Source organism: Phalacrocorax carbo, chromosome 23, assembly GCF_963921805.1.
Source record: "Phalacrocorax carbo chromosome 23, bPhaCar2.1, whole genome shotgun sequence".
Classification (NCBI taxonomy): domain Eukaryota; kingdom Metazoa; phylum Chordata; class Aves; order Suliformes; family Phalacrocoracidae; genus Phalacrocorax; species Phalacrocorax carbo.
Genome location: NC_087535.1, coordinates 7,832,995 through 8,095,247, shown reverse-complemented (window position 1 = coordinate 8,095,247; position 262,253 = coordinate 7,832,995). Strand labels below are relative to the sequence as shown.

Below are 262,253 nucleotides of genomic sequence, written 5' to 3'. Positions count from 1 at the left end.
AAAATGTTCATGTGGCTTATAATTAAAATTTGGAAATTCTCTCAAGCTAGTATTTTGGCAACGGGGACTTGACAAAGGAGCAAGTCTTTTCCCACATGATAGAAGACAATAATAATAATAATAATAATAAAAAAAATCTCTGAGGCTGTGTTTTAGCAAGGAGCCCCAAAATAACCTTAAGCTCATATTTTCTGTGCGTTGGGGAACATTGGTCTCTACACAGTGGAGCTTGAGACCTGTGATGGGTGTTTCAGTCACTGCACACTGAATAAAGCTGCAGTTTCTCTCATTGTTTCCTTTGGAAGAACAGCTGTTATCCACCGCAGAAACTGTTTCAAAACAAATACCATTACGGTTTTTCAGCTTAGTTTCTTCCAAATCCTAGAGGGCACACCTTCACCCTTGCTTTCCCTCATGCAGTTAGTTCTTTAATCAAAAAAGCAGACCTGACATTTGCTTCCTCCATGTAAACAGCACAGAAGGGCAGCAGATCTCTAGAGAAAATGCGTTATGGTAAAACAGCGTCAGTGGAAATAACCAAACCTAGGCAAGATATGCTTTCTGGTATGATGGTGCCAGCCTGTGTGAAGTGGAAGGCAGTGAGACAGAGACCATTCCTGATAATCACTGGTATGCCACTTTTTGGCCCCCTCTGGTAGGTGGGCATGGTATGGGACAGCAATATTCCAGTGACACTGTTTTGCTCTCTCCAGAACAACATATTTGCAATATTTGCGTGAATCGCCCAGTTATCTGAAAGGTCAAGGAGAAGGCAGGCTCCTGACTGTCCCGTGTCCTCCAAATAACGACAACTTGTTCTGGAGCAGGGGGAGGCAATGAAGGAATACTTATAGTGCCATCATGTAGGCATCTGACACAGCAGCGGCAGCACCTGCCAGTCATCACAGGAGAGATGGAGGGAGATCAGTGAAACACACAGTATTCTTAAGCACAGAAAAACACAGAATTGGAGCTGAATCTCACCTGTGCTCTTCGGTGGCCCTAAAGCAATGGGAAAAAATAACAAATCTGCTTTAGAAGCGCTCTTTACCTTTACCATACGTGACACAATGCAACTAGGGCAAAATGAAGCTGCTGCTCATCCAGGATTTCCAGGTTAATTGAGACGGCCATTATTTTACCACTGACAAAACAAAACTGCAATTGAAAGTGTCTCATGAATGCATATGGTAATTCCAAACATGCCTAAGACTTGGCATGCCTTCAAAGACCTCTGAAACTGACAACTTTCTTCTTAAAGCAGTCTTTGGAGCTGACATTTCTTCCATATCCAGCCCTCTTAGAAGTTCCTCTGACTACACCTTAAAGCACATTCTTGCCAAGAACAAGGTACGACTACCTATAACACCCAATCTGAGGGACAAACAGCTGTCATTAAAAGCTCTATGGACCTTGATGAAAATTTCTATTAATAAACATTTAGCTATTCATTATGGGGGAAGGGTTTATTTAGTCTTGCAGATATTGACGCGATCTATTTCACATTTATCCCTTCAGCTGATTTTTATTTTGTGCTCCCAAGACTGAAGCCAGACTACCGGTTCACCCTTCATGACACTGATCTATTTTATTACTGACATTTCTTGCCTGTTCATTAAAAAAGGTCTCAAAAGGGAGGGTGGAAGAGTGAAAATGAGTTTGATGCGTTCACACTTGACCTTGATCACACTGTTAACTGAAGAATCTGGAATTCCAGACTTAGAGCTACAAACCCAAGCCTGTAACTTAAATTTTAAAGGTGTACATAATTTCTCTCCCTGCACGTTATTGTTATGCCTATGTGACACGTTGACGTGACCAATGACCTACTGAGAAGTGGTGAAGTATTTCAAGAAATTAATTTAATGAGAATGTGTGGTTTTATGATTATAAAATAAGAAAAACCTGGAAATGTGCATTCTCAGAAAGAGAATTATTGCCATATTTCAATTCTTGTATTAACTGTGCACTTATATGGCAAGATAAAGCTCCACCTCCAACCATAGCTACACAAACCCAATCTCTGAGAATCCCTCTGCAGCACTCAAACTTCATTCCACTTACAGATGTTCATACCATCTTTAAAAACAAGGATGTAGAACAACAGTAGTCCTAGCCGTTCTTGTGGTAACTGGCATCACAATTCCCTGTTACCTCCAGCAACAGAGAAATATTTATGATAAAGCCCAAGCATAGTTTCACAGAATCTAAAGAGATTAATATCATATGATCAGGACACCCTGAATGGCCAGAAATGAAGTACAGGACTGACTGCGTGAAGGTATAAGGAATTGTCACCTCTGGATGTGCCAGAGAACAGATGAGACAAATATTAGCCTGAAATGCTTCTGCCTTGAGTGAGATGCAAGGGGTACTTGATTTTCAGTGACATTTGCCACAATTTGCATGCTTCCAGGCAAGAGTTAAATTATAACTCTTTTTGTTGAAGTCATGTTCACAGTTGTCACCCACCTACAGAAAGGCTGAGAATGAACTTTTGAACATTTTCAGTTATGTATCTGGACCCTGATAAACATGGCCCCATACTTTTGGAATTTCATACGCAGATGAAGGAGTACAAGATTCATGCAATAATTGCGTGTAGAAACTCACAAATGCTACTGGTCTACAGCACAGCAGGCTGGGTTGATAAAATCAGAGACGGAACAAAACCTGGGAGAGCATTTTTGATACCATTGTTGATACTCTGGGGGCTTAGCCTTCCAAACCATAGTGCAGCCAATGACAAGACATCTTTTATAAAGACCTGACTATCTCAATTAGAAATGTCTCTTAGCATCCTACATCAAAGACAGGTGAACTGTCATGGAAAATCAGAATCATAGTATAGTTTGGTTGGAAGGGACCTTTAGAGGCCATCTAGTCCAACCCCTCTGCAGTGAGCAGGGACATTTTCAACTAGATCAGGTTGCTCGGACCCCCATCCAACCTGGCCTGAATGTTTCCAGGGATGGGGCATCAACTACCTCTCTGAGCAACCTGGGCCAGTGTCTCACCACCCTCACTATAAAAAATTAATTCAACACTGAACTATTTTCAGTGTTGAAGGAATTCTCCAAATTGTGAATTGATTCAGTGCTGCTGTTTGGGAAGCTGTGACAGCCGTTATCAACTGTCAACACAGTTGTTGTGTTAAGTCTGTAGCTTGTAAATATTTTCAGACACTGTCCTTTAACGTGTTTGGCTTTTTTTCTTTCTTTTTTTTTCCCCGCCAAGCAAGCATGCAGTAATCTGCCATTTTGTTGTCTACAACTCACATTATGATCAATATACAGAATCCTGTATTGCTGCAAAGTCAGGTATAAAGAGGCTTGAATGCCTTTTTTTTTTTTTTATACGCATTCCTGTGTAATGTCAGTCTTATGTTTATTGGTTGAGCAACTGTGCTTTCAGCAGTACACTCTCTTAGTGGCTTAGAGTTACTGACGAGAGGCAGCATGTTACAAACTCATTTACTGGAGAAATCAGACTGATGGCAATTACAGCAAATCATACTAAGAGGATATACAGTAGAGCAAAGGTGGAAATCTGTTTTCTTACATGATTTTAAGGGAAGGGGAAATCAATTACAGGATTACTGCTCAGCAGGAATTTCCTGGATTCCTAATGAGGTCTCATGTGATCAAACCTATACCACAACTGCAAGAGAAAGGATGAGGGACTCAAGAGCCAGGTGACATCATGGCTCAACATACGCTGCTGAAACACTGTCAAAGGCACCCAAAACAGCTTATTTTGCTGCTGTTTCCACTGTATCCAAGGAATGACAAGAGCATCCATATTTGGATAAGTTACTTTCATTTGTAATAGCTGCAGTTTGAACGTATATGGTGTTTCAAGACTGCGGTTCAGCAAGGAGAGTTCTGCATGGAATGGACTTGATAACCCCACTCACTTATTTGTATAAAGTGACAATAATTGAAAAACCTGTGATGAAGGATCTCTACAAATTAACCGTGTTCAACATAACTGCTAGGTTGTAGCACACTTCATTTCTCAAGAGTGCCTCAGGTACCCACAGCTTCTCCACTTCTTTTGAAACAGTGCTACACAGTTTGCTGGATTCTCTTCTTACTGTTTAAGTCTAGCAGGTTTTCATTATTTATACAAGCTTGACAACCAACAGCTTCCCTAAAGATGAACTGCCTTTATTTCTTCTTAAAGCCTTACTTATAAAAAGGATTGAAAATAATTATGGCTTAGAAAAAGGAAAGCTACTTCATATAAAATAAGATCAGCTGGAGGGTCTGCCATGAAACAGGTTTATTGGACGAATTGCAGAGTCACTATTGCAAGAATCTGAAATTTATCTCTAGATTCTGAGGAAAGAAAAACAAGATCCTTTTATTTAAAAAGCAACTCAGACCAGACTCGGTTTCCCCTTTAGCCAAACGCCACATGCATCACACCAGCAATTTCACTACTGATCATTTGGCCTGACTAAGGAGTGCAGGTTAAATTTTGCCTGGAGGAAAACAGATTGTTCTCTAGAAAGATGAAGAAGGCGTGGACCATTATCAGTTTCCATCACCTAACATGAGACTCATCCTCTCCTCAGTGCTGTTATTACAGTTTTGGTTTGGTGGTGGTGGTTTTTGTTGGGGGGGGGCCCAGGGCAGAGGACTACATCACGTCTGAAATCCTACTGGTTACACAATCATTCCTACGGCTGAGTTGATGCCAAAAGCCTGGAATGCCAGAAAGCCTATTCTAATGCCTTGACCTGCAATCAGGTTATCCTTCATTGAGCCTTGCCTAGATTATTTTCACTTCAGCTGCAGTACAGACAGGAAATTTTGACATCAACAGAGAAAGAACCAGGTTACGTAACAGTCATGCTTTCTCTACATGCTTCCTTTCATCCCTTACATGACACTGCTGCTTCATTATCTAATCCCTTATTTAAACATGCGATTAAAGAGAAATGCTGTAGAAGCCACACCCTTACCAGCTCTTCTTTAGCAAGCAACATCTTTCCTTAGAGCAATTACGGCCACTGTCAGGGAACTTACTTGCAGGGCTTGGAATCACTGCGTATTGTATTTTCACATTTCTCTGGCTGTCTTCTAGAGGAATTCTTTGCTCTAGACAAGTCAGCTTCTATATGCCTACAAATAAGTTATTCTGATATGGTATCTCTAGCACTATATAACAGTCATTGGACCTGATATGCAATCTTCAGTTCCAGCACTTGGCCTGTATAACCATTGAAGATTGTACATTGACACTTCAGTAGCACCCTTCAAGGAAGCTGCTTTATGAAGTGAAAAGAAACTAGCAAAAACTAAGAAACACTGAATGTTGCAGCCCAAGGTGAAACAAAATATGGAATAACCACTATACAGCAGTTTAATACGTCAAGAAAACAATCTGGCAGAACACCTGGGCACAGGAGGAAGGGTTGAAACTAAGAGAATACAGGACAGAACTATCCAGCTTCCAACCTGTCCAGGAGACAGTATCCATTGATTTTAGCATAAGGGAATGACAACAGGACCATCTTGTTAGAAAAATGGACGTTCCTTTTGTTTGGTTGGTGTTGAAGTGCAAAACAGCTCCATAATGGTTTAAAGAAATGGTGACACTAGCTGCAGAACGTCAGGGCTAACATTCAGGGATGTGCTTTCCTCAGCCCAATCAGCTGACAGCTTTTGATATTTCCTTGATTCAAATAACAAAAGGCAAGTTTAACATCCAGTACAGAACAGACAACATCTCAAGCACAACAGCAGACATGAAGGGGCTTTGCAGGTAGGGTGCCTTGCCTGAGAAGTCTTCATTTCTCCAGGGCAGAGTTCTCTGACCAGAGAATCACCTCTTTCCTATGCGCACAGTTCTACAGCAGATCCCAGACCTTGTCCTCAAATTATCAGATAAATATTTTGTCCTTATCCTCACAGTGATAACTGTTCTTGCAATGATTATTTTTACTTTATGATTCCAGCAAGCACTTCCTCAGTGTTCTTTGAGTTCTCCTCACAGTCCTTCCAGACTTCAAACAGCACCAAATATTTCCCAATGGAATTGGAAATTCATAGCTTTTGGAGGGTTTCCTTAAACTCTCCAAGAAATTAAGAGGAATGATGAAGCTGCAGAGTATTACTGTGCATCTCTGTTCAGGAAAGCCATCATCTTGCTACCTGCTGTCCAAGTGATGGGAACACTATGATCTGACTATAATTAAAGTCGCTGGGGTGGGGTAGGAGGTTCTTCTGTTGTGATTCTGCCAAACTGTTCTGGAGAACAAATTTTTCTTGCTTTACACCAAAAGAAAACCAAAAAACCCTCAAAAATGCCCATGTCTAAATCAGTGAAATGGATTACTGCTTTAAATACATATAGCTTTTTCTTTTGAAGTACTGCTTTTGGCACACATGGCTTTTAAATATAATATTACCAGCCAGCATTAAAGCACAAAATCCACCATACTTACTCTGCAAACTGGTGTTTCACTTGATACTCAAATTCAGTTACTGTGTGATGGCTCCTTCTGCCTGGAAAAGGCAAGCCTGTACTGAACGCACTGACTCATGGATTGTCTCTTTTGTATCACTTCCATTTACGTAATCCAGTATACATAGTGGCCCCTCTTCAGGCATTTGGCAAGATCTTGCCCTTAAGTTTGTGATCCAAAGTGTGATCATTTGAGAAATGAATCATATAGTTGCAAAGCTATGCAATAACATTCAGCCTAGGTAATACCTTTAGCCTCTGATGAACACAGTGCAGATGCTCTCAGCATCTCTATGAAAAGCACATCTGCTGTTGCTACTGATCATATGGATCCTCTGGGGATTTTGTTCTGTTTTCCTTTTTCCTCCTCAATCATTTGATTTGGTTAGATTCCAGTTCTACTGCACAGAATCCAACTCTGAGAACAAGTTAAGCTGTGGCAGGAAGGAAGGAACATGCAAAATCCAAATTCCCTTGTGAGAGATCTGTTAACCAATAAATAACAAGACTTTTATTACAGGTTCTAATTAAAACTGAACATGTCTGATTTAGGAGTTAAACTGTGTACTAATTCCAAAATTCAGTTTGATATGTTGCAGTAACATTGGAGCTCTATTCATTTTCATTTTGTATTGACCTGATGCACAGTAAAAAAAGGAATGGGAAAAAAGTGATCATGTCATCAACTGCAAATTATTGCTTTGGTTCAAGGTTCTTCACACAGGCTAAAACTCAAATTTCTAAAAACATGCGCACTGTAAGTTTTTAGACTCCATGGGATGACATTTTAAGGGGGGTGGAGTGGGATGGTGTAGGTAAATAGTGAAGGAGTGTGTGCACTTAGCTAGACAATGTCCGCTATGTCAAACCTGTAATTGTAAGATCTGAGTTTTTATTCTGTTATCCCACACAAAGTTAAGAATATTTTTCAGAAAGTTGTGAAAAACCATTTCCTATTAAGGCAGTAAAAAACTGAACAGACAGATTTTGTACAATTTAAGAAATTTAGCCATAAATATTGTTTAGCAAACCGTAAAACTGAGGCTTAGGTTAAAAATAAGCTGAATCAGAACAGCTGTATGTAACTAAGATAAAGAACTGAAGGTGGAGAGAATGCAGAAAATGTATGAAAAGTCCCTTGTCCTCCATTAGTTTCCTAAGACTATAAAATCAGAATAGACAAGGAAAGGAAGCATCTAATGGGAAAGCGCTGTTCTAAACTTGGACTGTTTACTGACAAATGATGGAAGCCTAGTTCTCTCATTCTAGGAAGACAAGAGTTCTTATAGTTCTCTTTCAAAGTGCACTCCCAAAGCAGATGCTTGAAGCCAAACACAACAAACTTTGCAAGGGCTATTGTTAGTCTGTAGCAAACCAACTTTTCAGATGTCTGACTGAAGCAAGTTATTAGACAAGCTAAATTCAGAAGTTAGGCACTAACACCATTTTCAACAGCCATCTAACATGTATTTCTTGCAGAGTTATTTGCCAACTACAATGTTAGAATTACTACACACAACTGTATCATTGAACTGTAAAAAGCAGGCAAAACACAGACAACATGCAGCTACTTTTTGCCACAAGACTGCTAGCTACTAGCTGATTCAGAAAAGCCATCTATAAAAGACAGTATCATCTTGCTTCACTCCTTGCCACGTAAGTAGAGTGACCGACACATAACGCAGCTTGCTACATATTGAACCTACTGTTACAATTAATGACTAATTGCTGACGTACACAAGAGGAAAAAAAAATGTTTGGTTTACTTGCACTTGACAACCTTGTTTTGAAGTTTTCATGCTTCCTCCTTGTTGCTGCTGTAAGAGTCCCCAGAGCTGGCAGAACTGTGACAATGAAGTTCCGGAAAAAAGTTAAAGGCTTTCTGCTGCGTCCTAAGTTGAACCAGTTACCCTGATTACAATTTCCACAGCCAGCACCAGGAGGAGAGCGGCACTACGAAAATGAAGGCCGTACATTCCAGGGGTAGCAGACCTCCGCATTAGCCCAGCACTACTGACCAAATGTACCACTTTCCATCCAATTAAGTTACATCAAGAGATGTATCCTTCTGAAACTGGAAGAAGCTGGTGTCCCCAGCAATTTAAGTTGTAATCAACCTAGAAATCTCCTTCAAATTCGCACATGAAATACTGAATTGTCCTCTATTTCACCAATGTTATAAAGATATTATAGGTCCTGATTTTCTGATTTGTTTAAAAAACAGCCATTTTTTTGGAGAATTTAACATACAGACCATCTTATCTACAATGGATTTGGGACAAATTGAAAGAAATAATATTGATCCCATCTTCCCTAAACTCAGGTCATCTTCAACTTTATCATACTGCTTAGATATTGTCTAATGCAGGTGAAGAGATGACTCATTCTGTGATTAATATCTTCCAATACAGCTGTCATCTGCAGCAAGGCTTAAATACTGACTTCTGAACATCAAAGCTAGGCAAGGGCAAATAGGCGTGATCAAACTAATAAATGAGATTTTGCAAACTGGAACTGATCCTAGCTCCTTCAGCATTAGGCTAAAAAATGATGTTTATTGTAAGAGTTTATTCCTCGCAGCAATCTCACCATTGATCTTACACTGCAAGACAAGTCAACAAATTCTGATTTTCTGTTAACTAGTTCTAACAGGATCTTACGTTTGAGCATAAAAGCTGATTCGACAAACATTTAATATTGCCAATTTCTCAGCATCGCCCTGTATTTACTTACAAACCACTGCCTTTTTTAATAATACTGACATATTTAGGGAACAGCTGTACTACTAAGCACCCAGCTGAAGCTAACAACTTGAAATCAAACAGGCTGTCTTGCAGTTTGCATGTTTCCATATTTTTTTTAAGCTAATTTTTTCCATCCCATTCTTATTTCTCTTATTTTCATGCACTAAATTTTTTTGTGTTCAGGACCTAGCTTATTAATATTGTTTTTGAAATGTTCCTCAAGAGCAGCAGCTCTCATTCTGTTTTTGCTCATTTTCACAATACTTACCTACTTTGCACCTAATCCCATAAATCTTCATTCTCTATTTTGCTCTGTTTGTTTCCCAGACTGTCACCCTGATTAATAAGGCACAGAATATGCAGTAACCCACTCACCAGGCAGGTGACCATGCACGGTAGGGCCCAGTCAATCAATCCAGGCCTTCAAAACAGGTATCATCCCTTACCTAAAGGATCTTCCCTGTCGATACCCTAAACTGAAATGGCAGTTGGAGGCAGGAGCAACCAGGCCACAGTTTTAGCTGCTCATGATAAAGCAGCAGAAGGAGGAATGAAAGCACATTTTACCTTCCAAAGCTCATGCAGAACAGGCTGCAACAACGCCAGTACTCCTGCCAACATGCTTCATTCTTTGCCTGACAGAGCCTCTGCCATCCAAATACCTTAGATCTTTCCCTCAGATATGTATTAAATGCTGTATTTTGCAACTTGAGCATCAGTTACAGTTGGAGACAAAACCACCACTCTAGCGTGTTCAGAGCAACCCATGGAAATAGTAGACTTTCTTGTTAATTTGCCCTGTTTGGATGAGAGCTCTGAAATTCACTCCACTGGAACACTGCTAAATGTACCTCTTTGCAATGCTGATCATTTTCAGACACCTTGTAGATGTAAAGAAGTTACTTTATAGGAAATGAACAACGATTTGTGCTGATCTGAAGCAGGACTGAAATGAGCAAAAATGCGTTCACTTAGGGCATTTATTTTGTTTGACAGTTTCCTACTGGCAGTCTTCATGTAGGTACTACATCTCAAGCAATCATTGTAAAGCCCTAAAATACTCTTTCAAATAAAATGTACATTTTTGAAAGGCTTCTTTTGTGTTTTGTTTTTTTTTTAGTTTGTTGTTTTTGTTTGGTTGGGTGTTTTTTTTTTTGTTGTTTGGTTGGGGTTTTTTTCTTAATAAATGAAGTGGCTACAAGGATAAAAAATGTTTCTGGGCTGACTCCAGTTGCTTTCCTGGCTTTTTTCCAATGATGTTCAAATCAGGGGTTGTTCAAACTAGCAAACAGTAGTTTTGCGGTTTACTCATACAAAAAATTGGGAGCTCTGGTATTTTTTTAGCACATATTACTAACAGGGTTCAAGAGTACCCTCTCCTCTGTCATGTGGTTCTGGCTGTGCACAAACATTGCTTTGACCAATAGAGGCAAATTTAGCTACTTCCCAGAATGATTTGTTGCATTCTCACGACAGTTGCAATCCCAGACTGGATTAGATCCAGTGGGAAAATGTTTAGACAAAGTACTGCACCAAACAACACCCCCGAGAGATGTGCCTGTGGTTTGCCTACAACAGAAAGTAAGGTTACAGAGAGACATTTAAAATGTTATGCTGTGATTGTGTGTTTCAGAGTGAATGACCTATTCACAGAGAGCAATACTCCAAAGAGATTCCAGGCCAAAAAAACTGAGCATCCAGCAAACGTGCAGTCATACTCATGATCTCTAACACCAACCATTTGGTACAGCTCTGTATAACTCAAATATCATGACAGTCCAGAAATGGAAACCAGAAAAAGAAAGGATGTACATGGGGAGACTGGAAAAGGAAGCTATCACTATGTTCGACAAATAACCTCCTAACACTCTCCCTCCCAACCCACTAGATTTTAGGTTTCAAGAGTCCTCAGGAAATATTTAGCTAAAAAGACTATATATTCTTCATTCAGTGATCAAACATGAGAGGCAAATGTGGGGACTGCGAGTTGGAAAGCACAAACGCAGCTTGAATGGCTGTGAAATTAGAAGCAGGAAACTGTCTTAGTGCCTCTGCTGTGCTGCACTAGCCAGAGCATAACCAGCAGGTTGAGAGAAGCAACTATTCCCCTATATACAATAGCTTCCATAGCAGAGAAAAAAACATGAGGAGCGAGACCATCGCAATCAAAGCCACCACAGGGAGGTACCAAGAGTTCATAGTCACTATTACTCAATAAAAACAGAACTCAGTGAGTGGCTGGCTTTGGAAGCGAGGCATAGCCAGTCTGCCACCTAAGTACTTCCACCTCCTCAAACATTTCTACCTGCACTCACATTTTACGTACAGATTTTGTGACAGATTTACTTCCCATTCACTGCAGAGTTATGCTGGAACAGCTATCGTCCAACCACTGCTCCTTTTGTGCAGTCAGGAGCGACACAACATATAATGGTTGGGGGCAGAGATTTTATGTCTATCCCAACTTACAACTCTGTAGTGTCTCAAGTATTTTAGAGACTTAGCTCTGACACCAGCTCAGGCCACAAGTTTTTCCACTGTGAACAGACAGAAGGCAAAATGATAACACACTTCTATCAAAATATTTCCAGCAACAAGAACCAATGAGATGGCAAATGCAGCTCCTTAATAGCCTTTGCCTTCTCAATTCCCAACCCTTAAACCTAAACCATGCCTCCACTCATTTCTTCTCACCAACTAATTTGGAACAACATTTCTAAACAGTTGCTTGGGCTTTTCTTTTTCCCTCTTTCCTATTGGTTTCCCCTTTCTTCTTGTATTAGAGTTGTTTGGACTCATTCTATTTGCGTACATTCCACTCAAGGCAATTAAGTTACTTCTATAACACTTCCCACTCAAAACATTTCTATTCTCAAAGGCATTTTTGCCTTTGCCTTCAATTTGCCTGAAGACTACTATGCAAGCTGCATAGCCTTGCATTTTTAGTCTCTTCAAGTAAGCTTTACCAATTTTTGTTCCTCTTATTGCTACAGCAGATTCCTCTGAATAGCAGTTACTACATGTGCACATTCATAAAACAGAGAAATAATGAATTATGTCTGACACACTTGTTAGTTCAGTAAAACTACATTCTTACAGTCATCTTGCGATAGTATGCTCCTGAATAGATTTTCTGACTCGGGCAACGTCATTATTCAGCTTTTCTTATTCTCTTTGTTTGCTGGAATGTTACCTTAAGCTGCTCAGAAGCTACAAGATGTGAGAAATTCAAATCATCTGAAGACAGTTTCTTGCCTGCCACCTATCACAGGTGGCATTACAAAAACGAAGTCACTATTGTTGTTAAATTACTGTTATGTGTAGTGCTAGTTACTTTCATTCACATCTTTGCTGTGAATGCACAAAAGATCCTTTGTGAACCAGAGAACTAATCAACAGCAAAAGATAAACAGCCAGAATATGTAGGAAAGACTTAGAATCATAGAATCATTAAGGTTGGAAGGGACCTCCAGGATCACTTGAGTGCAACCATCAGCCCAACACCCCCATCCCTCCTAAAGCATGCCCTGAGGTGCCACGTCTACACGTTTGGTTTTTTTTAACACCCCCAGGGATGGTGACTCCCCCACCTCTCTGGGCAGCCTCTTCCAATGCCTGACCACTCTTGCAGTGAACAAATTTTCCCTAATCTCCAATCTAAACCTCCCCTGACACAGCTTGAGGCCATTCCCTCTCATTCTGTCACTAGTGACTTGGGAGAAGAGACCAACCCCTCCCCCCACTACAGCCTCCTTTCAGGTAGTTGTAGAGAGTGATAAGGTCTCCCCTCAGCCTCCTCTTCTCCAGACTTACTAGTTCTTAAACGGTATGTCCTTCATTTTATGTTTATTCTCAGTGTTTAAATTAATCTCTAAGCCAGAGGTCAAAGAGAAATTTCTTGTATTTATTTTCTCAGTGTGATGGAATAAGCAGAACGTCATGGTGTTATTTTATGATAAATCTTAACTTACATTACAAACGATGCTGAGCCAACAGCAGCAAGACCAAAAACCTTCTTAAGCTTATCAGAAACAGTTTCTACAGCTTTTAAGACATAAACAGGATTTTAATTGGAATTGGTACTGCTGTGAAAGTATCTAAGCCTCTATTTAGCCTCTTCCTTTTGCATAAATGTAAGATGCTGAGGGAACTGGGAATGAACAAGGAATCAAATAAACATTTTGGCTTCCTGTATTGGACCACACCATCCAAACTGCCAGCCCCGCAACGAGGTACACGCGGCGGCGGGAGCAGAGACACACACAAAAAAGCCCCATAGCATACCATGCCAGCTCTGAGAACACAGATATCATCTCTATGAAGCTGACAATGTCCGTATATGCAAAGACATATGAAGTGAAAGGGAGAGGATTCTTGTGAAGAGGTCTTGAGGCTGGTTAGTATGGCTCAGCAATACTGCTGTGGGCTATTTTTACACCCCTAGATAAAAAGTAACATGTAAAAACAGTTAAAGCTCAAGGGCTACTTAAGAGAATTCAGTGAGATGGTTCCACTACAGCTCATCCAATGCATCTCGTCTCTTCTACATTAGATGAAAGGAATGTGAACAGAAGTCTACTTCCAGAGCATCAAAGAATTCCTCTCTTTTTTCAGAAAAAGGTATGTCTTAATGCACTCATCACTCTAGAAGTCTGTTTCGTACACCTTTGGAAACTAACACCTACCCAAGATACTACCAAAAGTTCATCTTACTTATCCACACAAACATACTCCAGGGCTGCACAACTGAGGCCCCATTTTATATAAACCGAACACCATAAGCCATAAATACACAAATGCATCACCTCTTCCACTCAATTACAAGATCTTTTTCTGAGACAAATACAAGTGCTTGAGGTTAAGTAATATGCAAAGCAGAAAAAAAGGGAATAGAAGAAAATCTGATCTAACTGAAAGAGGCATCCCTGAAAATCACATGCTGCCTGTAGCTCCAACACACATTTAAAAAATATGTTTAGACAGAATCTAATGTATTTAAGTCAGTCCAAAGGTTTGCTATGTCAGCACCCTGTTTCCAGCGACAGCCAAACTGGATGCTTACAGAACAAAGGCCAGTATGCATACTTGCATCATAACTGGTAAAGATCTAGATACAATTTAAGGCCCAAACAAAAGAACATACTAAAACCCCTATGGCTATGAGATCTGAAGAACCTAATCAATAGCATATACCTTGCCACTCGACAAAGAAATACTTCTTATGCTTTTACAGGAAGAGGAAAAATATCAGAAAATTTTATCATCAAATCTCAGAATCCACAAAAAAGAGGAGGAATACAGCAGGAGAAAGACACTCTAGCTAGCAGTTGCATTATTAAATTATCCTCGTTAAAACAACCTCACCAAGAGACAACTGCAAATTTGTATTCATTAAGTTATAGGCTAAAACCCAGAGTAACAGATTTTATTAGCCTCCTGAACTCAGAGATCATGGATGTTCAGGCAAATCTTTGTCATCTTGAACAGGCTTAGAGTAAAAGCAATCTATATACAATATTATTCATTGCACTATGACCAAAAATGCTATGGTTTTGTAATTGAACTGGGGCTTGAGGATACACCAAAGATACCAGGAGTCTGGGAAACACTTATCTAGGAAAGACAAATGCACTTCAACAGTGGAAAAAGCTCAGTCCCTTCTGAATTATGCAGAAGGACACAGCCACTTACATTCAGTTGCATGACACAAACCTAGTGCGGCAGCAGGCAAAATGCTACAGAAAGTAATCAACTAAGGGACAAGTACGTACGACCCCTCACCATCCTCCCCTCCTTGCCAGAGTTGGCATATACAGAATATACTGTTATAATCGTCCATTATCATGGACTGCATATATCCTATACCATTATCAGCATATATCATAGGCCTTACTTTTGTCATACATTTGATACCTCTGCTATCAACCACCTTGATCTGCATCACTTGATAAGTGAACAATGCTAACGTATATTATGTTATCAACAAACTATGTTCAACTGACAGGGCAACCTTTTCCGATTTTAAGTAACAGTGGGCCTCATTCACATTGCTGGCAGCACAGACCACATTGCTGTATGATACAAAGAGTAGCAGAACACTAGCTTATACAAAACTCAGAAAGCTGGGTATGGACACAGTGAAGAAACTTGCTGCTGCCCACTACTGTGGCATGTAGCCCAAAAAAACCCCAAATACTATCATTATATAACTCTTATATTTGAAATTTGGTTCCACTTTTGCTGCCTATTCTTTTAATTTCCCTTTCCTTTCCCTTAACATTTCCCCATCTTTTAATTCATATATAACATTTACGTTTGTATTTATAAAGAATACATGCTTTTGGCCTCTGAAAAATCTCCAAGAGATCACCTTTTCTTCCCACAATGTAGACCCAGAGCATCTAAAGTATATTTGCCTGTTATATTAATAGAATTCAGAAAATTGCTTTACAAAAATCCTAAAAGAGAATCAGCCAAAGTTAGACTTGGCATCTGCACAAGTCTCAGTTATTTTTTGGAATACTTTGACAACACTCTTATGTTATTGTCTCTCGGTTCATTTTTCTGCCCATGTATTCCCCAAAGAAGGAAAGAAGGGTATTCTTGTTCTCTGAATAAGGACACATCTTGCTTGTTAGAGTGACTTATTTATTTTCCCTTCTCCTTCTTGAATTGTTGGATCTTTGGATTGTGAGGCTTCAAATCCTTCTAACCCTTGCTCTTCCACATGAGGGCACAGAAGTCACCCTACTGCCTCAAAGTAAGAGAAACTAGAACAAAACTTTACCAGCAGAGGAGATGCTTTCAATTTTGGCCTTTTCAGCTGGACACTGCAAAGACAGCCTTCAGAGATCACAGAAAGCCTGTTAGTTTCCTAAATCTAATTTAATAACACAGAAAACCTGAGCTGTTCAATGCTGGCATAAGCAATGTTGCAATGCACCCCCCCAGCTCCACGAGGCTCTTTGTTTCACCTGTGTCCACCTGGAGACAAAATAAAGGTGAAGTATGAACAGGGCTACTCTCCTATAAAGGTGCTTCTGAAGGAACTCTGCAGTCAACTGAGAAAATTTTCATTTTCTTTCTTCCATTTGATCTTCTCTGCAACATATTTTTCACATTACTTCTCACATTTTACTTCCATCTGGTTTCAGCTTTTGATTAGAAACTTGGAAGTTCAACTTTAACAGCTCAGTACAGAGATCTGAGCTGCTTCTAGCCATTTTCCTCCTCCTCGGACCTTAATTCAGTCGTATGGTTCTTTTTAGTGTACCTCTGCCCACACTGGAGGCTATATCCTTAGTAAATAGTTTGCAACTCTTGCAAAGAGCAAAAAGCTCTAATCTCTGCAAACACAGGAGGATTTTGTTATCTGGAAAGAAGCAAAACCTACAAAACAGATGATACTGTTTTAAAAACATTTGCTATAAAACGTGTCATGATAGGGAAGCTGCAAATTGTCAGATTTATCAGACAGGATACAATACACATTTAAATGTTAGTCAACAGTTTCACCAGTAATATAGGACCAAGAGCACCTCAGATATCTGAACTCTGTGCGGAATTCACTATAGTCACCAAAAACCAACACCCAAGTTACTGCTCAGAAAAAAAAATTTCAAAATGTTCAGTAATAAGCGCTGTTTTGATGGGATATCCATGTCCTTCCCTGCACAGGATCAGGAGAAGCTGGCAGCTATCAGCTGTGTAGTCAGGTCAGGAAAGGCTGGTGGATGGTCCCATTTTCACCACTAAAAAATAATCATCTTTACCTTAAAAGCATTAAAGCAGCATATTGAGTCAGAATAAAGACTGATCTATGTCTACTCCACTGTTTGCAACAGCACATGCCTCTGAATTATACAACAGACAGGCACATAAACACCCAACATAAAATAAAGACAAACTGGCGATTTGGGAGCAGTGACTCTCCCATAACAACCCATTTCCAGCAGAATAGCCAGAAGTGCTTAATTCTCAAGGACCTGTGAAAGCCTTGAAAGAAAACTGGATATAAGCCAACATCAGAAGTAATCTTGTGATTTCAAACCCCTTTTGAACAGCACCACACACAGTAATTTTCAAAGGCATTCTGAATCACCACCTTCCACAAGCATCCATGAGAAGTTACTTACCTAGCCTAGAAATGAGGAGAGACCTGTAAAAAAGGAATTCAACTGCTAACTCTAAGAACCAAGGAAATGCATTTAGAATTCCTATATTTCTAAGCAATTGAAACAAGACAGCTTAAATAAAAACCAGAAAGCAGTACTCCAATTGCAGTGCTACAAAGAGGCAAGCTTCCGTATTCATCCTGCTTTTGTCACTTGTATATTTTTTGTCTACATCCTGAGCCTCATCTGGGCTGCACCTTAATATTATTCTTTGCAGTATTTGTTTGCACAGTTCACCGTGTAAAGATTTGAGACATATGTAGGACATATGCAGGAGAGGTATCCTGGAATTATCTCATGTTTACAACTCAAAAAGGGGTAGGAGAGCTGAAAGTTCGTCTGGGTTGTCCCCTAGTGGTCCCCACCTTTCTTGGGGGCTGTGTGAGTGCTGATAGTCCCGTTCATCTCACAAATTGTAATCTGTCCATAATAAGCAGTATGTTTGACTCCTTCCCTACTGCCAGCTTGCAGTTTGCAGCATCTCTCAAATTCTTCACTACAAACCCTACCTGGCCATTTACTTCCAATGCCGCATGTGTAATGATGCTTATTCCGGCATAAATGCATTATATTTTATGTTATTATTAAGTTATAGCTACTTTTTAGAGTTTTTCTCTAATCTGACAGTCATTTATAATTCTAGTTCTGTCCTCCTCCATTCTGGCAACTTTTTACAGCTTGCTGTCATTCATAAATTGCTTACGGAGTTTCCATTATATTATCCAGGCTATGTTAAAGAAAATATTGGCCAACACACGATTCATTGCCATTTACCCCAGTAACTTTACCTGATACATCCACGAATGCACTAAGAAGCACAAGTAACTGATGCAGGTTATTTTACTGAAAACATTCAGGGAAGACGACTGATGTTCCAGTAACTTGTCACAGATCTTTGCTCACATTTGTCTTACTGTCTTCAGCTATACAGCTTAGAGAAACAATACCATACATAAATTCTGAAATGCTGTTTTTTCAATAACAGGTTGAAACTTTGAAACCAGATCTGCTACCAACGCTGCTCATGCACATTTTTAAAAATTACCTCAGTAGGCTTTCGTTCTGCGTGTTTTTCTATGCTCAAACAATAGAGCACTATTCTGTAATTTACTTGGAAAGTTGACAGTTCCAGGCATCCTAAGGCTCCTGCTCTACATAGTCAATCTGTGGTCAATGTTTGACCTCAGCAACTGGAGGGACTCCCGTGTTTTTATTAAAAGCTCGGGAAAGTACTGTTTATGTCTCATCTTCCAAAGAAGTTTTTGCTCTAGTTCCTTCCTTTCTGTCTAAATCATCTCCCAGCTGCATGTGCAACCCAGCCGTTTTGTTCAGCCTAATACTTATTATCCATTGTTCTGTTATTCTTCCTCACTTCTATTTTTCTTTCCATATTCTACGCCTTCTCTGAGGCCAATTTCAGCTGTTTTTCTAAGAAAGCTCATATTCCTGACTGCAGACAGCAGCAGGCCACACATGCAGCAGCACAGGAAGCCCAAAAGAAACTGTGGTATTAAGTGGCTTAAGTACAATTAACTAAAGGATTGTCTGGGAAACAATCTAATTTAAGCTAAAGGACAAAACCATTAGCCCAACTGAGCATCCCAGAATTTCACTAAACTTTCTTTTCAACCCAAAAATACTAAGAAAGGAAGGAAGACATTCACCACATACTCTAAGTCATGTTATTTGCTTAAAAAAAAAAACAACCAACCAAAAGAAAATTCACTCAGCAGAAGGAAGGGAATTCCTTCTTATTCCAGACATAGAAAGCTCCTTCTAGAGAGGTAAACACTATTCAATCTTGGAAGATAAGCTCCCTTTTCTAAGCAGGTGGAATGAGTTATGCAGTAATACAACAATGCAATAAAACAATACAATAATGCAAGAACATAGTGAGCATTAACCAGTACTTTACACGTTGGGATGAGTTAGGGAACATACCTTTACCCCTGCCCATGGCAGTGGGGTTGGAACTAGATAATTTTTAAGGTCCCTTGCAACCCAAACCATGCTATGATTCCACACCTGATGCCTGCGGCTGCATATTCTGTAATTAAGGTCCCTAGAGGTACACAGCTCTGATAGCTGGTTCCTAGCTGACCATCATCATCACATTCAGTTCTGAAATTTAGAAATTACCCAGTGAAGTGTGATAGAAGTGTGCTGAGAGTTGATCATAGCCTTCTGGAACAAGAAATTTTATAGCTAAAGTTTTATACAATTACGGAGCAAAACAGTTAAGGAAAAATATACAGTGAAGTGTCCTGTGAAGTTACAATAATTACTGTTCTGCCCAAAGGCCTCTGGGGATTACATTAAATCTCTCAGGTTGGTAAAAACAAGTTGTTAGTTTTAAAAAGAGACAAGATGGCAAAAAGACTAAGTCTTTCCCCTTTGGTTACCCAATTCTCTGTCTAAAAGGTTATTAAGCCTCAGGCTCATCCCCATTTACAAGTCCCATGCACATTAACTTTTTTTTTTTTTTTAAGCACTGCTTTTAATAAACTACAGCGATTCTTACACCAGAGACCAACCAAACTACAGCAGTGTGGGTCTACCCATAGCCTGGCAGAAATTCCTAGCACCCAAAAGGTTCAGCATAAATAGACAGGTATTTTTGTACACAGCACCATAACTGTTCATGAGATTACTAGTTTGACACCTTGTATTACCCATGTGCTCTGAACTTTGATTAAAACTAAACTAAAAAAAAAAAACCCAAAAACAAAACACGAACAAAAACCTGCAGGATGCTTCAAAAAGGAGCTTTACAAAAGCTAATAAAAATTAGAGGATTCAGGTGCTCAGGATTTCTACTGGTGTGCTCTTAAGACATGGGTATACAGGATATACATGGAAAGCCACAGACTAGATCAACATGCCTGTAGTAAAAAGTAAATATGTGACCCCATCCACCCTGTTCCACTCGGGCTTTTGCACTAATCTCATTAACAATTTCCAAACATAACCAAAGAGCACTCTAAAGAGCAAAAGTAGCATCTGCCACAAGACTTTCTCCCTTTTTTCTCATCCATGGGAAAACAGATGGAGGTACTCTTATTCCACTCTGTAGCCTAGCTTGCTACTGGAGGCAGATCAAAAGAGCACACCTTGCATTTGAATGAGATGCAAAGAGATCTGAGCTGGTTCACAGGTCCTGTGAGGGCTTGTCCAACAGCCTTCAGCCAGCTATCAGCAAAGCTTTATCCTCTGCACACAGTTTTTCCTTGCTACAAGAAACGTCACCCACGCACGTCAGACTGTGAAATAGTGTGTTCTACCTCAAGCTGCCATGAGCAGGAAAAGCTCCCACTGTGACTTGATATTCATGAGGAAACAAGTACAGAAAGCCAAAAGGGGTAGGTCAGCAACACAACTTCCCTTTTTTTAAATACCCTTTTCTCAACAAAAGGGCAAAATGGCAGCCAACTAACTAAACGCAGCCAGAAGACAATTTGTCTGGCTCCCAATATGGCTCTTACACCCCTTTCTGATCAGAAAGCTGCATTCTTATGTGTTTGTATGATGCTAGGCTTATCTGGAAGCCCGTGCAGCTGGGAACTGCAAAAATGGAATTACACTTTGTTTGGCTCTAAGTTCCTCTCCCTAAGGAGGGCATCCTTTAGCCAAATGAACTAAGCTGAACACTCATGAGTGGATACATAAAGAGTTTAAGGAACTAGATGCAAGAAAGCACCCAAGGCAAATGCAGCTGGGATACACGAATTGGGACCAGAAGCAGAGGTTTAAACAAGAGGGGAAAAAAGAGTAACTAAGGCCAAGAAGAATCAGGAATCAAAACACTCCACACGAGAAAGAGCTCTAGGGTCTCAATGGGAAGGAGCAGATTAGAAAGATTAAAGGGAGATAGAAGCAGGACCCAACCCTACAGGAAGGGCTGCAGGCCTCGCAGGAACGAGGTCACGCCAACCTGGTGGTGAGCCCAGAACGTCTAGGCTGGGCCGGGCCGGCCGTACGAGCTCGGCAGCCCCCGCGGCCGCACCACCGCAGGGCCCTCCCGGCCCCGAGCCCGCGGGCTCCCCAGCGCCTCCGGCCGCCGCCCAGGGCCGAGCCCCGCCGCTGCTCACCTGCCGCTCAGCGGCCGCAGCTCCCGGGCGCCCGCGTCTCCCGAGCGGGCAGCCGCACGCGCTGCCCCCGCGCCACGCCGGGCCGGGGCGCGCGCCCCCACCCACCGGCGCGGGCTGCGTCCCGTCACACGAGCGCGCGGCCGCCTCGAGACCGGGCGCGGGAGCGCCCTCGCGCCCGCCTGCGGGGGCGGGGGCGGCCCCCCGCCCGAGGGGAGCCGGCGGCCGCATCGGCTCCCGCCTCGCGCCGCTAGCACGAGGCGCTGGGCGGGGGGGGGGCCGCCTACGGAAACAGGCGAGCGCCCTGAGCCGTCTGAGCGCAGGCGCGGCTGGAGACCGTGCTGCGGCCCTTCTGCTTTGGGGCTCCTCCGCCGTACTGGGCGGGTAAAGAACCTTCTAGTGGGAGCCCTCAGAATCTAGCGGGGCTGAGCAGCGCGGGGTGCTTGTCGCAGCAGGGGGCAGTCACCTGGCTGAGGAGAAGGATGGAGGAGTTCCCGCTCTGAAGAACAAATTGAATTACCTAGGGATAAGTGTAAGGAAAAAGGGGCTTGAAGGGACACAAAGACTGCTACAGAGGATGCTAAAGTGGTGGTGGCAGAAGCAGAACAAGCGGGGTGTTAAGCTGTGAAAAAGGATGGGATGATGGGGAGGAGAGATTGTTTGAGAGACAGCAGACAAAGATGGAAAGATCACTAGGTCGGCCGGTGATCCCGATGACAGGGTGAGTGCGATTAGCAAAAAAGCAGATATTCCACAATAGGTAGACGGAGTCCACATCCTGTCGTAGGAAATTTTGACTCACCAGAAAGCCTGTAAATTGCCCAGAAACTCGGCTGCAGTTGTAGCTTGATTTCACTGACAACTCTGGGCGAAGATGCTGTGGATTGGAGTTCGGTTGTGTCTGCTGTCAGGGCATAAGGAGAATTGTTTGAAACTCAGCCAGTCAAATACGGTCTGCTTCGGAGACAGCTGCCAATTCTCAAGCAAAGTTTGTTTTACACGTACATTGCAGTCATCTGCTGGGAATGAATTTTCAGCTGTGCTGTGCAGCAGCCTCTGGAGTCAGCCACCTGCTAACAACGGGTTCTGTGAACAAGCAGAGAGAAAATGCCCCAGGAGCTGACCTGCTCTGACACCGAGCCCCAGGACTGCAGCCTCAAAATGGTGGGGCCTAGGGTGCTAATGCTAGGGCGGCCTTGACCTCAGAGGGATGTAAATTCGCTTTCTATAGCTGCTAAGTAAATAAAACCACAGAGAGCGAACAGGTTAACCTGGGAGGGGTGGAGTCAGGTGTAGAACAGGGAGAACTGAGAGGTGCTGATACAGCATCATGATACATGATACCTATGTGCTCCTGGCGAGTTAGCAGCCATTCCCCACAGTTCCATCCAATGGTACAGTGTATCCGTACATAGGGATCACAGTGCTCGCTTTTTATTAGAGCTCAATTAATGGAATTTTATGATAGCATTTCTCTTGTTTTGGTGAACAAGGGAAACATCAGGTTACAGAGAAAACCTAGAAAATTTGACATGCATAAATACTAAAGATTCAAAAATGTTTTTATCAGGGCCACGTGTATAAATCAGTCTCACTCATTAGTTCAGAACACTTAGGCCTGGGGTTGTTGTCTCTCTATTAGATAGACAGTAATTAAGCTCAAACACCTTGTATTTGTTGCATGTTTCTGAAGAACAGTGAATACTTGGGCCATGATACAAACAAAAGCTCAAATCCTTACTCACGCTTCTTTGTGTGTTTTTCACATTGGGAACCAGATAATTTTTTTTTTATTTTTTTAACCAAACCTCTGAAATTCTGAACTGTGTTACTAAGTATGGCAGGCCTGTACTACCTTTCTAGTCTTTTATTGCAGATACTTTATAGAAAGGCTGTTAAGTGCTGTTTCTTCTATTTCCACAAAAGCAACCTTTTTAGGGCATCACACTATACTTGGGGAGGGGACAGAACTGGAGCAAGAGCAATACAGTGGGAGCAGACTCCAAAGAGCAGCTCAACTCTTTGGATGTTAGCTCTGTTGGAGACTAGATTTTCTTTTAAACCCTCAAAATATCCCACATTTCTGTGGTTGATCCATGTACAAAGACAAAACACTATTGCAATCAATCAGCGATCTTTAGATTATTTCCTCCTAATTGCTTACATTACCCATGAGCAAAATTTACACCTGGAAATTTACACCTACTTCCCCACAGTAGGCTGTTGGGGAAAATCACTACTTGTTTTACCAACCTGATACCAATAAATCCTACTAATTCCCTTGCTCAATTCTGTCCACGGCTGCTCCTGGGTAAGCATCCTGCTATTCTGACCTTTACCTACTCTGGAAGAAGCAGCTCAAGTGCCCTCTAGTGTGGTTTCAGCATATCTAGTCTATGCTTTTCCCACTTTGTGGGACTAAATGATAGGGTTCGTATTTGGTTTGAAAGATTTTCATAGGTCCATAGAATTGTATGACATAAGCCACTGTGAAAAATACTTTGACTGAAAAATTGATGGTGACTGTGATTTTTTTTTTTTGTATATTGCTGCTTGGTAGTTATGGCTAGCTTCATAGGCATATTACCTGTTTTAGCCCCAAAATGCAAAATACCAAAATTTACTAAACCTGTCTGAATTTGTCATGACCATTGTATCTGCTTATGAATTGATGCTGTTATTGGGTTCTTTTTCTTGATATAGATGGGTTTAGAGCATCACCATTCTGGAAAAGAATTTATGGTCCTTCTACTTCCTTTTTTAGTTTCTTGTATTTCTGAAATTTTAATATATTTATCAAAGTAAATTTTATTTTTCTTTCAACAACACTTTTAGTAGCTTTTTGGCCACAATAACAATTTTCTGAAATGCTCGAGTGATTCTTACTTTTCTATTTTAATTACTTTCCTAGCTCATTCAACTGTAAGAAATTTTGGCCTTTTAAAGCTATTCACAGTCTCAATAATGGACATGCTTAGATCATCTCAGAGTGTACATTTTTGGAAGGTTTCCTAGCTGTGGTGCACAGCCTTTGAAATAAGCATCCTGTTTAAGGGAATAGACTTATTTAGCTTCAGTAGTGTGCTCACCATGAAAGCTAATACACTCAGGCACCTAATGGGGTTGTTTCTTCCAAACTGAAGGTGGAAATGGGAAGAGTACAGGCTGTGAACTAATATAATTGTTTCAGACATCTTGCAGAGTAGTGAAATTCTCAGAACTGACTTGAAAGAAATGCCAGATATATATGTTCTGGTCATACCAATGGTCCATCTACTTTTATCAGTAGCTGCCAGTAAATGCTTAAGGAAAGAGCTTGAGAATGTAAGTGTAAGAACTGGGGGAGTACTTTCCTACCTTAAGCCTTCTGGAATTCAGTAATGTTTGTTTAAGAAGAAGAATAGGAAAAGAAAATTTAGAATGAGAATAGTGGAAATAAAGGATAGCCTGAACTATCCAGCTGCAGAATGATTTCAAAGGAAGAGTCCTGTCATTTGGCTCATCTTTACACAAACAAATTTAAATACATTCTAGAACTGGGTCTCTCAAATCCTCCTCTACAGTGTACAGACGGTAATGAAACTCCAATACCTTTTTCCCCATTTTTCCTAACCACTTCATCCTATTCCATTCTTAATGGCCTTTTCTATTTCTTCTCAGACCTGGGAAAATGTAGAATTATATTTAAAACACTGGCGACTTTCCAGTCAGCAGTAGCAGCTGTGGCTAGGATCAGCAGCTCTCCCTGGCAGAAATTTTCTCGTGTTGTACACATGTAGTACCACAGTATGATGGCATCAATACATTTCCTTCAAACTGTTTCATGTATTTTTATCCTTAGCCTTACATACCTTCTTTCCCTTGAACTCCTGCATATGCTCCATTTTCATGCTGTATATGCATCGCTGTGCCAGTATGGCCTTGGCAGTAGTATTTTCCCCTCACATCATTGTGTATCTCTTTATGCATACTTTTTTGCCCACCCTGTAGTCTCTCTGAGTTCAGAAATAAGTGAATCCCCATACCATGGGGTTTTTAACTGTCTTTAAAAGTCAGCTAGTAACTAATTCTGAAGAAAACAATTCAGACATGAATCCTCTTTGTACAATATGTGTTCTGTTAACTAGGAGTCTTTTAAGGAACAGCCCAGCTATCCTACAGCTGTTGGTGGGATACCAACATTACCACAGAATAATTTTAAAACTTTCATTAGAACAGGCTGGATTTCTTTTTCCCCTGCCTGTTTGGGTCATCTTAAAACATTTGCTTCATCGAAACTCAATTTTTCAAAAATTCTGAGTAAGTCAGGTGTGAGACTAAAGGTCCCTTTTTCTTCTCTAGCTTCATGCCTGAGAATAGGAATTCCCACATTATGCCTCGTTCTTGTCTTTTCTGTAACTATTCAATTCTATTTTTTTTCCTTGTCTTCAGTGGTAAGTCCTTGCATCAATTTGTTTATATGACTGTTATGCATAATGGCTTTCTCTTCATTCTTCTGACAAGCCTGAAATTAGTGTGAACTGTGAAATTTTCAAGCCAGAAACAGAAAAGCAGTGTTCAGGAAGGCATTGGGAATGGAAGAGCAAATTGGAATACATCATGATTGGAACAAGGATCCATACGAAATAGGACCAAGCCAGTAAAGTATGTCCTAGCACTGCTGTGACTTTCCTTTTCCACACTGCAAGTACTTTACCTTAACAGTCCCCAGTGAATGCTTCTTACAGGGGTTAGTAGAATCATAGAATGCCCTGAGCTGGAAGGGACCCACAAGGACCACGAAGTACAGCTCCTGTCCCTGCACAGGACACCCCAAATTCACACCGTGTCTCTGAGGGCTGTGTCCAAGTGCTTCTGGAATATCGCCAGGCTGGTGCCGTGATGCCTCCCTGGGGAGCCTGTTCCAGGGCTCCACCACCCTCTGGGGGAAGAGCCTTCTCCTAATACCCAACCTAAATCTCCCCTAGTAGGAACTGGGGAAGGGGAGGAGGGTTATAAAACTCAGTGAAGTCTTGTATACTTAAGAATACAATAAATAGAGATTATAGACATGGGCAAATTTGACTTAGCATGATAAAGGAAACTTTGGTCTTAGTGGCAGGTTCTTGAGAAAAACGTTGGTCACTGTTAGCACCTGACTTAAGTCTTAAAATCAAAAGTACTTGACTTTTCTACCCAGATACATGAACAGTTGAACACCTTTATAAGTTGCCAAATATATCTGAATTTGTATGAGTACATTTGTTCTGGAAGGACATTTTGTACATCTTTAACACACTAGCAGTTGTTACAGATGCAACAACTTCGTATAAATAGGACAAGAATAGCTTGAGGGGTAGATGGATACATCATTTTTAAGAGTTACTCTTCTCTGTTCATCTGCTTCCTAGCAAATTTCCATGGAAGATGCATGCAAAACTCAGCACCATTTCATTTTCTTTGAGAAGCAAGCATTTATATGACAGAATGAAGCTCATATTGGACCTTTACCTTCTATTTTGTCCTCGCAAAGGAGTAACTCAGGGTAAAATTCAAAAAAACCTATTTAGACTCCTCAGTCAGTGACTGAGATTCTGTTCCTCAGCAACAGCTCATCCTGCAGGGGTATTTACATTTAATTGCTGCTCAGACTTTGGACCACAAAGTTCCCACAACGTTCATAGTGCATGTAAAGAAGCTGCCCAGTCAGAGGAGTGGCATCTTACCTCTGCCTATACCCCAAGAAGACCTACCAAGTAGGCATACTCTGAAGACACCTTATATGTGTAAAAATATTGAAGTCAACATGCAGCCCAGCAGATAAATTTACCCTGTGAATGAGGAAGAGAAGAAAGGCACTCCTGCTGGCAGTCTTTCCCATGGCTAACTTGAGTCCCGCTATCGGAAATGGAGCCGCTACCATTATGTAGCCTGTTGTCATGGTTTAACCGCAGCCGGCAGCTCAGCCCCACACAGCCGCTGGCTGACTCCCTGGCAGTGGGATGGGGGAGAGAATCGATGGAGTAAAAGTGAAAAAACTCATGGGTTGAGATAAAGAAATTTTAAGAGGGAAAGCAAAAGCCATGCACACAAGCAAAGCAGAACAAGGAATTAATTCACTCCTTCCCATGGGCAGGCGGGTGTTCAGCCACCCCCAGGAAAGCAGGGCTCCATCATGTGCGACGGTGACTTGGGAAGACAAACGCCATCGCTCCGAACGCCTCCTTCCCCCAGCTTTATATGCTGTGGGACGTCCCTTGGGTCAGTCGGGGTCAGCTCTCCTGGCCGTGTCCCCTCCCAGCCCCTTGTGCACCCCCAGCCCCGCTGGTGGGGTGGGGCGAGAGGCAGGAAAGGCCTTGGCTCTGTGCCAATGCTGCTCAGCAGGAACGAAAACATCCCTGTGTTTTCACATCAACACTGTTTTCAGCACAAATCCAAAACACAGCCTCACACCAGCTACTGTGAAGAAAATTAACTCTATCACAGCCAAAATCAGCACCTGTAGTAGAACAGATTAGCAGAGAAATCTTCTGAAAAATTACTAAAATAATTTACCGTAAACTTGTTGAAGATTCCTTGCAACAGAAACCAAAACTTCTCTTAGAACTGAAATCTGTGTGCAAATATTATTCTGATACAACACAGGCAGAGTTTTTCTGTGCCAAGAGAAAAATCACATTTCATAGTAAGGGTATAGCAGGATGCTTGGTGGTGTCCCAGATATAACACTAACCAAATGCTACTAATGGTGTAGCTTTTTAACTCCAAAATATTGTTTGTTTGCTTGATTGAAAGCCATCAAGCACTCAGTAAATTGGGAAAAAAAAAAAAGGCTTACTAGACTTTTTCAGTTCCCTTGTTTTCTTCTATTTACCCAACAAAAAGAACAAATTTACATTCTTTAAGACAATAAACAATACATGTTCAGATATCCATCTGTCAGGTTTTAGTGAGTATTTCTCTGTGCTACTGAGCACATGCTACAGTTCTTATATTATCTTCTGCTGCTGTCACTGTATAGTGAACTCAAAAAGATGTCTAAACCTCCATCAGTTCCTAGCTTAAAGTAGTTCTGTGGAAGCAGACACTTCTCTTTAAGGACTTCTGATGCCTACTGAGCTATCCCATCTACCATCATGAGATGCAAGCCCTGCAAGTACTATTCAATCCCTGCTGCTTAGTCTCTTCATCTTCCATTGCTGGAATCATTATGCCAGCTGGAGGTAGATCTGAACTGAAGCCAGAATCTGTTGGTGGGAGCATGCCGGGCAATACATCGCTCATTCATTCCCCAGGAGCTGAGCCAACTTACAGAACTCACTAGTGGAACTGTTATTTCTCATCATGTTACAAATCACCACTGTCCTTTATGTCAATAAAGTTAAATGCAGAAAATATGTGGCACGTTTCACCACTCAGTTCTCTTATTTCACATTCCAGTCCTGATGCATTTTTGAAGGACCACAGAAATGTGTAGTTTAAAACCTGTCTAGTAAACTTCCTTGATCCTGAGGCATACACTTTGAATTTAAGTAACTTGGTTTCTCTCTTGCCCTTTGGAACAGTTTCCTTTTCCTACTTGGCTCAAACAATTTTCAAATCAAGACAGCAGCAACAGCACGTTCCCTCCTGTGATGCAGATTGTGAGTCAGGGTATTTGGGGCCTCCGTGCTGACTGGATGAAATTACATGTGCCCCCATCCAATTGCCCCAGGGGTATTCCTGGAATGGCTGGCAATGCTGGCCATTGCCCTGAATTTCTTCTGTTGAGACACAGCACAGGAACCCTGTTACTTTCCAGGCAAAGAGCAGAACTGCACACCCTCCCATAGATCATGGCATACAGCACAGATATTACTGGAGCTTTTTATAGGCTTTCTCTAACAAAGAGTCCCAGACCACTATGAAATAAGTCACCCTTACACCTTTTTTTATGTATGTGAGATTTTAATTCCCTAAAGAGAAGAACAGATCTACATGGGAGTAAACCACAAGGCTGATCTAGGCAAGTAGTCAAGAACTTACAGTTCTGGGATCACTCCAGTAGCCCAGTCTGCAGAAAATCCACTTTCATGCTGGGCCTCACGCTGGTTGCAACATGTGCCTCATAGACCTGTGAAAGCATCCTGAGCCCAGAATAAATGAGCATACAAAAGCCAGAAGCTCTGGAAAAACAGCCTTTTCATGTGTCACTGGGCATTAAGACCAGGGAGCACCGGTGGTACCTCAAGGCATTCAGTCTGTAAGAATGAGGATTATAATGTCCGTCCTTCACACTGAGAAGTCTAAATGTAGGAGAAAAGTACATGTGCAAGTATGCATCCACCTCTTGGTATACGCAGCCCAAGAAGAATTTGCTAAGTCTGTAACAGACAGTGTTGAATCCTGTACTATCCTTCCCTACTATACTCTTTTATTTGTACTTAGGTCACATTCTCCACCATGGCCAGTATAGCATACTTGAAGTATAAAATAAACTTTTAAGGCTTGATGCTTGGGCCGTATTATTTGCATTGCCTGGATATTACCTGACTTTGACACTATGAGAATGCATTTTAGTGTTGGAGTATTAAGATCTTACTTCGTAACGAGATGTTCAGGTAAGGATCTATCTTTATGGTTTTTTCCAGCAGTGCATACAGCAAGGTTACTAGTTTCTACCTTGTGGTATTTTTAGTTTCAAAGTGAAAAGCAGCACACTATATGATTTTGGAAGAACAGGGTTCAGGCTGAACAGGTCATTCTCACTAGTGGTGGAAGGAATGCTAAGGCACAATTCTTTTTTAACACGCCGTGTATAAGTGAACATACCACAAAACAAAACAAAACATACATTTGAATCCTCTCCTTCTAGGTCAAAGAAAAGTGTTTATTACTTCAGACCAGCATGTTCTCCACTGCAAAGCAGCATGGTGAAGATGCAGATGGCTCCTCTTGGAATAATTATAATTAAGAAATCTGCCTCAGCTCCAGAACAGTTTCAGTTATGATGTGAAAGAGCACACAGTAAGTCTCAAAAGAGAACATGGAGAGGGTGTCTGAGGATCACATACTGAAGAGGGAGTAAAAGAGCAGGTAGGCAGTGCCAGAATATGTTGTCCTTCAGGGAGAACATCTCACCTCTTTAAGTCAAGGCCCATTAAAGACTCTACACATGCCCTTTTCAAAACATCTTTTACTTTGTGTTTAAAGCTTGCATTGTAGTATTACATATGTCCTGGAAATTGTCAGTTTATAGGGACAGAAAGGTGATGTGAAGAAACAGTATCTCACACTCTATTATTGCTGGCATATTTTTAAAACTATAGAAGGGTTTTGTGTTCTAAAGCATGGTAGAAAAGAAATGTATGCACAATAACGTGAAATCAGGCAAACGCCATTCACTTCTGTAGTCTAAACACTCATATTCAGTAGTTGGTCACACTGTAAACCGCAGCGGAGACTCTTAGGCCTAGGCCAAATACATTTATCCCTGCACAGCTGTTCCGGACCCCCTATGACTCATCATCAAACTAGTTCCATACCTCATTTTCCATGCTGACCCAACCAGATAGATTAGCTCAAAATTATCTTAGCCATCATACATAACACAGCAGCAGAATTCCTTCTAATTAAACCCTGAGCAACAGTTTTGATAACCCGTTTTCCTTAGTATTTTTCACAGCTTGACAGATCATGTTATGACCTTCTAGTCCAGGTTTCCTGGGAAACAAAGCATCTCCTTACTTTTCTAATCCTTCCAGGGAAACGAAGCCAAATTAAAACATTTCATGGGCGTTCATTACCTTTTATCATAGATAGTTCATGCACCTATCAACGTCAACTGCCCAGAATGTGTTACTGCTTCAAGGTTAGCAGAAACAACGAAACTTGCTTTTTTTAACAGTCGCTTCTTGTCTAGGGACAACATTAACCATGGACAAAGCTTCCTTTCTGGGCAGTGCTTTGTTTCATCCCAAGCCAAGGAAATACTCCACTTCTGACAACTGGATGTTGCTATGGCAAAAATGTGGGAAAGGGGCCCTTCACAAACATGCAAGTCAAGTCCAGTTTCTATTACATATCTTTGTCTCCTTTGATTTTCTGGAGGGGGGGGGCACATTCTTTTAAGTTAAAGATGTCAGCAGATAATTCAGCTATGATATGGAACCTTATTACTGTTCTTCCTTTGGCTAGGGAGAATGTAGTGGAAATGTTCCTTCAGAACACATGCAGTCATGCCTAAGAGGCTGTGCATGCTGTGACTGGTTACATGAGCCTGCAAACTATGCCGTCATCAATCTTTCTGCAGACTTGCCCTGTTCACTGAACTCACACATGGGATCATCATTTGTGTAAATATTAAGGAACGCTCATCTGCACCTTACAGAGGAACTTACTTTAGCAGGAAGAGTTGCTGAATCAAAGTGGAAGTGTGCAACTCAATTGGAAATCTACCTGAGTTAGAGTGAAATCAGGCCCAAACAGCAGAATGAATCTGCACAGAGTATATTCACTGGTAATTGGATGAATGCCTCTCATTTGTTTAGCAGAAAGCTGGGAGGGGACTCAGAAAGCCAAACTGGGACTGACAGCTGCTTACTGGAAGAAAACAGAAGAGAAAACAAGGTATTCTTCTATCCTCATTCCCATTTTGGCCATTAAGGGGAGTTGATAGCAATAGTAGCTGGTTCATGGTTGCTAGAAACCAAGTAGTTTACAGGATTCTGTGTTTTTACAGACTTGCAATGCTTTTTCTGAAAAGCAGCTTTCAGAGTTACGCCAGGATTTGAAGCACACTAAGTTCTTGACACTCCTAAAAAGAGAAAACCAGGCCAGTGCAGTTGTCAGGGGATCCAACCATAATTCCCAACAGCCTCGTATAAGCTTTGCAGACTGCGCTGTCATGCAAGTTCCTGATGCAAAGCAAGTAAAAATATTCTAAAAAATTTAGAAGTATGGAAGGAAACAAAGGGGCAGACTCTTTGCTCAGACATTTGGAGAGCACTGTCCCTTCTGACCTCTTTTGTAGTCCAGGGAGCAATTCCTGAGCCGCATTCTGAGACAGAGGCACTCTTGCCAGGCCTAGCGTTCCAGCAATTACTCAGTGGAAATGGAAACAGCAATAGAGATGCCAGCGGTATGATGTAAGTTTCATTGTCCCTGTCAGAATGGGAGTCCATTATGGTTTCTGGGCTGTTTGCTTGTTATTTGAAGTCAGTTGTAGCTCCATGTAAATTACACTTTTAAGCCAGGAAATAATCTTTGATTTTTTTTTTTAAGAGAGTTCCTCCTCATTCCCTGGCCCATGCTTCTGTGAAGGGCTGTTTTGGACCTCGAACAGGGAATTTGAGCTTAGCATGCGTAGAAAGAGCTGAGAAACAGGAAACCTGAACAATCCTCTACAGAGCTAAGGAGCATGTATATCAAAGTTGTACTGTTCATAAAGACTAAAACTGGAATAACTGTAGGCGAATGCTTGTAAAACACTTAGGAAACAGTTGAACACCAGAAAGAAATAACAATATTATGCTCTCCTAATATCTCACAGGTCAATGGGTTAGCAGAGAACAATTTGGAGGACAATGAAAAACAGAGGAGGAGTAGGTCAGACCTGGACGGAGAATAGAAAAATTCAGGCCTGTAGGGATACATTTTAAATGTTTTAATTTTGAAGTGAGTTTAAGGGATGATCTTTATGGGATTAAAAACTCAGGCGGTCTTCTAGTAATTGAAATTAAACAGCACTTGCTCAAGCAAGGGTAGTTTCTTACTCATCTGCCATTACAAATAAAAGTAATACCATATCTTTAGCAGTATCTAGTGCTACAGTTGGATAACACTTCTTTCGAAAGTTTCCCAGCATGCTCTGCAATGAGAAAATAACCAAAACCAAATGGTCTTTGCGCCAGGATCTGCATAATTGTAAATCCAACTGCAAAGAAATTTCCAGGTTAGAAAGCTGTTACAAATATCCATATGCTTGTTTCATCTCAGGTATACTACATAAGAACCTATAGAGGAAAGGACACTGATGACAGAAGGCTCTTTGATATATAGAGCAATACAATCCATGGATTTTGAAGCTGGACATGTTCAAGATGGAAGTAAAATCTCCGTCTTCACAGCAAACATGACTAACCAGCACAGCTCATGAAATAACGTCGTGAGTTGTCTACCAACTGAACGTTTACTTCACAATTTGATAATCCTATTGACAAAAATATTACCTGCCCCTTCTTTAATTATATTGATTTGTTCCATAATAGCCTGCAAAATGGCAATATTAATCACCCTCGTAGTTTTTCTCAAGAATCTCTTAATGAAGAGAAAACGTGGAAGTCACAAACATTATGACGATGATCGTCGGGGTCGCAAAGCCACTGGTTACCCGAGAACCGCGGAGGGCACGAAGCAACCGCACCGGCCGGCACTGTGGGAGCGGAGCCCGGCGCTCCCGGCGAGCAGTGGCCCGAGCCCCGCCCCCCCGCGCCGGCCCGCCCCGCCCCCCCGGGCCGGCCCGGCCGCTGCCAGCAGGGGGCGCTGCCGCACGCACAACGCGGCGGACGGGCCGGGCCGCCCGAACGGGAGCGGGGCTGGGGCGGCCGAGGGGGCGGCCGGGAGGCCGAGGTGGGCCTGGGCCAGCGGGCCGGGGCCGGGCCGGGCCGGGGCCAGAGAGCCGGGGCCGGGCCGGGGGGCTGAGGGTGGACCAGAGGGCCGAGGCCGGGCCGGGGCCAGAGAGCGGGGACCGGGCCGGCGGGAGGCACGCCGTCCTGCCGAGTCCCGAGCAGCGATTCCTGCGTTGTTGCTGGCACCAGCCCCGGAGGGAAGGCTGCGGAGGGATGGCTGGTTCCTACCCTGCGTTTTTGTCCTGCCCGTCTAGTGACGGGAGCAGTCACTGTGCCGCATCCGAGGCTTAGGTCCTGGGAGGATCGGGGGGGTCTGACACTGAGCTGGCAGTGACACAGAGGGCAGAAGAAATCTAGTCCTGTAACCTGGGCCTTCGTTGTTCTTTCAGAGACCTTTCACGGTCCTGTAACATCGCTGGCTGTCAGCACGGCTCTTGGTTACATGACCCCACCGTGCGTGGCTGGCTGTGGGGGCACTGCAGCAGGGAGCTGTGGAGCGCTTCCTAGAGAAGCTAAGAACGATGTGGTGATAAGCAGTAGGCTGGAATTCAGGTGGGCACCAACCGCGTACCCAGTGAACAGGGTCAGCAGGGAAGGCTGGGGAGAGGGCAAGATACAGACCCCACATGCTGCTGGCCACTAACTCTCTGAGTCATTTGGTTTGTACCTTGTGTGGGGTGGTTGCGCAATCACTTGATTAAATCGGCTCTCTTGCCTAAATTGGTTTCTGTGGTGATTAAGGTAGCGCCTATCGAATCTAGTCAGGAAACAGCTCTTCCCTCCAAAGTAAAGGGGTCCAGTCCCTGCTGCTCTTCCCCATACACTCGCTCGGGTTCTCCCTTGGCCCACCCGAATCTGCTTCACTATCATCAGCTCCCAATGAGTTCCAGTTACAAAAAAAAAAAAAAAAAGTACTCTTCTGAAAGAGCACATTGAAGTTTAATCCTGGTGAGCTCTACCCAAAATAACGGCACCAAGAAGAACCAAGATCTCCCTCCATTTGGCTGCCTGCACATACAGCAACTCTCCATGCCATGAAGAGCACACACGCTGAGTAGGTGCAACAAACCATGGCTCACAGATTAAGTCAGCTGCCCTGGATCACACAGGGAGACACACGGCAGAGCTCAGGACAGATGGCGTGATGCTCCCACAGCCCAGTTCATTGTCCACCCAGTAAAGCTGTGGGGACAAATTTACGGAGAGGCCTTGTGCCTTCTACTGTTGCTTACTCATCTGTCTTCTAGATTAAAAGGTTTTATTGGCAGCTAAATTAAAAACCAAATGTACATTTTACTGCCCTTGGAACCTGGATTGCAATTTGCAATGATAGAAATTCGCAAATAGTGTTTATTCAAATCCAGATTTTTGGTTTTAAATTAAAAATAAAAAAAAAAAGGATGGGGGGTGTGTGTCTGATGGCTCCTTGTTACTGAAAGTTGCCTGTAACTCCCAGGAACAGACTTCGCTGGATCCAGATATTGAGAAGTCAAAAAATCCCATCCAGAGCTCTGTAAGAAATTGTGGAGCTCTAAAAGACAGTTTCTGAAAGATGATCTTTTGATCTGCTTTGAGGAAGAAGGACATTCTGTGCTACAGAACCTCAACAAGAATTTGGGCTTAAGAGCCTTTGTGAGGGGAGCAGGACCAAGACTGAAGTTCACAGGCTAGCATTTTATGCTGGCCCTCTTGCCATAGCCCTGGGAACACACTTTAGAGAAAGAAAAATGCAGAAGCAGCTGAATCACCACTTCTGAAATGCTTTTGAGAAAAAATAATCACAAAAAGATTGAATCAAGTCCACATCAAGTAATTTCACACTTCCTGAATACCATCAAAAGAGCCAGACAACAACAGAATATGCTCTTGTCACCATGCATGACTTTCTTCCGGAAGCAATGGAATATTAGCATAAACGTATCTGCAACAACCAATGACCAGAAAAGCCCAGCCGCATAGAATAGAATATCAAACCGATGCTGCTGTTCACGCCAGCTGAAACTGCTAGCTGGAAAGAGCAAAACCTTCCTGATAAATTTAGCATAAGTTCAACTGGATTTCATTCACTGCAAGAATTATGTAGCAAGGAGACCTACTACTTAAGAAGGCTGAATGCTCCATTCCTAAACTTTCAGAGAAAATCAGCATGAAAATTACTGGAGAAGTCGGGAAGCCTGATAAAATACTTCTGCTGTCATAAGCCAATGCAAAACTGCTCCCTCTTCTAGATTTTTTTATTGCGTCAAATGGGGGATAATGAAGCCTTTTCCTACTGTTTGATACATCTCCTTAAGTTATTTTGTCTATTCAAATTGATTCATGTTTTCGTTATTTTAGAAGGAATACATTGGACCTGGTAGGTCAATACCATTTAGCACAGCGCCACTCTGAAGCAAAAAAGGGAAGTTGCAGCATTTTGCTTTGTGTCATAAGGTGGGTTGAATGTTTAAGAAAAAAACAACCCAACAATAAAGTGTATTTCATTGCAAATGGAACAAGAGATCCTTAATAAAAGTTCTGCCATTACAATTCAAAGGAATTATTTAGGATAGTTTTCCCAAAGTGCTGCCAAGCAGCTCAAAATAAATGGCAAAGTGAGTGTAAACAAAACACCTCCAACATCCTCCAGTATTACTTGGTCATTAGACGCGTGTAATTACATTCGAAATACCAAGACCCAAAAGCATCTTTTCCTGTGCCTTTTTGCATGGTTCCCATACACACCTTGGGAAAAATTGATTGTAAACATGAAAACAATCCCGATAGGTAAAACTGTACAGTTACTTTAATACAGGACAAAACCGGAAATAACCGCTTTATTCGTTAAACCTCAGGAGGAAATGTTTAACATAGAAAACCCACTTCTCGAGAGACTCTGCGTTTCCTTGTGTTCCCTTGTCAAAGCGCTGCAGGCAGCTTCAGACTCAGGCTTTCTGAAGACTGTGAAAGAAAACAGCAGCCGAAAGAAAATGTGAGAGATCTAAGGTTTTGATAACGGAGTTAGCATTTTTGGTCAAATCTTGAGAACAAAGGTGGAAGCATTAGTGACTGGAAAATGAACTTTCGGGGCTCTTAGTTTATGAGTGTGAGTGAAAACGGTTTTGAGGAGAATGGCCCTTTTTCTGCTGTCCGCGGACCGCACACATCAAATTCTCGACCTCGCTTGGAACTTCGCGGGCTCGCATTCCAGCCCCTGCAGGCTCTGAATGTCTAAACTCGAAGTGTCCAACTCCTGGCGCGGCCGCATGCCGAGCCCGGAAGGCCGACGGGGATCGCACCGACTCCGCGCGGAAAAGCCGCGGGTCCCGAGGGCCGCTGCCGCCCGCACGGCGGAGCCGGGGCCGCGCCCGCCGCCGCCCGGGTCGCCCGGCCAGAGCCCGCCGGGGCGCGGCTGCCCTGCGGGCAGCGCCGGCGTGCGGGCGGCGGGCCCGGCGGCTCAGGGCACCGCTCCGGGTACGCAGCCCGGCCGCGCCGCCGCCGCCCCTCGCCGCGGGCCCCGGCCCCGGCCCCGGCCCGCCCCTCGCCGCGGCCGGCCCTGCACCTGCCTCCCGGCGCCGCCCCGCCCCCCGCCCCGCGCGGAGCCGCCGCCGCCGCCTCGGGCCGAGCCGCCTCGGGAGCTGCTGCCGGAGCCGGCGCCCGCCATGGGCACGGCGCGCGAGGGGATGCGCTGCATCAAGATCCTGCTGTTCATCTTCAACTTGACCTTCTGGGTGAGCGCCGGGCCGGGCGGAGCGGGGCGCAGCGGGGCCGGGCTGGCGGCACCTGCCGCGGGCGCTCCCGGGCCGCGGCCGCCGTCGATCCCGCGCGGAGGCGGCGCGGGGCCCCGGGGGCGCGGCCGGGGGACGCGGGGGCGCGAGCGAGCGACGGGGGCGCGGGGCCGTGCGGGTCCCTCGGCGCAGCGCGGCGGGACCGGCGGCCGGGGCTCCGGGCGCAGGAGTGCCCTGGCGGGGCCCTCGCCTCTACTCGCTGCTATAAAGATACAGCCCTTCCCGGGGAACCAGGTACTGGACAGAAGGTGGCATCGCTGAGGAAAGCAACATCTTAACTGCTAATTTAACGTAGTGACCATTTCCCCAACCGGCCTAAAATTTCAAACAACAGGAGGACGTTGAAAGTTCTCCCAGCATCACATGCAGCATATCACGGTGGAGCACTTCACAGCTTTTAAACGTTGTGATTTCAAATAATGAGTCAACAGCTGCTACTTTTACAAGCTCGTCCTAAGAGAAAGTACTTGCATGGCATTGCGCTCACTTTGCTGAAGGCTACCCTGACGTGCCAATGAATAGTGCCTACTGCAGAACCCTCAAGAGATTTAGAGAATGCTATGCCCGTTCTCCACTCACTGCACCTTTTTAGTAGCGTCACAGTTCCATAGCAGGACTGAATACAAGCTCTTTTTGCTTGCACTTTCCCTCATGCTGTGTTCTCTCTTCCAGCAGCTTTCCAGTTTTTCACACTGGAAAACAATTAGCAATGTCATCTTCTTAAATGTTTTTCTTTCTTTCTGATTCACTGCTTTTTTTAAAAAGAAGTCACAAAATAATCCTGTTCAGCCTCTCTGGAGCAAGCAGTTTTGGGCTTTTGTCTCCTTTATGCTTGAAACACAGTTAAACCAAATGCTTTTCCCTCTTGGTGACAGCGCTGCAAGCTCCGGGTACACAGCGCTGCTGTGGGAGTAGAGTGATGTTGCCCAGCTGCAGCTGCAAGTCAGCAGAAGGACAAAGCTTTGCGTTATGTTATTTCACAAAAGTGACAATTACTGTGCTTTGTTATCTGCCTTTTCACTGAGCTGGAAGAAACCATCTCCTCAGCTGGACTGGGGCATTCATCGCAAATGCACCCAAAGCACCAGAGGCACTCAGGAGCCTGGACTGACAGGAGGGGGCTCCCAGTGCACTCCGGCAGTCCAAAGGCTGAGCCCATGCCTGCAAGCAGGGAGGTTCGAATGCTGTGACCAGGGTGGCAGGGGGACCCTCCCTCTCTGTACTGTGACACTTCTGTGGGAAAGCTGTGACCCCAAGCTCTTCAGCCACGTGTTTGCCTGCAGAGAAGAAGGCAGAGTGTGTTCCTCATTGGTTTTGCAGCCTGTCCTTCTCATGGGCATTCACTTCCCCTCTGCACCCCCCACCACTTTCCCCATTGCGATTCAGGATGAGTTTTGGTAACTAAATGAGCTTGCTTACAAGTTTTGAAAGGCACTAGTAAGTTCCGAAGCACCACTCCACCAAAGGGCTGAAAGAAGTACATTGCACTATAATAGGAATTAATCATTACCAAACACTGGCAAGTGCTTCCTGAATTTTCTGACAGTGCAATACTGATCTGTAGGATTTCAAGAAAGCATAAGGTGCCAATGACACCTCTTTGATGCTCTCCAGCCAATTGTTACTGAAGTATTGACTGGTCTGTTTGTCTTCCAGCTGGCAGGACTGGCTGTCATTGCCTTTGGTCTATGGCTGCGGTTTGGTGGGGTTCTGGCAGACTTTGCTTCAGACAAAAAGTCTCCAGAGTATGTCTTCATGGGTAAGTTAAAATACACACAGAATCTCATAGGTTGGAAAAGACCTTTAAGATCATTAGTCCAACTGTAAATGCCTGTGATGACAGTAGCCTTTAGCCTTGGTTTCACCCTGGGGCATGTGACACACCTTAAGCATTGAATTGTATCAACGCCAGCAGTTCCTGGACTGAACTACACACAAGTGGACATTCTGGTGCTGTGTCATGTGTATGATGGCTTTCATCCTTTCTCTGCTTGGCATCAACTTACTTAGGCCTAAATGAACTCTTCTTTCAGATTTGATCCAATCCCAATGTATCCAAAATGAATTGTGCTAATACTGTCAGAATAGAAGTTGAGATGGGTGAGAGACGCCTGGAAAGTGGGGCTCGCCAGTATATCCTTCCAGAGTTTTCTGTGCAGCTGCTAGCCAAGACAACAGTGTCACTTCTGAATGTTTCTAATACCAGTGCAGCAGTAAAACTTCTGCTCACCAGTCTTCCCTGTGTCTGCACACAGAGGCCCTCAGTGTGACTTTAAGTATCAGAGCAAAGCCTTCCACAGCTGAAAAGTAAAACTACTGTCATCTCAAGAACTGTTTGTTCAACCTAAATAGGAATCAGCTAGTTCCCCAAGCCCACCGAATTAGTATTGGTGATATAAAATTTTAAGCATTTAAGATATTTTTTTTTCTCCCTAGGATTTCCACTTGGGTTTTCTGGAAATGCCACCTGTGTTACATTTCTATAGACATCCTTAAATGGCAGCTGTCTAGGACTGCCAGCAACTGCATTTCTCTGTCCATTGGCAGTTGTAACATGCCTTTACACCGGAAGGGCCATTTAAATATGTCACCCGTGGAGATGGACTCAGTCAGTAAAATCCAATTGGTGCAAACATTTTTGCCATCTACAAATGCCAAGTGTGAATGAATACCCTGCCCTGCCCTGTCCATCAAGCCACTCTGACAGGGTGGCCAGGAATGGAAGCTGCCTGAGATGTCCTGTGGCAGTCAGTTACTCATCACAGGAATATTGCCTGGGCTGTGCAGTTACTTTAAATACACTGATTCTCTTGGTGGAGACCTTGACTCTGATACACCACAGTCCTAACCCCAAGCTGCCTAAATATATGCAACCAGGCTAGAGGTACAGACCTGACTGTACAGCACTGTGGGAGTAGATGGGTAGAATGTTATGTCCAGCAAAGCTTCTGTGGGAGTTTATGAGGCTGAATAAAACTATTCAGATGAAAATTTGTTTGGGACCTGAGGGTTACTGTAAAATACCCCACAGGACCTCCACTGACACAGAGAGCCAGGAAGAATTATTTACTTTTTCTCTTACATCTGAGCTGCTATGTCAGCAGCATATTAGATCACCAACTTCATTTCCAGATCCAGTTTATACCTACTGATTTCCTATGCTGTATCTTGGAACTCTCCCCTGCCCCATCAAGTTATGTTTGACCCAGGAGATTCAACAAGACAGAAGGATGTTCTGGCCTTCAAAATCAAGTACTGTTGGTTTGCTAGAAGCCAGAAAGTAATACATCCCGTGATACGAATAAGCACCACAGTCATTTCACAGCTTCGAAGGCAGACTGTAACAGTTACGGAATAAACAAGATACTCTTTGGTGCATAAGTATTTAAATATCTCAAAGATTTAATCTGCTTCAGTCCTGAATAGGAATTACAAAAGCTGTTCAGAGTTGTTAATTTTGAGAAGTCCTGGAGAATGGTCTTGTAAAAGTTTCATCATATCCCATGACATTCAACTATGGAGCCGCCACATGTATTTATATAGCTGTATGATGTAATATGTAACTGTTAACTGAGGAAGTGCTAAGGAACGGGACATAAATATATTGAGAATTCTTTTAAACTTGCACTTTTGACTGAATTCTAAAGAAAGTTTTGGCCCTTTTTTGTAATAGGCATTGTGCTCTGAACAGAGAATTCCTGTTAGATAAAAAATTTTCTGCTGCCCTCCCTCATTACGAATCATGTTAAATGCTACTGTGACTTCTGAGCATCTGATGGGGCAGCCATTCAGAAGTCTGAGGCTATTAACAATCTGTGACTAAGTAAGTGGTAGAGGAATGGTGATAAGTTCAGTAACAGTGGGGTTTTTTTCGCAGCAGGCAAGGCCGTACTTCATCGTCATGCTCAAGAGCTTTACCTCCCTAGATTTCAGCTCTGAGTCCCCCTTGACAATTATGTATTGGGCCCTTCTCACAGAGACTCTAGGAGTGTTGTTTATTTGGCTTTGTGTGTTTGCTCTGTAATATGCATTCTGGGTGACAGCCAGAATTTTGCATAGGAATTCTTAATATGGAACACTGTGCAGCACAGAAGGAGCGGCTACCCAGAGGGCTGAAAGAGAAAGCGAATCATCAGTATGACTTGGAGATATAAACATGTGGCCATATTTTTAAAGATAATTTCTTTAGCTCTGTTCCACTGACCGCTTCTGTGGCTGCCTTGCGATAACCCAAGCCCCTGTGATCAGATCAGCTCTGTGTCAGTGATTGGAACAACAGTGCAGCTGCATTCAGAGTTTGCCTTGTAGGTTGAAGCACTGTCCAGAATCACCATCCTGTGGAAAACATCTCATTTTCTTGCTTCTAAAGAGCAGCACATTCCACTCTTTTTGTACCTGTTTGAGCTGCCAGCTGAATCTAAACAGCTTCTCTCTTGTGCTTCCTTGTGTTTTTTTTTTTCCCTGGATCTGAAATGTTGTTTTAGTTTAAAATAATTGGTAATTATATCCTTGCATTTTCCATTAGGCCGGAATAAGTCTCCTTAAATAGCCTTGTTCTTTACCAGCAGTCCAGCTGTCTTTTCTGCCCCCTGGAATAGTTTGGGCCATGACTTGGCAACCAGGCCTGTTCATCTTTTCCAGCCACTGAAATGTTTTTGTCGGTTTGAGAACAACTTACAGGCAGCAGCGCTGAGGTCAAGCACATATGTGTTCTTAGTTTTCTGTTGCTTGTGGTTTTGTGTTCAGTGATCCATATTCCCCATTGCAGCTTATATTTTTTTAACCTACAACATAAAAGGTTGGAATTGGAACTCTTTGACCCATGCAGTCTCCGTCCACTTTACCAGGTGTAACTTACTGGAGTGGCCTCCTACAATTGGATATCGTCTCTCTGCAGCTCCCCAACTTTTTGAGTTCCCACTGCAGTGGCAGGCATGACAGTATTTTTATGTTACTCCATCTCACAGTACATTTTTTGTGCATGGGCTTCAAGTGGTGTGGCAAAACTGTAGCCTTCCTGTTCTATTGCAGTTCAGCTGTGGTTGATTTCATATATTCCTCTCTTAGCTGTACTTGAGAGAAAAAAAAAAAAAAGAAAGAACAAAAAAAGATCATTTCAGCATAGGTCAATAGCTGGGCAGTTACCTCTTTCATCTGAGTTGTCTATGACACTGTACTGACCAAACTGAGAAAAGACTTCTAGAATAAAGGGAATTCCCTTGGATTGCTCTTCCTTCTTGAGACTCCTGTACCAAGCCTCTGGCAAGTTTTTTGCTGGGCAGGAAAGTCTGCATCAGAAGGAAAAGAGAGATGCTTGTGTGAACCCAAGTTGTCAGCATTTCTGTCTCACAATTAATTGGTCCTTAATTAACTCTTTGTAGTAGTGCTGTTCTTAAATTTAAAAATACGTAAAGCACAGAACTGAAGACAAAGTGCGTGCTAAGGGCAAGATGAACATTTGTGAAGAAAGAACTAAAACGGAGACTTTTTAAGGGTCAGTTCAAGATGCCTATTCTCCCGTTTGCTTTTGGTGGATGAAGAGGAAAGTCTGTTCTGGTTCCTTGGGCAACATGGAGGTCAAACTCTCTGTATCCCTAATAAATGAAGTGCAGAGGGTCACATCACTGCCAGTAGCAATAAAAACAAAGTGTATGTACTCAACAAGCCCCATCAGGAATGGTAACAAAAACTAGTGAATGTGAATGAATCAACCTGGATGACTCTTTCTCATAACTGGCAGCACTTCAAGCATTGCTTCTCCTACACAGCCAGAGCTCACAAACTTTCTGCTATGTTACATTCTCTTTGCTCCGCTTCCATGATCCAACCTGTGGTCCAGGCGTTCATCAGGGCCAAACCCGTTCTGGAAAGAAGTTTCAGGGTGGCTGTGGCTTTTTCCTGGGGTCTGTGAGACCATGAGTGATCATTCTGGCTTTGAAAGGTACAGTTAGATGGTACATGCCTTAGGATATGAAGTCATGTCTGGAGTTGAAGGATATTAGTAGTTTTTCTCCACAGTAGTGGGTGCCCATACAAACAGGAGTTGGCCAGCAGTTAAATCCATGTAAATGGCAATTCTCTGCTCCTGTGCCTCATTTTGTTATAGCTCTATTCATGTATTTTGGAGTCAAGCACTATACCCTTAGTCAACAGTATTTTCTCTCCAAAATCCATAGCCTCTCATACTCTATCAGCCTTTAAAATGAGAGCTATTGGCAAAGCAGCCTCTGTGTAGAGATGCAGTACCACAAGAGGAGCATCAGGTGGTCCTGCCATCACATGTATTGGAGAGGCTTTTAGTCTGTACTTAAGCAATGAACCTGTCTGTCTTCCTGTTATCTTATGTGCAGGTCTCTTCTTCTGCAGTTTAAGAGTGGTTTAGAAAAGGCTGATAGTGGCCCTGAGTGGAAAATGAAAGCTGCTGCACTGGAAAACTGCTTAAAAACATGACAGCACCACTATCACCCCCCCTAAAAAAACACTTACTCAGAATGAAAGCTGTTCAAAGTCCTCAGTCTAGCAATCAGTTCCTAAGAGTCAGTATCCTGCCTGGCAGAGTAAAGGCAAGGCTACCACAAAGTTAGAAATCTGACAAAGCAAGCTAATTAAGCTTAACAGAATAACCTGTCCATCTGCCTCAGGTTGATTGTTTCATATTTGTAATGTGCTGAGATTCAAGAGGCTTGGTTTTTTTGTGGGTGTTTTTCTTTTTTTAATTAATCACTTAAGCATGATAAGGCACTTTGTGCTTCTTGCCTGTTAAACTGTCCTCATGGGTAAACCTTTCTCCCACCCTACTCTTTCTGTGTGTAGCTATCCTAAAGCTAGGCAGTTCCACCCAGCAGCAACAGTTGAAGCAACAGTTAATGCCATTTCCTTTTTTGACACACCCTCTTCTTCCTCTGCGCAGCTGCAAGTCACCTTGGTGCCTGCACACTGGTCACGTTGCTGTGAACGCTGACCTCTGACAGTACTGCTCACTGAGTACGTGGGGCCTCCCTCAGCCTACCTCTGTGAGCGATTAAGCAGTTGTGTCTCGTTCTGGTCAGACTACCCATGCACAGGCCAGAGCCCAGTACCACAGGCGCAACACTCCTACTTTTCCAGAAACGGCCACCTGTACAAGTAACCTAGGCGATGGGATAAACCTGTCACTGGTCCCATTTGAAGTAAAAGACATCAAGATGTTTCCTCTTGCTGTAACAGCACACTAAACTCCAGGAACACGGAGGCTTTTTCAGTTACATGCTTTGTTCTTCATTCATCCTCTCTTTAAAAGGACTAACACTCCTCTAGATGCCAGTCTCTGAAGTGGCTTCCAGAAAAAGAACCAAACCGACACAACCCCATATATCTCAAGGGAAATGTCCTGTGTTGTGTTTCATTCTGACACAGCTGGAAGTACAGGACTGTCCACGATGAAGCCATTTTGTCTGCTGGAAAAAAAATAAAAGAGCAACAAAAAAGCCCTTAGCTCCTTTTTGGGGTGTGTCACTTCAAAAGCATCTACAGAGAGGATTTTGATTAAGTTGGCTTGTTTTGTTCCAGCACTTAATCTGCACTTGTGTGGGTAAAGACAGCTATCTGCAGTGTCCTAACTTTTGCTGCTGTGGGGGTTGCAGATTTCTGTGAACACCTTATGGCCTTACTGTTACACCTTACTCTGTTTTCTGTTTTGGGTGGCATGGAGCCTGCGCATTTAAGCATTAGAAGTGTGTAATTGTTGTTGGTATCTGCATGGAAATGTATGCATACACAGGATCATTCAGGGTGTCCTCATCTAGAGAGGATTGCAGAGAATTGTGAGAGGATTTCAGAATACCAAATGACTGAGTATTAAAAAGGCAGATGACATACAGTATCAATAAAGCAAAGTGATGCAAGTGGTAACAGATAATCTAAGTGGTATGAACAGTGACAGATATTAAATTAGCTATAACCACACAGGAATGTGTTCTTAGACTCGCTGTCAGTTGCTCTTGACAAAAGTGCCTTGCTCAGCTGCAGTCAAAAAGGCATATACATGTCAGGAATTATTAAGAAACGAAATGAGAATTCACCTGAAAAATGTTAATGTCATTGTGTAAATTTCCAGTGCACTCAGAGTCCTGAATGCTGTATGTGGTTCTGGTCAACAAGGACGCAATAAAACTAGAAAAAGTACTAGGAAGTGTGACAAGATTATTATCGTACTGTGCACTATGAACAACTTCCATATTAGGAAGCTTTTCAAACTATTAACGTCATTAAACTGTAGAATCCAATGCCACAGGATTCTGGGAAGTTCAACTGTGATAGTACAGATCCCACTAATACAGGTATGCTGATTACATTTTACTTCAGTGAAGTTTGGTATAGGGTGAAGTAGATATTGACAGAGCCACTGGAGACTACTAGGAAGGTAATAGCTGACGTACTTTGGCTTGAGTGAATTTGGGACATAATTACTGAGGGTTGTGAGATGCATGTGAGCAAGATCTGTGACAAGTGCTGGTACTCTGTGGGAGGAAAGAGGCAGCGGACCGGGATGTTACATTACAGTGGTTTCTTTTAAAGGAAAGTCAGGACTTAAGCATCAGCAGAAGCCTACCAGCTGGCTGGTATCGGTAATGCTTTTGTGGTTTGAGGAAGATTAACCACGAAATACCTGTTGAATTCACACAAGACTTGTAATTATGTCTGTGCATTATGCTCAAATTAAGGGTATGTTCCCATTCTCCAGAAATTCAACTTCCTTCAGAGGACTCTGCCTCTCTTCTCCAGTTTTGTAAATGTATTTTATAGATAAATATACTAAAAAACTATTAAGACAAAAATGGTAATCTCTAGTAACAAGCCTGTTTCAGAAACTGACTTTGCTACCATGTGCAACATACACAACTGTCCCTGTCTGGCCTGTTATTTCCAACTCCTACATATGTTTCTCACCTTCTCCAAAAGTGCTTTTGCACTACAGGTTAGGTTCCCTGGTGCTCCGCTGAGGGCTTGAGAGCCTCACTCCTTCTGTGGAGGAGCACATCTGCCTCCCAGGTTGTAATGCATATACAACCTCAGGAAAATCTCTTCAAGACACGTCTGTGTTCTAGGACTCCTGTCATTGCTGCCTCTGAATCCCTTGTACCAAGAACAGAGCTTCTTGTTTTCTTAGTGGAGTATGAACAGTTGGAGGTTTGTTCAGTGTTAGTTACTCAGCCCAAAAAAGTAGAATTATTTAAAATGGAAAGTGACCATAGCAGCCAGGTAAACAAGAAACCCATGTGAAATAAAGCCAGATGGAGAGACAGCGTACATTCATCTGCTCCTGCTCTTTGCAGTAGGCTCTAGGCAGGGATTTGTAGCTCAAAGTTGTCAGTAAGTTTTGTTTTGATTTAAAAAAAAAAAAAAAGCAAAACACACAAACAACAAACAAACAAAAAACCCCCCCACAACTCTGGGAGTGGGTTCTGTTGTTCTATTGCAGATTCTGAAATTAGATCTCTACCAGCCTAGGTGGCTGGCAGAGCGTATCTGCTGGTGGTGGTGATCATTCATGCATTGCCTGAGATACAAAGGGTTTTAATGTTCACCTTAGTAGGTTCCTACCTGCCTGCTTTGTGTTGTAATGTTTCCCTTCTGTTCCTAAAACATTGGTAGTACATACTTTTGCCTATCGTGATTCTTTGCAACGGGAGCACCAAGGGACTCTGGTCCTAAGGACATAGTTGTTACTCTGTCCAAGTGCCACATGACAGACTGAAGGACTGGTGACATTTCCTTTCAGATTAGTTTGGCATAATTTGCATGTTACCTTGAGAGCGGTTTTTAATTGCTCTGAGGAAGAAAGAACAGATGTCTTGCAGATTTCAATGACATGCAGAATACCCTTTATCCTTCTTGAGGTGCTTCTTCACACTTTTAGATCCGCTGTCTCCAAGTACAGCCGCAGTGGGGTATACGTGCTCATACCCAGAGGAAGCAGTATCTTATGGAAGAACTCTGCTGTGAACATAGATGCCAATCTAGAGATCTCTACCGAGTTGTGGATTTGTTGTGGATTCTTCACTATTGGGAGCCATAGGTTGCTTTAAGATTGCCAGGTAACTTTTTAATTCCCATTGTAATTGCAAAGCAGAGTCTGCTAGAAAATGGGAATCCCTCCTGTCGGAATGTTCACAGGGAATACCCCCACTTGACATTTTCTTTTCAGGAAATAATGACTTTCCCCATAGGGTGAATAAAAAAATCAAGCATACAGAAAAGCTGCTGCTTTACTGCTTTCCAACTTTGTTCTTTTCAAAATGAAACAATGGCTGAAGTATGGGCTCCCCCTCTCTTACACTCTCTGTTTTTTAGCCAGAAAAGAAGTAAATTTGTTATTAGGTGTTCTCTCACTTAATACTAAAAGTAAAAGTGTTAGTGTCTCTTCACAGCTTATAAAAATCTGTGTGGTTGTGTGTGGGTGTTTTAGCACAGCTAAAACAAACAGACAAAAAACCCCACAACCCCAAAACATGAATATTTCCCCACAAAAAAAGGTCAAGAGAATAGGCTCTGTCCAAAAAGAAACCAAACAAACCCAACCAAAGAAAAACCCAGCCCTATAACACTTTGTTTTTCATCTTCTTGTGTTTACAAAGAAGCCCATACTTCCTCCAGTACCCCTCACAGTCATCAGTGTCCTGGCTGCATCTGATCAGATCAACCAATTTTCTGTTGCATTTTGCACATGGCTTTTAATTGTTTGGAATGTGCCTCTTCATCCCTCTGCAGTCAGGGGCTGAGAGTGACTTGCTTTGTGGGTCCTGCGTGCAGGTGCAACAAATATTCCTGAGTTGTGGGCAGCCGCACAGCTGACCGGTTTCTGCCATTAGGTCCAGTGTTTGCCCTCCTTAACGCCATAGCAGCGTGCCTGTTCTCAGTATTCTGTCTTCATCTGTTGTCTGCTGCCACCTAACTCAGAGACTAGTTAGTTGTCAACTTCTTTTCATTAGCACGCACAGATCACAGTGACAAAATTAGGAATCAGGAAATGAACAGAGGCAAGAAGAGGTAAAGGGGAAAATTTCACACAGGCTGCAAACATATGCTTCTTTTCTACCTTGTACTTTTTTTACTTCTGCTGCACAAAAAGCTGTAGCTAGACAATCTTTTCAGAATTTTCCATTCACCAAAACAATCTCTCTACCTTAACCTGATTTGCCCACTTCTTTTTGCCATGCTGTGCTTTGTGGTGAACTTTTTTGTGTCAGAGTTTCTAGCTATCAGGTATGTTCCATTCTGTGACTCTAAGTGTCTTTTTTTGTTTCTCTGCTGTGCTGTAGATGCCAAATGGGAGGCCATGCCAAGGCTTTGTATTTTACAATGGAAGCACTTATGAATAGAAGCTGATTAAGGCTTTGCTTTCCATCCTGCTTTTTTGAAAGGAACAGGCTTTTGTGAAGCTTAGTTACTTCTGACACGATATTATTGCTATGCAATGTACGACATGAACACCACCGAATTTCTGGATTTGTCTGCTTTGCTGATCCTAACTGGGCTAAGTTGATGGCTATCAATGCATGATGTCCCTAGGTAAGGCTGTGAGTGCAAGAGGTGTCATACATTCTCACCCTTTTCTATTTGCTTTCTAGACAGCCAGTTTAGGTCTATTCCTTATACAAATTTGAGGTGATCATGCCTATGTTGCTGTGTATAGCCCACTAAGAAAATAAATACTACTGTTGTCATATATATTTACACCATCTAGGGTGTTTCTGAATCAATTGTTTTGATACCCTTCCTGGAAATCATCGTCCAGTTGAGCATACCTGGATCCGAGGGCTAGGAAGCCTTACAGTACAAGCTGAGAAGTGAACTGGTCCCTTTAGATTTTTTCCAAGCTACTCCTCAATTGTCTCATTCCTGTGTGAAAGATTACATGTGTGTATATATAATAGACAAATAAAAACATCTTTAGTTTTGTGGATTTTTTTCTAATTGTTGTCATTATTTTCCATCTAGAAATAGCTCTCTGAGTATCAGCAACTACTTGTCCCAGGCTGAGAAAGCACAAAATCTGGAATAAACTCTCCTGAACAGAAGATGGAAGAAGGTGGTTTTAAAGTCTTGGTTGGCTCAACAGTGGAGCCAGACACACTGCGAGCTCAGCTTTGTTTAGTGAGTGGTGTGAGTTCTTCCTGTAACACGCCTTAAAAGGGAAGTTCTGACTGAGGTGGTTTAGCTGTGAGTCATGCAAGTGAAATGTTAAGTCTGTTTCTCAGACAAAAGCAAATCCAAATTCCTGAAAGTGGTCTCACCCCTGAGCCTCAGAGAGTTTGTCTTTGCTAGCTGGAAGCAACAAAAATAAACGGGAAGACTTCTTTCCAGTCTTCTTAAACAAAAAGTCTCTCTGCTAAGTTGTCTGATAAATAATTACCTGATAAGGGACCTGAGTAGGGAGCAACATGCAGAAAAGGGTCCAGGAAACATCTTTGTAATTACACTCTGTTTATTACCATGGAGATCTCAGAAAATGGCAGGTTTGGTATTTGGCAGTTGAACTGCAGGTTCTGCACCTGAGAGAAGTTTTTTGTCTTTTCCAGTTCATCTTCCATGAGAGGCTGACCTTTCTCTCCTGACCAATATAGATCTCTGTATATCCCTCCCTCAGTAAAAACCACTGTATTGTGAGTAAAAACCACTGTATTGTGAATATGTGTACAAGTATTAGCTTGAAGAATGCTTAGCCCTAGTAAGTCACAAGATGCTGAATATTAAAAATCTAGAAAATACAGACTATGAACTGCCAGCACAGTCTGCAACAAATCCCACATATCTGGCATCACAGACCTGACAAAGTCATATTAATTATAACTAGCTTATTGCCATGTAGCAGAATGTGCTTCTCAGCAGCGGTCCTTGGCACAGGAAAGGTACCGGTGCAAGAGGGATGCAGGGGAGAAGAAGGTCCACATCAGCTAGGATAAATATCTAGCCAATATACAGTGACTGGACAGTGATGTGCCAATGAATGGGCAGCAGGCAGCAGTTTGCCTTCTCCAGGCAGGCTGCATCTGTGTGGCAGAGTAGCTAGATGCTCTGCACTTTTATATTTTTTTTTCATTTTCCTAGGAGTCATTGCAAACTCTCATTTGTAGGGCTTTCTAGTCTAGGTTACACAAGGCCCGCCAACAGTAAATGCCAGCAGCTCTGTTAACCCTAAAGATTTGGATCCGATTTTAAAACAATGTTTAATTGGTAATGAAGAATACTAAACGTTCTCATTAAAAGTTTGCATAATCAAAGCTGGGAGCAAGGCTCACTGTGCCCTCTAGTGTTCACAGTCTGTAGCTCAACTGTCCCCTCATAACGGCACGAGGGCAATGAAACTGTTTTTTCTAGCAGTGGATTGGCATGGCAGATTTCTGCGTGTCCTCCACATTGCCCGCACGAGAGAAAGACTAGAATTACAAGGCACTGAACTGACCCCGTTGTACTTTGGCTGACACGGTACCCAGAGGCAAGACAGAAACAGAGTCGTCGTGGTCTGATGGGAACTGACACTGTATGTGAACAGATGTATTGCCTAAGCACAGATCAAGCATGTCAGTTTACAAGTGAGGAAAGAAAAATTCTGTGCTCTGCTTCCCTTTTGTCCGAGATAAAGCCCGTACAAAACAAAACCCCTGTCAAATGTGTGTATTTCTAGCAGTTTTACAGGTGGCAGAGATAAATGCTACTCCCCTTACCTCTACAGTTTTTGTCCTGTCAAGTTCTGAACGTAGCTAGGATCCTAGATCTTTAACTACGTATGGGGCTATGCTGACACCTCCCATGTTCTGTACTTGTCAGAAGCCTGGTCTTTGCTGGCAGTCTCATCCCTGGATTGCTTCATTATCCTCCTAACGTGTTTAGTCTGATGATCCGCTATTTGCTGTTCTTTCTTTATGTCATTAAATTTGTCTACACGCAGATAACTCCTTGAGCCAGTAGCCTCAAGTCCATTCAGCAATGCAGTCCCAGGAAGAGGTTGGCTAAGGTGTCTGAGCAGCCCCATAAATGGTTCAGTAACTGCATAACACTTAACTGCGAACGTCCAGAACATGAAGGTAATGCAGTGTTGCCGCTGGCTGCTGCAAAGCCATTCTGATTCTGCCTATTGAAATAAGGTGGTGGGAGAAGAGTATCCTGCAGTTCAGAGGGCAGCATGCATCATGAGATGGTGTTTGTAGGCCATGTGTGCAAGGTTCCTGGCCTCTAAGTCTTAGAGACTCTACTCCTTTCAAACAGAAACACCTTTTTTAAATATCTGATTTGTCTGGCTCTCTCATTCTATTCACTTTCAGGCAACTCTTCTCCAAGTCTTCTGATCATAATGGACTGATAACATTAGCCACTAAAAGCTGCTGCTGTCTCATATTCTAACACTGGCATCAGTATGTTGGAGGAAGAAAAATATAAAGTAACAAGGCTGGATATGCCTGCCCAGCAGGCAGAAAAGCAGCTACTTATTATAAAAGGAAGATGCCATGCTCCAAATCACTGATCTGTAGACCAGATTCCATTCTCTGCAGTGACCAAGCTCGGGACTGTGTCTAAGCTTATGACCTCCCCCAGGCTGTCCTTCCTACTCATTGTTTTGCCAAAGGGTGCAAATTCATTGTTTCATTCATCTCCTCTAACAGCTTTCAAGGGGTTCCCCAATCATCCTCCTCTTTCCAATAGCAATCAGCTTTTTCCCTAGCCAAAGCATGGATTTCAGAGGAACATCACACTGTAGTGCCTGTACCTTTCCTGAAGATCTTCAAATGTCCTTTTTTATGTACCACCAGGCAACTGATAGAGCATAGCTGCCAGGTAGCTTTTCAAGTTCCACCCCTACAGCACATTTGCTGCCCCAAGTTTCACAGAAATGAGCCCTCTGGCAACGCTGGTTTTTGTGGGGGATTTTTGGGTTGGGTTTTTTTGTGGTTTTTTTTTTCTTTATGTTCCTCACTGAAGAGTTTTAAGGTGGTTATGGATGGTATGGTGTATGTTCTTCCTGGACTAAGCTGCCCTTGGGACAGGAAACCTGGGAGGTGGATGTCTTCTCATTTGTCTTCATGAGATTCTCCAAGAATTCTGAAGAAATCATTGGTCTCTTTTTGTGGCAAGAGCAACTTTTCTGTGTAATGTGTTCTTTTGTGAGAGCCAGAGACCATTGTTACTTACAAATGTGTGGTTTTGACAAAATAGGTAGCAGACTTTGGGCAGAAAAACCTTCTTAAACTCTTGTCTGATTCTGATTTTTCATAGGACTCTATGTATTGGTGGGAGCAGGGGCTCTCATGACCACAGTTGGATTTTTTGGGTGCTGTGGAGCAGCGCGGGAATCTCAGTGCTTACTTGGAGCAGTAAGTAAAAGGTTTCAAGGGCCTGGTCTGCAGGAAAATAATTCGAAAGCATATGCTTTGTGTGATTAGTGGAAAGATCTTTGCTGTCCAAGACCTGAAACACCTTATGTCCTTTTACTGGCTTATCTAACATTTCTAGCCACCGTGCTATTGGAGAGCTTCCATACCCAAAGAAATTCCATTGCTTGTCTCATGTGATGTATTTCCCGGAATTACCCTCTGTCTTTTCTGAAGCTAACATCTGAGCCACATCTTTGCCATTTTCACCTTTGTTTCCATATTACAAGAAATCTGACTTGATACCCTTGTTACAGACAGTGCTTACCAGCTTTCATTCAGTTACTGTGTGGGCTGTTGAGTCCTGGGCAAGGATGAGGGACTGACTGGCAGTCCATATAAAGCAGAATTGTGCAAGGTATATTAATGTAAGATTCTCTTCTTCCTCTGCAGTTCTTTGCATGCTTGTTGGTGATATTTGCGGCTGAGGTCACTGCTGGAGTATTTGCCTTTATAGGCAAGAAAGTGGTAAGTAGCAAGCAACTTCTGATGTAATAATGGGGCAGTTATGAATTTGCCAACTGACCTACAGTCTGGCTCTTGCATAGGAAGACTTTCCAGGAGGCTTTTCCCAGGAAGACTCCCTGACATTCTTATCTGGAGTCAGTGAGAGCTTGTGTTATCACAAGTCCAGAATGGGATGCAGTTTTTGCCCGCCTCTATTAAAGAAAATCTGTAGGTGTGGAACAACCTTACATCCACAAGGAGCATCAAGTAGAACTATGATAAGAGGATATTGCTTGGGAAAAGGTCAAACAAATTCAAGCACTGAACTTTTCCAAAACATAGAATACAGCATATGTACATTCTGACCCATGCAGAGTCCCTCTGAATGCCACCAGGCCACAAAACCTCCTGTCTTTCCAATCATGGCACCTCAGTTTACCAAGCATAGTTTTCTGCTCTGGAGGTTTGTAACAAGCTGGAAGTCTGCACTGGATTGAGGGTAAGACTTAATTGCCACTCACTTGGAAAGTCTGATTTCTGCAGGCAATACAGGAAGTCCAGAAAATTTATGAAGACATTTATGATGACTATATGAAAAACCCAGGGGTGAATGTCAACAGGACTATCTATCGCTACCACTTGGCTGTGAGTAGTCCTCCAGAGCTTTAATACCTTGCACTACTACTCTACTGTCACATTACCCTTTCAAATTCACAATTCCTCCCACTGAGGTATGAAAGAATAGAACAGAGTGTTACTTAAAATGAGTGAGCCAGAGGCTCACAACCCAGTTTCTTGATGGTGCTGCCAGAATACTGGTTTTCAGATCCCAAGTGATCCCTACCTTTGAAAGTGAAAATGGCCAGGCTTTTAAATTTCAGCTGATGCTTCTGGTCTTTGTTGTGCAGAAGAGACGACTATTATGGCCCTTTTGGATGCTAAAATCTAAGAATAAATGCTTACAAATGCAAAGAGAGGTAAAAGGTCTGAATCCAGTGTCCGGGGACCTACAATGTGGCAGACCTTGTCACAGACTGAACCAAGTAGGTAAAGAACCAAAAGCACATGTGTGACTCAGTTCAGGCCACCCAAAAAGTTCATGTCTGAATCAGAATTAGAACCTGTGACTTCCTAAATCCTATTTGTGTTCATCCTGTATCTACACGACCTCCCACAGAGATCAAGCCCAAGCTTTGTTGCTCCCTACAGCATTCCCACGTTCTTTAGAACAAACATTTCACAACCTCAGACCCTTTTGTCCTTCTCCCATAGCTGTTATTTCTGACCCAAGGAGGAATTCCAAGCATTTTGTGGGAGACAGGCAAACAGGAAAAACAATCCTTCTGAAGCACTCTGATTTATTACTGTCTCCAAACCCAGCACTATGTTTTGTTAGAAATAAAGATTCTAGCATTCTCTGCTGTAGCTTTCATGCATTGCCCATAATTCTGTATGCGCTATTTGAAGTTTCTGCTTTCTCCCTTTTACAAATCCTGTTTCCTTGTAAGCCAGGGAGCTGCTTTTCCAAAATCCACTTGTTTGCTTTGTTAGGAGATACTGTGATAAAAGTTCCTTCTGGAAGTTGGCGTTAATAGAAATTTGTCTGTTTGCTATGGCTTCAGACAACTGAAACTGATTTTTTAGAATTTTGGCCCACTCAGTTGGAACTCTACCAGAGGTAGCAGTTAATATAGGGAATAAATGTATTACTTAATCTATTTGTGGGGTTTTTTTTGTTATTTATTGTCTCACTTTCAGTATGAGACAAGTCTATGGTTTCCCCTTCTTTGATTCTTCATATCTTTCTCTCCCTCCCCCTCTCACTTAGCTCCAATGCTGTGGTAAAGATAATATGGAACAACAAATGGGATTACCCTGTCCCGAGAATATCCGGATGCCAAAGGCAAGTGTTCTCTGTTCTGGTTGTTCATGTCAATTGTTTTTCATGTCAATAGACCCTTTTTCATTTCAATTGTTTAGTACAATTGGAGACATTCTATAAGTAAAAGGAAGGAAGAACTTCCTTTTTACCTTGCACATTCCAGCATGAAATGGAGCAGAGTGGAGGCAGAAATAAGTTGGAGGTCACATTGAACACGCCCAGACCTCATTTCTGAAGCCTGCTTGTAGCATTCCATGGTAGCTAAGACAATATTACATCATCTGAAAAGAAAAGTGGGAAGGACATAGCAGAACAGGAGTCCCTAAATAAAAAGCCCTGGGAAGACTGAATTTTGGAACACCTGCCTTAATCATGCATGGAGACTCCTGAATAGAAACTTTGTTGGTGTTAAGGAGGATACTGTTATTTCTGTCTTTTGTGCAATCTGCTTGTGAGTACAATGTCAGTCTGAAGGGCCAAACTTCCCGATTGAGAATGGCCTATCATCTAAAGGGTTTTAAATTTAGGGAAAACTGATTGTAAGAAAATTACTTGTATGTTTCAGCCTGTACAGGCAAGAGGTAAGATGTCTCACTAGAAAAGGGAATATGCTGTGAAAGTTTTCCAACAAAACACAAGGCAGGGATGCAAGAATTAGGGCAGTGACCGTAATAATATTTTTCATGTTTATCTGTTGTATAGTGAGAACAGCTGATGGAGTTGGTTGGAGTGTATTTTTCTAGGAGTAAAAATATTTCCATTTTGTTTTTAATAGAACTGCCTGGTTGAAATCCAGAATGTAATTGACGCTAATCTCCATTTACTTGGAATTGTTGGAATTGCAATTGCTGGCATCACAGTGAGTAAATCCATGTTCTCACTCATATCTACATTTGAGCCCAGTACCCTGTTCCTTACTCAAAGCTTTGCGGAAGGTGTTTTACAGCAACTGGTGAGATTCTCAAAGGTGCAGCTGTTCTTATCACTTTCAGTGTGTCCTCTCTCTGGGAATTGCCCGCGTTGGTGCAAGCAGACTTGTGCGACTTTGTTTTACCAGTTCATTTGGTGTCTTTAGACAAGGTCCAAAGCCTCTAATGGTAATCTTATTTTGTTGTCATGGTAGGAAAGTGGAGTGCACATGAACCAAACTGAAAAGCAGAAGGCTGTAGCAGTATTTCATCTATTCTAAAACAACGGCAGACTGATGCTTTGGGCCCTTTGAGGATCCATTCCTTAGATTTCATAGGGAATAGAGAGTACCTACCCTTTGTACAGAAATGGCTTTCTGGGAAAATGCTGGCTGTAGCATTAGTTCAATGTGAAAGACAGTTTATCAACAGACTTTCTAGGTCATAGATCCAGTGATCAGTATGTATTTTGTTAAAGGAAGGGGATTTAAACTGCAGAGTTTTCAGAACAGCATTTCATACCTAAATGCGTAGCACCTAGTTACAGCTAGCTGTTTCATCGAATTGTGTTATCAAAGCATCGACAACTTTCCTTACAGTCCACCTTCTCCCACAAGGGTGTATTGTTGTGTTCCCAAGGTCTGCTCCTTAATGACAGAGCTGTGACCAATAGATGTCACCCTGCTGCAAGGATATGGCAGGAGTGGGCAGTCTGCATCAAACACAGGCCTTAAGAGAAAGCATTTTCCAGCATGCCTGTGCTATGACTTACTTCAGACTCAGAACCAGCAGCAGTCTGAAGCAGCACGAGGAGCCAGAATATTAGTAAAGAAATACACCTTCAGCAGGTGGTTCATGGACTTCTGTGGACACTTAAAAGCAGATGAAGGGTTTATATATGTAATAGAAATCATGGCCTGGGAAAAGGGGATTAAACAATCCTGTGATGTGTATAAAATGTGAAGGTGCACTCAAAAATACAGCAAAGCACCATGGGTAGGTCAGCAGAGTTCCAATAACCTCATTGCTCAACAAGGATACACTAGAAATATGAACATCTCTTCTATGGCTTCTCACCTCAGATACAGCAGAAGTTACGAAATGATAACCTCTTTAGCAGCAAAAGATGTCTCTACATTTTTTTGTGCTTGTTTCTGACACTTTTTGGGGTGTGACTGGTCAGCTGTCTCCTTCTTCCTTAGGGAGGTGTGCGGGGAGGGGATATGAACTCGGTGTAATTGCCTGACAGTATTGCTCACATCCCATCATTAGCAGCGAAGCATCTGGAGGTAGCTGCTAACTGCTTTGGAGAATCAACCTATGGCAAAAAGAAAATTTCTGGAGACTCTGGCAATACCCACCCACGGTTCTCTGCTTTTAACATTCCCTCTAGTTAACTAGTTCCCTGACATGAATAGAGTTTTATATTTAGTGTATAGTCTTGGCCTTGAGTAGTAACTGCTAAGAGCTTAGCTTTCTCTGTAAAACTGCGACGCTCAGCACCACTTCCAGAGACCTGGTTCCTCTGGAATCATTCTCTGCTCTTATTCAAAAGTATATATGATAATCCATGTAGCAGCATTCTGAAACTCAGAAACTTTTGGCGCAATACTAGGCATAAGACCAATAGTCAGAGTTATTGGTGTCAGTAAAATTTATAATATTAACATTTGGGGCCGTTATGCTGGCCTTAACATTTAGAACAAAGAACAATTAAGCTAGTGTGAGCAGATACAGTCTTGGCTTTGAGTATCAGTGAAATCTCTTATAATAATTGTCTGATGTCTTGGGGTTTGTAGATGGAAGCAGTCACTTGCTGCTTTGCCATAAGAACCTTCAGATTTTTCTGATATGCAGACTATTTTATAACTGTTTTGTAAGTGGTTCCCTAAATTGCATCCCTTCTCTTCTAGATCTTTGGCATGATATTCAGCATGGTTCTGTGCTGTGTGATCCGTAACACAAGAGACATGATCTAAAACTTTCACTGCACAACTATGTCCCAGGAGTTCCAGACTAAGCTTTACAAGAAGTGCTCTTCTACCCAGTTTAATAATTGTAATGCATTTTAATTAGTGTTTTAACATACTGAGAGGAAAACATCCCATTAGGTGAGCAGGTGAATTGTATTAGTTACAGTAAAACCAAAGTAAACAAAAAAGGGTTTTTAAATGTCCTTCTTAATGAAAAAAGCAAAGGTGCATCTAAGACTAATTTGATTTTTAATGTTTTTTATGTGCAATTAAGAGTTTACACATCTATAGACATTGTGTAAGCCCATGCATATCTCTCCTTACAAATATATATGCACATGAGCAGGTACCGGTGTATGCACTGCCTTGTTTAGGTAAGTATGTGCAAATGGATATGTTGTGTGTGCATGTTTGCATGCATATTCTTCCAGAGTCTCACTATGCAAGAGTGAACACACAGCCATAGGTATACAGTGCTTGAAACCCTTTCATACTGAGCCCCTGTTTGCCAAGAATTAGCAGAGGAACAAATGCCATTTTAAACAGTAAGGCCTACAGTCCATTTTGTAACTGTTCTTTCCAAAGCCCAAACAGGGTACAATTAATAAAATTTTACTTTAATTAAAAAAAAAAAAGTAATGCCAAAGGGCCTGCTCCAGCAAACTTTAATTCACCTGAGTAGACCCACTGACTTCACTGTCATGCAGAGACTGGATTTTTTTTTTTTTTAGGACTGGACCCTTCATGCAAATGCAGAAAGCTCTGGGGGAGGAAACATGTCCAAGGAGATCCAGGCTAAAGGAAGAGAGGGAAAGAGGTGGGAAGCTGGCAAGATAACGCAGTCATTTGGGAGCAATTGCAGTGCAAAGTGTGCTTAAGATTCCCAAGCTAGCCACACACACACACGCGCACACGCACGCACCAAAAAAAAAAAAAAAAATCTATGAGCTAAAGGGGCCACTAAAATCTTTATTCAGAAGCCCTTTATCCTGCAAGACTCTAATGGTATATATGCTGGTGCAGGAGCAGAGCCTATATCCAGAAAAGCAGCAGCTTTGTCAGATACTCTGTAGAATCTAACTGGCCTGTGGAAGCCAACCGAAGAGTGAAAATGGTCAGGTAAAGACACGCAGCACTTTAATATCCTCTGTTTCTGCTTCTGTGACTATCACAGCTTCCATGGGGCTCTTACCTCAACCTCTCACCGTTTCTTGCGGGTGTAAGGCAGGAAAGAAAGACGGGACGTTTTTACAAAGCCATAAAGTAGATTTTCTTACTGGCACCTTTAGATTGCATGTCAGGTATAAAAATTCCACTGTGTGCTTGAAATACCTCAGGGCTTGCGTTTACATAGTTTGTTTCTATATTTTTATTTTTCTATTTGTCATATTTATTCATAAGAGAATGTTCCTTTTAAAACAGCCCAAGAGGGAGAAAGGTTGTCCCCAGAAGGGGAAAATAAATTACATCAAAGGCTCAGAATCTCTTAATTTTTGGCTTACTCGAGATAATTCACCATTTCAGAGATCAGCTTTTTGCTAACAATACCCATGCAGCAGCTCTGTCTCCCTGATGATCACTAGTTCAGATTTTGGATGCAGTTATTCCACACGTGATGGGGAAAAAGTTCAGTTAATCCAAGAATCTCATTGAAATGGTCCACGATGTCTAACAGGACTTGGCATTCACAAGTCATGGGGTCTTTATTCCACTGAAACACATGGAGAGAAATGCGATTTCAGAAAATGTGTGCATTCTAGTGCACATCTTTGCGTGGAATATACATCCCTCATGATATTTTTCTCTCATTTCCCAAAGAAACTCGAACTCCTATCACTTTTCCCTTCATGACTGGAAGTAGCATTGCTGTTCCATGTATCTGGTTTAATTGACATATCTTGCTGTCTTTTACATTGATCTCTCTTTTCAAATTGTTCAACCACAAACTGTGACACTGCGACATCTGTGCAGTATGTAATGTGCAGTAAATGCTGGGTATGCAGCAGGCACTGCCATCCGAGCAGTCTCCAGGCCTGGCTTCAGGTACCCAGCTGACAGGGAGACATTATATCCTATGCCAAAGAAGAGTTAGGCTTGTATCACTCTTCTCACAGCTGATTAGCTACGGATGCCATGTAGAAGTAGGGCCTGGGACCTTATTCTGCAAGTGTCAGACCGGGAAATAGCACCCCACTGCTCCTAAGAAAGGCTCAACTGGGAGAATGACACTGGCAGCGAATCCATGAGGGTCTCAAACCGAAACAAAGAAATAAAGTTTCTCACAGCAGACAACTGACATAGCCAAAGCAACTTCCTGGATCCCAGGTACACTTGAGACTGTCCCTACAACTGGTTCTGCTCTAAATAGGTAACGGGGTAGCATACAGCTGGGGTGTTTTCTCCCAAGGCAATACTGACAGAAGGAAGAAACCTCAGTCTAGTGTCACCTTCACCATTCAGAGCAAGGCAGCTTTCCAGGAAAACCAGTAAAAAACAGCACAATAGGGAAGCCAGTGGTTCAGGTTCCAAGATTATTACCTTACAGGGAAAGAACTTTATTGCAAATAAAACTACTTCCTTCTGTTACACTCCCCCTCACAATGACAGTATTTATTTTCAACACATCTACATGTAATTGGTTTTAATTCCTCAGATTTGTAGCACCAAAATGTAATGATAGGACCAGACTATACTTCTTTATTTGTTTGCTGTTTCTTGAGTAAGCTGAAAGATGGACACTCCTGCTTCTGAGATGCACTTAAAAAGGCAGCTTGCAGAAACTTCTGTTGCTTCCCCAGCACCCCCACTCCCCCAGAAGTACAAAAATATCTAAATGCCTTATGAAAACAGGGAAGAGTGGTACAAAGAAACCTTCTACCAATTCAAACTTGAACAACCTGACTTTCTGCTGAAGTGTTTTGGGTTTGTGGGGGTTTTTGTCTTCCTCTGAATGGTGCATTTGTTTTTCTGATTATAATTACTGCTTATACTCTAGGGTTCACTGCTGTTTATGTATACGGGATACTTGCACTGCATATCAGGAACAGAATAATACCAGTTACCGGTTTAGTCCTCTAAGTTATTGGTGTAACTTAAGCTGGAAATCAACATGTTATGCATCTACTAGTGCCTTTAACAGAATCCAGAGATATAGCCTCTTTTGTTGTTTCCTGCTGCTGTCTGCTGTTGTCAGGTGCATAATATATTTGCTGTTTTCTCTGCATCTTAGTAACTGAAAGTCTTTTTTAATTCATTAAGGGACAGAAAATATAGCTGTTCTTTCCCTGTCAAAGCTGTAAGAATTCTTTCCTGTTGCTTTTAGGTCATAGCCAGTTAACAACTCCAATTTTCATTGACTACCTTGAACGACTCTCTTTAAATGCTCAGATGTCACAAGCGGGGTTATGGCTATGAAGACTGGCTATATGGTGCCCACAGTTTATTGTGCTGCTGCTCTTTCACTTCAGCTCTTGAAAGTGCAAAATCTTTGTCAGCAGTACAAAATAATTTCCAAGCAACTACACCATATGTCTTCAGTAAGACAGCTTTTCAAAGGTAACTAAATCCAAAACAGTATCTAAACTTCTTTAAATACAGTTCATGCTCCAGAGCTGCCTGCCAGGATTTAACTAGCAAACTCCAGTGCCGGTATGCACCAGATACACAGTAGATACCATGTAAGTCAGCAGAAGCACCCATTTAGTCCTGTCCCTTGTACCTCTTTCAGACGAAAGTGACAAAAGATCAGACCCCTCAAGGTGTTATTTCTGAAAGCACATCACATATTTTCTTCTTCTCCTGTGAGTTTGTTCTAAAGCATAAAGATATAAATTGTTGATGCCCTTTTTATATCTGTAAATGTCATTATTCACATTTCCCTTGTCTAACTTTTCTAAGTAACTGACTTCAGTGGGAGCTTCATTTGTTACAGGAAAACCTCAGCCAGTTTTGATACCTTGCAGAGATTGCACAGGAGCTGACGAAGCACAGCCCTGTAATATCCCTACAATGAAGACTCATATTTCACTTTTCTTTATACTGAAAGTGATAGTTTTATAGCAAAATATACTTCATATGTATTGAAAAAGAAATTTACTTAAGCCTTCAAAGGCTATATTCTACAGCCTTTGGAGACTACTGATTAACAGCATCAGATACTGTTAGTAGAAAATGTACATAAATAAAGCTTTTCAATCTTACTTCTTCCTCTCTATTGGTGCTTCAGCCACTAGGTTCTCCAAAACACAAACCACTTCTCATATAACGCATTTGTTTCTATAGCACAAATTCTGATTTTGAACAGAAACTCGCGTATCGCCTTATGCTGCAAAGTCTGTAGCAGAATTACCTCTATGGCAGCTTCCCTCAGAGGAAAAAAAAGCCAAACGAAACTTATTCTGTTGCCGAAATCGGCTTTCACTTCCCTTAACCTAACATGTTCTGAAGTGGCGTTGTATCACCTTTTCTGTCTTGAATTTGAAACAACTTTCTAATAAAAATAACCTGAAATAAACGATCACCCGAGAGAGCTGGTCTCCGTGCCCGCGGCGCGCGCCGTCAGGACCAGCCCCCCGCGTCGCGACAGGGCGGCTCCGCCACGCGCCCCCTCCCGCCCTCCCGCCGCGGCCGAGCCGCCTCCGCCTCACCTCCTGCATCCCGGGCCCAGCCGGCGCGGCAGCCGGTCGCTCGGCGGCGGCGGCGCCAAAGGCCCGCGGGGGGGTGGAGGAAGCGGCCGGCGCGGAGCTCCTCAGGCGTCGGGGCGGGACGGGGCGGCCCGGAGCTCGCCCCTCGCCCTCAGCAGCGGCGCCGGGCCGTGGGCGTGTGAGGGAGCTCCGGAGAGGCGGGGCGAGGCAGGACCCGGCCCGGCGGCAGCCACCGCCTCCCCGCCGCTTGCCTCAGGGGCCCGCGCGGCCGGACGGGCCCGCCCACCGGGGAGGGCCAGCGGGCGGTGCTCGCTCCGTATTGGCTGCTCGCGCCGCGCCCGGAGCGCGCGGGTCGTGCTACCTCCTGGGCGAGTGCGGAGGGGCGGGAGGGTGGCGGGAGAGCGCCGGACGGGGCGGGGGCCTGCGGGCCTCCTCCGCGCCCACCGCTCCGGGCGGCAAGGCGGCCGCTGAGCCCTGCGGTGTAGCGGACGCGTGCGGCGGGGGCCGGGTGAGGGGCGCTTCCGTGGGCGGGGCGGACCCGGCCCCGCCCCGCCCCCTCGGGCCGCTCCTCCCGAGCTGCGCGCCGGCGCCCCCTGGCGGCCGGGCGGCGCTGTCTTTGCCCGGCGCGGGGCCTGCGCGGCCGCGCTCGCTAGGTCGGTTGGGACGGTGTCCCGAGGAACGGGCCGCAGCGCGGCTGCCGCTCGGCGCCTCCCTCGGGGCCGCCTGCGCCCCCGGCTCCTCCCTACCGGTCAGCAGCAAAGCGGGAGCGAGGGGCTGCCCCGGCTGCCGAGCCCCTCCCAGGTAAGGGAGGCCTCATGCCACAGTAATACCAGTGCTGAAAGAGGCGCCGACGGCGTTTGAAGGACAAATTTGTCTCAGCCTGGATTCGGCCCGACCAAGCCCCCTACGGGGCTGCACTGTGTTCTGTGCTCCCGTGCTTTTTTGTTGATTCCTCTCCAAAACTAAGATGTTGAGAAGAGGTAAGGATGTTAGGATTATCTGCAAATCCGTCGCTTAGTTACAAGTGAAAAGGCATCTTGAGATAAGTTAAACAAACGCCTGACCCGAAGGAATCATCCCTCGATAGGTCGCTGTTACTGAACCTCAGCGTCTTAAAGTTGAACGCAAATACTGCCGAAAGGACTTTGTGCTCCGGGGGCATGTAAATGTGTATTTAAATAGATGCATTAACACAACCCAAATGTCTCAATTTGGATTTTTCTTAAGTGTAAAAGAAGTCACATTAGTTATTTTCCTCTCAGTAATTTTGCATAGGCGTTAACCGTAAAAATGGCCTGCTGTTTTTTGCATGTGTATGTTCATACTGAAGACAAATCTCTCAGTCCCAGCCATAAGGGAGCATTACAGTAATTTTGCAGTGCTGCTTATTACTGTAAGTAGGCCTAGTTTTTATTTTGCTAAGTGCAAGTGCTGCTTAATAGTAAGTTGACTTAAATTTTCCTGCGCTAATACCCTTTTTAAAGGTTCAGGCGCCTTGTATAAGGTACTGTATGACCTGAAAGCTGAATATTTTGTTTCTTTGCCATTTTCTAGGTAACGTAATGGCCCGTTTGTTGGGTAAATACCTACTTCCCAATTCTGCCATTCTCTATGCTCTTCACAAACTAGAGAGCAGCAATTTGCGTTGCAGCTGTTTCCTGAGAACTTGAGAGTCCATAGCTCTTTTGCATGCTGTCACCACATGGTTTGTACAGCCGTGTTGCGGGCTGGGGAATACCAGACTTTCTCACCGCCAGAAAGTCTTTTGTAATGTAATTGAAACGAACCTCCCTTGGTCCAACAGTTGTAAGAGCTGTCTTATGTACATCTAGCCATAACTGGATTGTTTAAGCCATAGGTGTAAGGGACAGAAGGAGGGCTCCCTCTGTTCCTGCAGAATCCTCTGGATCTTCTGTTAATTTAAAACTGTGTTGCTGGAGAATTATATTTGCAGACCTTGCCTGTGAAGGCATTTCTTTATCACCAAATTGTACATAGGAGAGTTACAGTTCATGCCTTGTATAGAATCTGTGACAAGCATGCAAACACTGTCAGTTTATTATTGCAGCTGACCTGGACAAAGCTTTTTCTGTTACCATGGAATGGTTGAGGTTGGAAGGAATCTCTGGAAGTCACCTTGTCCAACCCCCTGCTCAAGGAGAGCCACCTAGCAGGTTCCCTTAGCCTTTGACAGAGACTTTGCTGCAGCTGAAATAAAATGAAGGTGCTTGGAATAGAGTATCAGATTCCAGGAACATTAGTCAAAACTGCAAAACTGAAAGCAAGATTCTGCGAAGAAAATTAAGTTTCATATTTGTATCCTCTGAATTCTGGTTCCTCTGTTTACTATTTTGAGCAAAGGGTGAATAGAATATCTAACTCCATGGGAGCCACCATCATATTTCTAAAAATGAATTTGCATAAAGAGAAAAAAGTATACCTTGCATCTTGGTAGGTGTTGCAATTAATTTGACCCTGGTAACTCACGAGAATGCAGTCAAACTGACAGGAGACTACTATTTCAGGCACTGCTTTGCTAGGAATGGGAACATTTCTAATATTCTAGATCATTTGTGTTTTGTATATGTCAGAGTTCTGATTTTCAGATTGATTAAATTGTTTAAAGTGCTTTGATTCACCTTAATGGCCTTTCTGAATGTAATATTTAATTTTGAATGGAAGTTAGTAGAATTTTATAAAAATGAGCAGTCATGACTTTACACCACAGTGTGTGGTATTAATTAGCATCTGATCGTTTGCCACACGTTGACAATTTCCCGTCTGTCATTATATGGTTTGCATTTCAATCTGAGTAAACTTTAGTAATTGGGTTAAAAACTTCATCTTGTTGGTTAGAAAAGATGTTTACAGACTGATTTATTTCCCCCTCATGCTTTGAATGGAGATAGGATTAATTAACCTGTTTAGTAAATGGTAGTGGCACAAACAGGTGTTGCCATGGTTGTAACTGATGCAATACCGTGTAGGATTAGTGCTGGGTAATGAATATATCACTTGGCTGAAACTACTGTTTCGACTTTGCTCCTGTACCGAAGAATAAGGTTATATGCAACAAACACAGCAAACTAGATTATTTTGTCTTTATGATTCCTGCTGCAAAAGAAGAATAATATTACCACTGCATAATCTTTTCTCCCTATGTGTTAGAAAGGGTTTGTTCTGTGTAAGGAGATGATGGTAGGACATTGGTGCTGAAACGTGCCAGGTCATTATCACCTTTCCCACAGAGATGTTGAAAACTCAGTTACAGGATGCTAGAAGAGTGGGCAATTGACTATTTATTTATCTTCCTCACAGAGTACCTGTGTGGTTCGAATATCTATTTCTAAATATTCATGATGCAATGTTTCTGCTAAAAAGCAACTTTTGCACTTTTATGCAAAGCTTCAAGGCTCTAAGTGTTGTGGCAGTTGGCATTGTCTCAGGTTGTAACTTTGATTACTCGAGGGCTACGTTCGATGTAATTTTTTTGTACGTAGCACATGGGTCCAGAAGGGAGTGCAGGGGGGAAGAGAGAATTCTCGAGATGAGAAAGGGTGGAGAGTGGGCCACTGATATCTTCCATGCTGGTACCTAACCTCTGCAAGGTACAGGTTAGTAACTGCTACTTTTCATAAGAAATGGCATGAGGGAATGGAGATGCTGCTATGGATGGTGGCAGGAACATCAAAGATTCCAGCGTCATCCTTAATGAGGGATGAGGAAGAACAAGAACTAGATTTGCAGGAGAAGACATAAGGAAATAAATTATTTTCTGCTTCATTTCAGCATCACAGTACCTTGTGAGTAAGGTCTGCTGTTCAATACCTGCTTGAAGGTTTGTAGATGTCACCCCGCTGCTAACTAAAGCACGTGATGTCAAACCTGCTGTGCTCAGAAGAACGGCACGCTCTTAGCAGCTGGATTCATGCATGCAGAGGCCATTAAAAGACTTCAGAAGAGTCTTAGGGCCATCTTACCGAGATAGGATATTTTGTATTTTCTTGTTAATACTTTTCATCTGTTAACTATGGAATGATATGTAAACTTAATATATGCTCCTCTTAGGACTGTTACTTTTTCTGTCACCTACTTGCCCTTGTTTGCACACTGAATAGTACAGGAGACTATGAAAATAAAAAATAAGTAAACAAATAGAAAGCCTTGCCCTACTGATTTTTTCCTCACTGGTTAGGTGTCTGTCCCTGGGTGCTGGGAAGTCTCAAAATGAACTCTTCACGACGGTTCCGTGCTTGACTCAGGGCTTAACTGTGGAATGGCATCTTGTGCTGCTCCATAACAAGTAGTCAAGCAAAACTCTTGGGAAGGTAGATAAACAGTTTTAAGATCTAGCACTTACCAGCACCAGGAGGTCTTTCCCAAGAAGAAATACTGATGTTTATGGTAACACACAAGAGGATTTTAAAAGGTCAAAGAATGTATAGCAGCTGTATGCAGCTTCCCTCCCACACAAACAAAACTGGAACTTTATGTTAATACTGACAAAAGCAGCAATATGTCAGTAGGTGTGTCACTGGTTTCTGCTCCCTGGCTTTCTGCTCTTCTGGTCCCTGGCTTTGCTGGAAGCAAAAATAAAGAGACACAAAAGATCTGTGCCAAGAGCTGGGTGAAGGGTGGCTCTGAGAGTTATCATCAGGTTAATTCTCTTGGGGCACAATGGCAATCTTTGAGTATAGTTGGTGGTTCAAGCTGGGGGTAACAAGTTGGTCTTCATTTTCCTGATTCTAGGGGTTGTTTGGGTCTGATACTTGCCAGAATAAAGCAAAGCTCTGCCTGGATAACTGGAAGAGCATGATTGCTGCTCTCCTGATGTGAACCTCTGGATAAATCTCTTCCACTTAATACTCCACTTTAAAAGTGAAAATTGTTTTTCATGAAGACGCACTTGCAATCACTGAACAACTAAGAGAGCTATAGTGAAGTAACCCACTTTACAAGGCAAAATACATGTCAGGGAAGGGGTGAAAAAAGACAAAACTTTTGGTAGTGATTTAACGCGTTAGTGGCATGTATTACCTGAAAAAATGTACTGAATGGGGTTGTGAACCTTTAGTGCATCTGTACAGAGCTGCAAAGTCTTAGCTCTGAAAGTGTTGGGTTTTTTTTATAGTTACATATTGTTAAAAATCCTTCTACTACCATTTAATTTATTTATATGATTACATTTTTGGTTTTTTTTCCTCCTGGCTGCACTTGCAGAGATGTACAGTGGTAGTGCTGCTCCTCGGTCAGCGAGGCATGGAGAATTTTATTTTTTGTCAGCCCTGTTCATGCCTTTGCTGTAGCCTTGCTGTTCTGTCTGCAGTACTCCTGGGTCAGCAGAGGTCTCATTTACTTGCACTGGGACAATTTAATCAAACTGTGATTTCCTCACTCCCATTGTAGGTAATAGAGGTGAGGAGCAAAGCTGCAACACTGGATTCTCTAAGCAATTCTACTTTGTTTTGGAATCACTTAAACCAGCTGGAAACTAGCTCTTATCCCCAGGGATTGGTTTAGTGCAATTGTAGTTTGCCACAGAGCCATCAGGTCTAACGAAACTATAGCACTCACGGTGTGCAGGCAGCGGGGAATCTCAGCAGATGGGAAATATTTGTTAGTTTACATTTATTTCCTTATTCCTGGGTCTGCTCTTCTCACCTGTGTGTGTTCAGCACATAGGGTGGGGCTCAGCTCATATTCCCACTCACAAGGGACCAGCTGACCTGTGTGAGGAAAAAGAGGTTTTTCTGAGTTTCCCTTTAAGTTTGATGGTATTACACTCCCCTTCTGGAAAACAGAATAGCAAGATTTGAAGCTTCACTGATTCTTCAGTGCTCACAGAGGAAAAAGTTCTTCAAACAAGGTACTTCAATAGAAAAGAGGCTTACTCAACTAGCGCAGATGTGAAAAACTCTGCCTACTGAATACAGGTCTGGACAACAGTGGGGATGACATAGATCTATTGTGTAGATCAGCAAACTGTATGTGCTTAGTCCCAGCTGACTCCGCTGAAGCCAGGGTCCTCAAAAAAACTTATATTACACATATGGAAAAGTACCATTACTAATACGAAGGCTGTAAGTATATGTCAAAATCTAAATCTAATTAAAACCTTCAATACTAAAAGTAGGTGTTGCCTTTTTTTTAATTCTGAAATACATATGAAAGGTTTTGTCTCTGAGCATCTCTTCACAAAATACCTGGGATTTGTGAGCAAAGCCTTATACATACACATAGTCACTTCTCCTTCCCCCAGGGAAATTACAGGTGGGTTCTAAATACAAACCTGGAGCCCTAGGATTCTGCTTTTGTGCATGTCACGGAATAGCCAGTTAATTGGAGTAACTGGTGATACGTATTTAGAATAAAACTTTGTGCACATCAATTTGCAAACTTGTTATGAAATACACTTTTATTTATGTTTAGCTGTGAGCAGAGAGGTACATTTTAACCACATTCTGTTGGAAGCTTACATGTTACAGGGCTTCTGTGGTTTAGTGCAATAGTTTGTCCTAACCTTCTCATGAACACAGTCACTATAATCAGTGTTACATTTTCCACACTTGCAGCTCACAGCCACGGGGTAGGAATAATAGGGGACGATGTGACGAGGACAGCCCGGAATCAGTGCCGTTTGATACAACATATCTTTATATGTGCACACATTCTGGGACAGAGCACTTCTGAGTAGCAGCTTCTTGCCATTGCTGTCCTACAAAAGAAAAAAGAAAGGCATTGTTCCACTGAAGCATACGCGAGTGTCAGAAAACTTCCTCTGACATTTTCTCAAACGTGCAGAAAGCAAACCTCTTTACACTTAGACTGGCTCTGAGATCTTCAGCATACTTCTGTTCAGATCTATGATTTTAGGTCTGCGTGTGACTGGGGCTCCCTACCTTGCAGATACGTTCACCTTGCTTTTATGGTTTTTAACTAACCTGCCTGTCTCAGAGCACTAACAGTGCTTTGTAGTCCATACGGGCTACCTACCGACCAAGGTGGAACTTCAAATGCGATGTTGGACAGTGAAGCTCAAGCACAGTTTGGCATGCCTACATGCCTGGTATTTCCACAGCCAGCTGTCACAACAGTAGTGGGAGTAGAAGTTGTGTACATTAAATGAGAGTGACTAAATGCAATCTGCTTCCTACCTGTTCCATCCTGACCCTACAAACTGACTACTGAGGCTCTGCAGTGACAGCAGCAGTCAGTTCTCACAGAATCACAGGTCGGAAGGGACCTCAGGGATCACCTAGCCCAACCTTGTTCCCTGCTATGCCACTGGCGTATGAACTCCAAAGTTCCAGAGGCTTGGCATTTCCCACCCGTGCTTTCACAAAAAGCTAACTTGGAAACAGGACGATAGCGTGATTTTTCTGTCTGTGACAAACACTATTAGAATTGGATCATTACACACCATTTTCCAGAGAGAATAGGCCCTTGGTTTGCAGTGACGGTCATTATAGAAACAACTGCCTAAAACAGAGTAATGCCTTGTACCCGAGTCATGCAAAATCCAGCGCAGATGGTGGTGTTGATGGCCAGGCAGTAGGCACATTCCCTTTTCTCCACATGGATTATATACTCAGAAGGAGCACAAAGTGATGCTGTTTGACCGAAAGTCAGGACGAAGAGGAGAGACATCGCGAAGAAGGGACTCATGCTAGATGGGGGAAAAACAAACAAACAAAGCAAACCCTAAGTAAAATTAGATGTACCTTCCAGCCCTTTTCTCAGAACTTGACAAGAACAGTTGTGATAGTCACAGACTAGGAGTAATCTTAACTTTTTTAGCTACAGCCTGACAAGTTCTTTCCAATCTCAGACCTTTAATTGAAATAGTACTAACCACAAAAAAGAAGGGTAAACAGGCCATTAACAACACACAACAAATGCACTTTTCCCCGCACTAAAGCATGGAATTTTTCACTAATGAGTGATAAAATGCTGACCCAGAAAAATAATAGGAGCTAAAGGATTCGAAAATGCGACACGTGAGAGAACATGAGCTCTAGAATTAACGAGAGATGCTAAAATAATGTCACTGGTCTAAAAATAATTTTCTAAAGAAAACATCTTATTAAGATGTTTGAGAGAAAAAGAAACAGCTGTGCATATCAGGCATACCACTGTATTTTTTACTTTTCAGTTGGCTTAGAGGCACGATGAAATGGGAACACTGCCAAGAATTAAATCACAGATTCAAACAAATCACAAGAAGAACATCAGCAAAGAGTTCAAATCAATGAATCCCCACTTTATCTTTCTGTTGAGCTGACCTCATTTCTCAGACCTGCTGGGGGATCCCAAAAGCAATGCTTTGATTAGCTCCGAGACAATTCCAGGGTCTACTCTATAGCCTCTAAACTACGAACTTTAAATGACAGTGTCTACAAAGATATGGACATCACCCTGCAGTCTCTTCCAGCTGTCCGTTTCCCAAAGCAAGTGCCATTCATTGCATAGTCTGGTTTACCCTGTAGCTGCAACAACGTAAGTCTGGAAAGACCAACCTCTTGTCAGCTGAATTCTTCCCTATTACAGGAACCTGATTCTGCCTTGAGCTGGGAGAGGCAGTGACCCAGCACAAGCTCTGTGTGTGCTTTATACTCTCCAGGCTAATTCCAGGCTGATCTTCCTGTTTATATAATTGCATCTGAATTGCTGCTTTCTTATCACAAAGTCATCTATTGAAAATTCATACTGAACCACAAAGCAAATGCGATAGGAACAAATGCTTCCATAATAGTCTAACCTGGAAACTGGAGCTGGAAATCTAATTATTTTAACAGTCATTCTCTTCTCGGGCTTTTAAACTAACCACTGCTTTAAAGAAGTTATTACTGATTAATTTAGCCACTACATAGGGTAGCAACATAATGACAGGAAGGCTAGAATGGAAATGGAGTTATCCCACATACGACTAATTCTATACCCATGTTTTGCGGACATTTAATGAAGTCTGGTTCGCTCCGTTTGCTCGATACCAGTCAGGCACAACTGAGAGATGCAGTGCTATACGCATAAAGTAACAACTCTCAAATCAAAGCAATTGCTCCACAGTGTGGTGAGGTACAGCCTGACTCACCTACTCAAACAAAACACACCAAGAAATTATCTGGCCTCGAATCTTCTGAGCAAATGTTGAAGTAAGAAGCAATGAACTCTGAAATACTAACTGATGGGGAAAAAACTTTTCAGAAACCACTCCTTGTAGCACAACGAGAAGCAAAAAATTGCACAAACACCACAGAAACTGAGATGTCCACAGATGAGGCAAAAACACTCGTGTTTAGAGCTTTGTGGAACACCTGGGAGGAGCAAAAGTAAGAAACAGCCAAGTCAGCATGCACGTCTCTCAGTGATTCAGCATAAAGCCACTGTCCTTTACTGCTTTCACCACTGTCCAGACAGCCTTCTCACTATGCTTATTCACTGCAGCTCCGTTAACACCTACCCTTTTGGTTAATCACCTAACTCCCATTTGGACTTCGATCTGATATATGTCTCATGCAGGTGAACCACATTCTTGATTTATGGAGCCATGAGAAATATGATAAAGTTGAGCTTGAGCTGGTAAACATGGTTACTTTGGGCTGTTGGAGGAGTGACCCAGTCAGTCCCGACCGGCTTTTAGCTAGTTCCTGAATCTCCTTTCCTAGTGGTTCAGACTTCCGCACACAGCTTTTTTGTCCTAGACAAATTCTCCAAGGGTTTTTTCTGATAATGTGATAGAGTTCTTGTTCGACTAAGACTAGCCAAATGCTTTCTGTTTTCATGGACTCTTTAATTATGGGTTAATTTCTGCCATATAACTTCTCAGGAATTAAATATAACTCTTTCTGGCTTAAGGACATGAGCAGAGCATTAGTTGTACTCTCAGTAACATCTGTCCATCCACACTTAGCAACGGAAGTGTAACACTGTTATTTTGCTACTACTCCAATACATTATTTAACTCCATATTTTTCTGACATATTTTAAATGCAGTTAAACATACAGGCTATATGAGCATACACATGCATACACTCATATGTAGATAATATGTATGCACACTAACACATTATATATACACACATATACACTACATATATATGTATGGATTTGGTTGTGTAAAACTTTAATCTCAGAAAAATAATGTTTGTTCTGGGAAAATCTTAAAGAGTATTTCAAAGAAGACAACGATCCTGAAAGGAAAAGGAAACAATTCATAAAACTAAATCCTGGAGAGGACAAAAAGTGCCCAAAATAAGAATAAAAAATGGCATTCCTAAAGCAAGAATACCCCATGTGACCCGTGCATGCATAGCTGAAGTAGGTACAGCTGATCCTTTTCTCTAAAGATTTCACAGTGATTTGCAAGCACAGCTTTAGGCAATTGGACCTGTATTTGTACACACTGGTTCTGACAGGAAAACCCCCACATCCAGGTTTAAAATGTCCTCAACATGTCCTATAAGAATATAGGTAGAAGACAGATCAGAGTATTGAAGGCATATATCCTTTGCTGCTTCAAAGTGCTAATATCTCCGATTTGAGAAAAATGGGTGTAACTGGGGGGGAGAATTCAGATTAGGGTAAAAAAGGATTAAGAATTTGCTTTAAGAGGATTTAGGGAAATGCTGTCTGTAAACATGAATAGAAAAGAAAAAAATTACAACAGTGCTTGAAAGTCTGTCATAGCAAAGATGAAAAAGAGAATGCAACAATAAAAAATATAGCAATTAAAAAAACAAACAAACAAACAAGAATCTCTATTAGAAGTGAGAAAATGTAGAAAACTCACATGGGAAACTGGAGACTACAGTAATGTCCAGGGACTTCACTAGATGAAGACAAGGTGTTGATGCAGAGTAAGTGCAGAGACTTCCGTAATTACATGTGCATTTGAAAATGTAGTGGCTGAACAACCAACACACATATTTGCAACAGAAATGATTACATAAATGGTATAAGGGATAAATATTTTAAAATCAACATCATTAGCTAGCTAATGCTAATTTCAACAAGTCTTGGAATACTGAGGACATTTCAAAACATTAAGAAAAGTGCTAATATTATACGTATATTTAAAGAGAGAATGTTGACCCAGGTAACTCTCAGCCAGGTAGCCTGACATCTATCCCAGATAAATCAGGTAAAATAACAGAAAGATGATACAGGATTTGAGCAATAAAGAATTAACGGATGAGAACATAATTAATGCATGTTAAGATGGTGTTACATAAAATAGGTCATGCCACACCAACCTGATTTCATTCTTTGAGGTGATTACAAATTTGGTCGTTAAGGCAACTACATAGATGCAACGTCCTTAGTTCCATCTGTCCAGAGCCCTACTGTCATGAAGATTTAGAGCTATTAGGCAGTCCAATGTGGTGTATGCTGGATGTTGGGAACTATTAATCACTGGAGCAGGCAGTATAATTTTGGCAGTGCATTTATTTACTGCCGCCCTTTTACCAAGCCTCTGAACGCACTGCAGTTCATTACAGAAACACCTGACCAAGTATTAGGAACGAAAATTCATTTATCTGGAAGCACAATAAAATTAGTCTGAGTGGACCTCGAGACTACTGTGACTACTGTTGCCCATACTCGCGTTAGCTCCACGCTGATGTGGTCACAGAACCTCTTGGCTACTACCTCTTCTTTGCTGGCATTACGTTAGCCTGCCCATATGTCAGAGACGCACTAAACATCACCAAAGTGACACATATTCACATCTCTTCAGTCATTTACACAGACTATTATGCTGGTAGGAAAACTTTTTCTTGATTGTCCTTCTGGATATGACCGTAGAGTTCATTACTACTGACGCTCTGAACACCTGATGGGAGTGAGATCCCACTACCTACTGGGAGCAGCAAGACAAAAGACTGGGGCAGGACATCAAAGTCCAGTGTGGCAATCTATGAGTGCCCGAGTGTTCTTTCATACAGTTTCCTAAAATCCATAGTTAAAAGTCTGATGCTTATGGATCCATTTCTTTGGCTGCCCCGCTGCTGACCTGCAGACTATTCAGTAATATAATTTTTTAATGTGCTTTTACTGCCATCAGCTTTGTAGCCCTGTTCTGGAACAGCCAGTTAATTATTTATCTTTAACCTTTCTGATAACTAAACCAATCCATTCACTGACATCAGTCATTTTACACTTTCATTAAGTGAAAGACAGTATGCTGATGTTCTACAAGAAGTGTTTTAAGTCATCTCTGTAAATAGAATTTAGTAATCATAAAATTCTTGGGTTCATTACCCAGGAATCTCTGTAATGGGTTAGAGGAATTCAGTACATACCAGAAGCTTATATGTAAAATTAATTTAATAGGATTCTCTGCCACCAAGCAATGCCTAAGATAAAAGCAGGAACAATGAGAAGTTATCACACATTATTCCTACACACTTCTCCCGTTAGCAGTACAACACAATGAAAACTTTGTGATCTTATGAGCAGATTAACTTATAGAGCAGAGTAACTCTTGTTTCCACTGCATATAGCACTGTGGATATTAAAATAAAAGCATGTCCATGCTTGCAAACGACAGAGAAATAGAAGCTCTGCTGAGGAAAAACAGACAAAGCCAATCAGCTTAGTATTCTGGTAGAGGAATTACTTCCAACCCCATCCTGTTGCAGACCTCCACTGATAAAATGAGATAAGATCCTCATATGCTGGCGTAGAAACAAGTGGTTTTGCCAGGTTTTGCATTTAAACAGACCGTGGCTGCTGAATTTTCAAAGCTAATTGTCTATTGCAAGTCTCTCTGTAATAGCTTGAAATATACCTCTCATCTCTTAAATTCATGGATTCACAGATGACCGCTCTTTTATTCTTTCCTAGGATTAGCTGCAGCATTTCCTATCAACCACAGATTAAAACAGCAGTTCTCTTTGTTGCACATAATATGCCAACAAGCTCCATTTATGGTCTGAAAATACTTCAATAATCCTATTTGCTGTTTGGCTCATATGATAGACCACTTTGTATTTGGTTTCATTTCTTTGGGAAGTGCTAGATATTTCTGTTATTCTAAGATATACAATCACTACACTGAGGACAAAATTTGGAAAAACCCAAACAGCAGCAAAAACAAGCCAGAAGCCTTCTGCAGTATTATCAAGGATGAATGACTTTACCCATCCAATTTCATAACAATGCTAAGGCATAAAAGTCACAGACACTTTTCAGTTTCTAAGGGTTGTATTGTTCTCCTGATTTGACTGGCAATCTGATAAGCAGTCAGTAGGTAATCAGACAAGACCTTCACTGATGAAGATCTGGTATGGAAACTTGACACTATACATGATTTTTTTAAGATCAGAATTTAAGCTAAGTGCCTGTGCTCAGTGGGAACACTGGGGTACATTTCTGTTTCTTGCAGGCTTTGGGCATGCAGTCCTGTCAGATGCTGCTCTTCCCCAACATGAATTGCTCTCTTACGCAGTCTTCATGCCCACCTGAAAAAGAAGTGCCTACCACAGCTTGACAGACTGTCAAGCCCACCAAAGTGAATGCCTCCCAATAAGGAAGCCACCTTAAGATTTCAACTAACAATTAAAATGACTGTAAGGAAAGAAAAGGGAAGACTCTTTGTCCTCATGAACCCTGCCCCCCCAAGATACTCCTGGTAGAAGCAAGGCAGACTAAATTAAATACTTTGATATCCAGGGACAGAAAAGGTTGTAGGAATAACACTCTCATTTGTACTGCCTTTTTTCTTACTAAAGACATTTAACTCCTGTAGCAATTAAAAAAAAAAGTCCTTTTAGTTTAGAAATTTAAAAGAATATTATTACTGTTTTAGAAATTGTTGTCTTTTATAATAACTATCACACATACCTGAGGATTTAAAAAAATGTATCTTTTTAATCAAGATTTTAATATCTTCCTTACATATGCTTCGGGAAAATTGTTTAAAGCAATTCTTCCAGTACAGTGTCCAAGCGTGAATAAGGTGCTTTTTAAAGCCACTGTGAAGCAAGATCAGCAACTGCTGACATGAAACATACCCCCTCCTTTCATATTACACAGTCAGTTTCAATCAAGTGAGGTCAGCACTAGTGTGGCTACACTGACTGATCTCTAACCCCAACGCAGCTTCACTGCTTTCCATCAAGGCACTCCTGTGTTTTGCCCAGCCCTTCAGGGAGGGTATTGGAGAGCCTGAAAGAACAGGCACATGCTGAGACGCTGGATCTCCTACTCAGTACTACCTGTGAGTCCACATGCTCCTGCATTTGTCAGCTTGGGTGAGTCCTAAAAGTGTGATTGTTCTTAAGATCTGTTTTTACTTTCCGCATTCTATTTTGCACTCTACTCTTGCACCTTTTAAACAAAACAAACTTTTAAATACTGTTTGGAAGTAACTATCAGTAGTGTCGAGTGACAATTACAATGTACCTGGAAGTGTTGCATATGCTAAGCCTGCACTGTAGTTTTAAACTCTGGCGGCCGTTACATTCTTCTTTTTTAAGATACAAAATGTGGGTTTTCTCAAGTTGTCAAAATAACCTTTTGGTCTGATTTGAAATACTTGTAATCTCGTATCAAGTTTTGTCACAATTCTAGAGTATTCCATATCATGACGCAGTACGTAATAAAAACCACTGTTGCTACAATATGCCGTGCATTTATCAACAACAAAAACAGACCAAAGAGGTATATTTTTGGGCCACTTGCTGGAGGAAGGCCTTTCTTTATACAGTGCTACCAGAAGGTACGAGTCTCTTGCTGAATCTCTCAGGATTATCCAGTACAGAAGTTAAATATAAGTACTGGATAATAACAGGGGTTGGAACATTTATTTTAAAAATTCAGCTTTTGAGTAAACCCTCAACACTCTGTACTAATGAAATAGCAAGCTAATAATTTTGAAACTTCCTGTGCTTAGTAAAGCCATGATGGACAAAGGATACTGACCGGACATTGGAATATTTAATGAGAGATCCAAGATAAGCATTAGAATAGGTAAATGCTCATTATTTGCCTTTTCAGATTTAGAACTGAATTTTCAATTCAACTTTTTAGGTTTTCCCCTCTTCTGCTTTTCTTTTAGGCTGTGGTAACAAAAAGATGTACTAGAAAGTTATTACCTATCATACAGAAAAAATAATTCCCAATTTAAAGCGAGAGTCCAGACCAGAAATTTGAGATCAGGCATTAAACAGATGGCCAAGGTAACTATTTAAATTGAATCAGCTCTTTTTCTAATACCTACATTTTACAATCTATGGAGCCAGGGCTACTCAGTTATCCAGTAAGTAAATTCAAGGAAAACTATTATTTGTTCCCAAAGCAGTTCGGAAAAAGAGGAAAGAGCAGATTACACAAAGACAAAAACCCACTGCTAAACAAGAAAAGTGGGACAATATATGAATAGAATTCAACCTATACATTTTCCAACCCTTTTCTCTTATTACCTTATGGCAAAGTACTTTGTTCAGGCCAAAGATTATATATTTCTTATAAAAGAGGCCATACAAAGACACAGAGTAGATCTGGAAAAACAACAGCAACAAGTTTTGTAGCACCCAGTATTCCAGCTAAAGTCAATCAAACCAAGGTCCCAAATGCAGCTGTCAGTGGGAATACAAAAAGGACCAGAACGGATAGCAGCAGCTCCTCTGCTTTAATAGCCACATCACATCTGGCACGTGTTGCGTGTAACACCATTCACCACACTGAGAAGTCTTCAGGCATCACAAGGCTCAAGCTGGTTGTCACTCAGCCACCTACGTTTTTGTCATGAGCTGTGAGTTAAGCACCATCAGAACTGCTGAAACCAAGCAATCAGCTTTTCACATCCATACCAGTGAGCATTGTTGAGGCTCCAACTCCAAATCATCCAGCCCAGGCTTCAGGCTGGTGTCACTACATTTGACAGCAGCATTTCCTTGAATTGCTGGGGCCAGACCCGTTTATTTTAGTTGAAGCCACAGTACAGACGAGGAGCTGTACCTAGAACTTGATGACAATGTAGGAGTTTGAAGGACTAGGATGTAGCATTCTGTGAACTGGGGGGTTGAAGAGGTGAGAGCAGGAAAGTGAGAACATCTGCCTTAGAAAAAAAGGAAAAATAGTTAAAGTACTAGAGAAAAATAATATTGCATACATGGTAAACAAGGATGACAGGAAGAAAGACAGCAGATGTGGTAGGCCAGTGCACTGCTCACCTTCCTTGAAGAAATATTAGACAGAAAAGGAACTGGAGAACAGTGTTAGCAATATTACGAAGGAAAATAATAATACATACCAACATTTCCAAATACTTGCTTTAAGTTAAGGTAACCTGATCCTAACAAACTTCCTGTTGGAAGCTGCAGGTCCTCAGCTGCTCTGTTGAAAGGTGTAATAAATTGGTATCTGCAGTTGTTATCAATTAAATTCTTGCTCGGAAGACATATTTACCTCAGACGCTGAAGGCCACATCCTCCTTAAAACTGATTAGTAAAGAATCTGAGTAAAAAGAAATGTGACAAATATATCATGGATATATATTTCACTGCAAATAGCATTGAACAAAAGGAAGTAGTATCTTTGATAACGTAATTGATAACTACATTTATTGGCACAGGTTAATATACGTTTTAAAACCTTGTGAAAATGGCATTTAGAAATAAGCTTATCTTGCTAATACTTTTAAATAAAGCACATATATATATGACATCATATATATATAACTTTACTTGTAGTAAATGGGACTAGCCAATAATAAATATCATGGCTGATGCCTGAATACAGCCTTTAAAACTTTAATAAAATTCCACAGATAAAAGCATCAATATTCACTGCTATGAATAGCTGCTAACTGGCAGCTTTCAATTTTTACTTTTCTGAACTGTCTGCTACCTGAAGGATTCACACGTAAAAGCACATGCATTTACTAATTTTCATTTGCTTTTCCTGTGCACACTGGATTAATGCCTAACAGAGTTGTTCATATTTTCAGTTTTATTTACGATATATAATCCATGCACAGAAACAGGCATAATATGAGGCAAATATGATTTTACATCCTTCCTAGTTGATTACATTTCCTGTAAGTTTCCTATAGTGGTACTAACGGTATTTTTGTCATTTTGCAGATGGTTTATACAATACACCACATGACACTCTCACGATATCAGGAGGATTATATGATGCACCAGATTTACAACCCTGCCACGACAATGAAGTCTTAACTGATTACTTACCATTTGAGTCTAGATGTGGGCAGTACAGACTTGAATTTTTTACTCGCTCAAGTAGACTTTTCTCCACCTTAAAGACATTTTAATTACCACAAGACTCACTGCGAAATGCAGAAACTCTTACAATATTTAACTAGCATTTCTAATTCTTACTTCTTAATGTTCTTGTAATTTCTTCTCCTACAATGTCAGATATTGTACATATACCACTATACTGGAAATCATGTTTGGTAGGTATTAATTTATTTTTTATGTAGAGTGTCAGTGAACGATCATTTAAATCCTATTGTTTTATAGTAAGGCATTCAAATATCACATTCTGGATTAGCAAACTGATGAATGTGGGTGGGCTAGGCTTGATGTCGATTTTGAGTCTTAACTTCAAGATTGCAGAATTATAGTTAATGGATCTATAGGTGAGCCGTAGCTGAGAAGACTAGACAGTACAAGTCTCATTATACTCAGGAACAACTAGAATTTTGAATTTTGATTGCTCAGTAACTAGCTTAGGAGTTGAGTCTGCATATCTGTTGAAGATGTCCACAACAGTGACAGCCAAAATAAAAAATATGCCATCTTGAAATGAAGTATCAAACCTTGCCAGGTATTTAGACCTTGTATAAAACACCACCCCTTTTAAAATAATTGACAAACTGCACATATACGTTGCGTTTCTGGTGACTGCATTTTCTTTTTCCTGAAAAGTAGCTGAAGAGCTATTAGTAAGTAATGTCCCTAACTAAGATGAAGAATAGCTGACTTTGCATGACATTCTCTCTATCCAGTCAAAAAAAAAAAAGTAATTAATGTATCTGGGAGAGGCTTAAATACATTATTTTACACTACTTACAGTAAAATGATCTGTCTTGTAAAGACATCTGGAATTTGTGTGCTATAAGCAGCTTCTCTGTTCTTCGTTTGGTCTAATTTACGCTATTTAAGCAGATATATTATAAAAACTCAATATTCTGCAAACATATGAAATATCTTCCCAGGAAGAAAAGTCATTCTGACTTCTCAAAAAATTTGCTTGCATAACAGATTCAATTTCCAAATATGGAGAAAAAACCCAGTATATTCTTTCAGATCTTTGGAGAATATTTGTCAGTTATATGCAATAAAAAGTCATTATCAATCTCACTGCTCAACAGATAAGGCATAAGGAACCCAAACTACTAGCCTATACATAAAATTGCTACACAAAAAGGGTGAAGTACATATGTTTTGCTACCCTCTTCAGATGAATCCAGGATTTTGATTTTTCATATTTTAAGATGTACCTGTAGTTTTCTTGTAACCACTAGGCTCTGGAGCAGATTTTGGTTGTTGTTGTGAAACCAAGATTAATCAAGGATTAACGCAGAACTATATGTTATCCTAAACTATTCTTGCATGTACATGGCAGGGGCTGTTAGTCCTTAGGAAGGCTGCCTGGTGACTTACACCTGTATTCTAATACGTAACACAACAACATCTGGTCCCACGCTTTATGTTTCAGGTAAACGTTTTAATGACATCTTAACATTGTTTTTACAATCTTAAAACACATGTGCATATTTTATTCCTTATAAAGCTGAAATCTTTTTAAACTGAAGTCATTCTATTGAAAATTCCATTTTAAAAGTTTCAAAACTGTTTTAACATACTGAAATAGTAGCTACTGAAAACAACACAGTCTAAAAAGACAGTTCTGACATTTAAAAAGAACAAAAAAGAAAGACAACTTCATGTGCATGCATTTTAACAGCTTCAGTATTTCTTTCACCAAATAGTACTCTTTTGTGAATTATGTATTAAGAAAAAGAGAGTAAATTTAGAAGAACAAAACTGAATTTCCTTAAAACCAGTATTTCTAATGCCAAACTTTTTTATTCTTTTTGAAACAGCTTTCTAGGTAGTTATAATTATTTCTAAATGTTAAGATGGGCTAATTTGTCTCCCGACTTTTTATAGCAAAGGGAATGAAATGTAGAAAATGCTCTGCATGTTGATGTGGTTAGGTATCAATAAAGTTTATGTGTGTAAAGGAAATGAATGTAGTATTAAACGTACTGAGTATGACAGAAAAATGCAACAATGTACTAACTCTGAAAGAACAATAATACTGTGCTTGTACTGATCAAATAATGCTAGGGCACTAGTCACTTCTTCAGTTTAAGTAAAGAGCTTTTCAGCTTCTTTTATTTTTCTTTTCCTGTCCATTTTAGAAACTGCAGTCCATCCAGCCTCTCGCATTTTTCTCATGGTTGTAAGTTTCAGTACAGACCCTGGAGTTTTCACGTTTGATGTAGTTGGTTTCTAAGAAGAAAAATAAAGCCATCCATTAGTTTCTATAACCAATTTGATTAACTGTTCATTTTGATCTGAAGAAAATCTAAGGTACCTTTTTTGGTGTCACGGCATATAATTGTGAAGCCTGAGGATAATCCGCGTACAATTTTTTAAACATTTCTTCCTCTGAGACTATGCTCTTAAATTAAAAACAAGTAAGTTACTTAATCACACTATATAAAAAGATATATTTTCTTTCCACCTAGGAAAAAATTAAGATGTTACTATGAAGCCTCGACAGGTCAATAAAAACAATGTAAAAAATAGTTATAAAAGTTTATATATATTCTTGTATAGTGGTACTCTGTCATATACTTACTAATTATGTATACATAAATACAATATCAGAAAGAACCAATGAAATAAAAATATAGACATAAATATTGTCTTGGATACAGAACCTCATATACATTCTTAAGATATAGCAGTATGCATAAAGAACTGTTAAGTACACTACTTTTACCAGGAGGTCGCTGTGTTCAGAGCTATCTGATGGAACATCCAGCTGCAGAAGCACTTTTTGCTTCTTCCTCATGCACTGTTCTGAATGCAGATTTCTGCTTTCACTTTGCAGTTTATTTATTGGAGGAGTCTTTATAATATATGTCTGGGAAAGAAAAAGATGGTATTTAAAAATAAGTTTTCAGTGGCAATTATAGAATCTAAAACCAAACTCATAACACAGTTTACAGTCTGAGTATCCAGGAAGACACTAGAGAGATGCTGTGGAACAATTATCTTTCCATCAAAAATGTGAAGCAAAGACACAAACAAAGAAAAAAAATTCCTGGTTTTGTTGCCAAACAAGGAGAATGAACACAAAACCATGGAAGAACTGCATTTCATGGCACACTATATCTAACTTCTCTTCAGAAATTCATGTTATTCTGAACTGCACTCACTGCATGCAGACTATAACCAACATCTAAGAGAACGCCAACAACAAAACTGCAGGAAAAAGCGTTCAGAAAGACATTGATATTGATATAAAGAACAAGATTGTTCTTACTTAAATAGTTCTTCACTAGAAGTTAAACTTCTCAGAAACACTGCAATGGAACAATGCAATCCTTTTTTAGAAAGGACAACATAGAAATGGTAGTTGATTCTATGGTTAAGATATAACTATCACATGTGAGCTTCTGACAGGGTAGCAGCATAGGTTTTACAGTTATGATGAAGCAGTCAGGAACAAGTTAATTTTTACAGCTACACCAGCTATTTTTTGTTCTATAGAGAAAAGTATGCCTTTACAAACAGACAACACTTTTAAGACTAAGTAAAGGAATTCTAGAGGCACTATTAAATTCAGAGTCCCTCCAGGACAGGAATTTTTACTGATCAATGACAACAGACTAAGTAACTGAGCAAGAAAAATGACACACAGTGGGAGCCCTTACACAAACTGCTTTCTAATATGGCTGTGGAATACTTTTTTTTTTGTTGTGGCTATCCACCTTTTAAATCCCTGCTTATCACAACAAAGAATAAATAAGCATCTACAGAGAAGTAAGAAATACAGTCAGAAAAATAAAACAGGAACAAGTCGCTATTTTAAGTTACAAACCTTTAATGATGAACTACCCAAGGGACTTTTCGCAGATACTGAAGGAGGTTTTTTTTTCTCTTCCACCATGTTGACTTTTATAGGAATATCATTTGGAGAATTTTTATTTTTTACATTAATAGATGCACAGTCCAGATCTAAATGAGCTTTAGGAGTCTCAGAAAAATGAATTTGTATTTTCTAAAATTAAAAAAGGTTTACATTAAAAGCATTTCAATGTCTTTTGTCAAGTGTACATAATTTAGCATGGAACTTCAATTAGATTGCATATGTATAAATATTACCAAATTCTGAAATCAATTAATGATAAGGTTAAAGTTACCTTGTGCTTCTTTTCATTTTCAGGAACCATATTTTGGAAGGGTTCTTTTGCAAGACTCTCCTAAAAAGAGTTATGTAATAGGAAGTAAATATTTTATTTTAATTCAGTTGTTGAAAATCTTCCTGATGTATTACAGAACACAGTCCACAATCAAACTCTATTACAAAGTTCACACAAATATATGACTCAGATTTAGTCAACCTGCAGCATTCAAAAGACATTAGTTTTCTGTTCAGTTTCATTTCTATACAACTTCTCCCACCCCTGCTAAGGAACCTCCATACCATCCCTTTTTAATGAGAAAATAGGATACCAGTTTTATCACAGCTGTATTTAAAAAAGAGCTCTAATTTCTAGTTATTATTTCACGCAAGAAACTGGAAGCATTCTTATTTATTGACATAAATGTTCCTTTGCTGCCTTTTTAATTCTATTTTGCATTTCTTTTGCCAGCTGAGGAATACTATAGCAATCACATCACAGAATGGTTAAAGTTGGAATGGACCTCTGGAGATCATACAGCCTAACACCCCTGTTCACAGCAGAGTGAACTAGAGTAGGTTGGTCGGACTGTGTCCAACAGGGTTTTGCAAGTTTCCAAGTATGGAGACTCCACAAGCTCTTTGGGCAACCTGTTCCTGTGTTTTATCACCCTTCCAGTAATGGAGTTTTTTCTTGTGTTTAAATGGTATTTCTTTTACTTCGTTTTTGTTCCCATTGCCTCTTGTCCTTTCACTGGATACCACTGAGAAAGTCTCGCTCTGTTGTCTTTACTCCCTCCCATAAGGTATTTATACACCCTGATAATATGCCCCGAGCTTTCTCTGCTTGAGGCTAAACTATCCCAGCTCCCTCAGTCCCTCTCTTTTGTCACATACCCCAATCCCTTCACGATCTTCATGGCCTTTTGCTGCATTTGCTCCAGTATGCCCGTCTCTGTCTTGTACTGGGCAGCCCAGAAATGGAAATAATACTCTAAATGTGGTCTCACCAGCGCAGAGTATAGGAAAAGGATCAGCTCACTTGACCTGCTGGCAACTCTTCCTGACGCAGCCTAAGCTGCTGAGCACATTTCTGGCTCGTGTTCAACTTGATGTTCACCAGAACCCCAGCACTCTTCCTGCGAAGCTTCTTTCAAGCCTGTCAGCCCCTAACCTGTACCAGTTCTGAAAGTTATTGCTTCCCCAGTGAAGGACTTTGCATTTCCCCCTGTTAAACCTGATGGGATTCCTATTTACCCATGTCTCCAGCCTGTCCAGGTCCCTCTGAAAGACAGCATAACCACCTGCTGTATCAACCTTTTCTCCCAATTCTGTATCATCTACAAACTTGCTGAGGCTGCACTCTGTCCCATCATCTATGTCATTAACGAGGATGTTAAACAGTATTGGACCCAGAATCAACCCGAGGCATATGGGGTCTGGCCAGTGACTGGCCTCTGGTTGGACTTTGTGCCACACTAACTGCAATCCCTTAAGCCCCGCAGTTCAGCCAGTTTTCAATCTACTTTACTGTCCAATCACCTATCAGTTTGCCTATAAGGATGTTATGAGAGACAGTGCTGAAGCCCTACTAAGGCTGAGATAAACGACATCCAGTGTTCTCCCTTCATCTGCCAAGTCAAGTCATCTCATCATAGAAGGCAATCAGGTTGGTTAAGCACAATTGCCCCTTCATATAAATCTATGCTGACTACTCCCAATCACCTTCTTGCCCTTCACATGTTTGGAAATGGTTTCCAGGATTATTTGTTCCATCACCTTTCCTGGGACTGAGGTGAAACTGACTAGCCTACATTTCACCAGATCCTCCTTGCCCTTCCTGAAGGCAGGAGTGACATTTGCTTTCTACAAGCCCTCAGGAAGCTCTGCCAGTCACCATGACTTCTGAAGATAATTGAGAGTGGCCTTGGAACGATACCAGGCACCTCCCTCAGCCCTTATGGGCGTATCCCATCAGATCACATAGACTTATCTATGCCCAGGCTGTTCAAAGCTTCCCTAACCTGATCGTCCTCCACCAAGGGTAAGTCTTCCTTTCTCCAGACTTTCCAGGTCCCATTGAGTACCACAGCCTTTTCCTTGTCCTTTGTCATCAGAACTCCTGCCACATTCGGCAGCAGGGCCTGTAGAAGCCTTTCTTCTTGCCCTTCACTTCTCTTGTCAGTTTTACCTCCAGATTGGCTTTGGCTTTCCTGACATCATCCCTGCAAGCTTGGACAGTTCTTCATAGGGTTTCAATTTCTCCCTGCTTCCCTCATATTTACCAGTTAAGGAGTAATTAAAAATGTTCACTGTCACCAGAAATGAGACATAATGACTTCAGAGAGCATCAAGCTCTTGAAATTGGACAGCAAGTGAGAGCAAGACCTAGAATCAAAAGTGCACTTCACAGCTGTCATTATTATAGTGCATAAGGCCAGGCCAAGCATGTCACCCATACTGCTATATTTAATAATAAAAAATAATAAATACCTTCTCTTCAATTTCTCCTTTAAGTTGTTCCTTAAGGGATGACAGTTCGCTTTTCAAACATGACAACTCACTTTCCTAAAAACAATTAGATAAAGGATAGGGTTAACTATGCTTAACCTGAAAAAAGAAAACAGTCCAAATGAGGCAGTAATGAATAGGGATATTAATTATAAACAAAAGATAATTCAATTTTTTCAATAGAGCTAATTTATTCATAAAGTTAGCATGCCAAGAGGTATCCACAATTAATTTTCAGAATGATTCAATAATTCCTGATCAAAGAAGCAGTTACCAAATTAAAAAAAAACAACCAACATGTAGACTTGAGTCACACCTCCTTCTATTAAAAAAATCTAATTAAAAAACACTTTGTGAAGAAGTAGTCTGTGAAGGGAAATGTCACAAAAATACTGCATTTTAAGTAGATGCTGTAGGACTACACTTTTGTGAAAGGCTTGAGGGGATGTTGGCTTCAGAGCATTTCTCAAAGCTAAGTTTCCCATAAAGGAGGGGGGGGGGGAAAAAAGGCAATACAACTCTAGACTTGAAGTTTTGTTTTAGTCTGTTTTAAAAAGAGCTGAAGTACTACTAAGAAAGAGGTACTTGACCAGAACTGTTAAAGGTAAGAACTTAAAACACTTGTGAGAACAGGGGGTGGCAGGTGGAGTCCAACTGTTTAATACAAAAGTTTCTTATTCAGGCAATGAGGTTAAAACGTGATGCGCTATAAGGAAAAGTAGACAGAAAAGCACAGCTACTCCAATTTATTTTCAGAAACATCTGGGTTTTTTTAATGAACATAATAAAATCTGTAAGAAAATAAAAGTAAACAGAAATTAGTGGGTTGATCTTTACTGTTCAGTCCCACTAAAGCAGACACTTAAGCCCAAGTGTTAAATAGGAAGAAGCCTAATATCATATTTATAATTAATTACACTTTAAAGACAGCAGCTCCTCCATTTAATTATTTAGTGCTGAAGAGTATGCCTTACCAATGATCTTTTTGATGATAACTGCTCTTGCTCTCTCATTTTATAAAGTTTTAACTCTGTATCTTTTTCTTCAACCATTTTATCATATTCATGCTGTGTTAGAAAAAAAAAACAAAACTCAAAATGTTTGCCTAAAAGTTAAAATTATAGATCTACCTAGTCTTCAAACATTACTCATATTTTCAAATAAGGCTCTTCTGAAGATTCAGAAACCACTATGAACAAACACTGATGCTTCAGCAGAAACTGTAAAACAGAAAATGCCCAAGCAATATCATTTTGTGAGCTGACAGAGGATGCTTTATCTCCAGGCAGTGGTACGTGTTCCAGCACACAAAAGCTAGCCATATTATTTTTATTAATGGTATCTGCTAAATATACTGCAAAGCAAAGAAGGAATGCAAATTAAAATATGTTAAGTCAAACTGCTGAAGGTCACTAAGCAATCTCATAAAAAGAGGCCAAACTTATACTGAAGAACACTGTAATAGGATGGTATCAGAGGAAGCCTGAATATTTAAAAAAAATCATAGAAATTTAGATAAATGGAATTTATCTGCCAGTAGGCATATTCTCAATATCTGAAGATTAATTTATTTTTAGATGGTAAAAGTCAAGCATGCGTTCAACTTCAGTTTCCTAGACTCAGGTCTTTACTATGAATTTTCACCTTTGAATTTGTAATATTCTGGTTTTGAAAGGTTTTTACTTAACATAGTATCATACGTTACAAATCACAGAAATCGGTAAAATCTCTTACCTTGTGTTTTTCCATAAGTGCCACCATTTCAGTTATCTTGTGTTGACATCGGATATCAGTTTCTCTCTGTGTTACTGTTGCTTCATCAGCAAGCAACCTCATCTTTCCTAGCTGTAACACGGTTCATTTAATTCATTAAGAAGTAACAAATATATATATATATATATATAAAAATTAATTTAATTTCTTCTCACCCTGTGGGTGCAATGTATATACAGTCGTACAAGATGCTCTTCAAATCCTACATCTTTTATACATATTGTTAAAATAGGCAAATAAACCTAGATTAAAAGTACATCCATTCTTCCATGGCAGACAAGTCTCATTTCAAACTACAAGGCCATGTCAAGCACTCTGCCCTAACATTTTTTGATACTACCATCAAAAAAGTGTGGGCAGGGAAATATTAATGTGGGAAAAGTTATAATCTAATTTGTTTATGCTGTGTTTATACCAAGAATAGAATTTGTGTTAACATTATCTTGACAAAAAGAATTTTTAACTAGGTTCTTATTTTTAAAGATGTATACAAATACTTCAGTTTCAGGGTCTAATGTACTAAAGTTTTGCTCACGTGCATAGACATGAAGTTCCACTGATGTTAAGACAAGACTGCTAAGTCAGAGCAAGGACTCTGGCCAATATGGCTTCATAAAACCATCATAAATCAAAAAATAATTAAAGGATGCAGTAAAAATTAACAACTCTCACCTCTTCAAGAAGTTTATTTTCATTTACTTTTTTTGTTTCGATGTCTTTTTGATAGATGTCAACTGTTTCCTTATGTTGCTTGTTTATATTTTCCATCTCTAACTGTAACTTATTCACCTTTTGAGAATGCAGAATTATTGCTGTTATTTGTTCAGGAACAAATATGCCAATGATTTTTTTTTTTTTTGCCTCTTCTTTTTTCAAGCAGAACTACTCTGTTACTTTTCAGGTATATGACTGAACTATTTCCTGAACTTTGTCCTGAAGTGAGTTAGAAAATCCTCATACAAACACTGGCAATACCACAATGGAAAAGACAGCCCATACCAGTGTTCTGCACCCCAGTCAATAAAACTGGGGTCTGACCTAAAGCTAGAGGATAGTCAATTGCAGAGAATTATTCCAATATAAGGGAACCATCCATTAGCAATATGACATTATTCTGCCTTCTGTAGAAGAGCCTCTTTAGTATTTCTGGCATGGAACGCAAGGTAGGAAGATTACACATAACTCATAGTGTCCTAAGATAGTCTCCTGAGACTTAGCAGTATGACCGTATGACTGTATTATGTTTACAATTAGATCTTTTTTTCCAATCAAGAAATGAAGAAACAGTTTATTTGGAAACAGTTTATTTTCAGAATTTCATTTAGTTCTAAAAAAGATTAATTCCTCTTAGCTGCTAACATGAAAGAGAATTTGGCATGAAACAAATAGGAAGAGTCTATTTCTAAGCAGTCACCCTGAATACTGTGTATTCTTAAAAAAAACCAAACCAAACAACAGATGGAGATTTCACTCCCTTCCTTGTAAATCTATTTAAGATTTTAACTGGTGTATGGCAGTTTCCTCCCAAGTGTGCATTTTGATTATAATTTTTCCTTTTAAGTTTCTCATACTAATACCCTCAAAACAGTCTACATCTTTCTTGAAGTGTGGTACCCAAAACTGGACACAACATTCTAATCCATGGGGCTTGCCATTGCAGAACACAGGCAAAGAACTGCCTAAAGTGAATAATATATGTATTTCTTTTAATTGCTTTGCTATTTCAATTGAGTGGCATTACTGAATAATGTTCAGTACACTATCAATGAAAAGAGAAAGGGACTGATTAGGAACATAATTCCTTGAGATGTGATGCCCATCTCTTACAAATGTCTGATAGCCCAGTCAGTGTCCAATGACTAAAAGTGGAAGCATCTTCCATTTTCATGGGCTCATTCCTGTAAAATCTGTATCCCAGATGCATAAACCAGTTAAGAATGTGCTCAACGTATTATCATTAGTTACACTGGGACTTAAAACATTCAGCCTTTGTGCTTTACCCTCATCTTGTACATGAAGTTATTTAAGCCTACCTTCCCTTCATAAATACTTGCTTTCTTGCTTTCTGCATTAATTTTCTTTTTCAGCACCTTATTCTGTTAAAGTAAAACAAGCACTATAATAAGTTAACAGAATTATGTAATGATTTAACTGCATCAAGTAGGTCAGAATCTTCAAAATTCCAGCTTTTAGCAAACAAATAATTCTCCTCTTGTTGTGCAGTTCAGGTTCCAGATCAATTCTCCAAACAAAAGAGTGCTCAACTACTTACTTTAATAATGCTGTTACTTCATGACCTTATGAAAGACTCCTCATGGGCGACAAAAGAGAATAACGAAAGAGGGTGCATAATGGGAAGAAAAACTAAGATGCTGCTGACAGAAAATGTGCAGATGTCATGACAAAAACCTACAAGTTATATATTTTTACAGTACAGTTTTTAACAATTTGTCCTAATGCACTATTCTTTTCTACTCTTGGTAACTGAGATAGGTCATTATTTCAAGTATATCAATGATAGCTTATACTACATGAAAACAATAGAAGTTTATTAAATATATTATTTCTGTAATTGCATTTCTCAAAAGTAATGATAATTTTACAAATCAAGTAATTACAAAGGTGACTCCTTGATTTGCTCAGAGTTAGGATAAGAAAGAAAATGTTATAAAATACAGAGGTGTATCTAAAGATATCACACCAGACAAAAACTGTTGAAAAATAAGTTACCACAAAATACCATGTTTTATGTATTTGTATTTGTGACTTTAAAAAACTATACATTAAAAAATACATACCTCCTGTTGTAATTCTTCAATGCATTTCGTTTTATTTTCCATCTGTTTCTTTAAATTATTCAACTAAAATAGATATTTCAAATGTTAATTAATAAACACCTAAAAAATGACTCATTGTGTTAAAGACTACTGTTAATGTTCTTAAACATGCATTTGCCCAAGTCTGATTAAATCCAATGGGACTGAAACACATGCTAATGTGTTAGAATGATTGGAGTTTTAACCATAAAGTATTACAATAATTTTTCTAGGCCAATGTCATCAACATTAATAGGAGTGAACCACTTCCTCAGTGGTCGTAGATTTTAGAAAGAAGGGGAAAAAAAAGTAATATTGCAGTATAAAAATTAATCTTGTATGAAGTTCTCTACAGTCGATAAAAAAAATGAATTTTCATACCTTATTGTCTAGAATCTTCAACTGCTTTTCCTTTCTTGAAATTTCATTTTCAATACTCTTAGCCTGGAATTATAATTGTAAACCTTTGACTTTTACAATAGGATTTTGAAATAGTTTATGGTGTTAAAAAACCAGGTGTGCTTTGAAACTACAGTAAGAAAGTAAAAATATTTTAACATATTTAAACTAAAACCCATATTACGTATTGAAAGCTAATCCATCACTAAGTGGGTATATGCAAATAAGAAAATGGTGTTTTCTGCCTGAAATCTAACAAATCTGGACTTTTAAGCCTCCATGTAAACAGTAAACATCCCAGTGAAGGTCCTTGTCTTTTAAAATAAATGCGCTCAGCATGTGTACGTATGTTGACTCGGTAGCAGCACTGAAAGAAGAAAGCCTCTGTAAGAGATTACATTCCTAGGTAGCTCTTTGCAGGACAAAAAACAGCTTTACATTTAGATTTTGTCATACGGGCTATGTTACATATTTTCATGATAAAGCACATATGGCATACATTTTCTTCTCTTTCATCCAGTTTACTTTTAATCTCTTCACCTTTCTTTGCCATCTTCTCCTTCAAAGACTCCAGTTCATTTCTAAATGCCAAATTAACAAGCATTAGTAAATATTTACTTAATAACTTTAACTTCTTTTCACTACTGCTAATTAAACCCCTACTTTATTTTCTGAAAAGAGCTGCTAATATTGATGAGAACTTCATAAGGTGTCCAATGAAAATATTTTTAAAACGATGCAAAGTGACTGGTAAGTTAACGTCTGACCTGTACGTACTTTTCCTAAGTACAGAAAGATGTTCCCCTGACCTGAGTAACATATATTCTAATCTGTAATATCATAATGCATTTATGAAACATGACAGGCTGCCTGTCTACAGGGTTGGTGGTACAGAGACCACTACTTCAGAGAGTAAGAATTAACCAGCTTCACCTCTTCACATTTAATCCATAATCTTTAACTTCTATTTTCATTTCCTTCACACCTAAGATGTTAATGCAGAACAGGGTAGCTATACGAAATAGGAAGCTATGGCAAAAATTGTTCCTGTAGCAACAGGCATCACTAATTTGTAGAAACTTTTACATGGCCAACAGCAATACTAAGTAGTTTCTGTTTAACTATACAGCCTAAAAAACACATTAACCTAAAAATCACATGTAGACTAACTGGGAGGAAATCAAGTCTACTTCCTTTAAAAATATTGTACATTAATATTTGGTTTTACTTGCCTTAGCTGGCCATTTGCTTCTTCCAGCTTTTCAATTAACTGGTTTGTATTTTCTTCTTTTTTTCTACTAACCTAAATAAAGACCCATGTAAGTAAAATTCAAAGGCATCTTAAGCAGTATCTTGACCTGCCTTATTCACAAGGGAAATGGCACTTCCTTTGCATTTTAAACACAAGTAGTAGTTCAGATACCCTACAGAACCATGTCATGTTGCAGTTTACCATATGATTTATACTCTAAAGAATGTTGTCCCTTAAAAACAGCTGGAAGTCTACAACTTGCCTCATGACTTTCTTGCAGTTTCTTGAGTTCTGTAGCCATACCACTTTTCTCTTGTGCTATTTGTTCTTTTTCTAATATAAGCTTGTCAATATACTCTGTTAGTTGTTCATTCTTTAACCTAATGTAAAAAAAAAAAGGTCAAGAGAAATAAGAACATGTATTTTGAAATTTCCTTTTAAGTTAAATTTATCCGTTACAAAATGTTACTTCATGCTGAAAAAAGTCCAGGCTTGTATCTACAAATTTAAGCTTTGCAGCAAAGTTACAGCTATGCAAAAAGGCCACAGAAGGAGGAAAGAAAAATGAGAGTCAACTTTTCTATAAATAAAATGGTTGTTGAAGAGGATTTAGTTCAATATCCAGCTCAAAGCAGGGTTAACAATAAACTCAGAAACTGTCCCTTCATGTTAACCCAACTAAGTTACAGAAATATGGAAAGATTACATATATATAAATACAGAAAATGCAATTAATAAATATAAGTATACAATGGATGTCATACTGCATGCATAGGTTCAAAATTTTCATCAGAAAATAATCATAGATCATTTTATTGTAAAGTAACTTCTATGGAACAGAAAAAAAAAATTAAACTAATACTATATTTTCAAAGATGATCATACGCTTCTCGTTCAAGATCTGTATTCAGTGTCATAAGCTGTTTTAAATAATTTTGTTCCTTTTCAGCTGTGCTAGTCAGCTGTGCTTTCAAATCATGGATTTCTTTCTGCAGAAGAAAAAGAAAGTGTTTTCAGTATACATATGCGAACTACAAGTCACGGAAGCTATCAGAAATGAACTGACAACACAAAGCTTCAAGATGAAACAAAACTACATACATGCCATAAGTTAGCCAGACTGTATCTTTACATCTCTCTATTGTGATGTGGAAGCAGTGTGAGATATTGAACTCTGATACAAATGCTAAATGTGCCCCCTATTGTAAGTCTAACTAACTAGCCTGCAAAATTACTGACAAAATTAGTTTTCCTTGGACATTATTCTAAATAAGGACATTTGCTTCAGACATCATAAGCTTTTGCATTATCATAAATAAAACAAATTTTAAAAAATCACAGAATTTCAGTACGATGTGATAGAATAAGCACATATTTTGGATGCATCACAAACCACAAAGCAAAACTCTTCCCTCAGAAATTTGCTGTCATTACAAGATAAGGCAAGCCTTGCAATGTCATGTAGTTTATAAGTGCTTTTAATACTGTTTCCTCCAAATAATTGGTGATACACTGATACCACAGGCAGTTGGTGGGGATGGGGAAGTAGGGACAGAGGGAGGAAGGGAGAGAGAGAGATTAGTTTTTAAGCACAGCAGTAATGAACTTCTGGAATTCCTTCTCACAGAAGGCTATGGAGACAAATAGTAGGAGGAGGTTCAAAAACAGACGAGACAAGCGAATGTGAACAAGTCCATAAACCGATAGCAAAGGTGACTGACAGGGATGTGTCCTCAAACACCCTTGATACAGCTAATGTAAGGGGAATGGACCATAGGTAAGTCAGGTTCCTCTCCTACACAGAACCTTCTGCTGTCATTGTCACGAGCAGAGCAGTGCATCGGGTGGAGCACTGGTCTGGCTATGTGATAGCTCTTACGCTCTTATAATCAAGTGATAAAATGTAACTTAACTATTCATAAAAACATGTATCACCCTTTATTCAGACCTCTCTGATTTGGAGAACATTTTTCGTTTCTTTTTCTCTCTCCTGCAAATTTTCTACAGTAGCCTCAAGATCTTTCTTCTTCACTAGAAGACCTTCAACTTTTCCCTGTTTAAGAACATTAATGAAACTCAAATTTAGGAAATCCAATGGACAATATATAAGGAACAAACATACGTGGTAAAATGCAATCCCGCTTTCACACTGTCTTACTTTAGCTGATGCAGTTTCTTGTTAGACTTGTAAATACAAGATCATTACCAAAATAATCCTGAATTAAAAGTGTACTTTGTATAGCTTAGACTCTGTAATGGAAAATGGGCCCATGTCACAGTTCAATAGGGTTCACAGAGACCAGAGCTAATTACCTCAGGAAACTTCCCTATCAATAAGGAAAGAACAGCCAGTATAATGGGAACACACGGAACAGGGTGTTGTAACCCAAAAGACCTCTCCACAGGCTCTTACATGTTTTCTCTGAAAAGGGGCATGCATCAACACACTATGCAATGCTTTCTCAATACTAAATGCTGCTGTATGGAGGACACCTCACCAAAACTAACACCCCACAAACAGCAAAATAATCACAACAGATTTGTGAAGTAATAAACCTATGAAACCTACGAAATTGCTTATTAGTTTCCTCATTTTGTCACACATAACCTTTTCAAAAATTCCACTGCCTTTTCTGGGTGGTGTCAGAAGCTTAGTTATCCTTTAAACTGCAAAATGAGGCAAGCCTTTACAATGCTTAAGTTTTAGAAGATTATTATGAAGAAAGCTAGCCACTCGAGGAATTATCTTTACTTTCAGAAATTAGTTGATCCCTTAGCCTTAAATGTCATATGTGTGGTGCTCCCAAGGTTTGAGCTAAAGTTCATCACAAAAAAAAGAAAAAAAGAAAAAAAAAGTGTTTTTCAGACTGTCCAGAATGAGGAAAGAGTGAGTACTAGGCATGACTAAAAATGGGAAATCTTTATGACCAGAGGGAGCAGCGTTTGAATAGGTGTGAATGAAGAAGGAAAAGACCAGAAATGTTGACAAGGAAAACAAAATCAAAGCAGAACAAAAGAAGAAAAACCACGGAAAGACTCAAGTCTTTCAAAGAAAACACTGAAATTGTCTAAAAGACAGCTAAGAAAGTTTAGTTGCAACATTAAGGCAGATTAGACAATGTTTATATAAGGCATTTAAGATACTTAAAAAGCAAGAGAGACTTCATATGAAAAGTAAATGCCATGAGACTAATAAAACAAACATTTACCAGTGTTTCTGACAGCTCTTCAAGTTGCATTTCTTTGTCACATTTTAGTTTAGTCATCTCTTCTACAGCACATGTAATGTAAAATTAATTGAACAGAAACAATTTTACACATTTAGCAGGCAGTATAAAGCATTTATCCCTTTGCAGTACCCAATTTTCAAAACTTGCTGGATTAAGTTCAGAAATTGTAAAGCTAAACTATAACCTAAATTATAACTTAATCTAAATGTAGAGTTGAAAAAATTATTCAGAAAGACATTAGCAAATATATAACTGAAGAGAAACTAATCATTTGTCTTAATTAAAATTCAGTGCCTATTATGTTTTCCACAACCATGGCTTCAAATAAACCATAGACTGTAAGAATGTTTACAAAGGACTAATCTCCAAGTATTGATGCATCTGCATTTTTCCAGAAAAAAAATCTGGACTCCTGAAGATATACACATGGATATGCTGAAAAAGGAAACCACTTATGAGTAACTTCAAAATCTTTCCTATGTGCACATTCACACTACCAGTATTTTTGGCAAGTACTGGATACCAAACTAATTTTTGCTCTGTAATTCTCACAGGTCACATCTCACCTTGCTCTGGACAAGCAATAGCAGTTAACTTTTGAACACTTATCTTTAGATGCCCTCAGTACATACAAGGACATCAAACTGTATTTCTTATCTATCATACCAGGACTAGACATATGCCGCACACTGGGAAAACACCGCTAAAGATAGATCTCTTACTCTGGGGGCTAGGAAGTCCTTATCTAGAAATCACAGGACATCAAAGCAGTATTTAAGGCTAACCACTGTCACTGCGATTCTACATCCATTATGGGGAAAGTGGTCTGCAGGAAAGCTTAGTGCAAGTGTTTTGTCTCTGCTACAAGCTACAGAGTCATTCCTGGAATCTACTGATCAGCAGTCTAACGCTACCTCTCAAACAGGTCTGCAGTGCTACCATTCTTAACTGGAAGAGTGCTGGGAAACCAAAATGACTTCAAGGAGAATCCATGCACGTATGGTCTTACTATTGGAGGTCTGCACAGCACTGCTGTTTGACTGTTGCCAGCTACAATGACTACCAAGGAAAAGGGAGTCAGAGGAGTAAAGATAATTTAAGTGTTCCTGACAGGTACAGGGTACTGCAAAACCATTTTTCCAAGCAACAGGGACAGTCTATTTTCAGAAAACAGCAGAAAAACATTTTTATTACTACCTAGCTGATTTTCTTTCTCTCTACAGATCTTACCTAGCTCAGCAGACTTATTTCTGAGCTCCAAGGTAAGTAGCTTTAACTCATCTTCAGATTTCTCCAATCTAAGAAAATCGTAATTAAAGAAAAAAAAATATAGTACAAAGCACTGCACTTGAAACTTAAAGGACAATAAGGCAAAGTCTGCCTGCAACATGTATCAAACTCCACTTTTACAACTTCAGAATAGCAGACAAAAGTAAACAACTATATATGCATAAACCTGTATTGCTTAAAAATAGAATTATGACAGTCGGGGGGAAAAGGGGCAAAAATTTGCTTTCTTATAGACCAATATCAACCAGCACAACTGAAAAAAATTACATTAAATTATCTGCATTTAGACTAGCGTGTCCAAAAATGAATTTCAGCCTCATATCCTTTGTTCTTGGATTTGTCATAAACTGCAGCTACTTAGAAGACACCTTAATGCCACAAACCCAAAATCAACATTTATTGAAAATCTCAGCTGTGATAATGTATTGAAACACAATCTTTATTGCTCTGTTCCCATTTTTAGAAAGGTTGATTTTAGTTGCTATCAGGTTCTTTGATAAATACATAATTTTTAAAACTACAGAAAACCTGAAGTACATTAATAATAGGCATCAGCATTAAACAGTACTATTATCACATACTGAAGAATATCTTCCTCACTAAATATTTAATTAATAAAGAATGGTCACGTACTAAATGAGATCACTGCTCTCTTAGTTAAGAGCCATATCCACACAAAATCAAACAGCATAACTGTCTTCAAGTGCTAATAGTTCAAATAACCAGACAGGTGAAGGACTTAAAAAATAAGTTAATAGTCATTACAAAAAAACATAATTACACCAGATCACATATGAAGTTTAGGTTTTATTCATAGCAGCTTGGTAATCTAGTATTTTACCTGCAATATCATTCTTTGAACCTAACTGTTTAATTTACCTATTTTGCTCTTTTTGCAGCAAGCTTTTAAAATTGGAAATAGAAGCCTCAAACTCCTCTCTCAGGGACACATGCAAAGCTTTAGTTTTTTTACATTCTTCCACCTGTGCTTCTTTTTCTCCAGTGACCTGAATTAATGCCTTCACTGCAGTCTGCAGTTCAATTTCTAAGTTCTTTTGAGTAACCTACAAAAATACCATATAATTTCTAAACATGTTTTGCAACAGATACAATTGTTTCACATTTAAAGTATCAGTAATCATTTATGCAAATGCTTGTCTAATCTACTTGTACTGGAAAATTATAAGCAAGCTGTACCTCCGTTTTTTGCAATGAAACTTTGGCCTCTTCCAGTTCTGCCCTCAAGTTTTCTTGATTTATCTTGGATTCCTTTAGCATTTCTCTTTCATGTCCTAAGCAAGATACATGCTTACATTTAAGACAAACAGGATATTTACTAAAAAATGCTTGCATTTCTATTTTTCAGATAAATAGATTCCTACAATTTAATCAAGTTACTTAATGTATTCATGTCATTGTTAAGGAAAAAGCATCCAAGATGATTATTCAACTTATTAAGTAGCAGTAACCAAAATTTAAAATTACATACAGTCATAAAATTTAACAAAATGCAGCCACTTATATGTATCTGGCATAAAAACAATACTAAGATCTTCCTCCCCACTCCCTAGGGAAGGGGAGGCTGAAAATTGCCTCAGTTCTAAAGAACAAAGGTGCTTGCATCATATACAGTAAATATTTCATAATATAAATGGCTTAAAAATACTGAAAATCAACTTCTGAAAAGTAAGCTTCCTCAGTGGCACCTGTTAAGTTTGCAAAACCCAAGCAATGTATTTTTTCCCTTGCAATCTTCAAAAGCTCTCACTGCTTGACTCAGCCTTAAAAAAGAACCCTTCGAAAATAGTTATACTTCCAATCCCGGGAATGACACAGTATATGGCACCTTTACAGTAGTATAACATGTTCACACTAGAGTTTATTGAAGAGTAAAAGAAAAATCGCTCGCAATGAAATCGTTATGTCAATACAAAACCAGGGTGTAGCCTAAGCCTAAAGATAAAACCTTTGTTATCAAATAAGGGCCTAGATTTTATACATATGCAGATTACGCTACCAGTCCTGACCCCACATCAGCAGCTTCTGTTCCAAACGAAGATATGGCCTGCAAGGCCTCAAAACTGCTGCTGCTAACAGGGTAAAATTATCATGATCCTGTTTCCTACACTTCTATAACTACATTTTAACATAGCAGAGAGAACTCTTACTTTTTGCTTCTACTAAGTCAGCAATCTTATTTTTGGATTCCTGCAGCTGAGTCTTGATGTCTCTTATTATATCATCTTTTTCATCACTCTGTATGGTAAGAACTGAAATCTAACAAAATTAAAATAATATCACAATGAAGTCTAGAAAAAAAGGACAGATTTTCATTGTCATTTGTGCACGGTGCACAATTAGCATACATACTCTGTCATTAAAGTTAAATAAGGTGGTCGGTCTTAGCCAAATACTGATCAAGTCCTATTACTCTGGATAAAAAAAATCTCTTCCGTTCAAAATCAAAACATGAATTCCAACAGACTAAAGATACTGGAACATCACTAAAGTTCACAGAATCTGACTTAAATGTGGCTCCAGCTATTATTTTGCCCAGAAATGCTCCTTGCCCCTTTGCAATGTCATGTCCATCCTCAGACAAACCAACAGCTCTCGACCCTCCCAGATTTAGACGGATGCTCTGCTTCTCAGGCTCCTGCTTACGAACTGAAAACTCTTACCACAATTTCTTCAACTTAATCAGCCTTCCATCATGGCTACCTCATCACCACTACAAAAAACCTACTCTAATCTCAGATTCCTAAACTCTTTTACCAGAAAGGGTCCGATATGCATTATAATCCCTTCTTCTTAACAGATATGATCTATACCTTTCTTAACTATGAGGAGTGATGAAAGGCAACTGTATGTATAGAGAACAGAAAGAGTAATCAGTGTTTACATGGTGCTTTTAAATCCTCTCAGTAAGATGGTCCCTTGGTATGATACAGCAGCCTAATTCACATTTTATTCCAAATAAATAAGACAGAAGGAACATACCATCAAAAGGTCATTTGCAATATTAATTTCCATCCTTCCAAAATCCAAATATTTTACAAACAACCAAGCACTTTTAAAGTAATTATTTTCGTTTATCAGCAACTCACAAAAGCAAGAGAGTTCAAATATTAAAGAAACTACAAGATTTCTTTCAAAAATAAAGCTGTACATATTAGATTGTAAAACTGAGCAAACCTGCTCTTCCTTCATACTGACTTCCAGCTTGCATTCTTTTTCAAACTTGTCCACTTTTTCTGCTTCTTCTTTTACTTTTGAGATATAGAAATATCCATAGTTAACATACTAATTAAAATATACTTTAAGTTAAATAAAATTTCCAGTTTAAAATTGCTTATAATTGTACAGCTGTACAATTTGTTTCCTAAAGAGTAATTATTGAGGTAATGTTTGAAATTATTTTCTAATCAGACAAATTAACTTTTGCACCACCTTTTCACAGGAGTCCATTATTTCATTTATTAGTTAATAGTTCATTATAAGAAACTACCAGAAATGCACACATAAAAAATGAAACAGGCGCATAGTAGCATAAATAAATAAATATTTAATTAAAATTTCTGTAGCTATACACTAGTGCATTATAATTTAAATAAACCAACTACATAAAATAAGTAGTGATCTCTAGACTGTACGTCACAGACAAAACTTAGACTTCCAGAAACTATTTGAAAAATAAAGTTCCAAATCTGACCCAGTGGAAAAACAATAAAAGGGCCCAGACATTTAATAGCAGGCAGCATGAATAAAAGAGGGTCCCAACTGTCACAGAGTTAACAGTTCACCATTCTGGCACTTCGTATCTTTCTCGCCTGAAACTGCATGCATTAAAACCTGTGAAGTACAAAACTGTTAAGCCTGCAGCATAAGCACACTGCACAGAATTCTCACATTTGAAACACATTTCCAGTCTAGTGTTCTCTGCTTGCACGCGAAGCTCTTCAAATGCCATTGTCATTCTCTAAAAACAAAATTTGATACTTATGTTCATGTAAAACTCAGTACTTTCAGTAATGAAGAATCATGTTTATGGATTGTAAACAAACAGTACTACAAGCTCATTCATATTTGTAGGAGAAATTTTGTTAAAAACAAAATTCAGAGCATAAACATATTTTGAGTTAAAAGAATGTTATAATTATTCAAAGTTGGAAGTTTAAGCATTTCTGTACTCAAGATGTAAACAATTTCAAGGATGAAATATTTTTACTGGTCTATGTTTGGAGATCCCTAACACAACAGAGGAGTTGTTGCGCTTTTCTTAGTTGCTACAACAACCTATAGTTAATATTTAACCTCTATAGCAGGTACTCTCTACTAAATATCAAGTTCTTCACTCCCAAGCAATGATGCCTCACATTTCTCCATTATAAATATACTAGGGTCTTAACTTCTGCACTGGAATAATTAATAATAAAAATATGATTAATTAATTTATTTGGCAAGACTGCACTTCTACAAATTAAAAAGGTAAGAACTCTCTTTTAGTCAAGGATATTCACACCTTGTACTTCTTATTCCACACAAAATCACCAGTTTCCATAATGAATTTTGTTGTGTCACGCTCAAAACTGACATTAATTTTCTTTGTTCATCTTTATTTTACATTGCACTTCACATGAAATAATCTAATAGAATAACCCTAATATACCTGACCCCAAAACCTGCCTGATCACAGCCCTATGCAACCTGCTCTAGTTGAGCCTGCTTTTAGCAGGGGAAATCCTCCAGATGTTCTCTAGAGGATGCTTCCAACCTCAGCCATTCTGTGAAATCGCCAGACAGGTGAAACAGAGTACAAAAAGATCCCAGAACTTATGGCAGTCACCTAAAACTAAGCAGGTCATATACCACAGAGATCATATGGATCTACATCCCAAATGTTGCATTTTATCCAATGAATGTGCCCTATATAGTACAAAAATAATTATTGAAAAGGGATCAAAAACCTGACTTCCTACATGACACATGACAGTTCTAATTACTTTATCAGAGAACGTTCTTTGTACAAATAGTATGTCAACATATGCACGTAATTTGGGTATCTCAATGTATCCATATAACTTGGATCATATGTGAGCCTTTCAACAAGCTACATCACTTACTTCAACATTGTTATTAAGTTCCACGTATAGTTGTCTTGTTTCTTCTCTTTCACGTTCATCTATCAAAGTAAGAACGTACCATAAAGTTTTCCTTTTGAAAAAGAATGCCAGCTGTCAAAGCCATTATGCTTAAAGAGCAGAATGAATTAAAAAAGGGATTATAGTCTCTTTTCTTATTTAAAAAATCATTATGAAATGGTGCTAAAAGTTATGAGATCTGGAAAAAATGTATATTCCACTGAAACATCAAGCAAACTCAGCTTTCAAACTTCCTTCCCAATCTCGGTTTTTCTGTGAATACTGTAATTCTGGATCAATTTATAAAACTATGTTTATTAATTTTGATAGAATCATAGAATCATTAAGGTTGTAAAAGACCTCCAGGATCATCAAGTCCAACCATCAGACCAACACCCCATCCCTCTGAAACCATGTCCCCAAGTGCAATGTCTACACATTTTTTTGAACACCCCCAGGGATGGTGACTCCCCCACCTCTCTGGGCAGCCTCTTCCAATGCCTGACCACTCTTTTAGTAAAGACATTTTCCCTAATCTCCAATCTAAACCTTCCCTGATGCAGCTTGGGGCCGTTTCCTCTCGTCCTGTCACTAGTAGCCTGGGAACAGAGACCAGCCCCCCCCTCACTCCAGCCCCTCTCAGGCAGCTGCAGAGAGCGAGAAGGGCTCCCCTCAGCCTCCTCTTCTCCAGGCTAAACCCCCCCAGCCCCCCCAGCCGCCCCCCAGCACACTTGTGCTCCAGACCCTGCCCCAGCCCCGCTGCCCTTCTCTGGACACGCTCCAGCCCCTCCAGGCCCTTCTTGTCCCGAGGGGCCCAAACCTGAGCCCAGCATTCGAGGTGGGGCCTCCCCAGGGCCGAGCACAGGGGCCCCATCCCTGCCCGGCTCCTGCTGGCCACGCTATTACTGATACAAGCCACAATGCTGGCTTTTGACTGTATTAACATTGTTGAATAGTAATGTATCAAAAATGTGTTTTGAAAACTGTAATATAAGGTTTAGCACTGAATTTCATCCCATCCCACCCAAGACCACAGAACTGTCCTTACAGAATTGTAAATACTCCATCTCCATCTTGTTCTTTTTTCTTTCATTTTTAGAAAACAATTACAGAAGAGAACAGTAAGAAATATAGCTATCAAGGAAGTACAATACATCTATACACAGGTGTTTGTAGAAGCAAGGCTAGAAAGAAACAGACACTTTTTAATTATATGGGATCAAGTTAGTAAAATTTTAAAGACGATGATAAAAATACTGAACTTCATATGGAATAAAATCCCAAGTCAAGAACATATTTTAAAACCTCAAGAATTTAAACTCTGTTAAGTTCTCCAGCTGTCTTGGCTTAGTCAATTTAGTGAGAAGAATGCTAGTTACTCGTCGTGTCTTGGGCTTTGGACCTTTTCCCCCCCCACTAATCTGTAACTGCTCCAAACAGGATAACACCAACTCTGGAAATTTAATGTTGAAGTGAGCTGGGAGAGGTAACTAGAATAGATTCTACTGCCTAGACACAGTTATGAGGTGCCACCTTGTATGTCTCAATACATTCAAGGTATCTGGATGGGACTGAAAAAGGTCAATGGACTGACAAGACTTCGGGAGTCCTCTGCACTCCTCTGGATGGGCTGCCAGTAGCTAATCAGGGTGGCTTACACTGCCTTAAACCTGTATCAGTGTTTAGACAGCTAAATAGCTCCCAGGCTTGTAACCTTTTAGCAAACAACCATACTGACTTCAGAAAACCCCTGGATTTCGCATTAAAAAACATAAAGGTATTAGACCTACTGCTTCACTTGTAATTTTACTCTGATGCAGAGCCACATAGAGTTTATCTCAACCAGAGAATGTATTCAGAGCAGAATTATAGCTTTTTTTCCTTTGTGAATTTAGAGAAAGCTAGAAGCACACATTTATTTCAGAAATCAAAATTTAAATAGCATTTACATTTGGTGGACTTCTCTGTGAAGTGAGTACAGGTTTCCTTGAGCAGATTACACAGATGCCTTGAAGCGCTGTTTCTAAAAGAGGGAAAAAATGCTGTAATATGTTCTTACAGGAATGCATGGTACTTTGCGTACCTAAGTAGTAACAATGTAAACACCCTGATGACCTTTACAATTTAACAGCTATATGTAGCTTCCCATACTAATACAGTTCTCAGCACAAACCTTAATTATTTTCACAAAAATATACTTAACTTACTCTTTTAAGAGATCTTTATTTTCGCATATCTCATCTTCCAGTTTTAAACTTAGTTTTTCATTTTCAAACTAATTTCATAGGGAACAAATACAAAACCACATTGTTATTGAAAAATATACTAGAAATATACTTTCACTTCTCAAATCTCACTTGAAAAAGTAATTTTCTGCATCAGAAGACAGAAATCTGTTTTATCTGATATTACATGCTCAGCCATCTTTTCTTATAGTTTGCATGAAAGACATAATAATAAACAACAATTTACCAGCAAATGAAACTTACAGGGATGTTATTCATGCATACATTCACACACTACATGTGTGCACCCCTTCTCAGAAGAACCATTTTCTCAAGGCAAAAGTCAATCAATCAAAGATGACTCAGGTTACCAAAGCCAATGCAAATGACAACAACAAAAAAGGACCATTAAGTTGTTTAAAATATGTATTTCAGCCACAAAGCTGTCCATTGCTACCAGCAAGATAGGAAACTAGGATAAAGCCGAGCGCTCTACTTCCTGTATGTGTTGGATACAGAAATATGCATGAGCATACTTTACACATACGAGAAGAACGAAAGCTTATTCAGTCTTGAACAGGTTTATGCATACCCACAATACTACAAAGATGGAATGCACATTGTTAAAAAGAGGAAAACCATTTAAAAGAAAAAAGTTACTTTTTCCTTTAATAACAGTAGAGCCATAGATCATTGGTATCCAGCCAAATAGCTTCTTTGAAGTCATCACATTAACAGTTAAAAATGTCTTCAACCTCTGCAACATTCTTTATTATTTAATTGTAGGAATAATATTTTCATGCTAAATCAAAAAGAACTTTCTCTTAACTTTAACTATTCAATGGCTATTGTACAATACTGGCCTGCAATTCTTGAATGGCTTTACGCTGTGCTTCAATAATCTTTCTGTTTTCTTGCAGTTTTCTTTCTTTATGCGTTAGTTCTGATTCTACAGTCAGTTTCCAATGCTTGATCTTCTCAGCCTCTTTGTAAAGTTTTGAATACAATTCATTCATTGTTTCTATATTCTATTAAAACAGGTTTGACAATTTAATCTCAAATGCTATTTAATTACTAATGTTTTAGATACATATTTGTCTCTTAGAAATATCACAAGAGCAAATCTTTCCATAGGTGGTGACACAAACTTATATGTGATCAGGAACTAAAGTTTAAATCTCTGTGTGTCCACTGTGTAGGTATCAACAGACATTACAGGAGAAGGAAGAGACACAAACACATGAAAAATAGCCCATTGCCTTCAGATATATGACATCACTAAATAGATAGCCTTAAAGATATGGATAACTACACTACAAGTCAATTAAAGTTTTGCTAGAATTATCAGTAGAGCCAAGACTCATTCTTCGCACAACTTCCCCCCCTCTTATTCTGACAGATACTGCCGAGGTAAGTAAAAGCAGCTTCAGAGATCCTGTCCAACACTACCTATGTTTTTGCAGTTAACTCGTACACAAAGCAGGGAGAAAAACCAACCAACCTTGTGCTCTTAGGACACATTTCAAACGCTGTATAAGCAGTGCTTGATCAGTGGTTTAGGCAGGTAAGAGTAGTACAGTAGGTGACAGGGCAGCGCTGCGGTTTGTTTTAGGTATGATGTCACCTAACGCTATCCTTGTTTTGTCTGCTTCATGGTATTATTACAGTCATGACTGTACTTGAATAGCTGCTAGGGCTAAAAGAAGTTTAGTCCTCAGGGATATGAAAATCATCAGGAGGACTGCAAGAGATCCGTTACAAAATGCTGTTTGCTGGAACAAAATGTATCTGGGAAGCACAGGAAGCTACTGCAAAAACATTGGTAAAGACGCTATGAGAAGGATCAAATGTTTGAGGAAGCTACTCCACTAAATGCATTGTTTTATGGATAAAATAAAGCCAGACAAAGCAATTGGGATAACCTGCTTTCATGTTCCAAATAATACTGATTTCAACCCTTCTGCCTTTAAACAGAGTAGTCAGAAACAGTTTCACAAAGATATTTAAGTACCCAAATCTTATTCTGATTAAAACTCCCAAACTTCCCAGGCACTTTAAAAAACCAAAACAAAAACAAAAAAAAAAACAAAAAAAAACAAACAAACCCAAAACTTGGAAATCACCTTAATATTTAAAAGTTTATCTCCAGGCATGTTCACTGAATCATAGATACCTCCTCTAAGTGATTCAGCTTTAGAAAGGAGACAGAAAATTATTATTCCCCTTTGACTACTTCCTTTAGCCCTGAAGTATCTGCTGAACAGCGCTTTAGGCACTGTTTTGGGAACAAATTAAGAGGCCCTAAGAAATTAAATATGCAGAGTTTATACTTAGCTGACCTCTTCATCTACCTCAGAGCAAAGTTTTACTTGCTGTGAAATCGCATCTGAAACATTAAGAGATTTTGATCAATGTATTTCTAAAACAATAACAGTGGAACTGTATTTAACAGTGTTACAGCTGTGAAGTTGTTAAACTACTCATGGAAAATGTTGACAATATAAAAAAAATTTAAAGGAACGTGCAAGGGAAACACTTATTTTAGTCTTACCTGAATCAGTGATTTCACCATGGTTCGGTGTACTCGTCATTACAAACGGCAAATTAAAATCATCATCTGGGCATTTGTTGAAACCCTGCACAAATTTTAAAATCACCTTCTTACCAGTAGATTTGTAAAGGATTATAAAACCCAGGAAAAAAGTACAGCTAATGTGAAAATGGAATTTTCCATTAATAAATCAACAAGCTAAAATTTTCAAAGCCCAAGGCATTGATAATGGCTTTGCAACTCTGCAACTCTCCTGCTTGCTGCTGCTTACTTCAGTGTGGCTTTTCAAACTGTTGGTCTTTTGTACTCTGCTTTATAAACTACACTGTAGCCAAAGTGGAAGCTTTTGATGACAAGAACTTAACAGCTATTGCATGCCCACACATAGTTGCATTGTTAAGGACTCATTAACCGAAATTATTTTTTTCAAGTCCAGTATTTGATACTTAGTTTTTGCTTTATTCCCAAGAGTACTTCTGAAACACATCTGATTACGTTTTAGCATGAAAACTTAATTTTACAAGATGTTTTAAAAGTCACTGATATTTGTGTTGTAAATGGCGTAACTCATCTCCTCTCAGGATACCACATTTGAGTCTAAGCATATTTCGTAAGAAGCCTCAACACGCAAAAAGATCTTGTTGAAGTCACATAACTCAGAGCGTCGTGACAGAACATTTTCACTGCACACTTGACCTGGCGGACCAAGAAATCAAAGCCAGTAATGGTACCCGAGCGGCGTGCTTCCCGCTTACTGTTCTGAATTGCCCACATCAAACGTGTTTATCATCGGTGGCGTACAGCTAAAACACATCGCAGATGCTCGAGAAGATTATTCTATTTGGTTTTGACAGGAAAAAGTAAAAGTCTTCGAAATTAAAGCCTAAGGCGTTCCCCCGGCCCGGCACCGCTCTTAGCGGTTTGCAGAAACCCGAGCCCGGCGCAGACGCCTTCACGCACACGTGTGCGGATGCCTCGCAGGACGGGGCGCAGGACGAGGCCGGGGGACTACGGGCCTACCCGGGAGGACGGCGGCCCTGTGGAGGGGCCCCTGCGCCCCGCCGCCCGCTCCTCAGCCGCCGCCTCCAGAGCATCGCCACGCCAGGCAGGCGGCAGCACCGTTTACCTGACACAGCCCCGTCGCCCGAGTGCTCGCCTGGGGCTTGACTGCGGACACCTGGCCGCCGCTCAGCCGCGGCGGCACGAACAGTTTAAACGGTTTTTCTTTTTCCATGGCCCGGGAGGAAAGGGCAGGTCCCTGAGCCAACGCCTCACGACGGGCGCGCTGCCGCCCCTGGCTCGCCGGCTGCTGAGGAAGGACAAAAAGGCGGGAAGCGAAGGCGCGCGACGGAGGCGGGCGGGGAGGCGGCGCGCGCGGGCCGCAGCAGCGGCAGTCGGGAGCGCGCGGCTTTGTGGGGGCGCCGCGCCCTAGTGCAGGTCCCAGATCTCGCAGAGCAGGGAGGTCAGCCTGGGGTCCTTCGTCCGCCACGTCACCAGCACCTCCGCGTGCGTGTGGTTCAGGGTCCGCAGTTCCGTGAGGCGCCCGATGAGGCGGGCGAAATGCTGCGGGTCCTCAGGGTGGTGGATCTTCGAGTACTTGTAGAGGATGCCGAGGAGCGGCTCCTGCAGCTCTTCGACGTGCCGCTTATTCCTCAGGAGCGGGCGGTCTGGGGGAGAGCGCGGTTAGCGGGCGGGGGGCGCGGGCAGGGGGCCGCGGGGCCACGGCCACAGGGGCGCGGCCGCGCCGCGCCGCCGCCGCGGGGGGCTCGGTGGGCGGGGGCGGGCAGCGCGTGGGACGGCCGGTCGCCTTCCGGTTTACCTGAAAAGAACACGGTAGTTGCTACAAGCAGGGCATATTCGGTCTCGGTCACTTTCAGTTCCCCCATGCTTCTGTAGAAGTAAAATAGTGCGGTAATAAACTCCTCGGTTATACCTTAAAAAGGAAATAAAATAACCAGAATATTATTTCAGCGCAGAAACGGGCGCTGCTCCTGCGAATCGTCTTTGTCTCCATCTTTTACGGCTCCGGGCTCTTCCCTTGCATTGAGTAGGTAGCGAACTTAATGAAAAAAAGTGTTAATTTCTAAAGTAGTAAGAAAGTTGTGTTGCAGCTGTACCAATGAGCTTTCGATACCGGTAGCTGAAGGCGTTCTCCCAGGGCGCCAGCAAAGACCAACGCGCCGCCTCCGCCCACGAGGAGGTGGTTAAAGCCTGCGCGTGCAGCGAAGCAGCGCGAGGGAGGGGAGAGGAAGGAGCGAAGGCCGCGCCGCAGTGATGCTCAGTGTGATTAAGAACAGGGCCAGCAACGCAGAAGATTGCCAGGTATTTTGATTGGGAGACCTCCGTTACCTGTTGTAGTAGTGGAAGTTGGACTCTCTTCGTTGTGAGACATTTCCATAGAATAAATGTTGTTTTTATCAAGGTTTTGAATGTGACATGTCCCATGATCCGAAAGTCTTACGTGAGCTGGAACAAGAGAGATGACAGTTCCCAGCCAAACTTAATGTGACTTTAAATATTGTCTGCACTTGCCTTGCAGATAAATACCTGAAAATGTGTGAATTTTTCCCAGACTCATGCAGGTAGAAAAAATTGTTCTTTTTGGCATCCAGCACTGAGTTCATTTGTTGCATTACTGTTGGTCAAAGTCTCTTGTGTTAAACTTGACACGATATATGTCACTGATATAACTAATATTATCAATCTACCCTACAGTTTGTGCCAATGCTCAAAAATGTTGGTCTTGGTTTGGAACCAATGGGAGGAAAAACAGAGATCCAGCTTTTTTTTTTTTCCCTGTATGCTTTTTTGCTCTTTAAAAAAAAAAAGCCTACAGAAGGTATATGTGTGAGCATTACTGGTACTATTCTAAGTACTGCTATGCTTGAATAGGAAATTAGTTGAGATTAAATTAATTAAAATGAATGGAAGTTGTTTCAAAATGGTAGAACTTCCTACTGGTATTAATAAAAAAGTTTGTTAATCAAACTTACTTTCACTTGTTGATGGTTGGCATTCACTGATTCTTTGGTTATATATTTGGGCTGAACGCAAAAACATTGCCTCAACTGTTGACCCTTTTAGCAGTGCAATCTGATCTTCACTAGCTAAACTTTCAAATCCTGCAGAAAAAAGATACATGTTAAGAATCAAGGAAGGCAGCGGCTGTGTTTAAGCCCCTAATATGAGTTGATAAAATTATTTTTTTAATAAATGCCTTTAGTGGAAAGGAGGAGCCATAGTTAAAAGATGCATGTACCCAAAAACTGTTGGGTTCTTTCTTGCTAGTTTGCAAGTTACAGGAAAAAAAAAAAGTGCAGTAGTCAGTGTCCAATGTTAGATGATTCACAGGAAGATACAAGTAAAAATGTTGGGACTAAGCAAGAGTTTATTGAAAATTTCTTCTTAATACCTGATTTATATCACATGACATAATATCTTATAAATTTGCTACATTGCTTAGTGACTGGATATTCTCCTTTTTCACTGATATCTGATCTTTTTAAAAATTGTGATCATCTTTTGACAAACTCATTATCTGCACTTACAGTTCAAGAGAAAGCAACTGTATTGATTCTTTTCTTATTCCTGATCAAAGCAGGATATGTAACATAAGAAAACAAGCAGCTCGTCCATTCTGTCAGATCTGTTCCACAGAACTGCTAAAATAGATCACATATCTGCTTTAGACATGTTGATTGAGTTTTGACAATGAGTTTTATAGCTTAAAGAGTAATGAAAAAATTACCACTCTCCCTGTCAAATGTTATTTTGTCAACTTTACATTGAAATGTAGTGAATTTAATTGCACATTGCCCTGTTCTTTATTGAAGGAAAATACGAATAGGAGCACCTGGTTAGTCTCTTCTGTGCTGCCATTTCCTTTGAAGGAACATCTGGTTTTTTTTTTTTATGACTGTAATAAATTGTAAACCGAAGTGGATTTCAGAGAATGTGTTAAAATAGTAGTTCACCCACGATGGTATTTGAAAGTCCATGTACTTCCAGGAAATGTCTCTATTCCATTTCAGAAACAGAAAAGAAATCTAATCATAGCAAGCTTTTGAAGTGAATGCTTCTAACTTGTTCTCATGACAAGTAAACGGGATCCCTGATTGTTAGAGTTGGAAGATAAAATAGTCAGTAAAACTAGAGTTTTTTAAACACCTGTATTTTTTTCAGATTCATACAATCAGTATATTTTCTACCTCTTAAGAAAAAAAAAAAGAAAAAAGCCACACTATCCTGCAGCCTTTCCCAAAGGATGGAACTTACCTGGAAGTCTTTTTGTGAAATCCACTAACACTTGTACATGGACAACTGCTGTCTCAGAGAGGCGGAGAAAACTTTCCTCAGGACTTGCAGTTTCTTGTAGCTGCATGAAAGAGTGTTTACACATCTGATGTAACCAAGATACAGTGCTTAGGATAATAACAACAATGCAGGGTGATTGTTCTGTATACGTACAAACTTCTTTGCTTCCTCGAGGGGAATTGTATATTTTTGGTGTGCTGCTACAATGTGGTCAAGAAGCTGATGTTCCCCTGGAGTAAGTTCCATCTTCTCAGGGATCTGTTAAAAAAGTAAACCAATCAAATGACAGTGACTTGGGGCAAAAATAAATTACAAAAAGAGGTATTTCAAATAGAAAAATATCCCACTTTTCCAGATCTTGTTGTAGATGATACATGCTTACTATTCAGTCCCTCATCTTCCAGTTTTATGTTGCAAAGAAAACTGCTCTTCTGTTTGAAATTCTTCCTGAGTCGCTTTGACTTGCACTGTACTTCAGTCAGCAAACCTGTGAGGCGTGGAAGTGTGTATCAATATGTACATTTTCAAATAATTACAATTTGAAGCAATCATTTTTATTATTGTAGATAACACGTGTCTTGCATCAGAGGAGCTGTCACCTATAAGGAACGACGCTTCCTAGAGAATATGGCAATGTGTTATTCATTAGGCGACTTAGTGTTCAGTCTCCACCAAAGGCCTGAGTGTTTGCAGTCGTCGTATATGATCTTGCTTGTGGCTCTGTGATATACAAGTGTGAGACTTTTTCATTAAAAACTGTTGTGCAATTTTACAATTTTTATTTCTTTTCCAAACACAAAAGCACATCTGATATGCTTACTGCTGTCCTGTCAAGGTTCAGGATATTTAGCTGTCTCTTGTTAGTACTTCCTTTTTTTTCTTGTAATGTCTTTGAACAGCAGTCCTCTTAACCTCAGGAGGTACTTCCCAAGCACTGGTGGTTTCTGCAGATGAATATGCTACAGCTGCTGCATACTCTGAAGTTAAATTTTCCTACAGCTAAATAAAGTTTAGACCAATACCATTTACTCTAATGAGGAGAAGGGGTTGAATTGAGAAAAGGTTTTATCTGAGTTGATAGGTAAAGTAGCCAGCATGGAAAGAGCACTTACATTCTGCTAGCATTCCCACAGCTTTACACTTCTTCAGCCGGCATTCCTGGCACTTCCTTCGCATGTACATGTCCATTTCACAGTGACCACCATTCTTGCATCGATACACTGCATTTTTGGTTATGCTACGTCGAAAGAAGCCTACAGACAAGGATCAGGTTGTGACTGAAGGAATCTAAGGAGCTTTATCTCACAATGATTTAAAGAATTAAAGTGTATTTGGGGATTTTTGTTTCTTTTTTACAGTGGAAACATTACCTTGATTTTAAATTTGCTTTTTAACAACATAGTTATGTCGTGTTCTTTCTGACTAATGTTAATCACTGTTTTCCTTACCTGATCAAGACAGCTCCCAAATAGCAAGTTAAAATATAAGTAGCAAGTAATTATTTCTTGTTTTTATTTAATTTTAATAATAGGTAAAATAAATAACACTGAAGTAAATCTATAATAACTGGTCATGAGAAGATCAGCACCTGCTAAAACAGACACTAGTGAATAATGAATGCAAAAATGAGTTGCAGGAGGTGCTCATATTAAATACACACTGTGAAAGCATTTCTTCAAAAAAACGTTATAAAAATTTGAATCAAATCTGGAGTAAATGTGTTAGAAAAACGGATTCCTTAGCTAAAATAAAATCCTCTGTAGAAACATCAGCTTAAAAAATAATGAAGTCTGTCTGCTTAAATCACAGATGTGGAACACGATGTTGAGCACTGTGGGTCCTGGGTGAGATACAGATGAGCCTGTTCTCCTCTTACCTTTACAGCCTTCACAGGTAAGTGCATTGTAGTGATACCCTGAGGCCTTGTCTCCACACACAACACACAGCTCCTCCTGTCCCTTCAGTCTCAAGGAAGAGTGGTTTAATCGGGGCCGTTTCAGTCCTTGGTATCCACCATCATCGATGTGGGGAGCCATGAAGGGGGGTTTGCTTAATTCACAGCTGCTGATGATACACTGCCCATCGCTGTACTGAGAGTCCAGGCTGTATGTGCTGTATTGGGACTGAGAAGGTTGTGACTGTAGTACTGGAGGAGGAATTTGAACAGTTGAGTATTGGCAGTAAGGCGCAGTCTGAAAATCGGTGTCTTGCAGCTGATAGTTCATGTGCTCTGGTAAAACGTCTACATACAGAAGAAATGGAAAATTAAATAAAAACCTGAAGAGTATCTCAACACCAGCTACTTGAAAGTTTTAAAAAGTTTTATAGGTTGAATGTTTGATCATAAACATTACAGGAACACATTTTCAGAAGCGCAGTCTGACACATTCTTTTTGAATGTGCTACCTGTAATGTTTTTAAGTAAAATCTTAGATGTAGTGAAGATGGCTTGGTAACAGTTTGGGCAGTGTCATGTGAGTACCGCTGGATTCTTGCTAGTACATAACTGAATATCACTTGCCAACTGGTGATAAAGCTACCTTCTGATTTTATACTTAAAGGTCATTTTTACTAGTTGTCCATATTACAGAAGAATATTTTCCCATAAGTGAATTTGTTAATGAATAAAATGTTTGTTATTGATATATATTTCAGGCATAATTTTGAAAATGTCACACAACAGTCTGAGAAAGATGGTCCAGAAATTATAGAGTGGTAAAAATTAGTGTCACTGGCGTCTTAAAGTTGAAATTCAGTAGGGTAAAAAGCAGAGTCTTGTTTTATTTAGTATTTTGCCACATACAATCCTTTATAATTAAGAAATTTCATTTTAGCAAAATTTATGTACAGAATTATGAAGAGAGCTTCTTCCTGCCTTTCTGTCTGTAGAGTTTTAAATTATCCACCCCCACTTAAATGTACACAGCTGTACTGAAGAAAGCTTGTGCAACATGCATCATGTTTCATTCTTCTTTTGGGATTGTTCAAATCTCTGTAAAAACAAATTGGAAAGTTTTTTTTTTAAAGCAGTTTGGAGATCTTTTTCTTTTTAATGGGCTTTGGGTCCTGCATTGCATTTACTCCTCCAGAATCAAATTAATTATTGCAATTACAGTTCTGTAAGATATAGAATAACCATTATCTATTTGTAATGTATCTGGAATACTGTAATAAAACCTGTATCTTCTTCATACAAGTCAAAGGGAGACAGCACCAGTAAACTTTATATAAAATGGTCAGACAGCATAATCACACTGTAGACAAAAATCTGTAGGAGCACATGCTGGTATATTTCAGTACACTTTCAGTATGGGCTTGATAGCCAAATGGGTGGCTTCTAAGAGCTTGTAAATATAAACTAAAATGAAGAAAATAATGGTAGTTTCCACAGATGTTTGTTTTACTATACTGCTTTTTCATAATAAAAACATTTTGCTTTACTTACCATAATACTGTATGGGCTCAGGAAGACAATATCCATCAGGTACAGTTACAAATGTATTTGCCATATTCTGCTCCCAAATGCACTGTTTCATTCACTTTGTGATGTGATAGACTTTTAAGAAGGCAACCTAGAGAAATGGAAAAGTAAGAGAAACATCATGTGAGAAAGAATCGCTGGGTAGATTTAGCCTCGGAGCCAAAACCAGAAAACTCCAGAATATGAAACAGTTTGCAGATCATAAGAAAATCAGAGGTATGTGCAAAGTCACATAGTACTTTCAGTGAGGTTGCAAAACATTCGATTGTTCTGATAGTACGGATTCAGGATAGAGTCCATTCCTAAATTTCCAAGTTATATTTAGAACTGATTTGCTCCTAATTTTACACAAAACCACACAGAGGAATCAGACTAATCATTGGTAAATTCTCTAGTTCAGGAAGAGATTAAAAGGAGCTTTACTGGATAGAAAAAACTTGCTTTCAGAATGAGTAAGGGCATTTGCACTAACGTGGATGTGGCAGATGTTCTGTTTCTGCGCAAAGATGGGCTTTTAGTGATTTTGCTTCATTCACTTTTTATGCACATTTTAAGCAAGTAAATATAGGAAAATAGCCTGGAAAGGCCAGCAAAGAATACCTCTTCTTCCCCATGTAAATGCTCTTTTATGCAGTAAAGTCAGCTTTGCCCCACTTAAGCACTGTCTAATTTACACTAGGTTCCAAATTTAAAAGTTATTCCTTTTAGAGTATTCCTTTAAGAGTACAAAGCATTCTGTGAAGACCAAAAAAATCAATCTCTCAAAATCAATAATAAAAGGATGTATTGCCCTCTGGAGAGCTTTTCTCTGTCCCTTAATTATTGAAGGAGCCTGGGCTCCTGCTTGGATGCTTTGACGTTCACCATACCAAAATGCACTGAGAGCTCACAGTGACAGAGTTCATGCAGAATAGCTATTGTGCTTTGAGTTCAAAACTTATCTTATTTTTTCAGTAATTTCACTTTATTGAGATGGTTCTGAAAAAGTGTGCTCTAAAAATTCTTAAGAGAGTTCTAGAAAAAAAAACAATATATGGGCACTAGCATCAGTTGAGTTTGAGGTTATGTATGTGTGTAGACAATCTCTGATATTGCTTAGCAATTGAGTGACAATGGGGTAGCCGTTAGAGAAGTAAGTAGGAAATGTTTTCCTTGCCCCCTTGTCCCTGTGCATGTGTGGAATGTATGAGAGTGTCACTGGTTAAAACTATGTCATACCTGATGCACGCCGAGTAAGGACTTTATAAGGCAATTTGCCAATGAACTATTCATAGACTTTCCCTGAGCAGATGGGAAAGAGAAAAGATGAAAAAGCTAAGCAAGTATTGAAAATCAAAATCCTACATGTGCAACAGGTTTCTCTGTATATGCCTCTTGCAGAACTTGCAGCAAGTTGGGTTTAAAAATCTTCCTTGAAAGGCACATATGTTGGGTTTTGTGCAATACCTATACCAGGCTAAAGCTGAGAAGATGAATATATGGTTTCAGGGAATCTGAACTGGTGTCTTGAAAGACACACATCCCTTCCCCCCGAACTGGACATATCTTTGGAAATGAACGCATTCTCTTTGTCTTGTCAGCAGAAGGTGAAAAGATGCAGTGAGGCTGGAATGCTGATTTTGTTGGTTATCTCTGCTAGTAAATATTTGTTTGAAAGAGAAATGACTCACTGAATCATGAGGTCCTTATCAGTGAGATCAATTTGGCCTGGGCAAAGTCTACGTTTTTCCCAAAAAGATGTGTATTTGCTGAAGAAATGTGTTTCTGCATTCCGGTAGTTTCTTTAAATAAAAATAATAAAAGAATAGAAGCTAAAATAAAATTGCATTGATCCAGTCTGATAAAAATATTATATTGGGAGTATGAAGTACATATCGCCAAATGCAAGGTGGTCAGTTGATTAAACATTCTAAGTCTTAGAAGCAGACTTTCATTAGGCAAAGTTTCCTCAATTTAGGTATTGTATGAGAATGGACTTGAGGATTTAGCTGTTCTTACTGAATTTTATGGCTAATAAAAGTTATCAGTTGCAACCACAGGATTTCCAGCTTAGAATGAGACTGTAAATTGAAACTCTTAATTTAAGAGAAGTTATAACAGTATTAGTAGTAAATCCAGTGGTTATCTGAGGAATGCTATACTGTCTTGACATGAGACTTAATGGTCATGCCTGTGTGTGAACGTTAACTGTTTCATCTTCTGACACTTAAGGATTTTGCATTAACAGGCTTGTTCTTCCGATATAAAATAGCACTGGGCCTTTTAAAACAAAAAATATAAAGAACAGAATAAGATATGTAAGGAAGGAACTTGATTTTCTAGGACAGGAAAGTTTTGGTTATTTATAAGATTGACTGTCATAGTCCTGTGTTACAGCCTTTGCCTCACCCTTTATATATGAGTCAGTCAGCGGTAGAGAGGCTTCCTCCAAACTTCAGGAGTCACTGAAATTTTGTGATGCATTATGTGCTGTCTCTCAAAAGTTCAGTAGCCATCCCTAATCTCTCACACCTCACTGGGGGTGAACCATGACCTAAAGGACACTTCTTCAGCCCACACATACATTCATTAACCCTTTGCCATGCAGGCAAGTAAGTTCTGTGTGCACACAAAGCCTAGCTACACTCTGGAAGCTGTGCAGTCCTTGGCAGAATGTAGCATACATGCCCAGTTGTAATTTTCAAACCATAACTTGGACAAAGTTGAAATAAGATTCGAGTAAGAGCTTTGGGTGTTTGGGGCAGTTATAGTCATGCCATTCCCAAACCAAAATATTTTGTGCCCATTATTCTCTTTTCTGTGTACTCAAAATATGGCCATATGTTCTGTGTATGTGTGCTTTAAAAACAAAGAAACAAAGCAAAAAATGGAAGTATATTCCCAGAGATGATTCATAAGGGTCTTTAGCCTAAAAAGTAGAAATAACTGAAAACAAAAGAAGATGAGTTTTTTAATAACTTGTTTCGTAGAATCACAAGCAGCAACAGTTAGGATTAAAGTCTTTAGTCCTTACTCAGACATACTGACCTGAAAAAAAATGTCGTCTGCATAAAAGCACATGCTGTTCCCTGCTTTTCCTTCTTCTCAGTTACTTCTGAGGTGCTATTTCTGCTGGGTATTTTCATGTGGGAAATCCTGACCATTTGGGGGGGGTGTGGGGGGGGTGTTGGTTGGTTGGTTGCTTTTAATTTTAAAAGCCTCCTCAAGCGGGAGATTTTTTTTTCCCAGAAGCAGATGTGACCTAGACTTCGGTTGCTTAAGCACGTTTGAAAATGTTACACTTACACAAGCTTAGTTTTGACAGTAGTCAGTCTTCTGAACAAATGTCGTTCAATATAAACTGGAATGTATGGTGATTCAAGTGGTTATCCATCTAACACAGAAATTCAGCAACATTCAGTTATTAATCCTAACTGAAACACTTCAATTTAGCAAAGACGGAAGCCATTAAAGGAAAAGAAAAAAACCCGTTAATTGATAAAAGTAGAGTCACAAACCAGTCACTTAACAGAATGTACACATTCAGACTAGAATACATACTGTACATCTATTGTTATTTATGTGAAAATGTTGGGTTTATAATTTTTATTGCTATAACATACTATCGCATAAAGTATTGGTATGAAATATCAACTTACATTATTAAATTTGTTAAGATGCAAAACATATTTCTTGTAAAAGAGGCTCCAGGGAGCTTTTTAAGAGGTACGTATTGACAGTACTTTAACTGCTATTGTAAATATTTTGACAGTTGGGTCACAGGGAAATTTCTTGTTTACAGGGAATTTTAGGAACTCAAGCTGAAGGTCTTCACCATTTATTTAACATACCTTGTGGCATGTTAATGATCATGTAGTGGAACTAGATAGCACATTTCAACCTCAGTGTTAATCACTGTACTTTTTTGTGCTTCTGAAAAGCATAGCTTAATTTTTTAATTTGTGAATTTTAAACCAAAAACTGAAAAAAATTTAACTGAGCACAATTGGTGGCAACTATGCACAATGCCAGGTGATACATTCAGTTTCACTCGAGCAATTCGGTAATCACCGATTACTGTAATTAAAGAATGATTTTGCAGGGGAAGTTGTAGGATCTCTTGATTGATCCTATATGCAGCTTATATATATTATTAAGGTTTTATCTGTTTGTCCCAGTTCTAATGTGCCAAGAAGCTCCCAAAGCTGCTGTTTGAAGAGATCCCACTCCTCGTTAAATATGTTCCTTCCTTGTCATATAATAACCGTAATAGGAATTGGCTTATTTCACTAATGGACTGTGCTGCAATTATCTTGAAATCTTCCTTTGGAGTTGTTACCCCTGAATAATTATTTCAAAGGTATGATTTATATACGTTGTAAACTAAGAGGTTGGAAGTTGTTTGAAACTTACAGTTTTCCAGGTACTTTGGGGAAGGCAAACAAATAATTGAATTTTAAAGTAGTTTTACTTCACTCTGTATGTCAAATGAAGTACTGTTCGGACAAATTCTTGGCAGTAGAATACCAAATTTAAAAATGCATGTTTTCTATTTTAATTTAGTCAGCCGTTTAAAAAGAAAGTAAAACAAAAAGGAAAAAGAATAAAAAAGCCCAATCCCTGAAATATTTTCACATGGGAAATTGATTTACAGCTAGAGCAACAATTTATAATCCCAGAGCATTCAGAGAAGTAAATGAAATACTTACAGCAGTTCCAGAGAGTTTCTTGCTTCCAGAGTTGAGTCTGCTGGGCTGTAGCGCTGATCCCAGCTCTGAGTCCAGCTGGAGCAAACTGGGCCTTTTCCCTATTTATCAGTTTCTGTGCATACGCTAGGCTCCAGACACTCCGCAGAGCAATGCTACAGCTCTGAGACACAAACTTCCCACACAGGCTTTTCTGGGGTCGAAGCAAGGGCAGCTGCAGTCCACATAAATCAAATAATAACTGGGTCATTAGGGACAGAGGCCATGGGGACCCTCACGTCACTATTTCCCAGAGTTCTCCCTGTCCAATTACTAAATATTCTGGTTTCTTTGTAGAATTTAAAATTATTCTATTTTGATTGCTTTACATGGACATGTCTGAGTGTTAATGGATAATGTTAATTTCCTGGGCAGAGAAAATATTGCAGTAGTATTATTTGGAGATATCTACATGACATAATAATTTAATTTGGAAACACTTGATTAGTCCAGTATCTCCAAACACAAAACACTTGCCTTTTTCTCCCTACTCTAATTCTGACCTACCTGTGCTGATGCAGCACAGACAAGGCACATGCATGCCCCCATAGCAGAAAATTATTGTTAGCAACTTTTATTGCCACTAATTTTGCAAAATTTAATTCTTAAAACCCCAAGTATTTGCATTATTAATGATTTCTAATAAACTAATCATTACAACTTGAGGTTTTCATAATTTCCTAGATATAAGATGTGATCTTTTAGATAGGGCATTTTCTTGTTAGCTGTCATGTCATTACACTTGCTCCCTAACATGATGCATAGCAGGTTGAGAACATATTAACTCGAGAAGGAGGTCACTGTTCTTCTGTGTAAGAGCAATTCTCAATTTACCTCAGGAAAAAAATGGTTCTGTTCTAATTCTTCATGGAATTAGATGGCAAAGGGAAAAACTAATTTCCTGTTGGTTATGTTACTGCAAAGTCACTTAAAATAGCCTTTAGGGACAATAAGTTTTCACAGATCTGTGGCACAACACACAGCAAACTGAGGTTATCCTTCAGAGGAGAGTCATATTTGTATTCCATAGGCTCTGGAGAAGAGCATGCTACTTACTTCCATGTCGTGTGGCACCGTTTAGGAACCTGTTAGTCTTTGGGGGTGGAGTGGTTGAGTCTGGCTTTCAAGAACAAAGAAGATTGACACTCAGATGTTAAGTGAGCATCTTTAGGGGTTTTTTGAGCTTTCAAATGCTCTGCATTGATAATGTGTGGTGACAGAGGGATGGAATGTGTAGACTATCCAGTAGAGACAAAGACAATGATTTTTAAAGTTTCATTATGATCAGCATTTGGCTTTCTGGTAAAAGGAGCCTTATACAGCAACTTACTACGATGTCAAACTTCAGTAGTAAAAATGAAGAACCTAGAATTGTTAGAATGTAAGATTTTTTTCATAGCTGCATCTCTTTCACATATACCGGTGGCTTTTTCATCCAGCTTTTCAGCCTTTTTCATGGAAGTTGGAAAAACAGAGGTTTGTGAAATACTGCTTTTAGCTTTTAAATACCACTGACTTCTTTTAGTACTTTTTCTGATAGAAGATACCATACTGGTAAGCTGTTCAAATGTACCTATGGGATGTGGGTATTTAAAGCCTATTGACTTCAGGAAACTTATGTCTGAAGCCCAGGGCTTTAGAAGGTCTCTAATCCCCATTCTGTTTAGTGTTATAAAACCTAGTGAATTCAGAGTAAATTCAGTTTCTAAAATAAGTATATAATAACATAAAACTTAGTTGTAGTAGAAATTAACTGCAGTGCCACAGTAAGTATTAGCCCACGGTCATTTACTCCAACCCACATGCCATCTTCATAGCTGTGGTGGTAATAAAACTATTTTGCATGGTTGTGCAGTGATTCAGACCAAGTGACCGGTCCTCCCTGTTAAATACATATATTTGCATTATTTTAACAGATCACTTCTCCTATTCAAAGCTTAGCTTAACAATAAAAATGGGAGACCTGAGGGCCCACTTGAGTCACATAAAGAACTGCTGCAAAGAAGAGGAAAATAAACTGGTTTCCGTGCTTGTAAAGAACCGAGAAATAAAAAGCTTATTTAGGAGTAAGGAAGATTTAAATCAGATACTAGAGAAAGCAATTATGGTGGTAAAAATGGCACTGGAGTAAGTTGCCTGTCCAGTCTTCGTCACTGAATGTTTTGAAGATCGGTTTGGGCTACCTGATAGAACTTCTGAATTGTTCTCTCTGAATTATTTTGACCTGTAAAGGAGGAGAAAGGACTTTTGAGATCTCTTCCAGCTCAATTGTCTGTTATTTTTCCTTACATACGTCAGTTTTGTAAAACGCTGATGAGTCTCTGATCAGTAACATGCATAGTGCCTTTTTAATGGGCAAAGGAAATAATCATATACTTCAAGCCTGCTTTGCTAGAGATGAGTAAACAAAATGTTACTCATACGTACAGCCTGAAAATATTCGCTGAACAAGTTCATGTCATAAACCAAAATCTAGAAGTGCCACTGAAGTGGAGAAAAAGGGACACGCATGTTTTCCCTAGAAAATAGTCAGATCTGATGACATCGGTCTGACCTGAACACCTTGCATTGCACTGCTTTTTCAGCCTCATCTCCATCATTTGTGTAAACCGTGAGCTTCTATGCGGTCTAATCTACACGGAATGTCGTGTTATGGAGTTAGGTCTAAGAATTTGATGAGTCCTGAAACTGCAGATAGAGAAGGAGCTTCCCTAGATGGATACCTGTTGAGAGAATTCATTTTCAAGCTAAGCAGAATTCTTTGTTCATCTGAACTAGAGAGTCTAGATCTCTCTAACACGTTTGGTATCTGAATAGTTAAAGGAAGTCATATCTACTCCAGCTGGATCTTCTCTACATAACTGACCCGTTCGGCTTGATCTGGTATTGGATTGTTTACGTAACTTCAGTAATTAACCACTATCAGCCTCATTAATGAAACATAAACCACCTCTTCTGCTCATTTATAAAGCATTTGTCAAACAAAACTTAAACAAAGGGCAGAATCTCAGCAAAGTAACAGTCCTTCAAAAGCTACTGAGACCCTGACTACAAGTCATTACGGTCACTTTGTTGCTGTTTTTCAGTAAAAATGAAACAGAAGTGATGGCATTGTCTATTGCTTTTGGCTAACTTTTCACAAAAACATCTGAGATCTGTCACATGAGGGCAGTGATGCCTGGACAACTATTTTGGCCATTTCAGTACAAAATACCGATGTTCCCGCTCATTACTGTAAATCATTAAATGATGAAAGCAAGAGTCAAATACTAAACAATTGGGAGCCTTTGCAAAACTAATTGCTAATTACGGTAATCGTTGTTATATGTGAGTTAAAGGTTATATTGTAAAATAGATTATTTCATTATAGGATTAGGTCTCTCCTGTTAGTAAACTGTTCTGAACAATATGAAAGTAAGTTAAGTATTAACAATACAGCTCATTTATTAAAATTATGTAACGTAATCTTTACCTGTTTTTGTTTTGGAGAAATAAAACGTTTTAGAGGCATGAAATACACTGGCAGACAAATACATGCCAAAAATTTTGTGTTCTGTGAGCTACTTGGATTTGCAATTTGTTAAGGAGCTCGTGAGAAAACTGCAAGCTTTCTGTTCACCCTCTCTTCTGGATTATTTATTAATCTTCAAAAGGCGCAGAGGTTCTGGCACTGTTAGGACTTTCTGCATGGCATGGATGAGCCTCAGCCCGGGGTGAGAAACGCCACACTTTTGCAGCTTGGTGGCGTCTTGCACTCCTGACTCTCAGCAGAGAGAAAGATTTAATTTGAATAGGATGCGTATCTGTTGTACGTGGTGGTTTTGATTATTGGATGAGATGTTCCAAGGTAGTATCAGGTCCAGAAGCTACAGTAGTAGGAAAATGTCCCTTGTTGTATTCAGCACATTCACCAACAATTTGGATGCAAAGCTTGAGGACAGGCGAAGGAAGCCTGTGTGGGAACGGCACTAAACTCTATATCGGCATCGGGTATGAGGATGGTTGCAAAGAACAGAAGAGGCATGGACTGTTTGTCAAAGATGACTTGGTTTATTTTGTGGTGTTATTTGCCTAAAATGTAATTCACCTAGAAATTTGAGAAACCTGTGTTTGTTTTGTTGTCCTTGTTTGCCTATTTTGCCTGCAGCAGAGCAAGAACCATGGTTGGTTCACTTGAAACTTAAGAATGTGAGTGTGGTAGGTCAGGGACTATTGTTTTCTTCATACATGTATGGCCTCTGTTGGAAGGGGCCCTGGCCAGACTGAAGTGCTTAAGATCCAATGTTATACTTACAGTGATGAAACAAAACATTTAAAAAAGATCTATTTGTACTGCAAGTTCACACGGTACTTCACCCCTTCTGTACATTTTAAACATGTACTAATTTTTGTAGCTTCAAGCAACAAGGTTCATGTGTCATTTCCTTTGAGCACTAGTTTGCAAAACTTTTGTCTTCCCTACATGTAGCTTTTAAAGGAGCACAGTCATTAAGTTCTTAAATGAATTCATGGGGGGAAATAATGGGAGACTGTATTGGACCAGAGAGGAAAAACAATTTTGATCTTTTTAAGACTGATTTTTTTACTTAACCATGAAGCTGTTGGTGAGTTTCGCTATGCATTTGCTTACAGGCTTTTCACAAGTCCTGAAGAGCTAAACACTTGACTTATGTTGAATTCAAATGAAAGAGTCAAACTGCTTTAAAGTTATTTGAAAATCTCAAGACAGCCTACAAAATGTTCCTGTTCCTTCTGGGCATTCCTTAAGCTTGGTATGCAGGGCAGTCCCGCTGCCTTAAGGGAGAACAGGTGCTAATAATAAGCCTGGCTATTCAACACTAACAAAATGTATGGGTATCCTTACATCTCCACCTTTCAATACCTTGTGCCAAATCTATGTGTTTCCCTTTGGCAGGAAGACAAAGATTTGTCAGTAAAATGCTCCAGTGCCTCAGTATTCAGCAAGGCACAATGTGGAAGAAAGTAAAGATAACTAAAGGCTGACGACAATCTCCTGCAATGATCTCAGAATCGATGGTTCATAGGCAGTACTTGTAAATGTAACTTTAAGCATCGAGGTTCCTAAATGACTGTACTTCTTTGTAGGTACAGCAAAGAGAAGCCAAGTCCTGGGCCCAATTTCCATAAAGCAGAATATCTTGACACTCTGTATTAAGCATTACAAAATAATTATTGTGGAATCCATTGGTCAGCATTTTATCAGCAATGGAGTCTTGCTGCTGAGAGACTGAAATAGCTGGATATATCCATTTATCAATGATAATGTTGTCCCTTTTTTCCAGCCTGGATTCCATCTTAAGGACATTTGTTTTAATAGTAAAAAGAATATTAGACTCATAAATGTAAATGCTGTGGTGAAATGGGTGACTCTTCGAGATTTATCAAAGCAGAATAATTAAGATGAACAATAAGACTAATTTTCTTGGTAATAACTTTTGTCACAGAACAACTCTGGCTTATGCAGCAGTAATCCACCTTGAAGTATAGGCTGGGAAGTGCAAGAAGAGGATTCACTCGGCTTCCTGGTCTGTGAGTCTCTGTGCTGCAGATTTTGTTGAGGGCAATACCAGTGAAATTGCGGCAGTAGCTGATGACTCTGTTAACACCGTCATTTAGTTTTAAAAGCAAGCAGTCAAAAAGTGTTAGGGTGTGTGCTATGAGAGAGAAGTCTGTTTTGCTTTTTAAACACGTGGTAGCTGCTGAAATATTTGGCTGTTAGACACTCAGGGAAGGACTTCTGGTGGAAATGAGAAATACCACCTTCAGCTTTTGAAAAGGTAATGCCTGCTGCATTACTATGCGAGACTTGTGCTTTCAGAGACCCAGACAAAATTTTTCAAACTCTGCTGACTTACTGTTAATGGGATTTTACCTGAAATCCAAGAATTGCTGTAGAAATGTGCCTTTTTTATCTACTTCCAGCATTTAGATGCCACTCAATCTGTCTCAGATATTGCTGTTTTCTGCCCATTGGTTCCTCTGTGCATTGTTATCCCTCATCTCCTCCACTCCCGTTTCTGGGCCAGTTACGGGTGTTACCTGCTGCACATGGTTTTGACATCCTCGGTACCAACGCCTGAACTTGTCCCAGGTTTACAGATCCTGTGCTGTGCTCAGGATTCTGTGCTGCGTCTGTTACCAGTCTCTTTACTTCTGCTGTGCCTTTGGCCTGTCTAGATTTCCTTCCTTTTTTATTTTCCTGCTGTGAGCAAGAACCTCCTCAGCTGTACTCAGAAATGCTGTGTATTTATTCCATCACAGAAATACTATTTATGATTTTTCAAAGATGGCCTAGAAATGGTTTTGGTTCTGTAGCAGCTTTGCTGTTTTGGAGAGCCTCAACATGCTTCTAGCTAGCGTATACTTTTCCTGCTAGAACAAATCCATGTTCTGTTTGACAAAATACAGCCATGTGGTTAAGAGTTATTAAAAGCATTAAAGCATTAACCTCTTGTAACCTCATTTTTCACTTTGTACACATACATAAGTGTTTAATCGAATGGAAGTTAAACACTAAAAAGTTTGAGAAGCCAAATTTATACATTCTCTTCAGTTTATACAGAATTGATGTGATAAGCCAAAGGAATTATAAGACACCACTACTCAGAAAATGCTCATCCGTTGATTTGTTTAAGCTCTGTTGCTACATACTAGAAGTTTTGGTGACAAGCATTCCCAGCATTTAAATCAAGGAGCTTTGTCCTACTGGGATCCGATCTGTGTCCTGGCGCCACGCTAGCTTATTCTGCTGTCCTTTGGAAGTTGAACAAATGATTCTGTGTCAAAAGATCTGCTGGAGAGGGGGCGAGCCACATCCTTGAGAGAACACAAGACTAAGTGCTGTGTGGTGGCAGTATAATGGACTTCCATCTCCTTACTCTGCAGTTTTATTTCCAGTAGCCAGAATCCCACAGAGGGACTGCACTGATCCTGAAACGAAAGCCTGATATAGCAGTGCTGGCCCCTGTCTGCCTTGCTTGGCTCTGCTTGTCATGAAAGGCCAGGATGTCATCTTGGAAGCCAGGGAAAAGTGAGTATCAAATCATAAGCGCAAGGAGCAGAACAGGCCAGCAATTCAGACATACAATCCAGGTGCAGCTTCTGCTGAGGTGCAGTGATCCTTCATGCTGCACAAACAGGGTGTTCCTTTAGCTGACTTCCTAGTAGATATGCATTGGAATTTCCAGTGCTGCATTTTGAAGCGGCTCATTGAGTCCCTCCCTGCGGAAAACCTGAATTAAGCGGAATCTTGGAGATTGCACGTTCGATTTTTACGGAGCTTCCTTATGTTGAATAAGGTGAAAAATGGGAACTTACTGAACTGGTACACATATATCATTCCACATAGCTGTATCAGGCCTACTCCTGTGTGGCTGCTCAAGGCTCTGCAAAAATGGGTGTACTGGCAGAGGCTTTAAGGCAGCCGCAGCATCGGGAGTGTGGGCAGACTGCAGCAAGAGCAGGTGCTGACCCGCGCAGGTGGGGTCAGCTGGGGATACGCCAGTGGGGGACAGACGGCGGGACAGGGGAAACAAGGACTGGCCACAGCTTGCGGATGCCATGCCTGCATTAGGCTGGGGTGGTCTTTTGCCAACTTCTTCCATAACCAGAATGTAAGCACTGTAATATTTGCCATTTTCCAAATGTTTGTGAATCACCCATTACGAAAAAGGAATTCTGATAACAAGGTGTCTTTTAGTATGCTCTAATAAGAAAAATAAGGAAGTACCAGAAGTTAAAACCTGCTGTAAAGCGTGGTCTAGACCTTCTGTTCCCCACAAGTTACTATAAAGCAGCATTGCATTTGCTTTCCATTTGATGGCCTCAGGCTGCATCAGGGGAGCTGCAGGAGTGGTCAGGGATTGGAAGAGGCTGCCCAGAGAGGTGGGGAGTCACCATCCCTGGGGGGGTTCCAAAAGCATGTAGACGTGGCGCTTGGGGACGTGGTTTAGGAGGCCTGGGGGCGTTGGGTTGGCGGTTGGACTTGATGCTGGAGGTCTTTTCCAACCTCCATAATTCCATGATTCTGTGATTTCCAAAGTTTGGAAAAATATATCTCATACTTTACTGATTAATCTGATTCTGATTAAATACTCCAAATGCAGTTGCTTATTCTCTTCTGGGTTGTATGAATGTTTTGAAATTGTTGCTTATATAAAATTATCTTACTCAGCACTCTGCACTAGGCTTGATTATCTCTGGGATCGTAAAGAAACTTTTATAAAGCATCCTAGATTTTTCTTCCGTGTCTGTCTGGATGGGGATTTAAAGTTGAAAGATGACTCGAGACAAAGGGAGTCCTGTTAAAACATCATCATTGAAAGCATTATTAATAAAGTCGGTAGCGTTGAAAAAGCTTTGTGGCACAAAGTTAAGCAAAGCGTCAAGGGCATCACAGATCACTAACGGTAGCTTTGGTTAGCAAATAAGTATCAAAGAAGCAAGTCAGCATTACAAAGCTTGTTATTTTAACTTGAGTAGAGGATGTTTACTGTTAAAAGGGACAAACAGGAATATTAGATAAGATGACAGCTCAACAGATCTCGGCCCAGAATTTATCACACACTGTTTAAGGGACTTTTTAAAGAGATAACCAGAACCCCCTTGGGTCAAGGGTACGCGCCCTTCTGCAAACAGGCTGCGCTGCGCAGAGCAGCATTCCTTGCACCAGAGCCTTTCCACCTGGCGCGACGCGGCGCTGCGCAGCGCGGCTGAGGGCACGCGCCGAAGGGCCGCGGCGCGCGGCGGGGCTGCTGCGGCGAAAGGCACGTCCCGAGGGCGCCGGCGCCGCGCGGGTGCGGCGGCCTCGCGGCGCCGGTTCCCTGGAGGGGGGCGGAGCCGCCCCGCGGGGAAGGGAGCCCCAGGGCCTGGGGCGGCTGCGGGGCGGCCGGCGGACCCGGGGCGCCCTCTGCCGGCGGGGTGGGGGGCGCCCTCTGGCGGTGGGGAGGGCGCCCTCTGGCGGCCCGCGGCCATCGCGCGCCATTCGAGCGGCGCTCGCGCTCCGGCCCGCGCCTGCGCACGTGCGGTGCGAACGCCGGGGCCGGAAGCGGCGGCGGAGGGCGCTGGCGGCGTCCCTGGGCCGCTGGCTCGCGCTGCCCGCGCCCCGCCGGGGGCGCGCGCCGCCGGGCATGGGGCCGCCGCGAAGGTGAGGAGCGCTGCTGGCGCCCGCTCCGCCATGAGCTGCACCATCGAGAAGATCCTGACGGACGCGAAGACGCTGCTGGAGCGGCTGAAGGAGCACGACACGGCGGCCGAGTCGCTCATCGACCAGTCCGCCGTCCTGCACCAGCGCGTCGCCGCCATGAGGGAGGCGGGCGCGGCCTGGGCCGAGAAAGTGAGAGCGGGCGGCGAGCGGGGGGCGGGCGGCGAGCGGGGGGCGGGCGGACCCACAGCCGTGTCTCTGCAGGGCCAGGGCGCCGCGGCGGAGCGGGCCGACCCGAACCGGCTGCGGCCGCACCTTCTCCTCTCCCAGGAGAACACGCAGATCCGCGACCTGCAGCAGGAGAATAGGGGTGAGCCCGCGTGGCGGTGGGGAGCGGCGGCGGGGGGGGGGCCGCGGCGCGCTCCTTGGGCGGCCAGGCTGCGGGGGCCGGGCCGGTGTTGGCGGGGGGGAGGGTTGGCCGAAGTGTTGGGCGGTACGCTGTAAGAACTCGGAGCGGGGGGGGGTGCCGGGGGTGCTGTGCGGAGGGGTGCGGGGTGCCGGGGGTGCTGTGCGGAGGGGTGCGAGGTGCCGAGGGTGCTGTGCGGAGGGCCCCGGGGCGTGCTGGAACAGTGCCCTGCCCAGCGCATCCTTTGGGTGGGGGGGCCGGGCGCTGCGTGGGCCGGGCGCGGGGGGCTCAGCGCGGGGCGCGGCGGGTTTGCGTCTGTCAGCGGGGCCGGGCGCTTCGGCGTGGACGTGACTCCCGGCCTCGGGATGGGTTCCCGCTACGCGAGGGCCCCGGCCGGCCAGCTGCCCCCGGCCGGAGGTAGCGCTAATCGAGCGAGCAGGTGCTGCCGAGTGCCTCTGGGCGTCTGCTGTCGTCAGCGTGAAAATAGCTTGTAGCTTGTGGCAGTGACATGCTGTATTTTGCAGAGCTATGGATCTCCCTGGAGGAGCACCAAGATGCATTAGAGCTTATCATGAGCAAATACCGGAAGCAGATGCTACAGCTTTTGCAAGGGAGGAAAGGTGAAGATACAGAACCAGCCTTGAAAGTTCATCAGGCTAATTCCTTGGTAAGAGGGGATGGGGACAGAAGAGGGCTCGAGACTCCTCTTCCCTGTCTCTTGCTTGCTTTCGTACCACTTTTATTTCCAGTTGTGGAACTTCTCTGCTCCAAAATACATTTTCTGAAACTCTTGTCTCTTTGTTGGTATTTTTTTCTCTGTTCGTTTTACAGCATACAGTAACAGTTATCACAGAGGACACTGAAAAAGCATAACCCTTTCACGGCCCAGGTGAAGGCTTGTTCTTTACACGCTAGGTGGTAAATTCCCTCGGTTAAACTTGATGCACATGATTTTCTACAGTAAAATCAAAGACATCAGAGTTGTTATTGTGCTCGGTACTTGTAACAAAGAGACAGGAATCTCCTAGGACTTGGACTTGATGGTTCTTGTGGGTCCCTTCCAACTCAGGACATTCTAGGATTCTAAATCTCTGTGAGCTGCAGTATGTTTAATTAAGAAATCATCACTCCCAAATGCTTTTAAACTGCATGGATACTCTGTGCAATGGCCTAAAAGTGTCCCTTTGTCCATGTTGGGTGCAGCGACTACAGAACTCTGAGGTGTGGCTGCTGATAACTGCTGCCTGTTTTACATTTAGGTGTCTAATGTAAACAATAACATTAAATCTCTAAGTTAGGCATTTGTTAGAAAGCATTTTTATGTGATTAGAGAACAGCCAGCTGGTTGAAGCTAGTGACATCTCATATCTTGTGATTTTTTCAGTTGGAATCAGAGCCAGCCTAACTCTCTGCAGATACACCAGTGCAAAGGCGCTGATATGTGGCAACTTGTTACTTCTCTGTTTTGTGTTGCTTAGGTCCTCTGAAGTTAAGTAGCGTAGCAATGTCTTGCTCCCAGTACTTGCTTAGGTGCAGGAATTGCTCTGTTTATCAGCACTTAATATTTGAACAGAACTTCTAACATTTTTCTCTGGTGCTGCGTTTTAATGGCATGGAAATGCAAACTGAAGAGGCTCTGGAGGAACCTTTGATGGGATGTGCCTAGGCTCTCTCAATATCCAGGCAAAATATTCTGTACTTCAGATTAGGTCTGTGAATTTTTTCCTACCCATCACTTGGAGAATAGCAACAACCTTTTAATATCTTTTAAAGAGCTATATTCTTATTATAACCATCTTTCTGGTTAGGAAAAAACCCGTCATTGTTTCTTCCCAGATTAAGCTATCTAAGTCTTTCTTGTTCCTCCAGCTCTCTCCTAGATGCTCTAATTTATTTACATATTTTCTGAGTAATGGAATTAAAAACTGAGTTATCTTCTCTGGTGGTACATGTATCTTCTAGAGGCGGTGGAATAACTACTGACCCTTAGAGAAAAGAAACTCCGCCCTATAACATTATCTGATACTCACCGAAGTGCTTGTTAAAATGCTTCAAAAGCTTCTAAATTCTTGTCTTGCTACTTCTTGCCAATTACTGACATTCTTGTGTTTGCACATTTGAGTTCCTCCCTAAATACTGTATTTTGAAATGGAATGCTTGTCAAACAGGAACTGTTGCTACGTTACCTGTTGGAATTTTTCAATGGTTGTTTTATGTGCATTTCTGAGCTTCAGCAAAATGCATCTTTCAAAGGATTAGAGCTCTATCTAGGCAGATTCTGTAAAAACTGCCTCGGGAGGCTCTGGTCTTACTTATTTTAGTTTCCTTGCTTGGCTTCCTTCAGAGATGAGGCTGTTTACTTCACACTGTTACTCACTCCTGAAATCTCATTTGCTTTTATATCAGGCATTCTTGTAAATTCAGAGTCAGGCTTTTCTAATAAAGCAGTATAAAATTCCCTGGATACTAATCATATTCACGAGAACCTGAATCTGTTGGCTTAGTGCTTGTCACACGTGGAAGCAATTTCCATCTTAGTAAGGGCACTTGATCTTGCTGACTGATGTAATTCTACTCACTGTCTTCCTTGATGGCTCATGATAGGGGACAATAAGGTCTACGTTTTCATCTGTAGATATTGCACGAGTTAGAAAGGATTGCAGGTGCTTGGGAGGAAAGGGTTAACATTCAAAACAGGGAAATAGTCCCAAACTAAGAAAATGAAAGAAATTGATTTAGAAGGGATAAATTATTACTGCTGCTTTTGCCTGAACATATTAAATATATTACTTTTATGTCTTTCAGGAAATTGAAAGTCAAATAGACAGAATATGTGAGATGGGAGAGGTGATGAGAAAAGCTATTCAAGTCGATGATGATCAGTTCTTTAAAGTTCAGGAGAAACTAGCTCAGTTGGAGGTAAGAACAGATACAATTCCTAAGGGTAGATCGGCCTTTGGGCGTCTCTAGGCTCACTCTGGACTTTTTTTGTTTGTATGGGTCAGGGAATTGTAACAATCAAAAATTTGGGGGTGGGGTCAGGAAACGCAGAGCAAGATCTGTTTATTTTCAGGTTCTTGAAGTTTGTGGTTTATGTGCAGTCAGAAGCAAAATACAAGCTTTAAATGATGTGGTCTTCTTGCTAGCACTGTATTAATGCTTATAACATCAGTGTTTTATTTAGCTGTGAAGGAGTGGGGTTATTTAAAGAGTATCATCCTTTAATTGTGAATTAGCTCATTTCTATTTCAGCAAAAATATTGATTTTGCAGCTTGAGAACAAAGAGCTGCGTGAACTATTGTCAATCAGCAAAGAATCTTTTGAGGTGGGGAGAGAAGATCTGCCTGACTGTGAAGCGTAGGTCACAAAATAACCTTATCTACAAATCTTGACTTCAGAGACTATTATGAAACTACCCTACAAGGATGGGTTCTGATTTGTTCTTTCAGGGGTTTCCCTGTATGATTGTTTTCTCTTTCAAAATGTGTGGGTTGTTTTCTCTGCATTTTTCTGAAATTACATACTCCTGATGGCAAAGGCTTGCGTTGCTGCGCTGTCTTGGTAATTGCAGCATACAGATGCTTAACAATGAAGTATTTATGATGTGTAATCCCTTGTGATAGTTTATTTCCTCTCCCATTTGTTATTTTTGTGAGCTTTAGTTAATAATTCCAGCTGTGCAGATGGCACTTAAATCCACCTCGTCGGTAGCTAGAGAACATAATACAGGTTGTCGTTATTTCATTTGATAGGAGAAATAAGAGATTATTCAAAAACTGTGTTGTAAATGGTAGGTACGCATTTTGCTCTGCCTGCACAAAGCAGGCGCGCAGAGCTGTTGTTTTGCTTTGAAGAGCTAACACTCAGGATTTGGCTGGGTTAGATTGTTTCTTGGACAACTGCCTAGAATCGCATCAAGAGAACAGCAGAGCGCCGATAGAGCACTTCAAGTCGTAACTCATGTAAGGAGCATACTTCACCTTGATTCAGAGGTGAAGAATAAGAGCGGATGACCCTTTCTGACACCTGTGTGCTTTTGAAGGATGTTGCATATCTGACTAATTTTTTTTTATGGGTAGACCTGTTCCGGCTTTACCAGTGCTTGTGGATACTGGCGAGCTCTGATCTGAAGGCAGTGCGCTCAAACCCTGCATACAACACAGCACTTTCAGATCAAAGCTCTTTGGCCTCCCGCCACTTCGGACTTCAGGAGGAGTGAGCGGAGGTCTGCCTCAAAACTAAACCAAAACCAACCATGTAGCCATGTTTTAATGTTACATCACAGGTAAGTCTAGTGACAGATGTTACGTAGTTATTGCAGAATCCTTTACTGAGTGGAATTAGAGTTGCAGTGTTGTAGGAATTTATCAATATTGTGATGTTTTAACGATGTTTTTATATAAAAATTTCTGTCGTTCTTACCTGTGATCAAATAATAATCCTCTGAGAACAATAAACATCTCATTTCCAATGTCAGTTTAAATTTTTATGCCACTTTTACCCAAGTGAGAATCTTGTCAGATGCAGAAGGTGATTTACAGGCCTGTGCTTATTAGGACACACTTTCTTGCAACCATTTGGAATGTCCAGCAAGACTGTTTGGTAGATGTAAGGGATTTCTGTACAGGAGCATTGTATACAATCCTTTTCTATTAGAAATTGTTTAAGAGGGAATAAAAAAACCCCAGTGGGCAGTATTTTCTCAAGTGTATTCTCTTTTGTGAATCCTGGGAATAATTCCGTCTGTTCTGCATGTACCCGAGCCCTTCGCACCCCCTCTAATTTGTACATTGCCTGAAGGAAATACTACAGTGATGAAAAAAGGTTGCATTTTATCTCTTCTAAGTTAACATACTCTCAAATACCTGTAAAGATGCATTTTTACCTTCATTATCCCAGTGTAGGTTAACATTCCTCTGAGCGGCTGGTTGCTGTGCAGCCTGATAAAGTGGAAACTAAAGAGCAGTTGCTTTGACTGAGTTTGTTATTAATTAGTAGTGGGCCATAACTAGCAGGGGAAGTTTAACATATGTTCCGTTTGCTACTGTCCTCTTCTGGATCTGTAAGTACGGAATCTGTGACTATAAACGTCCGACTGTACGATTCTTACGGGCTGCCACGCGGTTCCAGAAGAACTTGCCCAGCTCATGCTGAAAAATGGACCTGAGCTTCAGACTGAAAATTCTCCTCTGCCTGTCCTTGAAAATCAGGCACGCAGCGTCTCCCTGTTTAATTCGGTGCGGACTGGACCGAGAGCAGGGCTCGCCTCCACTTCCCGAGGCTCTGCCTTCTCCGTGGCGAGGTTCCAGCCGCGGGGAGCAGGCCGGCCGAGAGCCGCGGCCCTGCCCGCGCCCGGCACCCGCACAGCCGCCGCTTCCCCGCGCCCGGGAGCGCGGTGCCGGCGGCAGCGGAGGGCCGCGGCCGACGCCCCGCACAGCCCCCAGGCGGGGCTGTGCCGTGTCCCGCGGCGGGGCCGTGGGGAGGCGCAGCCGCCGGCGGCCCCCTCAGCGAGAGGCGCGGGAAGCGGCCTCCTCGCGCGCATGCGCACCGCGCGCGGCGCTGTGCCCCTCCGTGCGCAGGCGCGGCACCGCCCCGGCGCTCTCGCGAGAGGCCGGGGTCCGTTCCTACGTGCCGTGCCGTGCTGCGCATGGCGGCGCTGGAGCGGGGGCGCTGAGCTGTTGGGGTGAGTACGGCCGCGGCGGCGCCGGCGCCTCCCCGCGCTGCCCGGGCCGCGCCCGCGCAATCGGGGGGCCACCGGGGTCCCCGTGAGCCGACGAGGGGGACAGGGGACGCCCCCGGAGCCTCGCCCCGGCCGTCCTTTGCCGCGGCGGCCCTGGTGAGGCAGAGGCGCCCGGCGCCTCCCGGCCGCGCGAGGTGCGGTGGCGGGCGGGGGTGGGGGGGCGGTGAGGGCTGACTCCTGCCTCGTAGGCCGCCGTTCCCGGGGACGGAGCGCCGGCGGCCGCGGGCGGCTGGGCCGCGGCGGCGTGCGCACTACGCTTCCCGGCGCCCCGCGGACGGACGCCCCGCCGCCGGGGATCTCGGGGGCTGCCAGTCCCCGCCGGCTGCGCAGGCTGGGCCGCGGCGGGGCCGGGACTCGCTTTCCCGGCGCGCTGCGCGGTCCGGCGGGCGGCGGGGCTCGGCGGGGCCTGCAGGCCGAGCGGCGGCGGGGCGGCGGGGGCGGCGCCGAGGGGACCGCGGGCCCCGGCAGGCCCCGGGCGGGGCCTGGGCGCGGGGGCTCCTGGGGACGGGCGGCCGCGGGGGGGCGGCGGCGGGGGGCAGCTCCCGGCGTGCCGTGCGCGGCCCCGCCCGGCGCGGGGGGCGGCTCCGTCCCTTTGTGTGCGGGGAGCGGCCGCCATCGCCCCCCTTTGTGTGCCGGGAGGGCGGTGGGGCCGCTGCGCCCCCCGCCGGGCCGGTCCTCCGCGCCCCGCCTGCCGGCCGGGGCCTTTGCGCTGTCATAGCGCAGGCCGCGGCCTCCGCGCCGGCGGTCCCCCGCGCCCGGCAGCCCCCGCCGCCCTCGCGGGGCGCGCTGCCGTCGGGGCTCCCGGCGCCGCCCCTCGACCCGGCCGCCGCCGCCACCATCTTGGTGCAGCGCAGCGAGCGGCGCCGCCGGAGGGCCGGGCCGGGCGCGGGGGGCCTGCTGCGCCGAGGGCCTGCCGCGGGCACTGACGGGCCGCCCCCCATTTTCTCTCGTCTGGGCTCGTGACAGGCACGGGGCACCTCCCCAGCCCCTTAAAGGAAGACGGATTTTTGTTGTTAGCAGTATTTTTTTAAAGCGGTTCAGTACGTTTGTATGCCTTTTTAGATGCCCTTGGAGGTTCTTTAAACTCTTTTTTTTCCCCGTAGATGTTGTTTTTTTTTTTTTTACGCAAAAGTGACTTTGCTAACGTAGTGAATCTTAGTAGCTGAGCTCGTAGCTGCCATGTATCGCTTGGGGTGCTCAAGAGCTAGCGTTCAGTATTGCTTTCTGGTATTCTTCTGAAAAGATACGGAATAGCTTCATCTCTGAGTGTCATCTAATAGCTGCTGTGCATGCATACTGAAAATATAAAGTTTTATCTTCATTAAATTTGATCCTAGTCATGTAAGAGATGGCTATTTCTCGAAGCACATGGTCTAATCCAGTAAAATGTGTGTTCTTCCAGTACCTCCCTTTGTCAAGAAAACGGTAAACAGAACAGTGTAATCCAGCAGGTTCTGCTGCTTGCCTGCGTAGATGGTTTCTAGCTGCCGACAGTTTAATGTGACTTGCTGTCATTTAGCAAAATCTGCACCTGAAAGACTTCCAGACAGAACTTGTATGGTTCTTCCCTGTCTTTGCATTAATCCTTTCAGCTGTAAATATACAAATGCAGAACCCAGTGTGACTTGGGGGCTGGGCAGCTGCTTAGGGTGTTTACCATTTGGAGGGGTATTTATAGTAGCTGAATTAAAAAGCGAAGAATTTGAGGCAGACAGACTTTTATTTTTTCCTTATGTTTGCTTGACCCCCCCCCTTTTTTTTTTCTTTAATAACTTAAGTGTAGTAAGCCAATCTTGTTATCAAATTGAACTGGCTTTTAAGGCAAAAGTTAGTGCCTCATTCCATTACCTGACAAAATTAGCTTTAGTCATCTTTGGGCAGGAGAGGTGTTTTGATTGTTCTGCAAAAATGTAATATATTCTATGCCCAGAAAAACAAGAAATGTAATATGATACAAGTTACAGCTCTGGTAGAGCTCTAATAATGTTAGTCTAATTAGAAGAGAGAGAAGCACATGAATAAGAAGATTCTAAGCATCTCTGTGCGGTTCCTGTGATACAGCATATGCCTGCTTCATTCCTCCTGAGCTTGGCTGGGGGAACGCTCATTTGAGATCTGAAATGCTGTCTAAATAATGATTCTATCATGAAAGAGATTGTGGTAATGGTTGCCTGAATCTAATATGGAGGTATAAGAAAATTCTAGTGACCCTATTATTTTTGCAATAGCTTTGTGTCTTCTGATATATATTTTTTAATAATTGAATCTTTCACTGCAAACTTTTAATACCAGATGCTGGTTTGTACTGACCTCATCCAGTTTCTTATTTAGTGTCACTCATGTATGTGTAATGGTCTGACAGGAAAACTTATTTCAGCCAAAACTTTTTCAGAGTGGTGACTAAAGGAATAGCCTTCATCTGGAGGAGATGTCATTGAAATACAGACTTCTGTGAAAACAGGGTGATGAGTTTGCATACAGCCATTGTATGCTTTTGGGGCTTAGAGTTCTTATTTGTAAAAGCGGACTGCAGTCAGCATTTTCACTGTGGTGAGAGTTAAATATCTTTGTATTCACGTTTCAGTCACTTAAGTTGACTCTTTCAAGTTCATTAAAGGGAATCAAAGTGCAGTGTGAATTGTGAAATTCACTTTCCTGCTACAGTGGGGAAATAGGCTTTGTCCATGTTTCTGCTCATTTGGTGTGGACTTGTGGAAGAGTTATGCTCTGATGATTCATACCTTTGGGTTACTGCATAACATGCTAGTTTATCTGTAGATTCACGTCTGTATTGCTTCTTAGCAGCTTTTGTCCACAAAAATATAATTTTTATTACTGTTACAGAGAGGCTTCTCTGTTATGTTATCTACACAGATACTACTTACGTGTAATCAACATTTTGCCAACACTGCTTTAAGAAGTCCAGAGAACAGCTCTGCAATGATTTTACATGTTATGCCAGTGTGAGTATGGCCTGTGCAGAACAGGCATACAGCATCTGTACATATAATTGAGAAGTTTGTTTATTCTTTACACAAAGCTAGAGGTGCTTCAGGTATTGCTATTCCTCGACTTACCTTTTGGAACGAAAATTATCAGGGAATTCGAGTTCTCCCACACATATGCACCCTGTGGTCTATGCAAGCACTTATTAAATTATGAGACAGGACCCATGTAAAGTATTGGTAGGAGGACTAAGGCTTGCATTAAATTACACTGCTTTTCATCAAAGTGAAGTTGCTGTTTTAATTGTACAAACTGGCACCTTTCCTGAAATGCCTAACTGCATCTGAGGAGTTTAAAATTGGGAATACTATATCACTGGCTTGGAGGTAGGCTTTCTCGGAAAACAAAACTGAAAATGGGAATGCCAAATATATCTGTAAAACAGTCTTTCCTAGCATGGATCAAACCTACAGTATTAAGGTAGAGAAAATGTACCTGTTTGTAGGAACACCTAGGACTGATGTATAATTTCTCTTAAAGTGATACTTAGTGAGTGTCTTTTTCATTTCTCCAGTATGAAGTGGAACAGAACAGAATTTACCACCTGAAACTGCTGCTTCAAGTTCAGATCAGGAAAAGAATATACCACATCGTAACAACTCAAGACCAAAGAAGAGGAAACTTACACTGAAGATACAAGGCTTGATCTGAAACAAGAAGTTTGTGCCTACTCAACAGCTTCAAAAGAGCACGTCCCAACGCTGCTAGTAGTCTTTGTTTTCTCCAGTGCTGTATTGAAACTGCCCAGGGCAGCAGCACTTGTATTCTCTACTAGCTTGATAGATCACGTTCTCTTGCTATTTTTTTTCTTTCTCTCTTTCTCTCTTTTTTAATACTAGCAGTCTTCATCCTTAGAAACTTGTGCTGAAACAGAAGAATCGGCTAATACTACTGAAAGTGCAATATTTGAATATCACTGCGAGGTTGGTGCATGTTATATAAAGAGTTATATGTATTTTTAAACTTAATTGGAAACAAGTTGTCAACAGAAGGGTGTGGTTTTTGTTAGGTTTTTTAGCAGTTCTTTACTGTTATGTTGGTTTCCTAGTAGTATGACAAATTAATAGTAGCTGCAATGTGGTTCTGCTTAACAGTGCTTACAGCCCTAGAGAGCTGTTTATTAAAGTTTCTCTTTTCTAGTAATGGTAGTATTGTGGTTCCAATACTTTTTTTTATCCAAATAACCTCTGTGTAGTCTTCTTTAGCTCTTACTGCACAGTTTTTTTATTTCCTCTGAGCACTTGTATCGGTGGGGTTCATGGTTCTTACTCTTGTAAACTGACAGGCCAGCTATGTTAAAAGGAAGTGCACAGCGCAGTCAGGTAGTCGTGGTCCAGTATATAACCATTATGTTGTAGGTCCAGGCAAGTCTTGTTTGCACGTTAAGAGGTGCAGTGTAGCCTGTTACTAGAAGTTTCTTAAGGTTTTATGACCATACTGCTGGTAATACGTATAAATGGATGTCGTGTTAGATTTTTGTTACGCTCTGTTACAACATTATGTTTGAAACAGGTGTAGGAATATGACAAGCATCTAGAATGACTGCCAAAATTATCACGTATCTTTCTCTCTACAGCAAATTCTAGTGCCACCCTGAGGAGCGTATCTTTGAACTTAGGTTGTCAGGCTTTAGGTGACTGATGAGGAGTTCTCTATGCTATGCTACTAAAACTCCTTTAAACATGAACTGTTCAAATGCTATCATGCAGTGGTAGTCTTTGAGCCAGAGAATACAGCAGTGTGGTTTTTCTAATCCTAAAATAGGCTATTGAACCTGATTTTTCGGTAGGTTTTTGTCATTTTCTGTATCTGGTGTACCTTTTGTAGTAGTCCGTAACTTAATGCGTGTGGCAGGATTGTAGGTGTGTTTGTGTACTTATCTTGTATCAGAGATGTGAAGGTGCCATTTTGTAAATGACTCACAAAAAGCATTTGTCACACTGATTTGAGCTTTCAGAATGGGTTGTCTTGCCTGTTATTCTCCTGGGAAAAGGCATAATAATATACCTTTTCCCTTGCCCCAGCCACCCTACTTGAAGGACCAATTCATTTTTGTGAAGTATTTCAAACTCTAGGGTGGTTTAAAATCAAACGCTCCAGTTCTTGCCTTCCAAAAGGGACATCTTCTTGTGTATGGAATGTCCTAAGGGTTGCCTTCCTCAAAAGATGAGGGTTCATATAGTGGATGGATGCTCTTTGATCACTCTTAAACTGATTTCTAAACAGCATAATAAGACATGCTTTAACTATGCCTTTTAATACGTTGAGTAACTCGATATCTGTGTTAGAGTAAGACCCATGACCATTTTTACAAGTTGCTCAGACGTCTTTTATCTACACTAAACATATTGCTGACTAATTTTGAATCTCTTCTGCTTAATGCAGAAAGAAAGCAGAGAACAGGTACAGTATCATTCTGTTTCCAAGAGAAATACTCTGGGAACTGCAGCAAATGAAACCCTCCAATACTGTATTTTAAGATGCATATTGACTGTTTGGGGAGGGGAGAGGGTTGCTTCAGTAGTCTTTCTTGAATTAGTGTGTTTGGTGAGGTGTGGTATTTCAACTGATTTAACTGCTAATTGGTGAATGGAAATGGCTTGCTTTAAGAGAGAGACTTGTACATCAAAAACCCAATGAGTTAGTGAAGGGACTTGTGAGTATTTCAAGGCTGAGTCTGCGTCTTGAAAATAAAACACCTCTGCCCCCCCCAAAAAAAGTTTTTCATGTTTCATTACAGCTTTAACTTCTTTAATTTAACGCTGTTTACAAGTTTGTCAGTCTCTTTAGCACTTGAGCTCCTATAACACAGAAATGTTAGTTTAATTCTGGGTATTAATTCCGTAACTGGCAAAAACATTTAAATACTTGAGTGAACACCTTTTTTTTTTTTTAGTGTGAAAGACTGAACAGACAAACTAGGGACAAACTCTGCAGGAATGTGAATGTAATTCTATTGGTTCATAACAGTTGCATTTTCCTAATTACCTGTTTAATTTGGAAGAGAAGGTACTTTAGGTATTTTCAGGCTGTGATGTGAAATAGTGTTAAGAAAGTCAGAAGTTTGTTTTGGTGTAAGTAAGCTCTATTTCAGTGTTGCATTTCTGGCCTGTTTTATAAGTATGTTGCCTGTCTAAATTTTAAGGATTATTGTTTTACAGAAGCTCGAGTATTTTGATGTTCTCGCTATTTTAAAGATGGCTAGAATTTGCTTGTTACATTAACTTCCACAAGCCCATTGTGTTTGTTACTCTGTTATGTGGGCATGGAGAAAGGAAACATTTTTAAGTAGCGCTTTTGGGTTTTTTTAAAAATCTATCCTTATCCTTCCTTTTATACAGATGAGCTTTGATCCAAACCTGCTCCACAACAATGGACACAACGGGTACCCCAATGGTACTTCGGCAGCACTGCGTGAGACTGGGGTTATAGAAAAACTGCTGACCTCTTATGGATTCATTCAGTGTTCAGAACGGCAAGCTAGACTGTTCTTCCACTGTTCACAGTATAATGGCAACTTACAGGAGCTCAAAGTAGGAGGTAATGAGGCAACTTTCAGAGCTTCTTGACTGAGTGAACACCAGTCTCTTTCACTTGCCATAGAAAATCCTTTTATCTTGCAGCATGAACAGATGCATGTTGTTGCTTCTGATGGGCTAAAGAGACAATAGAATTAATATTCTACCACTCCCAGTGAGAGACCTTTACAGCACTTAAACTTCATGCAGCTTGTATTAATACAGTTGTGGCCAATCTGGAGAAGGTGCAGTGTTACGTCAAATGTGTATAACAGATGGAAGCAAGTGCTTAGACTGTGGAATAATATACCTCATGTACTCAGTATTTCTTTTTTTAAAACTAGTTTGAAGGTGGCCAGTTGTTTTTCAGAATGGGGAGGCTGCTACTACATGCTTTTAATTAACATGGCAGTGAAGTTTCTAAACTGTTTAATGGCATACATTATGTTGTCTGAACTTCAGCATGAAGTCTGCTGTATAGTGAGCAGGGCCAGGGGGGAATTATTGAGGGGCAAGCCATGACAATAGAATAGTTCATTAGCAACATGAGTGGATAAGCAGAATAACCAGAGAAATATTTGCAAGTAGTGTGTCCTTCCTTGGTAACAAAAGCACCCGAGTTTCACTTTGTTATGTTTGGCTACAGGCAGTGAATTAACAAATGTAACCGTTTAGTGATTGTAAAAAACCCAAACAAACCCAAAGAAAACTCTGTGACACCATTATCATGTTTGATTATCTTGTAGACGATGTTGAGTTTGAAGTGTCTTCTGATCGCCGAACTGGAAAACCCATTGCTATTAAATTGGTGAAGATAAAACCAGAAATATTACCTGAAGAACGAATAAATGGACAAGTTAGTGCCTGTTCTCTATACATGCATGCATCCTTTCCTCCAGTACAGAAGGCTAGGTTCATTTAGCATGCATATTAACTATGTAGAATATTCAGTTACACTGAAATGTATTTTTGTTATTCTGGTAAAGATTCAGCGGTTCAGTTTGAGGTCTTACTTAGCTCCAAACAGTTCTTAGAGTCAGCAGGTGTTCTGTAAGATTGAAATTTGCAGCATGGCATTCCCTGTTGAGTTACACTAGAAGTGCATCCCTGAGCGTATAGTAGAGGATACTGAGATTCATTTTGTATTCAGCAGTGCTGCTCCTGAAATGACTAGCAATGGATTTTTTTTTTTTTTTGACTGGTAGGTTGTGTGCGCTGTTCCTCACAATTTAGAGAGTAAATCTCCAGCTGCCCCGGGTCAGAGTCCAACAGGGAGTGTATGCTACGAACGTAATGGGGTAAAGCTTATGTATTTTACTTGAACTCTTCACTGATCCGTCACTGTGGTCTATGAACCAAAAAATTGACAGAATTTAACGTACACAGTTGGTGCTGTTAAGAACTGTAGTCCTTGGCCAAAAAACCCAAGCATGCTTTGGTAATTACTACAAACAGAAATGTTATTTTGACAGCTTCTTTGCTTGTATCTATGGAGAACTTTATAAGAGCCAAATAGTTGCTTTTGTTCTTTAAAACATCACAAAGCTGGGTTATGTCATGTTCATGATTCCTTATCTTGAACTTTTAAAGTTTAGAAATTGACATTTAAAGATGACCACATACAAACCTTTCAACTTTAGTTGCTTGTTACAGACTCATCAAAACAGCACGGTGCAAAAAAGAATGTTTTTGCATGCCATGTTTGACCATTTGCAATTTTTCTCACTAATTTGTTTCATAGCAGATATTGTTACTAAACAAAACTGTGTTAATCTTTCTTTGAAACAATTGTTCTGCAAATAAGCTCATATTGGTCAATGTTAATTTACAGGAAGTATTTTACCTGACTTACACCCCGGAGGATGTTGAAGGAAATGCACAGCTGGAAACAGGAGATAAAATAAACTTTGTAATTGATACAAATAAACAGTAAGTTGGTATTGCTTTTCTGACTTCATACTTGGTCTAGTAGTCAGGCAGCAATTCCTGCCTGTTCCAAGAACTCAGTTGACATTATGAAATATAATCTTAATTTTTCCTCCAGTTTTGAGTTGTTTCAGATTTGCTCTGTTTACCTTTTTTCCCTTCTAGTACTGGTGCTGTAAGTGCTCGTAACATTATGCTATTAAAAAAGAAACAAGCCCGCTGTCAAGGAGTAGTCTGTGCCATGAAAGTAAGTGATGCTTTAACTTTAAAGTTTCATTTGAAAAAGAAACAGTGTTCTGAAAAGTGATGTTATAAATAATATATTTAGGGCAATAAGAGCTATTACCAGTTTGGAGCTGTGGGTATAAACTGGGTGAAATGGTTTAAACAGCTAATCTTTAATACTAATACTCAAGTCCTTAACAAAGGAAGTCCCACTTATTTCCATTTATATAATTCTTGTGGTAGTCTGCACTCAAAAGTCTGCTATACCTGGTATGTCATAGTCTTTCATTGTATTTGACAGAACCTGTAAAATTTTTGTCTTGGTATGTTGAGAATAGGCAATTTATTAAACACTTTGTTCTGTTCTTAGGAAGCCTTTGGATTTATTGAGAGGGGTGATGTCGTGAAGGAGATATTCTTTCACTATAGTGAATTTAAAGGTGACCTAGAAGCCTTACAGCCTGGTGATGATGTGGAGTTTACAATCAAAGACAGAAATGTAAGATGAAATCCAGTAAAAACTGAAGACAAGATCCTAGGGTGTAACTGGACAGCTGTCTGTTTTCTCAAATTCACTTGTAAAAAGAAGGGGGGGAGGAGGTTCACTGGAAAATGTCTGCTGTCTTACCTCTTTATGGGTATTTGACTGATTTTGTGCTTTTAGGGTAAAGAAGTTGCAACAGATGTTCGACTGCTGCCTCAAGGAACTGTCATTTTTGAAGATATCAGCATTGAACATTTTGAAGGAACTGTAACCAAAGTAATTCCAAAAGTACCCAGCAAAAACCAGGTGAATTTCAGTATTTCAGTATTTTCTTAAGTTTATGTGAAATGTTGTGTTGATTGTATTGAATTCTAGTCAAACAGTACAAATATTCCCCTTCCCTTTAACAGTCCGCTGCATAAGCATTGTGTCAGAGTAAAGGAGTAAGCCTGTACTTAATTTGTAAAAGAATTGATAGCAGTCACAGTACGCAATTTTTCTAAATGTTATGAAGAACAAGAATTACAGTAGTGGTACATTGGCGAGTTTGTGCTTTCTTTAATGTTTTGAATACTTCCCATTGAATTTTGTGGGTTTAGGATGTATCTTTAAGGCAAAAGCATAGGGAAAAAGAGAGAAAATATTTGCTGAAATAAGCCTGATGTATGAATTCCTGTGAGCATTAACAGTTAACGAGGTTTTTTAACAGAGATAATGTTTGGCTTTGAGGAAAGAGCGTACACGAGAGTTCCCTTAAGGTTTTAGGCGAGTCTGTGTTGTTGTTTCAGGAAGGTTTGGGGTGGGGTTTTTTTGTGTGTTGAACACACAATGCCAGGTACCAACCAAAGCTTCTCTATCACTTCTCCTCCTCAACTGGACAGGGGAGAGAAAATACAACTAGAAGCTTGTGGGTCTAGATAAGGATGGGGAGAGGTCACTCACCAATTGCCGTTACAGGCAAAACAGACTCAACTTGGGAAAATTAGTTTAATTATTACCCATGAGATCAGAGTAAGGTAACAAGAAAATAAAAACTACATCTTAAAACACCTTTCCCTCACCCCTCCCTTCTTCTCAGGCTCAGCTTCACTCCTGGTTTCTCTACCTCCTCCCCCCGAACAGTGCAGTGGGACAGGGAATGGGGGTTGCGGTCAGTTCATCACACATTGTCTCTGCTGCTCCTTCCTCCTAGGGTGGGAGGACTCCTCACACTCTTCCCCTGCTCCAGTGTAGGGTCCCTCCATGGGAGACAGTCACAGAATCCCAGGTTGGGAGGGACCTCAGGGATCATCTAGTCCAACCTTTCTAGGAAGAGCACAGTCTAGACAACATGGCCCAGCATCCTGTCCAGACAACTTCTGAAGGTGTCCAACATGGCCAAGTCAACCCCTTCCCTGGGGAGATTATTCCAATGGTGACTGTCCTCAGTGTGAAAAATTTCCCTCTTGTGTCCAATCAGAATCTCCCCGAGAGCAGCTTGTGTCCATCCCCCTTGTCCTCTCCATGGGACTCTGTGTGAAAAGGGAGTTTCCCTCTTCTTTGTAGCTACCCCTTAAATACTGGTACATGGTGATGAGATCCCCTCTGATCCTCCCTTTCTCAAGGCTGAGCAAACCCAGCTCTCCCAGCCTGTCCTCGTATGGCAGCTTCCCAGTCCTTTTATCATCTTGCTGGCTCTTCTCTGGACCCCTTCCAGCCTGTCCTCCACGAACTTCTCCAACATGGGTCCTTCCCATGGGCTACAGTTCTACTCCAGTGTGGGTTCCTTCCACGGTGTGGGTCCCCCATGGAGTCACACATCCTGCCAGCAAACCTACTCCAGTGTGGGCCCCTCTCACCACAGGTCCTGCCAGGAGCCTGCTCCACCTCAGGCTTCCTATGTGGTCACAACCTTCGCTGCCCATCCACCTGCCCATGGGCTGTTGGTGGATATCTGTTCCACCATGGGACCTCCATGGGCTGCAGGGGGACAGCCTGCCTCACCCTAGTTTTCACCACAGGCTGCAGGGGAACCTCTGCTCCTGTACCTGGAGCACCTCCTCCCCCTTCTTCACTGACCCTGGTGTCTGCAGGGTTGTTCTCACATATTCTCACTTCTCTATCTCTGGCTGCAATTGTGCAGTTCCTGCCCCTCCCCTTTTCTTAAATATGTTGTCACAGAGGCGCTGTTGATGATGGGCTCGACCTTGGCCAGTGGCGGGTCTGTCCTGGAGCTGGCTGGCACTGGCTCTGTCAGACTTAAGGGAAACCTTGCCACACAGATGCAATACATTGAATAAGAAGGATGCTGCATCTTAGAAGTGTTCTAAGTATGGTTATAAATTTAATTCTTGAAATAGAGTCTTAATTTCTTCAGCAATATATGCTTGGTGCTTTAAAAAAATCTGAACAAACTAAACTGCACCAACACACAACAAAAAAATTGCACAACCCCAAAACCAACCACCACCACCACCAAAGTCTACCTTGCATTTGGCTCTGGACAGTAAATTACAAATTAGGAGTGGTAGAAATGAAGCATAGTGGCTTGAGTCCAGCAGGCATTGTTCATACTTCTGTTAGGATTAGTATTTCTGCCAACTATTCTGTCTGTGCTTATGGTGAATCTTGCAGGTGAACTAACTTTTTTCTGTTGGGTTTTCTGTCTGCTAGAGTGATCCATTACCTGGCCGTATCAAAGTTGACTTTGTGATTCCTAAAGAACTTCCATTTGGAGACAAAGATACAAAATCCAAGGTGACCTTGCTGGAAAGCGACCACGTTCGATTCAATATTTCAACAGACAGACGTGACAAACTGGAACGAGCCACCAATATTGAGGTTCTCCCCAATACTTTCCAGTTTACTAATGAAACTAGGGAAATGGCAAGTATCTCTCTTTAAAATTTTTAATTCTTGAGGGGAAATGAAAGTAAAAAATGGGGGCTTTGTCTTAAACAATAACTTAATGTAAAAATCACTAGTGTCTTCCATTGCCCTTCTGAAATCCAATCCTCAGGTGTACGCTTCAAACAAAGTGCTTAAATGGTATAAAATTCCAAATTAATGATGGGCATATTTCCTGTAAAAGTATAAAAAGTTAACTACTGAGTCAAATCATATTAGAAAATTAGACCTTAACTGTCCCTCTTGGACTGGATTGCTAGCTGGTTATAGCAGACAGAGCAGTAATGCAATCTGGAACTGTTAGTTTAAAAATTCATGTGCTTGAGTCTAAATAGGTAAGTATTTATGTTCCTTAGGAAAACTGGAAGAACCTGGGGCTACTCTGGTTCAGGTAGGGAAGAGTCTAAAGATTCAGAGGAGGTACTATGTGCAGCTTTTGGATTTCATGGTTTTTGGCCAGTCTCCCCCTGAGGGTCCTGCAGAAGGGTGATAGAGGGCTGCGTTCTATCACATACAAAAAACTTTGTGGATTACAGGGACTAAGACGATGTGCTAATGAGTATTAAAGAGTATCTTTCATTCCTGTAATTTGGAATGTTGTTTCTTTTCCAACTAGACTGTAAGTTTGCCTTCCTTCTCAACTGGAATCCAATTACAGTGCTGTGAATCAGGGACCCTTTCCTTTAAGAAAACCACTGAACTTTGACTTCAGCCTCTCAGGTTTTGGCATTCTATCCTATAGTCGTCTTAAATTTCTACTCTGGCTAAATATATTTGCCCTCCTGAATTGAGCTGTCACTGAGATGACAAGTATTGGCTGCTTCTAGAAGGGTTAGCTGATTTCCCTTAGCCTGTGAAAGCTATATGAGAAAACAGTGTTCTTAAAGGCAGAAAGTATCTTTGCATTGTCATTCACATCCTGTAAGCCTTCCCTGAGACTTGCTAAAGGCACGTGACTGGGTTGTACTGAATTCTGTCTTGCTCAATACTTCTGGCATGATCTGGTACTAATTCTTCCTAACTTGAGTAAAGAATTCTTACAGCAACTTTATGGAGCCTTTTTTTTTTTTCCTCTTTAAACAGAGGTCAGGATGAGACATGGATTTTTTTTTTTTTTTTTTTGACAGTTGATGGGGCACAGTAAATTCTGTTTATCATTAAGCATTCCATTTCTAGTGGTTACCAGGAAGGCCACTAAAATATTATGTAACATGCTTACCATAATATGCGCTCATGGATATGATAATCTTAACAAAATCCTTTGTAAGAAAGCTTTTTTAATTTCTTCATTTGTGTCTGGAAGTCTGATGGGTTTTCTCTTAAACTTCCCTCCAACCACTGGTTTTATTTCCTGTTTATGTAGGTTCTTGTACGTTTTGTGTGTTTGTGTTTGTTTATGTATTACATACTTGTATAGACAACGTGTATATCTGTAGAGTTACCCCCTTCAAGACTGTGTTCTCTGGTCCCTGTGTAGTAGCAATGTCAGGTTGTTTGACTGTAGTCCTTCTTGGTAATGGCTTAAATGAATCTTTTCCACTTCATAAGAAACGACGATAAGAAAGCAGGTAAGTCTGACTTGTTTGCATTTCAGGTTGACCGTAGCCATTAGCACTACACTTTGCAAGGAAGCATATTGCATAAACCAAGAAATGTTTTCGTAGGATTCAGGCTTTGTGTTCAGATTATTACATACTCCACAGACAGATGTGGAGCACCTGCAGACAGATGTCACATACTAGTTGTAAAACTGTAATTGTCTGTTTGACTATTCTCAGGGTGTGATTGCAGCGATGAGAGATGGCTTTGGCTTCATTAAATGTGTGGACCGGGATGCTCGCATGTTCTTTCACTTCAGTGAAATTATGGATGGAAATCAACTCCATATTTCTGATGAAGTAGAGTTTACTGTCGTTCCTGTAAGTGAGATTAATACTTTAACAAAATTTTAGTTTTTAAAAAAATCATGTTCAGTCTGTCTAAAATCCAATCTTGTTTTTCAGGATATGTTGTCTGCCCAAAGAAATCATGCTATAAGGATCAAAAAACTTCCAAAGGGCACGGTTTCTTTCCACACCCAATCAGATCACCGTTTTGTGGGCACTATAGACAAAGAAGCCACTCCAGCCAAAGCCACTAGCCCAAATAAAGGCAAAGAGAAGGTAATGCTGCTCTTCTAGTTGTGAAGTACCTGTCTGTATTCCTGCCTTTGGACACGGAGGCTGCTTCCTTAAAATCTGTAATTCAGCTTTTTGAAGCACTGTTTATCCTGTATAAATGTGAACTACATTGAATAGGTAATGACAACAGTCAGTGAAAACTAAATTGTGTGAAACAAGATAATAAAAGCATCGTTAATGATTGTGTTGTTGAGGATAATTTCCAAGAACTTGATGGGAAATTTCCTTCTACCTCCTACTACATAAGATGCTTAGAATTGCTTAAAATTTAAGTTTCTAGGGCTAGAGGAGATCCTCTGTTGTTTTGCCATGCTGTTTTAAACAATGCCAGAATAGTTAAACTCCTAATAAATACTTAAATGGAAGTGGTGGTGATACATTCTTTCCTTGAAAAATATTGTCTAATATAATTTAAAACTTCTTACTCGGGGTTGATGGCTTTCTGTTTTTTTCCAGTTACTGAGTAGTTACTGTAAAACCGCTGTGGCTCAAATGAGCAGTGCTTGGATTGTATGTAGTAAACTTGTTTGCTTACAAATAAGATGCCCATTGCTGCATTCTGATGTCTTGTTTTTAGGAAGCTGAAGATGGAATAATTGTTTATGATGACTGTGGAGTAAAACTGACCATTCCTTACCAGGCCAAGGATGTGGAAGGATCTGCTAATCCCCAGATAGGAGATAAGGCAATATAACTAAGTATACCGTTGGGGAATATTTTTGTGTGCATTGTGAGATGTGAGCTTCTCTTTGCCTTGTTACTGGATTTGTTCTCCCTCTCAGGACAAGTGAAGGACAAGGCATCTGTGTAATGTCACCCATTTCTTTTCTGTCCTAGGTTTGAGTAGCTTAATCTTCTATATAACTAAGAAAAATGTCCCAAAACCTGGTGATACATATAGGAAAAAAGTGTCTTAGTATGTAAATGGTGCTTTTTGAACACGGAATCATTAAGACAGTGGACTCCGCTTGTTGATAATCTAGAGGAAATTAGCGTAAAGACTTTGAGATGAATGTTGCAGAGGGAGAACATACCCTTTTGAGCAAATCAGGCTGAGACACAACAGAAAGGGAGAAAGAACTTGGAGATCTTGAAGAGCAGCCTGAAAAATATTCAGTGTTGAGGAGCCATGCTAGGAAGGCACTGATTACTCTTAAAAATCTGAAACAAGTGAGCAAAGCTAGCTATATGCTCACTGTGGGCCGGTGGTGATAAGTGTAGTGAAAGGTGGTAAATCACATAAACAGAAAGATTCTCATCTTTAATGGGTAAAAGAAGATGAGTGCTAGAGGCTTGCTTGCCTTGTGTATGTCACTCGTGTGACTGCTACTCTTCGGAATGTTGTAAATGCCAGACTTACAGGTGTTTCTGGGAGAGTAGTGGCTAGAAAACTACTTTTCTGGAGAGCCTAGATACTGATTAGAGTTACACAGCTTTGAAGTCAGTTGTTTCATGTTTGTGGGGTTTTTTTGTTGTTTTTTTTTTTTTTTGCGGTCATGGTTTGTTTGGGTTCTTACTATCTGGTATTGATACGTTCCTCTTCAACAGGTTGAGTTCAGTGTTTGCGAAGTGAAGAGAAGTGGTCTGCAAACAGCTGTTTCTGTCAGAATGCTTGGACGCAATTACAGCTCTAAGAGGCTTTTGGGATATGTGGCAGCCCTGAAAGATAACTTTGGATTTATTGAAACAGCCAATCATGATAAGGAGATCTTTTTCCACTACAGGTGAATGGCAACTTTATTATTAATATTTGTTTTGGAGAGGGTGTTGTTTGTTTAGGGACGTGGAGAGTTTGGTAGGGTTGACTGTTAAACCCATTTGGACACACACATGCGCATGCACGCTTAGGTGTCCCAAGTTCCATTTATTGTCTCTGCTGGACTGGTTCACACTTTTGTTAGTCAGCAGTCTTGGTGTTCTATGCCTCTGAATCCCAGGCCAAGAAATAAATACATTTGTATTGTATATTTGAAATGCTTCACATTCTTGAATGAGGATTTCTTGAAAATGTGAGGTGCTGGGCTAGTTAAATGGTTTCTGATCAACTTACGTAAATGTTGGATGAGCATCATTGTTATCGTGTAACTAAAGAAAAACTGTACGTAATTCTGTTCCTGTAGTGAGTACTGTGGTGATATTGATAGCCTGGAACTTGGAGACACTGTTGAATACAGCTTGTCAAAAGGCAAAGGAAACAAAGTTAGTGCAGAAAAGGTGAACAAAACACATGCAGGTAAGACTGTACCTGGTATTTTTTGCTTACAAGGTTCTTGGCAGGTGCTGATGGATTAATTAATTAAGTTCATTAATAATCTGTTTACAGCTGGAGCTTAGACCAAGAGGATGCTGCTTAATGTTGTGGTCGTTGCATTCTTGAAAGCTGTTGCCTGTGTTTCCAGAGAGCAGACAAGTGCAGACCAAGAGTCCCGTAGACAGTAGCAATTTGTTGAACCTTTACCATACTCTGCCCTCTTCAGCTGGAGGGTTATAAGGAGAGACCTAGTGGCAGAACTAGCCAAATGAGTAATGGCGCTAGCTGTGCTGTACCTCACAGAAGGAAATTTGCAGGAGGAATGAAGGTGGGGGTATTAAGTACTTGGGGGCAAAAAATACATACTTCAGGTGACCAGGGAATGGGAATGCAGTGAAGAGAAGTAAAATACTTCATTTTGCTTTTCGTGTTCCATGGCTTCTAGTGTCATTAGAAACTAATATTTTTTCTGCTTCCATGTTTGAACTGTCAGTGTGGTCCTGATTAGGAAAGCTATCATTACTTATTGCCGTGTTTAAAGCTGTTCCAGTTTTACTGGGTGATAGAGCACACTGCCTTAGGTGTCTGGCAGTGCTATTGGCTCCTGGTCAGCCTGAATCACTTCTTAATTATTTTTAAAATAAAGTGTGATTAGAACATCCTGTTCTTGTACTGTCTGTTTTTTTTCAGTGAATGGTATCACTGAAGAAGCTGATCCAACTGTTTACTCTGGTAAAGTAATTCGTCCTTTAAGGAGTGTAGATCCCACACAAACTGAATACCAGGGCATGATTGAAGTCATGGAGGATGGTAAGATCTGTTGCTTTTACATTGCAAGTGTTCCTTTCAGAAACGCACAAGAAGTATAGAAGTTTAATAATCCTTAAATAGAGGTGTTTATGATTATATCATGCTACAGACTATATTCACAATACTAAGCTGACAGAAGTAGTATGATTTCTAATATTGGAAGTAAATTCAGAATGCCCTCAGGTAGGAAAGGACACCTTCAATTCTGTCTTGTGCTTTTCCTCCTCTAGGTGAGATGAAAGGAGAGGTCTATCCATTTGGAATTGTTGGAATGGCAAACAAAGGTGACTGTCTGCAAAAGGGAGAGACAGTAAAGTTTCAGCTCTGTGTTCTTGGTCAAAATGGACAGACAATGGCTGTTAACATCACACCGTTCCGCAGAGCCACAGTGGAATGTGTGAAAGATCAGGTGAGTGATTGCTGCTGTGAAGACAAGATGCATGTTAATCAGAAATAACTACTTGACTTGGTGCAGAGCAGATGAGAACCCGCTTCAGCACTTGAATCCTGGAAGCTTGTTGTGCACAAATGGTTTGCTTTGTACTCTGCTTCTGGGGAAGCAGGTTTGTGTAACCCAAGTACTGGTTTACATATGCCTGTGTAATGTGACTTTAGTAAAGGTGAACTCAGTCCACAGTTTGATGCTGGTAACATCGGTACTACTGGGCAGCAGTTCCTGCTGTGGTCAAATCTGAAGACCTGTTTTTGAGGTGTCCTAGAAATTGATCAAACTAGCTTCTGCTGAACAGGGCATTAAAAAAAGAAACAAACCTGTGCATATTCTTCTTTGAGAAGAAGCTTCTTCACAGCGTTAAGCAGTCAGTGGTTACAGTCCACCTGAAATGCAAAGGCTGATCATTGCCCTAGTTAGTTTTGTCTCAGAATGATTAGAATATTAAATGCTGTGAATGCTTTCTAATTTTATAGCTATTCTGCAGCATTAAACTCTAGTCGTTTATGGAGAGGCTAGATGACTTTTGCTGGTTTATACATGAGTGAAAAGGTAAATAGAAGTAACTGACTTCTTACACCCATGACAGAGCAAAAAATGGAGTGGTTTCTGCTGTGTAACTTTTAAGGTGGAGTCTTAGAAATGAACATGCAGTGGTGCTCTTCTCCATTTAATACACCTCTAAGGACTTCGGCAGTAATCAGAACTTGTTCCGTAGACTTTGGGGTTTAAATGTGACTTGACAAACCCAAGAAGAGTGCCTAGACTTACAGAAATATTGTTTCCAGACAGAACGTTCTGTTCAGTGTAGAAACTGCATTTCCACTTCCAGTAGGCTCTTCAGAGTTTTTTTTCCTAGGAGTAGTTAAACTGCAATAATTAGTAAGTCATTGCATCAAGAGGAAATAAATAACCTTGTGATGTGTTGGTTTTCAGTTTGGTTTCATTAACTACGAAGTGGGTGACAGCAAAAAGCTCTTCTTCCATGTCAAAGAAGTTCAGGATGGCGTGGAGCTACAGGCTGGGGATGAAGTGGAGTTCTCAGTAATCCTGAACCAGCGCACAGGAAAATGCAGTGCCTGTAACGTGTGGCGTGTCTGGTGAGAACTTTAATTCTAAGTGATTTAATCTGGCATGCTGTCTGCATTGCAGTAGTGGAGTGCCTGCTGCCTCTTAGTGGAGCTAACTGTTCCTAGAATAGGAGCTCTGAATTTCAGCTGGCTTCAGTGAGAGCCTGTCACCTGAGAACTACCAGCACTTGTAGGGTGTCCAGTATGGTGCAGCAGCAGAACTCTCAGCTTTTCTTAATTACAGATAGCTTGTTTTTCTTTTAATCTATTCTTAAGAAGCTCTCCCTGCCTTAGCAGGAACTTGGATACAGCCTTATAAGTAGAAATTAATGAAAGATAATAAAATGGATGGTGTTCCTACGTAGCTGCTGGCCTCTCTGGTCAGCATGGTACTTGGTGCTTCCACCTGTTTTCCTGAAAAGCAACTTTCAGTTTTAAATAGAAAAACAATGTGGCAAGGCACTCCTTACTTTTTGGCATGTAATTTCTTAAGGGTGATGGGTATTTTTTTTGCTTTTGAACTACTTACACATTTTGAAGAAAACTGCGCCATTTGGATTTTGCTTAAGCTTGCGATAGCTTCCTGTTGCTGTAGAAGTGCTAACACTTAATTTCTTCTCTCAAAATTCTGTGTTCATCATCTCAGAGGTGTTAATGCAATGCCATTACATACCGGCAACTTGTAAGCCTTTTATCATTCCACTTAAAGGGAATGGAAACATGCAAAATACTACTAAAGCGTGCATGAAAGTAAATGCAACACCCTTGCTCACTAAAGAATACCCTTTAGAGAATGTTTTGAGCTACTGCTATTTCAGACTCTTGCGTTCAAAGTAGTGGTTTGGAGGCAGACATACACGGTGTCATCCAGAAGGTCTGCTTTCGCATGAGACAGATTATGCTGATGGCTTAATGGGGAGAGTGACTATAAATTGGGTAGTTTACACCACCTCTGGGAATTCATCAGTGCTCTGTATGGTTGACTCTTACAGTGAAGGCGCTAAGGCTGTTGCTGCTCCACGTCCTGATAGACTTGTTAATCGTTTAAAGAGCATTAATCTGGATGATGCCAATGCTCCTCGTCTAACAGTTCTTCGTCAGCCTAGGGGACCGGATAACTCAAAGGTACACAAGATAAAAGGCTAGCTTGTAGAATAATTGCAGTTTGTGTTCTAACTTAGACAACATAACGTTGCTTCCTCTGTTGGAAGCCTAAACTGTGTGACACGTGGTGTCCGCTTTCATTCCATAGTGAACTAATCACCCGCTGCGTGAGGTTATATTATTTTTGTGTGAAGTCGGGGGCGCTATACCCTGTATCAGTAACGTACGCTGTGGTTTCAGAAGAGCACAGAGTACAGAAACAACCAACTGTGCCCTTGTGGCCAAGGAGGCCAATGGTGTCCTGGGGTGCATGAAAAGAGTGTGGCCAGCAGGGTGAGGGAGGTTATCCTCCCCCTCTGCTCTACCCCAGTGAGGCCACCTCTGGAGTGCTGTGTCCAGTTCTGGGCCCCCCAGTTTAAGGACAGGGAACTGCTGCTGAGAGTCCAGCGGAGAGCTACGGAGATGCTATGGGGACTGGAGCATCACCCTTATGAGGAAAGGCTGAGAGACCTTTGTTCAGCCAGAGAGAAGGCTGAGGGGGGATCTCATCAATGCTTACAAATATCTGAAGGGTGGGTGTCAGGAGGATGGGGCCAGACTCTTTTCAGCGGTGCCCAACGCCAGGCCAAGGGGCCACGGGCACGAGCTGGAACACGGGAAGTTCCCCCTGAACATGAGGACAAACCCCTTCCCTGTGCGGGTGCCAGAGCAGGGGCACAGGCTGCCCAGAGAGGCTGTGGGGTCCCTTCCCTGGAGACATTCACCCCCCGCCTGGACGCGGCCCTGTGCCCCTGCTCTGGGGGTGCCTGCTCACGCAGGGGTGGGACGGGAGTCCCTTCCAACCCCCACCCTTCTGTGTCTGTATCAGCTGCTTGTTGTGTTCTAGCCCATATTGGCTATCTTGGTTTGTTTTTTATTTCATAAAGCTCCTGCTCCCCTTCTCAGAGATAGTAAGTGAAATCTCTTTATCTAAACTTGTCTCTCACAAAAGGTTCTGTCACCACTTGATAAGCAGAAGTAGTAGTCTGATCTGTGAAGTATCTAGGAGTGTAAAGAGCCACCCACAGAACCTGTTTTGTCCTGTCTGTGTTTCTGAAGACAAACGTGGTGAACTAGAAACGTGCTAACGCTGTACTTCCTTGGAACAGAACAGGTTTGCTTTAAAGTGTGATGCTGGAGCTAAAAGTTTGCTTTGTTTTCCTTGCAGGGATTTGGTGCAGAGAGAAAGATCCGTCAAGCTGGTGTTATAGACTGATCCAGAAAATCCATACCTGATGTACGACTGAGTGGTGGGGGCTGGTGAAGGGTACTGAATATCTCCCTATTCATCCCTTCCTCCAAATTCTAAGAAGCTATTACACCGGTTTTAACACCTTCTCATGTTATGTTTAAAATAAATTTATGAAACCATTTTAAAATTATGCACAGTTGCATTCTGGAGAACTTAAGGTGGCGCCTTATAGTATCACATTTTAGAAGCTTGTTTTGAATGGTGCATTTAACGCAACTGGTAACTGCAAATCTACATTGCCTATGTGAGTAAACATTATAGACAGCTCTACTCTGGTAGACCTTATGGAATTCTGCACTACAGTTATCTATGCTTTATCTTTTTATTTTGGCCAAGGTATTACTATGCCTTAGTGCTCAGTTGCATTACATCTTTCCTTCCAAGTGGAAGTGGAAGGCTCACTTCAGCTCACTCTGCTCAAGTTCTGAGGACCATAGGGGGGTAGAATAAGTTCAACTTTATAAAAAAATCTGTACGGACGTTCGGATACCTTAAGTTGATGGCCAAACGTTAACAATGTTTTCATATTTCATTTAACTTGAGTCCTTTGCCAGTGAAGTTGTTAGAGCTCAGTGAAAGTCTCTTTCCAGGGTAGACTTAATTTTTGTAGCGTTCTGAAACACATGCAGTGCAGAATTTCATAAGGCTGAGGTGTGCCATCAGTGTGGTAATTTAAATATATTTAAAACAATGCACAAATCTGCTGCTGCTTAGAACACTGCAGCTTTGAACCCAATTTCTTTTACTGATTTAAATTTAAAAAGACAGAAGTTGTGCCTGAAGTGAATAAATCTTTTTTTCTTTTTTTTGCAACCGGCACCCAGTGTACTGTAAAAGAATAAATACTTAGGCTTTCCATAGCTGTATTGAGACTTTCATCAAGGTGAAATAGTTGATGTCTGTGTGCTTTTTTTTTTCCTCTCCTTCCCTCCCCTTCCCTCTCCCTCCATTTCCCCAGTCACGCTTTATCAAGCAAGAAAACTGAATGATTGGTCTAAGTATTACTTTAACCAAAAAGATCAGGAGTTACTTTCTTTGAATAGAGGGCAGTACTGTGGTTTTTTTGGTTTTTTTTTTGTTTGTTTTGGGGTTTTTTTTTTTTCCCATGTTACCTCTATTCTCAATTTAGGGTTTTCTTCTCTGGGAGATGCATTATCTTTGTAAAACAAACATTGCTTTCTCCAATTTTTTCTGTTAATGGCAAAGAATGGAAATAGAATAAAGTTTTACTGATTTTGAAAAAAGCCTCCCTCCTGGGCCCTGTCTTGCTTCCGAGGGGCGCCGCCCTGCGTCGGCATCACGTGCCCGGAAGCGGCGGAGGCGCAGCGAGACTCTTCCGGCGGGGAGTGATGACGGCGTGCCGGGGCCGGAAGCCGGAAGGCAGCCGGGAGGGTGTTCCGCGTTCGCGGGAGCGGCGGGCGGGGGCTGGGGCGGCGGCGGGGGCTGCGCCGCGCTCCGCCCGCGGCCGCTGGGGCGGCGATGACCGAGTACAAGCTGGTGGTGGTGGGGGCCGGCGGTGTCGGCAAGAGCGCGCTGACCATCCAGCTCATCCAGAACCACTTCGTGGATGAGTACGACCCCACCATCGAGGTGCGCCGGGGCGGCCGCGGCCTGGCCCACGGCGGGAGGGGGTCGGTGCTGACGGGCGGTGGGGGGCCGGCGGCGGGAGGGGGTCGGTGCTGACGGGCGGTGCGGGGCCGGCGGCGGGAGGGGGGTCGGTGCTGACGGGCGGTGCGGGGCCGGCGGCGGGAGGGGGTCGGTGCTGACGGGCGGTGCGGGGCCGGCGGCGGGAGGGGGTCGGTGCGGGGCCGGCGGCGGGAGGGGGTCGGTGCTGACGGGCGGTGCGGGGCCGGCGGCGGGAGGGGGTCGGTGCTGACGGGCGGTGCGGGGCCGGCGGCGGGAGGGGGTCGGTGCGGTGCCGGCGGCGGGAGGGGGGTCGGTGCTGACGGGCGGTGCGGGGCCGGCGGCGGGAGGGGGTCGGTGCTGACGGGCGGTGCGGGGCCGGCGGCGGGAGGGGGTCGGTGCGGTGCCGGCGGCGGGAGGGGGTCGGTGCTGACGGGCGGTGCGGGGCCGGCGGCGGGAGGGGTCGGTGCTGACGGGCGGTGCGGGGCCGGCGGCGGGAGGGGGGTCGGTGCTGACGGGCGGTGCGGTGCCGGCGGCGGGAGGGGGTCGGTGCTGACGGGCGGTGCGGGGCCGGCGGCGGGAGGGGGTCGGTGCTGACGGGCGGTGCGGGGCCGGCGGCGGGAGGGGGGTCGGTGCTGACGGGCGGTGCGGGGCCGGCGGCGGGAGGGGGTCGGTGCTGACGGGCGGTGCGGGGCCGGCGGCGGGAGGGGGTCGGTGCTGACGGGCGGTGCGGGGCCGGCGGCGGGAGGGGGTCGGTGCTGACGGGCGGTGCGGGGCCGGCGGCGGGAGGGGGTCGGTACTGACGGGCGGTGCGGGGCCGGCGGCGGGAGGGGTCGGTACTGACGGGCGGTGCGGGGCCGGCGGCGGGAGGGGTCGGTACTGACGGGCGGTGCGGGGCCGGCGGCGGGAGGGGTCGGTGCTGACGGGCGGTGCGGGGCCGGCGGCGGGAGGGGGTCGGTGCTGACGGGCGGTGCGGGGCCGGCGGCGGGAGGGGGTCGGTGCTGACGGGCGGTGCGGGGCCGGCGGCGGGAGGGGTCGGTGCTGACGGGCGGTGCGGGGCCGGCGGCGGGAGGGGGTCGGTGCTGACGGGCGGTGCGGGGCCGGCGGCGGGAGGGGGTCGGTGCTGACGGGCGGTGCGGGGCCGGCGGCGGGAGGGGTCGGTACTGACGGGCGGTGCGGGGCCGGCGGCGGGAGGGGGTCGGTGCTGACGGGCGGTGCGGGGCCGGCGGCGGGAGGGGGTCGGTGCTGACGGGCGGTGCGGGGCCGGCGGCGGGAGGGGGTCGGTGCTGACGGGCGGTGCGGGGCCGGCGGCGGGAGGGGGTCGGTGCTGACGGGCGGTGCGGGGCCGGCGGCGGGAGGGGGTCGGTGCTGACGGGCGGTGCGGGGCCGGCGGCAAACTCTTCAGCGATTCCTTGCGCGTCCCCTCCTCGCTCCCTCGGGCGGCGCGTCGCCGGCCAGCAATGGCCACGGAAAGTCACCACCCGGCTGCCTAGGATGTAGAGTCTAGTGATGTTGTAGTGGTGGTATTCATAATATCTTTTTCTGTCTGTAAACTGAGGAATTTCTTACAATGAACATGATTTTTCTTTCTGTAAGAAAGGTTGAGGGGGCTTAGGGTGACATTTTAAATGCTTACAGTTTTAGATACTGGTATTTTGGGGGGGGGGGGAGGTTAGAAAAGCTCCTCTGAATCATACTGTTTTTAAAAATATATTATTTTTATTTTTCCTTAACTGTACTTTGCAGGATTCGTACAGAAAGCAGGTTGTGATTGATGGAGAGACGTGCTTGTTAGACATTCTGGACACTGCGGGACAGGAAGAGTACAGTGCCATGCGTGACCAGTACATGAGAACTGGGGAAGGATTCCTCTGCGTGTTTGCCATTAACAACAGTAAATCGTTTGCTGATATTAACCTTTACAGGTATGATCTGGGTCTTTACCACAGGGTGGGAAGACTGCAAAAGGCATAGGTCCCATTTGCTGTCAGACCCAGTGAAGACTAAATCATAGACAAATATTAAATTTCCAACTTCTTTCAGAAAGTTTTTCAACCTTATCTGCATTCTGTCCTTACACATTATTAGTTAATTGAGAGTGGGACAGTTATCTGAATTGTGCATGTCAGACGGTATTTAGAGCGTACAGAACGCGCTCTCTAAGAAAATGGGTAAGGAGGCAAGCACACGTCAGAGTGGAGTCATACAGGGACTAGAAGATGGAGCGTACAAAGTTGTTTAGAGGTACTGCTGTAGGTTAGAACCCTTGAGGTCCTGTCCAGCTTTAATGTATATTTTTGTACCACAGAGTTGTTTGAGTACTGAACTAAAATAGCTTTTGTATTTAGCAAATAGTTCCTAACTTTTTTTTTTTAATTTGTCTTTTTAAAGAGAACAGATAAAGAGAGTGAAAGATTCAGATGATGTGCCAATGGTGCTAGTTGGGAATAAGTGTGATTTGCCCACAAGAACTGTAGACACAAAACAGGCTCAAGAATTAGCAAAAAGCTATGGAATCCCCTTCATAGAGACATCTGCTAAAACAAGACAGGTAAGACGCTTCTGTTCTTGGTCTGACTTCTTCCTGTATGCTAAATGCAGAGTGGTCTAACATTTTCCCCTGTACTTTTTTCCTTATCTACAGGAGTAAGCATTTTTAATCCCATTTGCAATTTTTAGCTTTTGAGTTCCCCACTCACCCTTAGCTTGAAAGAATTCTGGTTTTATCACTGGGCTAGGTCAGTACACAAATCACTTCAGACTGGTAGTGATTTTTCTTTCAAGTGGGTCATGTCTGTTAGAAGAAGAGAGCTTCATCTGCTCTTGCTGAGAAGTGGTCAGACTACAGTTAGTCATCCCCGACCTGTTCTGTTTTCTTGGCTTCTTAATGAAGGCCAATTATAAGATTATGTCTACAGAAAGAATTCCCCAGGCTGGACTAATAGGCTTCTCCAGAGTTGCACTGAATATGTGGCCCTGTCCAGTCAGCTTGTGTTCTGCCTACATCAGTGTGGAATGAAGCAGAAAAGGTGCAATTATGAAGCAGTAGCCAGAAAATCCTAAGAATTCTGAAATGGAGGTGATTAGTCCGGTGGCCTGTTTCTCTTTAAATGGCTGTTACCCTGGACATTTGCCTCAGAGGAAGAGTTAAGAGTGTAAATGGAGAGTTTTGGGCAGAAATGCTAGTTTCTTTCTCTTGTAAGCTGTGGGATAAGTTGGCTACTACTCTTACTGTAGAAGTATGTCTTTCAAATACGTTATGGGATCCTGTGATGGAAAGAACAGTGATCTCAAAAGCTTCAGGAAAGAAAATACTTTACCTGGATCATTTGCATTCAGGGTGTGGAAGATGCATTTTACACACTGGTGAGAGAGATCCGGCAGTACCGGATGAAAAAGCTCAACAGCAATGAAGATGGGAATCAAGGCTGTATGGGATTGTCTTGCATTGTGATGTGATAAGGTGAGCTGTAATTTAAGTTTTTCATTGGCTTCTTGTCTGTGTATCTTTCAGCTGTTGATAAGCACGGCTTAGAAGTACTAGCTGTTATAGGTGGGGTTTTCCCCTATTATACAATCCATTAATACCCAGAAATTTAGATCCTACAATTAATTACTTCTCCAAAACTGTTTTTTCCCTCTAAGTAGATAGTGAAGCTTAAGAAGAGGAAATTCTATTCACAGCAACCTTTTGGCTGTAGCCTGTGGATTTCCACTGAACTGATAATTGTGTGATTTTCTGTATCATTCTTGTCAGTGTCTCCTTCCTTTGGGAAACCATTCTGACTATTTGGAGAATGTGTAATTTGTCTTGTACACAAGAAACACCTGAACTAGAAAGAGGAGTGTGCACAATGCTGCAGTCACCATTTGCTGATGATTGACTTCTGCGCAGCTTATCTCGAGCTGTGTTCCTCTGGAATATGCACTGTTTGAAGAGTAACCAAATAAAATAATGCAAGTAATGAAATTTATGAGTTCCCCAACTGAGTGAAATTCTTTTCAACGGTTACCTAAAAGATGTTGCTCATCACTGTAAAAACAGGTAGACCAGTTCAGGACTCGTACTGCACTGTTGCACTGCACATCCATCACAAAGCAGGACAGCAGCTAATTAGAGGTGCCTTTCTGTTCCAGATGCCAAGAATGCGTGGTTCAGATGTAGCTGCTGGACAAGTCTCGATGCTACTGTATTGCGTCTCATGCTGATGCCCTGCAGTATTTTGGTGCCAGTGACCAGAATCTTGGTACCAGTTAATTAGCACAAGGTCCTTTTCTGTGCTCCATCTGAAGAGAACATCTTTGGCGTCTACCTCCTTGCTCAGCTAACGGAGCAGTCGCATCTCTTGATGTACTGGGATTCTTTTCTCACTGTGTTATCTGGGTTTGTCCAAGAAGAAAACCAGTCACAAGAAAAATGAACTATAGAGACTAAATGCTGTGAAAAAGATGACACTTTACCTCTAGAGTAAAAGCTAGAAGTGATGTTTGTCCCCTTTCTATCGGATTCTGATTTGCAGTGCTGTCAGAGGAGCGGCACTAATCATTGCTTGGCAGGTAATGTCAGAAATGGTTTTGCCACCATGAATGCTCCTGTCACGTATCAGATTGGTATCTGCTCTCTGTGCACCTGTACAGCATATTTGCAACATCTCCTTTGTGCCAGGAGTACCACTTAACTGATCCTTCATTTTCTGTAATAAAAAGGAAGTATCTTTCCTAACTTAAGTGCCTGTTTGCTAAGAGGATCTGAAGTTGTCCCCTGTTCCCTTGGGTTGAGGGAATCCCCAAGGACTGGAATTTCTTGGGAGCTCATTGCCTTAAGCAGGCGAGTCTTGTGTGGGTGATCTCTTTGCCTGACAGGATACTAAAACTGGAATTTGTAGGCTGGAAGAGCCAGCAGGCACTTGTAAGACTCTTGAACTAGGGAGGGGGACATACTGGCTCTGTTTTTTATTTTCTTTGTAGGTGGAACTGTTTATATTCTATATTGTTTTTCTGCAGCATTCAGATCTCTTCCAAGTTGGACCAAATTAGTCAGGTGTTCATTTTAACATTAACTGCCAACATTTATGGGCAGCTTCTCAACAGTTAATCTAGTAAGTGGAGGTTAGTTAGTTCGGACAGCTGTTACTCAGCTCTGCCCGTAACTTGCAAATTATTTTATTCTAAATTATTTTCTTACCACCAGTCTCTTTGAGCATAGTCTCTTCAAAATGTCTCTCTGTAAAATGTGGTTGGTGAGTCTCCTTGTCAGGGAAGGAGCGTGGGATTTCAGGTTGACCGTGTTTGGTGCAGTGGTTGTCAGGGACTTAGGACGTCCAGACTGAGGGGAGAAGGCAATGAGCTATAAGAGAAAACTGAGCTAGCTTCTGATTGCAGCATCCTTGCAAAATGAGGAAGGAAGTGAGTTCAGTAATGACTACGCAGAAGGCGTATGATATGCTGATGGGAATTCTGGGCTTGTTCTTGCAGCCTCAAAGTGCGAGAGAATTACTGCCTAAGCTGTGTGAATTCTTTCTAGAACAAAACGTTGTCACCTCGTATAATTGGGATGTACAAATGTGGTCACTGTTGCAAAACTACCGGTGTTGCTCAGAATGCTGTGTCCTTCCCTAGTTCTTGTGCTGCTGATTCTGGATTCGGTTCTGTGTGGTCAGACAATGCATCCCACAGCAAAACTGAATTCCCGGTTACTATCTGATGGAAGAGTAACAAACCTTCAGCCAACAGAGGGAGCGTTCAGTCAGCTGAACCAGCCTGAACAGAGAAATTGCAGGAGCCTTAATTTCAGTTTGTTGGTGTCAGATTCATACATCTTAATTTGGAGTTCTCAATTTCAAATGGAAATTAGAAATCAGTAAATACTGAGAGAAGAAATTGTTCCTTTTAATATTGCTTTCTTCACTACTTAGATTCTTAATTCTTTTCTTGGAATGAAGAGGATCAGTCTGCATCATGTTTTCTTTATCCGTGATAATCCTTGTAAGTACTTCTTGCAATTTATTTTATCCTTGACTGGCGGGACACTGATAAGAATGAAAAATACTATATTTTTTACATAAAGCATTATTTTCTAGCAACATACACAGTGGTGGGCAGCATTATAGATAGCATTGGCTGTGACTTGGGTTGTTTGCTTGAAGATGGCCTCATGCCTCCGAGTTAAACATGACAGAATTACCATCGCTGCAAGCTGTCATGTCTGTAACCAGCAGTATTTTATGTGGTGCAAGAAGAAAAGTTATTTGTGAAAGCACTCTTTGAGGACTGTGGCAGGAGATCACTGTCCACTTCTAAAGAGATGTGTGTCACGCTGTTGTCCAGTTAATGACATTACACTTGGAAAATGATAGCTTTTGGGATACACATCTGGTCACGCAGACTCTGCATTTTGGAAAGACAGCAATGTGGAGTTTGCAGTGGGTTTGAATGGTGAGATCTTGTCATCCGGGTCCGTGTATATTTTTTGATTATTTGGGAAACTTACGAGTTTCCTTCCTGGCAAGCAGGATTGCAGCGTTCAGAGCATGACTGCCTGCTGCCTGTGGCCGTGGAAGACTTTTTGCAGCTGTGTGGTCAAGTATGGAAAATTATTTCTTTTGGATGGGGGTTCATCATAGTAATTCTCTACATTGCATGGCATGTTCTAGTTGTCATTAAAAACGTACTAGCTGTAACTCCAAAAATTGTGGATTCTCAGAATTGTGTGAGAACTGGTAAATGCACCTACTTTCTCTTCGGTGTTCCCTTTCTCTTGGGCTATATAAAACCTTACAGGGGAAGAAGACCTGGTAAGGATAGGTCAGTATGTATTTCACCTTTGGAACCTTAGAGGAGGTTGCATCAGCTTTTAGGATCTGCGGAGCTGACCTACGCAAGTGATACTCCCCTCTGCATTATTTTGGGTTCAGATCTAGCAAGTGATACAAAATCAGGATGTTGTATTAGTCATGAGTATGAAGTAAATGGTTGTACTTTGTTTCCAGTTATCTGTGTAAGAGAAACCTGATTTTGGAAGCAACTGGGAGAACTGTGGAAGGACAAAACCCAAAGCACTTTTGGTAAAATTATTTAGAAGATAAGCACAGAAGTTCTTGTACAAGACAGGCCCCTGGAAAAGGTGGTTTTGTAGATTTAGTCCAAATATTATTTAGAACTAACAGTGTGACACTGTGTTAGTACCAGGCTAACTTTATTATCCTGACTGGGAAGATCAGGCATAAACAACTTTGAGGTAAAATATTAAAAAAGGGTAAAGCTCTTGTTCAAAAGTTACAAGTGCCAATAACTGAAAGAAATGTTTCTGTTATTGTTATGGACTGAGAACAGCTGTTTAATGAGATAGTATAACTCTGTGGCTTGTTATTGTTAGTGCCCCTTTCCACGGTCTTGTTCAAGCAACAATGCTCAAGTTTTGTTCTTACTGTCATCAGTGGCATTTGGATAGTTACCATGATGCTTAAGCCATCATAATTTATAGTACAGTTCAATGACTTAGAATTGCATTTCAAGCAGCTTCAGGCCTATGGGGGAAGGAGAGTAGTGGAAGTTTGAATTACATTCTGATCCTCTCTGTGGTCCCCCTTTACTCCCCAAGCCTTGGGTGACTGTGTATAACCTCCAGGATGGTAGGGAGCTGTTGGGATCTGGACTTTTTGTCCAAGGCCTAATTTGTTGTTACTGTATAATTATTTGCTTTCAGTAATGCATGTCTTTTGGTTTGGATTGGAGTAAATTATTTTGCTTCTTAAATAACTTTTTAAAAGAATAAACTTCAAATTCTTTGGTTATTTATTCTGTGATAGCTATCTGGGCATGGGATCCACAACTGGCTTACAGGAAGCTTTTAACAACGCTATGTGTTTTCTCTGTGGGATCTAGATTTACTCAAACTGTCACTTCTGTAATGTGGCATGAACAGGTGTGTCATAAATGTTCACTATAGCACGAATAAGCAGTGAGAGTTGCTTTGAGATGTACCATAGGCTTGTTCCAGAGTCCAGTTTTAACTTCACCAATCTGTCGTGACATGCATCTTATGTTAGTGTTGAGTATCTTTATTTGCAGTGGGGTCCTTCACAATATTTTTGCTGACTTTGCCCTTAGAAAGGATACTTGCTAAGTCAAAAAAGGGGGAGGGGAAATTTCTTCACTTGGTATTCTAAGAGTGAAATCAGCTATAAAGGTACTGCTGTGTCCAAATCACACTCTCTGTTAGGCTTTTAAGTTGCTTAATTCAGTCTTCTAAGATAATTCCCTGTTGGCTTTCTTCCTGCAATAAGGAAAATTGTGTTGGACCACACAGTAAGTGTGCTTTAAGTGTGTTTCTCCTAAGACATTGTGTCAGGCCTCTGGAACCCAGAGTCCAGTCTGTTTTCTGTGCAAGGAACTTAAGAACAGACTCTTAGTAACAAGGGTATAAAACTCCCTGCACTGTGTAGCTGCAGTAGTCACTGCCTGTTCCAAAACAAGAGACTCAGAATATGAGTACAGATGGGTGCTTAAGAGCAAGGGTTTCTTGACATATTAGGAAAGCTTCCCTCCAATATGATTGTTTTCTGTAACAATCTGTTCCTAGAAACTACTTCAGGCTTTAAGTACTTACTGACTTCTGTTGCATACTGGAACAGTGGCTGATTTAAACAGCCCTAGAGGAATCTGTGTAGGGAATGAATAATAGCAATGTGGGGAGAGAGGAACTTGCTGAGGCTCTTCTTAGTGCAAGGTACTGTTGGTCAAAGGCACACATCAAGGAATGCCCTTGTGAGCTTCCACATTACCCCCTCTCTGTTAATACTTTTCTTCAGGAACTGAAACCATTTTCTAGCAAAACTTGCCCTTGGGCTTCTATTTGGGCAGCTACCCCTGTGATATGGCTGTTCTGCTGGGCAATCTAGAGGAAGGTCCAACTAAATCCCCATAACTGCCAAATTTCTGGCATGTTTAGCCGTTTTCTTTTGACTAGGTCTATGTGGAATGAAGGCATCTCAGAGATAAAAGTGGGGGGGGTTAGAGCCACTCTGAAACCACTGGGTGTGAATCGCTCACTTTCTAGCTGAAAGAGTGGGAAGGTGGCTTGTTTGTATTCAGTACTTCAGTTCAAAGAGGCTGTAGATCTAACTTTAGCACAGCACACTCGAGCTTTACTTGTATTTCTGCCATGAACCCAACTAAGTTGACCCTGTGATTAAAAAAGCTAGGAGAGCAAGGGACCTCTTGAGGAAGATGACCACTGCACCCTAAAGGTTATTTTTGGTTTCAGATATGAATCCCAAGATCTTGATATATCCAGAAAGGTTAAGGACAGATATTAGCCCCTGTGGGAGAGCAAACAACCAGGATCCTGTTTTTATTGACCTTAAATGAAATAGTTAAACAGTACTGTGGTGTGGGGACTCACAAACTGGGGACTGAGTAAGAACAATTCAGAAGCTGAAGACTGCTATCAGCATGAGAGATGAGACCAGGTATTAGAGATCAAGACTGTAACAGCATCCCAGCTTTGCCCTGTTGGCTGCACCTCTGCATGTTGGGGGGCAGAGGGAAATCGAAATATATTCTTGGAGAATACCTGGGAAGCAGGGCTGAAACTCCCTGAATTCTGGAGAATTGCTTAATTGTAAACTATCATGTTTTGAAGTTGTGCACATCAAGCAGTGATCTCTCAGAGTTTCTGGATGTTCTGGAAATTACCTCAGCTGGAGGTGCCGTGCCAGGTCTCAGCTCATCTGACTTCACTGACCAGTTGTGCCGCAAGCTTCCCATGTACCTACGGACAATATGCCTTGTTATTTCTAGCTCTGTATCTTATACAAGTAACTCTTTCACTTATTCCAGCTTTCTTCTGGGACAAGGCCTTTTCGTAGCTGTTCCTACAAAATATAGCACGGGAAAGCCCTTACAAGCACATATAATTCCAGACAATGTTGTCTTTTCCAGGGGTGCTAGCTTCTCCATTGCCTTCAATGTTATGACCTAAGTCACCTTTTAAATCGTCAGCAAGACCGTGCTGACTATAGTCTGAATGCTTTGCTTGACTTGTCTAGATTTCAGTGCAGTTTTTAAACTCCATCAAGAAGTGAAGTATAAACAAACAGGAAAAGGCTGTTTCAAATCAAAACTATGGTATCCTTCTGACCTGTTTAGGCTTACTGCTTCCCACCAGGAAGCTGAGTTAGAAGCTCAGAGTTGCCCTGGCAACATGCAGGCCACTACAAATTCTGGCCATTTTCTTCAGACTGGAGCTGCTTTCCAACTTCATGTGAGAGAGCTGAAGTAGGTTTGAGGGGACCCTGGAGGTCTGGGTACAACCCTCAATCATAGAGTCACAGAATGTCCTGAGTTGGAAGGGACCCGCAAGGAGCATCGAGTCCAGCTCCCGTCCCTGCACAGGACACCCCAAATTCACACCGTGTCTCTGAGGGCGTTGTCCAAGTGCTTCTGGAATATCGCCAGGCTGGTGCCGTGATGCCTCCCTGGGGAGCCTGTGCCAGGGCTCCACCACCCTCGGGGGGAAGGACCTTCCCCTAATGCCCAGCCTCACCCTCCCCCGGCACATCTCCCTGCCGTTCCCTTGGGGCCTGGCGTTGGTCACCAGAGAGCAGAGACCAGCCCTGCCCCTCCTGCTCCCCTTGGGAGGGAGCTGCAGAGCGCCACGAGGTCTCCTCTCTCCAGGCTGAACAAACCAAGTGACTGTAGCCACTTCTCATGCAGCTTCCCCTCAAAACCCCTCACCAACTTTATGGCCCTTCTCTGGACACTCTCTAGCAGCTTTGTATCCTTAATATACTGTGGCGCCCAAAACTGCACACAGCGCTCGAGGTGAGGCTGCACCAGCGCAGAGCAGAGCCCTCAGTGCCTGTGTGCCAGAAAGAATCTACTTAAAACAAGCCAAGAGTACTTCCCTAACAGATGCCCTGCTCTGCCAGATCCAAGCCACCACGTGTAGCTTAAGGGAGGAGTTTCTTGCCACACCTGGGGTTGTACTAAGTGTCGGGCTGTGTAAGATATGCCTTGCTTATGGCTCACCGCATACAGAACTGGATATCACCTTAATATTATGATACAAACTTTTCTAACAGTAGTTCCTGAAAAGCTCAGAAACAAAATGTAGCTCCTTGCACTTCCCTTTTGTTTGTTGGATTCAGCTGGGAAGATGTGAGGACATGCTGTTGCTAAAATCCAGACTTTCAAGTAGACCCCTCTCTTAGGAAGAATCTCTGAATAGCACACTGGTTGGTGAGAGCACATCATTTGTACCTATCTACAGCTCCTGTTCTGGTGAAAACATCAGCCCTGTGTGTTAGGGTTTTCCTTTAAACCATTGCTTACAAACTAGAGAAGAACTGGTGGGAGATGTGGTGGTCGGAGGCCGTGTTGGGCTTAGCAACCATGAAATGATAGAAGTTCTCAAATCCTGGCAAAGTAAGGAGTGGGGTCAGCAAAACCGCTGCCATGGACTTCCGGAGGGCAGACTTTGGCCTGTTCAGGACATGGGTGAGGGGGTTGAGTGTGCCATCAGTCAGTTTGCAGATGACACCTAATTGGGCATGAGTGTCGATCTGCTCAAGGGTAGGAAGGCTTTCCAGAGGGATCTGGGCAGGCTGGATCGATGGGCCGAGGCCAGTTGTGTGAGGTTTAACAAGGCCCAGTGCCGGGTCCTGCCCTTGGGTCACACCAACCCCAGGCAGCGCCCCAGGCCTGGGGCAGAGGGGCTGGGAAGTGCCCGGCGGAGAAGGCCCTGGGGGTGCTGGCTGACAGCCGGCTGGGCATGAGCCAGCAGTGCCCGGGTGGCCAAGGAGGCCACCAGCCCCCGGGCTTGTGTCAGCACTGGGGTGGCCAGCAGGAGCCGGGCAGGGATGGGGCCCCTGTGCTCGGCCCTGGGGAGGCCCCACCTCGAATGCTGGGAGTGAGGGGGGGGTCGGTCTCTTCTCCCAGGTTACTAGTGATAGAGGAAATGGCCTCAAGCTGTGTCAGGGGAGGTTTAGGTTGGATATGAGGCAACATTACTGACAGAGTGGTCAGACCCTGGCACAGGCTGTCCAGAGAGGTGGGGGAGTCACCATCCCTGGGGGTGTTCAAAAAATGTGCAGACGTGGCACTTGGGGATGTGGTTTAGGAGGCCTGGGGGCGTTGGGTTGGTGGCTGGACTTGGTGATCTTACAAGTCTTTTTCAACCTTAATGATTCTATGATTGGTTCAGCACAGAAGACATCATGTCTTAGTCTCTCTTAAAAGACTGACTTCCACAGTCCACTTTAGTAAAGGTGCAGTGGTCCTGGGAGGTAACAATCTGGCCAGACAACAGGTGAAACTCTACTAAATGTAAAATGAAAGCCTAACTAAAAAAAAAAAAGTTAAATTTGAGCCTTGGTTTCACCTGTTTCAGGGCAAGTGTTTGTGGTTGCACTTTAAATAGTATTCTGGTTGACCTCTGTTCTCCTTTTAGAGTGGGAGAGTCTAATTACAGGGAAGGGAAAGCAGTAAAATTAGTGTTAGGCTGTTGTGTGGTCAGTCAGCTACTTGAGCTCTGTTACACTAGGCTGTTACTTGAGGCTCTGCAAGCTTGCTGCAAAGATGTCACGGGTGAGAATTCCAGGTAGGTCTGAAAGCAAGTAGTGAGAGAAGGAGCCACAGGGCAGGCTTGTGAGCCGGCAGGCTTGTGAGCCTGCAGCCTCTGAGATTTTGATGGTGTGGGATCTTCCTAATCCAGGGGACCTTGCTGGGGGCTTTGAGCATTTTTCTTCCTGCTTGGAGACATTTTTGGATAGTGCAGCAAAGAAATAGCATTACTGTTTACATCTTGTTCTGCACATACTGAAGAAAAACATTTTCCCTTCTGCATTGTAATGGATCCTGTGAATGTATCCTGTGGTGATGCTATTAACTCACTGTGGAAGGGGTCAGAGGGAATTCAGGTGTCTCTGGTCAACCTGGCTAAGCTTGGAAGATGTGGGGTGCTGCAGTCCCAAGGGGATGGGGAACACAAGCAGGGGGAGCAGCAGGAGTAGGGCCAGCCAGGCTTCGCAGAATAGTCCAGAGGGACATGTACTCATCAGAGTCCTGAAGAATATCAGCACCAAACAGTTCTGATAAGAGCATGTTTAGAATTTCAGCGCTGTGTGGTGTGATAGACACTGTCCTAGTACATGAAGCTAGTATTAAAACCTGGCCCTGCAACATCAGTGGGAGTTTGTTGACCTTCATGAGTGTAATTTCCATCTGCTAAAGAGATGAAAGGTCAAACTAGGCATTTTTGGGATGCTTAGTTTGCAAATGAATACGTGGAGTTCAAATGCCAGGAGAGTATGTTCTGCAGGCTGGACTTGGGGAAGTCAGCAGCTGGTGACTTGTGATACCAGAGCTCCAGTCTGAATTTTCTGGGTCAGATGGAAAGGGCATGAGTTGCACCCCCAGAATGTTGATGCCTCACTGTATGAGCAGGAGTGAAGATCTGTGGAACTGCAGTGTCTCAGGCTGTCTGATCCTGTTAGAGAGTAAGTGGAGATGTGACCATAGGCAGCAGGAGGATGAAACTAAGCATCTTTGAAATGACCATCCATCCCAATCTTCGCCAAGGATGGCAAGTCACGGACAAAAAGTTGCAAAGCAGCCCAGGTGCTCCGAGTAACTAAAATATTTGCTTCCTTGTTCAGGCAGGAGAATGCTGTTCTGCCCTCTTACGTTGTTCCTATGCTCTTCTGCATCCCTGTGGTTGGACGCCAGTGTAGGGAGAGACCTTCGAAGACAGCTCAGTCGTATCAGATGGCTGGGTATCTGTCAGTCGCTTGTAGTGTTGACTGAGGTGATCTAGGTTCTGGAAGATGCTGTTCCCCTTGAGCAGCTGCAGGGAAACCCAGAGCAAGGCAGAAGCTCTGCCGAAGAGCCTCAGGTTGGATGGCATCTGCACTGTGGTTCACTTACACGCACACCACTGAGGCTGTATCATGGAACACTCAACACTGAACTTACATGTTTATGTTGTACAAAGTGACAAGTACTGTTCTTTCTTTTGGAAGTGGAAGGCTTTGGCTAGACTCGTACTTTACTAATCTGTTTTTAATCACTGATGTGATGATTAGGCAAAAAAGCGTAGATTTTGAAGGGCTGACTACATCTGTTTTAATTTTGTTTCTGTTTTATCTCAAACAGCAGAAGACAAAGGTGAGTATTGCTAGGCTTTTTATATGCTCTGCTGTGTTACTGCCCAGACATGATCATTGGAAACAAACAGCAGTTACATGATCATGGTGATCTTTCAGCAGTTTGAGAAGATGCTATTTCTCAGCAGTGCCAGCTGTGCCCCTCAGTGTTTCATGGAATGGTTCCAGCTTTTTGGTCTTCTGATATATGAAGCTGCTCTTTGTTAAATATTGTCCTAGCACCCCTGAGCTCCTGTTTAGGAGATAAACTTGGTTTTTTAGTGGAGTTCTTTCCTCTGTGGCAGGGAGTGAATAATTTTGCAATTTCCCTTGCACCTATCCACATCTTTGTTGGTTGGGGTTTTGTTGTTGTTGTTGTTGTTTTTGGTTTTGTTTGTTTTTTTTTTTAAATGGAGATCCAGCCTAAAGTAACAACTTTTGAATGCGTCCTGCACCTAGTGGATTTGATCCATGAGGGGACAGATCCAATGCTTCATCTCCTTTATTCAGGTTGAAGTCCACAGTGTGGTGCCCCTGCCCTCTTCTTCCTACTTCATGTTTGCTGAGGCCTTATGTGTCAGCAGAAAACATTTCTTGCTGAGACACCTGTCATCCCAGAGTCCCTAACAGTGGGCAATAATGCAATAGTGCAAAAACCTGCATTTTGTCTTCTAAGCAGCATGTTGGGGGCCATTGATGATACAGCAGCTTTACAACAGCAGGCAACTTTTGTTACTGAAATTCTGGTTTTGTGACATTGCACTGCTGAGAAATGGGCCTAATGCCAGAATTTTCCCATGTGTTTGTAGCTCAGCACAAGCCCTTTTGCCTTACCATATAACAGCAGGGAAAGGAAGCCCCTGTGTTATGCCCCTCCATTTACCCACAGCTGGGACCTTAGAACTGCAAATTCAGGGCTACAGGGATAAACTGGTTTGATCCCCCAATACCCTACAGGAAAAAAAAACGGCTAGGCTCATCACTGAAAATATCTTGTAGGTCTGGCACACTTCTGCCATGCATGTCAGTTCTTTCTGCTTTGGTCCTCCTCTGCTGACCGTGTCCTGTCTGACATGTCAATGGTGTGGTCCATCTTTCAGCATCGATCCTCACTATGCTTCATGCTGAGCTGGCAACTGCTGGCAAACCTGCTCAATTAGTGTCCGTATGCTGCTATGCAAATATGCACTTCTGAGAGATGTTGCTAGAAGATCCCTTAGGTTCTTGTTTTATGGTATTTTGTTGGAAGTGGAAGGGCTTTTAACCTTCTTTTTCCTACTTCATAAAGCTCCAGCCAACTTGTGTCAATGACAGCTTTCATAGGGCCATATTAGCTGGCACCTTTGCAGCATGCTGCACATGATGGGCTGAGAGGGGTCTAGTCCACACGATGGTTCCCTAGCTAGGAGCTCTTCAGCTGCACTGTGATGTCAGGAACTAAGTGCTTGGGCTGCCAGCTCTGTCCATCTCCATCTATACCTCTGTCTTCATCCTGACCGGATACCTTGTGGAGCAAGTGGGTCTGGGGCTTCCTAGAGCTGTAAGGGCCCTGCCGATGTTCCCCTCTTCCCCCCGTGCATGCTTTCATAAATGCCTTTCCCAAGGACTTGCTTCTTTCTGGGCTTTTTTGCACTACTCTTGGACTGTGGGTTATATTTACCTTTTCTGGTGTTCTGGGGGTGTCTGGGTATGTCTCCAATCCGCTATGTGTGGCCCAGGCTCTGTGAGCTTGTTGCAAATTTTGGAGGTGACTCAGAGTCTTCCAGGCAGGATGGAGGTGTCATAAGGAAATGGCGGCTGAGCATTAAGCTGGCTGCAAGGGGCACCTGCCTGTTAGGGTGGCTGGGAACCAGATGCCTGTGTGACCCTGCACTCTGCTCCTTCTACTTGCAGAGATGGATGAGGCAATGCGCTCCTTCGCAGAGAAGGTCTTTGCCTCTGAGGTGAAAGATGAGGAGATCAGGCAAGAGATCTCTCCTTTCGATGTGGAAGAGATCTGCCCCATCTCACGCCAGGAAATGAGAGCACACATGATGCTTCAGGAGAGCTCTGTCACAGCAGAAAAGCGGTGAGCAACAACCAGGGCAGCTGGGGAAAGGAGAGGAGCATAGTCTGCACATCCCCAGCCAGGGCCGGAAGAAAGCAGGGGGGAACATAAACCAAGGCCTGTGAAAACAGCTCACCACACCCGTGGGATAAATGCTTGGGAATCCCAGGGCATCTGTCAGGTACTTCAAGGTTTCCTCTTCAACTGTTCCCACTGTTGTACAGAAAGACACCCTTGGCCTGTTTCCTGGGTGTCAGCACAGCAATGGCCACAGAGCTGCTGGGGAGGGAGACTTGGAGACCTTTCTCTGGAAAGGTGTGACTTCCCAGGACCATGCTTGAAAGTCTGTGGCCACTTTGTGTGCTGTGGCCTCTGCTCTTGGCAGTGTCTGTTTAAGGTGCTCAGGAAGCACCAGTGAGGTGATTTATGTTGTGCGCACTTTGAACATGGCTGTGGTAAGTGCCCCATACCCTGCACCTGCGTGTGGCCCTGGAGTCTGGGCTGTTTGCCTGAAGCTTTCCTCCCTGGCAGGAAGAAGCGCCTGCTCCGCCTGAAGACAATTGCATTGGCAGTCCCTGTGGCTCAGAAATCTATAACCAGACTGTCTGCTATTGATGAGGTCATCTCTACCTCCCCCCTGTACCAGGCTGTGCCTGACTTCCAGCGGGTACAGATCACAGGGGATTATGCCTCTGGGGTAGGTACTTGCATGGCTACACCCTTCCCCATGCTGACCACCACCTCATCTAGTCCCTGCCTGTCCCTCAGGAGTGCACAGTGTCACAGGATGTACCAGATGCAGTGGGGATAGTCTGTCTTCCAGCTCAGTCTGCAGCTCACGAGCATCTGGTGGTGCCCTGCTGCATCCCTGGAGGATCTGGAGCTGAATTCCTTAGCAGGAGTCTGTGGTGTGCTCCATGCTTCCCATGGGATTCTCCAGAGAGGGCAGAGGGGGGGGCATGGCAGGGAAGGCTATGCTCATTCTGTCAGAGCCTGCTAGCACACAGCTCTATCTGAGATCTATGCATGTCACAGAATCCCAGAAGGGTTGAGGTTGGCAGGGACCTCTGGAGTCATCTGGTCCAAACCCCCTGCTCAAGTAGGGTCACCTAGAGCCAGTTGACCAGGACTGCTATCACATTCTGTGCTAATTCCTCCTTTTCCTCCTCTACAGCCTCCTATTATGTTTGTGCTGCTTCTGAGATACTGCAGGCAGGTTGCTCCCTTCTGGTCTGGAGCAGGTTGCTATGCTTGGAGTTGCATAGCGGAGGAACAATTAGGGGAAGCTGAAAGTCCCTCCATGCACAGGCACATGCCTTCTGCCATGAGTGTAGCTAGCTGCAAGTGCTGCATGGTATTCTTCCATGCTGCTCCAGCCTGACCTCTCTTGACTGCCCAAAACACTTGTCTGTGCAGTGAATCAAAAATTCTTGACACATTGGGTCAGTGTATGTTGTTGGTCCTGCTTCAGTTTCAGCCTGGGCTCCAAAAATAGCTTTCAGTGTTTTGCGCAGGCCTGGCTTCCATTTCAGTGCCAACTACAGTTTCCAGTGAGGAATGTAAGAGAGGATGGCAGCTGGAATTCATTGGTTCTATCACGAGGAACTTCCCTTTGCCATGTCTAGGACTTTGCCTATCATCCTTTCTTTGCCCTGCTCAGGCAGAGCAGTGGGAGGGAGGGGATGATAAGGTATGTAACTTGCTGTGAACAAAATTTTCCTCTTTACATCTTGGTGCACCAGGGTACCTCTCAGGCAGCTAGGTTCCAGTTGTGTGGTTGCGTTCAACAACAGCCCTCTTGCAGGTGACAGTTGAGGATTTTGAAGTTGTCTGCAAAGGCCTGTACCGTGCCCTGTGTATCCGGGAGAAATACATGCAGCAGTCTATGCAGAGGTTCCCCAGGACCCCGTCTCAATACCTGCGTGCTATCGAAGGCGAGGTCTGGAGAGCAAGTGATATTGGCCCAGGTACATCTAGGCACCTGGAGGATTTTCCTCTCTGGCTTCAGCATGGGGTGGGCAGGGGTCAGAAAGGGGTTGCAGAAGTGCTCCACAGGGGAGCCACTTGCCCAGGCCTCCTCTTCAGTGTCACAGTGGCAGGGATGTCCCTGCCCTCTACCTGGGGTGGAGGAACGTGGCAGGCTTGTGGGGTTTTGGCCAGCAGCCTGTGCCTCATGGCATTCTCCTTTTGGTCCAGTGTTCACCCCGCCAGTGAAGGATGGACAGGATCCCTTTGAAACTGGGAATCTCGCCGAGGACCTAGGATACCATGCCCAGATGAAGGATGGGGTAGTTTATATCTATGGAGACAAGGCAGCAGTTGGCAGAAATGAGCCAAAGGACCTGCCCTACCCCAGCCTCGAGCACTTCGTTGATGACATGAACTTCCTCTTGGCCCTGATTGCACAAGGGCCTGTGTAAGTACACAGCCCAGCACTGCTGGTTTCCGCTGCAGAGGTCCTGCCTCAGCAGGCAGAGGGAGGTCAGGGCAGAGCCAGAATTGCTCCCTCTTCTTCCTGGGAGGAGAGGAGAACCCACTGATAACACACCTGCAGCCTCCTGGCTACTGAAGTGCCCTTGGCCCTTGTCAGCTGTCTTGACTGGGGTTTAAAGCAAAGTCAGCATTCAGGGATTGGAGACGTGCCCTGCAGGTATGGTCACAGCTGGCCAGGCCTTCCTTCGAAGCTCTGTAATAGAGCCAAGAGAAGCACCTTAGCGAAGCAGGCCAGGCCAGCATGAGCTCCTCCACCTCACGTGAAAGCTGCATCCCTGTGTTTGATGGGCTATGCCCCTGTGTTGAGGGGTAAGGAGCCCAGTCACTGTTCTGCCCTTTGCTTTCACTAGTAAAACCTATGCTCATCGGCGCCTGAAGTTCCTGTCATCCAAGTTCCAAGTGCATGAAATGCTAAATGAGATGGAGGAGATGAAAGAGCTGAAGAACAACCCACACCGGGACTTCTACAACTGCCGGAAGGTAAATGGCAAGGCTTACAGTCCTAGTGACTCTGAAGATGAGCTGTCTTGGTGCCTTCCCCTCCCTGAGAACTGGATACTAGGGTCAAGGTCTGTGGCACCTACATTATTCCTGCTAATGGGATGGTGCTGACTGGGCTGCTCTTGACCTAGGCCTATCGTGTTCATCTGCTGGGCTGGGCCATGCTGCCCACACAACTTGGGCTCACCTAAGGGGTTTGTTAGCCTCCCTGTGATGGTACCCAGGCATCCCAACTTGAAACTAGATAGCTGTCCCTCTGGTTTCTCAGGTGGACACACACATCCATGCTGCAGCCTGCATGAACCAGAAGCATCTTCTGCGTTTCATCAAGAAATCGTACTTTGTGGATGCTGACCGTGTAGTTTATGATGCCAAGGGCAAACAGCTCACCCTGAAACAGCTTTTCCAGCAGCTCAATCTGCACCCCTATGACCTGACAGTGGATTCCCTGGATGTCCATGCTGTAAGTGGTCGGGCATTTACTGTAAGGGCACTCTTGGGTCACTCTAATCCACCCCTGTAGGCATGGCTTTCCCCCTCCCTGTGTACCCATGACATGTTGTGCATGTTAGTGCTTGTGGCAGGCTTTCCCATTTTGGGTTGTTTGGATCAGTCCCTTCTCAGCTGATATGCTTGGACCCGGTGTATGTAGTATTTGCCCGTGATCCTCCCTGCTCCAGGGACGGCAGACGTTTCAGCGCTTTGACAAGTTCAATGCCAAGTACAACCCTGTGGGTGCCAGTGAGCTGCGTGACCTCTATCTCAAGACAGAGAACGCTATCAATGGCGAGTACTTTGCTACCATCATCAAGGTGAGAATACAGGGGAGGAGAGAACAGTTAAGCTGTGGTGCTGCTGTGCCCAGGGGCTGGAGGGTCACCATGCAACTGTCTATTCTCGTTTGCAGGAGGTTGGCTCTGATCTGGAGGATGCCAAGTACCAGCACGCAGAGCCTCGCCTCTCAATCTATGGGCGATCGGCTGACGAGTGGCCCAAGCTAGCTGGCTGGTTCAACAAACATCGGGTCTATTCCCCCAACTTGAAGTGGATGATCCAAGTACCCAGGATTTAGTATGTGCTGTGGGTCTGAGAGAGCACTGTGCCTTACAGTGCACTATACCTCATTTTTTATCCTGAAGGGATTATGGGGACAGTGGGCAATGTTGATCCTCTGCTAGATGCTAATCCCTGTCTCTGTCCACAGTGATGTGTTCAGGTCTAAGAATTTCCTCCCACACTTTGGGAAGATGCTGGAAAATATCTTTGTTCCTGTGTTTGAGGCAACTATCAATCCTCAAGCCCACAAAGAGCTGAGTGTCTTTCTACGCCATGTGAGTGTCACCTGATCATGTTGTCAGGGTGTGGTGAGCACTCATGTTCCTACTCATGTTCCTGTTTGTGCACAAGAAATGGGGGTACTGGCCCCAACATGGAAAATGCCATCAGTGGGCTTGTGACCCTACTGCCACGTTCTGGGAAAGGAGGGTGTGTCCAGCAGTGCTGGGAGGGCTCCAACTCCCTGAGCTGGCTGCTGTGGGGCTGTGAGAAATGCTGACCACTCACCTCCTGGAGAAGTGGTTTGGTGTAAGCTTTACTTCTAGCTCTTCATAGAGCTTGGGGGTTTGTGAGGAGCAAGGTCTGCAGCCTTCTCCCTGACTCTGCTCTTGGGTGGGTCAGGGGTACAGGCTACAGCTGGCCTATGGCAAGCTGCAGTAGAGCAGGGTGAGCCAGCGTACCTGGGCACGATGAGGTGGGGAGTTTTGAGATGCAGCTTTTTTGTTACCTTGCCAAGCAGATCACTGGCTTCGACAGCGTGGATGATGAATCCAAGCATAGCGGACACATGTTCGGCACTAAAAGCCCAAAGCCAGAGCAGTGGACTTCTGAGAAGAACCCATCCTACACCTACTATATATACTACATGTATGCCAACATCCTGGTGCTTAACAACCTACGCAGGTGAGGCCCAGGAACTGCTAAGGGACCTGCGATAGGCTGGCAGAAGGGGGCTGCCTCATGAGTTGTCTCAGCTCTTTGATTGCTGGTGTGGGAGAAGTGGGGCCCTCCTTGCTCTGCCACTGGTGTAGTTTGGAGCTTTATGTCCCAGAGCAATCCAAGGGAATCTTGCATTGCATGCCATCTAACCCTACTGCTTGCCTGCTCTGACTCCTTCTTCCCTGTGCCCAGGCAGCGTGGTATGAACACGTTCCTCTTCCGTCCACACTGTGGAGAAGCTGGGGCCATCACACATCTGCTTGCAGCCTTCATGACAGCAGATAACATCTCCCACGGTCTCAACCTCAAGAAGGTAAGTGGAGTAGTCTGCCACAGAGCAGCCCAGGCGTGGCAGAGGGGAACAACATGTTCACAGCTGGCCTCCACTGTAGCTGACAGTTAACTGTGCCTCTGCTTTAGACTGACACAGGCAGCCTGGCTTCAGGCAGATGTTACATGATTCTCTGTGCTTCTGCAGGCAGGTCTGGGGATGCAGCTGAGAAATGTATTCAGATTTCAGGGGTTCAGCCTCACAGACCTGTCACTGGGTATATCTGTCATTGGGTACATCTGTCATCATTGGAGCCAGCTGAGTTCTGAATCAGATGGGTTTGAACTCACTTGGCCTCTCACAGCTCCATGTAGGCCCTGGAAGATTGCTAGCTTGCCTGTCTCTATTCTTGCACACATGAGCCCTGTGCACCAGATTTCCTGGCTGTGGCACTGGGCTGATCTGAGAAGCGACCCTGGAGAGGTGGAGGGTGCAGCAACTTTACTCCTAACCTGGCAACTCTGCTTATCTTTGCAGAGCCCGGTGTTGCAGTATCTGTACTTCCTTGCCCAAATTCCCATTGCTATGTCCCCACTCAGCAACAACAGCCTCTTCCTGGAGTATGCAAAGAATCCGTTGCCTGACTTCCACCAGAAGGGCCTCATGGTGTCCCTTTCTACAGATGACCCCATGCAGTTTCATTACACCAAGGTACGGTGTGAGCTGATCACCTCCTGCTGTCTGGGCAGTGGGACTGGGACTGTGTGAGCCTCATTTTTCAGGGAAGCCAGCAGCATTTGCAGAGGGTCCAACCTGCTGGGCTGGCCCTGGGCTCACCCTTGGACCAGCAAGGGCTGTGCCGGTAGAAGCTGCTGTCCTCTAACACAGCCTGTGTTTGCAGGAGCCCCTGATGGAGGAGTATGCCATTGCTGCCCAGGTCTTCAAGCTCAGCACCTGTGACATGTGTGAAATTGCCAGAAACAGTGTCCTGCAGTGTGGCCTGTCCCATGAGGTAGGTGCCCTTCTGGGGAGGCTGGGCCTGGCCCTGCCTGCAGTGGGCCCTGCCTGCCCCAGAAAGGGGACCAGGACAGTGTGCTCAGGGCAGGGCTTCTCTGCAAGGCCTTGAGGGAGCCTGGCAGCAGCCAGCATTCCCCTCAGGTGCTGCCAGCAGCAGCCTCTGAGGTCTGTACAGCTGTCCTTGTCCCTGGCAGGAGAAGGCCAAGTTCCTGGGTGAAAACTACCAGGAAGAGGGGCCCCAAGGCAACGATATCCGCAAGACAAACGTGGCTCAGATCCGCATGGCCTACCGCTACGAGACCTGGTGCTACGAGCTCAACCTCATCGTCGAGGGCCTGAAAACCGACTAAGGCTTACGTGGACGGAGTTCGGGGCCTGGGGCCGCGGCTGGAAGCAGCGCCCGGGCCGAGCGCGGGCAGGGCCTGCCCCGCCCAGTGCCGTGCGGGGGCTGCGGGCGCGCTCGCGCGGCGGCCGCGCAGTAAAAGCCCTTCTGTGAACAGCAACGTGCGCCCTACGTTGGGGGTGGGGCTGCCGCCTGAGTGACGGCCGCGAGAGCCAATGGGCGGCAGCTCCCTGGGCGCCGGGAGCGCCCTGCGCGAGCGGGGCCGGGGCTGGGCCGAGGCAACGGGTGAGGGGGGTCGGGGCGCGCGCGGCGGGTTCCTGCCGCGAGGGAGGGAGGGAGGGAGGAGGGGGGCGGGGCGGCGCGGCGGGGGGGGGGGGGCTCCTCTCCCGCGCCCCCTCAGCCGGGGCTCCGGGCGCCATTAGGGCTCCCCGCGGGGTCGGGGCTGCTGGGCGGGACGGGCTGGCGGCGGCGGCGGGCTGCGCGGTCCGACGGCTGCCGGTCCCGGCCCCAGTGAGAGATCGGGGCTGCCGGGATCCGGTGAGGAAGCGCTGCGGCGTCGTGTGCCGCCCCTCAGCGGGGAGATGAGCGGTGCCGCAGCCGGAGGGCGGCCCCGCGGGAGCGCGGCGTGCTTTGGCAGCCCGCGGACGCGGGGCCCCACCAGTAGCTGAGCTCTGTCCCGAGGTGCGTGACAGGGCCGGCCGCGGAGCTGTGTCCCGAGGGGCGTGACAGGGCCGGCCGCGGAGCTGTGTCCCGAGGGGCGTGACAGGGCCGGCCGCGGAGCTGTGTCCCGAGGGGCGTGACAGGGCCGGCCGCGGAGCTCTGTCCCGAGGGGCGTGACAGGGCCGGCCGCGGAGCTGTGTCCCGAGGGGCGTGACAGGGCCGGCCGCGGAGCTGTGTCCCGAGGGGCGTGACAGGGCCGGCCGCGGAGCTCTGTCCCGAGGGGCGTGACAGGGCCGGCCGCGGAGCTGTGTCCCGAGGGGCGTGACAGGGCCGGCCGCGGAGCTCTGTCCCGAGGGGCGTGACAGGGCCGGCCGCGGAGCTGTGTCCCGAGGGGCGTGACAGGGCCGGCCGCGGAGCTGTGTCCCGAGGGGCGTGACAGGGCCGGCCGCGGAGCTGTGTCCCGAGGGGCGTGACAGGGCCGGCCGCGGAGCTGTGTCCCGAAAGGGACTGGGCCCTGGCTAGGCAGGGAAGCAGCATCTGGACCACTTTCCCCATGGTTAGTGCAGGGAGTGAAGGAACAGGAGCTGAACCTTCCAGGAAGGAGGTGCTTGCTGAAGCCCACCAGCTGCCTTTGATGAGTCACCAGCCTCGTGTTTTGCCACAGTCCTTTGTCCCGTTTTGCCTGGAGAGGAGAAGGCTGGGCCAAGGGGGTTCTTGTCAATCGATACGGATGCCTGAAGGGAGGGGGCAAAGAGGACCCAGCCAGGCCCTTTCTAGTGGTGCCCAGTGGCGGGACCAGAGGTGATTGGCACAGAGTGACATGCGGGATGTTCCCTCTGAACATCAGGAAACACTTTTTCACGCTGAGGGCAATGACCACTGCCACAGGTTGCCCAGGGAGGTTGTAGAGTTTTCTTCCTTGAAGATACTCAAAAGCTGTCTGAACACGGTCCTGGGCAGCCTGCTGCATGTGGCCCTGCGTGAGTGTGGGGTTGGACAAGGTGACTTCCAGAGGTCCTCTCCAGCCTTCAGCCACGCTGTGATTTTGCACAGAGTTTCTTCAGGGCGAATTATTTACTAGTAGGCTGTGATGTTGTAGGTAGTGTTAGATATCTGTACTTTGTTGCACAGAGGTACGCAGGCCTGAGTACCTTTCTGGCAGTGCTGTCCTAGGGCATGGGGTGTAGGCTGGCATGCTGGACCAGTCTCCCCTTGCCTTTCCTGGTTCACTGTGTAGGCTCCTTAGTTCCAGTTGCTATGGTTGAACACAGCCTGTCTGAGTGGGCAGCTGGCTATGATGACTCTGATAGAGTGGTGGGAGCTCTTCCTCTTGACGGCTGGGACTTGCATCAGCCCTGATGACAGAAGAAAAATAGAAGAGGAGTTGCAGAATAAACAGCCCCTGGAAATGTGTATTTGGGCAACCGTGGCTGTGGTTTCTGCTGTCCCTGTCTGTCAGAGTTACAGAAGGGAGGGATGAGGAGTGAGTGGTGACATTGCTGCATGGGAGGGGAGAGTGGAGTGGAGAAAGGAGGAGCTGTTGAATAAGCCCATGTGCTGCCCGTCTGGGGCTCTGTCAGCCGAAGGGGAGGTGCAGGAGTTTGGTCCAGCTGTCTGCTCAGTTGCAGATGGGTGGGTGAGGGAAAGGCCCTAAGCAAGGTATTTGCTAGAGCAATGGAAGTGTCCTGACCAGGGTCAGGAGCGCAGTGTCTCCCCAGGAGTTTCATGTGTCATTCAATCACTATTCAGACTGGTTGTCCCTTCAGGGGCTTGCAGGCGGGATTGGGCAAATTGCTTACTATCTGAGCATTTAGGAGTTAAACTCCTACAGGGATAGGATATGGTGAGTGAAGAAATGAAAGATTTTGGGTGCCCTATCTGAAAAAGCATGTCCCTTGGGCTGTGTGCTCCAGTTTGCCTTGGAGGGAAGGCATGTGCAGAGAATGTCTGAGGGTGTTCGGTATCAGGGGGAATAAATGGTGGCAGTGGCAGCCTTGTAAAACATTCTTGCTTGAAACAGCTGGCTGTAGGATACGTCCTGGAGTGCTGAGTGCTAGTACTGTGCATGGCTGCTTGACAAAATCCTCATCTCAGTCTTTCAGTGCAAATGTGGCTCATTCCCTATAGCTCCGGGAACATGTTATCTGGATGTGTCTGGGAGATTTTCTGGTGCTACCTTGGTCTGCACCCTCTGAACCTCTTGGGGCAGCTGCATCCATGCTCCTGAGGCTTTTCCAAAAGAGTGAGTGGCTGGTTGTTGTGGCCCCACACAGTGTGTCTGTAGTGGCCCTTGCAACAAAAAGGTGGTCATGACCCCCAGGTCAGCCCGGGGGGAAGTCTGGAATCTCACCTCTGACAGCTGCACCAAGAAACGCCTCCAGGATAACTCATGTTTGAGTTTAACTTTCTCTCTGTCCCTACCTTGGGTCTTAGTTCTTGTGTGAAGCTGCAGTGTTTCTGGGGTGTGCAGCCAGCCTGTAGTGTAGTGTTTGACTCAGCTGCTGTTTTCAGTATTGCTAATCTGAGCATTCAGGTACTCAGAGTGAGGTTAAAAACCCATTACTTCAAAAATAGTACATTGTGGTTTCTGTCTGTGTGTCCTCTGGCATAAAAGCCTTCAAGGCTTACATGTTTAAAGGATGGGTTTTTTCTAGCAAGGATAAAAGCTTACTTTCAAGAAGTTAAATTTCATCACTTCAGAAAAAGACTGAAAGTTGAAAGATCTATTATATCTTTCTTGTCAGTACAAAAGTCTTCGGACCTGTGGCAGAGGTCAGACTTAAACTCCTTTTGCCATGTAATTAAGATTCGCGTCACATCTACTGTGTCCAGGGGCTGTGCTCTACATGGCAATGTATCTGATGAGGTGGAACTCCGTTCCCCAGCATGATATGCAGAAGCTTCGAACGAGTTAATAACTAGCATTGCTTTGTATCAAGATGGAAATGACTAAGCATACTGCATTCCTGACGTGTTACTTATTTTGATACAAAATCTGCTTGTTTGGTACTGCCCATGTCTTTCAGGCATCAGCACGGCAGAGTTGTGTTCAGAAAAGCTTCAGGTTTATTCTGGAGCTGGACAGAATGGGAATAGCTGAGAACTCTGGAAGATGTACTTGCTGTTCTGCTGGCTGTCCCCTCATCCCTTTGGGACTGAGCTGGCAGCTTCCCTAGACTTCAGAAGACTAGAAACTGTCTTTTATTTGGCTGCCAACCCAGGAGGCTTGGTGGCAAGGAGGTCTTTTGGGTGCTTTAGAACTGCACAGCTCTTATAAAAGGAGTGAAAAATTGCTTCAGAACTGCATGGGCTTGTCAAGTCAGTGATTTGTGTGTTCTTGTGCCTGTTGTGCAGCAGGATAAGGTAAGGTGGTGTGTTAGTGCCTTTATTTAGCTAAGCAGGTGGTGGTATGAGTGTGGTAAGGGGAGCTGTGGACTACCAGCAGCACCTGTGGTGGGTGGGCTTGACCTCAGCATCAAAGAGTATTTTATTCTTGAACAGCACTGGCAGCATTCTGTCCTTGAGCATGTGGTTTCAGGAAACAGAATTGTCTTGAGACTGCATGGAAAATGCTCAGCATGCCTCTGGCTTTCAGAATTGGAAAAAGAGTCAGGACTACCTATTATGTGGCATGAATGTGCCTCATTCTTCTGCTTTGGATAAAGATATGGAAGCTGTCTTCAAACAGCATGGATCGGAGAGGCTGCCTTTTGGGAGAAATGTGTGATACTTTGTCTAGAAATAATTTAATTTCTCTTCACCCAAAACTACTGCTTTCAATTAAATAATTCAGTATTCTTGACTACACTGAACTGATGTAAGTACTAATGCAATAGCGGTGATAAATTTGGCTTCTGTGGAAGCATACTGAGAAGTTTGGAAGGAGAGGTCAGGAGAGAAGCAGTCATGTTAAGTCTAGTTAGTTTGTGAAAGGAATGGCGTGTGTTGTCTCTGAGATAGAAGTGCTGGCTACCTGACTCAGGTGGTCTCTACCAGTTCTGTGTCCCTAAGATGTGTTTTGGCCTATCTCAGACTGCATCTCAGGGTTACTTAGCTTGGATCAGACCGGCCCAGTCTGCTCTTTCTTCACCAAAGATCGGTCTCTATGTTTGCCCTAGCTCATGTGATGATCTTAGACTAAATGCCTAGTTCTTGATAGCAGCCACCTGCCTTGCAAGCCTGGGCAGGTGAAGAGCTGCATTCTTCTCCTCGGATAGTTATTTTGGAAGAGACAGTTCAGGGCTGTGGCTGACACAGCAGCACTGAGCAGGCGAGAACGTCGGGTGCTTTAAGCTTGTGCTCTACCATCTGTGTTTAAGATGAGCCAGGAGCCAGGTGTTTCTAGTTGTGTCCAGTAGTTCAAAGATCAATGACATGCCTTGGAAAGACCTTCACTGATGCACTCAAAACTGTACGGCTTCTTAGGTGAGTGAAGCTTATTGCATCAGCTTCTAAGTAATACTACTTAGCATGGAACTTCACTGGCTGGAGAAGTAATATTACTTGGTAGGTTTATGCTGAAGGAGAGGAAATAAACTCAATGTGGATCCTGTTTCTGCGTATGGGTCTATGTAGCTCTGGATGCCAGAGGCAGGTAATTGCGTGAGCACTGGGTGAACTGCTTGAACTTTGAGCATTCATCAATGAGCAGAACCAGAGGCAGCACTGCAGACATAGTCTCACCATTACCTGTGTGCTAGGTGGGACTGTGCTTCACCGTGTTTCTCAAGTTGCTGGTTGTGCCTTATCACAGATGATCATGGAAGCACAGATGTGGACAGTAGGAGAGGTCAGGAGCATTAGGCTGACTTGGGCCTTGGCTCTATATCAGGAAGCAGAAATATGGCAGGCTGGCTGAGAAAACTAAGGCAAATGCACTTTTTGTTTCACCCTTACCAACGTGAGTTGTGGTAGGAAGGATACTGGCAGCCAGCAGACCTGACCCACTTGAGCACAGGCAGCCCGGCACACTCTGAGGATGGATGCAACTAGAAAGCTGAGCAGGGCTACTCAGTCTACTGTGTGCAGTGATTTGCCCTCAGATGCTGCAGTGCAGATGTTTTGCCAGGCTGCTGGTCTGAGCCCAGGGGTAGCTGATAGCTGGTGTGTTTGGAGAAGAAAGCTGCCAGTGCTGTTGGGAAGCAAGGGAGCCTTTGGTGCCATGTGTGGGCTTGCTGTCAGCATGGAGCTGCATGCGCTCGGTGAATGCATATGCTGGCCTCGAAGAGCTTAGCCCTGTGACTAAGCCCATTGCTCCATGCTGCAAGGTCCTTTGGGGGCCTGTCCCTGTGCGAGTTCTGGATCCAGTGGTCCCGTGTTTAGAAACCTGGTTGGGAGTAAAGGTGCCTGGTCTGAAGCTGTACTGGCTGAGAGGAGGCTGTTTCACCCCCCTCCTAGGCTGGCTTTCCCTATCAGAGCCTTTGCTTTTTTGCTAGCTTGTGCTTCAGGTCCTCAGGAGCCGCGCTGAGTACCGTTGCTGTAGAATAATTGCGATGGCATAGGAAAGGGGCAAGTTGCTTTCCTTTCTGCTAATCAGGGCTGTCCAGACAGGGGTTGAGGAAGGATGGCTCTGCTCTGGCTCAGGATGTTTGGAAACAATGCCTATTTGTAGGAGAGGGCAGGGGCCCCTTGCTGCCTGGAGCAGGAGGGGAGTAGCCTGGCTGTGCGGGGGGGTCTCACAGTGGGGCACTGTAGCACTGCAGTACTGTGGGCAAGGGAGCTGGGGAGGGTGGGGTAGGTATGGTTTGCTGTTTTGTGTGTTCTCTGTCATTCTTGAACTTGTTCTGCTTTCTCCCTGCCCCTCTGTGAGGGGATCAGCAGCCCTTTTCTGTTTGCTTGTCCCCAGCCTGCACCTTGCTACTGGCACGGGTGGGGAGGGGGTGCTGTGCTGCACCAGAGCTGGCACTGAAGATGCAGTGCCACCTGCACAGTAGTAGCTTCACCTTGCTTCTTCAGAGACGTGCTGTGTGGTGGTCAGGAGCGGTGTGGCTATGAAAGTGTCGAGCACAGGGCAGAATGCTGATGAGGGAGAGGGTGCTGGTGATGGAGCAAATATCCCCAGTTTGGTTGCTTACCCAGATTGTCCAAGTTTAGCCCATTCACTGCGGAGTGGGAGAGTTACTGGCAGCTGTCTGGGACAATGTGATGAGCGATGCCAGACTGCAAGAACCCACACTGTTCTCTCTGGAGACAGGGAGTGGTGAGCTTCTTGCCACAGCGAGCAATGCTGCTTTGGTAGAGAGTGTGAAAGTACAGCAGAGCTGAGGCTTGGTGCCATGTGTGCCCAAGCCATCACTGAATTGTTTAGGGAGCCCTGGGCTGTCCTACATCAGTGAGCTTTATCACTAACTGTATCAGATAGGTCTGCCAAGGCCAGTACTTTGCTTTTAATTGCACCACAAGTGACTCTGCCAAGCAGATTAGCAACACCAGGGATAGAGCCGGTAGTGCTGGAACCCTGGAATTTTAGGTGCAGTATCAAGGGTGGGAAGGGTGCAGGCCTCTGCTGCGGCAGGGGCTCTCCACACCCAGCCTGGTGCATGAACCCTTGTCAGGCAGGTTTAAGCTTCTCTCCTCCAGCTTGGTTTGCTTCCCATCCTTGGTTCTGCAAATTCTTACAGGCTCTGGTGAGTCAATGAAGACTGGGTGTTGTAATAGCAGCTTTGGAGGACACGTACCCAGTTTTTTGTAGTGAGAGCTGGCTGGATCTGTCAGGTGGAGCCTGAGTACAGACTTTGCTTGACTATTGTCTGTGTTCCCACCTGGAGCAAGTGGCTTGCTTTCTGCAGAGGTCCTCTGTTTTTGCTGCATGTGTGGAGTGGGAACTGCTTGCTGCTCTTGTTCTGCCTTTTGCAGGGAGACTTTTTAGGGCCAGGGGAATGTTACTGAAGCCAGCATGGCCGGGCTTGCTGCATGGCGACCTGGCCTGAGCCCAGGCTTTGCTGAGCGCTTGTCTTCTAATAGAAATGGAGAACGTTAAATAGACCTGGAGGGTTGGAACTTCTGAAATGGAGTAATTGCCTGGAGAAAGGGAGGAACAGAGCATATTAGAGCCTGTCGGCTGCTGTCTTCTGTCCAAGATGAGTTTTCAACTGTGCTGACATATCTGAGAATATTGGGGATGCCTTGTGAGCTACAGGTAGAGCAAAAAGGCTCCAAGGCTGAAGACTCCACATATGAAATGCCTGTACTGAGGTCATACTGGACCTGTAGGTGCTGGGTCTATGCAGCCACCCAAATTCTCCCTGGCAGTTTCACCTGCTTTTCTTGCTGCCGGACTATCTGGAGGACTGTTTGCTGTATCCTCTGGATTATACATTGGGGTAGTCTCAAACAGTATAGCTCCTGTTTGCGCAGGCTCTGCTTGGGTTGGAGAAGTCATAGTGTTTCTTTACCGTTCCTTCTCTTCTGCTGATCTAAACACAGGACTATTTTCCTTTTGAGCACGAGAACTCACTGTTTTCTCTGCCTTTTGGCCTCTGTTGAACACCTTTTAAAACTTCCACTGGCTGTAAGCCACAGGCTGGGCACCATGGCCCTCCAGTCTTTCTAATGGCAAATTTAGGTCAGGTGTTGACAAGCAGAACATCAGACAGGTTTTCACTTGTGTTATGCAGCAGGAGAGTGCTTCTGGAAGCAGGAGTGTGGCTGGGCTCTCCTCCAGGCATCACAACTGTCCTAGTCCTCCTGGGTGAAGCAGCAGCCCTCCTGCTGCTGCTGACTCTCTGGAGAAGTAGATGTGGTTCCCCTTCTATAGAGCTCGTGTGGTATCTTGTATCTTGCTGTGTCTCTGCTGTGTTGAGAGCTCTGGTAGGCACATCGTGCTACAGTGGTTTGGCAATGTGCTGCCTGAGGTGCTTGGAGCAGTATGGAGCATCAGGAGAAACTGCGTACTCCTGCCTAGCCTGCACCTGTACAAGCAAGCAGCTGAGGGGCTGGCTGAGAGCTCTGCTGCAGACAGACCATGCTGCTGTGTTCCTGTGCCATTAAATAATTTCCTTGAGTTTGGACCCTTGGGATCCCTGGCTGTGTTTCATTCCTGTTGTGGTGTTCTGTTTGTTTTTTAAGCCAGTGAGACCTCTACTTCCTTTTGTTAGCCCTCCCAGATGTGTGCTACAGAAACAGGCTTTGTGGGGAGTGTGCTTTGGAAGCCAGTCTTGAACATGTGATTTGGGGAGGAATGTTCTTCAGCAATTGCCAAAGAACAGCTGGGAGTTCCCGGTGGTGTATATGGCTGGAGCGCAGCTGATTGTTCTTTTCTTCTTTTTGTCTGTAGGTTGTGCTAGCAGGCAGTCCTTGCAGAGCTGACACCCAGGGGCTTTTGGACACCTCTGGGTGCTTTGGAGTCTCATGCCAGCTTGATGCGTGCAGGACACGGATGGACCTGGACAAGGCTGGAGATGGGGTGTTTGTAAGCACATTGGCACTTGCCATGCACCCAGCAGGGTCAGTGGACAGTAGCTTTTCCCGCTCTGCTGTGCAGACCCTCTCTCGGAGCCACTGCCGCAACATCAAACAGAAGATCTCCCAGTGGGAGGAGAGGACACAAGGGTGCTCCAGCAAGGAGAAACAGCAGCTGAAGGACTTTGGAGTAAAGTATGACCCCAGCTGCGATGCTGTACCCAAAGTGAAGCCAGAACATACAGAGAAAGGCAGAATGACTAGGTCCAGAGATCCGAAGAGCCTGGGTTTGGACTTCAGGGAAGACACATGGAGCTGCTTGCAGACTGATGACTGTGGTGACCTCAAGCCCTGTTCATGTAGCCTAGCTTCCCAGGCTGAGGAGAAAGGAGAGTGGCAAGCAGGCTTCCGGGACCTGGAGGTGGCACTGCCCCCAGGGAACTTCTATACCTCACAAGCTCTGTGGAGGAGAGTAGATCCCCTTCAGCCTGGCAAAGCCCCACTAGTTCCCTTGGACCTTCGGAGGAAGCAAGGGAGCTGTGGCTCCACTGAAAGAGAACTTAAACTCAAAGGAGTGGACTCCCTTTGCAAGACGGAGATGAGCTTGAAAAACATTTACTCTGAGGCTGAGGGGCAAGAGGAGGAGCCATCTGCTGTCCCACCACCCAAGCCCCGTAGGACTTTCCGCTATCTTGCAGAAAAGGGTGCTAGTAGCTGTAGCAATGCCAGTGCTACCAGGGAAGTTCCCCTGCAGAAGCAGCATGGAGGAGACTTGGTGTCATCCTTCAACAATCCTGAGAAGAGAATAGCCAGCAGGAGGATCAGAGGGAGAGCCCAGAGGTACATCGATTCATCTCTCATGTCTGAAACATTTCCTTGTATGAGTTTCTAGATGTGTTTAAACGGCTGGCTTGCCATGATGTCCTTGTGGAGGCGCTAGTAATGATGATGCCTCTGTTGATGGCGAGAGGATATTTCTGGATGAAAGTATCCCCTTTCCAGCATTGTGTATGCACTGCTTTTGCTGCTGGTAATTTTGTAAAGAAGGCTAAAAGCTCCAAACAGATGTCAGTCCCACACCTTAAAACAGAGTTGAGTGACAATATGCTGGCCCCAGGGAGAGTGCTGCCTGCTTCTTGCCCTGAGCTTGCCCTCGGCTGCAATTTGTGGATTACAGAATAGCTTTCTCTTGGGGCAGTATGGCTGCTAAATGTTCTGGCTTTCCTGTGAGTGACAAATTCTCGTGTTGCTTAAAGTTGGAGGCTGTCAGCTGTGGCTACCCCTGTTGCAGTAGGTTTGGCTATTCTTCCCTCTTTCTTGTATGAAGGTCCCTGTTACAGAATAAAAAACCTCTGAGCTAGCTTGATGCTAGTTCTGCTTACAGATGAGCTGCCCAGAGCACTCAGGCACTATAGAGTAGTGTGAACATTATAGATGGAGATGTGGCTAGGGCTCCTGAAGCCTTTCACTGTTTCAAAGTGTGCAGCAACAAACCAAATTTTATGGTGATGGGCTAAATTGCTGCCAGCTTCTTTGTGACCTCTGTGTCATAATTTTGAAATGGAGGCCAAGTGTTTGAAAATGCAACCTCACAAATGCGATAACACCCTTAGCATGAGCAGTAGGAGCGGCCCAGTAGGAAGCAGTGCCGTAATTCTGAGTACTGCTGCAAGTGCTTAGTCTGCAAAACATATTTTGGGTTCTTGCCTCTGTGTCAGGATGGGACTCACCGTACCTGCTTGGAGTGTGCTTGGTTGTGGAGCCTACAACTTCATTTTTAATTTAAAAATTTCCCACAGTAAGTGAGTAGGGCTCACTTGTTGTGCTGGTTTTGGCTGAGATAGAGGTAATTTTCTTCATAGTAGCTTGTGTGGTGCTATGTTTTGGATTTGTGACGAAAATAGTATTTTAGTGTTTTAGTTACTGCGGAGCAGTGCTTACACAGAGTCAAGGCCTATTCTGCCTCTCACCCCACCCCACCAGCGAGGCTGGGGGTGCACAAGGGGTTGGAAGGGGACACAGCTGGGACAGCTGACCCCACCTGACCAAAGGGACATCCCAGACCATATGATGTCATGCTCAGCAATAAAAACTGGGAGAAGAAGGAGGAAAGGGGGGAATATTTGGAGTGATGATGTTTGTATTTCCAAGTCACCATTATGTATGATGGAGCCCTGCTTCCCTGGAGATGGCTGAACACCTGCCTGCTGGTTCCGTGTGCTGATTTGCTTGCGTGCACAGCTTATGCTTTACCTATTAAACTGTCTTCATCTCAACCCACGGGTTTTCTCACTTTTACTCTTCTGATTCTCTCCCTCATCCCACTGAGTGGGAGCGAGCGAGCGGCTGTGCGGGGCTGAGCTGCCAGCTGGGGTTAAACTTCAACACCTAGAAATCAGAGAGTCCAGAGTGAAGCATCCATATGCTTGATGGTCCCAAGGAGGACCATACTCTGTGTAGACTGGAGACAGCAACTCACTGGTACATGCAGATGCCTTTAGGAGAAGTTACGCTGGTTTTCCTCTAGGAAATCTTTTGAGTTTGAGGACATCCAGGGCTTCCGCAACCGGATGGCAACCACCAACTCTCACAGACTTCGAGAAGAGAAAAATGGCACTACAGGATCCAGGCTTGTCTACACACAGTCAGAAGACAACATCTACGAGGACATTATCTGTATGTGCTTGTGCTTCTAGGGGATGTACTCACTTTAATTAAGGGTAGCAAATTTTCTGGGGAGGGAGCAATGAAGATGAGAATGCACTGAGGCCCTTTCTAGCTCTGTGATTTTTAAGGTCTTCCCCATCTGGGGTTCTTTGTTGATGTTAGTAACTATCTGCATATGAACAGCCTGATTTCAGATGTTGTGAAAGGTCAGTAGAATTGGCCTGTGCTGAACTGATTTCTTTATTAGCTCTTCAAATGCTTTGCTTGAGTGCTGCACAGAGATCAGTGTGAACACTGACAACATCATCTGCTTTGCAATAGAGTTACCTTCTCTGCAGTGGTAGAAGTGTTTTGTTTCGCTGAGTCTATGTACATCTTGCCAAGTTGATGGTAGTGTGTTAGAAGGATCTGTTAGTGATGGGAACCTAATCCATCTTAAAACAGGTCTCTTTCAGACCCTGTTCCAGCTTGGCAGACAACTGCACATTCTCCCTGCTTACATCCTTTGCAGGAATTCAGGACTTCATCTCCTTTCAAAAAGCCCTTGTCTAATGCTTTTTCCAGGTCCCGCAAAAGAGAACCCCTATGAAGATATTGGAGCGCTGCCCTTACCCCTGTGGAAGGTCCCATCTGTCTGGAAGCTACCACCCACCCGGAACACCAGTAGGGCTCCCAAGGTAGGGTGAGGGGGTTAAATTGTCACATGTTTACAGAGAGTCATGCTCACAAGGGCCCTATTTTGTGCTCCCCATGGCTACACCACTGGTTTTCCTCATTTTTAATTATATGATATTAATGTAAATGATAATGAACAGTCATAGCAGTGGCAGTGGATTAAGCTACCAGGGAGCAAGAGAATAGGAACAAGAGAGTGTTGATGAGATGCTTGAGTGTGTGGGGTCGGGTGGGGTGGAGAGTTCGGTAGAGCAGGAGGCTGCAGGAAGTTTATAATTTGTAATCTGACTCATTTGACTCTGAGCTTGGACCAAAGCTTAATCCTGTACTCAACCATCTCTTCTGATTCTGTTTTCTAGCCTCCACCAAAACCTCCCTTCCTCAGTCGCAAGACTCTTGAGCTAAAGCCCTCCCAGACAAATTTCCAAGGGAAAATGGTGAAGGACACAACCCTGCCGGTCACACTGACCGAGTGGAAGCTGTTCCGAGCAGTGGAGGCTGCTAGCAAGAGAAAGAACTTGCCCTGGGTGAGATTTAAGCATTACTTCTTGCATGGCATTTCAAACTCTTGCTGCTTTGTCTAGCACCTTCCAGGTGCTTTGTCATGGAGCTGTGTGTCTGGTGGGTGAATGCTGGTTAGCACTGCTGTACGTGTACAGCCGCTCAAACCATTTCCCCTCCAAGTAGCAGGGCAGGTGTTCGGGGATCATGAACAGAGTCACAGCTCTAGCTCGGGCAGTGGTGGTTTTGTTGGCCAAGAATCTGCAAAAGGAGTACTAGGTGTTCACGTGGAAACCAGTGCTGTGTGTGAACACTAGGTCTTCCTTATGCTTTGTCGTTTAAGCCTTGTTCCCAGTGCTTCCATGAAGTCTAATGATGCTGGTTTTGTGCTGAATATGGTGCAGGAATGCAAGGAAGCTCTTGGGAGCTGAGAGGCCAGCTCTGTACAATTGTGTGTATGTGTCCCTTGCTCCTGGTGACTTCTCAGGTTTATCCTTATGTTCTTGCTGCAGGCGCTGAGTTGTTAGATGGCTGACAGTGCGGGGCTGCTGTGGGGAGCTGGATGGAGCCTTGGCTCCCTGGAATGTTGGCTGGGCGTTCTTGACTTGCTATCAGGAACATACCCTTGCAGCTGTTTCATAGTCTAGAGGGGAAGAGCAGCTTTTAGGGATAAGCGCCTTTCCTACAGGTCTCCCCTCTGCTGCCTTTGGCCACTCCCTCCTGCCTGGTGTGCAAAGGCAGATATGCTTCTGAGGCCAGAGTAATGACAAAGGCTTTTAATCCACCTTCATGATGGAGGACTCCCTTGTAATTCTCATCTGATGCATTGGGACTCTTTCTAGATAATAGTATTTGTTACCAACTCATGTCCCTCAGTGATACAATGCAGCATGTGCTCTAGAAGGACAGCTGTAGAGGCACTTTGTGCATAGGACTCAAATTCAGTTGTGGTAGTGGCAACAACTTACTTTTGCTATGGTAAATTCATAGAACTTCTGCAGATCTTTTTTTCCTGTGAAAATTGGGTGCATTTGTTCAAAGTGCACAACACTGTGAGGTAGAGTTGGACAGCTACAAAATACTTTAAAAATGTTGAATACTTCAGTGTAACAAACGACTTCTTTATGTGTTTTTAAACAAACTGTAGGCTTGGAAAATCAGGAAGGAGATGGCAAGATTATAAAAGTGCTGTGATGGAGAGTATCTTTTATTTGGAGGGGGAAAATAAAACATTCTCCAGAAGCAAACCTATTCCAAAAGTCTGTTAACAATTTACATGCAGGAAGCACACTTTACTCTTTTTGCTCGCAAGGAATTGAGCCAAGATTGCTCGAGAGATTGAGAAAAGGATTGGAATCTAAAAAGAAAAAACGTACTTATTGCTTAAGAAACACACAGCTGCCCTTAAACACACCCAGTATCATTCACTGGTGAGTCAACTGCACAAAAATCAGTAGTGGAGATCCTCTAGGTAAGGCTGGATGGTAGAGGGGAAAGAAGGCAGATTTTTGCAGGAGAAGCACTGCTTTCTGCTGTGGGCTGTTTTCTTCCTTGCAGCCTCGTCGTGCTAGGAGGACTGGCTAATCCAGAAAATGGGGAGAAATAGATCTGAAAAGCAGAAGAGTCTAAGCCTAGTTTGCTGAGCTGGGGATAAAAGCTTGAGCTGAAAAACAGGTTCTCTTGCTGAATATCTTCCTTTTTATGCAGTATTTGTGGTGACAAATGGCTGGGCCCCACCCTCCTGCGTTCAGTGGGAGAATTTAATGAATTCTTGAGGCAAGAATGAACTTGACCCGCTCGCTGCATTTTGCGTAAATCCTTCTTCACAATGAAATAATAGCTGTCTTGGACATGCGGGATCAAGCCTTGTACACCTGGCAGCTGAGGTGGGGCAGTCCACAGCCGCCTGTGACAGGAGTAACAGAAAGCATTAGGACTTTGGTTTCAAGGCCCTTGTGACCAGTGGAAGTAAGGTCAGCAGTGTCAACCTGGGGTGTCTAAATGCTGACCCGTCTTTCATGTCTGTAGCTTAGTCTGCATTGGGCTATGTTTTTTTCCAAATGTTTTCTTCCAGTGGACCAGGTTTGTGGTATCCCTGCAGCATAGACCCATTATTCAGTCCCGCTGTATTTCTTCACCTATGCAAAATGAAAGTACATAATCCTTTCATTTTAGCAAACTACCCTGGGACTAGGACTGTGCTTAGAGCAGCCTTGTTCTATGCCTGACATGGTGCTTTGGAGACTTACTCTAGCTGTCTGACATCCAGCTACAGCAGCAAACTTAAAAACCAAACTAACCAACCAATCAAAAAACAAATCACAAGCTACACTGAGAGAGCTCTGTTTTTTCTCGGCTTTTTCTGGAAGGAATTGGGATGCTTGAGAACATGCGGAGTTCAGAGTCCTTTGTGGTGGAGGGTTTGTAAGATATTCTTGCAAGTGCCTTTGCAGTTGGCCTCTCTAATAGACAATGGAGATCTGATGCCAGACAGTTTGCCGCTTCTGCAATCTGTTTGGTAAGCAAAGTATGAAAACTTCCAGAATGCTTGTACAGTTTGGTGTCAGCTTTGAGTGTGCTAACAGTAGTCTCTCTCTTGTAGCAGAAGTTCTGTGCTCATTTGTTATCCAGTGAGCTGTGCTAAAAGTACTCTAGCAAGCAGTCTCTGAGCCAGGGTCCCTGGCAGGACTTTGGCAGCCTTTCCCAAGTGCGGTGGTGCTAGATGATAGCTGTTGGGCTGCAGCCCTGTTAGCACCTGGTCCCTTTTCTGGACCCCGACATTAACCTCAGCTTCTTTGGATTTCAGCTGGTACTAAAAATACAGGAGATCTTTGACTCTAAGCGTGGAAAGAAGAGGGTGAAGTTGCTCGGTCCTGCTGCGAGAGAAGTGCCTCCAGTGAAAGGTATAGAGGTCTTCAGCACCATTCTCTTTGCTATAAACCTCTGGAATGGCACAGTTCCTGTACATCCTGGGATACTGCTAGCAGGCCAGGCACTGCCACCTCCTGCAGCTCGTGCTGGGCTGACTTAACAGTGCTAAACCCCATGTCTTGCAGTTGGAATTGTTGAGCTTTCAGCACCGCTAGGATTGGGAACACTTGCCTAATCCAAGTTTAACACTGTCACAAATGGAAGATTCCGCTATCATCTGAGCCTGAAGAACTGGGCTACTGGTTAAAAACGCTTTTTTAAAAAAAGCAGAACAAACCCCAAAATTCCCCACAAAACCACTTGACATGAGAACTACTTCTGACTACTCTACTCATCGCTTTTAAGCCTCTGAAGTGATATTCCTGTGTTCTTCTGATTTTGTAGCTGTGGTATGGTCTTTATTTATAGTATATGCAGTTCAGCAACTCTGTTAACTTTTAAGCAGCTTCAAATAATCACCTGGTTTCTGTTCTTTGCCTGTGTTCAGCAGATCTACAGGTGGTTTACTGGAAACAGTGACTTGATATCAACTCTGCTTTTTGAAATGTATTGTTGTAGCACATTTGCCAGTACCAGCTGTTCTTTGCTGATACTTTGAGCAGGATAGGTGGGCAGCCCTGAGTGATGTGGGTCTGATGAGTCCAAAGTTCTCTCTCTTTCCCAACTTTGGGTGTAGCCCATCTTCCTTCTGCATGGCTAATGAGTGAAAACTATGTGTGTTTCAGGTGAAACCAGTGGGAATGAAAGTGATACGGAAAATCAGCCGAAAAGTGAGTGAATCACAGGGGCTGGTCCTGTCTTCATAGCACTGCACATTTGGCTAAGGCTCTAATGGGATAAGAGCACTGACTAGTTGTGGCTTCTGGCGAGGCAGAGAAAGGGAACATCTAAGAGGCAGCATGGCCAAGGCTGGGAGCTGTTCCTGTGACAAGACAGCCTCTATTTCGGCTACTTCTCCTGAGCCCTTGAGGTTTAATGTATTTAATCTGCCAGTTGCTAGAAGTAGACTCATTCTTGCGTTAATGAGAGTCACGCTTAACTAAAATATGTCTTGCAGGAGATTGTCCCTGGATCACCTTTGCTGCTAACACTTGAGGCTATTTTCACCCTACTTCCTTCCCTTGGTTCTGTTTTATAGGTACAGTGTTGTGAAATGCCCTTTCCTCTGGGGAGAAATTGCTTGGTTATTTGCCTGGTTCCATGGTCCTGAGTTTGATCATAGGGCCAAACTACAGTCTTGAAATACCTGCTTGGTTTTAGCTGGTGTGGGAAGGACAAAAGAGGTTTTAGTTTCTGCACTGGTAAGATTGGAATGTGAAATGGCAATGTTTGGGCAGCAGCCCTGATGAGTGGCTTTATCATGTCTCTAAGCAAGCATCTAGCGAAAAGGACCAACAGAATTGTTTTAGATGTTTCATTTACTTGGAGAGAAGCACACAGAAGGCCTTAACTTGGAGCTAACAGTGAGGTTCTACTTTTTTATGTTAAGGAGAATAATGGAGAGTGAAGAGTCTCTGCAGAAATACGATGATTGAGTCACTGCCTGATTTAAGAGTTGTTTCCAAAGTGTCCAGAATGTGTCATGATGCCTGGGCTACAGGAATTTCTTACATCAGAGTGCCATGCCTCTGCTTGTGAGTCTGTAATGCCTGTCAAGATGTCCCAGCCTGGAGGTTTCTTGGTCAGGAAACTGGCTCTGCCTCTCTTGAATGCCCGTGCTGCTCTACAGTAGTACAGAGTAGCTGCCTGAGGCTTGGCAATTAGTGAACTGGTGGAGCTGGGCTGCTCCTCGCAGGTGGGCTTCCCTCATCGTTATCACGGCAGTGTTGCTCTGAGATATGTGGAAAGAATGTCAGGACAGCAGGAGAATGCTACCTATCAGTCAAGAGGGATTTGCAGAGCTGCTGCAAGGCCCGTGCTCCCCTATCTGGAACAGCTCTGTGCTTGAGGAACTAATGCAGGAGTCCAAGTCCTATAGAGTGCAGAATTGATGTTAGGCAAAGGCACCCATCTCTTTTCCACCTTGTGAAGGTGGTGACAAGTCCTCTTCTGTGACCTGTAGGTGCCAATGATAGCCACAGGCTGGTTTTGGATTTGTTCCTTTCTTCAGGTCGACACAGGTGCCTACTGCAGGTGCAGTCAGTCTCCAAGAGGAACCCTCACTACCAGACTCTGGAGAGGGATTTGATAGAGCTTCAGGACCAGCGGCTATTTGAGCTGTTTGTGGTGGTGTCGCTGCACAAGAGGGCATCTGAGATGACATACACACCACAGATCATACAGCAGTTTCCCAGCAAGGTAGGCGCTGTGTGGAAACCTGCCCACAAAACACACTCAGCAGCTGTTCATTTCCTCTCGCAGTGTGTATCCCTTCCTAACTTTATACTAGTAAAGCTGGCTAGGGTACAGGCTTGGAATATGAAGCAGCTTGCTGTGTTACAGACCTAATGTATAGCATTGGGCAGTTGTTGAGTATCTTCCTTCATAATGAGTTTACTGTCTTTTTTTGAAACTAGCGGGGCTCCTACTCTAATTCCAATTCCCTGGAAATATCATAAAGCTATGCTGTATTGTGATACACTGCTGAGGCAGCCTGTAGGAGAGGAAAGGGAGTGCAGTGCTCTGTTCCCAAAGCTGGCATGACCTCATCCTGGTATTCTGTAATTTATAAATGAGGAGTGAAGCAATTTGACTGATGGTGCAAAGGGACTAGAATTGCAGGGCTGGCTTTTATGCTTATTTATACTCTTCTGGAAAAAACAAAACAAAACAACAGAAAAAAACCACCAACCCCCCCCAACCTCCCCCCAGAAAAACCCCAACCAACCAACAAAAAACCCCCAAACAATTAAAAAGGTAAAGCCATGTGTACTGGCCCTCAAAAACAGAAGAGAGCAGTGGAAGTTAAAGTACTGTAGCTAGAACACACCATTTGAAATAAGCTTTCTTTCTGTCTGTTCAGCCCAAATGGATGACAAGATCAGTGTGTGACTCTGAATTATGACTCAGTGTACACAGTAGTTACTGTGAAGCTAAGGGGATGGAGCCTTGATGCTTGCTTCTGTGGTTCAGATTGAAACGAATCTTCAGTTGTCACTGTCTAGGCTTGTACCTGCTGCCTTCCACTAAAAACCAGAACAAAACTAGTAATTCTAGCTGTGCTATCAGAAGTATGCCAGAGATTATTAAGGAATCTGCATGTCATAGAATCTTAGCATCATAGAATATCTTAAGATGGAAGAGACCCATAAGGGTCATCGAGTCCAACTCCCTGCTCCTCGCAGGACTACCTAATGCTAAACCATATGACTAAAAGCATCCTCCAGATGCTCCTTGAACTCTGACAGGTTTAGTTCCATGACCACTTCTCTGGGGAGCCTGTTCCAGTGACCGACCACCCTCTTGGTGAAGAACCTTTTCCTACTGCCCATTCTGAATTTCCCCTGATGCAGCTGTCATCCAAATAGAGAAGGAGCTGTCAGATTTATTAAAGGAGGTTACACGGGACTCCAGCAGGACCCACAGTGTCCAGCTGTGTAAGGGACTTACGTGCAAATACCTCCAGTGTCTTAAATGTGTAAACATTTTGGATTCTCAAAATGAATAAGGGACTACAGCCAGAAAGAGTGCACAGTCTGATTTGAGTGGGTGAAACTGAACATACATAAATAATACCTGCTAAAAGTGCAAACTTTAGGGTGTAGGAAGTGCAACCTCTGAATCTGTTAATTGCCTTTGAGGAGGGCGGTGCATTATTCTTTTCCTGCTACTCTAGCAGACAATCAGACCCAACTGTACCATGTGGCTCTTTACTGGCTTTTATAAATGTGATAACAAATTATTTTCTCAGTGTCTATTTATCCTCTGCTCAAAGTAAAGTGTTCTGGTGAGTGACTTTATGTCCGTCATGTTGGGATTCTGCAGGACACATTGCCCAGTAATTATGGAGGTGTTCTGTTCTGATTACAGATCTGTCTCCTTTCTAAGAATAGCCTTGCTTCCAAGTAATTTGCTTGTCGCCCTCTTCTTTGGGCTTCCCGCCCAAGGACATCAAAGCTTTTGTACAACTGTTACTCTGTGAAAATGCTGTACTGTTTTCCTAACCGTTCCTTCATGCTGTCACAACTTGGGACACTGGAATAGCTTACAGGCACTGAGAGTACAGTGTCTAAAATCAGCTTTATGCAATAAACTTTCCTCTTCTCAGGGGCATTTCCTACTTAAATGTGATGTCTCTTATTTGAAAACATTCCTTTTGCCCCTTCTGGGCAGCTTTGAGCATGGAAAGTTGTCTTTGAGGGATTTGACTTGAGCCTACACATAGTAACTGGAACATGTGATTCAGATACACTGTTTTCGTAACTGAATGATGAGTGATCTGCACATCACAAGCTGAACACATTCCTGTTCCTCTTGGTGTCTTCAGATCTCCTAGGAATAGAACTGAGGCAAGCTGACACAACCATCATTTGGGGAGTCAGCTCTAGCTTCATTCCCCAATAATCTCGGCCAAGCTTCTAAATCCGTGCTTGGTTCTTACTGAGACCAGCTGGGTAATTTTACAAAGGTCCAATCAGCAGGAAAGATGCAAGAGGGAACTGGGAATCTGTTATAGTCAGAATATGTTCTCCTATATTTGTGCATTAGCTATCTGATGGTCCAGCATTTGGAAGTGTCAGGAAGATACTGTCTCCCGTTGTTTTAAATGCTGCAACTGTGCACCACACTTCAGTGACTTCAAATGCATGTGTTACTCCTCCAGCCTGAACATCCCTTCAGACAGTCAAAGGATACTGAAGAGAGGCTAAAGGTCATCCCCAAATTCTGCTTTCCAGATCCCAAAGACTGGTTTCCTGCATCAGACCTTAAAAGGTAAAGACTTGTTTTTGAATACTCATGCCTGAAACAGGAAATGCTGAAAGCTTAGTATGTGCCAGCTTTCTGGACCAGAGGAACTGCAGCCAGAGCAAGGAAAAATGGGAAAGGCTGGATCCCTAACCACTGTGATAGCGAAGATGAGATTTGGAGGTGGACTCAGGAGTGCTGCTTCTACCTGAGCACGTTCTTTCCTATAAGAAGGAAGTTTGCAACCTCTGTTCAAGGTCAGCTCCTGGGGCTGGAAAGTGCTTCTACTGCTCCTTGGCAGAATGGAGAAGCATCTGGGAAGGAAGAGAGGTGTAGTAGCTCAGTGAAAGTCTATAGGCTGCAGATTTTTACACTGAATAGAGCCTGAAGTAGCTTGCTAATGACAGCAGGGGGTCTTTGGTGGTACCAGAAAGAAAATGGCTTGTAGTTCATGTGCTTTGTTTGTCAGTGTTGTCTCTGAACTGCATGGTGACTTTAACCCTGACTGTTCTTCGGTTCCCCAGTGAAACATTTTCTTTTGTATTGACGGGTGAGGATGGCGGACGCTGGTTTGGGTACTGCAAGAAGCTCCTGGTAAGCATCTGTGTATTGGTATTGTGTATTGTGTATTGATAAATGCACAGTCAAGTGCAGGAGGTGAATCAGCAGTAACTTCCCATGTGGGTTACCTGGTGCCTACACTGCTGCTGAGATTACCAGCCCTTTAAGTGCATAAGGGGAAGGAGCATGATGATGCCCAGCAATACAGTGAAATGAGCTCTGGGCGTGAAAGACAGCTCTTGGAACTGGTCATTCCTCAGGAATCCTTTAAGTCAGAAGTGTAGAGGGAACTACAGCAGAAGGAATTCTGTGAATCAGCTACAGTGGAGGTGCTCGGTTCTTTATTGCATCCCTGTTCTAAGCATAACTGTTCCTGTTGCCTTTCAGCCAGAAGGGAAAGGGAAGCGCCTTCCTGAGGTATACTGCATCGTTAGCCGCCTGGGCTGCTTCAACCTCTTCTCCAAGGTGAAGTGGGGAGAGCCTGTTACTTCTTATCAGACTTGAATCTCTGACAACCTGCAAGCTCCAGACAGTGTCTGGATGCTTCTGTCCTGTCTAGAAGTGCTTAGCACTCATCCCAGGAGAGTGGTGCTTCTTTGCCATCTTTGCTTTGACAGGGCGAATAAAATGATACTAGTGCTGACACTTGTCAGCTGATACGCAGATGACTCTTCCTTCAGCAAATTATTGTCAGGAAGTGGCTTCTAATACCTGATATTACTGATGGTTCCCATTCATCCTCTTCTTCCATGACTTGGAAATGGAAAATCGGGTTAAGGGTGGGGTGGGGGGAGGAGATCTCAGCTTGTTTCTCCTAGCACCATGAGGAGAGCAGATAAAGAAAGACTGGGGAAAGCTACTGCAGGTAAAGGGCAGCTATTGCAGAATACAGGGGCAAGCTTATGATGAAAGCTGACTTCTAATCATTGGAGCACAGAGTTTCTGGAACAGATTTACTGGGGAGGAAGATGGGGTTTCGCTCTTCTTACTCCTCTAAATAGTTGTGAGAATTTGATTACCACATACAAGACATTTCTTTGCAGTAGCAGGAGACTGGATTTGAGAAGGGAGGGTTGTACTCACAGGTATCTATTCCCATTTGATTGTTCAGACGTTTGAGAGGAGCTTTCACAGGGATCCCAAGTGAGGGGGGAGAGAGCTGTGAGTCTGTGTTGGAGCCTTTGTGTGTAGCTGTGGCACAGGATACTCTAACAGAAGCTCGTGCCTCCTCTGGCTCACCAGCAGGCATTGAAACAAGGTCCGATGTATTTTCTTGCAGATTTTAGATGAAGTGGAGAAGAGGCGAGAGATGTCCCCAGCCCTAGTATACCCATTTATGCGCAGTGTAATGGAGGCGCCTTTCCCTGCTCCTGGACGCACGATTACTGTGAGAAGTTTCCTGCCAGGAGCAGGAAACGAGGTAATGGAAATCAGGCCTGACTTTCCTGTGTCGATGGTGTCTCTGGGGCATAGTGGCACTTTGCAAACTGCACTGTAGTGTGAAGCACCTGTAAATAGTTAGTCTGAAGATAATGTCCTAAAGTCTGAAGGGAGGCTGTCACAGAAGCTTCCTGGTGAATCATCTCCTGTAGAAGTGATTCCCTGCTTTTTAAGGAAGAGCTGCTTGGGAGTCCTCTGTGATGCCCTGTGCCAACTGCCCAGGCCGTGGGCTCCACTGGTGAGGAGTCACCAGTTCTGTGCTCCAGCCGGGCTGGCCCTTGTCCAGCCTGACTCTGTGCTGTGGCTTTTGCCTCCAGCGCTCTGCATCTCTGCTTGCCTCTCAGGTGATGGAACTCTGCCGTCCACTGGATTCTCGACTGGAACATGTGGACTTCGAATGCCTGTTTAAGTGTCTAAGCGTCTCTCACACGATTCAGGTCTTTGCCTCTCTCCTGCTGGAAAGGAGAGTGATCTTTGTTGCTGACAACTTAAGGTAAAAAATGAGTCTTGAGTGACTAGTTCTTTTTGAGGGATTCTGTTCTGTGTTTGGGCCTGTTTCGTGTGCAAGCTTGTCTAACTTTTTGTAAATAGTTACATTTAGAAGCTTTTTGCAGACTTTCCACACGACATGGGCATGCTTAGAATTTGGAGTATGCTAATTACCCAAGAGGAGGTAAGGGAGTGTTTCCTTTACCTCTTCAGTCTGGGTTGATACTATTCCTAGCTCCCCATAACTGACTTTAAAAGTAGATGCATGGGGCTTCTGCTGATCCATAAACAATGTATGTGAATTACATTTTCCCTGAGCATTTCTAACCTGTGCCTGTAGCTAGGTACTGAACGAGACATTGACAATCCACTCTGCTTCTCTTACCTTTCTAGCACTCTGTCTAAATGTGGCCATGCCGCAGTTGCAACGCTTTATCCCTTCACTTGGCAACACACCTACATACCAGTCCTACCAGCTTCTATGATTGACATTGTGTGCTCTCCGACCCCATTCTTAATTGGCATTCTCTCCTGCTCGTTACCACAGCTCCAGGACCTGCCCATAGAAGAGGTGAGAATTGGGTGAAGCACAATGGAGGGACAGTGTCAGTGGTACGAGGCTGACCTCTCTGGAATAATTTCTGTGGATTCTGTCTTAACAAGAACTCTTAAACTTTTCTGAGACAGTTGGTGAACTTGCCGGATACATGTGAGGGTGTTCCCGTTACCAAAGATGAATAATATTCACTGTTCTTATAGACAGGCTCCAGTTATGCAAAACTTGTGTTTCATGTGTGACATCCCCTGCCACTGGGGACATTTAAAAAAACAAAAAAAAAGGTGTTTTTTCTGTATAGCAATGTAGTTGGTTATAAGAGTCAGTGTGTTTTGTACATCTTTCCCCAGGTTCTGATTGTTGATCTTTGTGCTGACAAGTTCTTGCAAGAGGTGAGTGAACTAACAGTACCAGTCACTCATGATTATATGCCAGGAAAGGCATCAATGAAAGAAAGTGAAAACAAAAATCAGCAAAAGCTAGTATTCATATGTAGACTCCAGTGGCTGAAGAAATATCTTGCATTCCTTTTTGACCAGTAGAGATGGGAACAGGCTTACAAATCCTTGCTGCAAGATGGAGGTTGTTGCATGAGGTACAGAGCTCTGTGAAGCCAAAGATGCTGCTTATCTGAGCTGAATTTAAAAACATACTTAGCTGGTTCATTAAGTGAAGTGGACCACTAAGATTCTTTGCTGCTTTCTGGCTGTCTTTCCTGTGTACTTGTTCTCTACAGGGCTTTCTCCTCTCATCTAGCTGGGGTGTGTTTGCTGTTTGTTTTTTTTTTTATTTATTTTTCCTAGGGGTGATAGTCTAGGAGACAAATTAACACAGTTCACTAGTGGTTCTCTGCTGAACTGTACCTGTGCTTCTACATCACCAGACAAGTAGCTACAAACATCCTGGAGTATTACTAGTTCAGGAGGATATTTGCATCCCTTTTCCTTACCTTTCTGTTCTATTTTGCATTGCAGCCTGCAACTGGAGGAAGAAGGTATTAAAGGATCGGGTTTTTTTAACCATAGCGTTGAGGCTTGTTGTATTTTCTCAACAGACTTTTGTTGTTCTTGTGTGTTTTATAACTGGTATAATAAGCCTGAGTCTGTGTCGTGGATATAGCACACATTGTTCTGTGTTGGCCAGTTGTGTGACTCTAATAGTACGTAGTCAGAGCATGGTGAGCGAATGTTTTTCATTTCTGTGGCTACAAGACAAATGTATCATCTCCACCATATCACAGAGTAACTTCCCTCTGACTGCTTCAGGCACGTAATATTTCTCATCTGTTCACAGTGAGAAGGTTCTACTGGTGACAGATGCAACACAAAAACGCTTTCATGGTCATTTGTCTCTTTAGGTATCAGATGAAGATGAGATCCTGCCTCATAAACTCCAGGCTGCACTTGTACAAATCTTGGAAGAACGAAGTGAAATCTTGTCCCATGAGCAGAGTGTCACACAAGGTACTTCTGCAGAAAAGTGTTTTCACCTTAGCAAATCTCTACAGCTTCCAGGTGGTTGATATAAAAATGAGCGAATGGAAATAAACATTAGGAAGTGACACTGTAGACAGCTATTTTCCTGTGAGCTTACTGAGAACGTCTTTCTTGTGAATGTGTTAGAAAGAAGCTTGGTGTCCTAACAATTGTCCCTCTTTTTCACAACCATTTTCACAATCCTCTTTTTCACAAGTATGGGTGGAGCTCTAATTTTCCTTGGGCCAAGTGCATCAGCTCCCACGCTTTGCGTTTTCTTTGATTTTTCTAAAGTGGCAAAGAAAACGTTTTTCTTAAACAGAGAACATAGCAAGTTTCTGTGCTTTAGCGGGTAATCTGGCAGATCACTTTCAAAGTTGAGCTGCTTTATACGTAATCCGTCAAATGAGTAAGTGAGAATTTTAAAAAGCATTGAGTAGCTTGAGAGAACGGCATTGGCAAATCATGTAATTCCATGCACATCAGAAGTAGTGAAGTAAGTTTTACAGTGGGTTTGTGTTCTGTAATTTGCCTAATTCTTTAAAAGAATTAAACTTAGACTGTTATGAGCTTACAGCTTATTAGACACTAGATATTTGACAGGGGAAAAGAAATTATAAATGTTTAACTACTGGAAAAGGTTTAGGATGGAACCTGTCTCAGCTGCAGCAGAAAGTTGACATGGGAATATTAAGAGATCTTAATATTTGAGCTGTGGCTTCTTTGACATCAAAAACTCATCTGAAATTTCACTGTCTGAGACAGCCAGCCTGAAAAGGAACTGCTGCTCCTCTTTCAGAAGAGGAACGACCAAAGTGATGAACGTAGAGGGAAATGTCTCCTCTGTTGTCCTTGACACAGGTGACACGCCTCTCAACTCCCTGGTCTCTGAAGCTTTTGTGCAATTCTTTGTGGAGATCTTCGGACACTACTCCCTGCACATGAATGTCACAGAAAAAGGGGAGCGGGTGTTTCAGCGGGAACTGTTCCGCAAATCTCACGTGTCACGAAATGTGCGTCATTTCTTGCACTTCTTCATGGAAACGCAGATGTTCGCAGGGTTCATACAGGATCGAGAGCTAAGAAAGAACACGGTCAAAGGTGAGGCTTGGTTTTAGTTTCTTTTTTTAAACTCACTTTCAAAGTGTAATGTCATGTGACTTTGTCTGTTAAGGAGCCTTTTGTCGTGGTACGTATTCCTGTTGGCATTTTGGTGTATGTAATTACTCGACAGAATTAATCTTATGAAGCTAAGGGTTTTTGCGTCTCTCTCCTTTCTGGGCTTGATCCTGTAGCTTACATTACATGCATGATTTCTTTTTAGTAACCTCCTTCTTAATGATGTAAGATGCTACATGCTAAAAGATGGAATAGGTCATCTAGGTGAGTGATTTTTTTTGTTCTTCTTGTTAGGACTTTTTGAGGTCCGTGCTTTGGAGTATTTGGAGAGTATTCCAGAGACAGAACCAACTGGAATGAACAAAATCCTTCGCAGTCTTGGTAAAAGGACACCCTTGCTTTTTGTTGATATTTTTTTTTTTTAATAAATTGAGCTATTGAACAAATAATTGCATGTGTAAGAGAGAGCAGGGCCCATCCTTTGCTTGTGCAGTTGTGTTCCTTTTATTTACATTTGTCCCTTCAGGGGATGCCAAGCACTTTGTAAGAATTTTCTTTCATTTTTAAGCTTTTGCATCTTTAGATAAACTTTGTGGAAGCTGCCTCATCCTAGAGTTGTCTAAATGTGTTTCTTAACTTTGGTCGGGGCTGAAATTGCATCTGCCAGCAGAGGTGGCCACGCGTGCATTTCCACCCTAGGATGTGGCTCAGCCGCATGACTCCTGGAGCATCTTCGGCTCCTAATGTTGTTTTTTCTCCGTAGGAAGTAAAATGAAATTTCTTCAGAAGAAGTGACGGTGCGCTGCTGCTGCTGCAGGCCAGCGGAGCGGCGGCGGGCCGGGAGAACCGCCTGCCCCGCGCCGGGCGCGGGACCCCTCTGTGCCTCCAGCAGGGCCGGGGCGCGCGGGGGGGGGTCTGCGTGCTGCCACCCGTGACATCATCACTGGCCAGTCCCGCCACGCATCGCACCGCTCCCGTCTCTCCCTTCCTGCGCCGGGGGCGGGGCCGGGGGCGGGGAGGGGGCGGGGTACAGTGTGGGGCGGAGCTGGGAGCGGGGTGCGGGGGGGGAGCCGGGGTGGGGGCGGAGCCGCGGAGGGGGGTGCGGTGGGGGTGCGGGGGTGGAGCCGGGGAGGAGGGTGCGGTGCGTGTGCGGGGGCGGAGCCGGGGAGGAGGGTGCGGTGGGTGTGCGGGGGCGGAGCCGGGGGGGCGGAGCCGGGGAGGAGGGTGCGGCGGGGGTGCGGAGGTGGGGGCGGAGCCGGGGAGGGGGGGCGGAGCAGGGGTGGGGGCGGAGCCGGGGAGGGGGGGCGGAGCAGGGGAGGAGGGTGCGGGGGTGGAGCTGGGGTGGGGGCGGAGCCGGGCTACGTCGCCCCGTCTGCTGCGAGCGCCGTCGGCCGCGGGGGGCGGAGGGGTCGGTGCGCAGGCGCTTTGCGGCAGCGCCGCCTCGCGGGGGGCAGGGGCAGAGGCCGGCGTGGGGCGGGAGGCGGCGCCGGGCGCCATGGCGGGCCCGGGGCTGGTGGCTGGCGACGTGGTGGTGGACGCGCTGCCCTACTTCGACCAGGGCTACGAGGCGCCGGGCGTCCGGGAGGCGGTGAGTGCGGACCGGGGCGGGGCGGGGCGGGCCGGGGCGGCGGGCGGCCTTCCCGCCTGACGCCCGTGTGCGCTAGGCCGCCGCGCTGGTGGAGGAGGAGACGCGGCGCTACCGGCCGACGAAGAACTACCTCAGTTACCTGCCGGCGCACGACTACAGCGCCTTCGAGGTAAGGCCGGCCGGGCCCCCCGGCCCCCAAGCCCCCGGCCGGGTCCCCGCTCACCCCCGGCCGGCCCCGGCCCCGGCCCCGGCCCCCGCCGCCTCACCGCTGCCTTCCCCACAGACCGAGATCATGCGGAACGAGTTCGAGCGCCTGGCGGCGCGGCAGCCCCTGGAGCTGCTCAGCATGAAGAGGTGAGACGAGCCGAGCCGCCCCCGCCGCTGGCCGCGGCGGCCCCGGGGCGCCGGCGGGGGGGCGCCGCCCGCCGGGCCGGGCCCTCTCCTGAGGCGGGCGGGCCTGTGCCCTAGGTACGAGCTGCCGGCGCCGTCCTCCGGGCAGAAGAACGATATCACGGCGTGGCAGGAGTGCGTGAACAACTCCATGGCGCAGCTGGAGCACCAGGCGGTCCGCATCGAGAACCTGGAGCTGATGTCGCAGCACGGCTGTAACGCCTGGAAGGTGTACAACGAGTAAGGCCTCCATCTGCTTCGCTGAACCCAGCTGAAGCTCTGACTTCAACTTTTGCATGTTTCTCGTGTGTTCCTGTGTAAGTCCAGTGGGGATCTGTAGACCCTATCCTGGAATAACTGAGCCCCTTTGAGAGCTGTCTGTAGAAGGAAAGGGAGCTGATCTGAAAGAGAAGGAGCTGCCTCTGTGGCCAAGAAACAGTCCGTATTTCAATACATCCTGATCTTGAATTTTGTGAGTTATAGTTTGGGTAGCAGTTGATGATAACGGACTTTAACTGAAGATAACTAAAGAGGCTAATGACAGCCTGTGAAATGACCGTTCAGTAGTGGAAATAAAGATGAGTTACTACTGGTCTTGCTCAGTCCAGAGCCATTAGTAATAAAGCTGTTGCAAAAGCCAAAAAAAGTAGGCAGCACGGCTGCAGGAAGCACCAGGGCTGTTTCAGGCAGAGAATGTTAATATTGGCTTTTGAGAAGGGTCAGCTTAGCCTTAGGTAAAGGTGTAGACAAAAGGAAATGTGAAACTTACCCTTGGGAGAAGGCAAAGGGTTGCTTAGCTTAGGAGAAGGGAGGCAGGTAGAGGATCTATTAGCTTGCACTTATGTCAGGAAGTGAAAAGACCTGTTTGTGCTCTGACAATGTTATACAAGGGAAACAATAAAAACTAGTTATAGGTAACTTTAGAATTAAAATTAGAAGATGGGTGGTAGGGTAGGGAGATGGTACACTAGCATTCTAGTCAGAGTAGCACAAGCAGACAGTAACAAGCTTGAAGGTAGAACTTGATCAGCAAATGGGTATGATTTTATGATACTGCCTGATGGCAAGGGCTGACCATAGTGATCACTGAAGGTTTATGTCTTAAAACTGCTTATGTTACAGTTGTAGTGTTTTGGCCTTCGGTCATTCCCTTCAGGAGCGAAGAGCACAGGCTGCAGTGAGAGCAAGTTGTCTGGTGTTTGCGTTGTAGTGGCTTGCTGCATCTTTAACTCTGAAGAGTTAAATATCTGGTTAAATGGGTCTGATCTAGCAATTGTATGTTTTCCTAATGCTTTTCTTGCATTCTGCTATTAGACATCTGGTCCATATGATAGAACAAGCCCAGAAAGAGCTTCAGAAGTTGAGGTGAGTCATTCTGACGTTTTCATACTGAAGTTGGAAGGAAAGTGAACCCCTCTCCCCCCTCCCCAGTTATACAAAGGCTTCTGGATATGCTGCTGCCATGGTCATGGGAAAAAGGACCCAGTGATAATAGCAACTAAGTAGTCTGACCCTGCCCTCCCCAAGTTGTTACATCCATAATGCTTATTCCACTCAAACTCTGGGCTTGTTTTGTTTGGTTTTATTTGGTTTTGTCTGAACCTCTGATTTGAACACAATGGTTCATGGTGGAATCCTCCCTGAAATGAAATGCAGTCATGTTTTCTTTTTGCTGCTGATAGACTTCTATTTAGTGTGCAGTGGTCTCAGTGCAGGCATGTTCCCTGATATTAGGCTTGGCCTGTCATTTTGAAGTGGATGCTTTAATGAGTTTACAGAAGTGGGTTACTCAGGGATGGAGGTTGTAGAATATTGAAGTGATGCACCTTCATAAATCACTGTTTGGAGCATGTGCCACGGAGTTAGCAAGTAGAGCTTTTCAGCTTTCAGATTTAGGTGAACTACTGTGATTTTCAGCCTGATGATGGGACTGTATACTGGGACATGGGCAGAAGGCAAGTTGCACAGTGATTCATATCTTTTTGTCAGTACCTGGGTGTTTAGATTAGCTGGAATTATTGCCTTGGACAGAATCAGTGTGGGAAGGTGTGGGAAAGAAGCAGAACTCAAGTTGCAAAGGCTAAAAGGACACCAGGATGTACAGCAAGGAGGCTAACAGGACGCCACCGTTAGTGTGAACTAAGAACTACTTGGAGACCAGAGTATTTTAAGTATTCTGCACTTCTTGGGTACTTAACTGGATTACTGAATTTTGTGAATGATGAGCCATTCATCTTTGCTTTTCTGACCTTTTTTTTTTTTGAGAGAACAAAAAATTTTCTCTATTCTGCGCTTGTCCAGGAGTAAGATTGAATGTTTGAAGTTTTGCTTACAGTAGAGTGGAAGTTCTTTGTTGTTGTTTTTGTTGTTTTTTGTGGGTTTTTTGGTGGGTTTTTTTGTTTGTTTGTTTTTCTGTATCCTGGGGTTCTGTGTGCAGCCCTGTACTGGGGTTTGTCGATCCAAATGTTGTCGTTTGGTCCTGGCTACAAAATTGTTTGCTCGTAGTACTTCTAGGGATTAGGTGTCTTTTAAAATTAGCAGCAGATACTAGAAATTTTAAATAAAGGAGACAAAAAAAAAATCAAACCCAAACCGAAAACATAAATCTTTTCTCCCCAGGAAAAACATTCAAGATCTGAACTGGCAACGAAAGAACATGCAGCTCACAGCTGGGGCTAAGCTACGAGAAATGGAATCTACGTGAGTATCTGGATTTTTTCGGTTAAATCTTGCACGAGTGTCTCTTTTGCTTTAAATCCTTCCTCGCAGAGCATCAGTGATCTTTCAGTGCTGTTGCAGGACGCTGTGGCATGAACACTATCGCTTTGCACAGAGTTTTAAAGGATTTGTGATTCAGGTCTACGTAGTAGTTGCTGTGGTTGAGGGAATCAACAAGCGACGGATGTGAAGAGGAGGGCGTTCCAGCTGCTTGAAGCTGCCTGTCTGAATTGTTTCTTAAGCTTCTCTTCATCTAAACATTGGCAGTTGGTGGATTTGAGTGTAGTAAATTAAATTTTGTATGTTAAGGTTTAACAGGGTTAAAAACTGCTTTTTATCGCTTTGTTGTTCAAATTACAATTGGTATCAACTGAGGCTTATCAAGTACTGAGAAGAATACCGCTTTATTCAGTGCCTTTGTGCTTCTTTGGAGCAGTAATTGCCTTTTATTTTAAAACAGAGGACTGCTAAGTGACACTTGAAAGCCTTTTTATTTCTTTTCCCTTCCAGATGGGTGTCTCTTGTCAGCAAAAATTATGAGATTGAACGAACTATTGTGCAGCTGGAAAATGAAATTTCACAAATCAAACAGCAGCATGGGGAAGCGAACAAGGAGAATATCCAGCAAGACTTCCAGTGACTTAATCCGTACTGTCTTACTGCAGCATACGTTAAAACACCAAAACCACCACCCTTGGAGGTGCTCTGTGTTTGTAGACGCCTCTAGCTGCAGTTGTGTAAGGTGATGAGGTATTTCAATTGTTTCTTTTTCCTTGTTTTAAATTCTAGGAGGAGGCAGGGTAGGCTCAAAATGTCCTGCTCAAGTGTATTATGGGCACAATTAAGCAGACGGTGAATTTTTTTGATTTTTATATACTTGAAGTAAAAGACCTTAAAACCTGTTCCATGTGTTTGCATTTCCCCCATGCCCTTAATAAATGTCGTTCTGCTCTCTGTACGGCTTTTGGTTTGCGTTCGGGACAGCCCCCGCGCTGTCACCGAGCTAGGCTTTGCCACACCGACCCAGCAACGAGCGCTGCGTGGCTGATGTGCGTGACCGCGGACGCGGTGCGGGACGAGGCGGCGGCTGCCGGCCTTGCGGCGCCGTGCGGGGGGGCAGGGGCGCGTCCTGCACGCGTGGGGCGTCCCCGCCGCAGGGCGCGGGTGTGTTCTGCGGGGGTGCTACACGGTGCGCGGCGAGGGCCCCCGGCCCCCTCCCCTCCTCGTCGCTCCCCCGGCCCCACCTTCCCGCCCGTGCGGAGGGTTCGCGCCGCGGCCGGTCGCTCGTTCCCCGGTGGCGGGACCCGAGGCCCGAGGCTCGCGGGGGGCGGGGCCCGCTCCGTGCCGCACGCTCCGCCCCCAGGGGCGTACTGCCCAGCTGGCGATTGGTTGGGAAGCCGCCGACGCCGGCCAATGGAGGTTCACCCCGCGGTGCGGTGACAGGCCCGCGCCCCACCCCACCCCGGCCGGCGCTACGTCACGGCCCGCCCTTCCGGCCGCCTCTCTGACGCAGGAGCACGCGCTCCCGCGCGCGGCCTGGAGGGCACTGCCGAGGGCGCCTGCGCGCGCCGCGGCCCCGCCGCTGTGCCGGGGCGCGCGCACGGCGCGTGGTGACGCCGTGCGTGCGCGGAGCGGGGAGTCGGGTTCAAAGGAGGAAACATGGCGGAAAACAAAGGAGGCGGCGGCGGCGGGGAGGGGGCTGCCGAGGCCGGGCCGGGCGGCGGCGGCGGCCTGGAGACCGCGGCCGCGTCCCCCCCCGGCGCCGCGCCGCCCGCGCCCGTCGCCGCGCCGCCCGAGGAGCGGGAGAGCCCGGGCGCGGCGGCGGTGGCGGTGGCGGCGGAGCGCGGTCTCGGGGAGGCCGAGGCCGAGGCGGCGGCGGCGGGGCCCGGTGTCGTCCCGGGTCCGGGCCCCAGCCCGGTGCCGCCGCTGACGCCTGCGGCGCCGGGGCCCTTCTCGCTGCTGGACACCTGCGCCGTGTGCGCGCAGAGCCTGCAGAGCCGGCGGGAGGCCGAGCCCAAGCTGCTGCCCTGCCTGCACTCCTTCTGCCGGCGCTGCCTGCCCGAGCCCGAGCGGCAGCTCAGCGTCCCCGTCCCCGGCGGCGCCAACGGCGACATCCAGCAAGGTGAGGGCGGCCGGGGGGGGCGGGCGGCGCCGGCCCGCGCCGGGGCTCGCTGTGGCGCCGAGCGCGCCGCCGCCGCGGGCTTCCCTGCGTCGGCACCCCTGCCTTCTCTCGGCCCGCTCCGGCAGCCCTGCCCGGAGAGGCCGCGTCCGTGACCGCCGGTGTTCCCCTTGCCCTGATCCTCCGGGGGCTGCTCGCAACGCCCACCAGCAGCTTCGGCTTTCAAGTGGCGGGTGAAGCTCGGAGGGCCTTGGGAGGACGGTGTAGATTGTGTTGTGCGTTTTGTTTTGGCTTTCAGAGGTGCTACTGTGGAGGTGTGTCTGTGAGGAGGTGCTCAGCTGTTCGCTTCTATAGCGCTCGGGTGAAAGAAAATTGTCAAAGTGAAATCTAATTCGCTGTTGTTACAGTATTACGCGCTCGATTGTGAGCGGTGTGTCGTACACCTGCTTTTCAGGTGCACGTTTCCTGCAGACCGACTTAAACAGCACTGCCGCCTTGTATCAGTTCACTTGCTGTGCCTGTGTACTCTACACATACGTAACTTCTGTGCTGTGGAAAAAGTGTAAACTGCTCCTTCTAGGTGTGTTTATTGAAGTCACAGCTTGATTTTTATTTTTTATTTTATATGTTCAGGGGTGGAACTGAAAAGCTTCTGGAGCTTTTAATGGAATGACTCACATGCTGTGGTCTACAGACCAAACTAGGGCCCTGGTAAGTGGTTTTGCAGGTCTTAACTGGGCCCTGTGGTCAAAGAGACCTTGTTTGGTGACATCTTTCTGGTTTTAGCAAGGACTCAAGCCTGTCCTGTGTTACATAGTGAAGGAATTAACCTGGCTCAGTAGTGGTTCTTTCCCAAACTGTTCAGAAGTGGTTCATCTAGGGCATGATCTTAGAAAGTCTATCAGTTTTAAAAAGATGATGCATTAAATATAGTTCATAAATACATTAACTAAAGCACTCACTTGGTATTGTGATCTTTCTAGTTAAATTCCAGAGTCTACATTTTGCGTTACATGTGCTAATGAAAGAGGCAGAACTTGGAAAGCTGGGTTTGTCTTGTTAGCAGGGTTATCTGAATCCCGCTATCTCTGTTAGGATACAAGCGTGGGAACAACACAAAGCATAGCTTCTGAAGTAAATATAAACTGGAATATCAATTCTTGTCATACACATCTTAAGAATGCTTGACTGGTGCTTTGGTGAAGTAAGAATTCATGTTTGGATTGCTGCATCAAAAACTTTCAGATGATGTGAGCAAGATGTGCAGGTAGGCTCCAGGCGAGTATAGTGGTAACGATGTGAAGGATCCACCTGCAGTGATACATAAATCTGCATGAATAAACGATTTAGCCCAGCAGGTCAGTTGAGAAGGCGATGTTGACCAACCAGAAGGTGCAGTTTTGTGGACAGCTCTCTGCATGTTGTGAGTGGAATCAGTTGAATGGCACATGAAATGCTTACCAGTAAATCAGGTAGAAAATGGACATTTCCAGCATACAGAGAAGTACCACATTGCTTAGTCATGCAGGTTCCTTCCCTGTTGGTGTGGATTTTGGTAGTCATGAAGTGTTACTTCCACTTCTGCTTCTCTAGTCTCCTTAACCACGAGCAGGTGTTTTTCATGAAGGAAGAGTTAATGGGAACTGGTGTACTCAGCTGTACCTGAAGCAGGTTACACTTAACTGCAGGTTCTCACTGCTGCATTATGTGCTATACTGTTTTATAGGCATTTAAATTTGCCTGCTATTTTTCAATGTTCTCTACACCTAGAGAAGATAATTACTAGTGCTATGGAAAAGAACTGGGTTTTTCTTTTGATATTTTCCTGGTTGCTTTCTCAGTTAGTTTCAGACTTTGCTCTGTAAGAGTTGTCAGTACTTAAAATAGTAAATATGTCTATTTATTGGGTAGTAACTGTGGAAGGCCCTTACCAGGAGTAGAGCGCGAGGTAGGTACCTACGGAGCCGTTCTCTGAGAGACTGTACCCTTTCCTGATGAAAGCACACTGCTCCTGCTTTCAGAGAAGACAGTAAGGATGCTCGAAGGCAGTAGTTTGTGGTCTATATCAGCGTTGTCTCTTCTACCCTGTTGCCATTCCCTTGAGAGACACTGCTAATGAAGAGAGAATAATTGTCTCAATTCCTAAAAGTTTGAGAAATGCTGACTAAAGTTTAAAACAATTATCTAAAGCTGTGGTTTGCTGTATTATAAAGAAGTGACTGGTAGGTATGTACCTATTGCACTGGTGAAACTTTTTTTTGCTGAAAGTTGTATTTACATTGGTGAAAATAATTAGAAGCTTTTGGTTTAATGTATTTAAAGTATATGAATTTTAGTCCATTTATTTAATGTAAAAAGCAGCATCTCCTATTCTGTTTAATGACTTAATAGGTCATTGGAAAGTGCATTTTATTTGGTGGACAGGAGATTTCTTAATGCCTGGTGTTTCAGCTGTCCAGCTGGACTCCTCCTTTCAGATTTAACAAGTTACAAGAAAATGCTTTTTTGTATTTGCATCACAGTATTCTGAAAAAAAGTTTATTTCTAAGTTTAAGATTTCAGACAGTTACAGATACTGCAGAACAACTTTTTATGCACCCACTGCTGCTTCTGCTCTTGGGAAGATAGGCTGTTTTGAGGTTTCACTGCCTTACTGAGATATTTACAATCTCTCTTAAGAAGATTATCTCAACAGGGAGAATGTGTGGCTCTCCCAGCTGCTTGTGAATGTCACCAGCTTCATTAGGCTGAAAAACTAAAAAAGAGCTGCAAGATGCTTTCAGAGAGCCTAAGGGATACATACACGACTGGTTAATGTGCATATATGTGTAATTTGAGGAACAATAAGTTTACTACTGAGTGCTATAATATAAACTATTGTAGATTATTCTGATACACTGAATTCAACTCCCATACCTGGTGTTTGTGTCTTTAGAAACCATTATTAATCACACCTTAATTTATGCAGTAACTATTTTTAATTTGCTTTGGAAGGGCGTTATAAAAATGGTACGATGTCTATGAGAATGTGACACATCACTTAAATTGAGTTCTGTAGTAGTTACTGTATTTTCAGTCAAGAAAGCTAAAAACTCCTGCATCAAATAGATTGCTTAAGCTATGTAAATGCAGGCCATCTTAGTTTCAGTGAAACAACTTAGGAGTGGACCTTGAAAGCGGTTAATTTTTTAAAAATTTATTTATAATCTGATTTCAGTCTGATTGTGTCACTCACTTGACCTGTGAGGGTTTATTTCAAGATCTAATCACTGAAACTAGGACAGGGCTTCTGGTATATGGCTATGCAGAAACATATTTGGACCCTTATATTTCTGAGAAGTAAATATTACGCACATGCAGTAGCTACTATTGGTGTTCTCAACCAAGAAATGAAACCTGGCAGAGATTAATTTGTTAGAGGATTGCATACATGGCAGGTTCGAGCGTAAACTGGAAGTTTGTGTTGTTAGATTGCATGAGTGCTTGCAAATATTTCCTGAACTGTAAAGCTTTATCATAATTATAACAATGTAAACATCTGAAAGGGTTTTGAGTTTTCCTATATTCACCTAGTACTTTTGGGCCGGGAACCTGCGCGACGCATTTCAACCCAAAACAAACACATGTGTTTAAAACCAGATGTCTAAAATGATGCTGTTCATTCAACAGTGATTAGGATTGTAGAAGGTTGATGACTTGCTTGTTGGTGGATGCCGTGGCAGAGTTTTGGGCTAGTGCTAATTGAAGTCTCATAAGCATCAACAAAAAATCAAAGCCGTTCCTTTAAAATGAAGGTTCACGAAGGAGCCCAGCATCGTGTAGCTTGGCAGGGACCTGCAGGTGTGTCTAGCCTGGCCTCTTGCTCAACGCAGGCCTGGTTAGAGGAGGTTCCTTAGGGCCTTGCCCGGTTGTGTGGTGCCTGTCTGTTGGGGTGGCAACTTCACAGCTTCTGTGAATCTCTGTGCAGTATTTGACCATCCTCGTTGTAAATATGTGAAATGTATACTGTGTTGAAGCAAGTTTTGCCTTGCCGCGGCTTGTATGTGCTAATACTTGTCCTTTCGCCGTGCACCTTTGGGAAGAGCCTGGCGCTGCCCCCCTCTCCTCGGTGTCGGGTGTTCCAGCCCTGGTCGTTGCCACCGCTGGGCTCGCCCTGGTTTGGCAGTCGGTGCTGGACCGGGCCCAGTATCCCGGTGTGGTCTCCCAGAGTGCTGACCAGGAAGGATCGCTGCCCTGGACCCGCTGGCTGTGCCTGCTAATGCACCCTGGGATGTGTTGGCTTTTTTCCCTGAAGGCTGTGCTGTTGGCTCCTGTTAGACTCTTGTCCATAAGGACTTTAAACATTGTATTTTAGGGTATTAAAGTGAGGTCAAAGTTACTTTGTTATACTCATGTTTCAGGGTTTTAGTACTCTTGAAGGTCATGAAGCAACTGAAGGACTGATAAATATTCTCGTATTACAGATCAGAGCTTATGTTACAGGAGTTGGATATTACGAAAATACGAGTTTTAGTATATAAGTAGGGATATTTAGGGATGCAAGTGTTTGGGTTCAATATCTGAGTAAACTTTGAGAGATACTTTGAAGTTATAATTTTGAACTACTGGGAAGACTCCCTACGTTAGCTCAGTGATGGAAGGGATCCAGTGGCGAACGGTGCCAGTGAAGTACAAAGTGCTTTTTGTAGCGTCTTATTCCTTGATCACGTACGTTGTGTGCACCCCACTCAGATCGATGATCTCCTCACCCTCAGCAACACCCTTTATTTTGTTGCCAAAGGCTTTCTTGGAGTTAGAACTTCAGTGACTTTTCGTTATTGCTTTTTGTTCTCTGTAAAGTTTAAGAAGCACTTGGCTAGGCTGTAACGTGTTCATTTTAAGTTGGCTGAAGTCTGCTTGGACTTGAAGTCAACAAGTGAATGTATGGATCATTTAGTATGGAAGTTTCTTATAAAAGCTATTTTGCTTTAGCTGGTGTAATGTTTGTAGTGAGTAGGTAAGTTTCCATGGCTAGTTGTAACTGTGTTCCCTCTCCCTCCCTCCCCAGTTCCCCTTTTTCTAACCCCAGGGCTACAGTGCTGGAGAATCCCAGCCAGCTTCTCTCCAGTGTTTGCAAACAAAAACTAGAAAACCAGATCGAGGGTGGTAGTACGTGGGTTTGATTAGAAAACAGGTTAATTCTTTACTGGCTCAGGAAGCCTTGCTCTTCTACAGATGGTCTCTGAAATATCTGATGAGATTCCAGAAGGGAATTTCTAGAAGTGTGGGTAGGGAGCAAAGAATAAGATTCAGAGAATTCCAGTTCTTTTATCCTCTTTCTTTTATCTTGCAGAAGTAGTAGGTATGAGTTGGACACATGCTGTCTTACTGAGCACAATGTGCCTTGCCTAACAAAGGTGTACGGGGGGCAGATCAGTTGATTTCAATGTATGTTAAAAGTGCCAGGAGTCTGAATTCCTTAATATCAAGCTGGAGTGTGTGTAGTAGCCGAAGACTTGACAAGCTTTCTCTGGAGACAATTTCTCTGGTTTGATCCTGCAAGACTGGAAGGAAGGAGAACAAGCCTTTCCCCCTCCATATCTTGCTCTCAAGCATTTTTAATGCTTGGAAGAGTATTTTAGTGTTGTCAGGATTAAGTTGTCAGACAGGAGAAATGAATTCTAAGCAGGTTTTGAGTAAATATCCTGTTGAAACTAGTTCAGGATGAAGGCTTTCATAGTTACATTAACCTGTTGAAAGAATTGCTTGTTTTGAGATGCATGTAAATAGCTGTCAGAGAAATGCTGTTACCCTTGGGAAATTTTAAACATAAATATATGCAAGGTATTCTCAGAGTTCAGAGTTAAAATTCAGAAAAATAGTTTTGTTGCAGCGTTAGGTGTTAGTTGGCAATGGTAGATTAAAAGCATCTTCTATTTGAAATCTTAAGTTCTTTGAAATGTTCCATTGTGATTTGCTGCTGGGTCATGTTGCAGATTTTTTAGCAGTCTTTCTGTTATGAAAACAAAATTACTTTTTCTGCTTAATTTACTTCACTTTTGCGATTTCTGTCATCCTTTGATGTCTGTGGTCTAGTTCAGTGTGCTTTATCTGAATCATAAGCAGTTAAAAGGATTACATAGATGCTACACTCATTAGTGTTTTTAGTCTTTGACAAAGAAGTCTAATGTGCGATGTAAGGGAGATGTGACTTCTAGCAGTTGTATAACTCATGGTCTAACGCATGTTGCGGAGTAAAAACTTTTGCTGCTTCTCTCTTTCCTCTGACAAAGCTCTTCACCTGAGGTACTCTGTGTCCTGCTTGGGTGGAGGCGTAGGCAGTGACCTCGGCCGGAGCTGCCAAGAGAGCTGGAGCCGTACCGGAATGTTCTTGTCGGACGGCTTTTACCTGGGTTCGCAGCCTGGGTTGCGGAGACGCGGGCTCCCGTGCAGGGCAGAGGAGGCTCTTCCCGGGCAGCGACCGCCCTCGGGCCGTGGCGTGTTCCTGCTTCCACCCGCCGTGGGCTCTGCCTCGAGTCCCGTCAGCGTGCCCGGGAGCGCCCAGGCCGCTCCGCAGGGCTGGCTGCTGCTGCGGCTCTCACCCGTCCATCCCTGATGACGCTCTCGCGGGGACGCGCTGCTGTCGGTTCTCCTTCGTGGTTTTCTTCAGCTCAGAGTAGTGTCTCAGGCGAATTGCTCTTTCTGACCGTGTCAGGAGACTCCTTAGGAGCGTGTCGCAAGGAATCTGGGAGTTTCTTTTCTCCCTCTGTTGCAGGCTTTGGAAACTCTGGTAGGGAGGAATGGCTCATGGTGTGAGAAGATGGCAAGTGAAACCTATCTCCCTTTGAGTGGGGTTGACAGTGCAAGGCAGGCTTTTCCTACCTGCTGGATTGGTGACTCTCAAACCAAATTTTCAGGTAAGAAATTATTCCTGCTTCTCACTTAAATCAGCCTTAGGTAAGGCAAAAAGAGAGAAACAAAACTCGGTTTAGGTTATATGCTGTATGTAGCAGCAGATGGGGGACAGTAAACATGTATGATTGAAAATTGTTTTGCTGTTCTGGGTAATGTCTGGAGAAGTAGAATCTGATCTGAACTGCACAATTAATTGGGAACAAGATGCAATTCATTTCACCACAGGCTACTGGAAAGGGCAAGGAAGGGAATATTTGGTACATGTAGCTGTGTGTATCACGTGCTGTGGAAGAAGGTAGTAAGTGTTTATGCTCATGGTTGTTGCAGGTCTTGTACGCCATTGAGAGGCTTGTGATATAAACAGATAGAAAAACTGGTGATATCAGTCCTCTTAAATGCAATGTAGCAAGCTTGGAAGCCCACTCCTGTTGTTTATCTGCAGCTCTTGTACAATAGTTCATCATTTTCCATGGCTGTTCAGGTCCAAAGGCTTTTTATTTTTGGATTTCTTCATGAAAGTACTGATACTCACAGGAGCATCTGTGGGTTGCTGGTGAAGTTTGTGGGGTGTTTCTTTCTTTCTTTCTTTTATTTTTTTTGGCACCCGAAGTATAACTGTTGCTATAGTTAATGCTAAGGACAGTATTTTGATTATAATGTACTGTAAGTTGGAAAGGAACTGGCAATCAAAACATTTTAGACCCTCAGCGCAGAGTTTCGTGTGGTGTGGTGTCAGTGCTTGCTATTTCTTCTAATATTTTTGCCAGGGAAGAAGCATTTCTGTTTTATGGTTGGGTGAAACTGAGCTATATGGGATTTGAAATGTGAAGTCTGAAAGAAACTTTCTGATTCTCAACTCTTTGCTTTAGTGCTGCTGTTAACCTCTGGAGTATCGATTTATGGCTTCAAAATAATATGAAGCCATCTTTATTACCATAGAGACCTTCTACATTTTCAATCAGGACTGGGGGGAGATCATAAACCAGTCTGACCTTCATAATTTCTATGAGTGTGACTAATTCAACTGTGATTTAGAAAAAAAGATTGTTTTTTAACAATAGTTCTTGCTGTGTGCTATCCGATACATTCCTTGGAAGTAGTTACATGCCTGTTTTGAAAGCAGAGTTACAGTGGAAGGGTGTGTGCTAGGGCTGATGCGGTGGTTTATTTCTTATTTTTTTTTTAAACAGTAGTAAGCTTCTAATTTAAATTGATGCAGAAAAACAAAGTAATAAATTCTGCTGGAGTATAACTAGGATGATATTTTTACTTTTACTTAGTTTTAATTTTCATAAGTAAGTATTTTTTTGGACTGAAACTTGCAGTGAAACCTTGTTTTTCTAGTAGGTTATATAAACATTTGAGCCTTAGTTTGTCCTAAAATGCAGTCTCATTAATTTTTTACCATAATCTTTGTTAGCTTGCAAATTATCTCAAGTTTTGACAGGTATGGATTTCTTTGTTTTTCTTCTATGTAAATGCTATTTCAGTATGATTTTTCTCTACTTTTCCCTCTCCTCTCACGAAATCAGCCACATCTGTATCTTTTCAGTAATGCAGTTTGCTTTCTAGTACAAATGATGCTACATTAATTTGTTTTGTATTAGATTAGAAGACCGGGAGATGTGTGAGTATGAGATGTATTGTGGCTCATATAATATTGGAAAGGTGCTGTTGGAAATAATGAGCATTGAGATGTGAAAATTAAGTGTAAGATGCCGCATGAGAATTGCAAGGCCTTGCCTTAGCACTGTGATCTATTGAGATACGTGCAGAACGCTGGTGGCACCTTGTGTGAAAAGTGCGTTTGAATGTGGAGGAGCAAAAAGTGGGCGTTTGACTGCAAGAGCAGTATTTGTGGATGACGCCAATCTGTGTCCTCTTGGACAGAAGAAATGGGCAAGGTAGAATTACCCGCAGTCAGAATCCAGCCCATGGACTGCCAGTTGTGTTGCTCTTTTGGTGTCAAAAGGCTTGACTTCATTCAAGCTTTCAGTGGTCTAGTATAAAAACAAAACAAAACCTGCCTTACAGGAAGCAGTTTGTGTCTGTGGAATTTGACTTTGCGTTGTATAAAGATTATGGATCTTGGGCAGCTTTTTTTTTTCTGCAATATTTTGTGTGATTAACCCAAGACAGCACTAAAAATCAGGTTTAGCTGCGGTCTGTTTTAGACAGAATAGTTTTAATGGTAAATGTTGGAAACTTTTGTTCTGTAAGTATATACAGATCAGCTGATAGATGGCTTTATTCTCTAAAGAATTTTATCTTTCAGTAGTAAGAAAATCTCACGGTTCTGCATATGGGGGATGTTTCGTTGTGTATATGAAAGGTCTTGTACTTGTAGGTACTGAAATACTGGTTACTTTTCACATCCTGTTCTTGAAGCATGTTTGGTTTGAGACAGGGAATTTTTAGTTGGATTATTGTTCTGCAGTGAATCTTCCATGTTCTGAAGCCATTTTTAATCTTAGCACTTGAAAAAAATTAATTCTAATTTACTACTAATTAATCTTCCTGAAATAAGTCTTACTGTTCTAACTGAATAGCCTCAAAGGAGTTGAGCATCATTTAATTACACTTACTTTTCAAAGTTGTGTCAGGTGTCCCAGTGTATAAAAATACCCAACTGCTTTGAAAGCTCCTCCTTGAAAATCATATTCACGATAAAATTGTCTAGGAACTTGATTTAAGACTAGATGACACTTCTGGGAAGAAAGTGTTAACCACTGCCTTAGAGGTAAATATGTTTTCAAACCTTTAATGTCGGTTGTTCATAGAACATCTTTAAATGTCAGTTTTGTTCGTGTGGTGGAGCTTCTTGGCAGCTCTGCTGAGGACTTAAAACTAACTTAACAACTACAGAGGATAACAAAGCAGGATGCTGGAAGGAAACAGTCTGATACCCACTGTTAAAGCTACGTGTGTATACATTTACACGTGTATGCGCAGTGTTGTGTGCGCCGCAGAAATGCGGGTGTAGTTGGCATGAGAGGATTTTTTCTGATCAACTCCTGTGTTTTTTTGGTAATAGCCTTCCCTGCAGAACACAATTTGAAAAAACGCCAAACCTTCTGACGTTTTGTATTACCGCATCTGCCTCCCTGACCTCGTGGAAATAGGCTATGTTAGAAAGCATTCCCTGTTGTATCTGGGAGTATTATGACACATTACTACTTGGACATTTTCATGAGCATCACTAAAGTCACACCTGACTATCCAGGCACACCTGGAAGCTTGCCTTGAGACAGACTGGTCAACACATGATTATAAAATGTAATTAACAGGTGTCTTGAGTTTAACAAACTAAAATGGGGGAAAGACAGCAGTTGCTTGGGGAGAACAAATGACTTGGCTAAAAATGCAGGTTTTTTTCAGGAAGAAATCACTAGAAAAACCTGACTGTGTTGTAGAAGTTATCACAGCTTCATCTGAAGTAAGGGGTCGTTTTCTGAAGGTGTGTGTGGTTTGTGGGTTTTTTGTTTTGTTGTTGTTGGAGTGGTTTTTGGGGGGAAGCCTGTCACTCATGGCTAACGGCTGGTTTTTAAGGGTAATGGCAACTGTGGAATACGTTCATTTACCCAAGTGAAATGACCAGTCTGAGGATTTTGTGTTCATTCTTGTCATCTTTCAATCCTGGGTATGTTGGTTTTAATATTATTTTTCTTAAAACTGGGAAACTTTTCTGTTTTGCAGTTGGTGTAATCAGATGTCCAATATGCCGCCAAGAATGCCGACAGATAGATCTGGTGGATAACTACTTTGTAAAAGACACATCAGAAACACCAAGCAGCTCTGATGAGAAGTCAGAGCAGGTATGGCACTTTCCTGCTTGCCAGAATTCATGTGCTGTTTTTGTTGCTGTACATGTTAATGCTTTCCAGGAAAATTATGGTAACTGACTGTTTCCCTTTGCAGGTGTGTACAAGCTGTGAAGATAATGCTAGTGCTGTTGGATTTTGTGTGGAGTGTGGGGAATGGTTGTGCAAGACTTGCATAGAAGCTCATCAGCGAGTAAAATTTACTAAAGATCACATGATCAGAAAAAAAGAGGATGTATCTTCAGGTGAGTGCATATCACTTAGTCCTGCCTATAGGAAAGATGTTTTCTCTTCAGCACATGTAAAAAGAGAGTGGGAGGATTATTTAGGTAACAACCAGCTGTATGGCTTTCCCCAAAGACTTGGGAAAAGCTTAGTAGAAAGCTACCAGTCCAAAATTGTAACTCTAAAAATAGAGGAAAAACTCAATTTTAAACTAAAATGGGTTATTTGCTAATACTTTGTACAGTTTGATGTCCAATGTAAAAAACATCTTAAGTACAGAAGGAACAGAATGAGACTGCAGTCTTTGGAAATTATGTAGATCCATTCTTAGTAATAATTTGATTTAGTAGAACAACCAAATAAATGGAGGGGTTGAAATCTGGAGAGCACTGGCGTGTTGGTAATCTTATCCATTGGCCAAGGAGGTTAAATGATACATTTTGCTGTTCTTGGTTATAAGCAGCAATTATCGTTCTCCCAGTAGAGAAGCATATACAGATAAGATTATAGTCCTATTCAGTATGATGTTACTGTGGTATTGGTATTGCTGAGTAAACGTGGAATTTGAGTTTATTTTAGGTTTGATATCTCAGTTAGCAAAGTTTAATGTGCGAAGTGTGCATACAATGTTAGACATCCAGCTTTATTTAGAAGGTAATTCTTAAGCTACTGCTTGACAATATATTGTTTGTAGCCTACTGAGGTAGTACGGAAAACATTCTCAAAACAGATAAAAGGTAACTGGATTTTAGCTTAGAAGGCTTTTATTTGTAAACAAGATAAAAGTTCTGATTTAAAGACCCATAGTTTCTACGCAATCTGGATGTATATGAAGACTGATCACATACAGAGAGAGTAAAATGTCAAAATCTCTCTCCCTCAACATTTAAAATAGAGATCTTCATGATTGTTTCATTGTGCTGTTTCAAAGGAGTAACATTGCTCTGCTTTCTGCCAACTCTCGTCAAAATCACAGTAATAGTTAAAAAGTTTGCTGTTGAGCTTAGTTCTTTTAGATAGTGATCTTATTTCACTTGCTTTATCAAATATACTGGTTTTCTGGAGAGGTTTCCCTGCAAGCCTTAATGGGTATTGTTTAATAAGCAATATTACCTATTTAAGTTTAAATGTATTAATCCGAGTGGACAATAAACCCTTCAGGTGAAATCAGATTACAGGGCCCTACAATTACTAACATTTTTCATTAGGAGGGCTATATTGTGACTGTCAAGGTGATACTATAGCTCTACTTCCCCTTCAATAACCTGAGTGGGAAGGTGCCGAAAAATGCCTGTTCCAATCAAGTAAGCTTTCTGTCAGAAACTGAGGCTGGTGTTTATGAAGATGGAAGCCCACGAGTAGGTGGTATGCTAGCATAGGGCAAGAACGTAGCCTGCCTTTGACCTGACGTACAGTGATCCTTAGTAACTCTCTTGATTGCAGGAAATGACTGTTCGTTATTTTCTCAGGGGAGCTTGTTCCCTTCTTTCTTGTTGGGCTCTAAGATATGCCCTGGAGACTTCAAATTTCTATTAATGAGTGCCAGCTGTAGATTCGTGAGCTCTCTTTCTTTACAATAACTTGCATGATATAACAAGCTTCAGAAACGTTGGAGACTGAGGAAGACATTCATGTTTCAAACCTTACCTGCTGTATCTTCCAAAGGCTGCTTTCCTCTGTGCTAAGCTCAAAATATCTTTAGAAGACTGTGCAGCATTTCTTAGGAGCTATTTTTTTTAACATTACTTCTTACTTGCTTAAGTGGAAAAGTTAAGCAGTTTAGCTGGGGTTTAAGTAACACTTAACACGAGCAAAGTTTGCCTTGCATTTATCACTTCAGTTGCATATGACTTAATGAGGTTTATAAAGGTTTTGAAGTGATAATTTAGAAAACCTATGGGTGTTTGACAGTATAAAAGTTTGTAAGGGTCAATCCATCTTTCAGTGTGTCGGAGGTGGAATTGCATGCAATTTCATCTTTAAACGCATCTGTGATCTGGTGTTTGTGTACAGTTTTTACATTCTTACATGTGCCAGCCTCTTGAGTGCTTGTGATAGGAGAGGAATTTCTTCTTCTCTTTGAATACAATAAAGCAGAAACAGCTGCAAACCACTGACACTGTAAATATTTCAACGAGAACGTACTCATGGTAATTTTAGGGTGAGAACAGGGCTGTAGTTGCCTTTGTTCAAATTCTTGGTTGTTACATAGCTTGGAAGTTAGTAGTTTTGCTCTTCAGATTGTCTAAATTTTATTTTTAAAATGCAAAAATGGTTTATTTTTAAAAACAGAGGCCGTGGGAGCATCTGGTCAACGTCCTGTTTTCTGTCCTGTCCACAAACAAGAACAGTTAAAACTTTTCTGTGAAACATGTGACAGGCTGACATGCAGAGACTGTCAGTTACTGGAACACAAAGAACACAGGTACAAATATTACCATGTCTTAATTCCTGTGGTGCACTTTCTCAGAGGATGAAATGGCATTGATTTAAAACAGTTGTGTCATTAAATACTGTTGTATTTACCCTTCTTTGGACTGAAGTGATCCCTTGTGAAGGAGGACCTGTGTAGAGTGCTGAAAACCTTCAGTGATCAGTTGGTTGAGCTTAGTCAAGTATCTTAAGCACAGGTTCAAAACAATATGGTCTGAGGTGGTTTGGTGTGATTAAGGTGTCAGCTTGCCTGGCGTTTGCCAGTGCTGTCACCCTGTTCTGGACTTCAATAGAAACTGCTGCAGCCCTGAACACCTGGTGCTGTAAAGAAGCAGAAGTGATACAGTGAGTCATGGATGAGGGCGTTTCTTGAAAGGGCAACAGTCCTTTATTATGCAACAGTTTTTCAATTTAGGTAATTTTGTAAAGGAAGGTATACATTTTGCCTCATAGGTTAATGTATTTTTCTAGTACAGAGGGAAAAACGGTTTGGTTTTAGTTGGCTGAAACTTCTCATTCCAAGTAAAAAGAAATGATGGGTTTTGTCGCTGGAGCTTGCTTTTCTTAGCTGCTAGAAAAAGTATTTTGCAGTGTTGTAATAGAGAATCTGGGGATAAAGATGTATTTATCAGCCAATGCAGTACTGCTTTTCCTAGTCAGTCTACAAGTAACACTTCTCTGTAAAGGTGCTTGATAGTACATTGCTATATTGAATTTAGTGTTTTGGTTCCCCCCCCGCCCCAGGGTAGTGATTACCTTTATGGACTGCTACAGCAGCCTAATGGATAACTTTTACTTTTTAAATTAGTACTATTAAAATATTAACAACCTCAAATGTTCCTGCTCTGGTCTTTCATAGACTTGATCATGAATATCTGGAAAGACACACTTGTCCAGAAAGCATGGTCTCCTAGGATATGTTAACTAACTTTTTCCAGTCATTTTCTTTACATCTGTTTTGTGCATGCTGCTAACTGATCAACAGGTGTATCTTGTTCTACTTACCTGTTCCCTTCCAGTAAGAGAAGAGAACGCTTTGTTATTAACATGCTTTGCAGAATATTCTTTAAAAATTGTTCTGTCCGCAGATGCGAATTAGATGATTAGGGTGACTGCTTTGTCTACCATGAAGTACAACTGAGATTTTTATGCAGCTCACTAAATCATTGAAGGAAAATTATGCCAAGTGGAAACAAGAATTGATTTTCATCTCCAGTTTACTGCGTACCTGAAATCCTAATAGTTTGTACCAAAGGAGGATGAATCACCATTTCAGTAGCAACACGGTCCAGTGTTCAGTTCAGAATTTCAAGTGAAAGAATTGCTGGTGATTCTGTAGAAAGCTGAGATTCTTTTAGCAGCCTAATGGTGTGCGATTCCTCTAGTTTAGGTAGTTTTCAGTCCACACACTTTGGAAGCTAGAAGTACAATACAATAAAAAAAAGGTGGTTTTTGCTATAGGAGGAGCTACAGCAAAATTTTAGCAATACTAGGTAAGTGTAGATTTTTTTCTCCTTCAAGTGGAAATCTGATTTTAACTTAATGAAAATAGTTCTAGAAAATCTGCAGATCTCCAAACATTGCAAATTTTGTGGCCTTTGGGCTTTAGTCATGCTACTTTTTTGCACTATAGTACCTAAAATCTTGTGATAGCGTCTGTCTGCAAGAACTTTAGACTGTTCTTAGAAAAAGCAACATTCTGACATTGAGAGAGGGGAATCCAAGCTCTTGTACTTGAAACTTGTCTGTTGCTGGTATGAACTGAATGAACAGGGCAGAGTCGTTTCTGCTGTGAATAGCGTTCCCTTTGCCTAAGTCTCTGTTACCATAATGGTGAGTAGTTTGACTCAAGAAACAGCGTTACGGTAAATTCGGTCATATATGCAAAGAGTCTCTTCCTGTTAGATTAGATGTTAATGTTCTCCTAGGTTTTGACTAAAGATGCTACTTTCTTTTCTGTCATGGCTGGGAGACGGTGTAGGTTACTTCTAATGCTGATTTTAAGATGCTTCAGTTTAGTTGTAGGAGTTTTCTGCCAATTTGAATGTAGGGATTTAGTGCAGTGAAGAAGGGAAGGTGTTCTGGGAACCTAAGTTTTCCCTGTTGCTAACAAGTTGTACTTCAGAAGCATGAAGTTTACTTACTGCAAAGACAAGAAGTGACAAGTGACGGATAGGAATCCTGGGTTTTGGGGGGGGAATCTTTCAATAGTTGAGTAATCGGTCAGAAAAGATGAAAACTCTGAGCTACTTAATTCCCCCTGCCATTACCCATTGCCATAGACGTTTTGCTTCTGTTGCATCGTTAACTCCATTTGTGATGCATAGTAAATTAGGAAAATGCAACTAATTTCATTATTTTCTTTTGATGTAGCTACTTGCACTCTTTTCAGATGGAGTAGTGGAAGGTGCCTTTGATATACAGTAGCCGGTTAGTTGAAGGAGTTGGAAGAGAATGATATGTTCTTCACTTGGAATTACTGGAGAAAAAAATTAACTCTTTAGTAAGAGTATTTTTCTTTCAGATTAAACTAATACTGCTTATATTTGGCTGAATAATCTCAGCTGAAAACGCTCTTTCTGGGATAGTGGGGGGTTTTTTGTATCATTTAGTATGTGTTTAAGCTATTAGTGCATTTTCCTTATCTGATGTTTTCAAAACGATTTGTCAAACTCTGAAGTTTCTGGTACCTCCTTTAGCTGGTGTTCCACAGCCTGCTCTCTTGTGAAATGGTGCAGCGTGTTGTCTCCCTGTGTAGTTGGAATTAATAAGTGACCCATAGAGGTTCAGTCTTCTGGACACTTACAAAGGATTTTCAGTACTGAAGCACTGATTGGCATACGTATAGTTCGATTTTTCTGTGTGTTTTGTCAGATTTCTTCCAAATTTTATACCTTTACACCTAAATCGGGAACGCTTAGTTTCAGCACGTTGCTCCTTGGTAATTGATATCTTCTTCTGTGTGTTGGAAAGGTATCAGTTTCTGGAAGAAGCTTTTCAGAACCAGAAGGGTGCAATTGAGAACCTATTGGCCAAACTCCTTGAGAAGAAGAATTATGTAAACTTTGCAGCTACCCAAGTTCAGAACAGGTAAGTACCCCAAAATGTTTAACTGTTACTATTACATTGCCTTCTTAATGGCTCGCACTGAGGTGAATGATGGGACTAGAATAATCCTTACATTTTAGTTGATTCTGCATCTTTAGTTGTGTTGGACTGAATTACCTTTTGTAATGTTTTCTTCCCTACAATACTGTGCATCTGTTGGAAATTGTTACAAGAAACAAATGTAAAAGATTGTCTTTTGTGGCAACTTTGAGTAGAACCAAAGATGTGACATGTTTGTTATACCTGGGGGGAAGAAAAAAAGAAAAAGAATAAAAAAAGGCAGGGCAAACCCATCTTACGGTTTCTGCTGAGTTCAGCTCTAGGTGGCAGAAGTGTTGGCTATAGAGATAAACAAATTTTTCTTGAAATATTTTTATATTTCATATGAATGTCTCTGATAAATGCAACAAAAACTTGTTCTGAAATTGAATAGGAAATTTTTTTTTTTAATTAGGCAAGCAAAGCTTAGTGTAATTACTTGAAAGGAAGACAAGCTTTTCCTTAGGTAGTTTGAATTAAGAATTCCAGGGTTAGCTTAAATCCAGCATCATACAGAATATTGAATATAGGGACAGAGAGAGCACATGATTGCTGCTGGCTTTTCACCAGCTTGTGGTGATGAGGTGTGCTGGAGGTCAGGGAATTCCACTGTGATTCTTGGTGGTTTTGTGAGCCTTCTGCAACTTTTCAGTCATTTGCAAAATGACACGTCATCTGGAGATGGGAAGTACATGGGTAGAAGGAAGTGTACTAAAGACATAAGAAGTAGTTCTGGTGCAAATCTTTAACTCCTAGTGGTACCATATACCTTTAAAAAAAAAAAGTCTTAAGGGAAGGAGGACACACGATGTGACAGAGGCAAATGTTTGAAGATGGAAGCAATGAAAATGGAAATTTTTCATGTGCTGATTCAGCATGGAACTCTTTGACGGGACCCAGAAGAGAACATTGTTGTGAAGCAGGAGGACAAGCTGTACAATTGTTACGTTTTTAAAGGAGAGACAAACCCAGTTACATGGGAAATAATTAAACTGAAAGCTGAAGAAATATCACAAAAAGTTCTGATAAGAATGCAAGGCCAATAATGGGTGGTGCATATATGAGTAACATGTTGTAATGTTGTTTTTGCCTAAGAGTTTCTGGCGTCACTGAAAATTCAGTGAATTTATGCATTATGTGACTGGATTGTGTAAATATCATGATTATCTGCTGAGCCAAATGGGTAGTGCAAGTGAGACACTAGTTTACTTTGACATGCCATTCACTTACTTTGTTGAAGTGTAAGGCACAAAACCCCATTATTGTAAAAACTTCAGGGAATGAAAAGGTATATTACAGTAACGTTGTCAGTGTTAACAGATGGTATGAAATTGCCATCGTATGTGATCGAGAAGCATAAAAAATAGTTGAAGGAATAGCTGCCTACTGGAATAATTGTTAGGTGTCAAAGCCAAGGATGGATGTCTACCGATGTAGTGGAGCGTTGGTTGAATGCTTTTGGGAGTCAAAGACCAGGTTGTGCTGTCATGAAAAAGCACGTGTCCACGGTGCATTAAAGGGCATTTGACCCCAACAATGAAGATCATTGTCAGACAAATGAGTATCGGTCTTGTGATCATATCAGGATGAATGACATCACAAGTTCAGATGCTTGGTTGAGCAGTGAAGAAGCCCTTTAAAAAAAGGACAATTTAAGTCTTTATGCTCGGACTGCTTGTGGTAAGGTATTGTGCTCCGACTCCCACAAGCGAAGTTAAGAATCCTGCTGCAATGCTATGTTGTCATTAGGTTAAGGCAGCATAGGATCAAATAAACCCAGAATTTGCAATGGTGTTTAAGAAATGCTGTATTTCAAATTCTGTGGACAGAGCAAAATGATTTGCTTGAGTCTGAAGAAATGAGAATAGTGAAGACACTAAAACTGAGGAATAACGGCAATGGAAATGAAGAGGTGTGAGGTATAAAAAACCTTAAAGGCAGTAGTAGTAAAGCACAAGAGAATAATGTAGACTAACGTTAGTGAAACACTTATATCCTTATTGTGTATCAATTACAGGTATGTAATAACCTTTTTGTAACGAGAGTTTTTTGGGTAGGTGGAGGGGTCCATCTGAAATTCAGGGTTGACTTCCTTCCTGGTTAGTGTATGATAATGTAAAAGTTTCAGGCATCATATATACATTCTTCATAGTGAGAGAGACATGATATGGAGATAAATATATATGTGTACGTACACACACCTGGTCTTGGCTGGGTGTGTCTCTAGGTGTGTATGTGTGTAAACATATAAAGTGTATAAAATAATATGAAACAGTCCTTGTAGTTTAAGTAAAACACAAGTTGTTAATTGAGATACCATCTTGATCCCAATCTTAAAATTTTTTCCAAAACTGAAATGTTAGATGGCTTCATTGAAAAACTTGATTAATGATGATTTCTCTGTTAGAAATCGTACAAGCTATAAATTTTGCACTTATCGGACCTTCTTCAATACAGAAACTGCTCTTTTGCTTTTCAAAGATGGGACGATGCGGCATAGTATAAAGTGACTGCCTGACAATACGTTCTTGTTTTTTTTAGGATAAAAGAAGTAAATGAAACTAACAAACGAGTAGAACAGGAAATCAAAGTGGCTATATTCACCCTCATCAATGAAATCAATAAAAAGGGAAAATCTCTCTTACAGCACCTTGAGGTACAGTTGAGAGAAAAAATAAGTGTTTCACTGTTTCCAGTCCTCCACTGAGAACTCGTATTCTGTGTTTGAAGACAGTTTGTGTGGCATGACTGCAGGTGATGCAAGACTAATATTGCCTATGAATAGTGTGTTGGAGTTAAATCTCTTGTTTATCCTCTCACTAGCCAGAGCCTGTGGCTCCTTTAGTACTGTGTCTATGCCTCCAATGGATTCAAAATCAGGCTCATCATAAAGGAGTGTTGGAAAATCTCCTTTCCTTGTTCTGTTTGTTGTATTTCTATATTATAACGTAATTCTAAGGTGTATATAATCTAGTCTTTTTCCTCAAACACCTTTTTAGGGTTCATGTAAATATATCGGCACTGTTACGGTTGAGTTGCTTGTTTTTGTCTTCTCCTGATACCTTGTCTAGAAGCTTTTCTTCAGAGTGTAAACTCCTAGAGACAGGTCTGTGTACTTTGTCTTTAGCACAAAACAAATTGGTGCCATGGGTTTGATGCAACTTTACATAATTCTTTGCTCTGGTTGTGCTAGGTCATCGTCAAAAGCAGTTTCCCTCTTTTTGCTTGTATAGGGTGGTGGCAGCGGGGCAAGGGAGCAGGGAAGTGGACAGGCTGGTATTAATTTTCACTCCTAGTGTCATCTTGACTGCTCTGCTGCTCAGACAGTGGTGGTCCTAATGGCAGTTGTTAGTATTTGTTTTCTTAGTAATTTTCACAACTGGTTGGCTTTAACAAATCCTGACCCTTTAAGTACACCTCCGTTTTCAAAGACATGGTGGTGTTACGTATTTGTACATGAAGGTGTAATGCTGGTATTTTAAGTTGTATAGATTGATCTTGTAGAAGAGGCAATGACTTCAAACATACTTTCCAGGTAACACATTCTGAATAGTAATTATATTCTGACTTTTATTCAAATCTATGAAAAATTAACTTACCACTTTTTTTATCTGAAGAGATGAAATTCATCATAAGAAGCTAGTTCATAGCATATTGCCAGTCTGCCACAATATGACTGAAAAACATAAGTTAATTACAATAGATTTTTTTTTTGGTTTAGGAACAGTTATTTGGCAATAAAATGGGGTATTCCTGGAAGAAGAGAGGATTTGATCAGGAGTGGAAAAAAAAAAATAAATTTAAAACTACATGAGTAATTGAATTTGGCTCTTCTTGTTTACCTATAATTTTGTTGAAGAATTTCTCAAGATTGTGGATACCACTAGGTTTGCTTTACGAACCACAACTCAGAGTTGGGCCATCACCTCAGTGTGTGGCAACTAACAAGACACAGCCTTCAGGTTATATAGGTTTCCTTGACAATTATGTCATTGTCAAAGTCCATCGTAAGCTGCCACTGTGTTCTCAGTTCTTCATTTTTCTGATCAGTTAAAAGTTGTTGTTATTCTTCCTTCAGCAAGTTCTTGTCATCCTCGTCTCGGTTCTGCTTCTGGTCCCGAGCCTTCTTGGTCCATTGTTGGTCCTTTGATCTTCTTGTTAGAATGTGCACGCGATGTCTTGTTTAACTTTCCTGATTTCTTAGAAGTTGACCTTCCAACCCTTATTTATCTACTTATTCACCTACATACCTCATCTATATACCTATATTTAGTTAACAGAGATATTACAGTCAGCACTTAATCTTCGTGTCTAACTATAGTTCTCTGTATTTATTCTTTCTATTGATAAGCTTTGCTGGTGATTAATCCAGCCATGGCTGGGGCTGTAGAGGGGCCAGAACGAGCAGTAGTCTGCATGGACCGAAAAGAATAGGTATACACCTGTGATCACACAACTGGTATAACAATATTGAACACATTCATTTATGTCTTTCTTACTCTAAATATCTGTTCTAAGTGTCTACGTCCAGTATCTCTTAACAATTCGTTACAGTTCCAGTGGAAACTTTCCTTTTTTGTGAGGTTGTAACAGCTGCCCAATCATGTATTGGTAAATTTGAATGCTGAAGATTCAGTACTGCAGCCCAGATTTTTAGCACAAGATTTACAGCTGCCAAGTTACCCAAGGGGGGAGACTTCTCAGAGATGGGGCTGCTGAGTTTACCTGCCATGCCCAGGAGGCATTTAGAGGCAGTTTCTGCTTGGCACAGGAGCGGGTGTTCGGAGTTCCTGGGCCACTGCTGTTGCTGTCTCCTCCAGTTGCTGCTCCGCAGCTCCTGCGGTGGCAGTTACAGCAATGCCAGGGCACCCCCCAGTACGGAGCTGGCAGCTTTGGGCCCCGGTCTGGGTCGCACCCCCAGTTCTTTGTCGTGCTGCTATGCCTCTGGCAACGTGAGGAAGAGAGCTGGTCTTGTTGTAGTAGTTGATATTTTCCTGGGATTATGCAGAGGCTCTTCTCTGAGCCCACTGTTTTCCTTGCACTTTGATACCTGTGGGAAGAATGGTAGGGTGGAATAATAGAGAATTATCACTTGATGGTTCTAGCCACTCTGAATATGAGCATTGTATAACCTGCTTTGCTCGTGACTTTTTTATTTTGCTCCAAGAACTGATAGCGGTTTGCATTTTCCTTGTAAATCTGAAGCCCCCATAGTAATAAAATTTTTGTTTCTTTGTAGAATGTAACAAAGGAGAGACAGATGAAGTTAATACAACAACAAAATGACATCACTGGTCTTTCACGGCAAGTGAAGCACGTGATGAACTTTACTAATTGGGCTATTGCAAGTGGCAGCAGTACTGCTTTGCTATACAGTAAACGTCTGGTAAGAAAGCATCTTCTAACTTGTGTGTACAGTACAGAGAATGTTTAGTCAAAAGAATTTTCTAAGTATTGTGTAGCTTCACTACATTATAACCAAGGAAGAGACAAGGAGTTCATGCTTCATTCAAAAAACAAAACAAGAAAACCCCTTCTATAATAATGACTTAAATTTCCCAACTCCTACGCCACTTTTCATTCGTAAATTAAGGACTTAACTGTATTATCGTAGAAGGAATGGGGTCAAGCTCTGTAATGGCACCTCAGTGTTTCACTTGAGTCATTGCAGAAGTAATATTATTGTGTAACAGTTCTTCTCCGTAATCCTCTGAGCTGAGTAAAAAATGAGTTGCACGGTGGATGATTTTTCTGGTGAATTCAGTACTTCCCAGGCTACTGACCAGACTTGCTATTTACAATCCTTGTTGGTGATCCAGCAGTCTAAACATGCTGGGCAAATGCACACTTCTAAAGGTTCTCATTCTTTATTTCATTGTCGCTAACAGTCTTGTTTTTGCTTTCCATTAGATAACATTCCAGTTACGTCATATTTTAAAGGCACGTTGTGATCCTGTCCCAGCTGCCAATGGAGCAATACGTTTCCATTGTGACCCTACATTCTGGGCAAAGAACGTCGTCAATTTAGGTGAGAAAATCATGCTTGTTTATTCCGTGTTACTTGAAAAAATAGACTGAGTTGAGGATGTTTATCCAACGTGAGTGAGTTGGAGCGCAATACATCTCTTAATGCAGAAGACCAAAACTCTCTTGACATAACCCGTCCGGTCCTGATTACCCTCCTTATCTGCTCTGTTCTTCCTGTTTGCAAAGCTTTCTCCACAGGTTTTGGTTTCCAGTGGGAATGGTTGTAGGAATGGCCATTTTTTTGCCCCCTCTTAAAGAGGTTCTGATGGTTGTAGTGTAACACACTAGCGCTAAATGGGTGCTTCAGCTTCCGGAATAAGCTTTTTTTGGAAAGTAAATAGAATCGGTTTTGCCTATCTGAACTTCATATTTAGCTGCCTGTGGAGTTATACTAGATGTCTTAATGTGTTGGAAGTTGCATGAACAAGCATAATTAGGAGGACTGTTGATAGGAGCCAGGTTCATGGCTAAGACCAAGCCAGTCTGTGTGATTGCTGGAAAGGTAAATGAATTAAGAAGCAATGTTTGGCTAGTTTTGTATTCTAAGATGTCTGACATATTTATAAAGGTAAAGAAAACCAGAGCCTCATAACAGGAGGTACACTGCTGTTCCTCTGTGTGTGGTGCTTGCAGCTGCCACATAGTAGGTTACGTCACCATAGCTGTAACTTTATACCTTAAGTAGTTTTTCTCAGTGCAGGTGATTATTCCTTCTTTGCTGCCATGGGAGTTTGTGGTAGTCTTGCTGAGATAGGAACTTGGAGCACTCGTGTTCTGCATGAGCGCCTGGTGACAGCTGGGATTACTGGACACTTGCAGTAACGATTACTGCGCGCTGCTGACTGTTGTCAGATGCAGTAATAACGTGCTCGTTGCCTTATCCTGCCGCATATCCTGCAACCTTCCATAGTAATGACCTTATCGCTTATACTTTTCAAAGAACAGGTTTTGAATGAGAGAAGAGGAGGGAGGTGAGCTAGAGTGGGGAGAGCACAGGGAGACAGAGGTATCTGTTAGCCTTTGCTTGTGAACTTTTCTTTTGGATAAAAATCTAATAGAAAAAGCTGACAAAAATATCAGCTCTTCCTGATGCTTGTGTGTACTCACTTCTTGTTCTACGTCCACTAGTCGGGTTTTGGTGTTCCTGTCTTTAGTCATGGAGATTTGTGTGCACAGTAAACACATTTTTCATTGAGTAATGGTTTAAAATTGACAATGTTACTTCATGGGCATTTCTTCAGGCAATTTTTGAGTGCTGTTACTCTTGCAGATTAGTCAAGAAGGAAAAAAGCAAGGCTTTCCAGAACGGAGTTTCAAATGTTCTGGACTAGGAACCCAGGGCGGGTGGGGGAAGCTTTATAGGAAACAGAACAGGAACTGTCAACCTCAATAAAAAGTGACATGCAGATTCCAGCGAGTACATGTTCAAGTGCAAAACTCCACATTTTGCCTTTTCCCATTAAACATAGGACAGGAGAAAGCTAGAGAGGCAATGTGGTCCATCGCATTTTATCAAGGCAGGACTCGCTTGTGGCAGTGTTCTGTGCCATGCTTGTATAACCTGTTCTTAGTCATTTAGTGATGGGACACTCTTCACTTTCCCCCAGATATCTTTTCCCAAGCTTTGTTTCCTTAGGTATAGAAAATTTGTGGTCAACATGGGGTTTTTTTCCTATTTTATTTCACATCGTGTCTGTTTATTAACACAGAGAACGGTCATCTCTGTCCTGTCTTTCAGGCTGTGCAGTTCCAGTTCTTTCACTTTTTCCTCGTAGGTCATGTTTTTTTAGTTTTGCAATTTCTTCTTGCAGTCTGAGTTTTCTTTTTGCTTCTCTCATGTATGGTTATGGAGACTTAAAAAGAAAATTTCAAAGTTAAATTGCTTTGTTACTGCCCCTGAGGAAACTGAATAAGAAACATCTGAGTGTTATGCACTTATGAACCTTTGGATGATGATGGAGACTTAACTGTTTACTACTACTTCGTTTTGTTTAGGTAACCTTGTCATTGAAAATAAACCGACTCCTAGTTACACTCCTAATGTAGTGGTTGGCCAAGCTCCTCCAGGAACAAACCACATCAACAAAGCTCCAGGACAAATCAATCTAGCGCAGCTCCGACTCCAGCATATGCAGCAGCAAGTGTATGCACAGAAGCATCAGCAGCTGCAGCAGATGAGGATGGGACAGCCGACTGGGTCAGTTCCACGGCAGACGAGTCCGCAGATCTTACAGCAGCAGGTAAGTGTCTTGTATGTTCTTATTTTGCCTTTTACCATAACACCAAGACTTAAAATTGCCCTATCAAATATAAACTTACGAAGCAGTTTATAAATGTGAAAATCTCTTGAAATTTGACATACTTTAAATAGTCAGCTATTGGCTTTTCTTGATGTTATGTAACTAGTAAACCTACTACTGTGGAAAGAGATTGGCTTCTTTTTTCCATGTTAAAAGCAAAGATTTTAAAAAACAAACACCCTTGCAGCCTCCCAGGTTGATCAGCATGCAGACCATGCAGAGGGGTAACATGAACTGTGGGGCTTTCCAAGCACATCAGATGAGAATGGCTCAGAATGCTGCTCGTATACCAGGAATACCACGCCACAATGGACCACAATACTCCATGATGCAACCTCACCTTCAAAGACAAGTATATCCTGTGTACACGCTTCATTTGTGCCATTGTGCCAAACTTTCATTACAATAGATGGTACCTTCAGCTGTAAATGTGTTTATCTGTACCACTTGTAACTCACAGCTACACACATTTATATGCGTTTTCATGTTGCATACTGTACTGTGACATGTTTGCTGAACGTAAGGAAATTCAAACCTTAAGCATGGAGATGAATTCTAATGCTTGTATGGCATTTTAGTCCTGGGAAACAAAACGTTTCTTTTTTCCCTTTCAGTGACATTCAGCTTTTGTGTTTCTTAGAGAATAGTCAGGCATAGTGAAGTTCAAAGCTATGTAGTTGAGGGTTTTTAATGGAACCACATTCTGAAGTGTTTTTAAATTCAAACCTGAAGCATGATGCAGAGCTCTGCATACCATCAAGAATAAAAATTCTTTACAATGAATGTTAATATGACTGGAAAACCAAAAATCACTTTACAATGCTTGAAAGTTACTCTTTCTTAAAAAAAGTTTGTAGACAGACATGGACTCTGACGTTGTCTCTACAGGAAGTTATTGCTTTAAGAAAACGTTACTATATATGAAAATAATTTGGTGGAAGATGTGCTGTATATTTAAATATCTGGCCACATAAAGTGATTTTTCTTTCCGAGTAAATGAAAATAGCAGTTGCTTTGCATTCAGTGCTCTCAGGTTGTTACGTTGGTAGAAATGTGTAACTAGGAGTTCGTATGGCTTCCCCCTCAGTTTTTGTTGGGGACTATCATAGAATGCACGTGTTAAAATTCTACACGCGGTGGCTGTCTGATTTGTCCGTAATGCAGTCATGGTCTCTTCTCTTTTCATGCAGCATTCTAACCCTGGGCACGCGGGGCCTTTTCCAGTTGTCTCTGTGCACAACACCACTATTAATCCAACTAGTCCTACTACAGCAACAATGGCGAGTGCAAATCGTGGTCCAACAAGTCCATCCGTTACAGCAATCGAACTCATTCCTTCTGTAACAAACCCAGAGAATTTGCCTTCCCTGCCGGATATCCCGCCCATCCAGGTCAGTGGAGAAGATCGGGCACTTACGCTGGGGGTGAAGTAGTGATCTGCCTTCCTTTCTGTATCTTGTTTTATTTGATACCAGCACTTGTCTGTAGAATAGTATAGCGGATTATCACTTAAAGTTGAAGAACTAATATCTTCAGCCCTTGACTTGGGCATGCAAATATTTTCACTGTATAGGGCTTACCCGCTCGGCCTGTGTTAACCTTTAGATTAATCAGTATTTAATGGCTATCCTAGAGTAAAATTGATACTTAGGTTAGTTAATCCCAAGTACCGTGTTCACTTCCTTTCTTCCGCAAGACTATCGTTTGGGAAGATATCACTAGAACAGTTGAATAGTTACGTATGTTGAATGCCCTGAACGGTGATTTATTCGGAGTTAAAGTTGCCTGGCACTTCTCTGTGATGTTCTTAAACATAACAATCAAATGCAGGAAGTACAGAGAAAAGGTGTCCCGCTGCACTACTTTTCTCTGTCTCCTCACCTTTCCTCTGCACCCCAGTAGTGTGGCTGCAATAATTTCCTTGTGTGCAAGAGTCCAGCACTTCTATTAGCGCTGGATACTGGAAGGTGCTGCGGAATGCTTAAGCTGGCCTCCATGATTCACCTTGAGCTGTGGTGGTGCCTACTTGGAAATTCTTGCTTGCAGAGTGTGACTGTTGCTTCTGTAGTGTTCACTTCATCTGTGTGCTCTTGGTGCTCGCTGACTTGGGACTACTGCAGAGTGTGCCCTGTGCTCTTTGCTCAGAGAGGCAGTGGATAGTGCTGCACACAAGCTGAGGGTAGGTCTTGATAAAGTCGAGCTTATCTTGAGAAGTCAGAGCATAATGTAATGTACAAGCAGAGCCGAAGAAAGTAAAAGTAGTATGCTTTCTGCAGGAGTGTTTGGGAAGCCAGGGAGGGGAGGATTATGGCTGTGTCTTGAGAACAGGATCTTTACATAGAAATGCCTATATAAAGCACGGGAGATTCAGTCATGATATGGGAAACAATCACCTTAAAAACAAAACCTAAATTTCATCCAAGCACGTGGTCTGCTGTAATATGAGTAGCAACTTTTAAACTCTTAATCTATAGTGTCACACATTCAAGGGTTGTATGTTCAGTTCTCTCATGAGGCTGCAGGTAACTTGCTAATGTAAGAATAGTGGGGGGAAAAAAACTGATCGCATCTCTGAATGTGATCATCTGCAATTTTGAAACTCTGTTTAGTCGTTAGAACAAAACACAAGTATAACTGGTTATGACTGATTCAGCTGTTCATGAACTCTGAAGTTCATGATACACCAAGCTAGAAATCATTGTTACTGGGATAGTCTAAAACATTAATATGCAGCTTCTTGGTGCACTGAAAATGCAGAATTCTGTTAAGATGCTCTTTTTTTGTACCTGTTGATGTAATGGCTGTTACGGATTTCGGTGGATCAAAGAGTTGGATAGGAAGCTTATTAGTATTTCAAGTTGCTTGCACAGTCATAAAAACACGCTTTGAATACAATGCGTTTCAAACTTGTTATTTGCAGTTATGCTGTCTTGAGTTCATAGCTTTAAGCAGCTAAAATAATAGGGTACCTGTCCCCTTGTTTAATAGATACTAAAATCTGTGTAAAAAGTGAGTGGGAGGGAGATTTCACATCATGCAAAGGAAAAACAAGTTCATGGTTTCCCTTAATATCTTAATTGTGGAATAACTCCTGCAGCATTATTAATCTGGTAGTTCATATGACTAATGCCATTCGTCAGTCTACACTGACGGTCTGGGAACCAAAAACCTGAGAACAACCTAGAGTAAGTGCAGCCTATGACCGTACGGGAAGAACACAGATATTGAGGAGCTTTTGAAAAATCTTATTTTAAGTTTCTGACCATGGGTTTCTGTTATGAAGGACTGATCTCTGTATGAAACAGAAAAAAACGTTTGCTGATGTCCTGAATCCTTGAAGGGATAGTGAACAATTCTGGTAAAGATACTGATCACAGTTTAAAGATATGCAACTATTAAGAAACTGTAATTAGGCCTCTCTGATTCAGGCTTTTGGTTTTGCTTCTTAGCTTGAAGATGCTGGTTCAAGTAATTTAGATAACCTTCTAAGTAGATACATTACCGGCAGCCACCTACCCCCACAACCTACAAGTACCATGAATCCCTCCCCAGGACCTTCAGCTCTGTCTCCAGGGTCATCAGGTAAATGTGATGGGTATTTCTCATATTTAAGTTGAAAATATTTACCTACCACTTCCTGCCAAAAAGGAAGTGATAATTTGTTAGTTTAAAATCTTATCTTGCTCAGAAGGAAATTCTTCTGGAAATTTAAATTTTACCTCCTTCAGGAATATCTTTATAGTAACAGACTGCCAGCGCATGAATGCAGTGTTCCAGATAAATGTATAGACTATATTTTTGTCCTATGTTACCACAGTCCTTTTTTTTTAACTTTGTGCATCAGAGGACGTAGTTCAGTTATCGCCCCTAAATGCTGATGGGCTAGACCATTCTGAGGTTTGGGAAGTAAGTTTATAGAGTAGCTTAGTCACAGAAATACTTAGACCCAACAGTCATTTGAGCGAGGTCGTTCTAAGTATAGCCAATTCCTGATAGAGCTTTTGTTATGCATGTGAACAAATTAAGTTACCAATACCTAATGTTGAGTTATTTAAATATTGAAAGTATCTATTTCTATTAGTAAGAAGCTGATTTCATTCAATATGTTTCTCGTAGTCTCCTCTGCAAGACTATTGTAAGATTGTGTGAATGAATGGTTGCAGCAGTGGAACTTACTATGTTTCTCAAACCTGCACGCAAAACAGTCTTTTCTTGACTTTTCTGGTGGATGTCAGTGGATAAAATTTGAGGACGTAATGGGCAGAGGGCTACAGCGCTGTTTGGATGCGGCGAAATAATTATTGGGATGTTGATAGTATGTTGTCTGTGGTTTTTTAATTTAACATGTGCTAGACCTTTGTTCTGATCAGACGACTGAGAGGGCAGCTGACTTCTGTGAATTATTAAATTAGGATATTCTAGCAGCGCTTCTGGCATTATTCAACACTAGTCACTTGTTTTACTGCAGAATGTAAATCTGTACCAAGTCAACTTCTGTGCTGCGTCTCTGCAGGTTTATCCAACGCCCACACTCCAGTGAGGCCACCTAGTACCTCCAGCACAGGTAGCAGAGGAAGGTGAGTATGCTACGTTAACAAGCCTGCTGTCCTGTAAACTTGAGCTATCTTGTAAATGTTCTGACATGCTTTGCCATTGAAATTGTTCAGGAAATGGTAACTGAAGTGTCTTTGCTCTGATGAGTTCTCCTCTTATATATATGCTGGTCTCTTTCTAGCTGTGGCTCCTCGGGCAGAACTGCTGAGAAAACGAGTGTTAACTTCAAGTCTGACCCAGTGAAAGTCAAGCAAGAGCCAGGCACGGAGGAAGAGATATGCAGTTTCTCAGGAACAGTAAAACAGGAAAAAACAGAGGATGGCAGGAGGAGTGCATGCATGGTAAAGTTAGTTTGTGTAACAATATGATTTTCCTAGCAGCATGTTTAAGTATTTGGAAATAATAAAGCATTTTAACAGAATATGAGGCTTAAGAGTAAACAGCCCTGAGGACTGAGACGTATTTTGCTCCCTGGCAGTATGCCTGAACTTTTAAGCATGGACCAGCTTGGGTGTTGAGCTGTCTGTTTTTGTACTACTGCTAAGACTGCTAATTACCTGGGGTTTGTGACATAGCTACCAGTAAGCTGGCAATGGGACTTGGACAGTAGCTTGCTGGCTTATATCGAACAAATCAGCTTTACATGATGGCAGATGCTTCCCTTCCCAATTTGACAGGACTCGATCTAGTGATGTGGGTGCAAAATACACCCAGTCCATGTCAGTTTTATGTAATATGATAGGTAGTAGCGCGTTGAAAGTAGAAAGAGTTTCTGATGGAAAACAGAACTTAATCTCAGTTTGGTCCATGTTGAGGACTTTATTGTATCCTTTAATACTGTGCTCTGCCAGACACAGGATAGTCCATTGTGTAAATTTTGTCTTTAGCTGTTAAAATGAAACACCCGCAGCAGTGTAGTGTTTGCTGCTTTTAACCCCTAATTAATAAAAACTGTAAGTCACCCATTGTTAATGGTTCCTGAATGTTCAAACATGTCGTTACATTAAGCTTTTATGCCAGAGCATAAACAAAATATTTATGTAAGTGAATATTTTTCAGTGTTTCCCAGCTATGCTTGATTTAATAGGATTGTGTACTGGGAGCAGGGTGATGGATTTGAGGATTTTTCTTAATGATACTGAGGGTATATTTTTAACAATTTTATCAGGGTGTTTGGCTTGAAAGTTTGTTTAATATGTTATGTATCAGTAGAAATGAGTCTGTTCTTGAAAGGATGGACTTGTGAAAAAGTAGTTTTTAATGTTGTATGCAACTCAGGTCTTCATAATGACTTTCCATGTATTTTTGGGAATTAGTATAGTACCTTTAAATGGTGGATGGCTTTTGACTTCCAACATAAGAAGGTGCCTTTGTAAAACTGACTGTCTTTGATTTTCATGTGCTACTCTCATTTCAGCTTAGCAGTCCTGAGAGCAGCTTGACACCACCACTATCCACTAACTTGCATCTGGAAAGTGAATTAGAAGCATTAGGGAGTCTTGAAAATCACGTCAAAACCGAACCAGCAGATTTAAGTGAAAGTTGCAAACAGTCTGGACATAGCCTCCTGAATGGAAAATCCCCAGTGCGGAGCCTAATGCACCGATCAGCCAGAATTGGAGGAGAAGGCAATAACAAAGACGATGATCCAAACGAAGACTGGTGTGCTGTATGCCAAAATGGAGGGGATCTATTATGTTGTGAGAAGTGCCCAAAGGTGTTTCACCTGACTTGTCACGTCCCAACACTCCTCAGCTTTCCAAGGTACCTGAAACAGTGTAATGGCTCCTGAGAACAGCTCTGTGGTCTCATTCGTATGTTAGATTGCAACACTTTACCAAAACTGGTGTTTTATCCTCACCATCAACTAGTTCTGGATGACTTCTTGTTGGTGAAAAAAATCTTGACGTTTAAAGGCCTGCCTGAATTTTTGCGTGTAACTGGTCAATGTTTATCTGATAAACATATGATCTCTCAAAGTGTGATTCTGTTACGTCAAGTTAATTTTAAAGTCAATGTGAAAGAGGTGTTGTAAAGCATTGGAACACACTTGGGAGAGGAATATGAGGGCAGGAAAAATGTCCTTGACTGGCAGAATTACCTGGAGCACACAGGGTTATTCCTTATCTTCAGATATCCAAGTCTTTACTACAGTACAGTGTGAATCTGTAAGAGCTAATGAAAAAAATCCTTGTCATCACTGATAAGACTTTGTCCCTGGATATCTGGAATAATTGTGCTTATTTCTGTTTAGTGGAGAGTGGATATGTACGTTCTGCAGAGATCTGAGCAAACCAGAAGTAGAATATGATTGTGACAATTCACAACACAGCAAGAAAGGGAAAACAGCACAAGGCCTGAGTCCTGTGGACCAAAGGGTATGTCTCAAATCTGTTTCCTAGAAACAAAAAGTGCTTTCTCACATTAGCCTATCCCCCACTGTTTATTGAAGATATTTTTGCTGTGGCTGCAGCAAATTAAATATAGTTGTGGCTTTTGCAAAAACTGTGAAATGAGTAGTGAGATTTTTCTTGCTGTGACCACGTATCCAGGTGTTGGTCGCCCTGTGGGAGTGCTCCATTACGTTGGGACTGTAATCATCTAGTAGCTCAAACTTGCGTCTAAACACACATCCTGTATTTAAATGTATCCTTTAACATACATTAATCTCTTCAGTGTTCTTAATTAGAAGCTCTTTGCGTTTAATGTTGATATAACCTTCACAAAATATTTATGTAAGTTTGGTGTGTTAAGCTCATGCTGAGAGGTGCTACAAGTCCTGAGGTGCGTTTTTGTGGAAGGTGTAATGACCTTGATAGTCAGAACTGTTTCTAGCTTTATCGATCAGCCTGTGCATAAAGTGCTGGAATATTATCAAATCAAATTCCTCCAAAGGAATCATGAGCAAAGGAGAGAAAAATATTTCAATGGGGAATTCATAGAAACACGCTGGCTTTGGTTTCAGATTGTTTAATTTTGTCTTGTGGGGAAAAGATTGAAAGTATGCAACTCAGTGCTTTCCTGTTATATCCAGTTAGGGTTGGACAGCAGCAGTTGTCATTTGTCTCTTATTTTTTATTTGACTGTGTATTAGCATGCCTCTTCGTGTTTGACTTCAGCCCTAGGCTTTTGTTCAGGAAGAAAGTGGAGAAGAGGGAGCACGTTTCTGCTGTGTGAACAGGAAGGTGGTGCTCTACCCTCTCGACAGTGCCCTCCTAAGGACTTTACATTTTATAATTAAGTTTGTGGGGATTGCATTTAAATTTTCTAGTACTAAGCTGCTAAAGTGCAAACCTATTTAAAATAGGGAGGAGATAAGAACTTCGGGGCTGAGGATAAATTAAGGATATTAATGTGAAGCTGTTTTTATTTCTTCGTAAGAAATGTGAACGTCTCCTGCTTTACCTGTATTGTCATGAGCTGAGCATTGAATTTCAAGAGCCAGTCCCAGCCTCGGTGAGTCTCCTGCAAAATAGTTTGTGATTTATTTTTGGCATAACACCTCAAAGTCTGGAGTTGAGTTGGGGAAGGAGCTTTTACTTGAAGCATGTTGATCAAACTAAAAGTTCTGGCGGTCATCCAGTATTTCATGGTTCTGAGAGACACAGAAGCTGATTCTGTAGCTTTTCTGTGCTGAGGCTCTACTCCCAGTCCCAAAGCCAGATATTTAAAAATGCTTTCCATTAGCACTTGAACTGGAAGATGTCGTCTCAGGATACCCATGAAATTCAAAATGCTTTAGGAGAGCTGTTAAATGAAAGGAGGGGAGAAACTGCTTTGGTCCTTCCGTTTTCAGCTGTAAAAGTAGTCGCTATAATGAGAAGCATTGCTGTGCTGTGGTAGACACTGAAGGTTAGAAAGAACTTCTTAAACAGTTTGTTCTCACTTGCTGAACATGCATACAGTGCATGATGAGACTAGCTGATTGATATTTTGGTAAGTGAAGGAAATTGACTACATATTTCACAGGAGTTATTTCAGTGATAAATCACTGTTTGGTTTTTTTTACAGATACCAAACTACTATAAAATTATAAAGAAACCAATGGATTTATCTACAGTGAAAAAGAAACTGCAAAAGAAGCATTCCCAACACTACCAGACTCCTGAGGATTTTGTGGCAGATGTCCGGTTGATCTTCAAGAACTGTGAAAGGTTTAATGAAGTATGTTAACTTCCAATCTGTATAGAACTTCTTTAGATTAAGATTTATTTCAGCATGATTGTGCAGCTTCTCCAATTAAAGGCTCTGCTTCCAGTCGTAACTTCTGCTTATGGGGCAGATCCTGAATCAGACACTTAAAAAGCAAACAAAACTAATGCAGTTACAGAATTACTTCTCAGTTTTAGCTAAATGGGAAGATCAGGCTTTACCAGAGGGAACTCCTTAAGTGCATTCGCTGGTACGGATATATGACCGTGGAGCAGAGCGACCTTGTTACTGTACATTGTTTTTATTACCACACTTCCTACAATCAAGCAGTCCTTAAAACTGTCTCAAGCTGTACGGATAATTGTTCTTACACTCAGGAAACATGGTAGACTATTGAGGAAACTTCCTCTACTGAGGAAAAGTGCCTTTCTTAAGAATATTCTACTGGTTCTAGTACCTCATGCAGGCTGAATCCAGAAAAGCAGTGTGTTCGTCAGGGCTAGTACTAAGCTTAGTTCTTTAGCTCATGCATAGTTGGGCTCTCACAAAATGAGTTTTCAGTAGATAACTTCTGTATGAAGTCATATTTTTTGATGAATGTGGAAAGTTGACTCATTTTGCAATGAACCTGTCTGATAATGAAATATTGCAGCTGACATGTGAAACGTGAGTTGGGGAGATAAATTACCTAAGTGTTATTACTAGGTGGAGCAATGGAAAAAATATTCCGAATATTAAAAAAAAAATAAAAATTGTGGTATTGTGCTGAAACAGAGAGGAGCTGAGATAAGAGGGTCTCCTCGCTTGTGAGACGCCTTAAAGCAAGGACGACAAGTCCTGGGGAGAAGGCGTCGCAGGGAATGGCTTTCCTCTGGCCTTAGGAATGCGTAGAACAGTTTTGCAGGGTTTGGGCTGCCTTTCTGGCTCTATGAAGTAGTAAATTGAAGGAAGCACAGAAATCTCAACTGTTTCACAAGTACACTAGTAAAAATCAAGACTAATGATGTAATGCTGAAAATGCACACAAGCATTTGGGACTTTGACACCCCCGACTCCCTTATGTTTCTGTATTAGGTGGAGGTTAATGACCACTGTGGAAGAAGTTGCAATTAGGTGAACTTCTCAATGGAGGGAATTAATGAAGCATCTACTGTAGAGGAAAACATGCCGCAGCTCTTAGGGACAAGAGTAAAACAAGGGAGCGAGGACTGAGGGATATGGGGTTTTTTGGTTTGGTTTTTGGTTGTGGGTTTTTTAAAAGTGTGTCAGACTTGTCTTGCTGTTTGAAATGCTGTCTCATGGCAAAAGATGAGTCACCCTGACCTCTCACAGTAGCATCGTCTCTACTGCCTCTAAGCCGTATGCTTTTAAAAAAATAGAAATCTAAGTGGGGTAAGACCCCAAGAAAGTAGTCTCACGGAGCACTTCTCTCTAAAGTGAGACATTTTCTACAGAAACGTCCAGGCAACTAAAATTTGTAATGAAGAAAGCGGTCATGAGTAGAGCGCAGTTTTGAAAATGACAGGGAAAAAGTTGTGTGTTTTGTTGAAGGTTTATTTACCTCTTGTCACCCTCCTAAGACTGTTTTAAACTTGCTTCCGCTAAGTTGGAGAACTAAAGAGGTGTAGTCCATAACAAACTGTGTTGTTGTTATGGCTGACTTTAGTCATCCAATCCTATGCAATCTCATAACTTTAGAAAGGATTATAATTTCATTTTTTTTTGACTCTGGTATCCTTTTTAGATGATGAAAGTTGTTCAAGTTTATGCAGAAACACAAGAGATTAATTTGAAGGTAAGCGTTTCAGACCATGCACACTTGGTGAAGGGATGTGCATTTCCAACAGGTGAATATTCCTGTCTTCTTTTATTTACAGGCTGATTCAGAAGTAGCGCAGGCAGGGAAGGCAGTTGCATTGTACTTTGAAGATAAACTTACAGAGATCTACCCAGACAGGACCTTCCAGCCTTTGCCTGAATTTGAGCAGGAAGAGGATGATGGTGAAATAACTGAGGACTCCGATGAAGATTTTATACAACCACGTAGAAAGCGCCTAAAATCAGATGAGAGACCAGTGCATATAAAGTAATCTAATGATATGGACCTAAAATTTATTGTAAAAACTGTTATTTAAGTGTTCCCGGAATATTATCATGCCTACAGTGGACATCCTGAAGAAGCTGATAGCTTTTTAAACAGTATTAGATTACAAAAAAAAAAAACACTTGTACAGAAAAGCATTCTCATCAAAAGGGGAAAAAACTGTATTGTAAATTTTTAATTTTTTTCCTTGATTATTTGCTATATTCTTTCTTTTCCTGATGGAGGGGACACACTTATCCCGGTCTCACAGATAGAGGTGGATGAATCTTGAAGAGAAGCAGATTTGATAAGAGATGTTCCATGTACAGATAAGACTGTTCAGTAAAATGTTCTGCAGGACTGGACCAATTCAGTTACTGTATCTTGCATTCGTGCTGACTGCAGCGTAAACTGTAAGCGATGTTCCTGAAATCCCCTCTTCGTGTGAACTTAAGTGCGTGTTGGTCATTGCTTTTATCATCTCATTTAAGCGGTATTGTGAATAACTGGTCTTCTGTGTTGATCCAATTATCGAAATTTGACTTTCTTTACTACGTTTTATGTATAGCAAAAGGAAAAAAAAATCATTAAACTGTTCTGAATTGGCAAGTGCAGGAGTGTGAGTTCTTGACAGATGAAAGGCTGAACTGGTGGCAAGGATCTCTTCAGCAGGGCTACGTCTATTTATTACGAATCCTGTACGCAGAACATTTTAATGGTGTTCATGGCAGAAGTCTCAGCATCGTGTCATCTCTCCCTGATCTCCCTAATGAGGCAGAATGTTATCTCCAGGATTCACTGTCTGATTTTCTGTACTTAAAATATAGACTGAAGAGGTAATAACTGGTTGGGGTGTTTTGCCAGTCTTCCTAAATATCAGTTTCTAGTAGACCACTCGGCAAACAATAACCTATTAACTACCAAATGTGTAAAATTTCCTGTATTCACTTTGTCTTATTTGTAAATAGGGAATTGAGATTTCCTGCAGATCAGCAACATTTGCTGAACTGTTTTTAAACTAATATGTATTCTTATTGTTCCTATCAAGAAAAGATTTGTAATATATGGTATTTCTAACATTGCATTCATGTTGAGGTTCTGTCTTATTTTTATGAGAGAACTACTCAGAACTTTCTTCAGAAGCAGCTTATGAGCGAAATGTCTAGAAAGATAGGAATAAATCTGTTGGGATTGGGTTACTTGTCCGTCCATTGAACAAAGCACTTGCACAGACCAGGATTTGGCTTTGAGAGGTTTCTGGTAAAATATTGAAAACAGAACTATTCCCCTATTTCCCTAAAAGCCGTGGCAGGCATCTCTGCAGTGCCTTCCCATTGCACACTGCCTTCCTTCCAGCATTTCTGGTTAGAAATGAGGTCATCACAAAGTAATTATAGTTTGAACAGTTGTTTCCTTTGACGGAGAATACTAGGGATAATAAATGTAATGTCCGGCCTTCATATAGATCTTGTTAAACTGAGATGAAAAGTGATGTAACTGGATGAGGCCAAGTTGACGCACTATGAATTTGCTATAAGGTTTTGTGTGAATACATGAATTCTGTGGTAAATCACTGGGGTGTTGGTATACTCAGCACGAGCAATTCCTGTGACATTGTATACGCTTTACCATACTGGTAAAGACAGATATTTTAGCACAATGTATCAAATTGAGATATGGTCTCAGCAATTTTTATGCAAATCACTTAAGATTTACTTTCTTTTTATAAAAACAAAGTATATGACTATACCTCTTACGACGAGTGAGGGGACTGAAGGTATTTGTAACTTCAAGCTCACTTCTTCAGATTATGCAAATGTTATACTTAAAACTCAAACTGGTTTTTTTCGTTTCTCAGATTTTAACATAGTACCAGTTTAAATTTATTTTTTACCAGTTCGTATGCAAAAGGAAAAGTAATTCTACTTAAGCATATTAAATTGACAAATAGCAAAAACTTTGCCCGTAGGAAGGACGACGTGCGTGAATAGGGCGCTAATAGTAACAAGGGATCGTTTAACGGCTCTGTGTATTGCCTGTTTATGCATTTCTAGTTTCTCAGATTCATTTTGCAAAGGAATATTAAAATTATCATAAAATAAGATTTTGTGAATTCTCTTCAATTGGGGTTACTATTTTTATGGCGCTTAAGCACTCCAGGTTCTGTACCTTCAGGCCTCAGCATTTTAACTGCTCGCTTTGTAAGGCACCAGTCGTGGATTCAAGTACCGCAGCCACCCGCTTCGTGACCTGGCGCCCAGGAGAAGCGCGACGGCGTCCCGGGCCGCGTCAGGGCGGGAGGGCCGCGCCGCGAAGCCGGGGCTGGGGGCAGCGCGCGCTCCCCGGCTGCGGCAGGACTGGTGCCGGCTGTCTTCCACCCAGACCCCAGCGCAGATCTCCCGGTGGTTTGAGGTAGCCCCTCCGGCCGGTTCGTCCCCTTTGACGAGCCAGAAGAGGTGTCGGGCTGTAGGCTGGCAGCTTCGCCTGCGTTCCGCTAGTCCACCCGCAGCCCACGAGCGGTGCCGAGGCCGCTGCTCCTCTGGAGCTGGCCCTCCCGCTCAGCTCGTCTGTGCTCAGTAGTATTGTGTGGAACTTGAGTTGTATGCAAGAAGTATTACATGCTGCTTCTTTATATATTGAAGAAAAAACCCAAGGTTCTCTCCCCCCTCCCCCCCCCCCATTCATTCTGGAACTCCCAATACAACAATTCAATGGTTGTTTTGAAATTAGCTAAGTGCTATTAAATAATTGAAAGGATAGGTAGGCTCTGCTGATATATTTCCTGATCTTACGGTCTGTAAGTGTTGGTTGTAGAACTGGTAAGGGTTTGCTTAGTCAAAACAACTGTTTGGTGCCGCGCTCTATGTAACGTGTTCACGAGCAAGCGGGGGTTGTATTAACGGGCCACTGGGTCACTGAGAGCCCCTTCCCTGTGCCAGCTCACGCGCGCGGTACCCGCGAGCGGCGGCGCGCTTTGCCCTGGGAACCGGAGCGTAGCTTACGTCGGCAAAGCCTGTAGCAGGTAAGAGGTGGGGTGGGTGCGCTCTGTGCCGGCTCCTTCGCCTGCGTGGTCGCTGTGTTCCCGCAGATAGCCGGGGCATCGTCTGGCGCCTGATGTAACTATATGCTCTCATTTAAGACACTTGTAAAAAACCGTTCGCGTCTCGATTTCTGTTGTAAATGACCCTGAAGTTTAAGTTAATCCAAAGAAGTAAAAGGCAATTTGCTTTTGAAATAGTGTGACAGGTGTACAGCGTGCGACTTGTGGACTTCTCGATTACCTCAGCAGGTATCCTGCCATATAGTTACTAGTGATTAGCGATCATTTAACCAGCTGAATAGGTTCAGGTCTTTTATTTAACTGTGCCCTGGATTTACGTGGCCTATAGCATAATAAGGCAGAGTTACTATACAAAATAAAGAGGTTCCCCAAACTTTTGAAAAACAGAAATGCGCTGCTAAATGTGGAGAGCTTGCGGGTGCTTTGTGTGGAACGTCGCTATTGCGGTTGCCTGCGACGTGCGACCGCTGGCACGCCTAACGCGGGGTCGCTGAAACGTCCTGAAAACGCTTCTGCAAGCCACGGGAACAGAAGTCCTTAAAATGGCCCCGACATGTTGTTCTGTTGTATCACCTGGTTTATTGGCTGACCTCTAAAGGTTAGGTAATGGCAACAGTATTTTAAAGCTATGTGTATGATGGACTGGAAGTTGGCTTTTTTCTTGTCTGTCTTACTCTCTTCCTTGGAAAAAGCAATAAAACTGCTTTCTTTGTTGCCTGTTAGCATGGCAGGGGCCCTTCCCTTGGGACAGTGATTTTAAAGGAAAGTTTGTGTGCATATCACCAAGTCTAGCTTTTAAAAACAAAGTGTGCAGGAGTTACTGACAATATAGTGTGGCATTTTATTTTAAAAATTGGGGAAAGTTACATATTTTTTTAAAAGTAGGTGTTTGAGTAAATAACGGAGGTACTTTTTTTAAATAAAAATTTATATGCCACAGTTTACATAGACATATTTCAAATTGAACATATGCATTGTCTCTTCAGATATGGCGATTTCTTTTATTTTCTCAAAGTGTGTGTACAGTAACTTTCATCTAGTTCCTGTGACTGCTTGTGGGCAGCCTACTTTATATGCTTTCTAATGTATCTGAATTGAATTAGTTTTCAAAAGTTGCGGTTATTTGGGTATCTTTAAGTGAACTATTAAATGTATGAAATGCAGTTTTGGCCTTTTCTATTGAGTGATCTTCCAGCTCAAGGCTGCTTTCTTTAGAATGTATTGAATTTCTACAAGGATTGGTACTAAAGTATTTGATAAGTTTGACTTGTTGCAGCATTCCCTCTAGAGTGTGCTACATTTAAAAAAAAAAAAAAAGTGCATGTCTGCTCCTGGCCTGCAAATGGGGTTATTTCTTGGGTTCAGAACACCATGAAACATGTATATAAGCCTATAAAGATTTGTGCAGTTGAAAGCCTGTTTTACATGTAAATGTACTCATGGAAGGGTTAAATTCATGGCATTCTTTAATTTTTTTCTTGCTTCCAGTGATTGAACTGATTCTCTCTTGCACATAGTAAACTTCGCTCATCTTTCAATAGGACTCTTCAAAAAAGTGCTGTTTCTGTGATATTGTGTTAACTGAATAATCATATTTAACTTTTTTTTAAACAAGGTTACTGTTTCTAATTGTTCTGTTCCTGTGTTTTTTGCTGGTGTGTAATAAAAAAAAAATGAAAATTTTTCTTTACATGGTTATTTAATACATTAGCTGCCTGTAAATATTTCTTGTTAAGTGCTCTGGAATGCGCAGTAGAAGTTGTATTAGATCAGTTTAAAGCATTGTTTGAAAACCATTTTGTTTTGGTTATTTCTATTAAATTGGAAAAATGGCTTTCAATTTGAGTTTCTTTTTTGCACATCTACATCAGGTCATTAAATACTAGTTCATGCCTGGCAAAAGGCTTTTCTGATGTTTGCAGTGTGGAAGTACCTTGATGAGATTTTAAGTGCAGCAGTTAGTGTGACCAGGCGAGGCTGCGTAATCTGGGGCAGGCGGTAGTTCCAAGGCAGAAAGTCCTGAAGCCTAAACTCAGTTCAAGGTTTGGGCTGGAGGCGCTGTGATTTCACTCTGCGCTTGTCCTAAAATGGTTTGTCACGTTTATCTACACCTAGTCCATGAAATACAAGTATTCTAAGGTTTTCTCTAGAGTTTTCTGTGCTGCTGTCATGCTGAAGCTTGGTGCAGCCTTGGAGGAGACGGTTCTGAGGTTGCCGCTCATGCGTGTGCCGTTCCTGGAGCCAGGATGCTTTCCAAAGGCCCGGCAGAGCTGACAAAGGTCTGTATGGGGATGGCTCCGAGGTGTTCCCTGCGCCTCCCTGCCCCCCAGTAAGCACTGGACAAATGAAAAGGGAACTGAACGTGACTGGTCTGTAACTTGTTACACCCATAGCTCCTCACCTGCCGCCCGTCATGCCCTACTCTGCATGGTGGTTAATGTATTTTACCTGTTGGAAATGAGTCTGTAGTGAATGCGTAGCTAGGGTCAGCATGTTCCTTTGCTTAATACACGTGTATTTTGGTATATCAGGGACCAGATCCATACAGTAACATGACGTGTGGCCCTGCGCTTGGGTGCAAGGTGTGATTCAAAACGCAGGGGAGCAGCGCCAGCAGAAGCAATCTGGTCGGCTGGCCAGTCTGCCTCTCATGGGTTCGATAGTGCTGTGATACAGTGTGCTGGTTTGGGCTGTGATAGAGTTAATTTTCTTCACAGTAGCTGGTGTGAGGCTGTGTTTTGGATTTGTGCTGAAAACAGTGTTGATGTGAAAACACAGGGATGTTTTCGTTCCTGCTGAGCAGCATTGGCACAGAGCCAAGGCCTTTCCTGCCTCTCGCCCCACCCCACCAGCGGGGCTGGGGGTGCACAAGGGGCTGGGAGGGGACACGGCCAGGAGAGCTGACCCCGACTGACCCAAGGGACGTCCCACACCGTGTGACGTGCTCAGCATATAAAGCTGGGGGAAGGAGGCGTTCGGAGCGATGGCGTTTGTCTTCCCAAGTCACCGTCGCACATGATGGAGCCCTGCTTTCCTGGGGGTGGCTGAACACCCGCCTGCCCATGGGAAGGAGTGAATTAATTCCTTGTTCTGCTTTGCTTGTGTGCACGGCTTTTGCTTTCCCTCTTAAAATTTCTTTATCTCAACCCATGAGTTTTCTCACTATTACCTTTCTGATTCTCTCCCTCATCCCACTGAGTGGGAGCGAGCGAGCGGCTGTGTGGGGCTGAGCTGCCAGCTGGGGTTAAACCATGACATCTAGGAAGGGAGGTTGGTAGTCTCTGTAAGGGAAGAGAAGGAGGTTGCTCCTGCATCATCAGTACTTTTTGCATGCAATGAAAAAGCTGTGCGCATGCACTGCTGTTGTGTTCATTCACCTTTTAACTGCAGTTCAGTGTCTATGCCTTGAGCTGCTCCCTCCTACTGATAAATCCACTCTGTGCTGATGTGGCTACTGGAGCAGTCTCGTGACTTACCATATCGGAACTAAAGGCAGAATTGAGCTTACATATCTTGGGATAGGGCACAGTTCAACTACAACTATACAGTTTGAAATAGGAACTAGTCTGGTTTGTTTTAAAAGGAGTCAGATTAATGATTGCAGGTCCTTCCAGACATCCGTGTCAATTGTACTCTAGCTGACCGTGCAGACCTGCAGGAAGAAAGTGAAGGGAGCATGCACTGAAATTACCTCTGAATAATTTTTCTGCAAGCAATGAAAGAGAGGTCTAGTAACCTGGAATGCCAACCGTCTTGAAGGTATGTTTGTACTTTCATAACCTTTGCAGTTGGTGAAGGCTCTGATCCAGGCATGTCTGTTGTTACCTATCAGAGAACTCTCTTCAGGCCGTACCTCATAAAGTAGTTGGTTTTTTTCTCTTACTGCTTGTTTATTTTTAAAGTGCTTGTGGTGGCTTGATATCACAGAAGCTCCATGATAAGGGAGCTGTCTTCTGGGAAAAGGTTTGGTTAACTCACTAAAGTACACATTTATTCTTGCTAAAATTGAGAGCACCTGCATTTACAATGAGCACGTGAAGGCACTTGCTTGCATTTTGAAATCTGCAGCAAAGGAACAGATGGTTTGAACCTAAACCATTGCCCTTCAGATGGATTTTGCTGCTAGACCAGATAACTGCCTATGTGAGGTGATGCTTGCTCTGCATGTGCTTGACACAAATGGATGGCCGGATGCCCTGCTGACCCTTCTGATTCCTCTAGAGCTGGAGTTTGGTGCTCTGCTGGCAGCGGAACAATGAGTCGTCCTCTGGGTGGATGTTTCATTTCTCTTTGCCAGGCACTGCAGCGCTGCCTCGCTGTGTCCAGAGCAATCTCAGCCTTGCCAGTCCATCTGCTCCAGCTTCTGACAGCCCATCTGCTCCATCTCTTTCTGAGGCATTCGTGTTGGCTGCCTTTGTGGCTGGACTGTGATCTGTCATTTTCAGTGCTTCTGACTTCACTAAATCCCCTGGATTCCCTCAGTAGGCTTGCTCGGGTTTCTTCCCCCCGCTTTGTGTCCTTGCTAAACTTCTGACTTGCTCCAGTGACACTGAGCTGTTCACCACATCACAAAGTTCTGCGGTTCAGTTGCCAATTTTTTATCCACCGCCCCCCGCCATGGGGGGCGTATCTTAATCTCTTTCCATCCTGAAAGTCTACCAAGAGTTAGAAATGACACCTCTAGACTGTTTTACCATTCGCTGCCATTGTAGAATTCACATCTATATCTGTAGACAAGTATGTGATTTTGGAATTATTGCCATCTTTCTTGGAGGGTTGAGATTATAAGCTTGTATCTTCAGAGCGCTAGCCTTCGTTGCCCTTATTGCTAACACTTCACTGTGTGAGCAGTTTGGATCACTTCAGTGCCTGAATATGCATTTCATACTGTTCTTGTGTCCTTTGCTCTGTGTTAGTGGAGCAAAGCATGCAGAACTAGGCATTTAACACTGAGTATTATTGTTCTTTGTGAAATTACCTTCCGATGTATTCCATGGGCTACCCTTGCAGCTAAATGCTTGGTGATCTTCACGTGATTTAATACTTAGGAACTAACATAATGTTTGCTAAATTAGCAGGGATTAAAACCAGGGATATAAATTCCTGCTCTGTTCATTAACACATCAGAAAGATGACTATGTTTAGCATATAACTTTAATCAGCAGGTGATGCAAGACCAAACACGGTGCTGGATGCCATGAGCTACGGTTGATGGATGCCTGGTGAAGACTCCTCACCAAGGAACAAGCAAGGGTACGTTATGGTGTGCAGTGGAGTACCTGGGAGCCAGGGACGTATCTGTTGCTTCATCCTGACAGTGATTCTCTTTATCTACTGACAGCACTTTTTGCCTCGTGTGTGGCTTCAGCAGAACCCGTAGTATTGCTCCCAGGAAGAGCTTGCTGCTGTCATATGCAGCTCAGCCCCTGCCCTCCCCCGGGGAACCAGGCCCACCTGCACTGCCAGAGCCCAGCCAGCTAAAGAGAGCGCTGAGGCTTCTTTGGACGCAGTCGTTTCCTTAACTAAGCCTGTGGAGCAACTGGCTTGTTGAGAGCATCTTCATTCTTTTTTTTATTGCATATGTCATATCAGAGATGTACCATGAAAGGCTTTTGTGTTTAAGAGCTGCTCAGCAAGTGGTATGTAGCTGATGGGTGGCAAGCGATCCTGTCTGTCACAGCTCTGGCGCCTATAAGTGTTCGGAAGTCATGTCTTTCGAAGATTTCCACCACTGCAGGGAATATGGGGCTGGGGCACGCCATTAGGGTGTACCGAAGCTGTGAATTTGACACTGGGATCTGCGAGGCAGTGTGTGTCTGTTTTCAGATCACTTTGCTGTCAGGAAAGAATTAGCTCTAAAAGTAGCTGAAACCCTGTTTTATTTGAAATTGTGTATGGAGACGCGTTCAGTGCAGTTCTGCCGCTGTTAGTGGGTGCAGCCACAGCGTCTGTGCCGGGGGTCTGAGCAGCTCTCTTGCAGCTGACTGCAGGACAAGATGCAAAACACCAAACCGAAGTCTCTTTTCCTCTTGGAGGTCATCTGTGCCTCCAGGCAATCCCAAATATACGTCATTTATCTGCTCTATTGGCTCTAGCAGGTTTTCAAAGGAAGGAGATGTTGCAGCAACAAGTCCTGACAACAGGCTGTAGGGACCATGCTCAACGATGAATTCTGCTTTCTAAATGAAGACAGCTTATCTGCTGATCTGAGATTTAACCAGCTCAACGCAACGGGGAAGGTGCATGTAGCTCAGGGAACTGCAGCAACTGGTCGGAAGAACGGAGCGGTCTGTGAATAATCAGGCTTCTGCAGACAGACACACACCCTGCATGAAAGCAGAGATCACAAACTGTAAGTTATGCATAATTTTGCTAAGAATTTTTAAGTTAACCGTTCATTCTGTAAAATCTCTTACATGGAACATGTCACCAGATGGTGCTCTCGCCCAGCTGTCTATGTGCTGGTCTCTGAGTGATGGAAGAGTTTTGTCTTGGCAAGAAATCCTCGGGCAAGGCTGGCTTTGATTTCAGCAGGTGTGAGAGGCACCTGCTGAGGACCCATCGTTTGCTGGGAGTGAGGCATGGGTGATGTGCCGAGATCTGCCTGTGTTGCCTTATACCCTAGGGTCAGTGTTCGTGTTTAAGTGGAATGTGGTAACCTGCGGGCTTCAATCTCATTCATTTCTCTCTCCCTCTTAGCCTCAACAGAGCGCTGTGCTTCCTGCCTGGAAGCGCCAGCACAGAGCTGAAGGTGATGCCGTCACGTTGCGTGGGGAAAGGTGGAAATGATGGCCCTGGGCACAGCTGGCAGCGGCAGCCACCCCCCTGCCTCCTGCCACAGGGAAGCTCTGTGACCCGTGCCTGCTGAGCGGGAGGCGCGTAGAAGAGCCTCGGCTGGTGACCTGCCTCGCCTGCCCCCTCTTCATCTTGGCGACTGCATGGCACGCAGGGGTCGGGGAAGCTTTCAGCAAGCGGGAGTTACTACCACGGTAATCGGCTTTGCTCCTCTGTCTCTGGCAATTGCTCTGAGCACTGTTGGTGCCAGCCACAAAGAACAGCGGGCTTTTAATTTGAATCAGGCATGTAGCACAGGCTCTGGGCGCTCTCTGTGCTGCAGAAACTTGTCCAGGGAGGAGATGCTCCTCTGTCATGTTTTGTGGCTAAAAGTTGCGTCTCAGGGTCCTTTCCAGGAGCAGAACAAGTAACCAAGCTAGCAACCGCTGCTGCCGCCATGGGCTGACTGTGTGCTCCTGCAAGAAGCAAGGTGTGAGCATCACCTGTAGACAGGAGCCCTGTGCTCTGGCCCTGCATCTCTTGGGCTTGTGCATTCTTGATGCTGAGCAAAGAGTTGAGAGGAGGTGGGGTCTGAGCCTGCTGTTGATCCTGGCCCTGGGTTTTTGTGCTGAATCAGGCCGTGCAGTGGATGCTGGATAAGGTCAGCCTGCTTTGAGCTCGGGCACAGCTGCGCTGGAACACTGCGTGTTAATAACGGCCATGGCGTGGACTGGATTTTCACCGTTGTCACCTCTTTTTCTGCTGCCCTGCATCTAATGGAAAGGAAGGGCTATAACTGCCCTGAATGACTTAAGGAACAGCATTTAATGCTGGAAAGACAGGGAGTGCCACGGTTGGTAATACTGAGGCATTTCAGTTGTTCCCTCAGTAGGTAACTGGAAGAGCTGACTGGGGCTGTAGAAGAGCTGCGTGTGGTCTGTGTCTCCTGCTGAACTGCAGTACGCTCCTGGTTTTACCACCCTCGTGCAATGCTCTCCTTCCCTCTGGAAAACATGATTAATCAGAATGTGTTGTCAGCATTCAATACTCCGCTTTGTTATTTGGAAGTTTTCTTTCCCTAGCTTGGTGTCCAGAGCTACAGAATGATCTTTGTAAACTCCACAATTTCTCAGTTGCCTTTTGCAGCAAGTGACCTGATGCTGCTGGCTCATGGGGTGGCTGTGGACATGTCAAACCAGTTTAGTCTTCTGCCCAATTATAATCAATCTAATTCTCTTCCAGAAACACACAGACCCGGTATCCTTTTAGTCTCTGAGCAGAACATAAATGTGTCAGGCCATCTTATTTGCTGCTGGCTGTTGAAAACTGAATTCTGTAGAAAGTAATTCAATAATGTTGTTGCTAGGCCTGGACACTCTATCCTACTCTGCACTTCCAAGGAGGCCTCTCTCTTCTTGCCTTTGCTGTATGATGAGCAGCGACTGGCTGCAGAGAAGGCTTTCTGGGTGCATGTGCCTGAGGCGTGATTTATGGGGGCCGCATTTGTAGGTGGTGGAAGCTGACAGAGCTTCATCAAAGTCAGCGGAAGACCTACACCCTCATTTACCTGATGAGTTCCTTCTTCCTTTAAACTAAACGACGTTTGTCCTTGTTTGTTCCTGAGTTCTAGCCATACTGTGCATGTGCAGAGATGACTTTTGCAGTGTGAGCCCAGCCAGGAGGGCTCTGGCAGGGCAGTCGTGAGGGCCTGGACGATGTCTGGGGCTGGGACCCCCGGCGTCCTGGGAGCAGGCGCCTCCAGGGACAGGGTGCTGCAGGCTTTGGGCCCGTCACCCTCTCTGCCTCTGGGCTGCCCATGATGGGGGTTGTTGCCTTTGACAGCACTCTGCTGTGATGATGGAGGGCACTTTGCTGGCTGAGAGCAGTGGTGGGGAGGATGTTTGACTATTATCTAAGCAGACCTACTGAGTAAACAATTTTTTGCCAGTGCTAATGGCTCTGTGTTCTTGCCTTTTGTCATTTTAGAGCCTTGGGAAATAATGTTATCAGTAAGTAAATAGATTTTAAAAAAACCAAAACAACCCAGCAAAATCTTTTGGCCCCAAGGTTTGATGCTGGCCGGGGCAGTGAACACCCTGCAATGAGGCGGACATGATTCTTTTTCCCCACTGTCCCAGCATTTTCCCCAGGGTGAGCCCTCGAGCACTGGCGGTGGGCTACGAACCCTCGTGCCAGATGAGAGCAGCCCATTGCTTTTCTTCTGTGCATGGCTCTCCCGCCCTTTCCATGGGCAGCTGGCAAGGACACCCTTATTCCAACCTGCAGGTTCTCTTTCCTGCTCCTCTTTCTGCAGGGTATGGAGCTGTGGTAAAGTAGATGCAACAGAAACCAACAGCTTGGGAAAGTCCCATATGCTGCATGGCTAACAGATGAGGTTGGTTATGTTTCTCTGTGAGGATCCTCAGGAGCTGAGATGATTGCCACCTCCTCTGTCATTTACGACTACATCTTCTGTCTGGTGTCACCTGTAGAAGATTATTAAGCAGT

At 43.1% G+C, this 262,253-nt stretch overlaps 11 protein-coding genes and 2 long non-coding RNA genes across 40 annotated transcripts; 9 read left to right on the top strand and 4 right to left on the bottom strand.

Moving 5' to 3' along the window:
* The first annotated feature begins 37,596 nt into the window (after positions 1-37,596).
* TSPAN2 (tetraspanin 2) lies at positions 37,597-62,647 on the top strand. Of its 2 annotated transcripts, none has more exons than XM_064472083.1 (8): positions 37,597-37,774; positions 39,488-39,590; positions 53,084-53,181; positions 53,632-53,706; positions 54,229-54,330; positions 55,514-55,588; positions 56,343-56,426; positions 59,180-62,647. In XM_064472083.1, the coding sequence occupies exons 1-8, from the start codon at positions 37,706-37,708 to the stop codon at positions 59,324-59,326; spliced, it is 753 nt and encodes a 250-aa protein (XP_064328153.1). In that variant the 5' UTR covers positions 37,597-37,705; the 3' UTR covers positions 59,327-62,647. The 2 variants fall into 2 exon arrangements, with proteins under 2 accessions (XP_064328153.1, XP_064328154.1); XM_064472084.1 differs by lacking the exon at positions 59,180-62,647 and adding an exon at positions 58,389-58,795 and having other exon boundaries at positions 37,606-37,774.
* On the bottom strand, positions 41,214-63,735 carry LOC135316910 (uncharacterized). Of its 4 annotated transcripts, none has more exons than XR_010376109.1 (4): positions 63,095-63,698; positions 57,553-62,259; positions 43,013-43,119; positions 41,214-42,898 (listed from the first exon to the last, which is right to left on the bottom strand). It is a non-coding gene; the product is annotated as an uncharacterized LOC135316910 (long non-coding RNA). The 4 variants fall into 4 exon arrangements; XR_010376110.1 differs by having other exon boundaries at positions 62,167-62,259; positions 63,095-63,641; XR_010376107.1 differs by lacking the exon at positions 57,553-62,259 and having other exon boundaries at positions 63,095-63,628.
* Positions 63,479-67,699, top strand: LOC135316911 (uncharacterized). Its single transcript, XR_010376111.1, has 2 exons — positions 63,479-64,071; positions 65,160-67,699. It is a non-coding gene; the product is annotated as an uncharacterized LOC135316911 (long non-coding RNA).
* Positions 67,700-69,479: 1,780 nt separating this feature from the next.
* TSHB (thyroid stimulating hormone subunit beta) lies at positions 69,480-78,995 on the bottom strand. 2 transcript variants are annotated; one of them, XM_064472088.1, is made up of 3 exons: positions 78,907-78,995; positions 70,595-70,757; positions 69,480-69,806 (listed from the first exon to the last, which is right to left on the bottom strand). In XM_064472088.1, the coding sequence occupies exons 1-3, from the start codon at positions 78,939-78,941 to the stop codon at positions 69,564-69,566; spliced, it is 441 nt and encodes a 146-aa protein (XP_064328158.1). In that variant the 5' UTR covers positions 78,942-78,995; the 3' UTR covers positions 69,480-69,563. The 2 variants fall into 2 exon arrangements, with proteins under 2 accessions (XP_064328158.1, XP_064328159.1); XM_064472089.1 differs by lacking the exon at positions 78,907-78,995 and adding an exon at positions 73,881-77,915.
* Positions 78,010-108,997, bottom strand: SYCP1 (synaptonemal complex protein 1). The gene is made up of 31 exons (XM_064472091.1): positions 108,802-108,997; positions 107,676-107,760; positions 107,464-107,510; positions 105,988-106,152; positions 105,107-105,174; positions 104,849-104,922; positions 102,882-102,940; positions 101,668-101,737; positions 100,954-101,027; positions 99,927-100,035; positions 98,956-99,050; positions 98,638-98,822; positions 97,699-97,766; positions 96,448-96,509; positions 95,187-95,291; positions 94,124-94,227; positions 93,501-93,618; positions 93,219-93,289; positions 92,486-92,567; positions 91,969-92,031; positions 91,570-91,632; positions 90,805-90,867; positions 89,444-89,560; positions 88,733-88,843; positions 87,973-88,065; positions 86,981-87,055; positions 84,507-84,566; positions 84,185-84,364; positions 83,081-83,224; positions 82,670-82,756; positions 78,010-82,584 (listed from the first exon to the last, which is right to left on the bottom strand). The coding sequence occupies exons 1-31, from the start codon at positions 108,907-108,909 to the stop codon at positions 82,441-82,443; spliced, it is 2,949 nt and encodes a 982-aa protein (XP_064328161.1). The 5' UTR covers positions 108,910-108,997; the 3' UTR covers positions 78,010-82,440.
* A 16-nt stretch (positions 108,998-109,013) lies between these two features.
* On the bottom strand, positions 109,014-120,390 carry LOC104049064 (bile acid receptor-like). Of its 8 annotated transcripts, XM_064472074.1 has the most exons (13): positions 120,159-120,390; positions 118,756-118,843; positions 116,414-116,484; positions 115,435-115,563; positions 113,866-114,231; positions 113,102-113,242; positions 112,337-112,476; positions 112,143-112,247; positions 111,951-112,050; positions 110,669-110,797; positions 110,025-110,141; positions 109,495-109,608; positions 109,014-109,342 (listed from the first exon to the last, which is right to left on the bottom strand). In XM_064472074.1, exons 4-13 carry the CDS (start codon positions 115,523-115,525, stop codon positions 109,104-109,106), a joined length of 1,542 nt encoding a protein of 513 aa, XP_064328144.1. In that variant the 5' UTR covers positions 115,526-115,563; positions 116,414-116,484; positions 118,756-118,843; positions 120,159-120,390; the 3' UTR covers positions 109,014-109,103. The 8 variants fall into 8 exon arrangements, with proteins under 8 accessions (XP_064328144.1, XP_064328149.1, XP_064328148.1 ...); XM_064472079.1 differs by lacking the exon at positions 116,414-116,484 and having other exon boundaries at positions 115,435-115,561; XM_064472078.1 differs by lacking the exon at positions 118,756-118,843.
* Positions 120,391-129,114: 8,724 nt separating this feature from the next.
* Positions 129,115-134,461, top strand: SIKE1 (suppressor of IKBKE 1). Of its 3 annotated transcripts, XM_064471949.1 has the most exons (5): positions 129,141-129,549; positions 129,622-129,727; positions 130,288-130,430; positions 132,569-132,682; positions 133,036-134,461. In XM_064471949.1, the coding sequence occupies exons 1-5, from the start codon at positions 129,391-129,393 to the stop codon at positions 133,123-133,125; spliced, it is 612 nt and encodes a 203-aa protein (XP_064328019.1). In that variant the 5' UTR covers positions 129,141-129,390; the 3' UTR covers positions 133,126-134,461. The 3 variants fall into 3 exon arrangements, with proteins under 3 accessions (XP_064328020.1, XP_064328018.1, XP_064328019.1); XM_064471950.1 differs by having other exon boundaries at positions 129,115-129,727; positions 133,016-134,461; XM_064471948.1 differs by having other exon boundaries at positions 129,129-129,727.
* Positions 134,462-135,333: 872 nt separating this feature from the next.
* CSDE1 (cold shock domain containing E1) lies at positions 135,334-157,953 on the top strand. Of its 3 annotated transcripts, none has more exons than XM_064471945.1 (20): positions 135,334-135,447; positions 139,025-139,433; positions 141,852-142,050; positions 142,775-142,884; positions 143,234-143,326; positions 143,860-143,957; positions 144,120-144,201; positions 144,550-144,678; positions 144,844-144,969; positions 147,316-147,528; positions 149,328-149,468; positions 149,553-149,711; positions 150,307-150,414; positions 151,278-151,453; positions 151,850-151,962; positions 152,671-152,790; positions 153,021-153,199; positions 154,178-154,341; positions 155,304-155,436; positions 156,623-157,953. In XM_064471945.1, exons 3-20 carry the CDS (start codon positions 141,852-141,854, stop codon positions 156,668-156,670), a joined length of 2,391 nt encoding a protein of 796 aa, XP_064328015.1. In that variant the 5' UTR covers positions 135,334-135,447; positions 139,025-139,433; the 3' UTR covers positions 156,671-157,953. The 3 variants fall into 3 exon arrangements, with proteins under 3 accessions (XP_064328015.1, XP_064328017.1, XP_064328016.1); XM_064471946.1 differs by lacking the exon at positions 135,334-135,447 and adding an exon at positions 138,444-138,467; XM_064471947.1 differs by lacking the exon at positions 143,234-143,326.
* Positions 157,954-158,065: 112 nt separating this feature from the next.
* Positions 158,066-163,052, top strand: NRAS (NRAS proto-oncogene, GTPase). Of its 2 annotated transcripts, none has more exons than XM_064471951.1 (5): positions 158,066-158,296; positions 160,076-160,254; positions 160,721-160,880; positions 161,669-161,792; positions 162,087-162,299. In XM_064471951.1, exons 1-4 carry the CDS (start codon positions 158,186-158,188, stop codon positions 161,786-161,788), a joined length of 570 nt encoding a protein of 189 aa, XP_064328021.1. In that variant the 5' UTR covers positions 158,066-158,185; the 3' UTR covers positions 161,789-161,792; positions 162,087-162,299. The 2 variants fall into 2 exon arrangements, with proteins under 2 accessions (XP_064328021.1, XP_064328022.1); XM_064471952.1 differs by lacking the exon at positions 162,087-162,299 and adding an exon at positions 162,467-163,052 and having other exon boundaries at positions 158,071-158,296.
* A 7,162-nt stretch (positions 163,053-170,214) lies between these two features.
* On the top strand, positions 170,215-181,344 carry AMPD1 (adenosine monophosphate deaminase 1). 2 transcript variants are annotated; one of them, XM_064471729.1, is made up of 14 exons: positions 170,215-174,541; positions 175,052-175,217; positions 176,325-176,487; positions 176,717-176,936; positions 177,364-177,493; positions 177,783-177,977; positions 178,195-178,326; positions 178,422-178,585; positions 178,719-178,845; positions 179,310-179,473; positions 179,702-179,822; positions 180,318-180,491; positions 180,682-180,792; positions 180,992-181,344. In XM_064471729.1, the coding sequence occupies exons 1-14, from the start codon at positions 174,369-174,371 to the stop codon at positions 181,145-181,147; spliced, it is 2,196 nt and encodes a 731-aa protein (XP_064327799.1). In that variant the 5' UTR covers positions 170,215-174,368; the 3' UTR covers positions 181,148-181,344. The 2 variants fall into 2 exon arrangements, 1 of the variants encoding a protein (XP_064327799.1); XR_010376073.1 differs by lacking the exon at positions 180,992-181,344 and having other exon boundaries at positions 180,380-180,491.
* Positions 181,315-208,411, top strand: DENND2C (DENN domain containing 2C). Of its 6 annotated transcripts, none has more exons than XM_064471727.1 (19): positions 181,315-181,425; positions 190,076-191,040; positions 192,728-192,876; positions 193,432-193,544; positions 193,902-194,069; positions 196,850-196,946; positions 197,700-197,744; positions 199,085-199,272; positions 201,737-201,846; positions 202,344-202,413; positions 202,768-202,845; positions 203,660-203,800; positions 204,165-204,313; positions 204,703-204,880; positions 205,216-205,257; positions 206,223-206,328; positions 207,202-207,441; positions 207,754-207,840; positions 208,223-208,410. In XM_064471727.1, the coding sequence occupies exons 2-19, from the start codon at positions 190,178-190,180 to the stop codon at positions 208,252-208,254; spliced, it is 2,856 nt and encodes a 951-aa protein (XP_064327797.1). In that variant the 5' UTR covers positions 181,315-181,425; positions 190,076-190,177; the 3' UTR covers positions 208,255-208,410. The 6 variants fall into 6 exon arrangements, with proteins under 6 accessions (XP_064327797.1, XP_064327796.1, XP_064327798.1 ...); XM_064471726.1 differs by lacking the exon at positions 181,315-181,425 and adding an exon at positions 181,537-181,677; XM_064471728.1 differs by lacking the exon at positions 181,315-181,425 and adding an exon at positions 185,093-185,163.
* Positions 208,412-208,886: 475 nt separating this feature from the next.
* Positions 208,887-213,109, top strand: BCAS2 (BCAS2 pre-mRNA processing factor). 2 transcript variants are annotated; one of them, XM_064471998.1, is made up of 7 exons: positions 208,887-209,047; positions 209,124-209,216; positions 209,331-209,401; positions 209,516-209,677; positions 210,752-210,802; positions 212,057-212,137; positions 212,666-213,109. In XM_064471998.1, exons 1-7 carry the CDS (start codon positions 208,955-208,957, stop codon positions 212,793-212,795), a joined length of 681 nt encoding a protein of 226 aa, XP_064328068.1. In that variant the 5' UTR covers positions 208,887-208,954; the 3' UTR covers positions 212,796-213,109. The 2 variants fall into 2 exon arrangements, with proteins under 2 accessions (XP_064328068.1, XP_064328070.1); XM_064472000.1 differs by lacking the exon at positions 210,752-210,802.
* A 608-nt stretch (positions 213,110-213,717) lies between these two features.
* Positions 213,718-252,012, top strand: TRIM33 (tripartite motif containing 33). 4 transcript variants are annotated; one of them, XM_064472355.1, is made up of 20 exons: positions 213,719-214,277; positions 224,865-224,983; positions 225,087-225,234; positions 227,507-227,639; positions 230,621-230,737; positions 233,336-233,450; positions 236,034-236,180; positions 236,705-236,822; positions 238,817-239,061; positions 239,309-239,473; positions 240,312-240,512; positions 242,571-242,703; positions 243,635-243,698; positions 243,857-244,016; positions 245,093-245,439; positions 245,930-246,053; positions 247,057-247,131; positions 247,687-247,839; positions 249,572-249,622; positions 249,705-252,012. In XM_064472355.1, exons 1-20 carry the CDS (start codon positions 213,815-213,817, stop codon positions 249,915-249,917), a joined length of 3,291 nt encoding a protein of 1,096 aa, XP_064328425.1. In that variant the 5' UTR covers positions 213,719-213,814; the 3' UTR covers positions 249,918-252,012. The 4 variants fall into 4 exon arrangements, with proteins under 4 accessions (XP_064328428.1, XP_064328425.1, XP_064328427.1 ...); XM_009515362.2 differs by lacking the exon at positions 213,719-214,277 and adding an exon at positions 221,059-221,170; XM_064472358.1 differs by lacking the exon at positions 239,309-239,473 and having other exon boundaries at positions 213,718-214,277.
* The last annotated feature ends 10,241 nt before the right edge of the window (positions 252,013-262,253 follow it).

Coding starts and splice junctions, on each gene's coding strand:
- SIKE1 (XM_064471948.1), top strand. CDS start 129,391: ATGAGCTGCACCATCGAGAAGATCCTGACGGACGCGAAGACGCTGCTG. Junction 129,728..130,287: donor CCTGCAGCAGGAGAATAGGG/GTGAGCCCGCGT, acceptor TGTATTTTGCAG/AGCTATGGATCTCCCTGGAG. Junction 132,683..133,035: donor AGAAACTAGCTCAGTTGGAG/GTAAGAACAGAT, acceptor TTGATTTTGCAG/CTTGAGAACAAAGAGCTGCG.
- BCAS2 (XM_064471998.1), top strand. CDS start 208,955: ATGGCGGGCCCGGGGCTGGTGGCTGGCGACGTGGTGGTGGACGCGCTG. Junction 209,048..209,123: donor CGCCGGGCGTCCGGGAGGCG/GTGAGTGCGGAC, acceptor CGTGTGCGCTAG/GCCGCCGCGCTGGTGGAGGA. Junction 209,678..210,751: donor GCCTGGAAGGTGTACAACGA/GTAAGGCCTCCA, acceptor TTCTGCTATTAG/ACATCTGGTCCATATGATAG.
- NRAS (XM_064471952.1), top strand. CDS start 158,186: ATGACCGAGTACAAGCTGGTGGTGGTGGGGGCCGGCGGTGTCGGCAAG. Junction 160,255..160,720: donor GCTGATATTAACCTTTACAG/GTATGATCTGGG, acceptor GTCTTTTTAAAG/AGAACAGATAAAGAGAGTGA. Junction 160,881..161,668: donor CATCTGCTAAAACAAGACAG/GTAAGACGCTTC, acceptor ATTTGCATTCAG/GGTGTGGAAGATGCATTTTA.
- SYCP1 (XM_064472091.1), bottom strand. CDS start 108,909: ATGGAAAAAGAAAAACCGTTTAAACTGTTCGTGCCGCCGCGGCTGAGC. Junction 95,292..96,447: donor AAGAGCTGTCAGAAACACTG/GTAAATGTTTGT, acceptor GTTCTTAAACAG/GGAAAAGTTGAAGGTCTTCT. Junction 92,032..92,485: donor TGGATGAAAGAGAAGAAAAT/GTATGCCATATG, acceptor TTATAATTCCAG/GCTAAGAGTATTGAAAATGA.
- TRIM33 (XM_064472355.1), top strand. CDS start 213,815: ATGGCGGAAAACAAAGGAGGCGGCGGCGGCGGGGAGGGGGCTGCCGAG. Junction 225,235..227,506: donor AAAAGAGGATGTATCTTCAG/GTGAGTGCATAT, acceptor TTTTAAAAACAG/AGGCCGTGGGAGCATCTGGT. Junction 239,062..239,308: donor CGCAGATCTTACAGCAGCAG/GTAAGTGTCTTG, acceptor ACACCCTTGCAG/CCTCCCAGGTTGATCAGCAT.
- CSDE1 (XM_064471945.1), top strand. CDS start 141,852: ATGAGCTTTGATCCAAACCTGCTCCACAACAATGGACACAACGGGTAC. Junction 143,958..144,119: donor GTAATTGATACAAATAAACA/GTAAGTTGGTAT, acceptor TTTCCCTTCTAG/TACTGGTGCTGTAAGTGCTC. Junction 144,679..144,843: donor TTACAATCAAAGACAGAAAT/GTAAGATGAAAT, acceptor TTGTGCTTTTAG/GGTAAAGAAGTTGCAACAGA.
- DENND2C (XM_064471727.1), top strand. CDS start 190,178: ATGGACCTGGACAAGGCTGGAGATGGGGTGTTTGTAAGCACATTGGCA. Junction 194,070..196,849: donor AGAGAAAGAACTTGCCCTGG/GTGAGATTTAAG, acceptor TTTGGATTTCAG/CTGGTACTAAAAATACAGGA. Junction 202,414..202,767: donor GGTACTGCAAGAAGCTCCTG/GTAAGCATCTGT, acceptor GTTGCCTTTCAG/CCAGAAGGGAAAGGGAAGCG.
- TSPAN2 (XM_064472083.1), top strand. CDS start 37,706: ATGGGCACGGCGCGCGAGGGGATGCGCTGCATCAAGATCCTGCTGTTC. Junction 37,775..39,487: donor TCTTCAACTTGACCTTCTGG/GTGAGCGCCGGG, acceptor TTTGTCTTCCAG/CTGGCAGGACTGGCTGTCAT. Junction 56,427..59,179: donor TTGCAATTGCTGGCATCACA/GTGAGTAAATCC, acceptor TTTTTTTTTTAG/GACTGGACCCTTCATGCAAA.
- AMPD1 (XM_064471729.1), top strand. CDS start 174,369: ATGGATGAGGCAATGCGCTCCTTCGCAGAGAAGGTCTTTGCCTCTGAG. Junction 176,937..177,363: donor CTGATTGCACAAGGGCCTGT/GTAAGTACACAG, acceptor TGCTTTCACTAG/TAAAACCTATGCTCATCGGC. Junction 178,846..179,309: donor TGAGTGTCTTTCTACGCCAT/GTGAGTGTCACC, acceptor CTTGCCAAGCAG/ATCACTGGCTTCGACAGCGT.
- TSHB (XM_064472088.1), bottom strand. CDS start 78,941: ATGATTTGGAGTTGGAGCCTCAACAATGCTCACTG. Junction 70,758..78,906: donor AGCCTCAACAATGCTCACTG/GTATGGATGTGA, acceptor TCCCCCATCTAG/CATGAGTCCCTTCTTCGCGA. Junction 69,807..70,594: donor CTGGATTTTGCATGACTCGG/GTACAAGGCATT, acceptor TTTCTTTTGTAG/GACAGCAATGGCAAGAAGCT.
- LOC104049064 (XM_064472074.1), bottom strand. CDS start 115,525: ATGAAACAGTGCATTTGGGAGCAGAATATGGCAAATACATTTGTAACT. Junction 112,248..112,336: donor CTACAACAAGATCTGGAAAA/GTGGGATATTTT, acceptor CTTTTTTAACAG/ATCCCTGAGAAGATGGAACT. Junction 109,343..109,494: donor AACTACCGTGTTCTTTTCAG/GTAAACCGGAAG, acceptor GCTCTCCCCCAG/ACCGCCCGCTCCTGAGGAAT.